General features: G+C 41.7%; 1 protein-coding gene across 4 annotated transcripts; it reads left to right on the top strand.

Annotated features, from left to right (window-relative positions):
* Positions 1-102,836: 102,836 nt before the first annotated feature.
* Positions 102,837-232,692, top strand: NRP1 (neuropilin 1). 4 transcript variants are annotated; one of them, XM_074946194.1, is made up of 17 exons: positions 102,837-103,398; positions 106,738-106,912; positions 156,766-156,947; positions 162,030-162,257; positions 171,073-171,228; positions 175,290-175,456; positions 193,073-193,228; positions 196,705-196,849; positions 199,651-199,982; positions 205,754-205,898; positions 209,679-209,783; positions 213,261-213,320; positions 220,991-221,128; positions 224,982-225,256; positions 225,749-225,842; positions 227,732-227,788; positions 229,022-232,692. In XM_074946194.1, exons 1-17 carry the CDS (start codon positions 103,332-103,334, stop codon positions 229,312-229,314), a joined length of 2,775 nt encoding a protein of 924 aa, XP_074802295.1. In that variant the 5' UTR covers positions 102,837-103,331; the 3' UTR covers positions 229,315-232,692. The 4 variants fall into 4 exon arrangements, with proteins under 4 accessions (XP_074802295.1, XP_074802297.1, XP_074802298.1 ...); XM_074946196.1 differs by having other exon boundaries at positions 102,838-103,398; positions 209,679-209,762; XM_074946197.1 differs by having other exon boundaries at positions 102,839-103,398; positions 209,679-209,762; positions 224,985-225,256.
* The last annotated feature ends 55,666 nt before the right edge of the window (positions 232,693-288,358 follow it).

The following is a 288,358-nucleotide window of genomic DNA, read 5'->3' as shown; positions in this document are numbered from 1 at the left end:
TATATAGGTCTCATTTCATAATAGTGAAACCACACTATAGGAATGTGTTGCAAGGTTTTAGGGTGACTTTGCACTTCTCTGGAAGCTATCAATACTCAGTCTTTGACCTTATGTCTTTTAGTACAACCAAAGGTATGCTATAATTGTCCACAAATGCACTGTAGATGGTGTCTTACTGTTTAAGTGGTACCCACCGCAACAGTGACGGGAGAGGAGAGAAGACAGATCTGCTAATTGCATCAGCACTTAGCATCAGGCAATACTGAATCCTGGTGTCAAGAGGTAAAATGTAAAAAATGATATACATTTTCTGCCTAATGTAGACTACTGAGAGTCATTCACCATGCTGTGGTAGAGTACAATGTAACTTCTCATTTGGACCCTCATTAAACAGTATAAATGATAACAGAAACAAAATGGCATCATCTTAAATTGCCTTCAGACTGGGTGTTGATGTTAGACTTAGCTTTGAACCTCATAGCTTCTGTGGAGCAGAGACTGCTTATTCTCCTCTTTGGGCAGGTCTACTGTAGCACTTACGTGAAGACACTGCTACACTGACAGGAGAGCTTCTCCCATCAGCTTCGTTAATCCATCTCTGAGAGGCGATAGGTATGTTGACTGGAGAACACCTACGTCGACATAGTGCTGTCTACACGGGGTTAGGTCAGTATAACTATGACACTTAGGGGGAGTGGATTTTTCATACCCCTGAGCAACATAGTTACACCTATATAGGTCTGTAGTGTAGATCTTAGAAGGTTTTACCTGGAAAGAGAAAGTGGATACTGACTGATACCATTAAGGAGAGCAGAAACCTTCTCCACCACTAGCAATCCTTCTGGATATCATCTTACCATAGTTCTGTGGAAGATACTGTAAGAACTCAGAATCAGCTGGAAAAAGTACAGTAATGGCCTACCAAGTCAGGCAGATTAATGATAATTCATTATGGAGTTTGGGGGACCCACTTATCTTAATGTACAGACAATAAGCCCCCACTTATTGCTATTGTTCCCTAATGTTTGACACGGCCTCAGCACTCACTTATGGCCTGGCAGAAACCCAGAGATAGATGCTGATATTCAAAGCTGCAATTGCTGAATCATTTAGCATCCCTTGATACATCTGATTAGAGCAAATGATCAATACTAAACTTTGAGGAAAACGTGTGTGGGTATGTTACAGATGACGTCCCATGAATAAATAACTTAGATAATGGCATTTGTCCTACTATAAGGCTCATCTATAATTTAGGAAGAATAATGCCCATTAACAGAACACCTAATATCATCACTGCCAAAATAAAGAGTTAATTGGTTTCTATCTTCTGGGAACTCTCTCATAATAAGTAAGGCACGAGGAAGCGATTGCCTACTGTATATAATGAATGTAAAAGTACCTGCTCTCCATGTTACTTTCTTTGCACCAAGTCCTTCTTCAACAGCCTTTTAATGGCATCATTTTGATCCAAGTTCTTTAACCGGATAAAGACTTTAGAGAGGTTTAATTCTCTTTTCTTAACATAAAGGTCTAGGACCTGTTCCAACAGCTGTTGAGCTGGGACCTAAGTGAGTATCGTGGAAAAAATGGACTCTTTTTATTAAATGAATGAACTGAGTACTAAATTTAGGGGGGGGGAACAACCAGTTATGTCTGTGGAATTTTGTACTTTAATAAAATGTAGCCAAATATTCAAAATGCACAGTTATGGAACATCTATAAAAAGATTACTTGATCACTACCACAAAATCAGTTTGCAGATGTCTGCATTTAATCTAGGAATTGTGTGCTTCTCCAAGGCAGAGAGACAACCCCAATCCTGAAGCGTTACTTATGTGAAAATACAAGTGGTTTGTATTTTCCCACAAGAACGGTGCAGATGCACTGGCACATCTGTTCACTGTGCAGTCCTATAACTTGGTATGGGTAACATTGACTTCAGGGATTAATGCCAGCTTCCCTAGCATAACAAACACTTTTATTCTAACCTCTTTGCGGAATTAAAAACAGAACATTATTTCTTCTGACATCGTGTCAAAATATGGAACACCTTCTAATTCTGCCCTTAACAGGTGATCTGTCACCTGATTCAATTTAGCATATTAAATTTACTTTCAGAATTATGGTGATTAAACCAAAATGTTTTGAAACCATTATGGACTAATATCCCCTTTGGAAAATTACAGAGAGTCCCATAGTATTTCACATCTACCTTTATCAAATACAATGTAAAACAATCCATATTCCAGACATTCTGTACAGATGTTGTAAGTACCCTATGCCAGCATTTATGAGATCAAAAACATGTCAAGGTTTTAAATCCGCCACCCTGAATATATATTTTGGCTTCATGGAAGACTGAGCTTTCAACCCCAAAGCAACAAATCAGTCCACTGCCCATTGAATCTGTCACAGCCCTATCCTTGAATAAGACCATGTGTCACCTCTGTCAGCTGTCTAGTGTTAGAGTACAGGGAGAAAGCCAGGACAATATAAAACACATAAATTATAAAATTCTGCTTTGGGAAGACTGGTTGGTTCGGGGATTGGTAATAGGATACAGAGCCACTCTCTAGGGGCTTGTCTACACTTACCGGGGATTGATGAGCAGCAATCAATGCATCAGTGGTCGATTTAATGGGTCTAGTGAAGACCTGCTAAATTGACCGCAGATCTCTCTCCCGTCAACTCCTGTACTCCACTGGATCGAGAAGAGTGGGGGGAGTCACAGGAGAGCATCTCCCATTGACATCATGTAGTGTGGACCCAGCAGGAAGTAGATTTAAGGCCCTAGGTTTCACATCCAGCTCTTCCGATGGCTCTATTCAGTGGCCTATGGGATTGCAGTTCAGTTCCTAGTGAACACATGTCAACATTACTAAAACATCCATTGCTAATTGGCACTTTTGTTAGCAATCAAAGCAGTGAGGCTCAGGATTCAGTGGACACAGAGACTGTATTAATCTTTCAATCCTGAGGCCATTTGCCCCATAAGACAGAATCACATTGGTGGAGGTGTGGGAAAACTCACTAACTGTACTATACAGTATCTGTCTTGGGGATATACAGAAGATTTTAGTCTCCAGGGCTGTCAGTCTAACATCTTTAATGAGTATTAAATACTCTTACATTTTTTTAAAGTAAGAAAAATGATGCTTTGCACCACCAAAGGAAATCTGCATAATTAGGGTCCATTATTCCCTACAGAGAAATCTCAGGAATCTACTCTGCTTTGAAATGGGAGTAGATTAAAGTTCACTAGGGAACTTTTAGGGTCCACATGGACACTTAGTTTGTGGCAGGCTAGATTTGCACCCAAGTTTGCCATGAACTAAATGTCTGTGTAGACAAGTCTGATCAAAAAGAACAGGAGTGCCTGTGGCACCTTAGAGACTAACAAATTTATTAGAGCTAGAGCCCACTTCATCGGATGCATAGAATGGAACATATAGTAAGAAGATATATATATGCATACAGAGAAGGTGGAAGTTGCCATACAAATTATAAGAGGCTAATTAGTTAAGATGAGCTATTATCAGCAGGAGAAAAAAACTTTTGTAGTGATAATCAAGATGGCCCATTGAGACTGTTGACAAGAAGGTGTGAGGATACATAACTTAAGGAAATAGATTCAATATGTGGAATGACCAAGCCACTCCCAGTCTCTATTCAAACCCAAGTTAATGGTATCTAGTTTGCATATTAATTCAAGCTCAGCACTTTCTCACTGGAGTCTGTTTATGAAGCTTTTCTGTTGCAAAATTGCCACTCTTAAATCTTTTTCTGAGTGGCCAGAGAGGTTGAAGTGTTCTCCAACCGGTTTTTTGAATGTTATGATTCCTGATGTCAGATTCGTGTCCATTCATTCTTTTGCGTAGAGACTGTCCTGGCCAATGCACATGGCAGAGGGACATCGCTGGCACATGATGGCACATATCACATTGGTAGATGTACAGGTGAACGAGCCCCCGACGGCGTGGCTAATGTGATTAGGTCCTATGATGGTGTCACTTGAATAAATATGTGGACAGAGTTGGTGTCGGGCTCCACTGCAAGGATAGGTTCCTGGGTTAGTGTTTTTGTTGTGTGGTGTGTGGTTGCTGGAGAGTATTTGCTTCAGGTTGGGGGGCTGTCTGCAAGTGAGGACTGGCCTGTCTCCCAAGATCTGTGAGAGCAAGGGATAATTTTTCAGGATAGGTTGTAAATCTTTGATGATGCACTGGAGAGGTTCCAGCTGGGGGCCAAAGGTGACAGCCAGTGGCGCTCCACCATTTTCCCCGTTGGGCCTATCCTGCAGTAGGTGACCTCTGGGTACTCTTCTGGCTCTGTCAATCTGTTTTTTCACTTCAGCAGGTGGGTATTGTAGTTTCAAGAATGCTTGACAGAGATCCCGTAGGTGTCCGTCTCTGTCCGAGGGACTGGAGAAAATGCGGCTGTATCCCAGAGCTTGGCTGTAGACAATGGATCGTGTGGTGTGTCCTGGATGGAAGCTGGAGGCGTCTAGGTAAGTATAGCGGTCAGTAGGTTTCCGGTATAGGGTGGTGTTTATGTGACCGTCGCTTATTAGTACAGTAGTGTCCAGGAAATGGACCACTTGTGTGGATTGGTCAGAATGCTATAGAAAGGAAGGGAATCTTTACAGGACTCCCCCACTCCATTAAGGTGAGGTCCAGAATCCTTTCTGAGAAGAGGTTATCCTATGTACCTCTGAAAAAGCATGAAATGAGAACAAATATTTATTGCAATTCTCACTACAATAGGAAAACTGATTTGGATAAAATCAGAACCAGTCACCTTCCCCTGAACCTTTGCCTAAAATTCAAACTAAAATTATTTTGAAGTTACAAAATGTTCCGTTCAATGTTCTTTTCATTTTGATATTTGATCTAATTACCAATATTATAAAGCCCTTAACAATCTATGATTGAGGTTCATGCTTAGAACTTTGGCCCTGTATCTCAGCAGCAAGGCTGCTGAGATCAGCTGAGACTTGCCTACACCAGAAAGTTGGACCGCCTTATCTAACCAGTATAGTTAAAGCACTACAACCCCTCCCTTAAGAGGTGGCAGTTATATCAATACAGGGTGCTCTTATAGGTATAAAGAACAGGAGTACTTGTGGCACCTTAGAGACTAACAAATTTATTTGAGCATAAGCTTCCGTAGGCTATATAAGTATAATTATTCACATCTGGGAAGGGGAATAACTGTACCAGTAACCATACTATAACCTTTATGCTCGTATAACTGCATCCTCATTAGGGCTTTATCAGTAGGACATTCTGGGGTGCTATCCACACCAGAGGGGGGGAGGCTGTGTCACTACTTGCCCTGCAACCTGGGGTGCCTTGCAATGCTTTGCTGCTGTAGCTCCCAATCTGGGCTCCTCACAAGCAGCAGCCCTGGTCCCACAATTCTGACCCTAGCAGCTTGTCAGCAAGCACAAGCCACATTCTGGCTTCCAGCAGCCTTGGTTACTGCTTGCAAGGTGACCCCAACACACACTCAATCCCAGATATTCCCCCCAAAAGTGTGTTCTGCACTGGCCAGCCTTCTCCTAAACAGACCAGATATATTAGGTCTGTTGATTCTCTAAGGGGATCAATATACAATAGTCTGCTACCCTAAATGTAGTTACCCAAGATAGGCTTTAAGTGAGCACAAGGCATTAGAGTCAGAAATGGTTACAAGAGAAATAAAGATAAAACACTTTCTAAACTTAAACTAGACTTGTTTCAAGGTAGAATTCTTTCTACGGGGTTCCAGTAATATTACTGACCAAATTCTCAGGCCAGGATCTGTTCCAAAGGTCCAACAGCTGTTTCTTCTGTCTTTTTAGGTGAAAAGAGATAGATGGATAGGGAGAGATAACTTGGGGTGTTTTTGCCTCTCTATTTTATAGTTCAGTTACCCTTTAAAATGTATTTTCTTGAGGATTACGCCTAGTTATATTCAAACAGTGAAGGTGGTGACATGGTGTCTGGTGAAAGAGGATGTATAATGTTTCTTCTCATTTCTGTATGCTGAAATACAGATTTTCCTTGTCTCCTGTCTTCATGCTCTCACTGTCTGAGGACCCTGTTTATAACTCATATGTAAATTGAGGTAAACGCACATTCCTTTGTTTAGAACCTGCTTGACCAGTTCTGCATAACTGGGACTATGTGAGTTTGAACATGTGCCACCAACATCATTCAGGGGAAAATCATAACTTTACATATAATGTTGCTACCCACATTTCATCATGATATTATTGATCAGTGAGTTATTAGTTATCAAATGATACCTCACAAGGCATATTTTGTACAAAGATTATTACAGTGGTGTGTAGGGTGTGAGTAGAGGGGTGCATTCCATCACAATCAGGATAATTAGTATGGTAAAATATCACACTCCTACCAAAATAGTTAACTGGTAAAACTTTCAGGTGTAGACCAGACCTGGGTCACCTTCTTCTTCATTCAGAAGTTCACAGTGGATTAGCCGAGAACAGTGGTCCCCAACCTTTCTAGCATATTGCTATTCCCAGAAGACTGTGGTGGGCGCTGGACACCCCGCTGCCAAAATGCAGGAAGAAGTGTCGCCACTGAAATGCCGCCGAGAAATGTCAATGCTTCTCGGCAGCATTTCAGCGGCGGGGTGTCCTGCGGGTGCACAAAAATGCCCCGGCGGGTGCCATGGCTCCCGCGGGCACCGCATTGGGGACCCCTGGCCTAGAGCCAGGAATTTCTCAGTGGCAGAGCCTAATCACTGGAATGCCCTCTCAGGGATTCCGATAAACATCATCAATTTGATCAGAATTCACTGTAAGTTCATGTCTGGGTCATTTTATTTATGACCATTTAGTTTATCCTATTTACATTTGTCCAGCTCAGAGAGTGATTGGAGATGACTGGAGAGCAGACTCTGTAGCTGAGTCATTTGGCCCCATCTGTGTTTAATGTTTTTTTTTAACTTATCTTTTAATGACTTTTTAAATAAATTATATGATGAGTGGAAATTTAAAAATAAACATCAGAAGGATAGACTTAGAATAGTCCACATTATACAGCATTTGATCTTATTAAATCAAACAGATTTTTAAAAAGTGTCTTTGTGGGAATAGAATATGATAGTCTTAACTTTCTACTAATACAGATGAAAAGTATACTGTCCCAGGCTGTTTTTTTTCTTTTCACTCCTGACCTTTAATTATTAAGTTATTGTCATAAATATAAAGGAAAGGGTAAACACCTTTAAAATCCCTCCTGGCCAGAGGAAAAACCCTTTCACCTGTAAAGGGTTAAGAAGCTAGGCTACCTCGCTGGCACCTGACCACAATGACCAATGAGGAAACAAGATACTTTCAAAGCTGGAGTGGGGGAGAAACAAAGGGTCTGTGTCTGTCTGGGTGATGCTTTTGCTGGGGACAGAACAGGAATGGAGTCTTAGAACTTAGTAAGTAATCTAGTTAGATATGTGTTAGATTCTGTTTTCTTTAAATGGCTGAGAAAATAAGCTGTGCTGAATGGAATGTATATTCCTGTTTTTGTGTCTTTTTGTAACTTAAGGTTTTGCCTAGAGGGATTCTCTATGTTTTGAATCTAATTACCCTGTAAGGTGTTTACCATCCTGATTTTACAGAGGTGATTCTTTTTACTTTTTCTTCTATTAAAATTCTTCTTTTAAGAAACTGATTGCTTTTTCCATTGTTCTTAAGATCCAAGGGTTTGGGTCTGTGGTCACCTATGCAAATTGGTGAGGATTTTTATCAAACCTTCCCCAGAAAAAGGGGGGTAAGATTTGGGAGGATTTTGGGGGGAAAGACGTTTCCAAATGAATTCTTTCCCAGTAACCAGTGTTAGACATTTGGTGGTGGCAGCGAAAGTCCAAGGGCAAAGGGTAAAATAGTTTGTACCTTGGGGAAGTTTTAACCTAAGCTGCTAAAAGTAAGCTTAGGAGGTTTTCATGCAGGTCTCTACATCTGTACCCTAGCGTTCAGAGTGGGGAAGGAACCTTGACAGTTATTGAATTATTTTACCTATAGTGTGCACATGCCTTTATATCGAGAGTGACTCAATATGTTATCTAAGGCCTGGTCTATACTAGAAAATTAGGTCTGTTTAACTACATCGGTTAGTGGTGTGAAACCTCCACATCCCTGAGCGGAGACATTAAACCAACCTAAGTCCCCGTGTAGCCAGTGCTAGGTTGATGGAAGACTTCTTTTGTCAACCTAGCTAATGCCTCTTGAGGAGATGGACTGCCTATGTCAGCAGGAGAATCCCGCTACCATCAGTGTCGGTGGTGTCTGCACTGAAGTGCTACAGCAGCACCACTGTAGTGTTTTAAGTATAGACAAGTGATAAGTCATCTTTTTTTGCATGCTTCTGAACTTCAGCCCAACAAAACTTAGAAGTTCCACAAATCTTGTGAGAAAGTCCTGTCCTCATGAGATTTCTAAGAGCAATATGTCAGCTCCTAAGAGATTTGGGTACATTTTGTATATGCAAGTAAGCCCCTGAACTTTTGGATGTGTTATCAGAACCAGTTCTTCAACAGTTTGAAATTTGTCCATTGTTCACTGTGATTCATGATGGTGTGAAAATTGATAAATAGCTACCCCTTTGGTGAGTGATACTAGATTTTAGGGCCTTTTAAATAAGCTTCCTGTTTGAAGCAAAAATCACAGCCAGGTATTTTCTTCATGCTTTTTTTTTTTATTTACAAAATCTACACAAGTCCTCTTTCCTTGAACAAGAGTGATAACAAATTACACATCCGCATACCCTCCATTTTGCAAAAATGGTGGGACAAGGCAGTCATGCCTGACTTAAGGATCAGCTGCCTTGAGCCTCTGTCTCTCTTTAGGGTCTCAGACCAGTCTAAAATCTTAACAGGCAGTTTTCTTTTCCTGCTCTGGCCATGAAAAACCACATGGTCTTCAGAGGTGAGACGCAACTTGTGCGGCTGCTTTGCAATACAAAGGAAGCTCAGAGTTTTAACTGCCAGACAAAGGAGGGTGCTTTAACCCATGGAATCTCCTTAAGGAGGGTCAGAGTGCTTATATCTCAGTGACCTCTAATGGCAAGCTATTAGCACCTTTTAGCATAACAATATTAATTGAAAGCCTGTGCGTAGGGAAGATTTCCGATTGTAAAGGTCTCTTTAATTTAGCAAAGGCAAAAAAGATCCAATGGCTGGAAACTGAAGTTAGCAAAGTCCAAATTGGAATTAATTTTTTAACTGTGAGAGTAATTAACCATTGCGGCAGATTACCAAAGGCTTGTATATACTTCATTGCTTTAACTTTACTGGTGGAGTGTCAAAATGTTTCATTACAACACAAACGGAGCTACTTTGATCTAGAAAAGAAAATGTCTAAATTGGTACTAAGTCATAACAGCCACTCTTAATAATTCTAAAATTAAAAAAATAAAAATAGAATATTGCATCATTATGTCATATTATGATATTTCGGTACTAGTTATATTACTGATGTTACAAAATATAAATTATTTTTAAAAACTGTAAAATAAATTTGGAAACAAAATGTTGGAATTCCTAAATGAAAATCTCCAGAAACCAAAATGTTTTTGAAACTCTGTTTTGTGAGAAGTTTTGAAAATATTTAGGTTTTGGTCTGATTCAGAATGAAGACAAATTTCATTAATGTCACAATTTAAGTGAATCAGAAATTCCAAGCTTTGGCCAGCTCTAAGAACTATTTACGTAAAAAAAAGTTACACCCGTAATCAAAGTAGTTATAATGGTATCAAAACTGTATGTGGACCGGGCAGGAGCGGATTTACCATGAAATAAACCGAGCGGTGGCACGGGGGCCCCAACAACAGGGGGGCCCACAAAATGAAGGACAAATATCTGACAACCAGCTCCCGAGTCCCGGCCGGCAGTGCAGCAGGGCTCAGGCAGACAGGCTGCCTGCATGCCATGACTGGTGGCCCCATGCCACTGCCGGAAGTGGCCAACTGCTGGCATGTCTCTGTGTGCCCCTGGCAGGGGGGGAGGTGGCACCGTGTGCTGCCCCCACCCCGGGCAGTGCATGGAGACCCGCTGCCCCCCTCCTCCCCAAGGGGAGGGAAGAGATGTGCCAGCAGCAGGGCTAAGGCAGCTCCCTGCCCACTCTGCCTCCTTCCCTCCATGCTGCTTCGCTCCTGAAAGTGTCCGGCATGTCCCTGCAGCCCCTGGGGGAGGGTGTGTGTCTCCGCATGCTGCCCCTGCCCCGAGCACCGACTCTGCAGCTCTGATTGGCTGTGAACCGCAGCCAATGGGAGCTGCGGGGGTGATGCTTGTAGGCAGGGGCGCGCGGAGACCCTTTGCCCCCTCCGCCTAGGAGCTGCTGCTGGGGGGGGTGCTGTTCGCTTTGGGAGCTGCGCCACCCAAGGTAAGCGCCTCTCCTGCACCCCAACACCCTGCCCCAGCCCAGAACCTGCACCCCCCACCGAAACTTCCTCCCAGAGCCACCACCCCACACCCCCTTCTGCACCCCAACCCCCTGACCCAATCGAGGCACCTCACTTTATTTTCATTTACTTCCCGTTACTTATAATATATGAGGTAGATGAAGAAAAAAAGAATGAAAAATGGGTGGAGATAAGAGAGAATGTTCTTTTTCTTAGCTGGGTCCTGGGGGGGGGGCAAAAATGAAGCTGTGCACAGGGCCCCACTAACTCTAACTCCACCACTGGGACTGGACCATGAGATGTGGTAAATTCGCCATTTCTTGGAATCTTTAAGTCACGATGAGATGTTTTTCTAAAAGATATGCTCTACTTCACCCACAAGAACTAAATGCAGGAAATACTGGAGGAAATCCTTTGGCCTGTGTTATGCATGAGGTCAGACTAGATGAGGTCCTACAGGCTTTAAATTCTATGAATCTGAACCTTCACCTTGCAGGGCGGGTCTACTCTGTCTTTGCACTGTCTTAACTAAATAAAAAAAATACTGATTGTGTTATATCAGTACAGCTCCCTAATGTGGATGCAGTTATATAGATCTGTTTGTAAAGGCATTTATATCTGGATAGCTTGTTTCAGTAACCGAAACTGTGCCAATATAAACACCTTTATTCTGGTATAACTGGGTCCTCCCTAGGGGCTTGTATTCACTTAAATAAATTTTATTTTCTACAAATTTAGTTACATTGGTGCAAAACTAACTGTAGACAAACCCTTATGCTAGTTCTCCTCCTAGTAGAAGATCTGATAGCCCAGGATCTTCCAGTGAGAAAGCTGTGTCTCCAGCCACTGAAGGGGGAAGTTCCTCCCCGTGGAGATGCGTGGGGCAGTCATGTGCCTTCCCCTTTACATTGTCTTCCCCTCCTCCCCCAGTATCAGGAGGCACAAGTCATCTATGGTGGTAGATCATGGAGGGCAAGGCATTTTCTGAGATAGATCAGACCTAGCCCAAGCAGGACTTTATGCAACAATTCAATGCTCACGGCAGTCAAGAGAAGTCTTTCCCATTAGATCAGTCCTTTTAAGTTTAGGACTTATGTCTTGAAGTGAAACTGCAGCTGAAAGATGTCCATAGCCATTCCCAGGGCTATTCCCATGCCATATCTTGCCTGAAGCATGACTGGAAAGAATCTAGGTTATTTGACTTAGAGGCTAAGTACTGTACTGTTTTGTTGATACTGGCTATATTAGCTTGCCAAATACAAATGTGGAGAGATATGAAAGCACCTGTTGTCTCCTGGGATCTTTGTGAAAATGAGGTGTTGTGTCTCTTGAGGCTATCTTGGCAAACATAACTTGTAAACCAAAACCCCACATAGCACACAATCTCTTTCTTTTCCTTTTCTCTCTACCTGCCCCGTCAAGAAAAAAATATCCCTAGAGAGAGTCTAATTAAAGTTGAATCACCAGGAGAAAAAAAAGCTGAGTATTTTTTAACTGCCTTTTCAAAGTCTTTCTCCTGTCTCTTTTTTGTCTCAATGACTAGGCTCAATCTCAGCTAAAACAGCTGATTCTAATAAAGAACTATTGGCAGCTTTCAGGCCTGCTTTTCCCCCCTTGAACCTAACAGGAAAATAGCAAAGTGTTAGCAAACTTTTCCAAGTGAACTTTGAGGGGCTCACTTTCTATAATTTGAATATCTGGCAAAAGATCCCATTATAATTATAATCAGTGGCAGATTTAGAGTTAGTGGGGGGACCCCCTGGGGACCCAGCCAAGAAAAAGAACATTCTGTCTTATCTCCCCACCTTTTTCATTCTTTTTTTCTTCATCCTCCTCCGATATTCTAAGTAATGGGAAGTAAATAAAATAAAGTGAGGTGCCTTGATTGGGGCAGGGTTTTGGGTGCAGGAGGGGGTATGGGAGGAAGTTTGGGTGCTGAGTGCGGGCTCTGGGCTGGGGCAGGGGGTTGGGGTGTGGGAGAGGGTGAGGGGTGTGGGCTCTGAGAGGAAGTTTGGGTGCGGGGTGCAGGTTCTCATCTTGGGCAGGGGGTTGGGGTGCAGGAGGAGGGAGAGGGCGAGGTGCTTACCTCGGGCGGTGCAGCTCCCAAAGTGACCAGCACACACACCCCTCCAGCAATAGCTCCCAAGTGGGGCGGGGGAGGGCAGAAACCCTCTTGGGGCTGCCAACTGATGTGCCAAGACTACTTCTGCCCCTGCTTTCCCTGCCAGCTTGGGTCTCCAAAACCCTGCCTGGATGTGCCAGACATGCTTGCCGGCCACAAACACAGACCCAGGTCTGAACTACATCCCACAAACTGCAAGCTTAACTGAAATCAGCTTAAGAAGTGTTCCTGTCTTTAACACTCAGATGCCCAACTCCTAATGGGGTCCGAACCCCAAACAAATCAGTTTTACCCTGTATAAAGCTTATACAGGGTAAACTCATAAATTGTTCGCCCTCTATAACACTGATAGAGAGATATGCACAGCTGTTTGCTCCCCTCCACCCCCCCCCCCCCAGGTATTAATGCATACTCTGGGTTAAATAATAAGTAAAAAGTGAGTTTATTAAATATAGAAAGTAGGATTTAAGTGGTTCCAAGTAGTAATAGACAAGGTAAATTATCAAACAAAATAAAATAAAACACGCAAGTCTATGCCTAATACAGTAAGAAAACTGAATACAGATAAAACCTCACCCTCAGAGGTGTTCCAGTAAGCTTCCTTTTACAGACTAGTCTCCTTCTAGTCTGGGTTCAGCAATTACTCACATCGCCTGTGGTTACTGTCCTTTGTTCCAGTTTCTTTCAGGTATCCTTTGGGGGTGGAGAGGCTATCTCTTGAGCCAGCTGAAGACCAAATGGAGGGGTCTCCCCAGGGTTTAAATAGACTTTCTCTTGTGGGTGGACACCCCTCCCTCCCCATGTGTAGATTCCCAGCTACAAGATGGAGTTTTGGAGTCACATGGGCCAGTCACATGTCCATGCATGACTCAGAACTTACAGGTAGCAGCCATGGTTCACATGCTACGTTGAACATCCTCAAGTAGACTTCGTATGTGGATTGGAGCCTTCCAAGATCCATTGTTCTTTAAGTGTTTCTTGATAGGGCACTTAACTTGCACATTCCTTTCTCAAGAGGCTGACCAAATGCTTTACTAAGGCTACTTAGAAATCAAGCAAGTGCACAGCTGATATTCATAACTTCAAACACAGAAATGATACATGCATACAAATAGGATGAATAGATTCAGTAGGTCATAACCTTTACAGAGATATGTTACATGGCATATGTAGCATAAAACATATTCCAGTTCTGTCATATATACATTCATAAGCATATTTCTATAAAGCCTTATGGGGTGCAACGTCACAAGGGGTTCTCCATGAACCGCTGCCCACAGGTGCCACCCCTGCAGCTCCCATTGGCTGCAATTCTTGGCCAATAGGAGCCGCAGAGTCAGCACTCAAGGCAGGGCAGCACATGGAGACACCCTCATTGCCTTCCTCCCCCCACCTCCCCGGGGCTGCAGGGACATGCCAGCTGCTTTCGGGAGCGAAGCAGCATGGAGGGAGGGAGGCAGAGCTGACAGGGAGCTGCTTTAGCCGTGCTGTGCTGCTGATGTCATGTCTCTGCATGCCCCTTGGCAGCAGGGTCTCTGTGCACTGCCTCGGGCTGGGGCAGCATGTGGAGCCGCCTGCCCACCCCGCTAGGGGAGCTCAGAGACATGCCAGCAACTGGCCATTTCTGGGAACAGCGTCTGGCCACCAGCCATGGCATGAAGGCAGCCTGCCTGCCTGAGCCCTGCTGCTCTGCTGGCTGGGACTTGGGGGCACTTTGTCAGATATTTGTTCTGCATTTTGGGGGGCCCCTGTCATTGGGGCACCCATGCCACCGCACAGTTTGTTTCACGGTAAATCTGCTCCTGATTATAATGTCCCACTGCTGTCTTTAGAAAAGTAGTGTTTCTCTTTCTCTGCTTTCGAGTCCCTTCCCTGGCCTTTCCCCAGAGCAGGAGAAAAGATGTGCCAATGAATAGTAAACTCAGGAGTCCCCAGTTCTTCCCTTTCTCCAGCTGGAGCCACACCTGCCTTGGAGAAACCTGTTACTGTTCAGCAGATGGTGAAATCATAGATCACAATATATTTCATAAGATATGTGTAATATGTGTTTCAGTCTTGTAGCTTGCAATTGGTAGGAATTTAGACTGAGGTAAGTTGAATGCATGTATCTAGCTCAGACAATTCGTCAGTCTTCAATTTATAGCAAGTTGTGTGTGTAGCAATCAAGGGTCACTCTGACTTTCATTTTCTTCTCTGAGGGCCTCTCTGCATTCCCATTTGTGGGATATGGTGGCCCAGATATCGAGCTGCAGAACTGCCTTGAAAAATTATGTTCATTTAGAGGGTGGGGGGATGCCTGAGACCTCTCATGCATGAGTGATGTCATCATCCTATTCTATATAAGTACATCTCCCCCCAAACTCCTCAGTTCCTTCACCACTGCCACAGAGAGTGAATAGAAATCTCCTTTGTGTCCTCAGGCCAGAACTTCCCTTAGTCTAGCTTAACAGTTTCCTGTAAATAGTTTATATTAATATAGGATCATTTAGTGTAGATAGCCTTCACTCACTGGGAGCCTTCAGCCCCTTATTGGGACCAGCTTGAGCCCCCAGCTCTATAGGGCTTCAAGAGGTGCACCACTTGCGCAGAGATCATCCTGGAGACCTATGCCTACATCCTGGGACTTTTATGTCTGGGTAACCCAGGGCCCAGTCAGTTGTGCCTTCACTCCTGTGCTAGAAGGGAGAAATTCTTGAGGCTCCAGGCTCATCTGGCTCCTCAGTGCTTATAGCATGAGACTCAACATGCCCTTTGAATGTACCGAGACCAGCTCTGTGCTGGGGTCCTCTGATGTAGGACCAAAGACTCATTTTGCTGCTCTGTCTTCAGCATTGCCTACTATCCCAGGCTCAAGACTAGAATCTCTTTGGGGTCCTAACCTAGGAGCAAATCCCTCACCAAACACTGTGAATACCAGTTAAAAAATAAAGTAGCACTGAAGACCCCACCTGCACCATCTATAAAGGCCTCAATAGTCTTGGTGATGATGCAGGAAATGCCCACTGTGGCACCTACTCTTCACTTAGCACCATTGCCCCTTACGCCAATGCTAGACATGTCTTCCAGTGCCAATTGTCTTGGCAGTAAAAGCCCATGTAGACAGACATCCAGGTAAAAAAAGAGGTTACTTATATCTATGGAAAATGGCCTTTTATCAAGACCTGGTAGTTGAAAACATCAAATAAAATGGTATTAGCTTTCCCTTTGAGATAGTAGCAGGAACATTATTTCATGTATATCCATTTGTCAAGCTTTTTCTTCTTTTCCATTACACACACACATACACACAAACACGAAAAAGCCTGAAAAATGGATATACATGAAATAATGTTCCTCCTACCATCTCAAAAAAAGGGGAAACTGAAAACATCAAACAAAATGGTATAAACTACCAGGTTTTGATAAAAGATCTCTAGCATTGTATATCCTCCTCACCTTTTTGCTGTTCTCAGCAACAGATGTTTATTTGTTAGCAGTTTGTGTCCTTGATTCATGATATGTTACTCAAGCAATAACTAACTCCTAATTTCCACTGTCTCTCCTGATAACCGTGAGCCTCTTTTTATCTGAAAAACTAAGCAACTGAGTCCATTTTATTTTATACCCTGATTACTATGATTGGTCTAAGCCTTAGGTTTGAAATACTCAGACTTCCTGGAGCCACAGGTTTGAATCCAAGCAGATTCTCCTTTCCAAGACACATAAAACTGAATTTCAATTTTGTTGCTCATTCCTCAAAAGTCCCATAAAATGATGGGCTGTGCATCATATCCTTAAGGACAAGAAAGTCATGCTTTCTTAGATCGAGGGGTGGGGCGGGGGAGGGAAAGTGAACTCAGAAGTCCAGGGGCCCTCACAGAAAATGGTCTGTCAGCAGCACCCTCTCTTTTATTTTAAGTGGGGAGCTCCAACTTGAGCATATCCACAGATTTAAACTGCAGCAGTATAGCACAAGGAGGTCCCAGGGCACCTAGTACTTCATAAGTCTACACCAACACGATAAATTCCACCCAGAAATCCATAGGTAATCAGATCACAAAGCCCATATTGTAGCAAGAAATTTTGCCTCAGTTTGAATCACCTTAAATGAAGGTTTGCAGGAAAACCTCAGGAGGAGGTTTAAAAATCAGAAAAATTATAATTTCTGTAATTGGGTACAAAAAGGGTGGTGGTAGTGTCAGGACCCTTTGGGATGCTTAGACTAGTAATTAGTTTTAAAAATAAGGCTTTAATTAGATAGAAATTAATAGTAGTTTAAATTAGAAAATCCAGTAGTGGCAGCTATAGGTTGATGAGCAGGATCCTGTGGGAGGCTAATATAAGAGGAAAAGGCATCCAGGACAGCTGGCTGTATTTTAAAGAAGCCTTATTGAGGGTGCAGGAACAAACCATTCCGATGTGCAGAAAGAATAGTAAATATGGCAGGCGACCAGCTTGGCTTAACAGAGAAATCTTCGGTGAACTTAAACACAAAAAGGAAGCTTACAAGAAGTGGAAACTTGGACAGATGACTAGGGGAGAGTATAAAAATATTTCTCGAGCATGCAGGGGTGTAATCACAAAGGCCAAAGCACAACTGGAGTTGCAGCTAGCAAGGGATGTGAAGGGTAACAAAAGGCTTTCTACAGGTATGTTAGCAACAGGAAGAAGGTCAGGGAAAGTGTGGGGCCCTTACTGAATCGGGAAGGCAACCTATTGACAGATGATGTGGAGAAAGCTGAAGTACTCAACGCTTTTTTTGCCTCAATCTTCACAGACAAGGTCAGCTCCCAGACTACTGCACTGGGCAACACAGCATGGGGAGGAGGTGGGCAGCCATCAGTGGTGAAAGAACAGGTTAAGGACTATTTAGAAAACCTGGACATGCACAAGTCCATGGGGCTGGATGTGCTGCATCCAAGGGTGCTGAGAGAGTTGGCTGATGTGATTGCAGAGCCATTGGCCATTGTCTTTGAAAACTTGTGATTAGGGGAGGTCCCAGATGATTGGAAAAAGGCTAATATAGTGCTCATCTTTAAAAAAGGGAAGAAGGAGAATCTGGGGAATTTCGGTTAGCCTCACCTCAGTCCCCAGCAAAATCATGGACCACATCCTCAAGGAATTCATTTTGAAGCACTTGGAGGAGAGGAAGGTAATCAGGAACAGTCAACATGGATTCACCAAGGGCAAGTCATGGCTGACCAACCTGATTGCCTTCTATGATGAGATAACTGGCTCTGTGGATATGGGGAAAGCAGTGGACGTGACATCCCTTGACTTTAGCAAAGCTTTTGATACGGTCTCCCACAGTATTCTTGCTAGCAAGTTAAAGAAGTATGGATTGGATGAATGGTTTATAAGGTGGATAGAAAACTGGGTAGATTGTCAGGCTCAACTGGTAGTGATCAATGGCTCAATGTCTAGTTGGCAGCCAGTATCAAGCGGAGTGCCCCAGGGGTTGGTCCTGGGGCCAGTTTTGTTCAACATCTTCATTAATGACCTGGATGATAGGATGGATTGCACCCTCAGCAAGTTTACAGATGACACTACACTGGGGGGAGAGATAGATACACTGGAGGGTAGGGATAGGATGCAGAGTGACCTAGACAAATTGAAGGATTGAGCCAAAAGAACTCTGATGAGGTTCAACAAGGACAAGTGCAGAGTCCTGCACTCAGGACGGAAGAACCCCATGCACTGCTACAGGTTGGGGACCAACTGGCTAAGCGGCAGTTCGGCAGAAAAGGACCTGGAGATTACAGTGGACAAGAAGCTGGATATGATTCAACAATGTGCCCTTGTTGCTAAGAAGGCTAACAGCATATTGGGCTGCATTAGCAGGAGCATTGCCAGCAGATCCCCTCTATTCGGCACTGGTGAGGCCACATCTGGAGTACTGCGTCCAGTTTTGGACCCCCCCAGTACAGAGAGGGTGTGAACAAATTGGAGAGAGTCCAGCGGAGGGCAACAAAAATTATCAGGGGGCTGGGGCACATGAGTTAAGGGGAGAGGCTGAGGTAACTGTGCTTGTTTAGTCAGCAGAAGAGAAGAGTGAGGGGGGGATTTGATAGCAGCCTTCAGCTACCTGAAGGGGGGTTCCAAAGAGGATGGAGCTTGGCTGTTCTCAGTGGTGGCAGATGACAGAACAAGGAGCAGTGATCAAGTTGCAGTGGGGGAGGTCTAGGTTGAATTATTACGAAAAACAATTTCACTAGGAGGGTGGTGAAGCACTGGAATGGGTTACCTAGGGAGGTGGTAGAATCTCCTTCCTTAGAGGCTTTTAAGGCCCGGCTTGACAAAGCCCTGGATCAGATGATTTAGTTGGGGTTGGTCCTGCTTTGAGCAAGGGGTTGAACTAGATGACCTCCTGAGGTCTCTTCCAATCCTAATCTTGTAAGATTCTATGTAATGGAACACTCCATTACCGATAATATAATGGAAAGTTCCATTTCCAGTGGAAGATTCCATTTTAAGGGACATAGGGGTCTATTACCTTTGATGTAATAATTAATCATCCTGTGATGCAATGGTAAATTCCACTTCCAATTGGGAATTTTGATTAAAAGCTCTAGGGGTCACCCACAGGTCAGCTGAAAAAAAATCATAGGACTCCATAGGAGCCCACAGGAATGTGTAGGGATGATGCAATCAGGAGACAGTATTGCATCATTTCTGGGTGATGCAATAGAGGCACAGTATTGCATCACTTCCTGTGGGGAATGACTCAGTAAAATCCCATAGAGATACATTGTAGCCCAGGGGTGGGCAAACTTTTTGGCCCGAGGGCCACATCTGGCTATGGAAATTCTATGGCGGACCATGTATGCTTATGAAATTGGGGGTTGGTGTGTGGGAGGGGGTGAAGACTCTGGCTGGGGGTGTGAGCTCTGGAGTGGGGCCAGAAATGGGGAGTTCAGGGTGTGGGAGGGGGCTCCGGGCTAGGGCAGAGGGTTGGGTAGCGAGAGGTGAGGGCTCCGGCTAGGGGTGTGGGCTCTGGGTTGGGGCTGGGGATGAGGGGTTAGGGGTGTAGGGGGGTGCTCTGGGCTGGGACCGAGGGGTTCGGAGGGTGGGAGGGGGATCAGTATTGGGGCAGGAGGCTGAGGTGCCGGAGGGGGCAGGGCTGCAGGCTCTGGGCAGCACTTACCGCAAGTAGCTCCCAGAAGCAGCGACATGTCCCTCCTCTGGCTACTAAGCAGAGGCGTGGCCAGGTGGCTGTGCATGCTGCCCTATCCACAGGTGCCACCCCTGCAGTTCCCATTGGCTGCAGTTCCCAGCCAATGGGAGCTGTGGAGGTGGTGCTTGGGGCAGGTGCAGTGTGCGGAGCCCTCTGGCTGCCTCTACACGAAGGAGCAGGAGGGAGAACATGCCACCGCTTCCAGGAGCCAGGCAGAGTGGGGCAAGCCTTAGACCCTGCTCCCCGGTGGGAGTTCAAGGGATGGATTAAAATGTCTAGAGGGCCAGATGTGGCCCTCAAGCCGTAGTTTGCCCACCCCTGTTGTAGCCCATAGGAATACGTGGGGCTTCCTGTCACATGTAGGTATGTTTGCCTGGGCAGGGCTAGGGATGGAGACTGCAGAAAGCTGGAAGCTGATTGGCTGAGCCTGGTTGACCAACCAGTAGATAAGGGCGACATCTGACAGGCTAAACCCTGTAGTGGGATTGGGGACCTGGAAGAGTGAAGAAGCTGCAAGACACCTGCAAGGGAGAAGATACTTATACAGAAGAAGCCACCTGAGAAGCAACATCAGCAGCAGAGAAGAAACTCGGCAGCTTTGGCTGGAGGCTTGTTAGGGTTTGGGAGGGGGTTGCTTTGGGGTTCTACGTAAGAAGCAGCAGCAACCACAGAATTCTAAGGTCGCTACGGCAATGACTTCCTTTGCAGCCCAGCCAACAGAACTTTTACCTCAGCAGCGGCAAGCGGACAGCGGAAGCAGACAGCGTTTATTGACAGAGCAGAAGGACCAATAGATGAATCAGAGGGCATTTGATTAGAAGAATGCAAGTTTGCCTATTTATTATTAAAGAGTGTATGGGTCTTCCCTGTCAATAAAGCTGGATGTCTGTGGTCGGAGAAGATCTTCCCCTACCCATCTAATAACTGCCTGATCAGCACTTACTGGATGTTAGTGTAAATAGTTAAGTGTTAAATGTGATATGTTTAATTGTCTAATGATTATTGTTACATTGATGCACGTTATAGAGTGTTAGTGTAAATAGTTATATTGTTATGTTATATAGCATTGAGTCTGTCTTTTAGTTGCTGCGCGCTTCATTCTTTTACTGTATTGCTATTATTTTTATTATTATTATTGTACTGTATCTTTTTGTTGCCACACTGCTTATCCTTATTGTATCTATCTCTATTGTTTTTGTTGTAACCACTCACTTCCAAATAAATATTATTTCTGTTTTTGAGGTATTATTGCTTGTGTGCCTATTCTTGATCGGAGGGCTCTCTAGGCTAACTTGGCAATTCCTTTAGGGCGAGCCACAACCTTGGTTACAGGTTTAGATAAATAAAAGGTTAAGGTTTTGAATTAAAAGCAGTGTATTTTGGTAATATCATTGGTTTAATATAATTGGATCTAAATCTTCCAGAAACACCATGGCATACTTGCATCAAGATCATTCCACCTAAAAAGAGGGCTGCTGTATTCTGCACCAATGTCATTATCTGAATACACTTAAGACATAGCCCTAAGTAAGGCATACTGCAGGTATGAATCACAATAGTGAGGTCTACATCTGTGAGTAAAGGTTGCAATGTCCTAGGTGTATGAAAATTAGTCATCCTGACTACTCCTGAAACTTGATTGTCTACCAGTAATTGGGAATCTAACCAGACTCCTAATTTGTAATACCACATTACAAAATTCACTTTAAATAAAATAAAAGGCTACAATGCTTTGGCTTTGGTTGCTACAGATTTAAGCTTAACAGAGTGAAAGTTACCTTGGCTACTTGCTTTAGATTTAGAGTTTTTAGGAACACATAAAGACCAAGGGTAGTGACCACACACACATTTACAAGTACAAGGTTTATTTGTTTTACAAGTTTTATTAACATTTCAATTAAAGTTATGATTACCCAAGCATATCGAAATTTTATACGGACCTATGCACAAGTTACAAATATAGTTATACTTACATTCTTAACAACAGTGTTAGGGTTTGATAGGTTTTTTATGGATTGATCATTAGTAGAGGGATGGTTACTGCTGGAGTTTTCCATAGGGAGCCCAATGTTTTCAACATAGGCACCCTTTTTTATAATGTAATTTTGACTATACCTTATTAGTATTTACGCACATTGTGCACCGTCTGGCTGAGGCATATGTTAGAAAAATGTGACTACCATGTATATTATCAGCAAAAACCAACCAGACAGGAAATCCCGAAGCTCAAATCCTTCTCTTGGCATAGCGCCACTGTTTTAGGGGCCTCTTTCACAAGCTTCATAGGCAAACTAGGTCCTAGCCACCTTTCTAGTCTTCTCCTGCCTCTTCCAAAGTTGGTAGATCAGTGCTCCCTTCATGCTTACGCTTCCCCAGTACATGCCACTCTCCAGCCACACAGTCGCCTCTGCTGTGAGCTATTCTATTATCTGTCCTCATTTGTAGAAATGCCTAGCATCTTAGCAGAAGGCCTCCATCCCCACTACACATGTTAGAAAAGCCCTTTAAAGTGAAAATTTAGAAAAAACCATGTGAACACCTGTTAATCTGTAGACAAGGTTAAACTACTCAAAAAACTATGCTGTTGAAAGTTCAACCACTGATGAATGCTTAAGTTATTACAAAGGCCTGTGCAAGGCGAAACTACCTGAACTGCCTATAATTATGAAAGCAAACCTCTTCCGCAGGAGAGTAGAGAAGATCAAAGAAGTTGGCAGAATATGTGTTCTGGAGCTAAAAATGAGTTTTGTATTCTCTCAAGGGTGAATAAAAAAGACAATATATTTTTTTAAAAAAAAGCTGTTACAATACTTTCAGTTTATACCTAATCCTGATGTTTTAGTAATCAAATGCTTTATCAAGCAAAAAAGGGTTTAGTTTATTACTTAAAAAAGCTCCCCAGCTGGAATTGGTTTATCCCTAAAGGAAGGAGTGCCAGATGCATACGGCAAGAACAGTAAAAGCTCTAGCCCAGCAGCCTTCCTCTTATCTTCACTGGTAAGAGGAAATGAATGAGTCAGCATATCATAGAGGGAGAAATGGAGTTTATTGCACCAATAGTTCTGAAACATAAAAGCCCAAGAAGGTGTCCGGGTTTTTAAATTATCAGGAAAACTTTTAACATTAATACAGGATTTAACTGTAAACCAATGGAGGGATTTCAAAGTTGGAGGAGTAATAAGTCAGCGTCTCTTTGTACCAGTCACTATTTTGGATTCAGATTTCTGAGCTAAGAATAATAGTACCTAGCTCTTATATAGTGTTTTTCATCAGTAGATCTCAGCACTAAGTATTAGTCCCCATTTGACAAATGGGGAAAAAGAGACAGAAGGGGGAGTGACTAACTGAAGCCAGTTGCTGGTAAGGTGGTCTGGGAGCCATAAACAGGCAACCAGACAATCTAGAGGAACAAAAGCATAGATCAAGTGTTTGCATATATGCTATCTTTGATTGATAAGATGGCAATGTTCTTCCACTGATAAAAAGCAGGCTTGCTAATTGTTCAGTGTCTTTCTTAAATGACAGCAAACAGTCAGAGGTAATTCAATACTGAGGACGTGCAAAAAAACCCAATGATGATTTTTTTAAAAATTATTTAGTGGCATGTTCACTGTTTGGGGTAGAACAAATTTCTGTGTAGACAGATAATGAGCAAGGTCTAAAGGTTTGGAGGCTCAGCTGAAGTTTGGATAAGAAGCCCAAAGTTCAGATGTTAGTTAATTTGAATTATCTCAACCTTTAGTCTGAAAATTGAGCTGGAAATCTCACAAAATCAAGTTTTGTTAGAGGTTTCCTAGTGTTACTAGGTTTCAAGCTGGAAATCCCCCAAAACAAGCCTCTCTTGAATTATTTCAGTATTTCCACTTCTGGTTGCAGCTGAAATCAGGAAGGACAAAGGTATGTGGAAATTAAAAGGTTAATCACAAAATTTATTGAATGAGATCAATTCTCAACAACAGATTAAGTTTGGTTTAGTTCCACTTTGTGGGGGAAAGCTCTGTCTTGACCATCCCTAATAAAACAGTGCCATCAGAGATACATAATATTGTCCAGATACACTATTTTGCCCTGAATAGTAAGGCTTAAATTGTGGCTTAAAGCCAAAGCTTGTAGTTAGGGGCAAGGCACAGATACATGACTCTAAGTGAGAGCTCCTCAGGGCATTTTGTCTTAGGCACAAAGAATGTGCTTGCAGAGACAACCTACTACTACTAATTATAATATAATAACACTTAGATCTTTTCCATCTCTAAGTTATTATTCTAACTATTAACTAACTTTAGCTGGGAAAAAATGAAAATCATTGCCCAGATTTAAAAAGTGGACAGTTGTTGCTGTGGGTGAGAGGGAAAATAGCATAGATTTCTTTGATGGCATAGCTGTTAGAAGCAGGCACTTTGGTTCCTGTAGTTTTCAATGTGCTCTGGATTGATTAGAGCAGTTTGGCCCTAATGCTTATAACAGGACTCATATGAATCATTTCTAAAGAGCTCTGACATGCTGTGTATTTGAAGTGAGATTCTCTAGACTCCATTATTAGAAAACTAGGCCTAGATGTTCCAGGGTGCATGTGTCTTGGTTTACAAAGCAGGACCTGCATTGTGAAAAAGGTATTAGTCACTGAAGAAAAACTGTATGAAGGTGAATTTGTTACCTATAAGAATAGCATGTTTCAGATCTCATTTTGCTTTACCCTTTTGTCCAAGATTTTAGTAGTAATCACAGTAGTTTACATTGTGATTGTGTTGACATTGTGCTGTTTGAGCACGGTCTCCTGTCAGTTTCACTGACATCACACTGAGCAGTTGCATTCCCTTACCCTAATGAAAATATATGGGCCTACAGTTTCGGCAATGCATATTACTAGAGGAGTATAGATAGTAAGGCTGCTACAGCTACAGGCTGAGAGAGAATGCTGCGTCCTCTCTGCTTTATTCATTGCTGCCTTCTCTTGACTTTCAATCTCACTGGTAAAGTTGATTGTGAAAAGCATGGACCCATTAAGAGATCATTCCCCATGTTCTATGGCAGCTAGCCTTCAATAAACATGTCTGCAGAACCATTTTATAATAGCAGGTCCTGACCATGCAAGCAGCAGCAGCTAATTCTCATTCAAATAAAACAATGGGAATGAGAGTCTTGGCTGCTTTGTTAGGAGTAGAATCACTCAAGCATGGCATTCAGCATTGGTCCAAAATGAGCTGTCTCAGATGTAGTGGCTTGTTTTAGCACAGTAAACAACGACCACCTGCTATTCTTGCAACCAGAGAAGAAGGAGCACTTTATTATCTTAACTAGCATTCAGACTGAGTTGCATATCCCAGTGGATATTTATCAGTAAATTTAGAGTTGTAAGGATATCAAGACTAACATTTTAAAGCCCTTTTCACAAAACATGAGGTCAAATTGAACCTTAATCTTTAAGGAGAAAACAATGTCATTGTCCTGGGGGAATTAAAAATTGGGAGTAAATCATAACTGACTTTTAAAGTAGGCAATAGAACTGTAAGCTTTATCCATGAACAAAATAATTGGCATTTTATGGGAGTATTTCCCATGAACTATTTGACAAACAGAAAAATTTGCAGAATTTCTGTGAAACCATTTCCTACAGTTGGTCAAAGCTCTTTTCCACTAAATAACTAATAATCTTTTAATAGGGATTGGCAAATGTGTGTGTAAGTATAAAATAGGACATGATATGTTGTAAAGGGACTGCAAAGTTAGCACATGACCATGATCATTAAAAAAAACCTAAAAAAAAATACAAGCCCATAATTAGGTTACAAGTTATTGCTACCCATACAGGTATAAGTAGAACTTTACATGCTTAGGGCCATATCTTAAGATTTTATGCAGCTTGCTTATTAACTTCATTGAGCGTTCCACCACGGAAGGTGGGTGGAATATGGCTCTCTCAGAAATGAACAGCTATTGCCCGCATATCTTCTTTCCTATTCATAACATTTTAATTCTCCAAACACCTGCCTAATTGGTTAAAGTGTTTCTCTGCCGTCTGATCTTCTTATATACCTTCTTAAAATCACATACACAAACATGACTGAATAGCATCTATATTTTCTCCAATGCCTAAAGAAAAGGGACCCAATTCATCACGGTGTTACTCCAGTTTTACAAGGCACTGGTTACTCTGGCAGAAGTTTCCTAAGTGTAGTGATGGTTTTGAATAGAATGGTTGAGCATTTGCTAGAGGGACGAGATATTTAGTTACATAATTATTTATTTAACTCGTACCTTCACAAACCTCAAGGCACTTTACAGAAATGAGGAATGTACAACTATATAGGACTCACTTTGCCTCCTTTGAAACACAGCCACCACTGGGGTGAAATGAAGTGGCTGTATAACAGCACACAACAACACTACACAGTAATTTCAGACAAGGGAACTGATTCTCATTTACACTAAGGCCCACTAAGTGTAAAGTTCCTGAAAATGGATATAAATGGGCACCCTCTTTCAGTGCCTTTTATACTGCCAGAGTGATATAAATGGACATTAGCATAAATGAGAATCAGACCCGGAAAAATTAGAACCCTGCACCCCCTTAAGTCTTAAATTAGTTGAGCAGAATATAATTACCCAGCAATAAGTTGGCCAGGACAGTAGCATTAGCTATATTTTTATCTCCTTTTTTCTATGTACAAAGTCTAAAACGTAAACACAAGAAAGATTACCTGTAACAGAGAAGGGATGATGGACGGATTTAAAGCGGTGTGTGTATGTGTATTGACAGCCATCTTCTGAACAAATATTTTTTATCAGGGGTGTCAATAGAGTGAGTTTTGGGGGTTAAAGTCCTGAACACTGCAGTGGATAGCTCTTTGCTTCCTCCTGAAAGTAATGAGACACTAAATATTCTCAGTTGTGTCCCTACAAGATGCTGAAACTCTCTGACAAGGGCCATACTCAGATACTGACAGCCTTCAAAAAGCATTCCCACCATTCCCAATTACATGAAAATTTCTCCATTTAAATTAAAAATGACATGATTTTCCACTCTCCTTGCACATTGTATAGTCTTTGACACCTGTGCAAAGTGAGCTGAAAACACTGCTTGCGTAGCTATGTCAGCATAGCTATCAGGGCACAATCCCAATATGTAGACACAGCCAACACTAACGGGAAGGGTTTCTTCATTGTTGTAGGAAAACCCACATCATGGAATGATGGTAGCTACACTGATGGAAGCATTCTTCCGTTGACATAGCTGTGTCTACACTGAGGTTAGGTCTGCATAGCTAAGCCTGTCAGGGGTGTGGATATTTCACACTGCTGACTGATGTAGCTCTGTTGACCTAACTTTTAAGCATAGACCAAGTCCAGGTCTTTTGCTAGAGTCAGAAGTGTATTGATTGGTATTCCACTGGTGTTGTCTGGTGATCGATCAGTGAGCTCAGGAGCAGACGCTCTGTGTTGTTTTAGGGGCCAGCAGGGAAGGGAGAACCTCTTAGCAGTTCCCACAATGTTCTCTAGGAAATCTTTAGCATGGGTGGGTGGAAGAGCTATCCCACAATCCTCAAATGGCTGCATTGGAACTGGGGGTCAACTCACCTCTGAATGCCACAAAGTTAGTAAGTATCAGGGGCTGAAGTCCATGCCCACTCCTAATTTGTGTGCCAACCATAGGCACCGACTCCTTGGGTGCTCCGGGGCTGGAGCACCCATGGGAAAAAATAGTGGGTGCTCAGCATCCGCCAGCAGGCCCCGGCCATCAGCTCCTTCCCCACCCCGTGCCTGCTGCACACTGTGGATCAGCTGTTCAGCAGCGTGCAGGAGGTGCTGGGGGGCAAGGAGAGAAGTGGGGGTGGGAAGAGGCAGGGGAGGGGGTTTGGGGGAAGGAGTGGAGTGGGGATGGGGCCTGGGCTGAGTGAGGGTCAAGAACCACCCCAGGAACAGAGGAAGTTGATACCTATGGTGCCAACATTCTCCACTCACCTAAACCTACTTATGTGCCCGAGTTGTTATGGTTTTAATTTACAGCCCAATAATTGTCTTCTAATAAAACTGTGGCATTAATGTACCTAACAGACACAATGGATTCTTGGATTAATAGATTCTTATATCTCTTACAATATTTAGCAGACAGCAAGAAATATACTGCTTTTTAATTAGGGCCTACAGAGAAAGAGAGAAAATGTTTTCCTTTTAAAACGGTAATGGTTATTATTAGGGCTGTCAAGCGATTAAAAAAATTAATCACAATTAATCGTGCGATTAAAAAATTAATCTTGATTTAATCACCTGATTAATTGAGCTGTTAAACAATAATAGAATACCATTTATTGAAATATTTTTGGATGTTTTCCACATTTTCAAATATATTGAATTCAGTTTCAACACAGAATACAAAGTGTAATTTATTTTTTTATAAATATTTACACTGTAAAAATAAAAGAAATAGTATTTTTCAATTCACTTAATACAAGTACTGTAGTGCAATCTCTTTATTATGAAACTTGAACTTGCAAATGTAGAGTTATGCACAAAAAAACCTTCATTCAAAAATAAAACGTCAAACATTAGCACCTACAAATCCACTCAGTCCTAGTTCTTGTTCAGCCAGTCACCCAGACAAACAAGTTTGTTTACATGTGCAGGAGACCATGCTGCCCGTCACCTGAAATGTCACCTGAAAGTGAGAACAGGCATTCGCATGGCACTGTTGTAGCTGGCGTTGCAAGATATTTATGTGCCAGATGTACTAAAGATTCATATGTCCCTTCATGCTTTAACCACCATACCAGAGGACATGCATCTATGCTGATGATGGGTTCTGCTCAGTAACAATCCAAAGCAGGGCAGACTAACGCATATTCATTTTCATCAGTCAGATGCCACCAGCAGAAGGTTGATTTTCTTTTTTGGTAGTTTGGGTTCTGTAGTTTCTGCATTGGAGTATTGCTCTTTTAAGACTTCTGAAAGCATGCTCCACACCTCGTCCCTCTCAGATTTTGGAAGGCACTTCAGATTCTTAAACCTTGGGTTGAGTACTGTAGCTATCTTTAGAAATCTCACATTAGTGCCTTCTTTGCATTTTCTCAAATCTACAGTGACAGTTTTCTTAAAACGAACAACGTGCTGGGTCATCATCCAAGACTGCTATAACATGAAATGTATGGCAGAATGAGGGTAAAACACAGAGCAGGAGACATACAATTCTCCACCAAGGAATTCAGTCACAAATTTAATTAACACATTATTTTTTAATGAGCATCATCAACACGGAAGCATGTCCTCTGGAATGGTGGCCAAAGCACAAAGGGGCATATTAATGTTTACCATATCTGACATGTAACTACCTTGCAATGCTGACTACAAAAGTGCAGGGGGTCGGGGTGCAGGGTGGGGCCGGGGGCCAATGGGAGCTTCGGGGGAAGTACCTGGAGGAGCTGCCAGGGCAACACATAGCCCCCTGTGCCCCCTTCCCCCAGGTCCCGGCCGCTTCCCGGAGTGGCGTGGGAGTAGGGCAGGCAGGCAGGGAACCTGCCCTGCCCCTGGTGCGCGCCAGGCCGGAGCCGCTCTAGGTAAATGATAGGGATGCCGCAGGGAGCTGGCGGTCCGCAGAAAATAACCAACCAAAGATTATCTTCGCTAACTGATAAAGACGAACAATCACAATCCATCCAAAGATTTAGTTCTTCAGCTGAAGAGTCCAGAAGCGAAGAACTGTTATCCAAATCTAAAACTGAAGAACAATTATTGGAAGGTGGAGAGACTGACATAGGATCGGATCCAAGTACATGGCCGACAATAATTACTGATGCAATGCTAATGATTATTGGGAAAAAAAGCTCCTTCAAAACTAGATTCTATATTTGAGTATCCATTTAATGAGTCGAATCATCGATTTATGCCATCCAGTATGAAGAAAAAAATGAAAAATGGGACCAAATTAATAGATCGTGGTTAGTGTATTCACAGACCAAAGATGTAGTTTTTTGATGTTGGATGTAGCTATAACTTCCACTGAAGAAATATTTTATCAGTTGCATGGTCATTGTGAAACTTTTGAATTTTTATACGATACTGGAAATATTAAAAATCAGTTTTCCAAAGAAGACCTCATGAAGCATTGCTAAGACCTACATTTAGCATTCAGTACTGATAACGCTGCTGACATTGATGGAGTAGAATTGTATGATGAATTAATAGCTTTATCTGAGCTAATAAGTCCTAAAACTTCTCCTCTAAAAGTAATAGAATTTATAGCAAGAAATTATTTTTTCACTCCAAACACTGCTATAGCCTTACGCATTCTTTTACCATTACCAGTATCAGCGGCTTCTGGTGAGTGCAGTTTCTCAAAACTAAAATTACTAAAAAATTATTTGAGGTCCACCATGTCTCAAAAGTGTTTGTCAGGACTCGCATTAATTTAAATTGAAAGTACCATTGCAAAAAATTTAGATTTCACTGACTTATTAAAAGACTATGCAAGTATAAAAACCAGAAAAATTCAGTTCATATAAATTCTTTTAATTTATGTGAAACTGGGTGCACCAGAAGACACTAACATTTTTCATTACAGTGTATAGTTGAACCCAAATTGTTTGTAATTGTGATTTTGTTAAAATTAAATGAGTACACAAGTAGGAAATTGTTTTATTTCACTAACTACAAATTCTCTGTTTTCATTTTTTTTAAACAGTCAAAAAACCCCAAAACAATACAAAAAACATTGCAAAGTGCAAACGTGTGTAAAAGCCACAAAAAAGGGGGGGGGCGTGCATGTTTCATGGACTCTGGCTGCTAGGCCATACTACCCTGAATGAGTGGTGCATTTGCATAGACTCTGGCCATTGGGCCACACTACCCTGAGAGTAAGGGCATGTTTCATGGACTCCAGCCTCTAGCCCGCACTACCCCGAGAGTGTGGGTGAATATTTGTATGGACTCCGACCATTGGTCCGGGCTGCCTTGACAATAGGGGCGTGTTTCATGGACGCCGGCTGCTAGGCCACATTACCCCAAGTGGGAGGGATATTTGTATGAGCTCTGGCCATTGGGTCACTCTACCCCGCAGCTAAGCCCAGATGTGCGGACTTGAGTTGGGGGAAATAGGCCCGTAAGGCTCGTGCGTCTGCCCCTATTCCCTGAGGAAGGTGGGAGCATTCACCCTGCACCGGATGGGGCCCACCTCCATCGTGTCACAGACCCTTGCATAGATTTTTTTTCCCTGTGTCCTTTCCCACACGTTTTCCAGTGTGAAGGGTCAACTGGGCCCAGCATTACTTTTAGCTCAATGATTTTAACAGACTATTTTATACCTTCACTTTATTCCCACTGCTTTTGATGCAAATGCATTACTTCCATATAGGTAAATATATCTGCAGAGTGCCAACACAATATATCTGCACAGTATTACCAAGATGCTCATAACTGTTTTTTCAGTCTCAGATAGCCTATGAATTTAGTCCTGGCCTTTATTGGCTTTATTTGATAAATGGCCTCTTCCATAAATATTGCTTTCATAACATCAAGAATCCAGGACTTAACCCAGAGCATTGACTTCTTCATCCAGAAGAGAGCTTTTTTATACTGAACCAACAACAAAGCTAGTGATTTTGTTGGTGGAAGTTAATTAAATTTTTCTTATATTTATGTTGCTGCCAGGGTAGTGTGATCTCGAGGTAATTGCTGGAGTCTGTCTATTTTTTGAAGTGTACACTAAGATATTGTCAAGTTCATCCACAGCTTGGGATAGACACACTTCTGTGTAGTAGAAATCAAAATAAATATTTCTGTTCTTACTCATGCCAGTATAAATCCAGAATAATTCCTCTGAAATCAATTAATTTCACAGTAAAGCTACTCTGGAATAACAGTAACATAATGAGCACAGATTCAGAGCTCACAGTCCCTGAATTTCTATCTCCAAGTGCATTATTTTACATATTTCAAGTCTATATTGACTTCTCACAGTATACTGTTGTTTTAACTTTTAACAAGTACATTTGCATCTGTGTACATTTCCATACTAGATGCCAGAAGGTTCCAGTGTGCGAATGGCAGCTGGGACAAAGATAAATATATCTTTTCAAATGTTTGATCATTTCAATAGAGTCACATAAGTTTGGGGGTAACAATTTAATGGATTATAGAAACGTTTTGCCTTTGTGGATATATTTCTAGTGTTTTTACAAATGTTTTGTCAGAGAAGAAGGATGGTCCAATGCACTAGACTAGGACATGGGAGAGCTGGAATCAAGTCTATTCCACTACAGACATCACCTTTGTCACCTAGGGCAAGTCCCTTAGCCTTTCTGTGCCTCATCTTCCCATCTGTAAAATGGGGATAGTAGCACTTCCCTACCTCCAAGGGATTTTGTGAAGATAAACTCATTAAAGATTGTTAGGTGCTTATACCTTATGGTAATGGGGGATAAATAAGTACTTTAGACAGATAGATTGTGTATCTTCTGTTTAGCTTCCAAGATCTTTCTGACTGGGTTTTCAGTTGTAGGATAAATTCCATATATGGTTTCACAAATATATTGTTTATTTTGGATATCGTATTGTTAGCATTATATTCCTCCTGTATTGTTTTCATTAACTTGTCTAGCTTTGTAGTAATCGTTAAATTAATCAGGACAGGGACTGTGTCTGCTTTTGTGTGTATTCAGCAGACAGCACTCTGGGACTGCAATCCTGACTGGTGTTTTTGGATGCAACGACAATACAAATAACAATATTAACTAATAATAAACAGGGATCCAATCCTACCAAAGTGTTACTGCTGTGGGCATATCTAACTCTCACATGCAGCTCCTTTGAATGTACTCCCACATATAGTCCTGTTTAGATCAGTTGGACTCCCTGCAGGAGTAAAGACAAACATGTTAGTCACTAAATGCCGCATCAGGCCATCAGTTTTTGACAACACTTCTTAGTGGTATGCATCGATATATTTGGCCTTCTTCCAAGTTATATTGGCCAATATAGCCATATTTCTATAATGTCCCTGACCCCAAGAAGGAAGAGGAAATACAGCCAGAACATGCTGTAATAGGAAAAATAAGACTTGCAGACCAGGAGTGTGGGCATGTCAGCCCTTCTTTCCCCCGCTCGCATCATGACACTAGCAGAGTGTGACACTAAGCACCCCAGTATTCACACCCTACACATTATTGTAATAATCTTTGTACAAACTATGCCTTGTGAAAACTAATGATTCACTAATCGTTGATATTCTTGCATGATGTATGTATGTGGTAGTATCAAGAGTTATGAATACAGACTGGAATTATGACTAAAGTGTGTGTAAACTGCTGAGAGAGTTGGTAAACAGGTCTGCATTAGACAAAGGAATGTGTTTTCCACACCTGGGAGTGACTTCCAAAGTCCTTTGAAAGTCAATGAGAATGTATTTACATATCACGTAAACGGATCCATCAAGCTAGCAAGGGGTGGAGGCAGACCTCATGCTAACAAGATGGGGAGAAGACAGCATGGTGTCTGTTCCCAGCAGGAGAGAAATGCTCGGTCTGGGGTTTACTCTTCAAAGAATGCACTGCAAAGGTTTACTGGTCTATAAAGACAAGGGTGCTGAATCTCCTGTGATAAGCAATTGGATCAACTGATTGTTTGCTGTTGTTATGCAAGATTACCATAGTATAAAAGTGTACAGAGTGAGGTCTTTTCTGAAAGCTAATGGCACACTCGTGATTTATATCGATTTGAAATAAAGGTATTAACAATATATGAGGAAATATGGATACTTAATGATATTAAGTTTTAAAGTCTGGGACCAAACAGGGAGAAACAAGTTCCCTCTCAGACAGGAGAAAAGGCAGCTATTTACCTGTCTCCCATGTAAATTAGGCATGTCGAGATCAGACACAATGGAAGCCCCATTTACATAGAAATTAGCAGAGGGTTGGGAAAGCCACAGGAAGGAAAGAACAGCATGAGGTCATCCTGCCTCTTGAAACAAGGTCATTGAACTTTGGAAGATATAAGAAAAGCCATTTTTGTCATCCATCACTTTACAGACACATGATAACAGAGCTCCAGAAAGCTGAGAAAGATGGGCCCTTCAAGGAGGGGAGGGGACGATTGAAGGGTCTGGAACTGAATATAGATGAGAAACCTGCTGATGCAAAGATCTTTCACCTACGAAGACAAGGGAAACCAGCCCCTTGTGCTTTTGAGAAAGGTCCTGACTGAGAGTCCTTGGCTGGGAAGAAGAATGACAGATGAGAGAAACCATCTTGAACAAAGCCTATATCTTGCTAGATTAAGTTTTAGACTTTTAGATGTTTGGTTTCACTTTTGTTTGCTTTTAACCTTTTCTAACTTTATTCCTTTTACTTAGCATCACGTAACCCATATCCTAGTATAGTTAATAAATTTGGGGTTATTTTACTATAAACAAACTCAGTATGGTGTTTAAATAAAAGGCTGTATTCACCCCAGTTAAGTTAATAAGCTGGTGGGTTTTTGTTTCTTTAGAGGAACAAATGAACCTTATGATTTCTCTGAACTGTCTAGGAGAGGGCTGGACATTACAGAGCACATGGTTTTGGGAAAATTCAGGACTAGGAATGTGTTGGGGTCATCCTGCAAGTACTAACCAAGGCTGGTGGAAGCCAGAGTGTGACTGGTCTGTTGCTAGCAGGCTGCTGGGGTCAGAGTCTGCTGGACCAAGGCTGAAGCTATACAGAGACACCCAGCGTGTGATCTACATGCTGGCAGACTGGCTGTGAGCATCCCACGCTGGGAGCTGCAGCATCAAGGCATTGCAAGGCACCCAGGGCTGCAGGGCAAGTGATGACGCAACATCACACTGGTCTGGATTGCCCCCTGAATCCCATCACAGGGGCCCATCAGCTGGAGGAGATCTAAGAGGGAATGGGACTATTTATGCCCCAATCCACATGGAGCTGGCTCCAGAAGTGCCCTGACCACAGGAAGAAGAGGGAAATACTGCATGTACAGATTTCAGTAAGACATAGCTGGGCAAGGGAGATGTTCTTCTCAGGACCTCAGTCATCTGACATCATCAGCTCCCAACTTCAATGAACATTTTAAACTATAGTAAATGACATCACTTGGACTACGACTGCTGGGGATTAGTTGCGGGTTAGTAGGAGCCTGTTGGGAGGGAAGGGTGGCCATATGTGCTCCTGGTCCACTCACCCTCTCAACAACTCCATCGGCCAACATTTCTCAATTCCCCACATACATCACAAGAAGTGATATGAGCCATTGATGTCCACCGGTGTCACCTGGAACTCTGGCTCTACCAACTGACTGATTGGTTAACTCACGCTCAGGGGTGATGACAGATCCCCGGCAGAAAGTGAGAGGCATTTGAGCGAACATTTTCTTGAGGTAGGTAGGAGATCAGGAGGAGGGAGTGGGAAGGAGAAAAGAAACATTAGAACTGACCTCTACTAGGCAGAGGGGCAGTTGGGAGAAATTTATAAAGTGTGGCAGAGCTCCAGCCTTGTCCCCGTAGGTCCCATGCTTCCAGGTGGTTTATGCTAGCCTCAGAGGCTCACTGCAACCCTCCACATAACCCTTCTCTCTCTAGGGCCAGGGTTACAGTCTACTGAGCCCTTTTCATCATAAGCCAGCAAGGAGGTTGGTGAGAGAACTCTCACAGTCTCTGTTGTCCCTATGGGCTTATTCCATAATAGTTTAGCCTCCTGTCCTGACAGGGGTCTATCTTCCCCTCCCAGGAGGTGTTTCTGTAGTGGCAGTTTTGGGGGAACCCGGGCCCACTCTACTCCGGGTTCTGGCCCAGGGACCCTAATGGCAGCAGCTGTTGGCAGCCGACCTCTCACCGCCAGAGTTGCTACATTTCCCTGGGCCACTTCCCCTCAGCTCTCCCACTTCTCTATTCTTCACCCTTACCTTAGGGCTCCCTTACCAATGGCTTGAGGGTGTCTTCATTACTCAGCCATACTTCCTCTCCTCTGGCTCCCTGGGTCTCCTCAGGCTGACTGGAGTGAGCCCTTGTATAGTATCAGAAGGGCCTTAATTAGAATCAGGTGTTCACATTAACTTAATGGCCTCACCTGATTCTTTGCAGGTTAATTGGAGTCAGGTGTTCTCATTAGCCTGGAGCAGCCCCTGCTCTGGTCAGTCAGGGAACAGAAAATTGCTAATCCAGTGGACAGTATATCTGCCTTCTACTACTCTGCTGTACGTCCTCACCCTTGCGTCCCGCCCTGACACAAAGTGGCGGGACCTCCTGCCACCTCTAGAGGGTGAGGAGCCCCGGTGGGCCAGCCTCTATTCCACCTTAGTCCCGAGGCCCGCCGGGGATATCAGTTGGCGGCTCCTACACGGGGCCGTGAGCACGGGCGTGTACTTGGCGCGGTTTACCCCAATCCCGGACACCTGCCCCTTTTGCGGCGTGAGGGAAACCCTGGCGCACGTCTACCTGGAGTGCGCCAGGTTGCAGCCCCTATTCCGGCTCCTCACCAATATTTTATTAAAGTTTTGGTTGCACTTTTCTCCTCACCTTCTTATTTACGCACTCCCTGTCCGTGGCCCCACTAAGTCGTGGGACCTCCTGGTCAACCTCCTCCTGGCCCTGGCTAAAGTGGCCATCTATAAAACCAGGGTGAGGAGGTTGGCCGATGGAGTCTCCTGCGACTGCGGGGCCTATTTCCGATCCTCAGTCCGTTCACGCCTCCGGGCAGAGTTCCTCTGGGCGGCGTCCACCGACTCCCTTGACGCCTTTGAGGAGCGGTGGGCGCTGTCCGGGATCCTCTGCTCGGTGTCCCCGTCCGGTTCCCTTTTTTTGACCCTTTGACCGCACTCCCGTTCCTGTTCTTCATTAGTTGTCCCACGTAATCATTTGGTTTCCAGGTCCTGTGGATCCCCCCCTTAGGCTGGGGGGGGATCCTTTAGCAGTGGGCGAGCTTTGCCCGCCCACTTCCTGGATCCCAATAGGACTACTCTGCTGTACGTCCTCACCCTCGCGTCCCGCCCTGACACAAAGTGGCGGGACCTCCTGCCACCTCTAGAGGGTGAGGAGCCCCGGTGGGCCAGCCTATATTCCACCTTGGTTCCGAGGCCCGCCAGGGATATCAGTTGGTGGCTCCCTCACGGGGCCGTGAGCACGGGCGTGTACTTGGCGCGGTTCACCCCAATCCCGGACACCTGCCTCTTTTGCGGTGTGAGGGAAACCCTAGCGCACGTCTACCTGGAGTGCACCAGGCTGCAGCCCCTATTCCGGCTCCTCACCAATATTTTATTAAAGTTTTGGTTGCACTTTTCTCCTCACCTTCTTATTTACGCACTCCCTGTCCGTGGCCCCACTAAGTCGCGGGACATCCTGGTCAACCTCCTCCTGGCCCTGGCTAAAGTGGCCATCTATAAAACCAGGGTGAGGAAGTTGGCCGATGGAGTCTCCTGCGACTGCGGGGCCTATTTCTGATCCTCCGTTTGTTCACGCCTCCGGGCAGAGTTCCTCTGGGCGGCGTCCACCGACTCCCTTGACGCCTTTAAGGAGTGGTGGGCGCTGTCCGGGGTCCTCTGCTCGGTGTCCACGTCCGGTTCCCTTCTTTTGACTCTTTGACCGCACTCCCGTCCCTGTTCTTCATTAGTTGTCCCCAGTAATTACTTGGCTTCCAGGTCTTGTGGATCTCCCCCTTAGGCTGCGGTGGGGATCCTTTAGCAGTGGGTGAGCTTTGCCCGCCCACTTCCTGGATCCCAATAAGGACTACTCTGCTGTACCCACCTGGTCTGGGTCTATCACAGAAGCTAAAAGAAGTAGCAAAATGTACCAGTCATCACTCTGACTACTCACCTCTCTCCCACCACCCTTCATCTGTTTTTGTCTTCTTAGACTGGAAACTCTTCAGAGCAAGGACCGTACTTTCCCATAAGTCTGTACAGTACCTATCACGTTGTAGGCACTCCTGTAATACACGCAGCAATATTTTGAACCTATAAATGCTGCAGATGCATTGTCTGAGGTATCCACTTGAAGTGCTTGGAATAGTTCAGGATTATCCCAGACTGGCATTGTTCTTGTCATTATACTGTCTGTTAGTGCTTGTGAGCACCATATGCCATATTTTTAGTACAAGTTTTAGCACATGTAGCAATCCATATGGTTAGTCCTCACTGTCAGATATGGAAATTTTGAACTGGTTCTGATCTGGCTATACTTTATCCCTTTTTACCTCCATACCATATTCTGTCTTTAGTCTTTTCTGTCTCTTGTTTTCCCTCTCTCTGATCGGTCTTTTCTTATTTGCTCTTCTCTTTTATTCTGGGCCAGGTTTTTGAATTCAATAGGTGTTAGTGATGCATAGGAGGTTAGCCTGATTAGGGGCTTTTGAAAATCCCATTAGCTATCCATCTGCATCTTTAGGCACCTAAATAGCTTTGAAAATCTGGTCCCCTGTAGGTAGCCTTTTATTTTTCTTTGAAATGCAATATATTTCCTCTTATTCTTTGTTGTCATTTTCATACTTGGTCTCCCCCTCCCTCTTCCCATATTCTGTTAGCCAGTCCCTCCTTGGTCTCCTTTCTACTCTATTTTCTGACCCATCTCTCTTCCAGTAGGAATCCCATTTTTACATTTCCCCACCCTCTCCAATTCCCCCCACCCGAAACTTGCCTATCTCTGTTCCTCTTCCTCCTTTTCTTTTTTCCCAACCTCACATCTCTCCTTTCCTTTCTCATGCCACAGGTTCCCACTTCTCTTTCCATCTTTCTTCCTTATCTCTCATTTCTCCTGCAGCCTCGGTTCTCTAAATATTTTGTCCCCTCCTGGGTTAGGATTCTAGAGAACGAATGTTTTCTGCCATCAGGTTACATGAGGAAGCAGCTGGGCTCTGGGGCCCCAATCTTTAACTGTGGCCAAGCTGAGCTCAGCATAGCTTGACGGGATAGGTGTCAAGATGACTGTGCAGCGCCTCAGAATTCTGGGGCTCCCAGGGGACCGATCCAGCTCTCCCCCATCAGCTAGAGCAGCCTGAGAGCTGAGCTAATTCATGCTCAGTTGCATAACCAGTATGGTTCTGTAGAGCGGGAAGGAGCATGCTGTAGAATGTTCATCTTGTGCCCATGGAACAAAGCACTGTGGCAGCTTTCACAGTAGCCCAATGGAGTGGGCTGTGTGGGTGCTCCACATTGTATTTTGGGGTGGGTTATTCTGTTCCCCCAGCTTCCCACCATCTTCCTGTTAAATCTGACTGTGCACAAGGACCAGGTTGTGGCCCTAACTGTTTTTATTTTTGTTATGTTAAATCTGTATCTATAGAATCATGTCAGTAAATATGCATTTAGATGATACCACACTCTAACTGTCCATTTATGTCTGAAATACTTTAAACAGGGTCATAACATTTTTTTTAAAATGATTTACACGATAAATTCCATCTGTTCCAAAGAAGCTGCTTTGTTCTAGTGAGTCAATTAGCAGTGGTTTAAAAAGTCCCTAAATAAGTAGTAGCCTGACAGATCATAATGGCTCCTTTTATTACTCTATGCCAACTCATACACTCCTGCAGAATAATTTGTCTTACTGTTCTTTTGTTTAGGCTTTAAAAAGAGCTGTGATGAAAGGAAACATATGCAAAGTCGTTTTTATAGGTAATGGCACAACAAAACAAAAGCAATTTTGAGAAAAATAAAGTTCCTACTGTAAATGTTGCCAGAATCTTGTATTAGTGCATGTTGCCATATGCAGTGTAGCCCCAATTTATCAAACTCCAGTTAACTAAAAACCTCCGTTAATTTAAGGTCACATTTTCCCCCGAGCAGTTGCAGTGACTGAAGCCCCATTTCTCCTCATCACTGCAGCATTGAACAGCACAGCACTGGCAGTTGCCTCCTTTCCTTTCCTGCTGAGCCTTGGGAAAGCGGCTTAGTTTCCTTCTCTGTAATCAGGACAACCTCAGCGATGCCAACCTCTGCCTTTACAAATGTTTCAGGTGGAGTGGGGGAAATACAGCACAAAAATTGCTAGAGTTTATTAACAAACTCACCTCAGCCATGCTGTGTGCATTCACGCTCCCTAAGCATTCAAACAACCAACCTTTGCAGGCCTGAATGTTAACCAAAAGCAAATTTCAAAAATCACACATGCACAGTGGAAATGCTTTTGCCTTCATCCAACTGAGGAACAGAAGCAATACTATGTGACCCATCACAACTATGCAGCACAGCATGTAGAGTGAGAAAAGTGTTTTTGATTGGTCACCAGTGTTAAAACGGTCACAAAAAAATTCCTTGCTTAATGTTTGTAAAACTGCATTGTCCCAGCTCTCTTAGTAGACTGTGGACAGAGATGCATTTGCTGATGTAACAGGGTCCTGACCTGTTGATGGCTTTGAAGTTCAGAATCAAGGACAATAGAAGAAGAGGTGCCGGTATAAGGTCTTAAGCACAGGGGTGATGTGTTCTTGAAGACCTAACCCATTGAGGAAGCAGTCAGCCAAACTGGAGTCTCCTCACTGCTTTCACATGCAGCCCTAGATACAGTAAATTATAGCCATCTAATCTGCAGTTGATGAATGCATGGGTTATTGTGGCCAGATCCTCTTCCAGGAGGCAGCAACAGTGTTTCCCGCTGTTAGCAAGCAGGAGATAGAAGAAGGCTTTTTTCATCACTGTTGCTACCTGATCATGTAGAATTAATGTTGGCCTGGACAGGAACTGGACCGCACAGGTGCTTTTGATGAAGTGGGGGAAGAGTGGCTATTCAAAGCATTTCCCCCTTTCATGCAGCATCATTTCAGTCTTGCTTGGGTACAGTTTGAGCCCAGTTACTCTTCATTCAGTATTTGATCTCTTTTAGGCGTTGAGACATCATTTTGGTGGGACTAGTTGCATCTGATGAAAGTGTCATCAGCCACATGTTGTTGGCAGCAGAGCCTAATACCCTCCAAATATTTTTTCTAGGGTCTCTCAAGTCCCTGTTTAAGATTTAGTCCTGAAGTAACATCATGTATCCCCCCTCTTTCACAAACTTAGGTTCCAAAGGCAGTTTAGAAAAATGGCACAAGGATCACAGATTAAACTGAAATGCACAACATGTGGGAAATCTTCTCTAAGATCCCAATCTGAATTCCATCTCTATGTCTCTTCAGTGGATAACACTTTACCAGTGAAACACAAAGGGGAACCCTCAGGAAACTGGTTAAGCTGGCTTTACCTTTGCTTAGCACTGCTCCAGCACAAAGCAGCCAGAACCACTCTAAGGACTGGGCCCAGTGTTTGTGTTTCTCATAAGATTAACCTCTTAGATGCTGCTAACATTTTACCTGCAGACTACGAGTACATTTTCAGAAGAGACCCTCCCCAACCCCCATTTTCGGAGCACAACTTACTCCTGTATTATCATTCCTTTGGTTGAACTGTAGGCACAGATCCAAGTATCTGCACCACTATCTACCTCAGATTCAATTTGTGAGCCCAAAAAAGTGAGGACAAAATTGGCAAGCACCAGGACTGTTCTCTCAGCCCTTCTGAAATTTTACACTTTTGGATGTAAGTTGTAATGGGGGAGGATGGAAGGAACAATCTTTCTTCTTCATTAGAATTCAAAAATAAACTTTCTTTGATGCTTTGCTCATTATTTTTATAATTAGGCATAAAACGGGGCATTCTTTAGCCATAATTTAACAGATCACCATGTTTATTCCCACAGAAGCCATTTTTTCCCCTGCTAACTGTAGATAAGGAGTCAGTCATATGTGGCTTAAAGCTCTTCTAAAAAAAATTAGTCACGGTAAGTAGTAGTTGGAATTTTTCAAACTTCTGACGATTCAGCTACTAGATGATTGAAATGCAGAATCAAAAATTCATAAGAAATAGCAAAACCTTTTGTCAAAATGATGAAACCAAAGGAGTGTGAAACTGTATTATCTTAGCCACAGTAAGATGAAAAATAGCAGCATTTCCAAAAATGCAAGTTATTAAAAGGGTTAGCCAACAGTAGTCAATGTGCATTACTTTTTCTTAAGGCAAAATTATCTCTAACAGTTTGGGAACTGAGCCTGAGATTATCTTCCAAGGGGAAAAAAGAGACATTGTGCATTATTACTGTTAGTGTTTTAAATACATTTGACCACATGCCATTGAAGCAGATGATAAGGTTTTTTTAGCATGTGCATGTTTTTCCATGCATAGCAGCTAATGACTAGAAAACCATAAAAACTGAGTAGTCCAATAATAAGAGAGGCTATTTGTGTATTTTCCTACTGCAATGGGAAATGAACTTTTATTACCAGTTTTCATTTGTATTATGGAAAACTATTTTTATCCGTTTGGCTGGTGCAGTACAAGCAACCTTTATGTGAGATGCTATGCTAATAACTACAATATGGAGCTGGAGGGACTGCCCTCTGGAAGGGTGAGGTGAGTTCAGTATTGCAGTTACTCTAGTTCTCCTAACCCTTTTCTGAGTAGACGTGCTAATCATTCTGAATTACATCCATTTTATGTGAACTTCAGTTCATTGGTGACTAAACACTGAGCAGCTAACCTCACTCCTTTGAATACTTTTGGCAAGATTCTCAGTATATTTTTTAAAAAGTGGACGAATGCTTCCTTGGAGCCCATGTGACCGACAAGCAGAGATGAGAGTGGGACCCGAAGAAGTTTTGAGTTTTCTGAAACCTTTGTCATTAAAACATGGATATATTTTTCATGGAAATGTACTGAGAACCTTGGAAAGAGGCGTCTCTCCAGCATAAGCTTCTAGCAGGGAAAAATAAAAAAATGCCGATATATGACCTCTTTAGCCTCACAGAAGGCTGTCCAGGACCCAATCCTTTTGTGAGCCTCTCTGAATTTTCCTCCCCAGTATCCCCTTTGTATCTAGATTAGCCTTTTTCATTCTGCATTTTGAACAGCCTTTGTAAATCCACTTCTCTCCCTTTGTCTTCTGCAGGACCCAGCCTCTCTGCTCCTTCCTCTAGTTCTTCAGTAACATTACCATTTCTTCCACCCCATGTCTATCTCTGCTTCCAGGATCTCATCTCTGTCTTCCATTACTTGAAGCCCTCTCCTCAGCTGTCTGTCTTTCTATTTCCATGTCTCTTTCCCCTCCATGACTCTCTGTCATTCTGCAGAGTTCTTTGTTCATCAGTCCCAAGGCCATCTTCCATCTCATTTCATTCTGTTCCACTGCTCTCAGATCAGGACTTCCTTTCTTCACTGGATCACTGTTCACATGTTACTCTTGCCCTTTATTTCTTGTCCCTTCTTGTTCCTACAGCCAGTACAGCTAACGGATGGCTGGGGAAGAATTTAAACTCCCATTCAATTTACCATTCTTCTGGGCAGAATTTATTAGAAGTTGAACCTGGAAAGGTTTGCTTCTCTCAGGACATTTGAAAAGTTAAGGTCAAATGGACTCTAAGGGCAAGCTCGCAAGAAGTCAATACTCATACATGCAGGGGTGGATAACCATACGAGAAGCTTCTTCCACACCTGCAGCTGCATCAGAACTGGTCATGCTGGGGAGCAGGGGACTGCTTGCTCCCGCTCACCATCTGCAGAGGTCTGCAGTGCAGGGCTGGAGTACTGGGAGAGGCAACCTTCCCCACCCTACTTAATGGAACAGTTTGTGCACCCACTTTCACCCCACTTCCATACGCAAAGATTAACACCACCGTTTCTCACTTGCTCCTCCTGGGTGGTGCAGCTCTCCACCTTTCCCTATACCGGCAGCGGAATAAATGCCACCATCTAGCCCAAGAAGTGTGTATGCTGTTTCAGGACATCATGGTTTGTGTGTGCAAATCAGATTATTATTATTAGATTTCTAATGACCAATTTGCATCAACAAATTGTACTATTTGTGTGTGCAGACCATTCTGCGTGCAGGGTAGACTGAGACCCTTTGGATTAAGATTAACATTTCTTCAAACACTTATTTCTATTATCCCTAATACAGAAGTGTATATACCATACATTGTTCATTCAAATTGCAACAGTTCTGAATTCAGTGCCAACGTTAATGAAGCAAGAAAGTCAATGTTAGACACGGCAACAGATTTTTTTACGTTAGTTTGTTAGATTTGGTGGATGGGGATGGGGTGGTTTGTTACAGAAATAACTATTATAGGGGACTTGAACCTTTAAGAGTCTTTAATAAATATAATATAAGGAGAGTGAATTCTTTTTTAACCATGTTGGTTCTGCTTGGTTTCTATTCAGACTTCAGTTCCAGAATCCTTTTCTTTGCTGACAGGAGGCGCTCATATGTTTCCATGGTATACATGTTAATTATTGTACATATACACGTTAATTATTGTATGAGAGGAGGGAATTTAGGTAAGGTTACTAAATGTCACGACTCTTATGTAAACATTTTCTTCCCTTTTCACATCACAGGAGAAAGTCTATTTGACATACCAAAAAAGTCACCAGAATAAGGTCACCAATGTGTTTTGTTTTAAAATCCAATATACGGTAAATAATTAACTACGAAGAGGTCACTCTGTTCTTTGTTTGGTCACATAAAATGTATAGCTGAATGGGGAGATTAATAATCATGGTCTTTTCAGAATGATTGTAATTTATAATGCTTACATAAATACAGAAGTAGTATTAGCTGCTCATTTACCATTGCCATGTTAGCACATCAGGGAATTCTATCATTTGTATAAGACACCAAGATGCTAAAATGGCAGAGGAATATTAAATGTTTAATTAAAGTTAGATGGCATAGCAGCATGAAAAATCTAATGGTGTTTGCTATCAGGAAGTCTGGATTATATTCTGCTGTTGCTGTCTTTTTATTTGTTGTGTTTGGTTGCGGGGGTTTTGGGGGGGGCGGGCGGCAAAGGGCTTTTCAAAAAATCTCAGAAGTTGAATAAGACAAACACATTTAAACAATGGGAAATAACTCAGAATCCCATAAAGTATGTTCACAGCGTTCATTATTCTCATCTTTGCAACATATAAAATAAATAAAAAATCACAGTGATCTACAACCAGACTGGAAAACATAAGCATTTTCAAACTCCACCCACAGCCCAAGCTCCAACCACTTATGACAACAAAATGAGTTGCTACTTTCCGGCATGCTTTGATCAGCAGTGAAATTGCTGATAATGTCCACACTTAAATTGTCATCATTACACTTCAGATATAACACTCAGTTTAGGTGAACCGGGCAGTTCCCACTTCTCAGAGCTACTGATTCAAGCTATCTGCACACTCATACTCACTGCCTCCTTTTACATTATCATTGCAACTATGGATAGATCTATTGTAGACCTTTTTTAATTGAAGTAGTTAGCATTTGTTCTAGGCTACAAACATTTGTATTTGACTGAGTAAATTCTCTCATTCACCCACTACAAATCTACAGCAGTACTATTGATGCTGATGGAGTTTTGCTGCATTAAGAGTAGACTCTGGCTCATAAAACTCAAAGCAGATCTCCAAGTAGATTTTCAGAAGCAGAAGTGAAACTGCTTCTGAAAATAATCAAATGGTTTTACTAAACTATGTAGATTATAAAGAAATATTGGGTGATGTTATTAATGTTTCCCAAATTGTGGGATTGTGTAAATTGGTCATGCTTTTCTACTGTCATTCATTTAGGCCTCAGTACACCAAAGCACTTAATCACATGCTTAAATTTATCCCTTTTCAAGACATAGAATCATAGAAGATTAGGGTTGGAAGATACCTCAGGAGGTCATCTAGTCCAATTCCCTACTCAAAGCAGGACCAACCCCAACTAAATCATCCCAGCCTAGGGCTTTGTCAAGCTGGACCTTAAAAAACGCTAAGGATGGAGATTCCACCACCTCCCTAGGGAACCCATTCCAGTGCTTCACCACCCTCCTAGTGAAATAGATTTTCCTAATATCCAACCTAGACCTCCCCCACTACAACTAGAGACCATTACTCCTCGTTCTGTCATCTGCCATCACTGAAAACAGCCTAGCTCCATCCTCTTAAATATATGTTTAAATTTAAGCACATGCTTAAATGCTACCCTGAACAGGGATGTTTTTTGTTAATCAGGCCCTTGGAAAACATTTATAGAAAGGATGTCAGAAGCTCTTGGTAAAGGGTACATAAAGGGCAGGAATATTAATATTCCATACTGTTTGGGATCAATCTTGCACCATTTAGGCTAATGGGAGTTGACTACAGTGGGAGCTAGATCAGGCTCTAAAATAGAAGATTTTGTTCCCCACTCAGCCAAGTAGATAGGGTGTGCACTTCAGGCCCTTCCCACCAAAATTCTGGCAGGTTTTTTGCAATATTACTGGAACCTACACAAATGCTTTTCATATGTTAATGTCTTTCTTTATAATTATATCCATTCCTTCAGGGCACTTGCCTGTCAACTTCATTTCTTTGGCAGGAGAGATGAGCCCAAGTCAAACCCCTAGATCTGAATAATCTCAAACTTCAGAAGAGGTTGGATACAGACCTCAACTCTGCAGCTTGAGGCCCTCTCTAATTGACAGGCCTGGATTTCATTCTGAGCATCTACACTATTATAGATTAACCCCAAATTGGAGTTTGTCTTTACACATGGTTTAATGTTGGCTCCTTGAGTCCTCAGTGTTGAGGACCAGCATTATCAGAGCGACCTGCACTTCATCAGAGGGCAGGTCCCCTCAAAATTCAGTATCACTCTTCCTGCTTTATATGGCTACCAAGGCAAATGCTTGCTGCTGATTGGCTGCTGAGAGGGAGACTGTGACATACTAGGGTACAATCCAGACTAATGAGTAGCTGTGTCACCCCTGCCATATAACCGGGGGTGCCCTTTGCAATGCCTTGCTGCTGTAGCCTCCAACCTGGATTGCTGGCAAACAGCTTCCGGCATGGAAGTCACTCCCAACTATGTCTGTGTGTGTGCTGCAGCCAGCCAGCCACACCTTGGCTCTTACCAGCCTTAAAAATTACCACAGGGTGACTCCACAAATGTATGTCCTGTACTGCCCAGCCCTCTCCTGGCCAGTGCAAATATATTAAGTCCATTATTCCTTTAAGGGAATAATATACATACCACTTCTTACCCCAGCTTGAACACACTGGATTAGATAAAACAATAAAAGAAGTTTATTAACTACAAAGAGAGAGATTTTAAGTGAGTACAAGTAATGAGGCATAAAAGTCGTAAATGGTTACAAGAAAATTAAGATAACATGCTTACTGGTGCCTAACTTAACAAACTACATTAGTTTCACAGCAAAGTTTTCTTACCACATGCTTTCAGCAGTTTTACCAACCAAACCCTTAAGGTCAGGATCTTTCCCCCAGAGTCCAACAGCTGCTTCCTTTGTCTCTTCAATGTGCCGTGAATGTGATGGGCAGGGAGAGAGAGAGGGGTGTCTTGGGGTATCTTCCCCTTCTTTTTATAGTCCTGTGCCCCCCGACCCCCTTTGAGAAGCATTTCCAGCTGGGAGAAAGGTGACAGGCAGTCTGTGCGGAAGGAAACTCCATGATGTTTCTTTGCTAAGATGAAGATTTTTTGCCCCTGCCCCATTTCCTGCCAAAGAATGGCCACGTAGCAAATGGTCCATCAGCCTAATGGTCCATCAGCCTTGTTTACATGTGGCTGAGGGGTCAGCTAACCCACTGTCTCTGAGGAACTGGTTTGGCCATGCCCAGACTTATCTGGAAAACAAACTTTTGGTCGTGATTTCAGCTTGTGTTTATAACTTCATATATAATACTGCTACATGCATTTTGTTGTGATATTACTGATCAGCAAATTATGAGTTTTTAAATGATACCCCACAAGATATACTTTGTACAAACACTACAATAGTGGGCATGGTGTGAACATGGGTCTATTCTGTTGCAGAGACTATAGTTAAGTCTAACTGCTGACATATATGGCTGTGAGTGAATTGAGAAGGGGAAGCAAGAATGGCAGGATTGGAGAGGGACTGAAAAGAAGTGTGTGTCTGGGGCAGAGCAATGGCTGCACAACATTTATTTCTGTGAGGACCTGAATCCTGGGCTGTACAAGTTTAGGTCTTGTCTACATAAAGAAGTTGCACCACTTTAACTTAAATTGATTTTTAAACTGGTTTAGTTAAAATGGTGTAAAATGCAGTGTGAACATTCTTATTTCAGATTAAGAGTGGCTTATTCTTAGCTTAGTTTGGCTTACAACATTGATTCCTAATCAGCATAGCATTGTGATGGAGTGTAGTGCCCCTTTAGGAACAGTCTGGAGCTTACAGCTAAAACATCCTAGTTGCAATCAAGGAGCATCCTGTCCTGTTTTCGGGACTGGACTGTATAAACAAGAAAAGGAAGTTATGCCAGGGAGTGGGGGCTAGAAGCCATACTTGCTGCTACAAGCTTCAGCTCATGAGCCTGACCTAGGCCTAGAGACTTTGTTTTTCTGGCTATACGTTTAGTTACTTTGACTCAAAGCTCTGAGGACAGGGCCTTATGAACTGAGTTAAGTGGCTCTTCCCTTTATGCCTAAGGGAAAGGGAGAAAATCCTGCCTTCATCCTATAACCATAAGAGACTAGGAACTCTGCTGGCTGGGTTTGGTTTGGAGGCCGTTTTAAAGGGAGTGCTTTTTCTCTTAATTTGCTTTGGGCCTCCCCACTTCTTGGCTACTATACAAGTATAAACAAAATAAGTCTGTTTTAATCCAAAATAAGAATGTCTATGCTGCCTTTTGCACACATTTCACTAAATTGGCTTAAACATGCATTTAACTTAAACCATTGCAACTTTCTTGTTGACATAAAGTCTTAATTTATAAACACAGCTCTGCATTATGAGAAAACTTAGGGTGCACATGGACCAAGCAGGACTGGTATTGGTGGCAAAATGTTTTATATCCTGTCTGGGAAATGCATGTAACTTATAGATAGCATTTCTTCATAGCCTTCATGTGATACTTTGAGGATCTCTCTCTAGTATTGTAGAATGTTAATGCTTTGAAGAGAAATTGCCCAAGGGATCAGACCTCTTTCCTTTGTTATTTTTAAAAGAAAGCGTTTCTGGTTCTGTTTGTTTGCTGCTAAGTTACTGTTATACCAGGATCATCCCAGCCTGCTTCCTGCTTCCAGCCCTGCAAAACTTAGGCAACTGTATGAATTATTAAGAACCTCTGACTGGGGCAATTTGCTCTTAATGACTGTATGTGTCCCTTTGCAATAAGGATCTGCATAGGAACACAGAGATTTTCCAAGATCCTGGTTTTACTGAAAAATTCCTGTCATTTCTAATCATCTTCTTATTTTCTCAATATTTTTATACCGAGGGAGAGCGTCTTCACTCCGCCACTTCACCCCTCTGGATTCAAATGAAGTGACAAAAATACAGTGTTGAGAGTCTGGATAACTCAGGGCATTGATACTGGAATATACAGCATTTCACAACATGGTTTCATTTCAAATTCTGTCTAGATAGAAATGGAGAGCTGTTACCATTAGATGACTGTATAATGGCCTGTATGAAATGATTTTGTGGTCTAGATCCAATTCCCAATGGAATTGGGATTCCACATCACATAAAACAACACTGAACTGGTAGTAACTGATACCTTTTATGGCAGTCTCAGCAGAGAAACAAAGAAGTGAATGAACCAGAAGAATGAACTAACCTTTCACCGCCTGCTCCATTCAGATCAAGGATGCAACACAAAATCAGGTCGGTGTTAGGAAGCTTGCACTATTGCTGTGTATGCTGCCCCTGTCCTGTATGTACACAAAAGACTTAGTTCTTCATGAACATCAGGCTAGTAATTTCCACAAACTCTAAATTTATGTGAAAAATTTGGAGACTTTGGAAGTTAGTATTTAACCACTCAGGTTAGATAAAAAAGACAAGTACAAACTACAGTCTCACATAAAGCTGTGCCATTCTGATTGCCAGCTGCATTAATAACTGTTACACTAACTGCCCTTTATATATATGCATATATTACATAGGGGCCAACTCCGTGGGTGCTCCAGCCCCGGGGACTGGAACGGGGGTGGGAAGATGCAGGGCAGGGTGGGGGGTTGGGAGAAGGGCTGGAGCTGGGCGGGGGCTGGAGCTCAGCAAGGATTGAGCCCCCCCAGGGAAAATTAGAAGACAGTGCCTGTGATATATTATATTTATCTTTGCATGTAATGGGGAGTTATAATAGTTGTTGATCTATGTGTATAGTATCAGAAGAGCGGGTAGCAATACCTATACCTACGGTTGCCTGACACTCCTTTATAAGAACCTATTTTCATTTTCTTATATAACTTGACAAACTTTGACAGTTTGGGGTGGAATTTTCCATGCTGGATGTCTGCACCTCCCTGAATTTGCCTGGCAAGTTTCAGCGAAAATGGTTTAATCACATCCAAGAACAAAGTTCGTGAAAAATGTTATTTTGCCCGTGTTAAAATGTTACTTTGCCCACGTTAAAAAATTGTCAGTCATTCAGAGCAAACTGCCCCAGTCACAGGTTCTTAATAATCCGTACAGTTGTCTAACTTTGGGAGCCTGGAAGCAAGAAGCAGGCTGGGAAGATGCTGCCATAACCGTAATTTAGCAACAAACAAACAGAGAACCAGAAACACTTCCTTCAAAAACAAAAAACAGAGGAAAGAGGTCTAACCCTTCGGGCAATTTCTCCTGATGTTTTGCAGCAAGAATGTGAAATTTGGCAGGGTGTTGCCCTTGTGTCCGGGGTGTATCTTTTGCCATCCCTCTGAAAATCTGGCCAAATTATAATTCTCTGAAAAATCACATTTCTTATACGGTAGAGGATTGTTAGAATTTGCTAGCTAAATTCTCCAACAATCATGTCTGTGCTAAATATGCTCCATTCCCATGCAACTGCTGCATGGCAATCACACTGCATATGTGCCATCCACAGAGTGACAAAGCATGCTCCATCCCAGGGCTACAGGGGATGAGCAGGACTTTCCCTGCTATTTATCCTCCTAATGGGCAGGGCCCACTGTAGTGCTGGACTCAAGAACTGAGATCAGGGAGACAATCCCCCTCTGGCATCTAGGCAGCATTGAGAAGGAGGAGGAAGCAGCCTTACTGGAATGCAGTGGGGTGGTGAAACATGGAGACAGCAGGCCCAGCTCGGGTGACAAGGTTGCCAAATATCTAATCACGCAAACCCAAACACCCTTGCCCATCCCTGCCCCACCCCTTCTTCGAGGCCCCACCCCTGCCCCACCCCTTCTCTCAGGCCCCGCTCCCTCCATCTCCCTGTCCCTCCATTGCTCACTTTTCCCCACCCTCACTCACTTTCACCAGGCTCGGGCAGAGGGCTGGGGTGCAGGAGGGGATGTGGGGTGTAGCCTCTGGGATGGAGCTTGGGTGCGGGAGGGGGCTCAGAGCTGGGACAGGGGATTCGGGGTGCATGAGGGGGTTTGGGGTGTGGGAGAAGGTACAGGGTGCTGGATCCGGGAGGGGGCTCAGGACTAGGGCAGGGGGTTGGGATGCGAGACGGGGTGAGGGGTGCAGGCTCCAGCCAGGTGGTGCTTATGTCGGTCGGCTCCCAGTCGGCGGTGCAGCGGGGCTAAGGCAGGCTCCCTGCCTGCCCTGGCTCTGTGCTGCTCCTGGAAGCAGTTGGCAGGTACAGCCCCTAGGTGGAGGCATGGCCAGGTGTCTCTGCACAGTGCGCGTTGCCAGCGCCTGCAGACGCCATCCCCACAGCTCCCTTGGATGCAGTTCCCGGCCACTGGGAGCTGCGGAGTCAGCGCTCGGGAGGGGGGCAGCATGTGGAGACCCTCTGCCGCTCTCCCCCAGGGGCCGCAGGGACATGCCAGCCATTTCTGGGAGTGGCACGGAGCCAGGGCAGGTAGGGAGCCTGCCTTACCCCTCTGCACCGCCAGACTTTTAGTGGCCTAAAATCTCCCGTTTGACTTCAGTAGCCTCCAGGAGATAGAGCCTGATTCCAGGAGACTCCCAGCGAAACTGGGAGGTTGGCAACCCTAGTGTGTGAGCAGGGCTGTCACCCTGGGCCTTTTTTTGTTTGTTTTGTTTGTTCTGATAGACCTGTGGTGTTTGTTTTGTTTTGTTTTGTTTGTTTGTTAAGCTGATTGGAGTTGAGGCACCAAAAACAATTTATGCCCTGCCCTGCAAAACATCTAGGACTACTCCTGGGAGAGAGACAAAGGCAGGAGCCAGAAAGAAGGATAGGAGGGGCAGGAATCAGAGAAGGAGGATGATAGAAGAAGAGGGAATTGGAGCATAGGAGTGAAAGACAGGAGCCCAGGGTGTGAGAAGATAGGGGCCAGGCAAGGTAGGAGTCAGTTGGGGATGTGTGGATGGGGGGTAGTTATAGAGCAGAAACCAGAAATACAGAGCAGAAGAGTTTATAACCGAAAAAGCAGATTTCCCTCTAGAACCTGGAATAGAACCCAAGATTTCCGAGTCTCAATATTCCTCTGCTGTCAGCAAATAGTTTTAACACACACTTGAAAAGCGTGTGGCTCATCCCTCGCCTTTAGTGGCTGATCCACATAAAGGATAACTTTATCTTATTACTTCTATCTGTTACTCCATTCACTCAAATGGCAGAGGTCTATACTGTGCATAGGTGCAAGCTTCTAATTTTCCCCGGGGGTGCTCAACCCCCCACTCAGCCCCAGGCCCCACCCCAACTCCACCCCTTCTCACAACCTGCACCCAGTCTCTTCCCGCCCCTGCTCCACCCTCAGCCCTGCCCCCACTCCACCCTTTCCCCCAAGGCCCCACCCCCACCCCACCTCTTCCCTGCCTCTTTCTGCCCCTTTCCCCAAGCATGCCCCATCCCTGCTCCTCCCCTTCCCTCCCTGCGCCTTCTGCACTCTGCAGATCTGCAGCATTCAGGAGTCACTGGGAGAGAGGGGGAGGAGTTGATCGGCGGGGGCTGCAGGCAGGTGGGAGTCGGGGGAAGGGAGGGGAGCTTGGGTTTTGCTGGTGGAAGCTATGCACCCACTAATTTTTTTCTGTGGGTGCTCCAGCCCTGGAGCACCCACGGAGTCAGCACCTATGGTGCTGTGTATCTAAAGATATGTCTACACTGTAATAAAAATCCCTCAGCAGCAAGTCTCAGAGCCGAGGTCAGCTGACTCAGGCTCATGGGCCTCATGCTGTGAGGCTAAAACTTGCAAAGTAGACGTTCAGGTTCAAGCTGGAATCTGGGCTCTGAGACCCTCCCCTCTTGTGGGGTCCCAGATCCTGGACGCCAGCCTGAGTCTAAACATCTATAGTGCAATTATAGCCCTGTAGCCTGAACCCCACAAACCCATTAGCTGACCCAGGCCAGCTGCAGCTGTAGCCGTGCCATGGGTCTTTTAATGTAGACGTACCCTAAAAGTCCAAACACTGCTGATGACTCAAGGCGGTCAGTGTGGTTCCATCCTATAGAATTTCTATTTTTCTGCAGTTTGCTTTTAAAAAAATATAGGGAACTGCAAACAAATCATCTATGTTAGAAGAATGTTAAGGTTGCAAAGTCAAACACTTAAAAGTTAGGAAATGCCAGAATTAAGGTTGCCTATGCTGTGATCATTCACAATTGCAAATGAAGTCAACAAGGGCTGTATTTTGAAAAAATAAAGTGCTGTAAAAAAAAACTAAGTACTTTGATGCTAATTACTCTGACAAATCAGTTACTCGGTGTATGTATACACTAATTGTAAATCCAGATCTGAGGGAAATACATCTGTGGACTCAGTGTTTGCGAGCCCATGCTTAGGTATCCACACTGTATTGTAAACCTGGGTTTGCAATTAATGAACCTGTGTCTCACAACCATGCTGGCATGTCCATATTGTACTATGCAGATCTGAATCAGACTTTCTACTTCTGGGGGGTATATCCTAGAGTTCCTAGCACTCTTGCCAGCTGTGCCCACTCTAGGCCTTTGTTCAAGGTGGATTGTGGACTGTTCTACATCTTTTTTTGGTTTAATGTCTGTAATAGTTATTTTTAAAAAATCATTTAAATAATTCTTTATTGGCCATGACTTTAATGAAAAATCCACTAAAGAAAAAAGTTCTTATCTTAAACATAGCTGCTGACTTCCAATATCTCATTTTTCTCTCACAATAATCCTGGTGTTAAAAGTAGGTATTTATCTCTTTTGTATTGAGCTAAATTTCACTTCACTTTGCTTTATGGTCTTATCACATAGTTTACAAACACTTTATCTTTGTAACTGAAAATAAATGTAATTCTAGGCTTTCGATGAAATGCCAGGATGAAATGGATGGTCCAAAAATCTATATTTAGATGACTGACTCCTGTTTGTAGAAGACATGATAAATGCATGCATATACACTAAAGAATGATGGATTTAATGATCATACCCGAACTGAGGAATGCTATTTTGGAATAATTAAATGTTCTAGCATTTGCAAGTCTAAATAGTCCATTGTTAGCTGGTGTTTCTGTCTGTCAACAACCCTTTCCACTTTCTGAGGGAAATTTATCATTAAAACAATTGAAGTAACTGGAACATACCGCCAGTATGTACAGTTAATAATGCATTTCATGGAACCCTTATTTGGATTCATCATTTAGGAAAACTTAATTTATGTACGGCTCTGGCGCACAAAAGAAATATATGACAGCCACTGTCATTAAAGTGCTAGCAGTAGCTATCTCATTTCAGGTATTAAGCTAGAACTGTGTTTGTGAATCCTACTAGAGTTATTTTCAAAATGAAAAATACCTTGATTTTAATCAGATCATTATTTGAACTGTACTAAATATTCATAATTAAAACAATAATGAATAACAAAAAATATCAAATTTATGTTTTCATTAGATTAGTAGAAGTCTCTGGGTCCAGTGATATGTTTTGAAAATTGAATACTGTCTGTCATAAATATAAAGAAAAGGGTAAACACCTTTAAATCCCTCCTGGCCAGAGGAAAAACCCTTTCACCTGTAAAGGGTTAAGAAGCTAGGATAACCTCGCTGGCACCTGACCAAAATGACCAATGAGGAGACAAGATACTTTCAAAGCTGGATGGGGGGGAACAAAGGGTTCTCTCTGTCTGTGTGATGCTCTTGTCGGGACCAGAGCAGGAATGCAGGTCAGAACTCCTGTAAAGAGTTAGTAAGCAATCTAGTTAGATATGCGTTAGATTTCTGTTTTGTTTAAATGGCTGATAAAATAAGTTGTGCTGAATGGAATGTATATTCCTGTTTTTGTGTCTTTTTGTAATTTAAGCTTTTGCCTAGAGGGATTCTCTATGTTTTGAATCTGATTACCCTGTAAGGTATTTACCATCCTGATTTTACAGAGGTGATTCTTTTACTTTTTCTTTAATTAAAATTCTTCTTTTAAGAACCTGATTGCTTTTTTCATTGTTCTTAAGATCCAAGGGTTTGGGTCTGTGTTCACTTATGCAAATTGGTGAGGATTTTTATCAAGCCTTCCCCAGGAAAGGGGGTGTAGTGCTTGGGGAGATATTTTGGGGTGGGGGGGGAAGATGTTTCCAAGTGGGCACTTCCCCTGTTCTTTGTGTAACACTTTGGTGGTGGAAGCGTTTAACCTAAGCTGGTAAGAATAAGCTTAGGGGGTCTTTCATGCAGGTCCCCACATCTGGACCCTAGAGTTCAGAGTGGGGAAGGAACCTTGACACTGTCTAAGGACTCAGTCTTACAATTAGACTCACACGAGTGGAAACATTCACTTTCACAAATCCAGTTGCTGGACTGTGGCCTGACTTTTTTGCAGTGATTAAATTAAGTCTTGGAGCACTGGGGAAGTTCCAGAAGACTGGAAAAAAGCTAATGTTGTGCCAATTTTTAAAATGGGTAAATGAGATGACCTGGGCAATTATAGGCCTGTCAGTCTGACATCGATCCCAGACAAGTAACGGAGCAGTTGATACAGGACTTGATTAATAAAGAATTAAAGGAGGGTAGTGTAATAAATGCAAATTAACATGGGTTTATGCAAAATAGATCCTGTCAAACTAACCTGATACTTTTTTTTTAATTAGATTGCAAGTTTGGTTGATAAATATAATCGTTTTAATGTAATACATTTAGACTTCTGTGAGGCATTTGACTTGGTACTGCACAATATTTTGATTAAAAAACTAGAATGATATAAAATTAACATGACACACATTAAATGGATTAAAAACTGGCTAACTAATAGGTCTCAAAATATAATTGTAAACAGGGAATTATCATCAAATGAGTGTATTTTCAGTGGGGGTCCAGCAGAGATCAGTTCTTGTCCCTATGCCATTTAACACTTTTATCAAAGACTGGGAAGAAAACATAAAATCATCTCTGATAAAGTTCACAGATGACACAAAAATTGCGGGGTGGCAAGGAAGGGACAGGCCACTGATTCAGAAGGGATGTCTGGTAAACTGGACACAAGCAAACAACAGGTGTTTTAATACAGCTCAATGTAATCTATACACCTAGGAACAAAGAATGTACACCATACTTACAGAATAGGAGACTCTATCCTGAGAAGCAGTGACTCTGAAAAAGATTTGGGGGTCATGGTGGATAATCAACTGAACACGACCTCCCAATGTGAGATTGTGGCCAAAAAATCAAATGTGATCCTGGGATGCATAAAACAGGGAATCCTGAGTCAGACTAGAGAGGTCATGTTACCTCTGTATTTGGCACTGGTGCAATCACTACTGGTATACTGTGCTCAGTTCTGGTGCCCACAATTCAAGAAGGGGGTTGATAAATTGGAGAAGGTTCAGAGAACAGCCATGAGAATGATTAAAGAATTAGAAAACATGTCTTACAGTAAACTGTGACATTACCCGGGGTACAATCTGGACTGCTGAACATCTATATTCCCTCAATTCTCTAGCCTGGAGTGCCTTTTACACTGCTTTGCTGTGAAACCAACCACTCCTGGCTAGTTCACACACAACCTCTAGCAAAATCACTCCCGGCTGAAATATAGGAGTGCTTCTAGTCAGTCACTCCTGAATTATATTGCAGGGTGACACCAGCAAATTCTCAGTCCCAGACTTGTCCCCAGAAATGTGTGTCTTGTACTGCCCATCACCCTTCTGGACAATACAAGCTCATAGAAAGTCCAACATTTCATTAACAAAAATAACATGCTCAAACCATGTTATCTCAAATGGAGGTTCCCATACACTTTGATCCAAACACAGTGGCTTAGATAAAACAATAAAAACAAGTTTATTAACTACAGAAAGATAGATTTTAAGAGATTATAAGTAATGAGGCATGAAAGTCAGAATTGGTTACAAAGAAATAAAAGGTAAAATGCAAACTAATACCTAACTTAACAAGCTAAATGAATTTAAAGCAAAACAGGTTTTTCTCACCACATGCTTACAGCAGTCTGGCTGGAACTTTCAACAATGACCCCTCCCCCAGTTCAATGATGCTTCTTTTGTCTCTCAAACGTTGTTGATGCCGTGAGGGGAGAGAGGTGATTTGGGGCCTCTGTTCCTCATTTTTATATTTTTCCTCCTCTTTGAGAGTCATCTCCAGCTGGATGTAAGGCAACAGCCAATCTGTTTACGTGGAAAGCCCCTGCTGTTCCATCACCAAGATGTGAATTTTCGCTCACACCCTTCTTCCTGCCAAAGAATGGCTGCTTAATCAGGTGACAGTCCATTTGATTTTGTTGGCACCTGGCCGAGGCATCAGTTTGCCTTTTGTCTGTTGGAAACTGATTTATGCCTGCTTTTCTAAACTTGGACTGTGTCTCAGTAAAGTTATACAATAGAATCTTATAACTTTACATACAACGTTGCCACGCACATTTTACCAGGACAGCCATGATCAGCAAATTATGAGTTTTCCAATGATATCTCACAAGGTATATTTTGTACAACGTTTATCATGGTCTTGTAAAAAGGATGAACATAGGGGTAATGACTGTCACAGTGCTCAAAGACCTCAATTTACTTATCTTAGCAAAGGGAAGGTTAAGGGGTGACTGTGGAGAACAAATATTTAATAATAGGCTCTTCAATCTAACAGAGAATGATATAACAAGATCTAATGTCTGGAAGCTGAAGCTAGACAAATTCAGACTGGAAAGAAGTTATACATTTTTGACAGTAAGAGTGATTAACCATTGGAAAAATTTACCAAGGTCATGATAGATTCTCCATCATTTACCATTTTAAAATCAAGATTGAATGTTTTTCTAAAAGATCTGCTCTAGGAATTATTTGGGGAACATTCTATGGTCTGCTTTATGCAGGAGGTCAAATTAGATGATCACAGTGGTCCCTTCTGGCCTTGGAATCTATGAATCTATGAAGAAAGTAACCTAAATAACTTCTACAAACTGGATCTGACCTCTTAATAATAATTATAGTTCCATATAAACTATGGTCAGCTGTACACCAAACTCCAGAAAGGAAGTACAAAGTCTTATTTTTCCAAATTATTTTTAATATAGTATCTGATGCACAGAAACAAAATAAACAAAAAATAAGATTGGAATGACTTCTTCTGTCCTATCCATACAACTCTGTCAAGCGTAATGTGCGTAAAATCTATAGTAAGTAGGTGTGTTAAAATTGTTCCATTCTTGTTGAAACACTACAGCTAATTAATTAACAAAGACTATAAGTGGTAAGAAGGTAATAGAAAAAATGTTTTAATCACTAATCCCAGATTTGATATAAAGTCACTTCATTTGGGTTGCATGGGACTAACAGAATAGAATTTGGCCTAGTTTTCCCCTCACTTAATATTTATAAGGCACTTGCACTGCATGGTTGTAGGGATAATATAAAACAATTAATATTTTCAATGAGAGCAATATTACTGTAACATTTGATATTTGTAAATATAAGATCACTTTATATTTCTTGTTACTTAATATCATTAATATGTGTAGCATAGATCTCAAAATTCTTTACAAAGGTGGTTGATATCATTATCCCCATTTTACAAATTGGGTAATTGAGGCGCAGAGAGGTGATATATCTTGCCCAATGTCACCTAGCAGCCACTGGCATAGCTGGAAATAGAATCTAGGTCTCCAAGTCCCAGTCCACTGCTCTTACTACTAGAAAAATAGTCTCCCAGGAAATAGCCTGATAAACACTTTGCACCAGCCAGTTAATTATCCAGAAAGTGAATCTCAACCTTCTAAAATTGCTCATATCACTTGTGAGTCCCACTAGTAAAATAAAATAGAAATCCAAGTGTGCTCAAATGTGAGAGCTTTGGAAACCCAGATGTCAGATTTTCAATTATTTGACTCGATCAGTGGACAAGATGTACTGAAAATATTCACATGAATATACAGCTGGGATTGATGGTTCAAATCCTGACAAATATGTTGTGGTATACTAGTTTAAACCCCAAGAACCCTTAAAAACTTTTTAGAGATTCTTTTAGTGCTTTTCCCCATGAGAGATTCTTCAGTGTCAGGGATTTCCAGGTCATTTTCTTAATCCTTGGGGTAGACAGTAAAGAATGTCTCAGCAGACCCTTGACAAGAGGTGGGGGGAGGTTATCACGCTTCAGGAAAATACAGAGCATAGAAAAGTATTGGCTGGGCTGTTAAAAAGACTGATGATTATTTTCCAGTCATCTTATTTGTGATTTTTGTTTTTAATTACTTTTTCCTAATCCCAAAATGTTTTGAGACACCGGAATTATTCCTAAAATCCTCATTTAATCTGAGGTCAGAATTTATCATCTCTGTGTTACTCAGTTCATGGTGAAAGAGCACTATGTCATGAAAAAGCCTCGATTTGTTCACAAATGTCCACAGTATGAACATAGATAATTTGGGTTAGAGTAATTAGACAAACACAGCATTATGTGTTACAATGCAGGTAATACATTATTTCCTGTATTACACATCTGTTTTACCATGAATTTCTATTCTCTACTAACAGAGTGCACATAAGACAATGGCTAGGGATAAATACTGATTGCCTTATGCATGTGAATAGAACTACACATGAGTCAGATGCACAGAATTTGGCCCATATCCTAATTAAACACAAAGGTGAAATCTTGACCTCATTTAAATCAATGAAACTTTTGCCACAGACTTCAATTTCACTCTAGATGAAATCCACTCCACCTACATAAGCCCAAGTAATGAGGCTTAATATAGGTGGAACCTGGGGCCACTGAGCGAGACTGCTTTGCAGCGCCCTACCAACTGCCAGTAGCCATAGCCCCTAATGCCAGTAGCGCAGGGGTTTGGACCCATGAGATCTATGTATACATGAATCCTGTGGCCTTTCCTCTCACCTGCCCACAGCCCACCTGATTCATGGTGAGGAGACCTTTTCTGTGGCACACAGACACCTCTCTTTATACAGTCTCTGCATGGAGCAGGGAATTTTATGCTGACACTCCACACCAGGGTGCATTTCCCCCTTTGAGAGAATATCCATTATAGACTCAAGAGCAGAAAGTGATGAGATCAAATCATTATTATTTGTTGTTTGCAGCCCAGTTACAGCCACCAAGTGCCCTGCGCTGTCCACCCACACGAGACAACACAGTCACTGCTCTGAAAAGCTACTGCTGTACCGGTCTAATCTTGAAAACATTTACTCATCTGAGTAATTTTTGGTTTCAGTCAGTCACATGAGTAAAGTGACTCAAATGTTCACAGGATCAGGTTTTAGCTGGCTAATTTCTTGAGGTATCATAGAAGTGGAGCTGAAGAAGGTATTTTAAAAAATAATATCTTTGCAAAAATAGCAAATGAAAAATGATCATGCACCAATAAATCTATCAAAATTATTTTCAGTGCATGAAAATGAATAAATAAAACATATCAAGACAAGCTTTCAGTTTAATTCATTCATAAGGTATCAAACATAACCATTTATTACAGAAAATTTCACTAATTTGATAGAATTAATTTAAAAAAATTCTTTGCCTAAATATTCTGTTTATGTCTTCCTTCTAAATGAAGATAAGAAGAAACTGATTTGAAGAAGATGTTTTTAATTGATTCCAAAGGGAATACATACCATGGAATATGCTGACTAGTTTTATATAATTCTAGACTCCCATCATTCAGCATTCAGCAACCATTCAGCAACTATTTCTTTATGACAAGATGCTGCAGTGCTGAAATATTGAATAAAAATTCTCTTAGTAGCACTGATAATTAATATCAATCATTTTCTAATTATCAATAACCCTCCAGGCCTGTCAATTTAGGTCAGAATTTTCTGAGAGTCTTCAGGGAATTAGACACACTAGCGTCAGGGACTGGGGGCCTTCAACACTGGTCGACAAGGTTATGTGGCGCTAGCGTGCTCCAAGCTGCCAGCTGTTGTCAGAATAGGAGCTGAACCAGACAGAAGAGCCCACTCCTGGGAGCTGATTGGCAGAATGCTGGGGGTTCTGATTGATCCACAGCCCCTATTTAAACCCAGCAGAGGAAATTGTCTGTGCAAATGGGATTCACCTTGCTCTGGACTGTGTGCTTTGTGCTTCCCAGTCCTGTGGCTTGACTTCCGACTATCCTGACCTGGCCTGACTCTGGTTATCGATTGATGGCTCTGTTCTCTAGTTTATCTCCTGTTTCTGATCTCCTGGTATTCAGACCCCGCCTGCTTCCTGGCACCGAACTCTCGGTTTGCCCTCTGAACCGTCTTGGACTCTGACCCAGCCTGGCTCCCAACTCCTGCTCTGACCACTAGGTCAGACCTCCCATGTCCCAGTTGTGATACCAAGGGTCATTGAAAGTCAATAGGAGTTGGGCTCCTAAATCCTAGGCTCCTTTGAAAATTCCAGTTGAGGATTGAGTGTTGTTACATTCTCAATTTTTCGATAAACTGTAGTTGTCAGCGCAATAAGAGTCAACTTTTTCAATTACTGCAACTGCTTATTTAGTCATTCATTCTTTCACTTTTTTCACATAGGTGGCCATTAGTGGAAAAACGCATGGATCTGATTCTGCAATTCCTCTTTGTGTGAAGAGTTCCATTAACTCAAGTAGGACTACTCATGTAAGTAAGGATTACTCTGAATTAGGCCCTATCGATAAGAGTTTGAAGGATCGGACCTTGCGTTTGTAGTTTGATTCAGGGGCTCAGTGCAGGAAATGGGAATCAAGATTCTTGGGTTATAATTCTGAGTGTGTGTCCTTGGGCAAGTCATTTAACCTCCCTGCCCCTCAGTTTGCACATCTGTAAAATGAATATAATAACATGTACCTGTGTCACATAGATCTGGTAGAGCTTAATTAAAGAATGGACCATAGTGTGTCCCCATGTTCATCTTCTGGCTAGAGAAAACTGTGGGAAACTTGGGCTGCATATACCTGGATCTTTTGTAGGTATTAACAAAAAAAATCTTTATACATTTCTGGCCTTGCCACACCAGGATGCCACATAATGCTATACAAGGTCCACTGTGGTCAAGGAGTCCCACAAATCTATGGCAACCATGTGGCCACGACTGCATTTGTAGTATAAATATTCTTCTACTTCCACCTGAAAAAGAGGTGGCAGATGGGAGATGTGTAGTTAACACTGTGCATTCAGTGCATAGAATAGACTTGGAGCACCAAGGAACCTTGCTTTTAACTAGCTGGATGCAAGACCCACAGAGGAAAGATTTACTTTCTTGTAGGCTTACCGCTTCAGCAGCATAGCTACATAGTGCAAATGTAGCAGTTGTGCTAGGGCCTATGGGGTTATGGGGACCCAGCCAGATGGAGTGTAGCATAGGTAATGGGAGTTAGTAACACTGCTGGGTGGCAAGGAGGTGGAGGAGCCATTCTAGCCTGGGACAGGAGAGGAATGCTGAGCCAGTGAGTGGCCAAGAAGGTCCTGGGGGTGGGGGAGAATTGTTGGTAGGCTATAGGGTGAATGGAGAAAGTTGAGGGGTACTGGGGGTGGGGAATGTTGGGGCACAGAAGAGTGAGTTGTGGAGGCTGTGGAAGGAATGGAGGTTGTTCGGGGGGAGGGGGAGGTTGGGGCTGGGATATTGGGGCAGTGGGGCATGTTGAGGAGGCTGTGGCTGGTGGGGTTGAGGTGTGTAGATTTTGGAATTGTACAGGGGGTCAGCAGTATATGGCTAGATAGCATTCATCACCATGTATTTTTGACAAGTTTCCACTTCCCATTTTGGGCTTATGTCTCACCCTCTGTTCCCATTTCCATTGGTGTCGAGGTTTGGCGCTGTTGGCCATTTTGAATTTTTTTTTAATTCTTATTTATGTTTGAATAGGGGGAATGTTGCATGCTTGTGCTTTGATACAATTGGTTGATTGTTTAGAGAAAAAGATTGAAAGAATAGAGTGAGAGAACTTAAAGGAAAGGAGGTTTATTTTTAAAAAATAAAGCTTTGGTTAGGTTTAGAGTTAAAAAGGAAAGAAAGGTTATTAAACAGAGGAAAGATTGTTTGGTTAGGTTTAGTAAGGAGAGATGATTTTAAAGGCCTAGTTTGGTGTGTTATTAAAGAATAGAAAGAAAGAAAGAACTTTTTAAAAAAATTAAGATTTTTGTTTTTGAAGGGTTAATTTGAAAAAATAGAGGCAAGTTATTAAAGAAAAGAAAGATTTTTGGTTAGGTTTAATAAGGAGAGGTGTTTTTAAAGGGCTACTTTGGCATGTTATTAAAGAATAAAAAAATCTGAGATAAATTAAAAGGTTTATTAAATATAAGGGTAGGTTAAGAAAAGAGCATTTAAAAAGAGTTAAATAAAAGAGAAAAATATAAAGATAGGTTAAAAGAGAGAACATGGCAGGAAAAGGGAAAAGAAAGCCCCTTTGCAAAGGACAAAGGTAGGTAGCGTGTGGTTGAGTCAGAGAGAGTTCCTGGGGAAAGAGGGAGCTGCCAAGGTTCACAATCCCTCAGGCTAGTTATCTCCGCCTTTGGATCAGACCAAGCAGATTCTACTCTACAGCTGAGTAATAGAATATATTTTCCTGAACCAATCCTATAGACCCAAGATTTTTAAACAAGAGCCATCTCCCTCCCCTCCCCTCACTATGCCCCTCCCTTTTAACTGCCTTAGTCTTATATAAAAAAACAGACCCCCACGCATCTTTCCCGCCATGTGGGACTTTTACATAGGTGCTTTAATAAAGGTTAAAACCATAAGCCCTTAGTAACAAACAGTTTTAAAAAGTTTTTCCCTGTGCTTTTGGTGAGGACAATTTGAAGCTGCTGCAAAAGCAGTTTTGTTAGCTAGTGAATTAGAGATAAAGAAGGCTGTTAGATGTCTAGAATGTAGAAATAAGAACTTTGTTTCTTTTTAACATTTTGAACAAAAGCAAGTAAAAGTTATATTAAGTTTTGTAAAGGAATAAAGCTCTATTTTATAATCACTTGAAAAGACAAGCCTGTTCAAAGAAACAGACCTTTATTTATAGGTGTTTTAATAAAAAGTGAGCATGCAGAAACACCCCAGGATTAAAACCAGAGACAACCAGTTTATCAAAGTAATTACAGTAATAAAAAAAGTTTTCCCCTATGTTTTTGCTAACATTGGTTATTTTTCAGTGAGGACAATTTGAAGCAGCCTTTTAAAGTTAGTGGATTAGAAAAGAAGAAGACCACTTTGAAAGACAAGCCTATCTGAAGAAACATCCCTCCATTTAACACTTTTATATGTATGTTTCAATTAAAAATGAGCATGCAGAAGCACCCCAGGGTTAAACCCACAAACCCTTAGTAACAAAACGTTTTTAAAAGCTTTTCCCTATGCTTTTAGTGAGGACAATTTGAAGCTACAGCAAAAACAGCATTTGTGAGCCAGTGAATCAGAGAGAAAAAGTTTATTTCTTTCCCCATTTTTTACCAAATACAAGTGAAAGTTATATTAAGTTTTCTAAAGGAATAAACACTTTAAAAGACAAGCCTATCTGAAGAAACATTCCTTCACCTAGCACTTTTGCATATCTGTTTCAATAAAAAATTAGCCTGCAGAAACATCCCAGGGTTACAATCACAGACAACCTGTTCTTAAAAGTTATTGATAGTGATAAAAAAGTTTTCCCCCTATATTTTAGACTCACATTGGACATTTTTTAGTAAGGACAATTTGAAGCAGCATGCTTTTTCAACAAAGCCACTGTCAGCAAAAACAGCCTTTGTAAGCCAGTGGATCAGAGATAAGAAGGCTGCTTCTTTGCCCACTTTTTAATAAATACAAGTGAAAGTTATATTAAGTTTAGTAAAGGAATAAACACTTTAAAAGACAAACCTATATGAAGACAGAGCCCTTTATTTAACATTTTTACAGGTGTGTTTCAATAAAATAGAGCATACAGAAACACCCCAGGTTTAAAACCACAGGACCTTAGTAACAGCCAGTTTATATTCCCCTTATTCTGTGAACCAGTGGATCAGAGAGAAGAAGTTTGTTTCTTCCCCCCACTTTTTAACAGATACAAGTGAAAGTTATATTAAGTTTTGTAAAGGAATAAACACTTTAAAAGACAAACCTATATGAAGACAGAGCCCTTTACTTAACACTTTTACATGTTTCAATTTAAAAAAATGACTATGCAGAAACACCCTAGAGTTAAAACCACAGAACCTTAGTAACAGCTAGTTTATATTCCCTTTATTCTGTAATCCAGTGGATCAGAGAGAAGTTTATTTTCCTCCCCACTTTTTAATAAATCCATGTGAAAGTTATATTAAGCTTTCATTTTCTTAGGACTTTGTATGAATTTTTCTGTTGCATTATCAGAATGTCTTTGTTTTCAAATGTTTGCAACCCATGTGCTGAGACACAGGTACAAGCTCCTGTGTTTGTTTTGATCCATAGATTTTATTAAAATAATACAGCACAGGCTGGAGCTGTGGCTTTCTCTACATTTTAAAAACAGATCAGACTAATTAGGCTAGCCAGTGATCCATGCATATAGTCTGCCTTAGCAATGCTGTAGGGGTCACCCCTTCAGTTTGCTGGGTTTTTTACACAGACTTCTTTCCTAACTTTTTAAACACTGTTAAAGTTTTAACAAATGACCAGATTACATTGAAAGACATTTTGTGAAAGTTATAACAAGTATTTTATTCCATTTACTTATTATAAAAAACAAAAAACATCGCTTTGTGACTGCATAGGCTATCTCTGAGTTTCATCTGGACGTGTTGTTCCTTGACTTTAGCAAAGATTTTGACACGGTCTCCCACAGTATTCTTGCCAGCAAGTTAAAGAAGTATGGGCTGGATGAATGGACTATAAAGTGGATAGAAAGCTGGCTAGATTGTCGGGCTCAACGGGTACTGATCAATGGCTCCGTGTCTAGTTGGCAGCCGGTATCAAGTGGAGTGCCCCAAGGGTCGGTCCTGGGGCCGGTTTTGTTCAATATCTTCATCAATGATCTGGAGGATGGTGTGGATTGCACCCTCAGCAAGTTTGCAGATGACACTAAACTGGGAGGAGAGGTAGATACGCTGGAGGGTAGGGATAGGATACAGAGGGCCCTAGACAAATTAGAGGATTGGGCCAAAAGAAATCTGATGAGGATCAACAAGGACAAGTGCAGAGTCCTGCACTTAGGACGGAAGAATCCCATGCACTGCTACAGACTCGGGACCGAATGGCTCGGCAGCAGTTCTGCAGAAAAGGACCTAGGGGTTACAGTGGACGAGAAGCTGGATGTCAACAGTGTGCCGTTGTTGCCAAGAAGGCCAATGGCATTTTGGGATGTATAGGTAGGGGCATTGCCAGCAGATCGAGGGACGTGATCGTTCCCCTCTATTCAACATTGGTGAGGCCTCATCTGGAGTACTGTGTCCGGTTTTGGGCCCCACACTACAAGAAGGATGTGGAAAAATTGGAAAGAGTCCAGCGGAGGGCAACAAAAATGATTAGGGGACTGGAACACATGACTTATGAGGAGAGGCTGAGGGAACTGGGATTGTTTAGTCTGCGGAAGAGAAGAATGAGGGGGGATTTGATAGCTGCTTTCAACTACCTGAAAGGGGGTTCCAAAGAGGATGGATCTAGACTGTTCTCAGTGGTAGCAGATGACAGAACAAGAAGTAATGGTCTCAAGTTGCAGTGGGGGAGATTTAGGTTGGATATTAGGAAAAACTTTTTCACTAGGAGAGTGGTAAAACACTGGAATGCGTTACCTAGGGAGGTGGTGGAATCTCCTTCCTTAGATATTTTTAAGGTCAGGCTTGACAAAGCCCTGGCTGGGATGATTTAGTTGGGGATTGGTCCTGCTTTGAGCAGGGGGTTGGACTAGATGACCTCCTGAGGTCCCTTCCAACCCTGATATTCCATGATTCTACGAATACCCCATCCCTCGACTTTCCCCCCATACTTTTAACACTTGCCAAACTTGCAGTGTTTCATTATATCAAAGTTTTTTTAACATTTAACATGAAAATAAAGGGTTTTTTAAGATTTAACATGAAAATAAAGGGTTTTTTAAGATTTAACATGAAAATACAGCATTGACTGAGATGTAACATAACATGACCTTTTAAAAAGGATATTCTGTATGCAGTGAGGCCTATTTGAAGCATTATGGTTCGGGTTTTTTTTAAAGTTTAACATGAAAAAGCGGTATTGGCTGAGTTGTAACGAAACAAGGCCACTCTTAGGGATATTTTGTAGAAGTTTAGTAAACTAAAAAGGCTCAAGTTACTAGCCTATCCTTTTAAAAATAGTGTTTTTAAAGTACCAAAACAGCAACTGGGTAACAATATGAAAACTGGCAATTGAGGGGAGTTTACATGTGTGTTTTAATAAAAAAAACAAAATTAACAAAAAAAAATACACAAGATTGCTTTTTAAAGTTTGGATTTATACAAAAAACACAAGAAAAAATTAGCTTATGAAAAAAAGTTAGCTGTTTTTTACCAGAGATAAGGAGTCTGCCCCTCTCCCCCCTCCCCCACCCTCTCCCTCAGCCCCACTTCTTTGTTTTCTAATGTTTTTTTTTTAAATCTAAACCAAGGACAAACACATTTTTTTTTAAAGCCACAGCCACAGCGATCAGGCCATGGGGGTAAGAAAGCTGTCCTGAGTTTTAGGGGGAATGTTGATAACTGGTTTGGTGAATCAGTTTTGTAGGCAGCCAGGCTGTATTAGTGGTTATGCTTTAGCATGGGCAAGCGTTTGTCATTCGGAAACACTTTCCCACTTTATGAGGTATTATCTCACCCATCCTACGGCCTAGCAGAAATATTTACAAAAACAAACTTAAAGATACTTTGTTGCCATGCCTGCAAAGCAGCTATTTTATTTATCATTATCTTGTCTAAGCCCCTAGAGAATATTTTTTATTTTGTTTTTATAAAACACTTTTATGCAAACTGTAATCCTAGGTGCTGTACAGCATTAAATAATTTGAACCAGTAGACGACAGACCTGAGACATTGTTGAAATCGAAGGGGTCATGATTAAGTCCTAATGCATAGGGCCTGGCGGGGAAATGAAAAGGTACAGCCAAAGCAGAAGATGGTATGATTTAAGAGGGGTTCTGGGGCTGCTTTGCTATGGTCCAGATGCCCCAACAGCCTATATCCCTCATGCACAAGTGCCAGGGCTGGGTGGGGTGGAAGGGTGGGTCTTTGTTAGAGGAACAAGCTGCTTATATACCTCTTGTTGTTGACAAACTGTAACCTAACTGCACGTATACTATGCGGGCAACCTACTACTCTTTTGACAAACCCCACACTCCTTGAACTCCATAAAAACACACTTCACACTGTTATTTTCAACTGACATTTTATTTTACAACACGCCCTGTTTTGTTCCCAAAACACGCTCTAACTTTTAGTGTTTGTTCTTAGCAAGATTTTATAATTTGCTGAACGAAGTAGACATTCAACATTTTGCATTAAACATTTATCTGTTGGCTTGATGATTTCATCTAAAACACTATCTGGATCTTCGGCCTCTGTCACTTTGTCCACCAATTCTGCCCCTAGAGCTAAATGTTCCTGGGTTAAACAGAGGCACTGCAGTGCCTATCCCAACATGATGATGATATTTAACACACTCTCCATACACAGACTACTGCTAATTTCTTTAATTTTACAGTTCACATCATCTAAAGACCAGTGCACGCAGTCTTGATGCCTCTGACCGGGGGCATCTATGGCGCACCCAGGACAATTCTCATTTTGTTTCTCTCTCAGGCAGTGCTTGATGATTCCATGCACAGCTGCTGACACAATTGCACGCATCATGATTTTACAGTTATGAACTCACACTGGCTTAATACCGAATTTCTCCCTCAACTTTAGATAGAACAGGCCTATAGAATAAGCATCCCCCGCTGTTTCCGCATTCTGTTGAGCGTCTGGTTTTGGGTCTGGGCAAAAACAGATCGGGCCCAATCCCCTGGGTCCTTCAGAGCTGTCAGTGTCCAGAACCTCCAAGTCCTCGGAAGAACCATCGCTCAGCTGGCTAAAGTAAGGAGGAGCTTTTACTTAAATGGGGCTGATGATTAAAGATGACTGCACCTAGAAGGCCCTGGCCAACACTGGCAGTCAAGCCTCTCATGAAGAGATGTTATATAGTAACTGCTATGGGACCTGAAGAAACAAACACACCAGGGTCCCTAACCTATTTTAGGGACCTCTGAGATCTTGTTACACACACTGCTGTACCCTTCACTCCAGAAAATTTCCAAGGGCTCAAATATTTAGCGGAGAGCCAGATAGAGTGTTGCCTGAACGGGTAATCAGTCGTGCACATGTATCTATTAGTCATGTGTCTCTTGGCCCAGCCCAAACATAAAAAAGGTGCAGTAAAAATCTCACACAGAGTATCTTTGCACAGCAGCAAATCAGCCTTTGCTAGAAATAGCTCAGTAATGACGATCATATGATGCTGAGAAGACCATAGCAAAATGAGTTTGATAGTTCTAGCTAATTAAAGGAACATTGTTCATCCTGGTAACCCTGAAATTAACTCTGCTAGCTATGTTAAATGACTGCCCAGCAACTGTTACTCATGTGAGTAGTCTTTTTCTTTTAACAGGGCAAGTCACATGAAAAAGGGCTACTCGCATGACATTAGGGTTGCAATAACCTACCCTTCATTTGCAGGAACACATCAGAGAGCTGTCAGGCTTGTCTCTCTGCTCCGTTCTTTGCGTAAGCTGCTGGGCACATCTCTGCTGGAGTCTTGTGAAGAAACCAGGACTGGGCATATGACTTTGGCCATGGCTCCCTGAGTCGTGCAATGAAGTTACAGTCTAAGCCTTTGTTTAAAATAAAGATTGTTTCTAGTCCTTGTATTTGGAAGCAGCAGTCATTAGAGTCAGGGAGAAAGTTTATCTTGTCCCACACTCACCACTAAAGGAAACTGGGTCCCCTGATCAGGGATGCCGCCCTGCCACTGCCTGGGAGAAGGAAGGTCCTGCAGACATGAGGGGTGGGGGCGGAGAGGGAAAGAGAGCAGGGAGAAAGACAAGAGAAAGACACCCAGTGCACCAGTATGCTTACTGCTGGGGTGGTAGCCATAGGAGTCCCCCATGTGGGGGTGTGCCTAGGCAAGACTCCTGATTGCCTTGACTTGGCCCTGAAAAAAGCAAATATTGTTAAGGATAAGGTATAGTGCAAATGAATTTGCTTTACTTTCACGCTGCATCATCACCTTAGTATTATATGTTATGAGGTTGCTGTGTATGTTGATATATTAATTCATTATATTTTTAAATCTTTGTCCGAGGTGCTCAGACAGGCATGTCTTGCATTTTATAAAGCTAGATAAATAAGTACACAGCAAATAAATAAGTACAGTGTTGAAGTGGTAGTGGTAGGACATTCAGAAATCCCATGGCCTCATCTGTACAGACAGGCAAAGAAGTGTACAATGTAAAAAGCTTGCACTCAGAGCGGAACCTTGAGTTTCTTATTAGATCAACCAGCAGGGTAATCAAAGCTTTTCTTTTGGTGCCCACCTCATTTTAGCTCACAAAGAACAAAGAGCCTGATTTTTGGAGATGCTAATTGAGCACCCAATGTTGCAGGTGAGATCAACAGGAACTATTGCAGCTGTTCAACACCTCTGAAAATTAGGACTTGTCTACACTGCCTACCAGGTCGGCAGGCAGCGATCGATCCAGTGGGGGTCAATTTATTGTGTCTGATGTGATAGATCGACTGCTGAGCGCTCTCCCGTCAACTCCGGTACTCCACCAGAACAAGGAGCGCAAGCAGAGTCAATGGGAGAGCTTCAGCCGTCGGCTTACTGCTGTGAAGACACCACGGTAAGTAGATGTAAGTACGTCGACTTCAGCTACGCTATTCACGTAGCTGAAGTTGCGTATCTTAGTTCGACCCCACGCAGTAGTGTAGACAAGCCCTTAGATCTAGAGCTGCCCCCATACAGAAGGCATCTGAAATGCAAGGTTCTGCACACACCTTGTTCACTGGGAGCAATGTCCCTGAATATTTTTACAGAATTTAGATTAAGTTTGATAAAAAGCTGTGTTGCTTTTGGGCATCTGTTTCTGTTTCAAATGATAATTATAGTTGAGTTACTTCTGTTTATAAAAATGTTAGAAGCAAGTTTTCAGCAGGCCAACAAAAATGTTTCTGCAAGATGTGAAAATATATGTTTGCCTATAAAAAGTCCCTGCATTTGCACAAACATATAGGGTAATATAACCCCATTTGTACACACCAATTTGAGGGCATACTTTCTGAGTCCCCTGTAAATTTTGCACTTAATCTATAAGACAGTGTAGGTACTTGTCACTTTATGCCCTTTTAAGGTCAGTTCTCCTCCAGGGTCACCTGGCATGTTGCTTGTGCACCTGCAGGGTTACACCCCTGACTGCAACGTACCCTATGGTGGGGTCAACCCCTTACTCTGGGCCCTTTTGACCAAGAAACTCAGGCCAGGTACTAGAATTTGGAGATTTTTTTTTCAACTCTTTGGGACAATCTGTATGAAATTCCCAAGCAACCATCTAAAATTACAAGGACTGTGAAAATACAAAATGTATTAAGAATAAAAAGAGAAAAACAGACTAAAATAAAAGAAATAGTATTTATAACATCTCTAGCCTCTCCCTCTGCAAAAACAAATCCAGATAGGTATAATCCATGCTATTACATGGAACAGGGACTCTTACATTCCTCTAGAGTGTCTATCTTCCTTCTGACTTTTTGCCTGAACAGCATGTCAGAGACCAAACCTCTGGTATTGGGTGCCTCATGTCATCCCTCCCTTTCCCTTGTGTTCCCCAGGGGCCCCTACTTGTACCTTTCAAATTACTGTCATTTGTCCCTCCTGTTAACTCCCCCCCCCCAAAAGTATTTCCACCAGATATATTATCTAAGATTATGACAGTCTCTTGTAAAATGTCCATTGTTTGTGTCCTCAATCCACTCAGGATTGTGTTCCCTGCCTTTGATGGACAAATTGAGGTCCCTCTTTTTTTCCTGTGTCACTAGCAGAGTCCTTCTGGAATTGTATAAACATAATAGTTGTCTCGAGCCCCCATGTTCACCCTTATTTCCATCTGCTTTTTGTTGTACCCGTAAACCCATCATTTTGCACCTTAATTGTCCTGGCTGAAGGTACCAATTTGAATCCCGTTCATTTAGCCTTTAAAAAGATAGGGATCATGTCTTCCTCTGAAAGTTATTCTGCTGTATATCAAATATATATGACTGACAGATTAATGCCCATCTGTCACAATTCCTCAGTGTTCAATTTTAGTGAAAATATTCTGCATTTTTTCTCTGAGAGACCACTGAGTCTGAGAAAACAAAATAAAACTCCTTACTTCTTTTTTGTCTTTTTTCTTTAAACTTCGCAGCTTCTGGTGGTTTCATATGGGCCAAGGAGTTCATAGTTCAAAGTAAAGCTCCTTAAACTCAAAATGCTGGTCACCCGAGAGCTAAGGATAGATTTGAAGGGATCAGAAGGGGAATTTGAAAAAAAATACTGTTTTCAGGTAGGTTAAATTTTGGGGCCCTCAACATTGACAGTGTTCCTTTAAGAATTATTTGTAGTCTGTGTTAGGAATATCATGTGCTTGAACATTAGGCTTGACTGTCAGGGTTGTTTTAAAACAACCTCCAAAATGAAATGAAAGTGAAGAATGCTGTGGAGCACTTCAGGAAAGAGAAATCCCTCCACAGTTGGATGGCAGCGGATGGAGTAGCTTGAACCATGGCAGCGGATGGAGTAGCTTGAACCACGACCAACTGCCCATTAATAGCTAACTTTATACTGTAATGCACTGCTTTTTTCTTCTTCCACAGTACCACATTAATAAATTGTTCTGGAAAACATCAAAGTTTTTTAAAAGGTCTATCTCTAATATTTCTCTCTGCAAAATGGCTGTTTAACAAGATTGCCTCCTTGAACTTTTCACAGGATTGTGACAGCGACTTTCATTTACTAATGGAAGTTTTATGGTATATTAGCAAGGGACACTGGGTAAAATTGTGGGAGGCACCGTGTGGTATATTAGCAGGGCTAGTCAAATGGTACTTAAGAGGATACTGTAGAAGCCCTTCTTAATGCCTTAAGTGTCAGATTGCACTTAGAAGTTTAGTCTATCTAAGGGTTAATTTAGTATCATTGTGGCCTTTGCTGAGAAAGGGCGTTTGTAGGAACCATGTTTAAATTGCTTGGAATTAGGAAGAGCAATGGATTCAAAAGGAATAATCTCTCATTATTCATGATGTGAACACCAAGGGGATAGTGTGTGTAATTAGATTTTACGGCTGCTAGTGATTATTTAAGTGAGATAAGGAAGAGAGGAATGAGAAGTAATAAATGGGTAGGAAAGCATTTTGGTTGGGTTTCATATACATAGCAATGATAATACTGTAGTTGGGTGAGCTTTGGAACTGATCAAGAATTGGCTATTTTGTCAGTTCACCATGAGTGGAAAGCATTCACTTGACACCTTAGGAACTGTCTCATGTATTCCATTGGGAGAATTCCTATGTAATTTTATGTTAAATGGATGGATACCCCGAGGGCATGAAGTAAAGCTGTTTTCAATTGCTTTACAAGGATTAAGAGAGACCAGGAGGACAAATTCTCTGGCCGAAAGAAGAAAATGGCTTAGGATGGGGTTAAGGGCAGGGTTTAAAGGGATAGAGAAAGGGTGTGAGTATCAAAAGGAGAGGTGGAGGAATGATTTATTCTTTGAGGAAATAATTGTTTTCTTTTAACAATTTATATGTCTTTATTGTGAAGTTTTATGATATGATAGGCAACACTAGTGTGAATTGGCCAAATCTACCAGTTTTCACTTTGAGTCTTCATACATTTGTTGCAGGGTGAAACATCTTCCCTTCTCCCAGCAAATGAAGAATGTTTTGGCATAAACAGAAAAACTAAATGCAAACAGAGGTAAAATTGTGAATTATCATGAACTCGTCCTTAGTGAAAACTCCCATATTTGCAGACAAATGATGCTTTTTTAGCAGTGAAAAGTGATAGTAGCAAAAATCTTCTTGTTTTGTACCAGAAAATATGGCTTTTATTCTCTCCCAAGTCCCAAAACTTCAAAACAATTGTTTTAATTTCTTTCTGCGTGTCCACAAGAATATTGTGCACAATCCTGAATGTGACCATAGGAATACTTGACAGCTTCTGAGACAGTGAAACCAGCATCACCCAGGGTCACCATGGTGTGATCACATATGACACCATATGTAAAACCTATGATGCATGCATTCCACTCCATCATCCAAAACATTAATGAAAATATTGAATAATACTACACCCAGGACAGACCCCTGCACGTTACATCCAGTGGTGTCCTGCAGGAGTCTGTCCTGAGTCTGGAATATTTTCATTAATGACTTGGAGGATGGTGTGGAAAGTATGCTTATAAAATTTGTGGATGACATCAAGCTGGGAGGGGTTGCTAGCACTTTGGAGGGCAGATTTAAAATTCAAAATGACTTGGAGAAATGGGAGAAATGGTCTGAAATCAACAATATGAAATTCAGAAAGACAAGTGCAAAATACTATGCTTTAGGCAGGAAAAATCAAATGCACAAATACAAAATGGGGACTAACTGACTAAGCAGTAGTGCCTCTGAAAAGGATTTGTGAGTTATTGTGGATCACAAATTGGATATGAACCAACAATATGATGTAGTTGCACAAGAGACTAATATCATTGTGGGATGTTGTATGTAACGCACAGGAGGTAATTGTCCTACTCTACTCATCATTGGTGAGCCTTCAGCGGGAGTTCTGTGTCCAGTTTTGGGCGCCATGCTTAAGGAAAGATGTGGACCAATTTGGAGAGAGTTCCAAGGACAGCAGCAAAAATTATGAAAGGTTTAGAAAACCTGAACTCTGAAGAAAGATTAAAATAACTGGGTACATTTAGTCTTGAAAAAGGAAGACTGAGGGGAGACCTGATAAGTGTGCAAATGTGTTAAGGGCTGTTATAAAGAGGGTGCTGAGCAATTGACAAGAAGTAATGGATTTACTCTTCAGCAGGGGAGATTTAGGTTAGATATTAAGAAAAACTTTCTAACTTTAAGGATAATTGAGCACTGGAATAGGCTTCCAAGGGAGGTTGTGGAACCCCCATCACTGTAGGTTTTTAAGAACAGGTTGGACAAACACCTGTTAGTGATGCTCTAAGTATACTTGGTCCTGCCTCAGCACAGGAGGGTGGACTAGATGACCTCTTGGGGTCCCTTCCAGCCCTACATTTCTATGATTGTGTGTATTTCTACACCTGATAAAGACTTGATCCAAATTTTGCTCCCAGATATATCTATGAATTTGCACTGAAAACAGTGGGTTAAATCCAGTTTTGAGAAAAGCTTCATTACATTACATCAAGTTGAACTTGATATGTTTGTATATTGTAAGTGGAATACAAATATGACCCAATGTGTGGTTTCATCATAGCACCATCCAGCATCATACATCGTGGTATCAGTAAAGTTAAAACTACTTCACAGAAGCAAAAGTCATTTTAATAATTTGTCATGAATTTTTGGACATCCAGTTTCCAAATGAAAATTATCTGAACATTTTTAAAGCATATAGCAAAGTACACCAGGAGTCAAAGCAGCTAAACAACTGTTCCTACCTCCAGATCGGTGAATTGTCTATCATGGAGACACATCATCAACATCAAAAGGGCATAATATCTGGCAGACTGTGCCCCACTTTATTAATGTGGCAGCTAGGGAGATGCATAATCAGATTACAATTACATGTAAGTAAGTGCAAAAAATCAGAATAGGACCTCAAGGAAGTATATTCCCTGCTTTTCAAGTAAAAGAGTATCCAAATGTTATGCAAAATAACTGGTGGTGTTTAATCTTCAAGAGACGTAAAGAAAATATCTTCTACTTTATACATTTGAAAAGAAAAGTCTTTTGTTCATCACACTGGACAGAACTTTTAACGTTAAACTGTCAAGACGATAAAGGAATCAGCATACATTTAAATTCCTAGCTTAGAAAAATGGTAAATGATGTATGCAAAAGAAAAACAGAGTGCATGAGAATTTTCTTTTTGTACCATGGAAGAAAGTGAATGTGAAAAAAGTAGATGTGGTTTCTTAAGATAATGTTAATGTCTGATGTGGAAGGCTAAGTGGCAAGTGAATCCAACCAACGTCAGGCTTTTTTTAATATAGAAATGGCATTTTTTTAAAGTGAGAGATATGAGAATTTTTTTCTTAGGCTTATATTGATGGACTGTGAAGGTCAAAGAGAGATTGATCCACAGAGGCCAGTAAAAGTTAAGAGTAATTTAATTAGTTGTCCAAATCTGAAATATCTTCTAATCCGCTTATGTACTTGTTGCTGGAAGGAGAATGTGTGTGTTTCTACATCTGCCCTAGGAACCAATATATTTTTATAATCTAGAAATGTTCAGATAATAATTTTTAACAAGCACAATGATACATTTAAAAATATAACTATTTCTACTATTCAAAATAAGAACATTTGTTTTCCAGATAATTTGGAATTAAAAATGTGTGTGTAGGTAAATTTAATTCCTTGTCATATAAAGTAGCCTTATCAAACCCAAGAAGGAGGAGACATTGTGGTGTGGTGTCACACCAGGATGCATTTTAATGTAATGTAACCCACTGGGCTGGACTGAAGCCAGCGTGATCCATCATAACAAAAGACATCACGTGGGATATTTAAAGTGGTGATTTTTTTTCTTGACAATCTGCACTGATGTTTCAGAACAAAAATGCTTTCCATGAAACTAAAAACTCTGTCACCTGTCAAAGATTTTCATCATATGCTCACTCTGCAGATCTTTTCAGGGATTATAAACAGGTCAGGAGACACACAATGTGCATTAACTATAGCTACAAATGCTGAGGCAGCTCTAAATAACTGTGAAGGGAAAGTAGGCATCACGTGAAGCTGGGTGCTCTGCAATCCTGGAGAGCTATAGAAAGCATACTGGATTTTCCACTGGACTGTCCCATGCTCTGCTTTAATTATTCTCAGAACATTACTGAAGAGCAGGATCTTCTTGACAATTTTTTGGCATCCCCTCCCAGGCTGCCATGTCATAGAGAAATGTATAAGGCCAATTCTATCCTCTGATACAAACACATTCAGCTACCAGCAAAGTACATTGGAGCCATCTGCATGGACCCTAGAGAAGAATTTGGCACATTATGTTCGGTGCCCTTTATGGCAAAAACAGCTCTGTCGCTTGGGAACCTGAACATAAAGCAGGGATGGGTGAACCAGTTTTGGATTTTGTGGGAGGAGTGGCGGGGGAGGGGGGGCGTGAAGTAAACCCTTCCTAAACTTTTGCTCATTTCTAAAAGCAAACTTGAAACTTTTTTGTAATGTTCAGTCAGCTTTTTAAATATATCCCTTTCATTTCCTTGTACTTCTGCAGTTATGATTTGTGCTCAGAGCTAGAAATAAGTGTTGAAATACCATGAGAAAGACCATTCCTGTAGTACTTCTGGCTACCATCAGAATCACAAGAAGGCTCAAAAGACTCACAATAGCAAGCTATTTGCTGACTCTTGAGGTTTGGATACTATTCAGATAAGGAACTGAAACTTTTGGTCCTCCTCTGGAGTCAATCTGCACTCTGAAGTAAATGTTGAATTCTGACTATCATGTAAGGCTCTAGTAGGGTCCTCTTGATATTATTGTTTGCAATGTTACTAGCAGCAAAGCCATGAATATAGAAGAAGCCGCAGTTTTAGCAGGAGGCAGTTGTCAGAGCAGAACCTATTAAGGGAGTTCTCTTGCTCCGTGCGAACCACTGTTTTATCTGCAAATGGCATAGAAACTTCTATTTTGCCAAGCACAGTACAAGGTAAAAAAGACTCAGGCTCTAACTCCCTAAACTCTTATTCAGATATTATTTTACCATCCTGATATAGGCCCAGTTCAGCAAAGCACCTAAGCCAGTGCTTAACTTTAAGCACATATGTAAGTGGCATTGACTTCAAAGCATTGGCTTAAGCGCTTTGCTGACTAGGAATGGGGTTACTCACATGTTTAGAGCTTTACCTCAGTAATGAGTAATTACAGGGCTTTGGCCTGATAATGTTTGTGGTTATTTCATAAAGTCAAACTTTACTGTTATTTGAAATCTTCATTTAGGCCAAATCCCATCCAGGTACAAAGGCTCTCAAGAATAAGGGTGTGCTGTATTTTTAGGATACTTGATGTCTCCTAAAATATATATAATGTATACTACCATTTCACTAGGGCTTTCTTTGGACTATTGAATTTCCTGAAGAGTATTGTCCGGACAGCACGCTCAGAATGATAAATATGCCAAGGTGATGATAACTATTGTCTAGCTTGAATGTTTCCCTGGGTAGTGGGACTTTTCTAAGCTGCTAATAATATGGCTTATTCTCCCAGAGGGATAAAAAAACCCTTTCCTGTGAGTTCTAGAAGTCCACACTGAATATGACTGTAAGAACACACTCAGTGAGAAGTCATACACAAGTTTTTTTTATGCTAGCCTAAGAGAGTTTACACAGCTGTGAGCGACAAAATATAGGAGCCATGGCAACCCACTCTCCAGTATTCTGATAATGCATCAGAAATGAGGCTATTAGAATTATTAATTCACATTAGTGGCTATTAAAATTACTACCTGCAGATTCACAGCCTGGAGTTCTTTTCTCTTGCTAAGAGCAGGTTCAATCGCAGAAAGGACCTTGCTGCTAAATAGGTGCACTGTATTGTGCGCAAGACATTATGGGAAGTCCAAGAGATAATAAAGCTCACATTGAGCTTTATGCAGCTGCTTTGTAATGCAAGGGAAGCAGATGTAATACATTATTCTTGTAATGATGGCAAAGAACCAACACAGCTCTACTGGCACTAACAATTACTGGGCTCTTACTGGTTCCCTGGAAGCTAGTACTAGAAATTGAACTTACTGCCGGCTATTTCATTAAATACCAAGTGGCACAAAATATTCTACCTTGGTGGGTAATAAACAAAGCCAGCAGAAATCAGTGGAAAATTTGAGACAGATCTGTAGAAGGGTTTTGCAGAGATTCTGTGGTGAGACTTTGGGGCTCCTGTTGAGACTTGGCTACCTCTCTTCCATCCCCCATTAACTTAACTCAAAATGCAATCACCTGCTGTTTTAAGTAAAAGAAGAAACACTATTACACAGAGGCCACAGTGGGAAATAATCAGGGGAAACAGCAACATGGCAGCAAAAGAATATTTTATTGATGGAAATGAGCAGGAAAGTAACACACAAGCTCAAACTAGCCAAATAGGTACAAGCAAAAATAACAAACAAGCTGAGAACGTGAGGCTGGACCATTGCCAGCATTCAGGAGCACACATCAGAATACACCTCCTTTACGTTTCTGTGCACCAGAAATGGAGGTGGTGTGGCAGTTTTTCTAAAGTTGTAGTACTGAGGGGCTACTTGGGATGTGAGGTGCAATTTTCAAAAGTGTCTATGTGATTTGTGAGCCTAGAGATTGTCTACATTGGAAAGTTTTGCCACTATAACTATACAAGAGCAGAGTGCATCAGAGTCAGGGATCCCCTGTTTTCCAGGGTCTGTGGATTCAGAACTTCCTTCCCTTTCATGGGAAATTTTGAAATATTTGCTTTTGGTTTCAAATTGAAATGAAACCAAATTTCAGAATATCAAAATCCTTGGCAAAATGCAATTACCTTTCTCAGCCCAGCTCTCCAGTTAATGCAGGGGGTGGTCAGTGGAATCAGGTGTGGACATTAGTGCTCTTCAAGCGTGCAGAAGAAGTAGGTTTTTAGGAATGATTTGAAGGAGCAGAGGAGAGACACTCAGTAGATACTGATTGCCCTCTCTGCTTGCAAAAGTCTCCCAGTGGAAAAGAAAGTAAAGTCAGGAGTTGGTGAAAGGGAACAATGTGTAACCATAAACAAAGACTGAGTGGACCACAGAAATTGGGATGGATTGCAAAATTATTTACATTGTCCAGTACAATGAGCTAAAGTTGTATAATTGCAATTGGTGTACTGTGACACACTTAGATACATCTGAATCATGGGGATACTAGATAATACACCAGAGAATATACTGCAGAGAACAACCCTGAATTGGGAGAGGAGGGGACAGAGCAGAAATGGACAAAGTCACCAGATAAAAAGCTCTTGATTTTATTATTCTTTGACTCTGTCCTTAAAAAGATGGTCCAATGCAGTTGTAGATTTGGGGAAGAATATTCTGAGTGGGAAATTCCTCTAGTGGTTAGAGATGCTAATGAGTCATTTCCATCAGTGACTTCAGTGATTCTGTCATATGACCTCAACTCACCCTCCACCCCCAGAGTGGTTTTGGTCTGTGATCTTCCACAGCAGACTGGACTTCTCCCTGGGAAAGGTCCTTTTAAACAATATGTTCTGAGGGAAAACATTAATATGACATTTTATTTTTTCTACTGTTTTAACAATTTCTGTTTGATTTTTCTCTAGCTCAGGTCTTAAACCAGCACTGAGGAGCTGTCCCCATACGTTGCCCAGTGATTTGAATGGTTACTGTTGCTATTTCTCATTCAGCTTTTTGCCAAATTTTATATTGAAATCAAATGAGGAATGATTTCCATTTCTTCTTAAAGGCTGGAAAGGAAGAGAATTGTGGGACTTACCAGATGCAGTTTTAAAGCTTTATTTGGAAGGCTACAAGGACACACTTTATTTCCTTATGGATCTCAAAGGCCTGAACTAATTAGTACTTATTAGAAAACAAATTAGAAATGCATTTTATTTCTCCTTATGGTAAAAACAGGATTTACAGTACAAGGGTAGGATGTCAGTAGAGCTGGGCTAATGATTTGCAATGAATAATTTATTTGATGAATTTTGCCTTTCTATCCTCTTTATAAATTGTCCATGAACAGATAATGACTTTCTTGAATTTATTCATTAGTCAAAATGACTTGCCAAATAATCCTTGATCTGTAGCTTGTTTGAGAGTAATTTGTTATGTATATTTGATAATTAAAATTCAAAATGTTGGTTGTTGGGAATGGTCACACAGGTCATATGGCACTTTTCTTTTCTCTAATTGGACAAGTATGCTACCACCTAAGCTTAGTTTTCTGGAATGAAAACTCATGGTTATGAATTTTCAAAATCACTGCCAGCAATTATTCTGCAAAAGTCACTAAAAATTAGTTATTTCTGGATGAAATTCACCCCTGCACATAAAGCTAGTGCTCTTAATCCCTTAGGGACATAGGTTTTATACTGGTCCCCTTTGGATATATCTGCCACAAAACCAGTTTATTAGAATATTCATGGAAGGTGACCCTAAAAGGTGAGCAAACAGAGTTGAAGCCAATTAATTAAAAAATATGAATAATTATCTACAGAAATGGTTTTCTGGCTATTGGCTACCTCTGGGGGCTATTATTATTGTTATGCTGGAGGATATTAATGGCTGCCATCAAGCAGGTCTTTGATCCATGGACAGTCACACACCTGGTTAAAGCTGAATGGTCTAAGCAACCTTCATTAGGCTAACAGGAAAGAGCAATTAAGCCAGTGATAGCTGGAAACAATATAAGCACTGCCCAAGGCACTGGGCTGCATAGAATCATAGAATATCAGGGTTTGAAGGGATCTCAGGAGGTCGTCTAGTCTAACCCCCTGCTCAAAGCAGGACCATAGACCTTGCATGGCAAGGCCTGAGTAAGAACTAACCCAGGGAGAATAAGAAGGATTTTTCTGTGAGTGGCTGCAAATGTGGGAGCTAAGGAATGTGTGTGTGAAAGACAGAAAGTGGGCAGACAGCTAGAGAAGCAGTCATGAGCATGTCTGTGAAAGGGAGTAGAGAGACAGGGCTCCTCAGGGCAATGAACTTGTTGAAGAGGCAGGCTTGGACATTGTGAGCAAGGAAACTGCCTACTACTGTTTCCATCTACTGTGTTCAGGGAAACAAGACCTTGTGTACATTCTTTGTAAATAAATAGAAAGAATATACCTGACTTGTATCATCATTTTCTCCTTCTAATGAAAACACTGTAGCAAGGACACAAATATTGGCTAACCACTCTGGCAAAAGGGAAACTTTCTTATTCTATTATTACTATTTATTATCTGAGTGCTGCCATTGTGCTTGGTGCTGTAAAAAAGAAACAGGAGAACTTGGTACCTGCCCCCAAAGAACTTACTTTCTACATTAAACAAACCATGCAGTTCACACATTTTTAGTATGATTATCCTCTCACACCAGTGAATTGACATTGAGCTATTGGGTGGTACATCTGATTTACACAAGGGCAGGTTTTTCACCCTTTTTTTTCATTTGCAGACCCCTAAAAATTTGGAATGGAGGTACAGATCCCACTGGATATCTTAGATATAGTCTGAAGACCCCCAGAGATCTTTGGACCACAGATTGAAAACCACTGCACTAGGATGAGAGAGGGGAGAATCAAATTCACAGTGCACAAGCCAAGTAACTAGGTTTTATCTCAAAATTCTCTCTTTTTATTAATAACACTTCTTTCTCTGGTAGATTAATGTGAACACATATCATTGAATAATGTGTTTTCAGCAGGGATTTGGGTAAAGGGAGGGTAGTCATCTGGCTCTGGTATGTCACTTAGGAGCTTTATAGCTAATGGAAAATGGGCATACTGGCCTTGATCTTTTGTCTGTAGCAGAGGAGGGCATGATGCAATTTAGCACTGGGGGGTGGGTCATATTGTAAAGGTGCACTGGGCCTGTCTCTCACTGTAAGTTACACCAACTGCTGATGGTCTGAAGGGGCCCTTACAGCTGTTGGGCATTAGTGGGGCTCAGGGAGGCCACAGCTCTTCTGCCAACCACATTTTCCACTGGTCACAGGGAAGAGGGATGCCAAAGGAGCTGGTACACTGGCTTCTATGTCACCAAAGGATCACCTAAACTATGGTGTTCCTGCTGTGGGCTGTTCTGGTGACTTTAGGAAGCTTTGCATTGAAGGATGTCATAAAGTGGCTAGAATGCAGTTGAGGATTGGGACCATTCTGTATGTCATTCATGCCTTCTCTACTGTTGAGCTTTCCGAGATATATAGAAGTGTGTATGCACTAACCAAGAGAAATGCAAAGTGCTTCCTGTTGATAAAACAGCTCTTGTGGGCTAATAATTTTAGTAGGAAGTCATAAAACTGTATAAAAATTATAAAGAAAATAAATACAAGAACACCTGGAAAATGTATAAAGGACTGGGGTCATGCTTTTGAGAGTATTAAGAAAATTAGCTAATAAACTCACCAAATGACTGGGAACCAGTGGGGAGGAGCCAAATGTTCCACTAATTTTCAAGGAAAAAAGAGTGATCCTTGCAATTAGCATCAGTAGGAGACCTCATAGTAGCTATGCCATAATCGATATACTATTCTTACAATTACAGAGACCAGATTTAGGCATTGGAAGGTTGAAAGAGAAAACTCCCTCTACACTATGTTCAGGTAAGCTAGTTCTGTGAACAAAGGCAATTTTAGCGCTGTCCCCAGTCCTCTCTGGATTGTTTGGCTGTGTTGAGGAGCACTCAAACAAAAGGCACTCAGGCCCAGATCCTCCACCATAATTAGGTACCTAACTCTCATTGATTTCAATGGGAGTTGGTACCTAAATCCTTTGATCTGGACCTCATAATTTTGCACAGCCCCTGGGAAAAAAGGAAAAAATTTCCTGAGATTGTGTCTTCTCAGCACTGGGATGTATCACATTATATATAATTTCATATGGAATAAGCTCCATGCTGCATCCTGGCAATTATATTAAACTTGAACACAGCACTCTCAAGGCCTTGTGATCCACCCTCGTACCACTTGTTAATCTCAGAAAAGGGAGATGTAAAGGAATAAGGGCACAAAGCATAACAAACCTTGGGGTTTAAGCTTTATGATTCTACTGATTCCTATAGCCCACACTATATTTGTGGTCTCCCAAAATGAAGGTAAAAGTTAAAGATTTCTCATGCACACACACATACTATTGTCCAACCTTTATCGTGGCAGTGTTGGTACGACGGAAGATAATGTATCTAAATTAAGGTCATTGTCACTTGCTCTGCTGGACAGGCCTAATTTTCACATGGTATTTTTGTATCAAGGTCTACCAAAAACTAGGAAGTGGAGAAGTCAATGGACAAGTTAAAAAGCAAGAAAAGTTAATCAAACTTTTTGAGCCCCCAAACCTCAGGTTTGGTTTGATTTGTAAGGGAATGCCCAAGTTATCTAGACTGCTTTGTCCATCCTCAGCAGGCGCCTGTAAAATAGGAATAATAATACAGATCTATAGTAACTATTCACAAGGGTTAATTAATTAAACCACTTTGAATTTCACAGATGAAATCTGCTATACTATGGGTACAAAGTGTTCTCTCTCTCTCTTTCATATACTGGGTCAATTCTCTACTTCACATATAAGCATCAGCCCCTATAATGTCATGAGCATATAAGAAGAGGAGAATAGAACCAATTATGTATGTATGCAAGCTGACCACTCAATTAGATGCACAACAGGGCATGCAGATTCTCTTATTAGCAGTATGTGCTATTTGCACATACATTTGCATGCTTAAACACACATTACTAAACGTTCAAAATGTCGTGTTTGAAAATTTAGTCCACTGTATCTGAAGTGCACGTTCTGTAGAACCTTGTTAGTGAGATCTCCAAGTCTCATGTAAACCTTCGATATAGCTTTCACTGCACTACAGGGTGCTCTCGAAAGAAGGTGTTCTGTGTATGCACTATGTGGTGTTGATAGAAAGCTATGCAGTGAGATGCTACATTAACACTACGTTTGTGAGAACAGTAATATCCTCTGTTAAAATGTTTTAGTTTCCTGCTTGTAGATTCCAGTCAGACAGAACTACTCTTACCCCAGTGTGAGAAGGAGGGTAGGGGATCTGTAATCTTCCTTAAAATGTTTCTTGGCCAGAAAATTTTTCTAATGTATTTGATGCTTTACCCCAACTATGTTCTAAAACACCATGCTGGCCTAGGTGCCTAATTTATGCAAATTACAAGCATAGAGGAATCCTGTTTTTTCATATTATGAAAGACTTCTTGACTTCTTGTTTTTCTCTGTTGGTTTCCTTTACCAATAGGAAACCCATAACCTTCCTAGCACCTCTTTTAGCAGCATTTCACTAATCTGTAGATAGTATATAAACCCTTTTCTCTCTTTGAAAATGTTTTCCCCATTATGTTCCACATTCAGAGCTGTATTTCAAAGTGTCATTTTAATCCTTTTATCTTTGTGATAACCTAGAATATTGTTCGTTACTTGGTTATTCCAGTCACATTTCACTGTACTTCACTGAAATCTCAATAGAGAAAGACTGCTTTAGGCAAAATAAACTTTGAACTTTTGTGTCATCAAAATCCTTAATGTGAGTATATTGGATGCAGCCTGTATGGCTTAACCTAAAATCATTAGAAACACATTTACATTATAAAGTTTGCACCATTTCACAAATGAAAGTTTGTTTGTTTTTTAAAAAAACAGAAAGTTCATTCATAAGTATAAATTCATACGACTCTGGTCACTCAATATATTTAATGATAAAAGGTATTTTAAAATATGTACTTAATTCCAATAAAAGGCTCTACAGTGATGATGAAAACACAAACAGAGCATAATGCTTTTTACTATCCATAAAGTATTAAGTGATCTGGCTTTAGACAGTTAGGTAGCAATGACATTGTCTTGCTTTGACACATTTGAATACCTACAGGTCATGATGACACCATAAAAGTTAATGTGCATATTCTTTTTTAAATACCATTACTATGCTGGGGAAGTAGTGCCTATTGTAAAATTGTGTTTAAATTAAAAAGAGATATTAAAATAAGTTGAAATGCTTTTTTTTCTTTGTTGTTGTTGTTGTTGTTCTTTTTAATGCTACATTAATCAGAAATCATCAGAAAACTACCAGTTTTCTGAAATAGTCACTTCAGCCATCAGTATCTTCGCTAATACTTTTCATACACATTTCTGGTTTTTACATTATTAAATCACTACCTTTTATAGAGGATTTTCTTTTCTCTGCTTCAACTTTTGCATTAGATATCAAACTGCAGCTCCCTTCTCCTACTGACTAATTTCTCACAGTGTAATACTCAAATTATCCTAAAATTCCTAAAATGCAGCTCCAACTCTACTTATTAATGTTAATCATGTTAAAGAGTTGGGTTCTCTTAATGAGTATGAGCTTAAGTTTTTAATCTTAGTCATTTTTTTCCCTTTCAAATTTTCAGAAAATCGCTAGGATTTCCTTTCCATCCATGCTAGTATGTGGCTGAGATTGCTTAGAAGAGCAGCCTTTATCCTATTCAAAGGATATATCTACAGACAGACAAATGTACAATTAGATCCACCATACATGTGTTTCCGTTCTGCCAAGAAAGAGAACACTTGCAAACTTGGGGCTGATAAAATTTTGCAGAAAATAAGAGGTCTGTGTTATAAGCCTCCACTTCTTTCCCCTCCCCTTCATCCTAAATCTACATATTCATCAATCCTTATAGACCCCTTGAGTTTGAGCATACATTAAATATAAATGGCTTTTTAGGTTTTGCAAACCCTGGAAGGTTGTGAATGCAGGCTCCACATCAGGATACATAAAGGTCATCCTACAGGAGAAACAAACAAAAGCTACTCCTTGGCAGTGAATTACCGGGGGGAGTATAGATTAGACAAATGAACTGTCCACCTCCTGCATTTCACTTCTTCTGATCATCAGGACAAGTAGTCTTCCGACCAGTCACCACAGAACTGTGACTGGAGGGGACAAGTGCAGCTTCTTCTCTTGTTCAAATTTGTCCAGTTTCTGCAGTTACTACAATTTTGGAGGTTCAGGAAGAACATCAGTTTATGACCTGCAAATCTGACCCATGCCCCTCCTCAGATATTAAATCCAGCGTGGGCTGGGATGGATAGTGCTTCCTTGCTGTGGGAACAAAACATACCATCTTCCCTCAAATAAATGGTGTTTAAGCTTCTGCTCAAGAAACCATTTCAATTTTGCCAGTTATCACCGTTTCTAACCTTCCCTTTTTAGAGACACTTGAGAAGGAAGATGGTGGTTAGACAACTTTAAAGTAATCTGGAGTCTTCGTATTTCCTTGAACCTTTGCAGATGGACTTATGAGTTGAATATGGTACAGAGACTGTTCTATGCTCATTGATTGCTGATCTCTCCCTTGGACAAAGATCAGCTGTCTGCTGACTTTCTCACATGAGTCTGCAGCCTTCGACACCTGAGGTAAGCAACATACCCCTTGCTTGAGTGGCTTTGTTCTTTCCTCTCCAAATGTCAAATCCTGTTCCCATTGAACTCAATAGCAAAACTCCTTTTGATTTCAGTGGGAACAGGATTTGGCCCCAAGAGATCAGAGATTGTGATTTTGATCAATTGCTGCCCAGAGAGACAGCTCTCATGCATGTTCTGCCAGGCTGAATTTGATTGCCCCTCTTGTATGTCATGCTGAGGAAAATAATAAAACAATTTGGTCTCTAGTTCTATCAAAATGCACATGGCACACAGTTCTATGCCTCTTTTCCATCAAACCCAGATGGTGCAGCATCTTTGCTTTCATAGTGCCTGGCGGAGAGCAATACTTAGATAATGGCAAGCTGGCAGAAGCTTACTTTGGACAAGATGGAGGCACTGTTAGTGTGTTAAGGGAAAGTGGGGTGATTGTCCTTCCCATCCTTCTTTCATTTAAGAAGTTTTCAATTTGGAGTGCTGCTGGATCCTCTTTGACACCTGGAAATACAGGTGGCAACAGGGACCCAAAGCATCATTTACTCTTGGAGCTGAATCTTACCACTATGATTCATGTCTTTGTGACTTCTAGACTTCATTACTGTGATGTGTACTGTATGGGTCCACATTCAAAGACCACTTGGAAGTTACAGTGGGGGTAGAATGCAGCTGCTCACCTGCTTGGCAGTGTTAGCCAGATAGAGCAAATTAGATCTCTACTCTGAAAACTACTCTGACTCCCTGTTTGCTTGTAGTTGTAACTCGAAGTGTTGACTTTGATCTATAAATCACTAAATAATTTGGGTCCTAGGTTCCTGAGAAATGCCTCTCAACCAGTCAGCTTGCCATGGCAGATCATGTCGACTGAAATGCTTGAGCTAACAGATCTGAGATTCAAACCACTGGGCAATAGTGCCTGTGCACAACCTGCAACTCCAGAATTGGCTCCCCCAGCTGTTCTAACAGCCCATTTCTGGAGAAAACAACTCAAGTATGAGACTATGGTCAATAGTCATGACACTCTCTGCTTGATACAAAATACAGTCAGACCTAATTGTGAGCCAGATTCCGCCATCCTTTCTCTTGTTGAATAATACTATATCCAGGAGTAGTGGAAGTATCTCGTTGGAGCCACTCATGGAGTAAGGTACTACTCAGAAAGTGTGAAAGTGGCAGAATCTGATTTTTATGGTTCTATGCCGAGAAGTGAATACATGCATCTGTTGCTCTACCTGATCAAGTGAAACCTGTTTACCTGAATGTTCTTTGTGTTCCTGAAACATTTTGGATAAGTGGGGTTTAGATGTAATAAAAATTCTTTGGAAGAGAAAAGATTTCATTCTTTTCATGTAGGCTAAAGGTACAAATAAAAGTTTAAATTCATGAAACTATGCAGGTGTCTCATGGAAAAGGATAAGTTTTGATTCCTTGGTCTCTACTTTGCTTAATTGGATTTTGCTGAGCATCCGAAATCAACTGAGACTTTTGATCAACTGAACATCCAGAGTCACTTGCAAAAGCATTCATAACACCACAGACCTGAATATTTCTCTGACAGATATATTTTTTAATCTAGTAACAGTTCTTCACTAAGATATTTTCATCAAAAATGTAAAACCTTATGAAAAATTCAAATGTTTTGGTTCAGTTGAGGCCCTCAACTGGAATAATGTCATCACATCTATACTGTGTGGTGTTATTTCTAGTTGAGGTGTTTTTTTTGTTTTCTTCCCTGCTGCAGTGATAATGATTTCAAAGAGACTAACTCTTCTCACAGAAGGAACTAAAGCACTTTTGATTCTGATGTGTCAACACCTTGCCACATTATGATATTTCAGGTTTCTTGTTTAGAGTAAATGTAATTCCTTATCATTGCAGCTTCATAAAACAGAAATTCATTTTGAACAAAAAGCATAAATAATGTATTTCTATTTTTATGTTTTCTTGGATATGATTGCAACTTATGAGAAAAGCCACTATAATTATGGATGCAAATGACTTCACAGTTACTGCAACAGATTTTGTTTATATATGTTAAACTATGTTGAGGAAGAATCTGCTTTGATGTGGAAAACTTGTTAATATCTTTGCAAAATAGCAATCAGAATACAGGCTGTGGCAACTATAATGGTGACCACAGAGTATGTCAGAATGTGACTCAAAATATACTTTTTTTTAAATGAAGACATTGGTGTATCTTGGATACAAAAGCAGTGCAATATGGTGAACCACAGGGACACTTAAGATTTTTTTAAATCAAAATTTTTACAAAAGTCTCTAATCTATTACTATTAATATTGTAGATTATTAAAACTGAAAGAAATTTACAAACAGATGGCAAGATTGAGATTATCAAGCAAAGGTCTCAATTAGTAGCAGCGCAGAGCCAAACTGTCCCAGCACCCCCTGGTCCCAGTGTTACTGGGTAGCACAGCTGCTGAGACATCCCTTCGGAAAGCTCAGCTTAGTCAGATGGGATGCTAACAAGGAGAAGACCCTGGGTTATTATTGTGGCTAACCCCTGTGTGTATGAAAAAGATTAAGGGAGGCTCTTGTGCCATGCTCATCCACTATACATTCACACAGAGACCATCCAAACTCTGGCCCTACATTTACTTTTCGCCATTTAAGATGGTGGTTGTGCTTCTTGCATTTCACTCAGCTTGGGCAATGTAATTACTGCAGGGTGCTCCATTTCAGGTCATTTACACCTTCTGGGTCTCATCTTTTTATACAAAACCCTCAAATTTTGGATGTATACTCAATTAGTAGTTGAGCTAAACTAATTTAATTTGATACAATATATATTAAGCTAACACTTGTAAACCCTGAATTTTTCTTTAGGGCATAGGAAAGGGACATAAGAAGGGGCCCGAGTTCTCTAGGAAAATAAACCCATTTTAATAAATAATTCTCAGATACACCATATGATTTCCTGCTCAGGGATTGTTTCTTCCCAATGTCTATAACACTTTATTCTTCAGTACAAGTTGATTATGGTAGACAGTACTCTCATTTTGGGGCATTGGGTCAGTGGGTTAATATCCTGGCTAAAGAACCTGAGCATGTTTCAATCAGCAACAAAGCAGCACTCTATTAGAATACAGCACCAGATGACAATAATAGTAAGCTTGACTTCTACAATAACTCTCCTCTTCGCTGAGGAGAAGAATTATTAATGAATATTCCTAGCCTCTTTTACACAGCTGCTACAGCACCTATACCAGGTGTTTTTTTACATGTACACAGTGTGCTCTCAATGAATGGACACTCTAAAATTTCAGATTGAATTCTTAATTTTGGAATCAATATCCATAGGTTTCATTTTGTTTATAAATTTTTCATATGGGAACGTAGTGCTTAGGAAAAATAATGGACTGAGGTCCCTGTGCGAGGGACCGTGGTCCCCAGGCAATGCACAGACCGTGGCCACCACCCAGCAGCCTCCCTGAACATGTGGAGACGGGGGCTAGTGAAGCTCTAGCCTGCAAAGAGCCCCACCTGATTAGGGGAGACATCCAAGCCCACCAACTGGCTTAGACTGGAAAGAGGCACAGGAATTTGTGTGAGCAACTAGATGAATCCCTGGCTGGCTGTTACTATGGACCCTGCCTACTTGCCCACCTCTGGGCCTGTTCATGGTTCTTGTCCTCCTTCGCTCAGACCCATGTCTGTTCGTGGTTCCTGCTTTCCTGCCTTATTCCAGGTCGCTGCTTCTATGTTCTACCCCAGATGCTGACTGCGGCTTCGACCCTTGGCTTGACTCCTGAGTCCAGCTCTGAACCTCGGCTTAGCACCTGACTCCATATTTGGCTCTGACCCTTGGCTTCACACCTCACTCTGACCTCAGCTCCTGTTCCAAGCCCCTGACTCTAACTATTGGGCATGACTGCCCATACCCCATTTCCTGCACCCTGGTGACTGAAGATATCTGTTTATCCACAAAAGTAGGGACAACCCTAAAGAAACAGGGCAAGCTTGCCAATATTGCCTCACCAACATGCCTCAACGTCACGCCCTCCACCCATTCTCCAGGCCACCACCTTTACAGGTCAGAGTGTAATTCAGTCTCCAATACCTACTCGCAGTCTGGCCTATCTTCTTAGCCTACCAACAAGTGTACTGATTGTGATGGAGGTTTTCTGATGTGGATTTCTGTGCACTGGAAACTGGACTGCCAGGCTGTCAACTGTCATTCATTTATTTGGTAGCCCCGTCATGCCTGCCCACATCCCAGCTGCCATCTCCTGCATTCTGCTGTGTTGCAGACACACAGTTGCAGTTGCTCCTCCTGGCCACCAGGCATTGCTGTGGCATCTGGCTAAATTCTGTTGTTTTCAACAGGCATTGAATCAGACTCAAAGCACAATGTGCATATACTTATATATTTTGCTGAATTGGGGACTAAGAGTTTTTTACACATATGAAATAACGGAAAATAGATAATGTTAGTATTGACTACCTCACATTCATATCTATACATTACATAATGAACATATTTTACAAAATACAGGTCTATATATATATTTCCAATCAATCTCACAAGTTCCTATTATTGTCAAAAATGTAGTTTAATTTTATTTAACATGTGTTATAGTCCATGTGATACAGTCCGTGCAGCTTAGCCAGATGAGATGTTAACAAGGAGAACAACCTGGGTTGTAATTGTGTCAAAAATTGTATTTCATCCATTTTGAGAATATCTTCACAATATGTTTCATGCAGACAGGTTATCACAAAGGGATGGAATTGTTAGATCCTTTACCTAATCATAGAGAACTCAGTGAAAAGGCATTTGGGTCTGCATTAATGCTTAAACTTTCTGCATTAAGGGTTCAATCCTCCAAATTACAGAGCACTCCAGCAAGGTGCTGAGTATTTCTCCAAAGAGTTGAGCACCTGCAACTCCGATTGAACTCCCAGTGGCAGTTGATAGCACTCAGCACCTTCTAAGAACGCTCAGTATCTTGTAAAATTGAGTCTTAACTGGAGTGATATTTTTTCAGCACCCTTTGGGGCGTGGGGTTTTGTTACCCCATGATTTTGCCTGTATCCCTCTGCCTCAGACTTGGCCCTTTCCTATGAACGCACAACAATATTTTCTGCTTAACTTAAAACCACCTTTCCTTCCTCTCAGTACAACCTGAGCGCCTGCCAAATTCACCACACAGAGCTGCTGTACTGAGTCTCTGCACTTAGGGCTTTTCTAAACTGGGAAGTTAGTGTGAAATAACCACTCTACACTAACTCCCCATGTGGAAATGGCTTAATTTAATCCCCACAAAGACCCTTTTAGTATGGAATAAGTGTGCCCATAAGGGGAGCTAGTCCACAATAGCTATACAGCAATAGCTATTCTGCACCGGTTGTTCAGTTCTTTTCCCCACATAGACAAGCCCCAGGTGGGCTTTGCCACTTTTTTCACCTAAATATAGTACACCTTTGTTTTGTTTTTTAAGTAGTGAGTTCTTTTTAATGGCAGAATTTACCCCAAAGTTTGAGGAGAAAATAACTGAATGTTTTAAGGAATGCACGATGAGCAAGCCAAGAAGGAAATCTCAAAAACAACATGTAAGTGGCAGGGACTCATAGTGCAAACCTGGCTCTTTTTGGAATAAACAAATGCATGACTGTTAATCATTAGAGTTTGAAATGAATCATAAAGTGTTATGGTGTGCATGACACTGTAGCTACAGACATGAAAAAGGAGGCGATATTATGTTTATGAATCCTGGGCTGATGACAAAGAAGCCCCAATGCTGTAAGGCCAAGAGAGCATTTGAGAAGGAAAGCCAGCGTCCCAGGGTACATTTTGAGGAACACAGAAAATTGATTTTTTTCACAGCAAACAAGATGTTCTCTGGCAAATGATACGCAGCCTTTGTCAAGGCTGTCCAGATGGCCTCTGTGAATAAAATACTGCACACAGCAGTGACATACTTGTTGGACAGATAACTTAGAGATTTGGAAGGAGTCTGCTTAAGATCTACTTCATTAAAGGAATAATGTATCTGGTTAAGTGGTTAACAGAAGCCAAGTGGCTGGTGACAGTTTTACAAAAGGAGAAGTTTTAGCTGCTATGGCAACTTGGACAACTTTAAGTCTCCTGATTAAATCCATTCTAAAGGACACTAAGTCATCACGAAGTCCAGTGCAAAATGGATTCAAATGGTTTGCCATATAAAAAATATCTAGGTGATCACAAGAAAATTAACATCACAATAGTTATGTCACTTTTCCCAAGAAATAAGATTCAGGAGATTGTAACAGCTTGTGACTGGGGAAGCTAGCTTGGTGGTTTGAGCGTTGGCCAGCTAAACCGAGGATTGTGAGTTCAATCCTTGAGGGCTCCATTTTGGGATGGGGCAAAAATTGGGGATTGGTCCTGCTTTGAGCAGAGGGTTGGACTAGATGACCTCTTGAGATTCTATGATCTTAAAGAATCTATAAGATGACCATTGCTAGGAAAGCTATTGATTTATTTATTTTTTGACAACACATTTTTTCCAAGACACAAATTATTATTTGACCCTGCTCCCATTGAAGTGGGAGTTTTACAATTGACTTCAATGGCAACTGCATAGGGTCCAATATTTGTAAAACATGGGTGATGAAAATTGGAGGAAGGAAATGGAGACCACAACCATTTTTCAAAATAGGGTATTCCCACATATATTTCCCCACATAAGCCTGGTCATTTATTTCGTAAAGGTTCGCTTGAGGACTGTTTATCAATCCAATTTTCCTCTCCCCCATCATGCCTTCTTGACCTGCCTCCAGAGTGCACCACAAATGCATTTTCAAACAAACCGGTTGCCCATCCATACCATAAAGCTAAAGTACTTTCAGAGGTTCTATTTTTAAACTCATTTTTTCTTGAAAAAAATGACAACATAAAATATGAAAATACATAAAAAAAATTCAAAGCATCCCACAGCACCGGTTCTACAGATACAGAAATAAGGGGATAATATTAAAAGAAACCATCACTGACGTTCCAGAAGTGAATCTGTTAGATCAAACATCTATTATTGTTGTCTACTTCAAAGCCGCATTCTGAAACAGAATTTACTAATGTAGAATCTAAATTGCTGCTCAAGACCTGATTTTACACCTTAAGGTACAAGAACAGCAGCAAAACCTATATAAACTGACTACATTTAATTTATTTCAATCCCATGGCCATCAACATATATCACCTCCTGAATAAAGATGCACAGGTTAGTTGCTACTTCGATTACTTTATCTCTTAATTAACCCTGCTCACAGTTGAAACCATCCCACTGGAGGTAATCTGTAGCCTAAGGGTTAATCATCTTGAATACCATTCTTGAATTTCTGGTCAATCCACTACAGTCTACAAGTGGGTCCTTCATTTGGTTTATAACATCAAAGTATGCACCACAAACATACTCTAGTTAATAAATAACCCAAACAAGCATTTATCTGAAAAGCCATTTAACATCAGCTGTAATAAGTGACAGACAAAATTATGACAGAGAACATCTATTGAAGAAGATGAAAGATGGCTGAGAAAGGGAAGCTGATCTGTAATGAATGCAGTACAACTGCTTGTTTACAGTGATTGCTGTGTTCAAGTTGAAGGGGGTGCATGAAAAACATGCAGCATCATGATGACAGCTTCCATTTTCCTAATAACATTGCATCCTTTCTAGCATCGTTATGTAAAATATGTATAGTAATATATAATTACATTACTATATTATTTATATAATGTATATAGACAGATAAATTAGATGGGTAGTACATTAATTTTCTAACCAAACCAGAAAAAGACAGGAAATGCAAAAGATAAGTCTAACACTGTTCTTTACTCATGTTTGTTTTTTATGATTATATATCTTCAGTTTAGTGAAGCCTTACATATTAAATGGTCTGGCTATTTTTTATGTTGCACATTTATCTTCATTGAAACATACACTGGCACATCATTTTCTAACCAAATGGGGGGAAAAAAGTCGATAAAACAAGTTAATTATCTAAGGCCTCTTCCTGCTCCACTGAAGTCAATGAGAGTTTTGCCATTGCCTTAGATGGGAGTATGATCAGATCCTTAGCCTCAGACAGGCAGATTTGGTACATGTTATTTCTCTGATCATTGGAGATAGCTACTTGAGAACTGTTTTGGTACATCAGTTATTATTAATTCTTAATCATTTACTATTAAATATCACTTATAATGCCATAAATTCATATTATGTTTCACATATCCACTGCTTAGTCTAATACAAACAAGACTAACAAAGCCAAGTCAAGAATCAGAAAAATAATTTAGTAAAGAAGGTGTGGACAGATGTCTGGAGGGAAGAAAGGAGTTGGGGAACGTAGGAAGGATTTCAGGAGATCTCTCTGATACCAGTGATGGACACAATGTAAGACCTGAACAGAACAGAACAGCCTGGAAAAGAAGAATGTGAGGTTGTGTGCTGGATAAGAAGAGGGAGCATCTTTCAGAACTATGTGGCTGTATACTGAAGGGACAAGTAAGATAAGAGGACGGAGAAAAGCATTGTGTGTGAAAGATTGAGTGGGAGCATACAACATGTAGGAGTTAAAAAGTGTGGGAGAGGAGAGATGTAGAGGAGGGCAAGATTATGTATAATCTATAAAATAAGGAGCATCAATTCAATGCAGCAAAAGACAGGAATCCAAAAGGAGGTTTCAAGGAAGTGTTTGATGGGGCTAACGGGAGAGGAAAAAAACACAATAGCTTCATTTTGGACAAACTTTATGGGAGACTAAATGAGAGACAGGAAGACCAGAGAGGAGAAGGTGACAAAGAATGGACTAGGACTAAAGTAGATATGAAGATGCTACTAGATAGTTGTTTATTGTGCACATTTGTTTCTAGCACTTAATAAAAACTAATGGAATTACTTTAAAATAAAGTAACAGTGCACAACTTCCACTGTCATGAGCAAATATCTTGGATGGTTTGTTGTTGTAGTTGTTGTTTCAGAATAACACCATATAAATATGTCTACAGTCATGACTAATCACTTGCCAAACGTCATTTTTATTACATTTATTTCTGAGTTATACAACTGCATAAAAGGGGTAGACTTCAAAGCTGTTCTGTACCCCTGTTGTTCAAATGGCAAAATCCTGTTTTCATTTGGATGTTTATGGTTTATATTCCATGATTTAGCCCAGGGCAAATATTTTTATGGCTGAATTATAAACTTCTCAAGAAGTGGGTTTATAATGGAAATGCTGGAAATCTTCAACAAATTATTATTAGACACTAAATCAAATTTCAAAGTAGTGATGGCCTGAACCAAAACCCCAGATCTGGACACCTCACGAATGTTGACATGGACTAGTTTCAGATCCAGACTTTCTTGCTCTAGTCCATTCCTACTATAAAATCACATTATTGATGTGAAGCTGTAAGGTGAGGCACATATGTCAGCATTTGCAGGATCAGGAACGATTCTAACTAAAATGTGAAAAGTGAATTACGGATTATAGGCTTCTGAATGTTTCATTTCATGCCAGTATATTTAGATGATTCAAGATTAAACATTTTCAGATAAATATACGTAAGCCATGGACACAATGGTTTCACATAACAGTCATTTGAATACAACTCTCACATGGGTGGAAGTTCATATGTGGGTGTCTACAAGAGAGAGAGGCAGAAAGACAGACCAACAACATATAGTTGGAGAAAAGACTATTGATGCACCAGTCTGTAACGCTGTATTATATGCACTCAGAATAGCAGAACTCTTATGCCCACTATCTAACTCAAGAGTTGTGGTTCAGTTCTGAAGATAGATAGGAATCCTGCTTTATAGGCCACGTAGCAACAGCAGAGGTCCCTAGCTAAATTGTCTTACAGTCCTATATTGTCTTACAGTCCTAGTGCAAACATCTCTCAAGGTGGGAGAAAAATCTAGACCTTAGAATGGTGGAATAAATCCTGGGATATGGATTAGTGGGTACAGGGCAGGTAAGGTGGTGAAAGCAACCTTAAAGACTGGGATTTGCAGTTTATCACATGAATATCACCTCCACCTATGTGGCATATCTATTTTGCTCTGTACTTAAACATTTTATTTTTAGTTCAAAGAATTATATTTATTTTAGAATACACACGTTAATACATTATAATATAATAAGTCTGGAATAACACAAAATAAAAAAGAACTTGCAAAACTGATAGGGAAACAAATACAGAAAAACAGATGGGTTTTTGTTTGGAGCATCCTTGTACAGCGCAGTTGAGAATGGATTTATTCTCTCTTCATAAAGACTACATGATAGAACAGCACAAATCCTGAAGGAAGAGAGCCAAGATTTTCAGGTAAGTATAACTTTTAAATATATTTATTCTCTGGGTGTCTGCTCAATAAGTGAAAATAAAGTTAAATCAGCTTCCAAGGCTGTTTTAAATATAAATATATAAAAAATGCAAACAACCTACTTTAAATATGTAATTTACTAACAAAAATAGATACACTTCTAAAAAAAGTCTCTCTCACAGCACCAACCCAGCAGTTGATTTAAGGATGGCACCAACTCATTGGCTGTAATATCAGCATCTGAGTTTCAATATTCAGAGCAATGTTGTTAATCTACCTCCCATGCTACTGGAATGTCACTAAGAGAAAAAAATGCAGAGAACTTAATGTGCTATCTGCTAAATATACATCACACTCTATCAAGTAAATGCATAAATACCATATATAATGGGTCCAGAGACTAACTGAAGAAGGGGAAGTGAGGCAAGGCTAAGACTAAACCCAGATCTCAGTCTGAAGTGCCTGCAGGCCCAGTCTTGAGCCAGGAACCATAGGCTGTCTGCAGACATTGGCATGGGTAAGAACTGTCTTTCTTTGGGATCTAAATCTGCAGACTGGGGATAAATTGACCTGAAATCAAGGCTTGAATAAGGCTGGAAAATCTGCTCAGAAAGGCAAAAGAGGGATCACAACTGAGAGTGAGTCCAGGGCTTAGGCCCAAGTGTGGAGACAAAGGAACAGAGAAGGCTGAGCCTGCATATGGTTTCTGAACCACAGATGTAACACATTTGTAACTACTCTGTGTGTGCCTGAAGACTCTCACAACAGTGTCTGAAATATATTTCAAATGTATCTTTAGAGTGCGTAGGGATTTATTCTCTGGTTACCCTAGAAATATGACCCTGGCTCTCAACAGGACCAAACTTGCAGTCACAGCATCCTTTAAAGAAACACCTTGTGGAATAAGATCCCTGACAAGCTTTTTGAAAACAGAATCTGGCCCTACACTACACTAGTAACAAACAGTTTTCAAATTCTATTGGGGGAAGGAACACGTGCTTGACATACATCCTCAGCCACAGGTCATTTTCCCAGTGCAGACCCAGCTTGGCAGAGCTTTTAAAGCACCTCCACTGACTAGAGAGGGACCTGAATGTGTTCTGCATGAAGGAAGCAACAAGTTTCAGACAGGTGATTATTCAATGGGAAGTGGGGCACTGTGCAAGGCAGAGCAATGGGGGCCGGGGGGGGGGGGGGTAAGGGATAGTCCCAGTAGCTGGACAGCACAAAACAGTGAAAGAAAAGGAAAGGATCTGCTGCCAGCAGTGGTGCCAGACTCCTAAACATCTCTCCCTGCAGTTTGTTAGCCTATGCATGCTCCCAAGTGTTGGTGAGAGGGGGTTTGCTTATCAGCTGGATAACTGTACTGCCCCTCAAGCCCCTTAATATGTAGTGGGGAAAGGAGATTGTGAGGTTGGGCTGCATTAGGAAAGCTAGGAAAGGGACGGGTGGGAATGGAGTGATAGTCTGGATGGCGAGCAAAGAGGAGGGGCAGTAGGACGTGGAGGGAGGGCCAGAAGGGCTAGGTATAGAGGCAAGGAGTGGTGGGTAGGGAGAGCCAGGGGAGCTCAGGTGATGAGAAGGGAGCAGGAGCTGGGGTGGAGAAGGGAGGAGGGGGAGGGAAAGTGTGAGGAGGAGCTGAAATGGAGAGGGGAGGAGTGGGAGGGGAAGGGGAGCAGGAACTGGGGGAGGGGAAGAGGAAGGGGAGCAGGAGCTGGGGGGAGAAGGGAAGAGGAAGAAGAGCAGGAGCTGGGGTGGAGAGGGAGGAGAGGGAGGGGAAGGGGTGCTGGAGCAGGAGCTGGGGGGGGAGAGGGGAGAGGAAAGGGAGCAGGTAGCTGGGATGGAGTGGGAGGAGAGGGAGGGGAACAGGAAGGGGAACAGGAGCTGGGGGAGAGGAAGGGGAGCAGGAGCTGGGGTGGAGGGGGAGCAGAGGGAAGGGGAGCAGAGGCTGGGGGGAGAGGGAAAGGGAAGGGGATCTGGGGGGAGAGGGGAAGGAGAGCAGGAGCTGGGGGGAGAGGGGAGCAGGAGCTGGGGGGAGAGGGAAGGGAAGGGCACCTGGGGGGGGGAGGGGAAGGGGAGCGGGAGCTGGAGGGAGAGGGAAGGGGAAGGGGAAGGGGAGTGGGAACAGGAGGGAGAGGGGGGCAGAGGGAAGGGGAAGGGGAACGGGAGCTGGGGGGAGAGGGGAAGGGAAGGGGAGCGGGAGCTGGGGTGGAGGGGGAGCAGTGGAGGGGGCGGCAGGGAGCGGGAAGCTGGACGAAGCGCAGTGAGTAGCAGGGGGTGAGAAGGAAGCGCCGGGAGAAGCGGGGCAGAGGAAGCAGAGGGTTTGCGCCGGGTACGGGCAGTCACCCCCCCCCCAGCTCCATGCGCTGCGGCTGACCCGGCGGAAAGGGACCCCCCCCCCCCCAGGCTGCGCCCCCAGCCCGGCCAGGCGGGGCTCTCCCAGACCCGTGCGCTCCTTCGGCGGCACTGGGTGGGTCTCGGCGCCTCCAAGGGTCTTTTCTTGCCCCCGCCCCCGCGCGAGACCCCGCCGGCGAGCTCCGCGGGCGGCGCCGGGCTGCCTGGCGTCCCCTGACCCGAGCGGAGATGCCCGCGAGCAGCTTCCCCCGGCCCCGCGCGCGGGCAGATCTCACCCTGCCACGGAGCGTCCCCGAGCGCGGCCGGGAGCTTGGGACCAGTCGCCAAGTGCTGGGGGGCAGCGTGACACCCCCCGCCCCGGGCACCCGCTCGTGGGGCCCCGGGAGCCCGATGCCCTTGTCGCGACAGACGGAGTGACACGCTTGCCCGGGAGGAGAGCGGGAGGGAGGAGGGGGGTGTGAGTGAAAAGCGAAGGCGGTGGGACTAGGGGTGGATGGACAGATCGCAGCGGACAGGCCGGCGGTGCTGGGCTGCGGATAGTGAACACAGCGGGACAGTGAGGGTCAGAGAGGGGGGCCCCACTGCGTGGGGCATGACTAGAGACCGAACGCACGGCGCTGGGCTTGGCCAATGGGGGGCAGTGAGTAATGGACAGTGGTGAGCACATTGCAGAGTGCAGCATGGGGGCAGTGCTGGTGGATACACTGGAGGGGAGATGGTGGGCAGTGAGTAGTGGACAATGGTGAGCATATTGCACAGTGAAGGATGGGGGCAGTGATGGTGGAAGCACTGGGCAGAGCATGGTGGGTGGTGGGCACATTGCACAGTGAAGGATGGGGGCAATGCTGGTGGATACACTGGACGGATCATGGTGGGTGGTGGGCACATTGCAGAGTGCAGGATGGGGGCAGTGCTGGTGGATACACTGGAGGGGAGATGGTGGGCAGTGAATAGCGGGGATGATGGGCACATTGCACAGTGCAGGATGGGGGCAGTGCTGGTGGATACACTGGAGGGGAGATGGTGGGCAGTGAATAGCGGGGATGATGGGCACATTGCAGAGTGCAGGATGGGGGCAGTGCTGGTGGATACACTGGAGGGGAGATGGTGGGCAGTGAATAGCGGGGATGATGGGCACATTGCACAGTGCAGGATGGGGGCAGTGCTGGTGGATACACTGGAGGGGAGATGGTGGGCAGTGAATAGCGGGGATGATGGGCACATTGCAGAGTGCAGGATGGGGCAGTGCTGGTGGATACACTGGAGGGGAGATGGTGGGCAGTGAATAGCGGGGATGATGGGCACATTGCAGAGTGCAGGATGGGGGCAGTGCTGGTGGATACACTGGAGGGGAGATGGTGGGCAGTGAATAGCAGGGATGGTGGGCACATTGCAGAGTGCAGGATGGGGGCAGTGCTGGTGGATACACTGGAGGGTAGATGGTGAGCAGTGAATAGCGGGGATGATGGGCACACTGCACAGTGCAGGATGGGGGCAGTGCTGGTGGATACACTGGAGGGTAAATGGTGGGCAGTGAATAGTGGGGATGATGGGCACACTGCAGAGTGGAGGATGGGGGCAGTGCTGGTGGATACACTGGAAGGGAGATGGTGGGCAGTGAATAGCGGGGATGATGGGCACATTGCAGAGTGCAGGATGGGGCAGTGCTGGTGGATACACTGGAGGGGAGATGGTGGGCAGTGAATAGCAGGGATGGTGGGCACATTGCAGAGTGCAGGATGGGGGCAGTGCTGGTGGATACACTGGAGGGGAGATGGTGGGCAGTGAATAGCGGGGATGATGGGCACATTGCAGAGTGCAGGATGGGGCAGTGCTGGTGGATACACTGGAGGGTAGATGGTGGGCAGTGAATAGTGGGGATGATGGGCACACTGCAGAGTGCAGGATGGGGGCAGTGCTGGTGGATACACTGGAGGGGAGATGGTGGGCAGTGAATAGTGGGGATGATGGGCACACTGCAGAGTGGAGGATGGGGGCAGTGCTGGAGGATACACTGGAGGGGAGATGGTGGGCAGTGAATAGCGGGGATGATGGGCACACTGCACAGTGCAGGATGGGGGCAGGGCTGGTGGAAGCACTGGACGGAGCATGGTGGATGGCGGGCAGCGCGCACTGGAGGCTGGAGAGTGGCCACAGTGGCCAATAAGCCCGGCTGGGAGAGGAGGCTGGTTGTGGAGAGGCTGGAGCCAGGGGCGCGGGAACTGGAGGGCAGGGAGAGCCGGCGCGGGGATGGCGGCTCACGGACACGCTGGGCACGGAGCCCTGCCGGGTGCGAGCCGCGGACACGCCGCGCGGTGACTGGGAGGTGGCGGGACGAGGCGATGGGTAGTGCCCGGTGGGCAGGCGGCAGCGGCTGCTGGCCGGGGGGGCTGCGCTGGAGCCCGCTGCCTAATGACCGCGCCGTTGCTGCCGGCTCTGTCCCGCTGCACATGGGCCCCGCACGCCTTGCCAGTTTCACTTGGCTTTACCTGGCCGCCCCAGCGGGAAAGGGGCGGCCCCTCTCCTCCCAGCCGCCTCCGGCAGCGGCTCCCAGCCCCCCGCTGAAGTTCAGGGCCCCAGCCTGTTTTGTTTGTGTGCTGTTCCGTCCTTTCTGCCGATGTCTTGGGGGGCTGAGGAGGAGGAGGAGGGCGGGGAGGGGGAGGGGACTGGGGCTGTGGAGACGGCGGCTCCTCTGCCTCCCTTATTGCCACTGAGTTGCGCTTCTCCTCCTCAGGCTGCAGGAAGGAGCCCGGCGCTTCACACTTCCCCACGGTCCCCACCCTCCGCCTGGATGCCGGTCGGAGCCTCTAACCCGCCAGGCAGCAGCAGTGTCCCACTTGCAGGTGCCCGGCGGTAGCCAGCCGTGGTGCCCCGCACTCTCCCCCAACAGAGCCCGGTTAGTCCTAGGCACTGGCCATCGGGGCTGCTGGAGCGCACATACAACGGGGACAGCGCTGGGGGAAACTTGTGTGTGTGGCTGAGTTACAGGCGAGCTGGTCTGGGGAAGGGAGGGACGCAGTTTGCAAAACTCCTGTCTCTCTCTGCTCATCATTTCTCTCTCCTCTCCGCAGACCCCCTCCCTCCCGGGCCGGACCCCTCGCTTGGAGTCATCTTCCGGGGGTTCCAGAAGCCGCCAGGATTTTTTTGTTTTTGTTTTTTGCTGTCAGTTGGCTTTCTAGCCTCTTTGGAAATGGCAGCGGCCGCGACGCCTGGAAAAGGAGCGAGTGTGGGAAAAGGGAGAGGAAACCGGAGCTAACTGACGGGATGCAGGCGACTTGAGACACACACAAAAAGAAGCGTCTCTGCCACCGGGATCCAGCTGCGGCTGCGGACCTAGCCTTCTGCCCCTAACTCCAGCCGCAGGATTTAAGAGCTAAGAGGAGTTGTGTGCTGTGAGGGGTGGTTTTTTTCTCTCTCTCTTCTTCTACAATCAGAAAGGAAGATGGATTGGGGACTTCTCCTGCACTGGGCAGCCCTCACCTTCACCCTAGCCAGGGCTTTAAGGAGCGGTAAGTGACAGAGAAGACAACTGATTTCAAGTTATTCAGATAATATTTTCAGATGTAGGGCCCATTCCTGAGTTCTAATAACAATCAATGAGAAATGTTTTGCAGTGGAAGGAAGACCAACCTGATTACTAGGATGAGGGGAACTTTTCAGTAAAAATCCGTGATCTGCACTACAGTGTCACAGAATCATCACACTGCCTTTTAACTTTATTTTCAGCCTCTTTCCGTTGTTATATAAACGAGGGCTGCTCGCTTTCACAAGATTAGGGCAGCCAATTATCGTAATAATGTTTCCTCACATGGGCAATTAAATAAGACTCTTAAAATCTGCAAGATAACGAGCGCCTTAAAGGGGAGGCTTTTCTGGGGTTAGATATTCAGAATATCATCTTTTATAGTTGTAGCTACCTGGCAGGTAGCCTGGTCAAGTAAGACATAACCTATTTGTGGCAAGTCTGGAGTTCCCGTGGAACTTGAATAGTGTCTGCAGAGGAATCTATAGGCTTGCAAGGGCTTGGCACTCAATTCTAATAGAGAAATCCCATAACAATGACTTCTATATATCTAATTTACTTTCAGGCAACACTTGAAAACACAGCTAATTAAAAACAACCAGCTCTTCGTTCTTTGAACAATGCCTCGGCACACTGAATATTTCCCTGAATTATACACTTTTAAAGATGGTCTAATTGTAGGATTGTTTGACATTTAACTAGCACACATGAAAGAACTCCTGTGAATTTTCCTTTCCCAGCAAATCCTGAGCAATTATTATTAACTAATTATCAAATATTTACTTTTGCCTGACTAGGCTTTCAATCAAAGTAATTAAAAGAAGAGAGCATCTTCCACTTGCAGTGGTATATTGTTTTAATAAGAGATCACAAGTGGAGTGTCCTGCACGGAGAGGAATGTAAATCACATTTTTGTGATGAAAGTTAATCTCTTTGCAATAAATTTTGAGGAGGCTGCCTAATTTAATAAGCAAGAGATTCCTCCTCCAGTGATCTGACACAGAAGCAAACACATTAAGATAGAAAGCGTGTGCCAGTCTTAGGTTGTGAATCTTTAGTGAGATCCAGCCTGGTCTAGCCCTTGTGAGCTGTAGGTAAGGAGGGTGGGGAGTGACAATAACCTCCTCCTTCTGTCTGAAGCCATTATTTGTAAATGTAAAATGAATGCTCCATATTTCTGCATCACTTTGGAGCAGCAGCAGAAGTGGTAAGATAATGGGGGCTGAACCAACGCGTATAGGACTAAATGAAATGAGGTGGGTAGGGGTGACACTGCAATATTTCTGATAATATTCTTCCTTTAAATACAGAGCAGAAATAGGGAGGGCTGTTGATGAAGAAACTGCCTGAGAAGCAGGTTGTCTGCGTAGGTACAGACATAATAGCCCTACTGGAGTCACCCAGGCCATTAACCTCTTCCGTAACTTACCAGACCTACTAATGCCAATGTCCACCTCCGTCCAATACTAGTGTCTGCTAAATTAATTCATTAACCTTATTTAGAACTAATGGTCCAAAGTCATCAGAAACTGCCCTTCTTAATTAAGTGTTGGGAGAGATTTCACAGAGCCAGGGAGTCTAGCAGTCCGCATTATCTTATTATACTGTCACTTTCCCAGAAGTCGCAGATTAAACAGCACTGGTGGTAGTGAGCCCGCCTCAACGTCTTCTGAAGTGACTCTGTCAAGTGACTAGAAACAGCACTGTTTTATTTCACTCACTGAACAGATGCCAGATTCTGCCATGTTGTTTGCACAGAGCCGTAGTGGACTCACTAAGTCAGGATCACTTCCCAAGTCTGCTACACAGGTTCCTTTGGACCCACAGACAGGCGAATCACACAGATCACTAGCTCCTTTTTGAGCTCTTGGTTGCAACACCACAATTTGTTTTCGAAAGCGAAAACAGAAACAAATAGGCTCGGGCCAACCCAAGCAATATGGTTAGAAATATCTTGCCTTTGAACAAACAATAGCATATATGTTGCCTCCTTCCTTTCTAATTTATGGCAAAATGATTTCTATAATGCTAGTAGCTTTATTCATTTTTTATATGCACTTCATCTTTCATTTCCATTTGACCTGGTTTTCCTGTAATAAAATTCTGTACATTTATAAATTCATGCTGAGAGCAAAGAATGCCATTTTCCTTCCACAGGGAATCTATGAGATACAGTATTACAAGCTGTATATACCATTATTGAGAAATAGTGATATATAGATTTATATTTATTAGTGCATATATGCTTTCCTTCTGTAGTTTATTCTCGTACTTTATTGCTGAAAATTGCATGTCAGTATGTGAGGGAAAGTTTCTTTAGCTGAAGATCTATGGTAAGAAATCCATAATAATAAAAAGCCACAGTGCCAACCTACACTGAATAATGAAACAAGTGACCTTACAGATTGGATTACTTAGCTCTCTCTGTTCTTCCAGTACACCTTAAAATGTGTAACCTTAACATTATTTGCCAAAGGAGCAAGATGCAGCCACTATATTTCATACTTGCACTTGGTGACTGTGGTAACTTTTCCAACTGTTTTGCAATTAGAAATAAACCTGGGTGGTGTTGTTTTTTAGGGGGAGGGGGAAAGGAGGGTTGTTTCTGCTCCATTTCTTTGATCTGGTCTCCAAGCATGAACAAACTTCCTTAAAGGAGTAATACTGAATCATTTCTGCTTCACTAAATGCACTTTGTTCTCTGTTAGTCTGCATCTAAGGAGCACAGATAACTTCAAATTGCTTAGATTTATGGACTGATAAAACAAAAGAAGGCTTTGCTGTAAGAGAGCAGGGGTCTATGAAGACAACTCCCCGATGGCCAATGACACAGACCAGGCTTATCATCAGAATAGCTGTGCAGGGGGTCAGACAGCATCTTTTTTAGTCACTCTCCACTTAAACCTTGTTCCTTAATAAGATTACACGTCTCTGAGATAAATCTAAATGAAACCCCTCGGAGCCAGTGTTAACATAAATTGTGAGGATGCAGTGTTTTAATGATGTGAGGGTTTTATTTGTGAAGGGAACCTTTGCAGAGAAACAGTTTTGAAACTTGGCCTCTCAAAATTAGAGCCACCATTTGCACAGATTAGCCCTGGAAGCAACAACTGGTGTACATCCGAATTTTGCATTATATTCTTTCCTACAGAAAATGTGATCTGTAAGAGATTACTTTAAATGCATAGAACTCAATAAAAGGTTGCTAAAGAGAGATGTAGGAAACACAACATTTTAACCACACTTGACTCATGCAGCTGTACTCAAAGATTTGTGATTGATTGGAGACGATAAACTAAACAGGAAATTTTTGTTTTCATTGCAGATAAATGCGGTGATAATATAAAAATTGTAAACCCTGGGTACCTTACTTCTCCTGGCTATCCTAATTCCTATCATCCAAGCCAAAAATGTGAATGGCTGATTCAGGCTCCTGAACCATACCAGAGAATTATGATCAACTTCAACCCTCACTTTGATTTGGAGGACAGAGACTGCAAGTAAGTGAGACCGTCAGTAAAGGGCGCCAGAGCACCATCTAGTGGATAGAAATGTTCATATTGTCTTGATGTCTACATGGGAAATAACAGCTGTGTCCAAGGTAGTGTGTAAAATGAATCCATCAGGGATTTGAATCCGCACCAGATAGTATGTTAGTGCCAAAGATGCTAAAGTTAGGTTTTGTGCTTCCTGAACCTCAAAAACCAGCAAGATTATCTTTGATTTAATCTTGTAATCTTTCTGTCTGCTTTTCCTGGATACAGAGGCCCAATAATTGTTTTTCCTGTTGAAACTCTTTCCTGAGTATTTGCAGTCATTTAGTGGTGGTGGTGTGTATGTTAGCCAGTGGATGGAGCTTTGGTTTGTACTTTTCTGAAATAGTCAGCTACTAAAGTTCTTCGAGAACCATACACAGTAAAAGTGGATTAGTAGGAGTATTTTTAGGGGGGAAATGTTGTAATTTTCTACTATTTAAAAATTACATTTGAATTACTTATATGTGATGAGAAAAGCCATAACTTAGTGTAGCTTTATAATACATTTTATGGGAATGTGACCAGGATGAGGGATTTTTACCACAACATGAAACACGTTAGTTCCATGTTTTTATTTAAAAAATAAGTACCATAAAATAGTTCTCTCCTTCATGTTAGTTAACTGCTCCAAACAATCTGGTCACAGGTGTACACTTTCTCAAAGCACTGACTTCCCTTAACGGTATAGTCTAGACTGAGAGTCTACCCTGACCCACTGGAAAGGGGCAGTGCATAGCAGTCTGATAGTCACAATTCCTCTCTCTGGTTTTCTCCTACTGTTCTCTATCAGGTTGCTTCCCCTACTTAATCAGTGCAGTAGGCTGAGCGGAGGTAGGGCAGAGTCAAGGCTCCACCCATTCTTCCCCCTTGCTCACCCACTACTCACTCTGCAGTCATGAAAGCCGCCCGACAGAAGGTACTCTCCACCCCCATCTCCATGACCGAAAAGCAGGTAGTTTGCACATGGTGACCCATGGTCTGATTGTGCCCCATTTCATAACAGTCAGTCCATAAATTCGGGCTACTTCTTTCATCAAGAACACATTCATTATTCATTATTTATACAGCTCCAGAAATGTGCATGGTCTTTTGCAGATAAAAAAAAGACACAGTTCTTGCTCACAGACGCTGATCCTGCAAGTTATTGAGTGCCCTCAGCTAAGAAAATAAATTTGAAAACAATGAGATTTGAAGGTGCTCAGCACCACACAGGACTTTTCAGCATCTCACAGGATCAAGTCCTAACGGTAGCATTATCTGAGGAGAGATGGTGACGTGCAATGGGGAGGAAAAGGTTATGATTACTGAAAGACAGTGCTTACACTGAAGTGCTTAACTTTTATCGTACACATCTTCTTGGTTCCAATTTTTGTAATAACAAATTGAGTTAGTTACTTCATGAATATTAATTTCACTTAGAATTAACTTGTTTAGTGACCAACTGTAGTAGTTTGGTTTACATTTAGTCGATTTTCAGTGTTTTGCATAATCCAGCATTGGGCAACGTTTCATGTGCCAAGTGTGGGTAATAACAAAAGAAGGCTCCATGTTTGTAAAACGAAACTGGCTGTTTATTAAAGCACCTATTTACAAAGGTGCTGCAACTGCAGCTAGCATTCAAGTTATGTGTACATGGACTGACTGCCTAGTGCCTTCTCCAGACTCTTCCCTCCAACAACCTGTGCACCTCCCTCCAAGTTCTATGGAGGTTGATAGAACCAATTCTAGTTTCCGGTTAAGATTATGCTTCTGAATACGGTTATTACTGCAGGCAACATAGTTCAGGACTCTTTAATCAGTTATGTGTGTGCAGTGGTCCACTTGCCTATATTTTATAAATGTCATTATGTTCCATTTCCCTTCCGTATACAGGCTTGTTCCTAATCTTTAGAGGTGTTTGAATCTGGATATAAATTTTTTCTGCAGTTTAGGTAGATATCAGAAAGGAAATAAAACATATTGTAAGGTAAAACCTTTTGTGTTCCTTGGCGGATTACAGGTATTCCAAGGTTCTAAAACGGTCTCAGTCTAACAGAACAGTAAATGATGTACAGTATATAACTATTTAGATAAGAAATAGCCATTGTTATGTAGAGATGCACTAAATATGCAAGCTGGTCTTTGGTGCATTGGGGCCTTAGACAATGAAGGAACTGAGCTCCCCAATTCCATCACTCCCTGCTCCCTTCTTCTCCCCTCTTAGGAACTCACCTTCTTCCTCCCAAAGGACCTCCCTATTATTGACAGTTGTCTGTAACAAGTTCTGTTCCCAGGTGGTCAGAAACTCTGCAGGCAGAGTGGTTTGAATTGGACTCTTGGGGAGTGACCATGATGGTTCAGGTGTTATTTGGTGACCTCTTAAATGCAGAACCTTATGATACCTACTATTTACTATCTAGCTACAATTTTGCTTATGCTTAAGGCTGTCCCATTTAACTTGAGAGTGAGTAGGTTTGTACGTTAGCTGACTAATGTAAAAATGATTTCAGCAACAGGAAGTTATCAAGAAACAGTCTGGTTTGAAATTTCACTGTCTGCTGAAGAAATTCATATTCCTGTTACCAGATCTTTGTTAAAGCAATAAACAAACATAATAAAACATATGACACGGTTATTTGCAATTAAGTAAATTTTGATTTCCTAATATAATCTTCAATTTATTTGCCAGCTGTGTGTGTACTATAGAAATGTGACATTTCAAGCTAGCCTCTAGTTTACTTAAAGTTGCAACCATGGAAATTAATAAACAGCTAATATGATGTGCAGACAGAAAATCAGAGGTTGGGGAATAAAATTTCTGGGAAGGAAAAAAGGGGCACTGTTGAAAAACTCTGTGCCCTGGATACAATTATACTGGACTAGAAGAGCAGATGGTGTCTTGGACTAAATCCTGAACTCCTTATGTCAATAGAGGTTTAGTTTGTTTGTTTCTCCCTGAGTGAGGACTGAGTAAGAACTTCTAGAGTTTGGTCCCTAAAGAATAATGATGAGGACCTGGAAATCTCACTGAGCCCATGGAGAAAAACAATAAGACCTTCAGATGTATGTCAAGTTATTCTTTATTTGCAACAAGAGAGCCAAGGCGTCTCATCTATCTTTCATGTACATTGGTGTAAATCAAGATTAAATCCATTGAAGCCAGTGAACTTACACCCATGTAAAACTAGTGTCAGTGAAAGGAGAATTAGGCTCAAGAATTGTAAATATTAGCTATACTGGTGGCACTCTTAGTGAGCATCTTTGTGTCTTAAGATTTTGGAAGTTCCACATTACAGGCCTGGTATAAATATAACTAGCAATTATGTTTTGCTCTAATTGAAGAATATTTCCCAAATGTTTTCTAATGATCATATGGTATGTCATGTGATATTTATATAATCATTGTGAATATACTTTATTTGAGGAAGTTGTATTATTTTAAATTTCAAGTAAGCAGAACTAAAATTCAAGTTTCTTCAGAGAAATCCCAAAGGGCTCAGCTTTCATCATATTGGGGAATAAAGATACAATAGTAATTAAGTAAATGTACTTTCACACAATTTAGGCAGCTCTAATGAAAAATATCCTAAGGACAGAATTACCAAACAAGCGCTCTGGAAATACACTGTCTCAACAGGATGTGTAAAATCATGTCTTGCAGCCTAAAAACATAAACTCTACATTCATAACAGTATAAGGGTATATTCTCCTCACAAATGTACATAATGATACCTTTTAACATTAATGGGAGCTACATGCCTGCTTCAAGAAAGAATGAAATCCAAATTCTGGTGGCGGTTTCAAAAGAATACAAGTTTGGGCTTATTGAATATTTTGTCCTCTCACAAACAGGCAATGAAAATAGCTGTAGTTTGTGAAGACAGGAACACAGTTAGAAGTAAAAGGAGGGGACAAAACATATGATTGAATATTACCTAAAATGCTCGAATATTTGTTGCATGTTTTAAATGCTTTTCAGCACTTAGCTAGGATGTACTAGTCTTGTGTTGCTTAAAGTATCCTACTGTGTAAATGTAGCCATCTTGAATCTTGTAAAACTTTATATCTGGAAATAAACAAGGATGTCACTGATACAGTACTTTGAATTTATAGAACTTTTCCGGTTTCCCAGCAATGCAAACTATCAGCATGATAATTTATAATGGTTTGTGACAAATGCTGCTGAGCAAAGAGGTGTGTGGTTACATTCAGATCAGATATCATCATCTAGGGAGCAATAAAAAATTCACAGACACTAGGTTAAAAACATTAAGAAAATGAATATGAAGCTTCAGGAGACAAGGGCTTGAGGAAGGTGGAGGGCTGGATAGAAAAAGCCCAGTAGTGGTTTCCTTACTGACAAATTATTAACTTTGTTGTCAGACTTAACTGTATGGTTTTACAAGACTTACATAGATACACTACTGCAGTACAGTTGTTTTATTGGCATAATTTAGCTATGCAAAGAGTACTATCATCCTCGTTTGACAATTACTGAGCCTGTGTGTACTGTTGCCAGCTCAGTTCAAATGGAAAATTTGTTCATTTTAGAAACATTCAAATTGCAGAAGGAAAGATTTGATAGTTAATTGTTCTTTAAATTGGGTTTATAAGGGATTAGTTACACTGCTGAGATTAGAAATTATATAGAAATTGCAATCAAGGATAAATAGCAAAAATATGTTTGTTTGTCTAGATCGATGCAGCCCCTCAAAGTCCTTGAGCTGGAGAAGAAACAGGATTCCATCCATCCTTTCCATTTCTAAATAATGTCGATGTAATTTGGTTGTGAACCTGCAGGTATAATAACCCACAGTTCATAAAATAAGACGATACTCAGTGTATGGCACTATGTTGGCACTGCTTTAGTGACACTATCATTCTATAGAATTTAAGTTTTCATTCACATTTGTCTAAACTCAGACCCTTATTCCCCAGTGCGTTGTCTGCTTTGTACCATTCCAGCTAGTGCACAGTTGCCTTAAACCTACTGGATCCAGCCACTTGAGGATTATCCTTGTGTAAGGGGAACCTTGGGTGGCATAGAGCTGCTGTAGTGACTCCAGCATCACACACTCACGCACCAGCTGCCAGTGCAGTTAGGGAGGCTGGGGAAAGAGGACACTGCCAGAATATCCCATCATTGTCTGACTATGAGAAAGGTTCCTGGATCCATTGGCAGTGATGCAAAGTACAGCAGCCTTCAGGCTGCTCAAAGTTATGCCGAGGAACTGGCCCAGTGCTCCCTAGCCCCAGGGCTGTATAATGCCCTCTTCAGGTGCAGCATAAGATCTGGGCCTGGGTGTGTGGGGCCTGATCCTGCACTCATCAACGTCAATGGGAGTTTTGCCTTTGATTTCTATAGGAGCAGAATTAAGTCATTGTTCTCTATGGTTGTGAAGAATGATGGAACATGTATCTTGTGTAGTTGATCTATAAGCGGTGTCTATATTAGATATTTCAGTCATGTCTGACAATGGGTATCAAACAAGGTTCCTCACACCCTCTTTTAACTGGTTTTGAGCTTGGCTGTCTTGCTGAGGTAGACAGGGTCAAGTGAATGAAACTTCTTGTAGCAAATGGTGGGTTGACTAGAAGGACACGCAAAGGAACAACCAAACTCAGCATTGGTTGATAGTGGAGATGGAGGAGTCATATCTGATCACTTTCTGACACAGCTGAAAATCCTATAGTAGACAGAGTCACTGAGCCTGCAGATAGAAAGATGGGAACAATAGTTTTAAGAGCCTTCTTCTGCTCTCATTTACAATAATGCTTTACTAATGATTTCAGTGGGAGCAAAATGCAGGCTCTAAGCAAGTGCAAACTACCCCCAATCATTTCAGTGGGTATTAACACTGAAGCCTAACAATGAAACTTAAATAATGTCCATATTTACGTATGTATCTATTTATTTATTTTTATTTAGACTAACCAAAAAGTACCCACCTGCAGGCAGTGGCGTAGCCAGGTGGAGAAAACAGGGGGAGCAGAGATAAAAAAGGCACCACCTGCTTGTACTCACCCTGTGGCGCTCCGGGTCTTCAGCGGCACTTTGGCATCGGGTCCTTCACTTGCTCCAGTCTTCAGCAGCACTGAAGGACTCCCCTCCCTCCACCACTGAAATGCCGCCCAAGACCGAAGCGAGTGAAGGACCCAACGTCGAAGTGCTGCTGAAGACCCGAAGCGCCGCCTGACCCGCCACCAAAGACCCGGAGCGCCGCCGGGTGAGTGAAAATTAAAAAGGCCCCCAAAATTGAAAAAGGCGCCACTTGTGCTCATGGGGGAGCGGCCACTACCCCATTCCCGCCCCCCACCTCCCAGCTATGCTACTGCCTGCAGGCTTAGAGAACCCTGCCAACTATTTAAAATTACATAAATAAAATGTGTCGTTAACTGTTTCATTGCCAATTATTTTATCAGAATACTATCAGACATACTGCACTTAGCTTTCTGGGGTCAGTCCCGAAGCCCCCTCCAGACAGACAGTGTGCAGGGTATGCTGTGGGCAGTCCTGAAGGAAGTACTGCTGCATTCTAGCAATAACTAGAGAGAGGATGGCCCTCTGGTGGCCAATGCTAGCTTGGCTTTGAGCTTAGAGCTGAGGTTCTCAAACTGGGGGGCACGCCGCTGGTGGGGACATGGAATGCATTCAGGGGGCATGAGAAGGCACAGTGGAGAGCGGCGGCTGCTGGCCGGGCACCCAACTTTGAAGGCAGCACCACCACCAAGGCAGCGTGGCATGGTATGGTATTGCCACCCTTACTTCTGCGCTCCTGCTGGTGGCAGTGCTGCCTTCTGAGCCGGGTGGCAGGAAAGCTACACACTATATCGGGGTGGGCAAACTTTTTGGCCCAAGGGCCACATATGGGAATAGAAATTGTATGGCGGGCCATGAATGCTCACAAAATTGGGGTTGGGTGTGGGAGGGGGTGAGGGCTCTGGGTGGGGGTGTGGGCTCTGAGGTGGGGCCAGAAATGAGGAGTTCAAGATGCGGGAGGGAGCTCTGGGCTGGGGCGGGGGGGGTGCGGGGGTGTGTGTGAGGGCTCCAGCTGGGGGTGCAGACTCTGGGGTGGGGCTGGGAATGAGGAGTTCGGGGTGTAGGAGGGTGCTCCGGGTGGGGACCAAGGGGTTTGGAGGGTGGGAGGGGGATCAGGGCTGCGGCAGAGGGTTGGGGTGTGTGGGCTCTGGGGTAGGGCTGAGGATGAGGGGTTTGGGGTACAGGAGGATGCTGCAGGGCTGGGATTGAGGGGTTCGGATGGCAGGAGGGGGATCAGGGTTGGGGCAGGGGGTTGGGGCCTGGGGAGAGGCTCAGGGGTGCAGGATCTGGGCAGCGCTCACCTCAAGTGGCTTCCAGAAGCAGCAGCTCTGGAATGCATGCTGCCCCCTCCCCAAGCACCGCCCCTGCAGCTCCCATTGGCCACAGTTCCCGGCCAATGGGAGCTGCGGGGGCGGCACTTGGGGAGGGGGCAGTGTGCAGCGTGGAGCCCCCTGGCTACCCCTATGGGTAGGAGCTGGAGCGGGGCCATGTCGCTACTTCCGGGAGCCGCGTGGAGCAGTCCCCGACCCTGCTCCCCGGCTGGAGCACCGGAGTGCCGGAGCGAGGCAAGCCCCAGACCCCGCTCCCCAGCGGGAGCTCAAGGGCCAGATTAAAATGGTTGGCAGGCCGGATCTGGCCCCCAGGCCGTAGTTTGCCCACCCTGTGCTATATACTTAAATGGCTCTGTTCGAATCAATGCCTTTCTGTTTTTAATATTTAGTGGGAGTTGCATGTTGATTTTTTTTATTGGTATATGTACTTGTGTGGCAGGAGGGGGGGATGTAAACTACTACAGACACAAAGAAGTGGGGTGTGATCAAATAAGTTTGAGAATCACTGGCTTAGAGCACCCCTCAAGCTGTTCTAAACTGTGTCGCAAGCCCCCAGCTTGCTCCAGGATCAGGGAAGCCCAAATGTCATCTTTGCAATGGATCCTGGACACAACTAAGGACTGGGCCTTTTATTCCTAAGTAATATTTTTTTATTTCATTATGCACTCTGGTTCATAAGAAGTATACAAAAGTATGTGCTCTTGTTTTATAGACTCAGCTTGTACTTGCAGCCAAGTACCATACGCAAGTTTCTAAAGATAGTTCAGGGTAATTTTAGTGGGCTTCGGAGACTAAATCAAAATTGAAAGAAGTTGGAAATTATATTGTGTTCCTGATTATTTGATGTAATAGCCAGGCTTTTTTGTTGCTCATCTAAACTGCTGTGAATAGTCTCTATTATCAGACTATTGAAGTGTTTCTTCTGCAGAGTATTGTTGTTTGGTTTTGAGCTTTTTCAAAAGTATTAGTGAAATCATGACAAAATATTGGTTGTGTGTCACTTCACTAGTGAACCCTAGCTTGACAAATATCCTCCTTTCATTTATTATTAATTGTCATTTCTTTGGAGCAGAGCCCATCTTTTCACTCAAGGTATGTACATTGCCAGCACAATGGGGCTTCAAACCTTGATTGGGGTCACTACGTGCTACTGCATTACATACAATAATAATATTGATATAGGTAGATATTAATATTAATGTATTGTATATAATTAAGTGAACTGTGGGGAAAATTGTATGTTGAAGTGCTATAACCAGATACCTTTCAACCCATAACATTGTTAGAAGGGCGTAACATGGAATCCTTAGGGCCTGATCCTCTGGCCTTTATATGTGCATAGCCCTCAGTGATGTCAAGGTCAGTTACAAAAAGACAGAGCACAGAGTCAGGGTCTTTTATAAACTGAAACACATTATATTAGAGACAGTCATATGAAGTTGTCTGCATTCTTTAATTTGACTTCTCCTCTGCCGCCTCAATGGTGATTTAATTAAAACAAAACCCCATGTGTTAATGGAAATTACTTTGCTTAATTATAACTTGTTGCAAGCTACAACATTTGATCATAACTTTTGATAATTACAATATATAGGCCTTTATATGGTTTATGTAAAACCAATTTCAATTATGTTTCTTTTGTAGTGTTCCCAAAGAATCAAATTATTTGTCTGTCTGTGAGCGGATGATACGCCTACACACACGCATATATAGACAGATTATGTACACATACATATATATTTTATGGACATATATATATATATAATTGTACACATGTGTGTGTGTATACATAGGTACATATGTTTATGTATATAATATAGATATGTTAGCTTTTGCAGGCGTTCCAAAAGTAAGTCTACTAATTAAAGCTCTAATACCCATCTTAAGGCTGATAATTAGGTATAAAGAAAACAAGAGACAGGATTAGTGTTCAGATCATGTTCCAAATGCTTCTTAATTGGGTGTTTGTAATCAGTCCTGATTGCAAGAGGCAGTGGTTTGGCAGAATAAAGAAAGAAAAAGGCTTATGCCTACTATTTTCCTGTTAGTTGACTTGGACATAGTATTTTGGTCAGGATCCAATGGCATGATGTCAAAGAAGGTAACTTTGTCAGCTACAGATATGCTTGTAAAGCATACACACAAACCTCCCTTGTGCTCTTTTGAAAAATAAAAATTAATATTCTATAGAACTAGCTCAAAACAAGTGAGTTGTTTTCATTCAGAATCTTATAAAGTGTTTTCAAGCTGACCATAGAAGAGACTTTGTTCTTCTGGCCTCCCTCCACCACTGACTGCTGAAATTAGGTCTGAGTTCACTTTAAGCTTTCATTGTGTTGACCTTGGCTCTCTTCTTGCTGACCCACAGTTCTCCATCACAAAACCACACAGTTTGGTATAATGATTATTTCTTTATCTTAAGTAACCAAATAATTTTTCAAGCAGGGTGACAGATTTCCTTCTTGTACTATGGGAAACAAGCACCTGGTTAGTTCAATACAGAATTTTGATGACCTTCCTGAATGAGATTTGAAAGTTTTATAAGTCACCTGGCAACTTTTGAGGAGCACAGGTAATTTGCTTCTCTGTAATAGGTCCCAAAATATGAGAATAAAAAACCCAACTTACAAAGATTATATCATGTATTGTGTGATATCATGCATAACAATTCATTTAAATAGAAAGAAACTCTTTTAGAGTCGATTTGCATATTAAAAAGCAGATCTTGGCATAACAATACAAAAATGAAGATTTTAGAAGGGTTTTCAGTTAAAATTAAGAGGACAGTCAACAGAATAATTTATTTTTATTCATGTCAATATACTTGTAAGAGGGAGACTCAAGTTTAGTGTTTCCCAAACTTTTGAAAGCTCAGTCCCCCTTCAGGAAAGTAAAACTAATCACCCACATCCCACCATTTGCTGTTAAAGGGCTACACATCTTAATTTATAGATTTTCTGTTCCTGACTAGTACTCCAGTTTCTTCCCCTCTTCTCCTTTTTCCCCATCCCCCACACATATTTTGGAAAATGCTTGGGTCTCCTTTCTTACATGGTCTAATGAGTTGTGAAACAGTTTAAAATGTTGACATTTAAAGTTAGCACCCACAAAAATGATGGGGCAATTGACACATCAAAACTCTTGTTCAGGCTATCTGCAAATTCAGGCAGACATTCTGCATCAGTTGCATTTGCTTCATATTTTGAAGATTTTCATAGCTAGAGATTTACTCCATTTTTAAATGAAAGCTGAAACTCCGGAGAACAATTGAGAGGTCTGTCTACATCTCCATAGCTAGTCTGTCACACTTTGGGAAGCACTATTTTTGGGAGTCAAATTTATTCATCTTACCCATGTAAGATGGATGGTATGATGGGACTGCCTATGATGGCATGTGGCCCATCAGCGTCTGCCAGTAGCAAAAATTCCCAACGGCTGGAGATGGGACACTAGATGTGGAGGGCTCTGAGTTACTACAGAGAATTCTTTCCCAGGTATCTTCCTGGTGGGTCTTGCCCACATGCTCAGGGTCTAACTAATTGCCATATTTGGGATTGGGAAGGAATTTCTCCCCAGATCAGACTGGCAGAGACCCTGAGAATTTTTCACCTTCCTCTGCAGCATGGGGCATGAGTCACTTGCAGGTTTAAACTAGTGTAAATGGTGAATTCTCTGTAACTTGGAAGTCTTTAAACCATGATTTCAGGACTTCAGTACCTCAGCCAGAGGTTAGGGGTCTATTTCAGCAGTGGGTGAGGTTCTGTGGCCTGCAAGTGCAGGAGTCAGACTCAGGGCCAATTGGGCGGGGGGGGGGGGGTAGGGGAGAGGGGCCAGGAGGGCCATTTGGCCTGGGCTTCAAGCTCAAAGGGGGCCTCAATTTTAGACACTTGTTAATTTTTTGGCATTGGATAAGTTTTGCAACTTGTTTTTATGCGCATCCCTATCGGATCAAAATGTGATACACTCTCTCAGCTTAGAGCTGCAAATTTAAGCAAATAAGAGATGTGATTTGTTAAAAGACATAATTTTTTTGTTAACTGATACAGATTTTGTCATGTCAAATGCATCACTTCGTTCTGATCAATCAGGATGGAGCATCAATAGAGGTTGGAGGAAGTTGAAAGACCAAATACCATCACATGAGAGTTCAACGTCACACAAAGAAAGCTATGTTGCATGGAAATCAGCCAGTAGGGCAACATCAGCTGAAAGTTCAGTTGAGAATTTGCTCTTGACTGAACTCTCTACAGAAACTAATAACGGGAAAAAACTTCTTGAGCGCATCTTGAATGTCATCCTTTTTCTTTCCGAGCAGGGATTGACTTTCTTTGGTTCCAGTCAATGTATTGGTGATCGTGCAAATCAAAACTTTCTAGGCATAGTTGAGCTCCTCAGCAAATATGACCCACTTTTATCAGAGCATGTTAAACATATTCGAGAATCGCAAGAGAGTCAAAAGTGCATGGAAGTCCGTTATCGCTCCACATGCATACAAAATGAGTTTAATGAGCTATGTGGGTCATTCATACAAACAACAATTCTTGATGAGATTCAAAATGCTACGTATTTTTCAGCCATTGTTGATGCCACTCCAGATTGTTCTCACAAGGAACAGACAAGTATAGTTATTCGGTATGTTAAGATTGTAGATAGTGCAAAATTTTCAATTGAAGAAAGGTTTATTTTGTTTGATAACTTCACGAGAAAAACTGGAAAAGAAATTGTTGCTTGAGTACTAGCAATTCTAGAAGGTTTTAAGTTAGATTTTCAAGTCTGCATTGGTCAAGCCTATGACAATGGATCTAATATGGCTGGGAAGTACAAAAGTGTACAAACAGTTCTGATTAAGCATAATTCACACTGTATTTTCTCCAGCTGTGGAAACCACACACTAAACCTTGTAGGTGTTGACTGTGCTGAATCATGCAAGGAGGCAATTACCTTGGAACTGTTCAGCAAATGTACAATCTCTTCGGTAGCAGTCCACAAAGGTGGGATATTCTGAAGCAATATCTTCCTGTTTCACTGCATGGGATGTCCAAAACTAGATGGTCTGTACAGATTGTTGGTGTTCTACCAGTTACGCAGCATTTGAATTCAGTGAGAAAGGCTTTAAATGAGCTTGAATCTCTCAATCTCACTGCACAGGCTCAAATGGAACTTCAGTCTATTCAGAAGCACATGTCCACATTTGAATGCATTCTGATGTCATCTTTGTGGATGAAGTTACTTATAATGATCCACCAAACTAATCTGGTAATTGAAGCATGCAATGCTACACTTGATGCTGAGAGGGATAACATTGAAAGTCTTATCAATGACATTTAACAGATTCATGAACAATGGGATGCAATCCTGACTGAGTCCAAATTAGTAGCAAAGAATATTGGCATTTCATCTGAGTTCTCCACCAACTGCAACTTACTTACTGAATCCGATGCCGAGCAGCATTATAGGGTCAATCATTGTCTCTATTCAATCTGGTCTTACACGTCAATTTGAGTCACTGAGACTCATTTGTACCCTTTTTAGGGTTCTTTGGCAGTTCAACACACTGAGTAATGAAGATGTACTTTCTGCAGCTGAACAATTTCAGCAGCAATACAAGAAAGAAATCTCAAAAGATCTCTTTGACGAGGTCATCTTCCTCAAACAAATATATTCCACGAACTTTAAATTGGATTGCAAGCCAAAGGAATTGCTTCAAGAAATACTCAAACTCAAAACTCAAGAAAGACTCTCTGGGGTGTTTCCTAATATCACAATTGCATTGAGTATTTTTGTCAGTTTGCCTGCATCAGTGGCTTCCGGGTGAACACACCTTCAACGTGTTGAAGCAGGTAAAGAACTATTACCATTTAACTATGTGACAAGAGCGTTTGAATGGGCTCGCCATGCTTAATATCAACTGTGACATTGCACGAAAGCTCAATTTTTCCTCAATAATTTGTGCATTTACACAGAAAAATGCTAGAAAAGCATTTGTTAAATAAAAAAAATTCAAATTTATGTCTCACTCTTTTTTTGGTGCCTTATTTTGTTTTCATGTGTCATTTTTTATTTTTATTATGGCTAGGGGCCACAAAAGCCAGAAGTGGCGCGGACCTCTCTGGACCTCTGAGGGGGCCTGGTCAGACTAGATTATCATGATTGTCCCTTCTTATCTTAAAGTCTATGCGTCCATGTAAGTAGTCCCAATGAAACCAATTAAAACAATGGGACTACTTGTATGAGTAAAGTTAGTAGGTCTTCTGTTTCTAAGGCACAGTATAAATGTATGGTACTATACAAATTAATTAATAATAATCATTTGTAGCAATGGAAATCAGCTGCTTTCAGAACAATTTACAATATGCTACAAATTACTTTCAGGTGCTTACATGACAACAATTCAAGTTTAATCCTTTTGGACACAGCAGTTCATAAATCACCATAAATACCATATCAGTTATTCTCAAGGATCTTAGTCTCTTACAGTATGGGTTTTAAGGCACATTGCCATATGCACTGAGGAGTGTCAAGGTTAACCTCAATGTGGAATCCTCTGCCAATCTGTCATTGAGCCAATCAGCTTCTACAGACAATTCTTTGATATGCTCATCTATAACTGGAGAACCAAATCAGCAATTTAGAAAAGCTTTATCTTGATCACCACATAGAAGCTGAGGCTTCTTATTTCCATAGTAAATACTCCCCTTTGCAAGATGCAAAATGGGAGGCTTATATTCCTCATTCTGAAAACACTGTCTAGAAGCAATGCTAGATAATCGCTCCATTTGAGTAGCTTTAGTTAAGTCCCAGAAAATATGCAAAGGAAGTTTTTAAATAAAATCTCTGTCTTTTTCCCCCCCGTTTCACAGCCATCTCCATAATCTGTTTTGAAGACAGAGACATAAAATGTATTAACATCGTAGGCATATGTTCTGATTGCTGAGTGTTTTTTGACATTCCGCAACCCCCCTGAGACTTTGTGTCACAATTCTATACACTTTATCTATTTGTATATTCATATCTGGGTTCTAATCCAAAATTTCTTTGCATACATTTACAACAAAATTTAGGCTCTTCTCCTTCTATTCCAACTGGCAACCAACCATAATAGATGCACATTTCAATTTCCCAATGTATATTCTCAAACTCTATTTCAAAAGTGAAGTTTTATATTGTGTTTAGAAGAGCAGATCTCTCTCTCTCTCTCTTTTGTGTGTCAGTGTGTGTGTGTATACTGAACAGCTATAGGATCACATTCAGCCCCTGATGTACGCAGATGCAGCTCCACTGATTTCAATGGAATTAAACCTGCTTGAATCAGGGCCAGATTTGGCCCTTGTAACATAAAATAACACAAGTGCATTACTCTTAATGGTTTCCATATTGTTTTATTCCCCACCATTACCCTGGATGATGCTCATCAAACAATTCAATGTCTTCTTTATCACACCTCTCCCATTTTATTTTTAAGTCTTTTATTATCCTTAAAGAGATTAGATAGTTTATCTATTATGTACTCAAGTTGCTTCTCAGTCTTCCCATGAAGGGCTTCATCATCCATAAAAACAGTGCTCCTCCCCCAACCTTTTCCAAGTGAATAATTCTTCCGTAGGCCAAACCTGAATGTCCTGTCAATGGATGAATAGCCACCCAGTTGCCACTCTAGCATCAGTTTTCCAAGTCTCAGACTACCTATGGTGTCTATAATATTTTTATCATTCCCATCTTTACTACCTGTATTCATAGATTCCTTGTTGCTTTGTGTCTTTTCTCTTCTAAGGCCTGGTCCACAAAAAACGTATAACGGATTGAGCTATTTCAGTTAGGTGGTGTGATTTTTATTCCAATATAATTAAAGGAATACCACCCCTAATATGGATGCAGTAATACTGGTATAAAGGTGCCTTATCCCAGTATAGCTCTTTTTTTATAAATAAGGAATAAGCTATGCTTGTATAAGCACATTTAACCTACACTAGGGGGTCATACTGCTTCAACTATAACAGTTTCTAAATTAATTTAATTAAACTGGTTACCTATGTGGATACATGTCCTCAGGTTAGCACAACCATAGCATCAGTGATATGCAAAGGCTTTTGATTAGCATATTAGTTTACTGTATTATCAAAAATCTGTTAATACTAATATGGATTATTTTTGTATTCTGTCACTTTCAGTAACAGGGCTAAAGTTCAAAACTTGACAGTATGAGTGTATAAAACTATTGGAAATCAAGTATTGTATCTCATTACAGAGAATATTGAAGCAAAGGCCAGTCAGAAGATATGAGCAGCTTATTTTGATTTATATGTGTAAAGAAATCTAATTGAATTTCATGAAGCATAACTCCATTTAAGTCAATGGAGCTACACTGATTTGCATATTTCTAATAGTGAGTTAGAAATTCACAGTGGGACGAATAGTGCTGTGGGTCAGGGAGACAGAAATCTTTGTTGTGTTCCCAGCATTGCCACTGGTATATTGTGTAATCTTAGGCAAGTCACTTGACCTATCTGTGCCTCAGTTTACACACGGATAATAATACTTCCCTGACTTACAAGAGTGTTGGGAGGATTCACTCTTAGAAAAGCTCTTTGAGAGCACTGGATGGATATAATATCATAAATAAAATTATTTGCCATTGTGTTGTACTTGTTCATCTTTTAGCTATTACATTTTGTTGATAACAATTTACTATTCTGTATAAATGCATGTGCCAATATATTGGGTTTTTTTTTAAAAGAACAGAAAAGAACAGAAATCATATCCACAAGAGACATATCACTCATGATGAGAAGAATCTATAACAGACGCAGCACTAACTCGAAACTGAACGCCAAATGCAAGCAATTTCAAATACGTGCATATTGTCAGCATGAAACCAGTCCATTCTCTCCTACACAGAATGTCCCCCAAGGAGTAGTGAACCTAACAGCAGCAACTCTAATGGCTGTGTTCTCATGTGTGGAGGGGGAAAGGAGCACTTTACAGCTATCTTGGGCAGCTTTAAATTGTTCACTCTTTACTCACTTTTTTAAAGCTGTTTCTAGATGGGAGCATAAGACACTAGGACTTTGGTCCTCACAATGCCTACTTTTGGGAGGGTCATGCCCATTCTTTTCACCAAGGGTGAAATCTGGGCCTCGCTGAAGCCAGTGGCAAAACTGCAAACTACTTCAATGGGGCTAGGATTTCATCTCGAGTGAACAAAATGTGAGCCCCCAAGATTGGCAACTTTCTAATCACAAAAAAAACGAACACTCCTGCCCTGCCCCTTCCCTAAGGCCCCACCCCTGCTGTGCCCCTTCTCTGAGGCCCTGCCCCTGCTCACTCCATCCATCCCCCTCTGTCGCTCGCCCTCCCCACCGTCACTCATTTTCACCGGGCTGCCTCAGGGGGTTGGGATGTGGGAGGGGGCTCCGGGCTGAGGCAGTGGGTTGGGATGTGAGAGGGGGTGCGGGCTCTGGCTAGGGGTGCGGGCTCTGGGGTGGGGGCTGGGGTCAAAGGGTTTGGAGTGCAGGAGGGGGTGTGGGCTCTGGGAAGGAGTTTGGGTGTGGGAGGGGGCTCAGGGCTGGGGCAGGGGGTTGGGGTGTGGGAGGGGGTGAGGGGTGCGGGCTCCAGGTGGCGCTTATCTGAGGTGGCTTCTGGGAAGCAGCCGGCATGTCCCTAGGCAGAGGCACGGCCAGGCAACTCTGTGCGCTCCCCCCACAGCTCCGATTGGCCACGGATGGTTCCCAGCCAATGGGAGCTTCAGAGCCAGCACTGGGGGAGGGTGGGGGGGCTAGGAGCTGGAGGGACATGCTGGCTACTTCACGGGAACCGGGGAGGGAGCCTGCCAGCTCCGCACCAAACGGACTTTTAACAGCCTGATCAGCAGTGCCGACCGGCACCACCAGGGTCCCTTTTCAGCTGGGTGTTCCTAGAGCTACCCATGTGCATCATTCTCTAGGTGCCCATTCCCAAAATGGTACCATGATGAAGGACACTTTCCTGATGTATCTTGCACAGTTTTCTATTAGTTTGGGTGTAACATGGTCACTTTCTTTCTAAAACGCACAGTGCATATAGTGAGTCAATAAGATCTATTTCAACTATTTAAACACTGATAAACACTGATAAATAATAAACTAAAATGCCATACATGAAGCATTGTGTTGTACAATCCACCCTTTTTATATAAGCCTGTACTCAGGCACCTGACTTTATTGCAGACTTTTATAAATTTTCTGTTTAGAAAGCAGAACTCCAGCCTCTCTCTCCCTCCCTCTCTCTTGTGATGCTCACATTCTCTCCTCCTCTCAGTTACAAAAACTGTAAAGTAAAATACTCCAAACTCTGGAAATGCAACTCAGTATTGTCAGCGCCAAGCATTTGAAAATCATGAGTCAGACCTCAAAAGTCGTGAGTGGTGTAGAAATAATGAGACTTTTTGAAATATTGGGTTCTTTTCATTTGCCTTCTGGTACTGAAGGCTTTAAGGTTCACTTTTTCAAGCTTTTCTCTGCAACCTTGAGGGCTAGAAACTCTCTTTGTTTTAATTGAAAGCTAAGATTCTCAGGTAATAACATGATTCGAGCAGCTGGTGCTTTAAGAAAAACACCAAATATCATGACACGTGATAAAATCTTGAAAGTTGGCAGCCCTGGATTCTCATTAAAGCCTTAATTTGCCCACATTGCACCTTTAGGACCCAATTTTTACCTCAGTCACAGCCATGCAGCTCCCATTGAAATGAACAGGAATTATGCATGTGTTTTTCTGTTTTGTAGGGAGAAAAAAAGAGAATAATAAAAGAGATTAAAACATTAATTGATTGATTTCACTGTTTCTGTGTGTTCTTCCCCCACTGCATAGTCAAAAACTTACACAGCTAGAGTGAAATTCACCCCAGTGTAGAAAACTCCCTCAAGGTCTAACAAACACCCCTTCTATTTTATTTAATCTAGAGGTGTAAGTGTAGCACAGGTACTTCTGCAGATCCCTTCCACTGGGGTAAATTTTACCCCTTTCAATATTACAGAAAGATAAACATCACACAGCTACTAACAAACATTGATATTCTCCACTCCACATTGTGCTGGTACAAATCCATTGAATTCAATGAGATTACACCAGTGAAAACCAGTATGACTGACTGATAGTGTATATTTACACTGGGTTCTAGATCTTTATCTCTATTACCTTCATTGGAGCTATGCTGCTTTTCACCAGCACAGGTTCTGGCCCTATATTGCTAAACTTAGTGGAAATTTTGTAATGATTGCTAAACCAATCTCAAAGTTATTCTTTAAAAACCAATTAGACCATAATTCCCGTGTTTTTCCATTTTTATTTATTTATTTTTCATCCCACCTCCCCAACTCAAAAAAAAAAAAAAAAAAAAAAGAAGAAGACTGGAAGCTAATACTCAGTGAGGACTAACCACTTTGAAAGTTTCCATTTGTCAAGTTCAGCCATTTTTGAATCCACACAGAAAGAGTCATAAGGTCACATCATGCCATCAATTGTTAAACAGATCTCCCCATTAATTACAGTAGAGAGTTCTGTTTAAAAATCAGCATCACAGCAGGACTGTAGGAATCTTTTTCACAGGAGGAAAAGAATTATTTTTACCTTTCTGCAACTCAGAAAGGGATTAATAGATTTAAAAAAAAATTATAAAATTCATCATTGAGTTTGGGGGCCAAGCGTATAAACTTTCACCAGCAAAGGACAGATTTGCAGAAACCTATGAGATGTGAAAAATGGGATTATGATGGAAGTGTCATTATTTTAACCTCAACTACATGCTTCTCTACCAATGAAATCCCTCTCTTTCTGTTACACACACACACACACACCCCATGCTCCAAAATAGTTCTTGCTAGAACAATATTAATAATTTTCCAGGTGAGTACAGACGGGGCATGAGTGAGGCTGTCATTTATATGTTCATATGTTTTCTTGTGTGTGTGTGTGTATGTGTGTGTGTTGGTACTGAAAAACATAACCTAGCGATATTACTTGTTCATAGGGCTGGTTGGAAAATTTTTCATGGAACGGTTTAGTTGAAATTGTAACATTTTGTGTTGGTTTTGATGGGGAAAGGTTGACATTTTTGTTTCGACTATCATTTTGATTTTATTAAAATATTAATTTTAATATTATATTATACTTTTATATAGCATTTAATATTATATTTAACATTTTCATACACTATAAATGGCATAATTAAATTAATTGAAATGATACTGTCAAAATTAAATGTTTCAACATGATAAAAGGCACTACTGAAACAAAATCTTTCAATACCCATCAAAACAAAATATTTCAGTGCTCCTGAATCAATTTTTGTGTGTGTGTGTGGGGGGGATTTTGTTTACCAGGAAATTTCTGAACTTTTGCTTTTCATTCTGATTTGGAACAAAAATTTTAAAGAAATTTCAGATTTTCCCACAGAACAGAAATTTCAGTTCCCGACCAGCTCCACTTGTGCCTTAAAAATGAAAATATTTACATAGCTCATGCTTTATGTTAAAAACCAACCTTGGTTTCCTTCCATTTTTCTATTTAAAAATACATGGCAATACTATTGATTTAATTTTTATTTCTAGTGGTGCCCACTATGTTAGGTGTTTTCCAAACACTCAAAGAGGATTGTCTCTGCTCCAAGGAGTTCTCAATTTATGGAGAGACAGAGAAGCAGGTTAAGGGAAGGGCGCACAATGGGCTCTGTACTAAGGCCCTGATTCTGCAAACATACAGATGAATAGCTTTACCCATATGAGTTGTTGCAATGACAGTTTTAGTGTGTTTTCTCTGGGTGAGCTGGGGTGGATTGTAGCATGTTCCTCCAGCAAAGCATTGAGGATGTGGCATCCTAAACTCCCATTATTGTCTAACTAGGGGAGAGGGAAGAATCACTTTTCTTGCATGGATAATTTGGGAGCTATGAATCAGCCTGTTGTTTTTACTTAAGTAGTGTACAGAGAAGAATTCTGTAAAATTAGGCTTCTGCCTGTTTCTCAGGCAGCTGTAGATTTTCCCCCGGCAGCCTCTCTTAATGTGAGTTCTTGGAAAATTCCAAAGATATACAGTCATAACTATGCACAGCAATACTGGGGAGTCTGATTTTGTACAACATTAGTTTTGTCAGTGATTCTAGTGATGCACTACCCTGTGTTTCAGGGCTAAGGATCCTCAGCTGGTAACCAGAGAATTGAATCAGTAACAGAACAGATAGACACATATGTTCTTGAAACTTGCACATCGGAACCGAAATGAATTTGTTGTTGTGGCATATCTACAGGGAGTACTTTTTCCAGACGTTAATAGGCATTGTTATCTGTTGGTTATGCAATCTTCAGTGGTATGTGTTCAAAACCATTACAACCTCCCTCAAGAAAGTTTTAAAGCATAAGTGTGTGTGTGTGGGGGGGGGAGGAATATGAGACATTTACTTCCTGAATAAAGCCCATGTCTCACAGATAATTAGGAATTATCTGTCAAGAAAGCTCCTTAACTGACTACAATAAGAAAACACATTCCAATTTTTGCTTTTTGTGGCTGTCTCCTTCCTTCCCCCTTCTCTTCCCATTCTCCTTGCATTTTCTAAAGGGGCTTTGTTATAGGAACTGTTATGTACAAGTCAAACACAGATGAAAGTAACTTTCAATGGCTGAGCAGAACCCTCCCTTCACCTCTCCACCCAGTCCCTAGATTGCAACAAACATCTGCCTATGTAAACACCATGTCAGAGTCCAGCAGAGACATTTTATGTGCATTGTTTCTCCAAAATAAATAAAGGAGGCACAGATGATATGAACTGGATGTAGACATCCCATTGCTAATAACTGAGCCATGTTTGTAATTGCTAATAGCTAAGCTGTGTTTCAGCATGGGAACACTGTGCTAGCTGCAGTGTAGATCTGGCCTGAATAAAGCGACACAGATGGTAACATTATTTCATGTTTCTTTGGAGCTGAAGTGGAAATTTCACTGGGGGAAAAACACCATGATTTCACGAGCACCTCTATGTTTGTTTCCAGTTATTTCTGTAATACTGGCAATATTGGCATGCTTGATCCATGATAAATGTCAATGCCACCTTAGGAATTCACTGTTAAGAGGTTTCTGTGAAGTAGGTAGGCATTTATTTAATCTAATAAAGGAAAGAAAGCACCTGGGAGGTATTTAAGAGAAGAATTGCTTTTTTCTTCCCTTAATAGGGATAATTGTCCCATTTTGATCATATGCAACAACTAAAATACAAGTAGCCAATTTTAATAAATAACAATGTAAACATTACTATAGCTGCCATCTTAGGGCTATCCTGAAGTCCTTCTACACCTGCATCGTAAGAGAACAGCTAGTGTTTTTGTTGTCATTCTCCAGAACACAAACAGTAGGCACAGCCACCACACAAGCAGACACGCTGTGCTCAGATTCTTGTCAATGTACATAGACTGTGTGCTTATGCGTGAATGCCCAGCATCCTTCACACCCTCATGCACATCTGCTTTGGCACCCTGGTGAGCCAAGCGGGGTGGAAATACATATCGCAACTTTTGGTCTGACTACGTCGACATGGCTGAACAGAGATTTTTTGCAAAATGTTTGTAAATCTGGCAGAATATCAAGGATAAAGGGGGCAGCAATCAGCTATACTTGCCACAGGGTTGCCTCATTTTCCTCTCCAGAGTAAGAAAAGTATTGAGATTGCTCTTCTAAAATATAAGCTTTGATCACATAGTGATAAATTTAAGATTCATATGGTCCATTCTTCTTGGGGGAGACTACATTGCTTTGAGCAGGGGGTTGGACTAGATGACCTCCTGAGGTCCCTTCCAACCCTGAGATTCTATGATTCTATGATACAGTCTTATTTATAACTTCTTAAGTCAAGCTAGGCATTGTGGGCCTGTCCCAAAGCCCACAGAGATGCATAGACTTCCATGGGCTGTGGATCAGAGCCTATAACCATGGTGAGAGGTCACTTTGGATCTTGATGTGACAAGCAACAAGGTGGGGTTGTTCTTTGCATGAAGTGACACAGAACAGAGTTCAAAGTGACTGCCTTCCATAGAGGAGCTGCACAGTGGTGAAGCATTAGTTTACAGTCAGACATCTTCTCTTGCAAAACAGATAATAATAGGGCATGAGAACATGAGAGTCCATGAAAAGACAGGGAATGGAAAACTAGAGAGAATGGGAAAAATCAGAGGGACATATAGCATGGACCGCCTAATTCAGAAAACACAACCTACATTCTTGAGGTCCTCCTCAGTCTTTACTCAGACCAAACTCCCGTTAGTTTCAATAGCATAGGTGAGAATAAAGTCCTGATTCAGCAAAGTGCTTAAGCAGAAATTTAAGTCCCATTTGATTAAATGGGACTTCTCATGTCCTTAGAGTTATGTATGTGCACATTGCTGAGTCGCGGTCTTAAACATCCTTTAACTAGAGACCAGGTTCCTTTAATCAAGATGGAGCTTTGCATGCAGGGACTTGTGATCTTCACAGTCCATACCTCTGGACTGAAGATGAGATGCTGTAAAAAACAATTTTCATGGGACTACTCGAGTGCTTAAATTTAGGTACTTGCTTAAAAACTTTTCTGAATCCGGGTCTAAAAAGATTACCTGTCTTAGCCCTACTTACTGGGCCCAAATCCTGAAGTTCTTACTTTGGCAGAACTCTCACTGGCCTGAACACATGCAAATTAAGTGCAGTCTTTGGGCTCCTGGGAAGTTGTCAGTGCAACCCTACTAAATTAGGTTACAGTGTTGATGCCTTTGATTTAACAGTAGTGAGTTCCCTAAAAGGAATCAGTCTTGAAAGTGCTGTAGCTTAAAAATCTGCTAAAAAACCCCATGTACACTGGATTTTCACTTAGCAAACTGATTTGTTAGTCTCTCCACACTCGTAGTATGTTGTGACTGCTACAAGTTAAGTAGCATCACAGAACATTTATTAGTCATGATGCCAGGATTACCTTTTGCTTAGATTTTAACAAAGCTAACGATGCAAGCCTAGCCCAGAGTCGTCTTGTCTTTTTACTGAAATAATATTTTTCTTGAAAAAGAAACAGATGCCAGAGTGGTCTTTTGATCAGAGAAAAACAACATCGCCTTGAAGGGAATCTTTCCTGTTTATCACGTTACTGCTTTGAAAAAATGCTAGCCTGTTGCAGAGCTAGACTTTTTAACGTACAAGAAAAGGGGCAAAACAGGATGAGGCTACGATGGAAACTGTATATCACAGGAACTCAGAAAGACCGGAAGTAACAAAAGAAATAGAAATTCTTGATTAAAAGTATAATTGTACGAGTTTGGGCAAGAGGATAATGACTTTAAAATGTCAGCCTTTGTGCCTGTTCATAATGATAAAGCTATTAAACCATACATACTGTACTTATATTTGTTTCTCATAACAAGTCATTTAGTATCCACGTCAATCCTGTCCACTAAAACCCTAAAGTATTTCTGCTGCTGTAGTTTCAAACCCCAGATTAAAAGCAGGGCTAGTTAGAGCAGCGCCAGCTAGAGCTGCTGCACAACAGTTAAAAACATAAGAGATTCTATTATAAACCCCTGTTTTCAGGGATTTTAAAATGACCCATAAAAATTCACTGCCAGGATGAAATCCAGCCAAAGAGTGAAATATTTTTAACACAATTGGTTAAAGAAAAAAAATCAGTTTGGTCTTTCAGTAGTTTCACAAGTACAAAAACACTGAGACTTTTCAATTTTAAAAAAAAATTTTTTTGCATGTCTGACTGAAAATTAATTTTGTTTTCAAAAACTAAGTGTGGTAAGAAGTTAGCTCTTAAAACAATCAAATCACTTGTGTTATTTCAGAAAACTAATCAGAACAGAAATGGCCACAACCAAGTCATTTAATTTAAAAAATTCTGCTGCTCAGTAAGAACTTGATCCAACTCACTGAAGTTCAGTGGCAAGGCTCCCATTCGCTTCAGTGGGAGTTGGATCAGGTCTAACTTCTTCATAAGAAAGTTAAGCTCAGAAAGAAAAATTAAGGGCCCAGGCTTGCAACCAGCACAGTCAATGGGACTTGTACCATTGACTTCTGTAGGAGCAGGAGTAGTCATCAAGGATATAGGGCCACATTTCTACTGGTTTAACTCAATTTACTTTGATGGAGTTACATCAACGGAGAATTTGACCCAGAGTGTCTGTCTGATTTTTGAATATTCATTGGTTAACATCCCTGGCTTGCTTTCAATGTGTGTTAATCAGTGCTGCAGTGCTTCTACTGAACCCATACTATAGGAGTTAATTGTGTTCATGTTTCCAGACTTCTAGTAACATGTTTTATAATTTTAGGCACATGCTAACAGAGGAACTAGAGAATAAACTGTCATTACCAGATGGTTCAATGTTTCAGGAAAAAAATGTTAGTAGAGAATTTTGCAGCAGCTTCCTTGACTTCTACCCAGCAGGTGATATTTATGGACTGTTTACAAGTTGTTCACATATGGCATTCTAAAGAGGTTTGTAACTTTTATACTCTGCTATCCAGTTTATTTATTTTACGAAAATCCCACTCCAAAGGTCAGCCATGTGCTGTCTATCTTAGCAACTTCAGGCTTACGGGGAAAATAGGAATTTAATCCTAGTATGGAACAGCTAAACAAATGTGCTTTTAAGCACTGTAGAAAGATTTTCATGCCTATTCTCATGTCCCTTAGATCGTGTATACCTTGGATTTAGGCATCATTTAAATGAGAATGCTGCTTAGCCCCTCTTTCTAATTCAAATTATACATTTATGTCCTTTGTGTGAAAATGTATGTTTTGGACACTGTTCAATTCCTGTGATAGGGGGCAGGAACCAACCAAGTGAGCAAGGATTATGTCAAAGTGAGTGAAAAATACTGAGGTGATCAAAGTACATCTGTTCTTCAAAATGTTAAGGAGAAACCCTATTGCCACCTCACTGCTTATGAGTGGGGGGGCTCATCTGACATCTGAGCTAGGTGTTGGGGCTTCCATGTCTGAATTCTCTCTGCCCCATCCATAGCTGGGGTAGATTTTACACAGATGTTCTTAGTTCAAGAAACCTTGCTCTAAGGGCCAAACACAGACTTACTCCTTGGCTTTCTCCTTACCCCATAGCACAGAAAGGGATACATTTTAAGAAGGATAGATGCAGTTTCTGACCATGTTTTACCCCCACATCCTGAGTAGCTGCACTTCTAACAACAAGATTGCAAGTGAAAATCAGGTAATGAGATGTGCCCCCACAGAATGAACTGTGCCTGCACGCAGGGAAGCCAGGGTTCAGCCCTGCTAAACTCCTACCCCAAAATGTCATCCTAGCTGGGACTCAGAGTATCTCAAGCCAAATAATTATTATTTGTGATAGAAGACCAATGTGAAGATCACAGCAGAGTTGAAAGATTGGTTCTCTGGAGAATTACCTTAAGCAATGTATATATTCAACAAATCATGTGTAAATCTAATTTCCCCTGAAATCTATTGAGATTATATAATATGATAGCTAATATTAGATATCCAATAAGATAAATTAAATGGGATGAACAAATGAGGGCCTTTTAAACTGTTGTCTGGCTTCCCGGTTTTGGAGTTTCTGGAGTGCGGGAAATGAGGCTTTCTACTCATGAAAGCTGATAATTTCACCTCTACCATAACAAGCAAGCATCTTTCCTGCTCAAGAGGACAAAACAGCTAGACTGTATCCAACAAGATGAACCCAACTCTAAAATACACATTCGTTCAAATCCACACATTAGCATTATTAGTAAAATAACAAAACCCATGTTTTCAAGTTAAGTTATTACACAGAAGGATTTGTTTTTCAGCTGGTAATGTTTGGAAGGCTTATCTGCTTAGGCACAGCATCCAGGAGCACACATCCTCTTTACTCTTGAGCTTCTAGTACATACTCCTTAGAAGCTGGATATATGGTTACATGTAGAGATTACACACGTCAGGATGGCAGGTTCTAGTGTCCTATGATTATATGTAGATTTTATACAAATAACTCAATTTATGTTTGCAAACTACACACTTTTCATTGGAGAAAGACTGCTGAAATTGCATTTCAACCACATCATGTAAGATGCAGATATTAAAATACAGAGTTCTACATATTTGTAAATTCTGCTAAATCACTCTTTCATTTTAAACTTTGGGGCCAAAGTGTAAATCAACAGAGCTCCACTGAAATTAATAAAGCTACACCAATTTACTCCATTTAAAGATCTGGCCCTAGGGATCAGAATGCCAGGCAGAGTTTTGCACACACTGGACATGTGTTCTGATTATAGTCCTTAGGTTACTGTTTTGCCACGGGTTCTTAAATCAACAATTGAACTATGAATAATTTTCCCCAAGTGTAATTTTCTTCACACACAGAAATAGAATCTAAGAATTAAATTATGTTCTGACTTACACCCTGTGCAAACCTATAAAAGCCAATGGAGCTTCACAGGGTATAACTCAGAGCAAAATTTGATGCCACACAATCAGAATTTTTAAATTCATTAGCAAAATTTGATAGGTTGCGTGTTGGGTAAAGTAGTGCATTGGGCCCATTGTGACAAGGCTTCACATTTCATTTCCCACACAGGCAAAGTTCCAGTGACATCAGTGGGAAGTTCTCTTGTGCAAGAACTGTAGGATCAAGGTCCATAGTATGCAAAAGTTTCACAACATTCAATTAACCTGTGGAATTCATTGCTACAATAGATAATTGAGACCAAGAGCTTAGCAGGATTCCAGAAAGGTTTAGATGGATATACAGAACATCCTCAGTTATGTTAGAAAGGATACAGAATAATATAAGGAATATAGACCACCCCCTGCTTCGTGGTACAAACCAAGCACAGCAGATGGGGACAGGAAAAAAAAGTACCCTCTGAGCAAGTTATTTCATAAGTGCCCTGCTGGAATGTCTTCTATTTATGTGTTTATTTTAGCTGATGATTTAGATTTGTATAAACATTAGGAAAAGGCATCTGCCCACAAGCTCTTGGTGTCTTTACCATTTAGTAAAAATACAGAAATTTGCAAACAGAAAAAAAATCCCACTCCACCCACATATCTCCACCCTTACTTCATGTATTCCAATCTTCTGTTCATCCCCTGTCTGCCAAAGCATCGGAAATGACTCTGTAGTAGGTTTACATCCTTATTGTGTGAATGAGTGGTTTTGGTGTGGGCTTTTCTTTTGTGGTTTTTGTGCTTTAGAAGATGGTAACTGTGACGCTCCTCAGGGCCGTGAGTCACCTTGGTGCCACCAGCGTGTAGCATGAGAGAGTCTTGCCTGTGCCAGGTGTGAACTCCCTAAGACAACCAGCCTCTCAGCCACTCAAACGCTCCTGCTGCACCAGCCCTGCCTTTGCCCTGTAGGTTGACAATAGATGCACCCCAGCCCCCGAGTCCCTTCAAGGTGTCCCGCTGTGGTACCCAACCCCTGATCACTGGACACCCACAGAAATCCCAGATCCTCCATTCCCAAAGGAACTGTGTACCCCAGTTTACCAGCTTTACCTTAGCCCACTGCTCCTGTATAGTACACAGCACTTGAGTTCAATTATAGTAAAACAAAAGGAAATTTACTTTAAGAAAGAATAGAGATTCAAAAAGAAACAAGTGTGAGTGATGGAAACAAATGGCTACCTGCAAAGCAAAATCATAAAATGTGAACTAGAGCCTACACTTACTAATAGTTACCCAGTTAGTTTCCTATCTAATAAAGTAGATTCTCACCCCAAAGTTCAGTTTTTTTGTAGTGCTTGCCAGCTCCAAGGACGCAGTCTTCGTTGAAGTACCCCCAGCTCATCAAGGTACCTCCTCAGTGAATGGATCCAGAGTGTCTTTCTTCACCCTGTGATGTACTGAATCAGCCTTTTTTCTTTATTCCCAGGCAGGGCAATCCCCTCGCTGTCATATCATTCCTCTTCACTTCCAAGTGGTTTCAATGACTGGAGTTGGTCTTTGATCATTTTCAATTGACTTTTCTATGTTGGTGCAAATGAGCAATACATTGTAAAATCAGCTAGCCAGGAAGGGATGACAACTCCTTCTAGCTTGAATGGGCCACCATCGAGACAGATTATTTTCTGGTGACTCACTTTCACTCCAAGATGATTAGGGCATAATTTTCAATATAGTTACATTATTCCTTAAATATTACCTCTACACACACCTTGCAATGTTTACCAGCATCAAGTTACAAGCTTCCAGTAGAGACCTCACATGCTCCTTTTTAGTGATAGATACAGTGAAAGCAGTGCATTAGCGTGGCGAGTTTGTCAGGTCTGAGACAAGACTTGCTTGTAAAGAACAGTGAACCCTTTGCCAGGTGCACCAATGGGCCTCTGTGTGACAATGACGACCTTAGGGTCAAATTAATCCCTGGTGTAACTTTATTGTCTTTGGTTGAGTTACACCAGGGATGGAATTGTCCCAATGAATCAAATTCTGATCTTGCTTATAATGAAGCAGCTACATGGGCAATGAGGCTCCAGCTGTGTAACAGAAAGAAAAATATGGCCAAATGAACATATTTCTCTTTTCCCATTAATTGGTTAAACGTATACCTGACGAATGACTGTTCTCACAATCTTGGACTGTGGCCTGTATTTCATGTGACCATATAAACGAAGGGCAAGTCATAAAACCTTTATGGAGTAAGTGGTCTCTGTCTCTTGAACAGGATGCCAAGAGATGTGTTCGAGGTGTCAGAGTCAAAGGTCAACATGGCAGCAAGTATTCTGATAAAAGAGTTCTAGCATGAATTCCTGTTTCATATTAGAAATATCGTTTGATAGCAGTGAAGCTATTGTACTTGCTAAAGGAAGAAGTAATGGAATTAATCTGCAGCAGACAACATTTAGGTTAAATATTATGAAAAATGTAACTATGAGATCACTTAAGCAAAGAGACATTGTCAAGGGAGATATTCAAGGCGAGAAGTGATGCTCTTTTATCAGGAATAGTTTCAAGAATATTTAAATAAATCTATCTTTTATGCACGGGGGTGGACAAGATGAGCCACTAGAGGTTCCTGGCAAACCAAATGAGTTTGTGAATCTAAGACTATGGCTGTACTGCATACTCCTTGCAGCGGTGTGTCGGCACGGCCCCCTAGCACAGGTATAAATACCAGTGGAGATGATGAGGCACTGCTTAGACAAGTAAAGATGCCTGAACTCTTAAGGTATGTACTACATGGCTCTCTACACAACCAAGCAGTGCCTCCCCTGTCCACACTGTTGTTTTTAGCAGTGTAATGTCCCATCACCTCCCTGCTGCTGGAGCCTTTCCCTGCCACAATAAAAGGCTTTGGCAGGAGAGAAAGGCTCCAGCGGAGAAAGGCTCCCCCACAGCCTACCCCATGCCAGAGCCTTTCCCAGCTGCTTGGAGCTATGCACCGCAGTGTGGACACACATCATGTAGCTATAAATATCCTACACTCTGCCACCAGTGGTGTGCAGTATAGACATACCTTTACAGACACTCCACACTGTAATATGTCTGTACTCTTAAAGTGGTGCATACCGAAAAGAGGGTTTTTTCAGCTTCATCTCAAATTGTTAAATATTTTAAATGTTACTTAAATGCAAATACATAAAACTGTTAATTACAATCTCCTACACTAAATCTGACCTAGTGAAAACATAATGGATAAAATACCTCCCTGGGATTACTCTACTGAGGTTAGTAGAGTTACATTAGTGATCCATCTGACCCAGTGTCTATGATTTTATATGTTGTTTTCACTAATTTTATGTCACACTTTAGTTTTTCAATGTTTTGGCCCTATTTTGCGCAAGCTATGGACCCAATTCTTCTCCCATTGAAGTCAATGGGAGTTTTGATGTTGATTTCAGTGAGAGAAGGATCCTCTTAGCTAGAGCCTAGTAACTGAAGTTCTTATTTTTTCATAAGATTTCATCTTCAGATTGTTCAGACTATTTTTTGCCCTTCCACTAAAGCAATTAACAACTGTGATAAGAAATATTTCTCCTTCTATCTGAGAGCTGCTTCTCCATAGCATAAAAGTCACCATTTGTAAGTATTATATCCAAGTTCACCAAATAAAAAAAGCAAATACATCAAAGCGTTACTGGAAGTTACTTTGGAGGATAATTTATGTTAAATTAATTTTAAAAACCAGATTGTATTAGTTAAATCTCAGTTCCTGATTTGTGCTGACTAAAATGGCAAATCAGCTTAATAAGGTGTTGCAGAGTTATTGCCTTGATAATAGCTGAAAATTTGAACTTGGCAGTTTTATGGATTGGTTTGTGTCTGAAAAGCTGAAGGCTTTTAAAAGTTCTGAATAAAGGTTGCTTTCTACGGACACCTATGGAGTACCTATTTATAAAAGCACCCAACCATTTTCCTAACTAAAAGTGCTATTGGCAAAATAAACTTAGTATTTAATCCATAACTTGCTATGCGCTGCACTCTACAGTGGCGCACACACAGGGAACCAGAAGAAAGAGATCAAAAAGGCCTTAAAAATGTCAGGCAACAGGGCCATGTTTGAATTATTAGGTGAGATGCTCTCTTGCTTTTAACAATAGCAAGGTGTACCTCATAGCTGCTTTCCCCTCTACTTTTTATGCTGTTTTTTTCTGAGGAGTTATTGCAATAAGTGCAGAAACTGAATTTCTGCTTGTTACAAAATCACTCTGGACAACATATGAGCTACTGCTGAAAGTATGAGCATACGTTTGTAAATCTTAATGTAATATTCCAAGGTATTTGAAGCATGCACAAGTTGCAGGATTTGTGACAGATTCTTAGCCAGTATTAACTGAAATAAAATTAATTTGACAAAAGCTGGAAACCTGTTTTAGGTGATGTTTATAAGACCAGATAGAATATAAAAGGGCTTATCTGAAATTATGTTAAGTGATTCAACTTTAAGAATTGTGCATTTCTAATTCACCTACAGCTACTAAAGAATTTATCACACACAACATCAAATATAGTTATAACCTTATAACCAGAGTTATTCATTTGTTGTTTATGCTGCCTTAATTGCTGTGCCATAGATACTGTCCATGCTTGATGTTATATTACAGATAAGTAAAACCTTTCACTAATGCTCCAGATCAGTTCTAAACTATTAGGGCTAGATTATTAATAGTCCCACTGATGTTACCAACATGAAGGCTGTACAGTCTAGTTCTTAATGTATTAGATTAGCAAATCTGTACCTAATACTGTTATTATCTCAAATTTTGAAAGTGCAAAGAGTTTTTGCTGAATATAAGAGTGGGGGAGAATTTGAACTGTGCCAGCATTTTAGATGCTGTTTCATTAATGTGTCTGGTTTGCATTTCTGGTGGATATTTTGTTTAAAATGTTGTGAAGCACCAACCATTTGAAACTAATGCTCTAAAATGGAAAGAAATGCAAAAAAACCCTAAAAACAAACAAACAAAAACCTCTGCATGTATGTGACAAGTCCTGAAACATAACAGTTTGTACAGTGCTTGCCAAGTACAAATTTATGAGTGTGTGTGTGTGCAGAGAACGCAGGATCAGGCCCTTGATGTGGACAGCTTTTGCTTTTTTAAAAAAAATCACAATTGGCTATTTTCAGGGTCCTATTCCTAGAATGCTGTTTTTATATGCTTACCTTACATTGTGCTCTTAAAGCAAAAAGGTGGTTGGGGGTGCAAAAAAAAAAAAGAAAAAGAAAAAGAAAAAAAAAGGAAACAGACTATATTGCCAGAGTGGTTTACATCTCTAAGGTTTAAGGGCACTGGGAGACACAATATGTACCAAACAAAAGCAAACTAATCTCTTTATGTTCTGTGTTTAAAGGGAGACAACCATACTTGTTGACAAGAATTCAAAATTCAAAATGATTTGCAGAAAGGCAGTGATGTTGTTGATGCCTCTGCTTCGTCTGGTGCTGCCCCGGGGTGTAAATGACAGTGACCCTGATTCCCACATGCCAAGTAAAAGGAAAGCCATTTTAATGTAACAGATGCATGAAAAGACTAGTGAGGAAAATCATTAACTGTGCAATGTGTGATATAAACTGAAGAGGGGCAGGATCAATATGGGAAACAAGTATGAGAATTAGCAGCATCATTAGTCAAATCACAATGTTTTGACAACTCCATGTTGTGTATGTAATCTATACTGTACACAAACTTGGTTAAGGCTCATGTGCAACAAGACGTATTTACAATAAACTCATTTTAAAAAACTGCACCATTCCCATACTATGTAAATACCAAATATCAAAAGGTGAAATTGATCCCCCCAAGCACAAAGCCTAGAGTCAGACTTTAAGTAGTAAATTCCTCAGGGATTATGGAAGGTCAATTCATCTCTGTGGTTCCTATTCCAGTTTAGTTACTGGACTAATGGCCATAGCCACTTGTCCCCTATGCAGAAAGTTGGAGAGACATGACCATTTTTCCTCTCACCCCTGACCTCAGGTGCAGGAAGTGTCTGACTTCAAAGAGGAAGTCTTCTGAGTGCATACACCTGGTTGGTTCATGAAGCCCACAGATAACACTAGTATGTTTATTCTGTTGGCATACCCCTAAGCTCAGCCTTCATAGCTGAACTGGGTCTAATACTGCTGAGAGTGACAGTAGAGTCCTCTATGCTAATTTGTACCTCAGGCATTTCATTGTTCATGTATATGGCAACTCAGACCCTCTTGTGTAAGACCTCATGACCCTCACACCCACCATGGGTTTACACCGGAAAGAGTCAGTCCTGAAACAAAACAAAACAACCTGAATACTCTTCATGATAACTAAATTTCCATCCTTGGGAGTTAAGGGATGCACAGTAGCCTCTTTCCAATGCCTGGGGATTTATATACAGAACTCTTATAAATACTAATGGGAGTTTAAATCCCTGCACATCTAAATAAGACTATACCTCCAAGCATTTATGTATTATGAGAGATGTGGTAATGGTGGTTATTACAAGGAGGTTTGATGTCACTGGAGGGGTAACACAATACTTGGTGTTGCAAAGAACATTTTAAGAGAGAGACTCACAAGAAGGGCGTAATGTTTCAGATTCCTTTGTTCTCCTTATTAGTTATCTACGTGCAAAGTTAGAAGGTTTAAGGGAGAACTAAAAAGTCTTCGGAGCAAGGATGCAGTAGCGTTAGTTATACCTAAAATATTTACAATTAGTGCATTCAATTCTAGCAAAGTGTTTGCTACTATTGCATTATTAATTATTATTATTATTTAGCTCTAATATAATGCTTTTCATCAGTAGTTCTCTACCTGCTTTACAAAGGAGGTATCATTATCCCCAGTTTACAGGTGAGAAGACTGAGGCACAGAAAGGTGAACCAACTTTTTCAAGGTCACCCAGCAGGCTAGTGGCAGAGTTGGGACTAGCACCCAGATTTCCTGAAACCCAGTCTAGTGCTCTATCCACTAGTCAGCACTGGCTCCCATTATTATTGTTGTTAATGTTTATTTACTACAGTATTACTTATAGACCTCAACCAAGTCTGAGCCCCACTGTGTTAAGTGCTGTTCAGACACAGTCCTTGTCCCATTACAATCTTTGTTTAAGATAAGGCACAACACAAAGCTGCATTTTAAATAGGTATCTGACTGTTCTGGGTCCCTCCCTACCCAATAGCATTGTTTTATTAGTGTGGAAGCAGCATAGAGCTCTAACACTTGCAAGACTTAAGATCCACAGAACTTGTGGCATCCGTGCAGAAAGACAGCCTCTCTATGTTTTCTCCTCAGCTTCCTTTCCACTGGGCAGCATGGATCATTAGGAGTGCTATGGCCATTGGCTCCCAATCTGTGGCTGCACACAAACTCTCTCTGGGAGAAGCAGCAGCTGTCAGGAGGAAGTCACCACTGCTCTGAGCAGCAATACTGCTAATGGGAAATGTGATGGAAATAGCATAACTTTCCCACAACATAATGTCACAAAGAATTCATGCTCCCATGTTCCTTGCATTAGAGGGTCTTCCATGGGCTCAGGGAGGAAAGGAGTGTCGTCAGATGTTTGGCTGCGTGTGTGTTCTCCCTTTCTGTTGTCCCAGCTCTGTGCAGATAGCTGGCACAGCAGATTTCGAGCGAACCACCCAATGACCACAACATCCATTAAGGTGTGAAGGCGCTTGGTCTGGTTTATTGTCAGCAAAGCATGGTCCTAGTTCCCTGGATCAATGTCTACAGTTACACTAGCACATGTATGCCCGTGACAATGGACGCAGCTCAGTCAGTGGCAGGACTTTCCACTACCTCCTCGGCTGGACAAAGACTCTCCCTCTGAGATACATCTTTATATACCAATACCAACAAGTTACGTATCACCCTGGACGTATCAGGGTGCCACCCATTGCCTTGTATCTGTAGGTTCGATCAAAACATCTGTATCTATCATGCTGTCATCCTGACCTTATCTTTAGGATGGTTCAGTTTGTTCCTGTTCTGTTTGGGGAATGTGCTGGTATCAAGGTGTTCTGGTACCACCTTTCTGGAATGTGTTTGTGTATATATTCTTATGCCTAGCACTACTTAGGAATGTGTGTTTCTGCAATATCAGCCCTGTTCTTGCTAGATTCTGTGAGCAGGACCAGCCTCTTGCTCGCTTAACTTGCTTTATATTAGCAAGTTTTGACCATTAGTTTAGCTCAGGCCACATACCAGGCCTCTGACACAAGGGCTTATGTCTCAGGCTCTCTTCCTACTACAAGGGGGACAATCCTGCATGGTTCCTCTCCTCCTCCTTTGCTATTTTTGAGTGTTTCCTAGTGAAATTTATACTTTTCATCTGTTCTGTGCTCTGCAGTGGAGGTGATGCTAGGGCATTAAATATTTCTTAAAGTTTCATTGAGATGTTGCTATGGTTCCAAAATTAAACATATGGCAACCGTGAAGAGAAGGGGAAAGATATTTCATAGCATCTGATTTAAAAGAAGATATGTGCAATAAATGTGGAAAAGCTGAAATAGAGGATGTAATATGCCAGATATGCCAAAACTGAATTACACCAAGGATGTATTTGCCCCAGTGTGTTGTTGCTGTGAATCAGACAGAATTTTGCCTCAGTTGTATTTGATATATTAGCCTGTACAATTTCTTATTCTGTTGCTACATTCATAATTGCATAAATAGGGGAAAGAAAGAAAGAAAGAAAGAAAGAAAGAAAGAAAGAAAGAAAGAAAGAAAGAAAGAAAGAAAGAAAGAAAGAAAGAGGCCCACCTGACTTTATAATACCCAGGAGACTAAATTAGGGTTGAAGCTAATGAAGATGGTGTACATTTAATTTGTTAAAGGAGTTTTCTGCATGTGCCTGGGGAGGTGGGCTATTACCATTTCAGATCTGTAATAAAAAACAGGATCTTGTATCTTGGAACTTTTTACAATGTCACAAATTGAGGTTATGTTACATTGTAAAACGTTAAAGGGAAATACAGAGTAATGCCTAGGCTACACGGCATGAAATAGATGAGTTCTTCAGATAGAAAGGAGTTACACATGAAAGGGAAAAAAAGTTTCAGTATCTGAAAAGTAAGTTTGTTGTTTTCTGAACTGAATAAAACAATGCTTAGGTCCCCCTCCTGGTTATCGAATGGTTTATGCTGAGCAAGAAATCAACACACGTCATTTGAAACTAAGATTTTGAGCTTGGTTACTGTAGCCATCAGTTTGGGATATTCTAGACACAGTGTACAATGGGCCAATACCTGCTCATTGTATACTGTGGCTATAATATTCAGAAACTTAGTCGAATATTTAATTTCCTGAGAAAACATTTTCATAATGACTGGCACTAGAAAAAGTGGTTGGAGGGTTGTTCTTCACAAGCCCTTTGATTTACACACAACTAAATAACTACCTTTAACTTCAACCACTCGCTGAGTGATGATCATTTTAGAATTGTAAATCAAAATCTGACCTGCACTGTGGTGGTACTGATCTGCACCCCACCACACCAAGAAGGACCTCAGGAAGGATTAGGCCACAGGGGGACTGTGCAGGCTACACTATGCTGAAAGATTCCCTTTTTGTAGCTGTACAAGTCCATTGGCCAGCATAAGAGACGTGAAGGGCATTGCCCCACCTCCTCCCCACCCTGCCTCACATTGTTTTGAGGTCAATTTACACTCATAGAGGTGCATGAAAGGAGGAGTAGTTCCTGCCTTCTCCAGAATGGGTAGACTACAGTCCTCTCTGTGCAAAGTATAGCGGGAGTAGGGGAGGTACCTCACTCCTTCCCCCTTGTGAACTTTCACCTGATCATGGACAATTTGGCCCATTGTATTTAATGGCATGTTTGCCATTAAATGTCATTTGTGTCTGCTTGAGTTAGTATGTTATTTACTGTGAGTGCAGAGGAAAAGGGATGCAGTGCTTAGTATGAGGGGGTCCTAATCTTTGTTTGGGACAATAGAACTAGCACAATAGAAATATTAATAATTAATAGCCAGTATATAGACAAAGGAAAAACTTCAGGTTTTTGATTATAGCTATATTTGAAACAGAATCAATCATATCTATTTGTATCCATTTAATTGCAGTGGTCCAGCCAAATGTAGGTGAGGTGATCATTTATGTAATGGTTTATTGCTTCTCAAGAGCCCTTTTATTATAGTTACCTAATGAAGATATGGCATCCATCTCCCATATGTAACAAGAGACATGCATTTGTAACATACCACTGTTTGTAATTAATTGAGATAATATAAATCCCTTTTATATTTGAGTAATGTACTAATACAGGGCCCTGTCCCACTGTCCACTTCCCTGAATAGACAGACATTGGCATGCAGCCGATCCTGGCCTATTAGATGAAGAAGGGGACAGTGCCATCTCAACAGCATCATTCCTTGCTTACTTAGACTCCACAAAAGCCTCTCCCTGAGAACTGTACAGTTCTAGATCCACATGTGTGCAGGCTGCCAGGACAAGGATGGAAGAGGATGTGGCTGCGGGGAACAGTTACTTTCCCCCAAAAAACCTGCCACTTATTTGTGAATAAATTAATGCTGACTATGGATTCTCTGCTTCAGCAATTACAAGATCGGGGGGATTCCAGGACAGTGTAGCTCCAGCTAGAGTCACATTGTCAGGGAACTAGAGAGAGCAAAGCAGGGGTGAAAGTAACTTAAAGGACTTACCGGTACTCCGGAGTCCTGAGGAGGAGGCAGGGCCTCAACTGAAAGAGGAGTGGCCTTTACTAGAAGAGGCGGGGCCTTTACAACCCCGGGCCCTTTAAATCAGGATTTAAAGGGCCCAGGGCTCCATCTGCCACTACCGCAGCAGAGCCCCAGGCCCTTTAAATAATCATTGGAGCCCTGGGGGCTCCCGGCTGCCAATCCTACCCCGGGGCCCCGGGCTCTGGCACACACACAAGGAGATGCATGGATTTAAAGGGCCCAGGGCTCCCACTGCTGCTACCCTCCAAAGCCCTTTAAATCACCACCCAAGCCCAGCTGCTGGAGCCCTGGGGTAGCTTTAAAGGGCCCGAGGTTCCGCTGCAGTAGTGGCAGCCGGGAGCCCCTGGCCCTTTAAATCACTGCCAGAGGCCCGCTGCTACCCCAGGGCTCCAGCAGGGCTTGGGTGGTGATTTAAAGGGCTTCAGAGGGTAGCAGCAGTGGGAGCCCCGGGCCCTTTAAGTCGCCACCCGAGCCCCGCTGCGGAACCCCGGGGTAGCAGTGGCAGCCTGGGGCTCCAGCGGCGATTTAAAGGGCCAGAGGCTCTCGGCTGCTGCTACTGCAGTGGAGCCCTGGACCCTTTAAATTGCCGCCGTGACCCCCGGGGCTCCAGCAGCAGGGCTCAGATGGCAATTTAAAGGGTCCAGGGCTCCGGTTGCCACTACGGCCCCAGGTCCTTTAAATGGTCCCCAAAGCCTGCCGGAGCCCTGGAGTAGCGGCGGCAGGGCTCTGGCGGCTATTTAAAGGGCCCGGGGCAGTAACAGTGGCCGGAGCCCTGGGCCCTTTAAATCATCCCTGGAGCCCTGCTGCCGGAGATGCTGGGAGCCCTAGGCCCTTTAAATTGCCGCCTGGGAAAGCCGATCCACCACGGTATGGCGCATGGGCTCTTGCCGGTACGCTGTACCGGGGTGTACCGGCTTACTTTCACCTCTGGGGCTAAGGTTATGTTGGAGGGTGTTCAGAAGCACAGGGCTCCAACAGCTTAAGGGAATAACCCACAACTAGTTCCATGCAGGAATAAGCTCTTCTTCCCCTGCAACATGCCATCTGAAGAATACATCCCTTAAATGGGCATTACCCACCAAGGGATTTGATCTGGCACATACTTACGCAGTCAGGCCCTGATCCAAATCTCATTGAAATCAGTGGGAGTTGGTTCACACATCTCCTTGTGTGTGTACATCTGTGCTTGTTTTCACAAGTGAGCACTTAGTAGCAGGAGGACCTTTTATTATATGCTTTAGTTTACACTTATGAAGTCTGGCAGGAATTTATTTTTCAATTTGTTTTAAAATCGTTTAGGCCAAATCCATTTCTTGTGTATCTCCACTGAAGTCTAGGGATTTACACAGGGGCCTGTTACGTTCATTTTCTTTTCTATTACCCATTATCACAGGCCTCTCTTTATGTTTTTTTTAAAAAAGACTTTTTTATGAGAGGTGGATCCTTGGGGATGGATTTTTTTGCTAGGTTGAATTGCCCCAGGCTCCAGCCCTAACAATGCACTGTCACTGTGCTCCGGGTCATATGGCTGACCTCAGCTAACAAGCTGTTCCTGCTTTTAGGCTACTGGGAATGTTTATTGGTCACTGTTTTCCTCAGTTCTAAACACATAGTTATTTCTCAAGGCCCATATAAATCATAAGGTCACAAAACCCATAAAACTGTGACATTCTCTGGGATACATGATACAAATAACTAACTTCAGGCTTAGCAGCTTTAAACATCTATGGGATATTTTATCATAATATACAAACATTTACTGGAGTGATATGTACTTTTCAGCTAAATGACACACACAATAAAATGGTACTAAAGTTGCTTAACAGGATAAACTTTTATATACTGGTGCTTTGACGTGGTACAACTTTACTCCGAGCACCACTACAAAAACAATGTATTGTAATTCTGCATTAAACAGGGCTTAGAGCAAATAGTGATCTCCTTGCCATAAACGTTAGGGCTTGGTTTATTTTATAAGAAAATTACTTTGAGGACATTACTGTATTTCCGCATGTATATGTCATGTAGGGACTGAAACTTACAGAGTTTGTATTCTATAGCAGCATATTTGTTTGGCTAGTTGCGCAGATGTACGGAAAAACCAAATACAGCTATAAAGAAACACTGCTTTTTACACATAGAAATTTCATTACTATAATCTCTGCTGAAATTACACAAAGCAGTACTATAGCAGAAGTGGTAACAATAGCTATAGTTAAGCTTGCATCACAGTTTCCATTCTAAGCCCCTGATTTTAGTTACTTTAAAATGTTCATTTTTCAGGCTGATTATTTTCCTGCCTTAGTCTCTGCCTAAGGGTGAATTTCTTTGAAAAGTCTTAGCAAAAATGATTAAATTGTTTTTAAGTATAAGGAGAGCGAATAAACATCTATACTTTCCCATTTTCAAAAAAATAAACTTGTGACTTTTTTTCAGTCAGCTCTGCAGCTAAGCATGCTGGGGGTAGAGTGTTGAAATTTGGCCTGGAAATAACCCTCAAGAAGTAAAGGTGCCTTAGGCTGCTCTAGTGAAATATGGTTTTGATTTGACTGAGCTGTGGCTTCATGAAAGTTGCCTGGTATGCCTATTACATAAATATATTCTGCCTGGTGTGGTTTTGTTGTTGTTAAGCTGGTAAAGTGCATGTATCAGAAAGCCTCTGTACATTGGTAACCTAATGATATAGGGGAAAATATGCTGAAGGTGCACAAGGACTGAGGCAAGCATTCCTCCAACCCCTTCATTCAGCCCTGTATGCCTGGTATGGTGCAAACCAGCTAGAGATTATGTAAGATGCTCAGAGACTCTCCCTCTACAAAATTTGTATGATGTGAAGCAGTTAAGGAGAGCTGTTGTGCAGCTCCTAAGATTCACAGGAGTTGCACAGCAGCTCTCCTTAGCTGCTTAACAGGAGAGAGGCTGCTGCAGATCTTCTCAGCTGCATGACAATGGGTGTTTCTGTGGTATCTAGCTAAATAATTCTATATAATGCAATATTCACATACTATAACATTTTTCAAGCCAGTAAATCTTCAAAGTCCTAAAGAGTGAAGCTCCTTTTTTATAATATTTTAAATGTTCTATCTTTTTATTTTTTAAATAGTTAAGGAAATTGCATGCAAAGAACTCTCATACATTTCCAGGAAGTAAAGAAATGTCAGAAGTAAAGGTTGCATGTACTACATTAACTTGGCTTCCTTGTGAGAGTGCATTACAATAAAGACTTTGGTTACATGATCACATGATGCTTTTCGAATAACACAATAAAATACTATCAAAAATCTGCACTTACGTACACATGTAGCATCCTCAAGTACTCTGCTACTCTATGAATGGCAAAGAAAGAGCATCCATGAAAGTCATTTATATCAAAAGTACACAGTGAATCAGACATGCATAGTGTAACTGATCCCACAACAGATTCCACACATGGGCAGGAATTTACCAAGAGAGAAGTCTGATGCAGAAGGGGACCAAAGTGAACAACACCGAACAAGCATGGATTTTGAGTGCTTAACTATGCATACTTAACGTTCTCTTAACATAGCTTCTCAATGAAAATAAATGTATAAATATCCATCATTTTACTACATTTAACGAACTTCAGTACTTGGTTGCCATGGAAGAAAATTGTGATAACCTATACTCTAGAGCTGATCTGTATGGCCACAATTTCCCTTCTCCTTTAGCCCCTTTTGGTTTCACTAAATGTGGATGTTGCTCAGAGAAGTTGTTGACTGCCCACAAGGGATAAAGATTTGAGAATTTCAGAAGGTTGGAACTTATTTTATGTTCTGAACTTTCACAGTTTCTGTGAAAAACTAACATCTACCCAATACTTTTATGAGCTGAGTTCCTAAGGTTATGCTTAATAACTACACAGATTCCAAAAGGAAAATTACAAATTCATCAGGAGTTCAAAATTCCTAAATGGAGTGATATGAGGTTGCCATCATATAAAAGTGCTCCTTTTTATGGAAAGAAAAAAGGACCATAAGATTCTGATCTCATTTCAGTATAAACCTGACTCCATACTCTTTAGATATTCAAGGAGACAACACTGATTGTTCCATAATTTACCAATTAAGAGGACTTTTTAGTGAATTCTGCACTACATGCTAACAGCACTAATCCAACTGCAAATGATTAATTCAGTCCAGCACATCAAAAGAAATGCTTAATGGATTTAGTGGTTTTATATATATATGCCTGCCTTAGCTTCATTCCAGAAAATTGCACTAATTAACTGATTTTTAGCAATTGTCCTAGTGCATGACCTAATATAGCCCAACTCACAGTTATTCTATAACTCAAAAAGTCTCCACGTTTCTGTCACATTTGTTGGAAGTCAGTGTCTGGTTTTTAATCCAACTCCCACTGAAGCTGGTTGGAGTCTTTCCTCTGACATCAATGGGAGTTGGATCAGGCCTCAGGAAGGAAGCTGTAGTCGTTAAAGCGCAGGGAGTCTAAGGATCTGAGTTCTGTTCTTGGCTGTGCAAGGAATTTCTATGAGGTCTGTTTCTACCTCAGTCTCTACACCTGGAAAATGAGAGTACTAATCTACCTCACAGCAGAATTGTGAACCTTGAGTCACATTAATAGTTTGAAATACTTGGATGGAGGTGCTTTAATAATGAAAAGTATTCTGATTGATAGATATCTCCTGGGAGGTCATAAAACCAAAACTTGAGTTTTTCTTTACTGTCTGAATTGTTTTGTGAGTTTTGGTAATAAATATTTTGCATACAGGAGCCGTATACGAGATCTCTCCCACCCACACCATTTACCTCCCTCCCTTTCATCACCTCTCAACTTAATCTAATCACAAAGACAATTGTAGAAAATTTCATCGGTATCATCAATTTTTGTCTTCTGAGATGTAGCAACTAGCTTTGAGACAAGCAATAAAAGTTAGACTGCATTTTATTTTGCGGACAACAGTGGAAAGTTGGCAAGAAGAAAGATTTTGCAGTGAAATAGGGAGGTGAACATGTTGTAAATAACTCTAATATCTTCCAGATGGCACATTTTACTTGGGAACTGAGTTTAGAGTAATTAAAGACATGTGAATTTCCTATAAATACTGAACTTCACCAGTTTGACACTGGAAAGCTCTATCTTCTCTGAAATCTTTAAACTGCTAAGTGTTCCACCACCCCGCCATCCGCCTTAAAGTGGAACTCTTGAGTTTGTGAATCTTTCTAACTTAATGGCTTTCTATGCCAGAAAGTTATGACCTGAAGTTCTTTACTAAATAGGCTTAGAGTGAAATGTTTCTTCCCAGCAGAGTTTTCCATTTTTATGTTTTGGGATTATTACATTATAGTTTCCAAGCTTGATCCTACAACCACAGAAATCAATGGGAGTTTTACCACTGACTTCAACATCAAGCCCTTTTGTTGGGTAAAATGCCTTTTGCAGACAGGATTTCTGACTATCTTAGTGTATTTCTACACTGCATCTGGGAGCAAGCCTCGAGGACCAGGTCCACAGACTTTTGCTGGTGGGGCTTGTGCTCTAGCATGCTAAAAATGGCTTTGTAGCGGTCGCAGCTTGGGCTGGAGGCAGGGTGCCTTGAGAACCCAAACTCTGGCCCCAGCTACAGCGTCTTCACAGCTATTTTTTGTGACCTGACAACACAAGTCTATAGACCCAGGTTGGGAGGGTCACTCCCAGATGCAGTGTAGACACACAGTGGTGCAGCCCAATGGCAACACCATTGTAAATGAGCAATGTTTTAGCCCGTGGCCTCATACTTTCTTACCTATTACAGAAGACATTGTTGGACTCACGCCTACAGTAAAAGGAATGGTTCATGAGATACTCATTTCTGTTTCAAAATTTTCCAATTGTAATTTGATCTAAAGTAGAATCATATTAAGTAAATATAAGGAATCAGATTGTGTCCTCACTTGCACTCATGCAACCCCATTAAGCCAGCTTCTCAGTATGAACTGGATTAGATACATCGACATCAATGGAGTTACACTGATTTACTCCAACTGAGGATCTGCCAGTTGTTTTCAATGGGGTTGCAGGGATGTAAATTAACACAGGATTTGGCCCACTGAATTCAACCTCTTCAATTTCTTCACTCTTTCTTGTCTTTCTTTTGCTACAGCAAATTGTTTTATAGTACAGTGGAACATGAGTATTGGAGACCCATTGTGAATTAATGACTTTTTGTGCATTAGTGAACAATGACCGAATGCTGATGTCCTTATTTCTGCCTAAATCAAATGGAGTTTTGTATGAGGAAGGTGAGCAGGATTTGGCCCTGAGTGAACAAACACTATAAAAAATCATGGCTATACGAGAATCACAGAAGTCTATGAGCAATGAGAGGCTGTCAAAGTGATGGATATAGAAGTAAATTGCAAAAATACATAATGTGATTTATTTAAATATTGATCACATTGACAATTGTAAATTAGCTGTGAGATTATGGGCTGCACCTCTCTGAGGCACAGCACAGAACTTGTAGCCCAGGCAGAAGATGGGAAAGTAGCCGAAAACTCAACCTGAGCTGTTCAGGCCCTGGAGAGCCCCTTCTCCCCACAATGTAACTTAGCCTTTGGTGGGCTGTCTCAGTTATGGTAGCCACCCCAGGCTGCCCTTTGGACCTCAGTGCTGCCTGGAATCTCCATAACACTGTGTGCTGTAGCCCCAGCATGTCTTTTCTGCCCCTGAGCTCCAACCTTGGCACACACCCTATGCCGGGATTTGAGAGGGGGTCCTTGAGAGGCAGCCTTGTGGCTGTCTCCACAGTTTCTGCACCAGGGGAATTCTCCCTCACCTGGATTCTGAGCTTTTAAGGCCCCATTATTTTGGGAAGCCAGACTCATGATTTTTGGATGCTTGGGATTGATGATGAGAGTAGCTGTAGAGTTGTCTAGCAGCACTATGACAGGTAGAGAGCAGGGTGGGCTGGGTAAACCCTCCAAGATACAAAATGAAAGTTACGAGAGACCAGTCAATCTAGACAGAAGGCTCTGATGAAGGAAAGACTGGCGGACACTGACTGCAGGAGCCAGAAAGTGATCCTAGTTTGGGTTGTGCTTGATTTTTTTTAATGGTATTTGTTTTTTCTATTGTTGCTAATAAACTGGGATTTGGGCTAGTATCCTTGAGTTCTTGTAGTTCTTAGGCTCTGAGCTCTGGGATTCCAATTATCCTGTGTCACAGGTTCCACAAGTAAATTTACAACAGTCAGTTTCATACTGTTGACTATCAGTTAGTCATGGTGCAATACTTATGATGTAATGGAATTTGCAACTCTTCTATTAGTTTTCCTCTTGCTTTGTCCTTCTGTTTATCTAAAGCAGAGCTGTGTGGGTAACAAACAAAAATCTACTGATGCTGGCAAACCTCTCACTCCTCAGGGGAAAATAATTCTCAGTTATACAGGTAGTTTGACCCACTAATTATCCATCAAATAGTGGGAAGACGTGAGGGTAAGAGTTGCAAGTGCTAACAAACCTCCCAGAATGCTCAGCACTTCTCTTTATGGGGAACACCCATAACCACCTTCCCAGCTCTTCTGTAACATGAATCAGTTAAGTGTAAATTCTGCTTGCTTTGTTATCTTTCAAACAATCAGAGAATAACTTATAAAATATATATACATTACGGTGAATACGAACAGTCGCCCTTGCTCTCTCACACATGTAAACAATTCTGATTTGGAGACTGAAATCCGACCAACATTTAATTGTGCCAATTCTTCACTTTTTTCCCATGTAACTCTACAGATGGTACTCTTGGTTTGCAGAGATATTTGAGCCCTTGCTGACCAAAACATTAGTGATCAGCCAATAGGAACAAAGCACAATGGGTCTCAGAATATATATATCTATGAGATGTGCTAATCTAAATTACCCGTGTCTGGTCACTCAACACTTGGTTCAAAGGGTCAAGTGGCAGAATTCTTGGGTTCAGAAGCCTTTGTATTTGTGTGCATGAGTCTGTGGGAAGAAGATTTTAAAGTAAAAGTAAAGAGATCCTGCTGCCTTAATAACAGGAAAATCTTCTGAAGCTGTGAGTAGCTTGGTACGGTAGCTGACTTCAGCAGCAGGCAATGCTTTATAGCAGTCTGCCTTTACCTTCAATAGCAAGACATGCTAGGGTGCATTTCAGGGGCCAATGACATATTCAGAAGAGGAAAAACAGAGATAAGCAGAGCACTGTAATCTCCTGTCTGAAGCTGAGAATGAAGAATTCTCCAGAAGCCGTGTTTTGTAGTTGATTACATTTCTCATTGCCCACTGCTCTTTTTTATAGGTGCTGTCTGGCTTTTTTCCTGAAGCCGTAACTCACACTTTCCAAAAAGAGAATGAGGAAACTCCTGTATGAATTCTTGGAGGAATTCTATATTCTCTCATCATTCTGATGGGAATTTTTCCCAGACTTTTTTTACTGAACCATAAAATTAGGACTGTCTAATAGCAGCATGTTCAGCCACTGACTTGGAGGGGAAGGCGAATGAGAGGTCTGTGCATTGCTACTGAGCAACAGAGAACCCATCCAGCCCTTCTAAGCCACAAAGAGCTTTGCTGACTGCAGTGTGAAATCTTTAACTACGGTGGAAATGGGAGAGCCCAGACAAACTTGGAGAGTCAAAAATAGGATGTTACGGGTATATTTACTGGACCTTGAGCACCTCCAAGCCAATATCCAAGTGCTACCCATGTAGGGCAGAGCTTTCCTACTTGCACTCATGCATTAACACCCTGCTTTTTCACTTAAAGCTTCAGGTAGCATTTAGCTCCATATTTATACTGACATGTCTGTGCTGTTAACGCTGCAGGACTATAACATTACAAGAAATATTTGCCACACCACTGGCAGCAATGAATTCCCGACTGGGAGATCCAAATTTGCAAACTCAGTATTCTGGGCGCTAAGCCAAGACCGTCTGGGTGCACTGCTGAGGTGACACATTCAGTCTCCTAAGAGGGATGCCAACATGCCAGCTGCATCCCTGGCACACCATTTTCTACTGACAAACTTATGGAGTGGAACTGTTACCAACTCCAGAGGGAGACGCAAGCTGCTTTCTTAGCTTCTTTGGCAGCAACAACGTTTTCAAGTTGTGACTGTGCATTCTCCTATTTACAAGGACTGTTGTTTGTGATACACTTTGCTCTCTGTTTGGTGGTATTTTGAAAAAGTGCTAAAATGACAGAATCACTTCAGTTTCCAAATATAAACCACTGTAATCCAGAGTAATTTGATCTCCATAAGCAAAATACCATACCCAAATGTACAGCAGCTCATCTGTAAAATGTAGCTTCCACTGTGGAAAAATCTAAATCCATTTGTTAGAATAAGACTTGTATTTGCCAAGCGGAAGTCAATATACTTATTGTGTAGGTCTGATCTCTAACTTTCCATCTCTAACTTCCCATCTGCCACTCACAGCTAGGTGTCTCTAATGGCCATTATTACTTTCCTAAAGTACAAGAGAGAAATCTGCCACCTAAAAACCCACTGGTCTTCAGCAGGTCTGGATCACCCAATGCAGCTTGCACATAAATTGCAAAATCCACTAGAATCCAGCCAATTAGTATCAAAATTGTGTCACATACAGATGAAGATCAGCCAGACCACAGAGAATGAACATTGTAAATTACCATTCACTTTCTCTCATTCTGAGCTAAAGTAGAAGACTGCAGATAAGCTATTGCATAGAGGAAGACACAAAGAGAAAGAGAGAAGATTTCATCTGAGTATCTTTTGCAGTGCATGTCAGGGGGGGAACTGGTACATAGTGTGTAGTGTTATCTCTGGCTGCATACAAGAGCCTTAGTAAAACTCTGAAAAATAATTTATATATACCTGCAATGGAAAAATATACTGTTTGTGCCCTTTGTTTGCTTCTTCATGATTTACAAAAAAGGCAAGAAATGCTTTATATAATTTAAATAAATATCCATGGGTGGGGTTCTTGATTTTACTTAGGAAATTCAGATATACTGAAGTCTAAGCTGTAGTCTAACTGAAGTCTAATACTGTAGTCTAAGCTGGAAGGTTCTATGACAAACTAATGAAATGATGACAGAGAAAAGCCTTGTGATCAGCCTGTTTAAAATGCTCTCTCTCTTTTTCTTTCTCGTTAACCCTGTAACTTTGATGTTCATTGAACATTTTGGAGAAAGGATGTCTTTGTTAAAGATTCAACACCCTGAACTGTTCCATTAGATGTAAAAACTGATCATATGAATCCTCTGACACATCCCATAAGTTTTCTAGGAAGATTAAATTTGAAATTAATGAAATATTTCTAAAGGCATAAAACAAAAAGAAAAAACCCTTCTTTTAAAACCCCCACAACCCTCAGACCTTTTACTAACTCATAAAGAGATTTTTTAAAAAGTGCACAGGCTCAATTGAAAAAAAAAACAAAATCTTTACGAGTCACCTTTTACACATGAAACATCTGTAAAAGTATCTCAAAAGGAAACATTTCCTCTTTGTATTTCCATTACTTTGAAATGGGACAGTGAAACTTACTGGCTGAGCAACTGCTACTAGAAACTTCAGGTGCACCTAAAGAAATGCAAAAAGAAAAGGAGTACTTGTGGCACCTTAGAGACTAAAAGAAATGCAGTTATCACAATATTTCACATAGGTTAATGCTTACAGTTCCATCAGTGTCAGCTTTATTTTTTACTGGATATATACCAAAGCTGGCATACAATTTTAACTGATGTGGGAATATCATTTTTAATTTAAAGAGCCTTAAGCTGGCCACTTTAACTAGTGATATCATCTTTGCAGTTATCTCATGGGACTTCATGTAAACATAAGTCATGTGCCCAAGGCAGTTTGGATCAGGGTTATTAAAAGTGACTTTGGTCATCATGAAGACATTTTTTTCTTTGACTCTAAAATTATCAGATAAAGTTTATATTACTGCTATTTTTTAGCCATTTCTGGTATATTAATATGTCTCAGGACATTTCAATGCACATAATAGAAGAATAAAAGGCTAAAGCAAATTAACTGCATCATTTTAATGTCAATTGTTGTAAGATATGAAATTGTCTGGCTAGCAGCAACTCGATAAATAAAAAGGCAATATGGATGAGACAAAAAAATACACCACCTTACGCACACAAAAGCTTTCCAATGTCTCAGCCTCTTTATTATTAGAAATGGGCCCAAAACAAAATGTGCATACAGAACACCACCACATTTTAGGAAAGGTTGAATCTGGTTCTGTAAGTGGCAGCTGTTCTCTGTCTCTACCAGGGGCTGACACAAATCTCCAGAATCATCCACCAATGAGCCTTTGAAATCCTTGGATCTGGGCCAAGTCCTGCAGCTCAAGGCTGTTCTTGATTATTCTTCTCTTTATAAGGCTCAGGCTTGCCTGTTGCTGAGCCCCTTTAACTTCACTGAAGTCAGCCTTGCAGAATCAGGTCCTTGAAGATGACAAGTCTAGTTTAGAGGACTGAGAAACTTTGTAGCACCACTATTGTCCCCAGACAAACATTTGCTATTAATCATTATTGTACACTGATAATGTATGCAGGAATCAAGCAGATATACAGAGGATGAGGACCTAGTCCAAAGAGTTCAGTGATCATATACTATATGAATATGAATGTTATAACAATACATTCATTTAAACCAACTCAATTCAAATATCTAAACAAGGATATGTTAAAAAAAACACTTTTGTCTGAAGGAAATCAAGTGTTATAATTAAAGTGTGGATTGTAAGATTTGCTCAGTTTCTGTCCAACTGAGATGGAAAATGACAGATTTTCTGCCAGTGGTCTGGAACATAGTGGAGTTTTCAGCTAAATCAAATGTTTAGGGATTCATTTATTATTCTGTGGCCATATATTTAGAGGGTAGTGTACAGAAATCAAAGTATTGTTCATAGAGAGCACCAGCCAAAGAGACATTTTGAATTCATAACAGAACTTCACAGTTTGAAAAGAATGCTATGCATTATGTATTGATAACACCACCATAGACAAAGGAACACAATTTAATAATACAGAATTGTGCTCATGAGATTTCCTTTTTTTTTTTTTTTTTTGTTAATTGGTTACTTAAGCTGACATTGTCTGCAAGCATAATGGACGCCATTCTTCCTAATAGTTCCATGTTGCCAGATGATGTCTACAGACATGATGTAGTCCATTTTAATTATTTCATTTTGCTTACATCTCTCAGCATAATGCAGTTTCCAAGCAGGCTAGCATTTTTCTTGATTATCTATGTTGTATAGCGATGGTTTCTAAATTAATTAAATCTCTTTCTTTCCTGGAAGTTAAAAGTTTCTTTCTTCCATTTATCTATCAGGTATGATTACGTTGAAGTGATTGATGGAGATAATGCAAATGGCCGCGTATGGGGAAAGTACTGTGGAAAAATTGCTCCCGCTCCTCTGGTGTCTTCAGGACCATTTCTCTTCATTAAATTTGTCTCTGATTATGAAACTCATGGAGCAGGATTTTCCATCCGCTATGAAGTTTTCAAAAGAGGTGAGTAAACTATTCATTATTATGTAGCTCATAGACCATGGTGTTTGTTTTGTTTTCATGGAAACATTGATCATAGTTCTTGAGGACAAAAGGAAGGCTATGTCTTTTGAAAAAACAAGAATTTGGTTGTAGATTAAAGTTTTATTGCTAGTGTCATCCACACACTTAGAGCAGGTTGTCAGCTGGTGTAAATTGTCATTTCTCCAGTGCATGAGCTCCAGTTGTGGATCTACACCTCTGAATCCAATCTGATAGCCTTCAGCGGCATGTTTTCTACAAAGTTGTTTATTTAGATTTTTTTTTAGTTGTTGATTTTCTTTCTTTGTGTTGACTGTCATCCTATGATGTATAACGTTTCCACCTTATCACACTGTAACCTTTGCAGTCCCTTGCTTATTTGGTTAGTGCTTTGCTCTGCATTCCCAAAAGATATCCATGGGCTCAGAATGGACCTAGCTACACATGGCCAGCAGATGATGGAAGGATCAGAATAGTGTCACTTTCAGCATTTGTTTTTTGGAGGCAGGGGAAAGAGGCAGTTCACACTGCTTTCAAGCACATCCTGGTGGCTGACTATATAAGAGCTTCAGTAAAGGCTGCCAAGCATGGGCAGCTGTATGTACAGAAGAAAACATCTGGGAGAGAAACTACCCAGAATTAATAGGCTCAGCAAAAGGCCCCCACTCTGATCAGCTCATTTGCTGAGTCACGGGCTGTAGGATGGTGAGATCATTTTTGGCATACACCTTAGCTGTAGTTGGATGGAGATAGATAAATCACACATTAAGAAGCCAGGAAGCCCCAGACCAAAACTGGATAATAAAGGCATAAATACACAAACAGTGTTACTTTGTAGGAAACAAGGTTGTCTTTGACAACATAAGTATTTGGGGCTAGATTTTCAAAGTTCCCAAAGCTCAGAATTTCAAGTGCTCAATGCCCTTAAGTGAGACCCACATTTTCAAAAAGAGCTCTCATTTATGCACCTAAGTCAGGGCCACATTTTTAAATGTGCTTAGCACCCAGGAGCTCCTATTGTGGCTCCAATGGCCAGATTTTCAAAAGAATTCAGCACCGAATGTGTTGAGCTCTTCTGAAAACCTGGCCACTTATTCTGATGCCAAAATGGGAGCTGACCTAGTCTGAAAATCTGTCCCTTAGATTTTTAGTGCTTGCCCCCTTCCTCTCTTTAAAAAGAGTTAAAATGCAAGTGCAAGAAAAAGCAACTGCAAAAATGACCTGTGAAACAAGCTGTTTTTGAAAGTGAACATTTTCGGATAGACACCTTTTTCATAATAGTCTAGTGACAACACAGTACGCTAACAAGAATATTGCATTTATTTCCCCATGTGATCATTTAAATCTCACACTGATATGCATTAGCTGTGTTAAGGTAACATTACAAATAACGTTTTATATACACAGAAGTCAGGACACTCAAAATTATGGCTCCCAAAGCAACTTTAACTCTGGTTGATGCTACATATACCTAATATTAAAGCACAAAAGTTATCACCATCTACAGAGGTGGAAAATATTACATATGTGCTAAAGGTATGAGTTACTGTTGCTGTGGGAATATGGATGTTGAATTTCCTGACTTTTGCACATTTAGTATCTCCCAGATAATGTTAAATTACTGTATATGTTAAATGCATAATCTACATATTGAGTAAGTAAATAAATAAATACAATGCCAAATAAAACCGATCAGTATATTCTATTATATAGATACCTACTAACATGGCCACCTTGACCTTATTACTCAGGCACCTGCCATAAGACATTCTTCTCAGCTCCACAGACATGAAAGGAAATTCCAGATAAAAGATCCAGACCCCAACAAATATAGCATAAATGTCATATGTGGTGCCAAGCTTCACTGCAATACACGTAGGGATAGCCATGAACAATACTTTGCTGTGCGCCTCTGAGGGCATCCCCCAACTCATTAAAGTTATGTTACCCCACCTCTATAACACAGTTACGGCTAATTTTGAAGGTGGTATTGCGTGGGCTCTGTGATCAGGGACCTGCTACTCAAATCCTAAACAGAGAGACTCACCCTCAGCAACAGCAGCCACAGAGAAGATCCAGACACACCCCGTGCTTGGAGTCTGAGATTTTATATATGACAGGAGGATGAGCAAGGGAGTGATGTTGGGGAAGGAGGTGTTGCCTGATAGCCAGGATCTCAAACTAAGGCTTGGCCTGCACTAGAAAATTAGGTTGGTTTAACTACATCATTCAGGGGTGTGAAAATCCAGACCCCTGAAGAACATAATTAAGCCAGCCTAATTTCCCATGTACACAGTGCTAGGTTGATGGAAGAATTGTTCCATCAACCTAACTACTGTCTCTCAGGGAGGTGGATTACTTATGCCAATGGGACTCCCCGCGCCTCCCTGTCGGCCTAGGTAGTGTGTCTCCACTGAAGCGCTACGGCTACAGCTGTGCTACTGTAGCATGTTAACTGTAGACAAGCCCTAAGAAGCCAGCTGAGAGCTCTGAAATGAAGCTCTCAGGCAGGAAGGACAGGGGATCATCATGCTAAAGGACATTTCCTTCCCAGGGCTGGGCAAATGACGTGCAAGTGGGTAGCAGAGACGTCTGGTATCCTCTCTCTTTCTCTCCCTCTCTCACACACACACAATCACATGCACAGCCTCCCCAACTCAGAACTGGCTATTCATTGGATGCCTCTGACAAAGCCCCTTATCCCTTCTCCCTCCCGCCCCCTCTCCCGTATTCCCTCAGTGTGTCACTTCATGGAGTCCACTACAGCCTCAAAACTGGTTTAACTCCTGTAGTCCCTGCGCAGGGAAAATAGAGGATCAGGATCTATGGAGGGCATATTGATGAGGGGTCTCATTTGAATGAACTTTGTGCCCTTGTAGCATGTTGGTTTGAACATGCTCAAAATGAGTCGGGGTACTGCTGAGACACAGGTGTGAGGGTAAGGGCCTACCTAACGCTCCTTCATCTCGCAGGTCAGGATCTGGCTCCTTATTTTTAATACCATAATAATGACAATGACTTACATTTGATATAGCACCTTTCATTTAGATTCTCGGGGGGTCATAAAGCACTTTACAGAACAAAGGCATACACAAAAAATACGGCAGTGTAATGCATCACCTGTCAGCTGAAGAGTAGCAACTATTTAACAGCAACCACAGCACTACACAACAGTGTATGACAGGGAGTGAAGATGAATACTCTATACCATTGAAACTGGAGGGGGAATTTTAATTTTTGGTAAAATGTAATTTCCCAGACTGGAATTGGCCATGCCACTGGGGCTTCAATATCAGCATTCTTCCAAAATGTGTCATGACCCTTTTTAAAGACCACAGGTGTTCAGGACCTGAAATTAATATCTAATGTTTGTGTCTAATTAAGGACTGAAATAGCTGAGCTAACCCTCCAGATCTACCTATCTCCTAAATGTTGAGTTTACTCGCAGGGTTGCCAAATCAATGTGAAATTGTATGTTTTGCATCATTTTCAAAAGCACCACTTCTTATGATGTGATGGGTGTTCATATACATATGTATGCAACAAGCCAGATTGTTTACAGTAAACAACTTAGGTTAAGGACTGGAAATTCTCAAGGGTTCCCCTTACTGAGTTTGCTGACAACATTCTCCCAGGGAGTAGAGCATCCTCATGTGGATGAAACTGGGGGTTCAGCACCCAAAATCTGCACACTCCTCAGTTGTCATACAGCATTGATATTAGGTGACTTCTATGATGTGACCAGGGCCATCCGCATGCATTTGTGTTGGCTGTTTGTTGCCTGTGGTCCTTACCTGGCTTCATGGCAGAACAGCTCCATCTGGCTTCTGCTACCAGACTCTCGAGAAAGCTGCTGTCCCCACCTTCCCCTATCCCAATCTCCATTAAAAGCAGGGGCAGGGAAGCTGCTATGTTCGTGTAAACCATGCTCTCTCAATGTTGTGCTCTGTCCCCCTCTAGTGATGGCTAGGTCACTTAGAGATTGATAAGCCTAAAAGAGAACTGGCTGTTTTAATACCAACAGTTGAGGCTCATGCACTAAGATCCAGATGTCTCATGTTTGGTCTCGATTGCCCACAACTCATCCAGGGGTACCAGCAGTACATTAATGTGGTGAGAAAGTTGTGTAGGCAGTGCCTGAATCCCACTCTCAACACACCTGCGGAGCTGGAATCCTGTGGAAGGGTTTCTATGGGATATGAGGAATGGAGAAATATGGCCTGCCAGCAAGAGACCAGATAAGGATTTTGTCTCCTACATTCATGAAGGCAGATGCAGTGATCTGGCCTTTTATATTCACCCCATTGTCATGCTTTGCTCAACCAACAACAGTTTTTGGAACACCAAATTAAGCCAAGACTAGTACTTTGGGGAAGGTTAATGTGTCAACATTGATATTAGGTGACTTCTAGCAACACTGCCTGTAATCACACAGTTTATCATGCCTTCACTAACAGCAACACTTTACTGGTGCACCTGTGTCAACACCACTCAGAATGAGTCACTCACCCTTGGTACATATACGAATTACCTTTCACATTTAGTTTGTCAAAGAGGCATAGGTCACATCTGGCAGAGTTACTGAGTCACTGCTCTAGGAATCTGAAACCACTACTCCCTCTACTGAATTCACTCACCCGCTTTTGTAAAACATTCTATTTCACCAATAAAAGGCTGTCAACCTTAAGATTTAAAGATTTAAGCTTGAAGGGGCTATAATTATTTCTCTGGGGCTCTGTTGAGATTTCTGCAGCTTACTCTTTCATTGTTCCCATATGACTTCGTATTTGTCATAATTTTTTTTCTAGAGCTGGCACAAGTTTTCATATTGCTCTGCACAGATTGAAAATTGGAGATCACACAATAAATGTGAATTACATTTTAATACCTGACTATCAATAATAGGAACAAGCTGGCTGGATGATTAATACAGTGATTAAAATGAGGTGTTTCATTGAAAAGCCACTTTGCTGTTAGAAAGACAAAATGACCTAATTTGTTTTCTAGTTAACCAGCTTGCTTTGTAAGATAGTGCTAAGTTAAGTATTTTTCTTCGTCACACAGGACCTGAATGTTCCAGAAACTTTACTTCACCAAGTGGAGTGATAAAATCTCCAGGATTCCCTGAAAAATATCCCAATAGCCTTGAATGCACATACATTGTCTTTGCACCAAAGATGTCAGAGATTATACTGGAATTTGAAAGCTTCGAACTAGAACCTGATTCAAATCCTCCTGGAGGAGTGTTCTGTCGGTATGACCGACTGGAAATCTGGGATGGATTCCCCGAGGGTAAGAGAAAAATGAGCTGCAGTGTATAGAATCATTACTCCACAGTGAGCTCCAGAAGGCGCATTGTCATATTTTCAAATATTGTATTACAGAGGGTCTTCATTTGAGTTAAACAAAATGAGTTGAATTTAAGGGGTGGGGAAATACACTTTAATTGCACACAATACAGCACATAACTAGCACAAAACAGTGTGCATGGTGTTTTACAAACTGTCCTTAATGTCAAATAATTGGTTTAGGGTCATATTCTGCCCTCAAATACAACATGAGGAGTAATGGTCTCAAGTTGCAGTGGGGGAGGTTTAGGTTGGATATTAGGAAAAACTTTTTCACGAAGGAGGGTGGTGAAGCACTGGAATGCATTACCTAGGGAGGTGGTGGAATCTCCTTCCTTAGAAGTTTTTAAGGTCAGGCTTGACAAAGCCCTGGCTGGGATGATTTAGTTGGGCATTGGTCCTATTTGAGCTGGGGTTGGACTAGATGACCTCCTGAGGTCCCTTCCAACCCTGATATTCTATGATTCTATGCAACTCCCATTAATTTCACCAAAGGCAGAACTGGGCCTTCTATGCTAAAATAATTTAGACACTTATTGTGCACCCAAACTTTGAGCACTAATTCAGAGGGTACATGAGTATTATATGATGATACCCTGCAGTTTGCTGCTGCTGTTGCATTGAGTTTACTGGAGTTTAACATCAAGTTTCCCTTAGGTTGAGCACTTCCCCTTAGGGTGCACACATCAGAACTTGACAGTCCTGAGGAATCATACAAGCAGTAATGTGCAACCAACTGTTCTTGATGCCTTTTACAAGCTTTTTGTGTGTGCCATAAGCATCTAAAGAGAAGCATCTTTCAGTTGTCCTTTTGCCTCTGTATTTTCTAACTTAAAGCCAAATACTCCAGCATGGAACTTGTCTCACTGTATAATGCAGTAACAAGAGCTATTGCCCTTTTCTATTGGTGTGATACCCTGCTTTGAAGGATGTTTTCTCTGAGTTTATGAACAGTAGCAAGTACATGTTTGACAAACCATTAATACTGTACAGTAATAACATTTTGTGTTAATGGAAACATTTAACATTTGAAACCCACTTTAGTAACAAGTTTAAGGATGTGTGGTTCTCCAGACAGATCTATTTTTCACCACAACTGGGTTTACACATTTGGGAAACAGTGCTATTTTCATAAAAGCTTTTGTTCCCGCTACAGCAAATGTATCTGTTTTTTAATGTGTGTTTGTATATTTCCTCTTGGTTTTGGGTGTAATAGGTTTATCACGGTTCTCTTAAACACTTTCCAGTAAGTATCAAGGGAAGAGTCAAAAGAGTAGCTGACAGACTATTCAATATTTAATTCCTTAGTTGGGAAAACAGAATTGTAACAATATTATAACAATGTCTGGAACAGTTAATAATGGGCTTATTTGCATATAGCCCAAATCTTTCCAGTCTAAATTCCTGTAGAATTTTAATTTAAACTGACATGCAAAAAGAAGATCCAATCAACCAACTTATGTGGAATATTTTCAGAAAGAAACATATTATTATTAGTGTCAAGGGGTTTTCAAAGTGATAATTTTCTGGTTGAAGAAAATGATTGAGCCAAATTGAAGAACAATTAACAACAAGTGTTATCAGCCTTCCAGTTTACCCATGGTTCAAAATGTCTCCTCACATACATTCGGTTGAGGGCTGTGATAGTTTTAGGAACTTATTTGAAATATCATTCATAGACGGATGATTCTTCAGCCAGCAGAGTTTATCCTCCTTTCTTTCACAAAATATGTATAAAGGCTGAAGCTATTTTTGCTATTAAAATTATTATTTATGATTTATTTGTACTGCAGTACATTTTAGAAACCCTGGTAAGATCCCATTGTTCCAGGCTGTGTACAATTGCATGGTAACAAAACAATCTCTGCCTCCAAATGTCTAGGTAAATGACAAGACTCTGCAGACAGATGAGAACAAACGCACAAGAGTCAATTTATGTGGTATTTTAACATAGGTATTATCTGAAAAAGATGTTTGGGAAAACACAGTAATTACAGTTGTATGCACCTAACCCCAGCCCTTCAGCAACATATGTATGGTTTGTTTTGCATATGATAGCAAAGGTTTTAAAGTTGGTTAAGATACATTTTAATGGAATTTTATGGGGCAGTTTTGTGGGAAATATTATGGGAAATATGTGTAGCTGCAGCCATAGTTACAGGTTTAAGTAGGCAGCTGCCTAGGACATGATGCATAAGAGGACATCAGACTAGAACTGGGACAGTTTATGGCACTAAAGCCGGGTGGGAACTGGATTTTCCATTTTGCAGGAAATTCCAGGATTATATTTTTCCCCCCACTTTGAAAGGGAACAATTTGAAATTTCCCATCAAATGAAATTTCAAAAGAAAATTTGTTTTGGGTCAATCAAAATATTTGGATAAAATCCCAGTGCTTCACTATAATATCAGTATAGTACAGTATAGTATAAAAAAGTATGCCATCATAAAGAATTGAAATGAAAAATTGTTTCAAAATAGAAAATTGAAATGATCTATTCTAAAAAGATCAAACAGAACATTTTGACCATATCAGAATGCTCTATTCCGATTTTTTTTTCAAAATAAAGTGTCATCAAATTGACATGCCTGTGAAACATTTCACTTTTGATGAACTGGTATTTTCCAGTGGAAAAACCTTCCGTTGGAAAATTTCTGACCAGCTTTAATGCTCACTCTTAAACAATCTAGTCTCAAAGTGGAGTTTCAGACCAGCTGCACTTCTATACCCCTGCAGCAGCTTGATCCTGGCAGATGATGAGCATTCTGCAGGTGCTGATCTGACCTCAATCCTGCAAAGCAATTAAGCATGTGCTTATCTTTAAGCATGGGAGTGACTTCACTGACTTCAAAGGGATTTCACTGGGGAAGCTTATGTGTTTACATTTAAGCATGAGTTGTAAGTGCCTTGCTGGGAACAAGGCCAGAATGCTCAGCACCCTGCAGGATAGCACTGTTTCTGCAGAACTGTGTGTGGTGGGCATCTTTTGGTCTCAGGTGCTCCTCTCTTTAACACAGCAGCAGTGGGTGCAAACTATTCTGGAGAATATCTGGAAACTAAAGTCAACCGTTGCAAATGACTGAGCAGACTCAGGGCCATCTTTTTGAAGGAGGAAGTGACCCAGGGCACTGAGTGGGTTAGTGTGAGCAGGGGAGCTAAAGAGCAGTGAGTCAGTATGTGATTTTGTGTTGGTGTCTTTGCCTAGGGCACAAATGTACCTAAGCCAAGCCCTGGCTAAGAGCAATCAATTGATGACTTCTAACAAAAACAGTTCCCTCAAAACCATGAAGAGCTGAGGGCATGAACTGCACATATGCATCATTCAGATTTTTTTTTAACCTTTATGGATTGTCTTCTAGAAGCTCAAAAGCAATTTAAAGAAGTTTACATATGTTTAGAGAACCACAGGCTAAGCATTACAGCTCTGGTCAATACCACACGTGTGTACCCTAAATTATAGAACTAAAAACACTTTGCTATCATTCACATCAGTGCAAATGAAGGATGCCATTAATCTAGCTGCCTTTTTGTTGTTGTTATTGTGGTTACACTCTATACTGGTGATAACCTTTTAAGGAATAGTATGTAACGCCTTATATTTGACTATTGCATGTGCTAGGACAGGTGTTCCTTTTTCAAATACCATTAAGCACCCTAAACACTAAATTATATGAAAATGTTTAGACAATAAAAAACCCGACTATCCTGTGAAATACTTTATATTAGGCTGTCAAGTGATTTTAAAAAATTAATTACGATTAATTGTGCGATTAATCATGCTGCTAAACAATAATAGAATACCATTTATTTAAATATTTTTGGATGTTTTCTACATTTTCAAATATATTTATTTCAATTACAACACAGAATACAAAGTATACAGTGCTCACTTTATATTTATTTTTATTACAAATATTAGCAATGTAAAAAATAAAAGGAATAGTATTTTTCAATTCACCTCATACAAGTACTGTAGTGCAATCTCTATCATGATAGTTGTAGAATTATGTATAAAAATAACTTCATTGAAAAATAAAACAATGTAAAACTTTAGAGCCTACAAGTGCACTCAGTCCTACTTCTTGTTCAGCCAATCGCTCAGACAAATAAGTTTGTTTACATCTGCAGGAGATAATGCTGCCCGCTTCTTGTTTACAGTGTCACCTGAAAGTGACAACAGACATTCACTTGGTACTGTTGTAGCCAGTGTTGCAAGATATTTATGTGCCAGATGTGCTAAAGATTCATATGTCTCTTCATGCTTTAACCACCATTCCAGAGGACATGCGTCCATGCTGATGACAGATTCTGCTCAATAACAACCCAAAGCAGTGCAGACTGTTCCATGTGCATTTTCATCATCTGAGTCAGATGCCACCATCAGAAAGTTGATTTTCTGTTTTGGTGGTTCAGGTTCTGTAGTATCCGCATCAGAGTGTTGCTATTTTAAGACATCTGAAAGCATGCTCCACACCTCCTCCTGCTCAGATTTTGGAAGGCACTTCACATTCTTAAACCTTGGGTTGAGTGCTGTAGCTATCTTTAGAAATCTCACATTGATACCTTCTTAAAACAAACAGCATGTGTTGGGTCATCATCCGAGGCTGCTATAACATGAAATATATGGCAGAATGCAGTTAAAACAGAGCAGGAGTCATACAATTCACCCCCATGGAGTTCAGTCACAAATTTAATTAACACATTTTTTTACCAAGTGTACTCAACATAGAAGCATGTCCTCTGGAATGGTGGCCAAAGCATGAAGGGGCATATGAACGTTTAGCATATCTGGCATGTAAATACCTTGCAATGTTGGCTATAAAAGTGCTATGGGAATGCCTGTTCTCACTTTCAGGTGACATTGTAAATAAGACGTGGTCAGCATTATCTCCTGTAAATGTAAACAAACTTGTTCGTCCTAGCGAACAGCTGAACAAGAAGTAGAACTGAGTTGACTTGTAGGTTTTAAAGTTTTACATTGTTTTGTTTTTGAGTGCAGTTATGTCACAAAAAAAAATCTGTATTTGTAAGCTGCACTTTCATAATAAAGAGATTGCACTACAATATTTGTATGAGGAGAATTTAAAAATACAACTTTTATCATTTTTACAGTGCAAATATTTGTAATAAAAAATAAATATAAAGTGAGCACTGTATACTTTGTATTCTATGTGGTAATTAAAATCAATATATTTGAAAATGTAGAAAAACATCCAAAAATATGTAATAAATTTCAATTTATTGTTTAACTGCGATTAAAACTGCCATTAACTGCAATTAATTTTTTTAATCACGATTAATTTTTTGAGTTAATCACATGAATTAACTGCGATTAATTGACAGCCCTACTTTATATGCCATACAGTATATTTTAAAAAGCAGATTTTAATGTTCTTTAAGGTGGCTAATTAATTTACACTTTAAAATAGTATTTTAAGATGGCTATCACTGACACATTTTTCCAGTGGATTTAAGCAAGATATGAATTTGGCCTCTTGGGCCAATGTGAAAGGCAACCATAAAGTATGCAACATTGAGATGAGCCTGATGGCCTCAGGGGAAAATAGTTCAGCTCAACATCTCTTCTGTGGCTTCATCTGAACAGAGGGAAAAAGGAAGCACAACTAGGAATAGACATTCTAGTGAGTATGTTAAACTAGGCATGCACTGTGAATGCTGAACCCCTGACATGTACATACTCAGAACATCTAGCTTTAAATTGGACTGGGCAGAACCAGTGTCTGCATTTTAGGATGGTTCTGCAAAATAATGTTTTGCTGACCCTCCAACCCTTTAGCTAAATGTAATGAATTCCTTTCCACTATGATCATACCAGTCCCATGCAGACTAGCTGAGAAAGAAGGCAGGAATCTCAAGGACAGATAGAGCACTGGAAACCAAGTGGGTAAATCCAGGGAGGGCTTGCACAGATGCCTCTGCTCTGTTGGCAATGTCAAAACTGGCCTCTGTTGAGTTTAGTTCAATTCCAAGGGTGTATCTACACTTCAAACTGGGGATGTGATTCCCAGTTTGAGAAGACATATTCACACCAACTGTGATTGAGCTACGGATCTAAAAATTAGATTGTAGCTATGGCAGTGTGAGTGACAGGAGGGGCTAGCCACCCTGAGTACATGCCTCTGGTCTCAGATGGGTACATACTTGGGGCAGCTAGCCCTTTCCAAGGCTCATGCAGGCACAGCTACTCTATTTTTAGTGCCCTATCTTGATCAGAGTATGTGTCTTTGAGCTGGGAATAACACCACCAGCTCAAAGTGTAGACATACCCCAAGTGACACACATTTGGACCAGATCCTCATGTGGGGTGCTAACAAAATTACATGAATCCTTATTGCTGTAGGCTACAAACAGATTTCTAGGCCTAATCTCCAGCAGGCTATCGTTCTAGCATCAGCAGTCCAGAATTCAGATGCATTCTTATGTCTGGATTTTGGGAGAGCATTCTCTGTGTTGAAATGTATGTATTCCTTTGCCACATACATCATAAGTGAGAATTTGCCTGCTCTCTCCTGAATGGGAAGTATTAGTAGGACACTACAAGAAATAGAGACACATTCCATCTAAATAAGCAATGATATTGTCTCTTTGGATTTTGTTCAAGCTGTTTTCTCCACAGTACATTATTTGTTGTGGTGACTCTTTATACATTATTAAGTAATTTATTCTCATTCTGAAGTCTGCAAGACTTAAATGGGAAAAAAAGCCCTCAAAGTATGGTAGGTATTTATATAGGAAGAATAAGAACCTCTATTTAATCTAGTTCTGCTAGGATCAATATTGCATTAGTTCAGTGTGTTAAGGCTTACATGTTGTGTAAGAAAATTCAGTACCTCTTTGTATCATGTTTTGCAATGCTTTTGGCTCCTGAATCTACAGAGCTAGCAAAGAGAATAGCACTGTGATATCTAGAGGCAATATTCAGAAGAATGAAATGCAGAATTAACAAGTATGTTTTAAAAATTATAAGCCAGTGAGTCACGGTGAATCTTAAAGTATGAGTCTACTTTAAACAAAGTTCTCTTCTGTTTGCCATTTCAAAGGGTCCTTCCCTGCAGGAAATGGGGGAGGGGAACTCTGAGTGCCATAACATGGAGGCCACATCTCTCCTGTTCTCTTGTAGTCTTCAGCAAAGTCAGTGGCTACAATGATCAAAGGCCATAGTGGGAAGGAGCAGGGTCACAGCTGTTTGCCCATCCTAGTAAAAAAAGACAATAAAGGGTCAAGCTGTATTCAGACTGAAGAGATTTTGTTTTTTAAAGAGTAGCACTGCTAGTGCTCTAGAAGAACAGCTTTTTCGTTTCAAATAATAAGATCATAAGTGGTTTCATGGTTTCCAGGGCAGGAAAGAACTCAATTTATGTCCTCTGCAGCATGTTCCATTACATCCATACATCCAGAGCAGCCATGGTGAAAAAAGGGTCTGAGTTGGCTGGTGACTATTATTTTAAATGTGATGGCATTGCCAAGGCAACTGGAAGCTGATTCTATAAGAGACTGTGGCCAGAAGACAGAGATTAAAAAAAAAACCCTACATTGGCAGAAGGGGCTACATCATCTAAGCTGCTTCCTTCTGGCAGCAATGGCCTAGTAGAGAAGCGTGGCTGGCAGTGAAGGTTATTCCAAGTGGAAACTGTTTTATTTGCTGGCAAAGCCCAGTAAGTTTCTAGAGAAATTATGTTAGCTGATGCTTTTCCTTGCATATTTAATAATTAAGCTTCGTAAACGTTTTAAGTTTTAAACTGAAAACTAACCAGATTTCCAACAATGATGATGCTGGGCAGTGTGTTAATTTAGTTCTGGAAGGCTGAAGGTGTGGGTTTTGTGGCCTGCCAGTATTATAGGTAAGTTTTTGCAGAGTATCTAGTACTCTATTCAATGTTTGCTAGCAGAGATTTATCACTATTCAGCAGTTTATGGCTCTATCCAAGAGGGATGCACAAGTACAGGAAGGCCTTATATACTGGCTGTGCGGTAGCCAGATTAGTCAAGGGGGAAATCGTCACACTTGCACAAGCCAAGCAGGAAAATATCAGGATTTGTTTTTTAACTTTCAAACTGTAATGAATATCTCTAAGGAATTCAAAAGCAAGAGGTGGGGGGAAAGTTCATACTTCATTTTTTTTTTCGTTGCCAATGTCTGAGTGAAGGGAAGAAAATGCTAGAATCTGTTAAAAGCTCAAATAGGAAGAGACTCATTGATCACTATGTAATGGCAAGAGAAAAAACATTTTTCTAAATTTGCTGAAAAACTAATGACAGGTTGCCTGCAAAACTTGGGCAGTAAGTGCCTGATTCTGCAAGGTGGTGAGTGGACTCAGTGCCCTTTACTTTAGGAAAATTCACATTGTTCAGCACCTTGTAGGCTGGGTTTGCAGACTAGGCCACTCAGAGCCCCTTATTATCAGTAGGTGCTTTAATCACATGTCAATACTTCTGCTTCTTTGTGCATGTAATTTTGTACATCATTGCCCATGACGGACCACTTTAAAAACTGTACCTTTTGAAAAATCTAGCCCTATATTTAGCTTTATCTGTTATCTGAAACATTGTTCCAGTGAGATTATTATGGCAGGATGAGCAATTTACTATTCATTACTAAGCTATTGAGGAGACAGTAATTTTAAACTGTTGCAGGGACTCCCCATTTCCTGCTGAGGGATCTCTTCGGTGGGCTATTGTATTGACCCTTATTGTTGTAGGAGAAAGGTAGTGAACTGTTATGCTTTGTTTCTTTTCAGTTGGCCCCCACATAGGGCGTTATTGTGGACAGAACACACCAGGCCGAGTGCGCTCTTCAACTGGAATCCTTTCAATGGTTTTTTATACCGACAGTGCGATAGCAAAAGAGGGATTCTCAGCAAACTACAGCATCTTACAGAACAGTGTTTCAGAAGGTCAGTGTTTATCTATCCTGTAGGGCTTTGTGGTAAATATTCTGTTATGTCTTCTTGCACAACGTATGCCCTATGAAACATTAAAGAAGCCTTACATAATAAGGATGTTGGGATTTTTTGTTTTGTTTTTAAGCAGGTAACCTTTGAATATCAATGTGAGGAGAAGACACTTCCTCATGGTTTTATTTTTTAATAAAGTCAGGAAGGCAGAAGAATTGTTATAAATAACTAAGATGGAAGAGTAAACCTGGGACTGATGAGCAGTGGAAGCATTGCACTGAAACAATGAAATATGAACAAGGCTTGCACCCTTCAAAAACTCATATTCTTCTTTTGTTACAAGAAGGAGTGGGCTTTGATGATCAAGTTCCTAGGTGAAAAGGACTGATTTACCATACATTGCCTTCCTCAAACCATATCAAAAGAAATCTTTTGCATTATTCTGAAACCTGTGACAGATTTCTCTCCCAAATGTCAATCTCAAATCTCTTCAGTGCTTACCCTCACAACACAGCCTGAAATGTTTAATGGAGGCCTCACATTACACCACAGCATTGTAGACTTCCTTGTTTGGTTTGAACTTAAAACAAAGGGACCTCTTAGGTTTCAGGCCTTTTCAAATCAAACCTCTCCTCTTTGTCCCAGCTAATGAGTCCAAACATTCACCCAGAATGAATGTAACACTTCCTCAAAGATGAATGAAGAGTTACCTTGCATAGGGTGAAATTCTCTCCCTTCTGAATGTGAAATCTAAGTAAATGGACCAGAAGCCAACCCAACCTGCAGGGAGGATATAAAGCACCCTACTCCACCCCTTAGACTGGAGCTGTGGCTTCTATCCCTGTACACGCTGAATGTGGGATATTCTGGCCACTTGGTGTATGTTGTTTTAGATTCATTGGCCTCTTATTAAGGTGCAGGAGATGTATCATATCCCTGTGCCCCTGCTCCACAGCCACCTTCGTTCTGTTTATGGAACCACTGTTTTGGAACCTTCTACTATCGTGGGTTAATTTTACCCTTAAAATACAGTGCAGTCAAAATGTTAGGGCTTGTCTATACTTAAAACGCTGTAGCAGCATAGCTACACTACCTTAGTGCTTCAGTGGAGACATTAGCTACACCGACAGGTGGTCTTCTCCTGTCAACGTAAGTACTCCACTCTATGAGAGGTGGTAGTTAGGTCGATGGGAGAATTCTCCCATCACCGTAGCATTGTTGACTCTGGGGGTTAGTTTAACTGTGTTGCTCAGGGATGTGGACTTTTCATATCCCTGAGCAATGTAGTTAAACCAACCTAACTGTCTAGCATGGACCAGGCCTAAGTATATGTATATATATGCACATTTGTTCACAGTGAAATAGTGAAACCTATTTTTACTGACCACAGAAGCAGATTTCTTGTTTAATCCATGCTAATAGGGTGTGTCTTTGTTCCCTCTAGTGGCTAAACCACATATAGAGTCTGCTACTGGCTACTCGCTCCTTTACCTCAAACAGTCATTACTGCTGTCAGCTGAGATTCCAGGGGCTCCCATAAAGTACTGTGGTCAGGGTCGGGTTAATTTTTTGTGGGCCTGGTGACAAACATATTTGTGGGCCCCCATGGGACATGGTGCTGGGTGGCGGGGTGGTGTCCCTGGAGCGAGGAGCTGGCCAGTGGTAATGGGGCACAGTGTGGCGGGGATGGCCCCGCTCCATCCCTTCCAGTGCATGGGCACTGTTTACAAACCAGCAGCAGCTGCCAGATGCACACTGGCCTGCCCCGTCCCCTTGGGGTGGGCCCACGCCGTACACCACACCACCCCCGTACCCAGCACCCCTCAACCGAGAGACACCCACCCCACAGACTCCTATGCCCTGTGTTCCCCAGCTGAAATCCCCTACAGACCCATATGCCCAGCGCCCCCCAGAGCTGCTATGCCAAGTGCCCCCCCCGCCCAGAGACCCTACACACACACTCCTCACCACAAATGCATAGCGTCCCACACAGACCCCTCACTGCCCAGACCCTCCAACGCATACACGCCCCTTTGCCCAGAGTCCCCCCGATGCCCCACTGCCCAGTGGTCTCCCCACAGCCCCACAATCACAACTGCACAGCATCCCACACAAACCCCCCACTGCCCAGTGCCCCAATACACACAGACTTCCCCCACCCCTCTATGACCAGCACTCCCACACAATTGCCCCCACTGCCCAGGGCCCCAAAACACACATCTCTTCCCCACCCCCTAGAAACCCATGCCCTGCCCCCCCCCAGATGCACTCACCAGCCCCACTGGGAGGTGACCATATCTGCTGTGCTGAGCCAGCAGCATGGCTCGGGTCGGTCCAGCCCCTTGGGAGCAACGTGGTCAGCCAGGCCGGAGCGGGAGCAGAGCCTGCCCAGGCCAGGCTCTCTCCGGACCCACTTGCCTGGTAGAGCCCAGCCATGCCCCCTCACTCCCGTGCTGCTCCCCCTGACATTGGCTGAGACTTGCCCAGTCTCTGCACCAGTCCCAGGCATCTCAGCCCCGGGGAGGCGCAGAGGGTCCGACAGCTGGTGGACAGCAGAGACCAGTCAGAGCCAGAGCTGCACTGGGGAGTGGAGCAGACCCCCCCCCCGGATGCAACCCCCAAGAGCCTGCCAGGCCCGGCCACACCCACCAGCCCCGCGGCCAGGAGTCCTGCCCATCCCGCATAGTGGAGCCCGGCAGCTGGGTGGTGAGCCCCCTACAGGCAAGCGGGACTTGCTGGCTGGGAGTTACTCACACAGCCAGGCCTGGGTGCTGGACTACCCTGAGTGAGGGGCCAGATCCAGATGTATGGATGGGTTAGATAGGTCTATAATGGGCCCCTTCAAAGTGTGGGCCTGGCGCCACTGGCACCATTGTAAACCTGGTACTGACTTTGGTGGCTCAGGATTTGGGGAGAATGTGGTATATCATGGGTAGGGTGACCAGGTGTCCGGTTTTCGACCGGAATACCCAGTCAAAAAGGGACCCTGGTGGCTCCAGTCAGCACCGCCGAATGGACTGTTAAAAGTCCAGTCAGCGGCGCTGCGGCACTAAGGCAGGCTAGTCCCTACCTGTCCTGGCTGGCACCTCGCTGTGCCCCGGAAGCAGCCAGCAGGTCTGGCTCCTAGGCGCGGGGGGAGGCCATGGGGCTCCACGCGCTGCCCCTGCCCCGAGCACCAGCTCTGTACTCCCATTGGCCAGTTCCCAGCCAATGGGAGCTGGTGGGGGCAGTGTCTGCGGGCAAGAGTGGCGTGTGGAATGAGTGAGTGTAGTGAGTGGGGGCATGTACCCCACCATGTAAATATGCCTCAATCCTGACTGGAGTAATCTTCTCCATGGGTCAGAGTATAATTTAGTCCCCATGGCCCATTCAGCCTTTGGGCAGTCTGTAAAGACTACTAACTAGACAGCCAATTAATGCTAAATTGTCATGGTAATGTTTGTGTCTATGGAGATTGGATGGGGACCATCAATTCATGGAATATACAACTAGTTATCAAAGAAATAGTAACTCCTTTTAGTCATTAAACACCTGGGCTGGATTCAAACCTGGTTTGTTTTCCTCAATATCCAGGGTGTGGGAAGAATAGATGGACTTTGTAATAATACATTTTAAAGTATTTTTATACTTGATTCTAATACATTACCAATTGTCATATATTACACATTTTGATGTGACTTCTGACTTGTTTGCTCCAGTTCTGTGTGTAATTATAGGTTAAGCATACATTGTTTTATGTTATAAATCCATCCACAGAAGTATTTTTCTATCCTAGGAAAGAGAATTTGATTGTCCTGTATTGAAATGGCTACAATGCTGGGCTAAAAATATTTGTACAGCATTATTATTGCAGGAATTGCCATGACAACTCAAGTGACAGCGTTAAGAATGACACTACAAGCCCAGTACTGCCTCAGTGAAAGTTGCTAAAGAATTCAAAGTCACATATAAAAAAAAATCTTTAGGTTTTCATATTCAGAACAGGAAAACATGTTCTCATTATCCTGAGACTAAACTGAAATAGCTGACTATAGTAATTATGGTAATTTATTTTTCTTCAGATTTCCAGTGCATGGAACCACTAGGTATGGAATCAGGAGAAATTCACTCTGACCAAATCACTGTCTCCTCCCAGTATAGCACCAACTGGTCTTCAGAAAGGTCCCGGCTAAATTACGCTGAAAATGGATGGACCCCTGGAGAAGATTCCAGTAGAGAATGGATACAGGTAAGAAGACAATACGGAGACAATATTAATAAAACTCTGTGGAGTGCATTCAAGTTGGCAATGGAAAATGTAAAGAATATACAAAATAATACAGTAAAATATTTCTGCATAATGTAAGAACTGTAGCAAGTGAATATCTTACATTCCCTGTTATACACACACAAAAAAAAGACTGACTCCCGAAGGTATAACAAAGAAAAGGTCAAGAAGATTAATTCTTTTGCTTCCTGCGTCTATTGTTTTTTCAGTCTTCTGGGCACAAATAACAGAGATTTTGGTTTAGTGGAAAAGTCAATATTAGTTTAACATACACTTAAAGTGAAATGGTCCAGTAAACTGAGCATGTGCTATCCCTCTAACTGATAATACTTAGAGTTATGTGATACCATGCTTTAATGGACTAGAATTTCACCTCTAAAGGCCTGAATCCAATTCTAGATTATGTCAGAAATGAAATGAGTTCACTGTTCCCAATCTTGCCCTTAGTAACTATTCTTCCATATCACAAAACAGAACATTCTTTAGTATGACTGGTAATCTTGTCGCCAAAGAACTATTGATATAAGCCCTGGTCCTGCAAACACTTATGTACCTGAGTACTCTCATTGGGTTCAGTGGGACTACTCATGTTTTAAAGTATTTGCAAGATCAGGTCCATAGTTCGCTGGTCACATCATTCCTGAACAAGTTAGATGTATTCATATTATTGTGGAATAAATTCATTTTAGAAGACTAATACTAATATCACACACACACAAAAATACAAACTTATCTGCATTATTTATTAGAATCTTTTTCACTTCTTGCCTTAATTGTGATCCAAACTCTCTTGCTGACAGCAACAGCCAGACGTTTCACTTATGTCAGATTAATAATGCTGTATTTAAGGCTTACAGCAGTTTAAATATGTGGAGCTCTCTTTCTGCTTCTGTTGTTTTCCATAGGAAATTACTAACTGACATACAAAAACAATGCATCATTAGCCATCAACAAGAATGTTCACGTTGGTGCTTCCTGTGAGGTTTGCTGTGTGCAAGGAAGCTTAAAAGCATGTTGAGCAGTAGTCAGTAAGGGGAAGCAAGAAAGGAAAATTCTTACATTTCTGATTCTTTGCACACAATGGGACTCTCAAGAGTCCTGCTTAAGAGGCCCAGACATATCCTGAATTGCTGGAAACTTGCTAATTGTATGTGATAGACTCAGTAATATTGGAATGTGGCAAAAAAGCAGTTGATTCTTATTCCTTTAATTAGCCATAAATAAGAGTTAAAACCCTCCCAATCTTTACCTAAGAAGTAATACGCTTGGTATTAATCAATGCTGCTTGAAATCCATGGAATGTGTGTGGGAAAAGAGTGGAATGCATCAGAATCAAATTTCATGTGTTTCATCTGTTTTTATGGCTGCCTTTCTTTCTTTCTGTCACTTACGCATTTGTTGCTGCATAATCAAAACAAGCAGTTAATCAAATCTAATTCATGTGGCCTATGTACTTTATTCACTTATAGTAACTATAGAGAGAGAGTTTAATCCCTTAACTGAAGAACTAGATCTTTCCAGGAAAAAGCTTTTTTTTTGTTTGTTTTATTTTTTGATAATAAAAATCTAACGAAATGGACTCAGTCCTAAACTGCTCTAACCTTTATGCTTGAGACAGCTGATGGGGGGGGGGAACGATAGGAGGGTGATGGCTTTAAGACACCTTTCCATTACCCCGAACCTGGCATAGCCAGGGACAGAAAAAGCTCCAGCATAATTTAGCGTGGCCTCAGGCTGCAGCCCACGGCTATGCCAGCCAACAAACTGGTGGAGTGCCGTGTGCTCCATACTGGCACACTGTCAGCTGACCTCTCCCAGGCCCTACCTATACCTGAAGTGGTATAGCCTCAGACAATTTTCCCCATGTGCTAGGGTCTCCAGGGGGACTTATCTCTCTGAAGCAGAATTAATCCTAGAGCCATCTGAGCCAAAACAGCTCCCAATGCAGGGCTGTGTTTTGTTGACACGATTGAGCCCATAACATAAAATCCTGTTTAAAGATTTGTTACAGTACATACGAAAACTCCACTCAACCTGTATGTTGTAGCGGAGCTCTACATTGCAGGTCTCTGCAATTCACCAGAGAGGGGGAATGTGGCTGGGGAAGGAGCATGCAGACAGCACAGATGTACTCACCCAAACTCTGTGGGTCTGTTTCTGATTTACACTAAGGACCCTTTACACCATTCCAGCAGTGTAAAGAGGCCTCAAAATGGGTGTAAATTTGAGGCCCCTTTACATTGCCAGAGTTTTAGTGTAAAGGAGAATCAGGCCCTTGGCGTGAGGTGGGGAGAAGGAGTGGGACGCATCCATTGCTCCCACCTATATTCTGCAGTGGCAGCAGCCACACAAATTGGCAGCCCAGACAGATTAGCGAGTTGGAGCGGAGGATTCCATGTCTTGGTCCCGCATCCATTTCAGTAGCTGGATTCCTTTTTCATCCCAATTGGCCCAGGAAGTTTGAAATGCAGGAAGAGATAAACGATTGATTTTAAATGATCATATTTATTTATTTAATTACATACTGAGGAACAATGGGCTAGGTGCTTTCCACTAAAATCAGTTGAAGTTGCTGGGTCAGCTGCTCAGCACTTTCAAATATCAGACACCTCAACATGGACTTAGGGACCCATTTGTGAAAATCTTGACTGTTGTGCATTATGATTCAATGTCTTTTGGTAACGCTTGTAATAAACCTGTGCTGTGGGATTTTACCTGAATAAAGCATGGAAATGCTATTTTTCCTTTATATAATGGCCCCAAGAAAGGACATGCATCTGCATGAGAGCTCACAGCTAAACCACCAGCTACATGCTTCTTGCAAAATACTCATAAGTGTTTGGAGAAAGAAAATTCACTTTCTAGAAAGGTGCTTATGTGAAAGATCAAAACTCCTTTGATCTGGTGGAATTATGAGCTGCCTATTTGTGTGAATTCTATGCAAATATTTACTCACACAATACAAAACGAAAACGTTCCTGTAAGATACTTCAGAAAAGAACTAGGTAAGTTCATGGAGGATAGGTCCATCAATGGGTAATAGCCAGGATGGGCAGGGATGGTGTTTCTAGCCTCTGTTTGCCAGAAGCTGGGAATAGGCGACAGGGGATGGATGACTTGATGATTACCTGTTCTGTTCATTCCCTCTGGGGCACCTGGCATTGGCCACTGTCAGAAGACAGGATAGCGGGCTAGATGGACTTTTGGTCTGACCCAGTATGGCCGTTCTTATACTGACGACACACAGTAGGAACTCTGGGAATCAGAGAACAGCAAAACAGGCTGAATGATATATCAGTGTTGAACCTGAAACTAAGTGGAAACCACTTCTCTTATAATACTAGCTGGACAAAAATCCACGGCTTTACGGGACAGATTTTCAAAAATGCATGTATTTATTGATCCATTCACACTTGTAAGGCCCCAATTTATGCATGAACAGTTAGGTGGCTAAGTGGCCATGTCTGCCTTTGAAGGTGGGGGGTGAGGCAGTATCTTTTATTGGACCAATTTCTGTTGATGAGAAAGCTCGAAAATTTGTCTCTCTCACCAACAGAAGCTGGACCAATAAAAGATATCACCTCACCCACCTAGTCTCTCTAATATTCTGGGACTGACACAGCGACAACATCATTTTAAATTCCTGATACACATACGCAAATCAGGTGTATAAATGAGAGGTGTGCATCTGTACATATACAAAGGTGTTTGAAAATGTAGCCCTAACTATTAATTTCCTTGCTTTGCCATTCTTTGTATGTGGCAAATACCACTAATCTCCTTTCCCTTCTTTCCCCCTCCCTTCAAGGTTAATATTTTTGCTAAAAGAAAAAATTCAGTTCCATATCTGGAGAGGGACATCTAGAGGGCATATGATATGATTGTTTTCCTTGGGGTGTTGATGTCTCTGGGACCATTTCACTGAAGAAAGTTAGCAAAATGGTGGCTGCTTGTAACATTTCATTGAACAAAGATCTGCATGAATTCAAGCTGTGGACATATGATCTATTCTTCAGTGGGAAAACTAGATTCTCCCTTTGTGCCCATAAAATATTTCTAACTAACTCTTAAGCTCAGCTGAACATCAGTTGCATACCCTCCTGTGCTAAATGAATGCTTTCTTTTATTTTTCATTTTGAAATTATATGTCAAAAGCTCAAACAAAAGATCAAAAGCAAAACTACATTACACATAGCTCTTTCTCCACTTCTTGTTATTCTTTTACAAATGTTTAAAATTTGCTGAACTAACATGAACCTAGGGGTGACCATATTGTCTCCAGTGGAATCACCCTGGGCTGAATTTCTTCCAGTGCATTTTAAGTGATGATGTAAATATTTTCTATGAATATACAAATAAAAATGGAAATAAGACATGAAAGGAACACATGACAATGCTTACCAAAAATAAGCCTTAAGTTAGTAACATTCCATTGGACAATTAACTATCTCCTGACCTTAAGCTAAACCTACTTGTTTATTTCACTTACTTGTTTATTTCACTTACTGTTTCACACAATTTCCATTTTGTAATGAAATAGAATAAAAAATAAAATAAAATAAAATAAAAACAACCCTTTAATTTAATCAAGGGCAAGATACTGCTGTTGAAATGTATGCCAGTGTCCCTTATTAACATATCTTTTCAGGGGGAAAATAGTATAGTGTTTCCATTTCTGTAATCTAAACAACAAACACGTTAATAGGTATCAATTACCAAACAGTTCCAGCTCTTAGAACCAGTGAGAAGGCCAGGGTGAGGGTTCCACATCTGGCTTTAGTGAAATCTGTTCCTGTCTGTGGTATTTAAAATTTAAAGAACTCCTGTTATTGTACAATTGGGAATCCTAGGGGAGTATAATGTTAATGAAATCCATAACATTCAAGGATTTTATGACTGCACTTTCAAAACTTTCCTTTAAAAGGGATGGCTGATTTCTGCCCTAGCACCAGTAATTGGATTTTTACAGAGTACATTTAATGTTCACATTTAGGACCTATAGTTACACTGTATGTAATGTATCACATGAAATTCTTATATTTAAATGATGTTCCTATCTTGTTTTTGAAGCCCTTGAGCAAAAACCAGGCACTCCTAAACATGACAGGCCTTTACATCTCTGAACCTCTGTAATAGAGCTTAGCCACTTCCCTTCAAGGGGGAACGTAAAAGACTACAGTGCTACAAAAAGAGCATAATACCAGAGAGGGTATGTTAAGCAGAAATCACTGGAGACCAATGGGTGTGTGTGATTTTGAGATTTGTTGCCCATTACTAGTCTCATTGGTGACCTACACTGTGAATAATTCTCATGCCAATACAGTTTTTCAAGCCCTGTATGGACATTTTTTGGATATGTTTACTGCGGAATATGCAAGTTACTCTCAAAATATTCCTTCCAGTCTCTGTGGAACTATTATTCCTTCCATACAGCTCAGCAGTGATGTGTGAGGTGTGCATTTTTTCCTCTTTCTGCACGGTCAGGCAATGACATCTGTGGGTGCGTTTCTTATTCCATCCACCCAGCTGGGCAGGAATATCGGTGCAATTTCTTCTTCCCTCCACCTAGCTGGACAGTAGCTCCTTTGCAGTGCAATTCTTCTCTCCTATAACATTTAGCAAGGCCTCTACAAGCAGGTTGCTTGCAGAAAAGGGCACAGCATGTCTATTAACTACACAAGTACTTAGACTGAGCAGCAGGTTTCTGGCCATGGAGCAGGTCCCCTATTATCCCCCTTTTATCCTCTGGTCTGTCTGTCTAGATTCTTATACCAAACCCATCTCTGTGGCATCTGAGCACCTACTTAGGGTATTCAATAGGCCCGACTGTCCTCAGGAGGATCAGAAGACATGATAAAGTCAGTTTCCCAAGTTTTCTGGGGTTTACATGCCTCTTGTGGGCATGTAAACCTAGGTCTGAAGTAGGGGGGCAAGAACAGACCCCCTTAAATAATACTGAGCCCTCACTAGCCTCCTTTGATTAAGGTATCTGTTGTGTATTTACTGCTAATTTTCTTGTGCAGAGAAAATATATAGATTGATTTTAAACATTCTTGTGTACAGAGTAGTTCAGCAGAATGATAGGGACTTTTGAAATGGAGCTTTCATTCCACATTTGTCTTTATTTCTTTAAATTTGCAGTTATCTATATTCCTATAATATTTATCCCTTTGTAAGTGTGACATAAAAGCATGCAGAACTGATATAAATTGGTGCACAGCAGATTTATTCCTGCAAAAGTTTGAAAATAATTGCATTTCATCATTTGGTGCCTTGGGCATTCATCTGTGTAACTGGCCTATTTCCTTATCAGGTATTCACTTAAAAATACAATCAGTATTTATATAGGCTGGTGCACAGCACATTAATTTCTTTAACAGGGTTATTCTTACATCAGGCAGTTGTTTAAGTTGGCTTTCCTGAGCAAGCTTATCTAAATGTTTCACATGAATGCTTGGGGAAGTATAAACCAGTGGTGCCTGTGTTTTTTTGTTTTTGGTTCTTTTGGAGTTTGCATTGCAGTGAAGTGCATCATACTACTGCATGAGATAAGATGAAAGCTGGAAAAACTCAGCTTTCAAGTCCTCCCAATCTTTGAAAGGCTGCCTGAGAGCTGAACGTCACAGGCTTTATTGCTGAGCTTTACCCATCGTTAGGGAGTGCATTGACATGAAAGCACGGTAACTGTCAATTCTTCCACCTCCCCCCTTTAAGAATACAAGTTATATTTCAGTTCATGTCATTTTACAGTTCATAATGCCACTCCAACAAATTATAACAAGCAATGCTGGCTGTTCAGTTGTGTCAGGAAAATCATTATGGGTGTCTTATGCTCTTAAGATATGTTTGCATGAAGGTAAAGAATGCTACAGGAATCTTCCTTTCTGGATATTATTACAAAGTATAGATGGCACAGGCCAGGAGCTGGGTTAATTGACCAGGAGGAAGCTGTGACATGGGAATAAATGATGCAATTTGATAAAGGCACATACTGAAATCAGATAGTATAAGAGCCATTGAAAGTATGACATTTGGAATGTTTCAAACATTTAATGAGCCAGTTCAAGCCAAGAGAACTCCCAGGTCTTGCCTTTGCCCCTGGGAAGTCAGAGTGGCGAGGAGACACGGTACTGCACAAGATTCTTTGCTGTAACAAACCATGATAGGTACAGTCTGCAGTATGATAGAAAACCCTTCCTATGCCCCTGTTGACCTTGACAGCTAGCCTTGATATAGCAGGATCCTATGGGCCTTAGGGGGCAATCTTATCTCCAGCATAGGGGAGCACACCAAGGCTGCACTTGCAGCCTTATTGCAATAGGCTACGCTGGTCATGTCACCCATTATAGAGGAGCCAGTGGATCAACATAAGCATGGACCTACTAGCTATGCACATGCTTCCCAGCCCAGCTCCAGATCCCCATATGCCAGTTCTTCTCACTGCTAGATAGCACCTCCTCCTGGTCATTCCAGCGATCAGAGTCCCAAGGTCAATGTGCCTTCACACAGTTGCGCACCATCTCTCTGCTTCTCTTGCTCCAAGCTGCTGCTGCTGCCGCCGCCTCTTTGTGACTTGACCCTCCAGCCAGATCACTATATGCATTTTCCCCCTTGAGGGCTATCAAAGTCTTTCTTCAGCAATCTTAGGCAGTCTTCCCATTCACCACTTCCTCAGTCTTCCCACTCACTAACCCATGGTGCCACAGCCTCAATAGCTAGCAGGGGAACCCAGGCTGCCCTCTACTCCAGGTTCCAGCTCAGAGACCTTCTAGTCAGCAGTCAAGATCTGTTCCATTCTCAACCTTGCTACCTTTCCATAAGCCCTTTCCTTACTACCACCTGGCACTCCCCTACTCTGAGATTGCCACCCTCCCAGGGAGTAACTGAAGACTAGCTCTGCAGACTCCAACCACTTCTCCCAGGAAGTGACTACAGACTTTCCCAGCAGTCTTTACTGCTGCTAGCTTCTTGGGTTTTTACTAGCTCAGCCCACCTCTGCTCAGGTGAGCCTCCTTCTAATTAGGGCTTTCCTCCCACCTTTAATTTTCCCAGCTTGCAGCCTAATTGGCTGATTGGGCCCACCTGTCCTATCTCAGCCCTCTCAGAGCCAGTGTGGGAAGTCCACCCCATCACATTCCTTCACAGCTCTAAGAAAAAAGCCCCTTTGGAGCCAAGCAGAGCCCCTGTGTGTGCTCCTCTAGTTCTGCCTCCCACCATCATGCAGTGGAATCCCACCAGTTCCACTGCAGCCAAGGCTATCTGAAGACATGAAGGAAGGAGCAGGATTTGACTTTAAGTGCAACAAAAATAAAATTAATCTACGAGACAGGGCAGGTGACAGACTGCAGCAGTGACAGAAGGGGGAAGAGAATGATGGAGGGTAACAGTTACAAATATGGGGCTGTGGGTCAGAACACACAGCTGAGATGTGTTATAATAAGGATAGTTGTTACTGAGCCAGAGAGCTTTGTGCCTGTGGGGCCTGTCCATTATTCTGAAGATGATAGATGTATTTATTCTACTGCAGAGCATCTCACTGAGACTATCAGGCATTTTTTGCCTATTCTTTCCACACTTGTACAATAGTATGAAGCTGAGGATTTTATGGGTCTTGTGGGTCCTTCCCTATTCCCCCAACCATGCTCTAGGGTTTCTGTTGCTGTGTTATTTGCCTCATATGTCCCTGTGTTTCCCTGCCTTTTTGTCTTAAGGGCTTGTCTACACTGGCAATTTACAGCACTGCAACTTTCTGGTTCAGGGGTGTGAAAAAACACCCCCCTGAGCACAGCAAGTTTCAGCGCTGTAGAGCACCAGTATAGACAGTGCCCCAGCGCTGGGAGCTACGCCCCTCGTGGAGGTGTTTTTTTAGAGCTCTCTCCCCGCGCTGCACCGTGACCACACAAGGCACGTTAAAATGCTGCCACAGCAGCACTTTAGCATTGCCAGTGTAGACTAGCCCTTAGTTTTTGCCACTAGGTGACACTTTTACTTACCCAATAGGTAAGGTGGAAGGACAAAGGACATTCTCTCCATGTAGTAAATACCTGCCCTTCACAAGGCAATTCAACTTCTCTCCCATGTTTTGTTACTTACTCCTCTGCCCCCAGAAGATAGGGAGTGGAGAAGGGTATATTGCTACAGGGGAAAAGTTCCATTTTTGGCTCACGTATAAATGTTTAATATATTTTTTTTCTATTTTTTAAAATGATCTTCAAAGGGGCATCAGTATAACCTTCATAGCTGTCTGATAAACAAAGCTTCCAGCACATAGCTGACCAAACATTAAACTGAGGCTCACCTCACCTGCTCTCAGGAACAACTGGCTTTTCTTCAGAGACTGTTTACACATAACTTCAAACAACCAGCTGTACCTATCTCACCTGTTCCTTCTCTCCTTTGCAGCCTCCTACGTTGAATGCATTGGTCCAAATTCATTCATGGTGTAGCTTAACTGAAGCTACTCCAAAAATAAGCTTGTCCCATTATGGTATGAATTGAGAGAGCTGCATATTTTAGGCTGCAGATTATTTTAATACTGAATTAAGTGGCTAAAGTAAAACATGCTTTAGATTAGGCATTGCCCTTGATTTACCAATACAACTCCGATTAAGGTCAGGTTGTGCTCTGGACTGACATGATCCTTGTAGTATGGAAATAATTTTAAAGTGGTGTTATCAAAGTTGGTTGGTCAGAAGAATTGATGTCCCATGCAAGTGGTCCTCTGTGTAATGACATCTTTACCTCAGGAAATCTACTCTGGTGTTTGCTTTTAGAAACCCAGATGCAAAAGATAGAACAGGTGTCCTTTTCACATTGCTTGAGGGGAGCAGCTTCTGCAGGAACAGGGTGGAGAGCACAGAAAAGTGGAGCAGCAGCTCCATAGCATCATCCCCTGCCCTGAGAAACCCATCAACATGAAATCTGCGTGATTTGAGCTAGACAGGTTGTGCTGGGAGAAGAGCAGAACTGGGGAACGGCCACTCAACACACCAGGTTCCCTTCAGCTACTGAAAGATTTCTAAGTGAAATCCTCATGGCAATTAATATAGTTTGAATTACCATTAACTTCCCTCTGCAATTCCCCCAGCCCCACACTCCCCTCCTTTAGCACAAGGAGAGAGCCAATAGCAGGGCAGGTTCTTCAAAAATTCTGTCAGAAGGGAGGAGGGGGCTCAGAGATCACCACTTAGGGCAGTGGTTCTCAACCTATGGCCCGTGGGCCAGATGCTGCCCAATCAGCACAGAGCTACAGCCCATGTGACATCCTCAGGGTAGTATTGGACGTGGCCCACAATGGTAAATAGGTTAAGAACCACTGACTTAAGGGTTGGTTACCTATATGACAGGATCTATGCCAATGTTGCTTGGCTTCCGCTGCACTTCCAGATCTCATACCCTGAGGGAATCCTAAAACCTCTCTCAATTGAGAGGGAACATACTAAGGACATTGCAAGGTGACCCTTCTGTGTATGTACTTTATCCCTCTCTCTCTTTCTCTCTCTGTTCATAGCATGCCAGTCATCACAGCATCTCACCATAGTTATTGGATTCCCCAGCCCCAGGAGGAAAGCATGAAGCCTATATATTTTAAAAAGACTTGACTTATTGGTAGGCTAACAGTAAACAAAAGAAACATACACCATGTGCTGTGCTAGAAATGGGGAGTCATTTTTTTGGCCTCACAAACTTGACAGCCCCCTTTAAAAGAGAAAAAATAAATGCAGAAAAAAGTGAGCAATTGCCTTATTTGCAGAGATTGTACCAAATGTTAAGAAAGTGAGAGCTGCTCACAGATAACTAGAAACTGTGGCTATGCCCATGTAACTCAAGAGTATTTACCCACTCCCATGCTCATGAATATCAGGTCTGTCTTTGGGCCTCTTCCTGGATGTCAGTGGCTACACAGGCAGATCTATTTGGAGGATCAAGATCTAAGTCAGTAGAAGTTTTATCCATTATAATATATCTTCTTCATGCTTACCAACGTCCTCCTACTGCATTAGTGTGGGTGGTACAGCAGAAAATAGGGGGAAGCTAAGGTTATTTGTGTGTGTTTACATGTGTATAGTAATGTACTTGGATTCAGAATGCCAAAATTTATTAGGCAACAAGGTCCTGGTACCTACACCCTATGATACCTCTGGGACGTGATTACCTGTAATTACTGTAACTGGCAAAAGAATGTCACAATAGTGCTGTATTGGTGAAATTCACTGCTTCCCATACAAAGCCCAGCTTCTCACATGGGAAGCAATTTGGCTGGGATACTTTGGGGTGCTTGCTTTTCATTTGTGAGTGATAGTTACTCATTCATTTTGAAAAAAGTCCTGTAATTATGTTCTTCTATTAGAAGAAACAGGTTCTGTAAGTATTGCTATAGAGTTTCCCATTTCTATAGTCTCTAACAAACTTGGGAAGGTTACATTCAGACTGTACTAAATACTTGTCTTCATTCCAGATCACAGGATTAAACTCAGGTTTAAAATTAAATGTAAATTACAAATAAGCATTCAAAAACGTTAATTAAAAGTATTAAGTTCTTGAATCATGTATTGCTCAGCAAGGGTTCCTAAGTATCTTAGCTGGAGAAAAGATCCATTCACATTTTTTCCTTTTTCTGACCTAGTCATTGTACGTCTTAGGGTATCTGCAAGTTAATGCAGAGTTGAAGCAAAGGTTTTCATTTTAAAGAAGTAATATTTCGCAATTAGATATGCTTCTTGAAGACTAAAACAATCTTTTTCTAAAGCACTAGAAGTACATCAGCCTTTCTGTTCATTGCTACAAGGAGGTTTCAAATTGCATAAGATGCTGATTACTTAGATTCTGGAGTCCATAGAAATCCAAATACTATTACATTTTCTTCTCTTTGTTATCAGAGTTTATTGTATCTTAGTGTCCAGGTTGTAAGGAGTTATCAGATATGAGATAAATTAGGAAGAAGATATTTTTCTGATTCTTCTGAATATAATTATGTTACTTCAGAAATTTTAAAATATATATATTTTAGTAGAACATAGAAATGAGTATTTGAAGACTTGTTTCTCAGCATTTTATATGCAATGAATGCATTTCATAAAATACATTTAGCCCAGTTCATCATAACATTGTATTCCCTGTGCTTTAAAATCAAACTCTTTTCAAAGACTCACACTATAAATATCACACAGAGCTAATGTAGACCAGTGGCAGTGCTTCTCCCACCTCACTAACAGCATTTTTCTTTCACATTTGATCTTTATACTTTCCATACTGGAGCGATTTGGTATGCTGAATTCTGGAAATGTCTCAAGTTGAAATGCTAGTGTATTAACCTGCTGTACTGAGTCTCTTTTGTTTCTCTTTACCAGAGTGCTGCTTGCCAATTTTTACAACTACAGCAGATTTCACTATTCAAATAGAACCAGATGGAACACCAGTTCAAAGAACATGTCAGAATTAAATATTTCTTTTTTAATTAGTTGCTTCTGATTTATGCAAAAAAAATTAACATAAGAGTGGGAGAATGTGCCATGAATCCAGATGTAACACAGCCCACACAAGCATTATCTTTTCTCTGTCAAAAAACAGAGGTCTTTTCTTTTTTCTTTTTGGACTTCATTTTTCTTACACTTTATGCATTTTTCTTTCTTCAGCAAGCACAGTGCTGACAGTTGCTGAAGCTCCTTTATACCTTGCAGCCAAACCTTTTCATCCTTTTCCAAAGTTTTCTCCTATAGAAGCTGGTTAATCTGCCTCTAAGAAAAATCTCTCTAAACTCAGTACTGCAACACCAGTGTCAGTGCCTGCATGCAATAGCCCCCTTTACATTTACGTTTTACTGTTACAAAGCAGCAATGGGGATTTAGGCTTGAAGCTAAGACTGTAAAGAATATTTCAGCTATTAAAGCAAGGGCAGCTCTTGTTTTGCTGCTGTGATATTTTTGTCCTTTGACACAAATGTTTGCCCCATCATCTGTTTCATACTTACGTTGAGTATACATTTCTGCTAATGCACGTAGGCCCTGTTCCTGCTGAGGTCAATGAGAAAGCTCCCATTCAGTCCATTGGTGCATGATGGATCCCTCTTTAAGGGCCATTCTCTCTCCTTATTCTGCTTATGGAGCTATCATTAATATCAATGGGAGTTTTGCACAAAGAGAAAGGATACATTTTACTCACTTAAAGCCAAAGTGGAAGTCAATGAGTCAAGGAGTTGTACTTTTGTAATGACCACAGATTTCAGGGATGAAGACTACTGAAATTAATTTGATTTGCCAAGTAAATTAAAAGTTCCTTTAGAGTTTCAATTAAAGGCTGTAACCCATGTGACTTAAATATCAATAAATAAAGGAATTGAATAATAGTTCTACACATAGCATGGGCCAAAGTGATCAATCAAATCAACAGCAGCTAAAAAAAAGGTATGCTAATAAAAGACAATGCTGATGAACCCTTGCATAATTAGAGTAGTAGATAGTAGGGCAGTGAAGTACCACCATAGTTCATCTGACTCTGAGAGCCATGTGTGTTATCTAAGGAAATGACACTATTCTCTAACAATATTTACTTTGGTATGTAATGTTAAGTGATTACTTATACAGCTTTTCAAGCCACAAGAGATGCTCACAACAAATAGCTTCCTGTTGTTTATCAAACTCTAGCCCTTTGTCCTTTATTTTCTCACGTTGTTGCCCAGGCCTACAGTAAGGGTGTTAAAAGCTTGTAACAACCATTCCCTTGCCATGACAGCCTCAGTGAACTGTATTTTATTGAGCAAAGCAGATTTTCATTTTGAAAATAAGGCCTTCCTCATTATGACATGATTATGTATGATTATAGGAAGAAGTAATATTCATTTCATGGCTTGTAAGCTACATGCTGCTCTTTAACCAGCAGTTTGCAGAGATTTCCTGTATGATTTACTCCACAGTGCTACATATGCTACTTTGTCCTCCTCCTTAAGTGGTTTTGAATAAAATATGTGTGCAGCATTTTGCATATCTATATCTCAGGAATGTGACTCCTATAGTTTGTCAGACAATAGTGCAGCTATAAAAAGTATTTTTACTGGATGCTAAGAGGCATTGCAGAATAAATAGTCAAGCAATAGTTCATACACGGAAACAGTCAGCATCTTTCAATATGCTTTCACAGGGCAGGAATTGCTTTAAGAAGTCTTATGTAGTAAGCAAGAACAACTATTTTCCTTTGATAGGGCCATTTCTCTCCCAGAAAAATGATATATTTGAGATTATCCTCATTTCACACAAGCTAAGGGCCCAATCCTTTATACATTTGCTACCAAGTGTAGTACTTGCCAACATAAGTAATCTCATTGTAACAAGTAACACCCTAAGCACATGGGATCAGGCCCTAATGCGTTATTTTTGAGAAGGGATATAATTTTCATCTGAATGAAGGCAGGGAAAAACTCAAGAAGAGAACAATCGAGATACTATAATCAAAAATAAAATCCTGGTATTGAAAGTGACGTGTCATGATGTCACTATTGTGGATTGTTCTAGGCTAGCTCAGATAATGGCCACTCAGCCACACAAAGCACAATAAACTTCTACAAAATAGTTTGCGTCCCAGAAAATAAATACCAGATGTTTGTTTATCACACACTGAGTGAAATGTCAAATAATTTTAGTGAATGCATTTGATGTTAGGCTTCAGATGTACAGTCTTTCATCACCACATCCCTCCACAGTTCAAATTAACGCGAAACAGAAGTTCTTCAAACCAACGTACCAAAATACAACTAGTATAAAACAAAAAGCCAGCTGTCAAATAATCTATCACAAATGGAGATGGGCTGACTGAGTTAGGGAAAAATGGGCAATCTCTGTACATTAATGTTTGGAAGCCTTTGTGGAATGTATACTGTTATACATAGACATAGACTGGAAAGTGTAGGGTACAGCTGTTCCTGTAAGCACAACCCCAAAAGCATAAGAGCATCTAATGAAATTATGACACAGTTGTCCTCGAAGTATTGCCCTCTGAAGATGGTTCTTCTGGAAATTCTAACACTGAGCATCTGTGTCTGACCAGAGTTATTTTTTTGGTACCTTCAGTTGCCAGTGGGTAGTAGGAATTTGGATATTGGTTGAAATTCACCTCTGTGCAGAGGCCTATGCAATACTTAAACCTTTGCAGAGAGGTAAATTTCACCTATAAAGCCCTTCTCTAAACAGGTTGTAAAGCTTTATGTTCATCCTTAATGAACGTTAGAAAGAAAAACACAGTTCAAAGTGAGTTCTCAAAGTGATTAATATGAGAATTCAGTGATGGGGAGTTTAAAGCACGGGAGGACATCTTATGCAGTTTCCAGGGTAGTTTCCACCTTTTTTATATTATTGTTATCACCTCAGTTAGTAAGAAGGATTCATAAACATGGTTTTGAAGATCTGGTTTGATGGCAATAATTGTTTGCTTTAGAGTCAAACGTTTCCCTTAGCCTCTGATGTTAAGTTTTAGCTTGGCTTCAAATATCTAGAACTCTCATAACAGACTGTCGTTTGACTTCATTCAAAATGTATTACTGACTGTATGTGAAAAAATAAAAAAAAACCCACTAGAGTCATTTCAAATCAGCTGGAACTGTACATGCTTAGGACCCTAATCATTTCAAACCTGAAGAGCTGTTGGAAATTTTAAGAGAAGCAGTTCATTTAAATAACTCAGCACTACACTCCCTCAGACTTCCAGATTTTCAAGTGCACTTCAGCCTGGAAGTGAATGTGATATTGGACATGACTCTGTGCAGCACACTTTACAATCAGCAGAGTACAATTTTGAGAGCATTTCAAGTTAAGTTGAGATTGCTCTGTGCAATGATACCCAGACTCCCCCATGAACTTTCAGATTGTAGCAATCTAACATTTGAGGCTCTCCAGTAACTTTAACTCACTTGATTGTTTTTGTAAGACAGTATTGAGTTTGGTTTTTTTAAGAGAGAGAGAGAGAATTTTTTTTCTATTACAAACAAATCTTTGCAGCATTTCATCCCCAGAAATTCAGATGCGGGGATTTTTTTTTGATTCATCAAGCTAAAATGCAAGTATTGGCATTACCAGCCTTAAAAACCATGGCAGAGACAAGGGTTTTGCACTGAAAGCCAGCACTATCCTTCCCACACAGGGCTACTGTTCTTCTGTTGCAGGACTTCAAAACAACTTATATATGACATGGAAATCAAAATAGCAGCTACCCTGTCCTGAATAACACTTCCTGCAGCTATCTGAGAAAGAATGCAGAGCATATTGATTTAGCCACTCCGGTGCCTTTGGGTGTATGACATATATCCAGGAAAAAGGATGCTTGTGGAACACTGGAGACATACATTCTGCATCCTGCATGCTTTGAAAATAATGAAAAAGCCAGAGACATGCATGGCACATTAGCACAAGAGGAGTTAATTCAATCTATTAATGGCTGGGCACTAGGATATTATGCTGTAGCTTGGGAGAGGGGTTCAATAGGGATTTGTGCAGGAACCAAATATTCGAGCAATTTATTCCTTAATGATAGCTGTATTGCCACAATATACAAGACAACTTTTTTTGTTTGCATTTACAATGACATTTTTAAGTTTTAGTGACATATGTTGACTAGTAACATGATTTTATCAATCTCACTCTGACAGAATTAATTATAAAGACTCATGTGACTGTTATAAATCTATCTACCTTAGGGTTTTATAGTGTTGCCCATCACTGTAGTATCTGGGCACTTTCCACATACAATCAGTAGCAATAGCTAAGTTCCTAGTGGAGTCTCTGTCTTTTGTTCCTTTTAGGGGAGTAACTTAGTAGGGCTAATATTTTGTGACTAATTATATTTCTTATATTGAAATGAAATAAATTGTTATAAGAGGCAAAAGCTAGAGTCCAGCTTTTTGGAAGGCAGGTTAATGAACTTAATTTTAATTAGCACTTCTTACTGTTTGGCACAAAGACAGAAAATAAGGAAGGAATAAAAGTTATAGAGCTCTGATTATCGACCTACTTAGTAGAAACCATCTTGGTTGCCCTCAACCCTTTGGATGCTGTCTGTCTGAATGAGGGAGGGAGCGAGAATGCATCTAACACACTATATATATATCTTTACATATACTGCACAGAAATGCATATGGAGTGGCATTCATTTCCCCAGCAGTCTGGAAAATGTCAGTATGGCTACATCTACACTTAAAATGCTAATGGCCCAGCTGCAGCACTTCAGTATAGACACTTATTACAGCAATGGGGGGGTGCTGCCCTCTCTGCAGTAAAACCACCTCCCCGAGAGGGGGTAGCTAGGTCGATGGAAGAATTATCTCTCCTATATATGAACGAGAACCTTTTAGTACATACCTATTCCTCTTGACTGAAAAGGCAGATGTTTTCACATACTATGGTAATATAGTTTAGGAATAAATTGATACACAGTCACAGATAAGGAGCTATAGGCCACATTGCCATCAATAATAGGATACTTTTCTTTTTTTATTAACCCCTTTTGCTCCTTTGGAAACAAGGCTGTTTTCTGCTATTATAACATTATTATGCTCTAAACAGATTGTCCATATCTCCATATTTGTTATCACAGGTAGACCTAGGCCTTCTCCGATTTGTCTCTGGCATCGGGACCCAGGGAGCCATCTCAAAGGAAACTAAGAAAATATATTTTGTGAAATCATACCGAGTAGATGTCAGCTCTAACGGAGAAGATTGGATTACACTTAAAGAGGGAAATAAACCTTTGGTAAGTCTTTTCCATTTCACCTCACTCTTGTCAAGTGATAAACCATCATAGTAGCTACAGTAATAAGAAAGGAAGGATGATCAAGCGGGTAGGGCCCAAGACTGGGATGTGGGAGACCCAAATGCAATTCCCTACTCCACAACAGACTTCCTGGGTGACCCTGGGTAAATCACTTTAGTCCTTCTGTGCCCCAGCTCCCCATTGTAAAATAGGGATAATAGAACTTTCTTCTCTCACAGAAGTGCTCTGTAAATAAATCCGTTAAAAGATTGTGAGGCTCTTCGGGTATGTCTACACTGCAGTTAGACATGGCTGGCCCATGCCAACCGACTCAGGCTTGTGGGGCTCGGGCTCAGGGGCTGTTTCATTGCAGTGTAGCTATTCGGGCTCAGACTGCAGCCCGAGCTCTGGGACCCTCCCACCACTCAGGGTCTGAAAGCCCAGGCTCCAGCCTGAGCCCAGATGTCTACACAGTGAGTAAACAGCCCCTTAGCCCGAGTCCCATGAGCCTGAGTCGGCTGGCATGGCCAGTCGTGGGTGTCTAATTGCAGTGTAGACATACTCTTGGACACTACAGTGTTGGGGGTCATATAAGTACCTCAGATAGATGACTCAGCATATCTTTGCAGCCTTATAAAGATTAGTAAATCACCTTCCCTATTCCATTTGTCTATGGATTTGCCCTCTCCACCCTCCAACTGAAACAGCTTTTACCTCTTGTAAGAAAAATCCTCATTATCCACCATCGTGGGCATGAAGGTAATTTGTTTAAGGGCCAAATTCTGCTCACCCTACTCACATGAGTAATCTGTTCACTGCTACTCACATGCTCACCCAGAAGTCAGTATTCCCAATAGTTTCTAATGTAACCTAATGGAAACTGAATAACTCCATGCTGCCTTCTTTCAAGATAGTTGTTTTGAGCAGACATGGCTGTTGAAGTCCTGCCATAGTTATGTAATATAAAATATATAAACATATCTATGTGATCTGGACATGTCTGTATCTTCCAGTCCGATCTCATACCTTCAACAAAAGTGTCCACTCAAAATGATGATAATCTCTATCACTTAGCTGATTCAATCTTCTAAGCACTTTCATGAACAATAACAAATTAATCCTCACAGCAACCACTTCACGTAGTACTTTTATCCCTGTTTTACAAATGAGGGGAAGCTCACGAGGTCAAATGCCACAATGATGGGCACTGTATAAGAACCTAAATAGATATAGAGATATTAAGTGACACCCAACATCATGGAGGAAATCAGTGTTGGAGGTGGTATTAGAACTCAGGGGTTTCTGGTTGTTCGTTGTGTGCTCAGAACAAATGCCTCTTTCACAACTAGTCTCAAAATTCAGTTTCCTTGGAAAACTTACAATTTACATGGCTGTTGTACATGCTTTGTTAATGAAAAGATTTGACCACTCTGACTTATTGGTTAGAAGAGTTTAAAAACTTTCTTCTCTAGTCAAAGCAAATCTGACGTAAAACAGCAATGTTTTATTGTAGGTCAGAGTATTAAAAAAAAAGAAAAGAAAATCACATGAGCTAAATCTACACCAGGCTGACACTCAATTTTTATATCCCTGATCAAAAACCCAAAGGTAGGGGGACTGGGGCTATTGATGCAGCAACAAGCTCATGAAACTACACAGCTCTTTGAGGAGCCTTTCATTTTGAAAGGATTACAGCTGTAGCATAACCTGGAGTTCCATGCCTTTTAGTCAGAATCATTGGGCCCATCCAGACTCGCCCACTAAGAAAAACCAGACCAATTCTTCTTGGAAAGATTTTGCTGCAAGAAATGGATCAGAAGCTGGACATCAATGTAGAGCAGGGGTTCCGAAACTTGGTTCGCGGCTTGTTCAGGGTAAGCCCCTAGTGGGCCACGAGATGCTTCGTTTACCTGAGCGTCTGCAGGTATGGCTGCTCGCAGCTCCCAGTGGCCGCGGTTCGCTGTTCCCGGCCACTGGGAGCTGCGAGCAGCCATACCTGCAGACGCTCAGGTAAACAAAGCATCTCATGGTCCGCTAGGGGCTTACCCTGAACAAGCTGCAAACCAAGTTTGAGAACCCCTGATCTAGAGGCTCTCCCTAGATAACAAATCCAATACATTAAATTCTTTAATGAATAACTTAAAGGGATGAGCTGATGGCTGCACACAGCTAACCCACCAAGTCAATGCAGCAACTGAACATGACAAACAGGAAAATTGGAATTATGTGTAAGAAACTGTCAAATCTCCCATAAAAGGAGAAGTTCTTAAGCCTACATATGTTTAAAAAAAACAGGAAATTTTGTCTTCACACTATTTGAGGAAGAAGCAGGAAACTGAGTCATTGTCTTTGGACTATGACTTTTAGAAGTTTTGGCCCTATTACAGAGGAGCATGCTTACCAACAAGAAAGCAGAGACCAATACAATATTTATTTGTGGGACTTATTGTTTGACCATTGACCTAAAGGGACAAAGACAGGATCCTAGAAGATTGAAAACAATCGAAGGTTGAAAACAATCAGCTATAAGGATTAAACCTCACTATACAAGACAAAAAAACTTTGGTATTTGTTAAAAAGGATTTTACATAACAGAAGGTCAAAATAAGCGGTATTATTCCCTGCAAAACTCAGAGTCCAAGTACAAGCAAAGGAATGCACATTTTATCCTGATTCAGTAAAGGAACTTTTACACAACCTAAAATGCAGATCATTCCTCACTGAATTCAGTCCAGATCTTTGATTCTGAGTCACATGTAAACAAAGACCTTGGCTCATACGACACCTCTTTGCACCAGCTCAGTGAAGCTTAGAAGCCATAAAGCTGCCCTAACCAGGCAGCTGAGGTTTTTTCCAGCATAGCACAATCCTTGGATAGCACAGACCCAGTGTAGCTGGCCCTTCATCATGCCCTCCACACAGACTCCTGGCATGAGGGACGTGCCAGGAGAAAAGAGGCATTGCCAGACCATTGCTACACTCTAGTGATCCTCAGCTCACCTAATGGTCCCTGAAGCTGTCCTGTCTTGCTTGATGGAGGTGGGGGGAAAGGGGTTAAACAGGTCCTCACAGGAGTATCTAGGCAGCATATAGCTACCTTTACCCACACCTTATGTTCTGCACTGAGCACAGTTCATCTGAGCATGAGGTTCAGGACCTATCCAATTTATCCCAGTCTAACTATAATGGATTAACAATTGCATTCAATATTGTCATGTATATTGTGTCTTCTTTAATTTTCTTCCCAAAGCCACAGTACAGCAGAGAAACTGTTAAGCGCTGGTATGTTATATAGAGGCATCTTCCAGGCTTAGTTGCTTGCAGAAATGATGCTTTGTGTATAATGACATATTCCTCCATGCAAAAAACTGTTTCAACTTTGGATTGTTGGTATGTGTAAAACACAGAATTATAAACTACATTTAAAAGAAAATATATTATTTTTTAAAAATGGTGCCTTTCCTTTCTTCCTAAAGGTATTTCAAGGGAATGTCAACCCCACTGATGTTATTTATAGGATTTTTCCCAAGCCAGTGTTAGCACGATTTGTTCGGATCAGACCTGCAAGCTGGGAAAATGGGATATCGCTGAGATTTGAAGTTTATGGCTGTAAGATAACAGGTAGGTGTCCGGAAGATTTTGAAAACCTGACATTTGTTGTATTTACATTTGGCACTTTTTTCTTTTTCTTTTTAATGATTCTGTTCTCTAAAAAAAGACTATTCTCATAAAGTTGCCAGGTGTCTGGTTTTTTACCAGAATGTCTGGTCGAAAAGGGACCCTGGCAGTGGCAGCAAGGCTAAGGTAGGTTCTCCGCCTGGCTGGCTCCACATGGCTCCTGGAAGCAGTGGCATGCCCCCCCTCCACCTTCTAGGTGTTGGGGAAGCCAAGGAGCTCCACATGCTGCCTCCGCTCTGAGCACCAGCTCCACGGCCAATGGGAGCTGTGGGGGCAGCACCTGAGGACACGGCAGCGTCCAGAGCTGCCTGACCATGCCTCTGCGTAGGAGCGAGGGGGGGACATGCCACTGCTTGAGGTAAGCGCTGCACCCCTGACCTCCTCCTGCTTCCCAACCTCCTGCCCCAGCCCTGATCCCCCTCCCACCCTCTGAACCCTTCAACCCAAGCCTGGAGCCCCCTCCCACACCCTGAACCCCTCATTTCTGGCCCCATCACAGAATCCACACCCCCAGCCCAGAGCCCGTACCCCTCGCACACCCCAACTCCCTGCCTCAGCCCAGAGCCCCCCCCATACTCCGAACCCCTCGGCTCCACCCCCACCAGCCCATAGCCCCCTCCTGCATCCCAAACTCCTCATCCCTGGCCTCACCCCAGAACCCGCACCCTCAGCTAGAGCCCTCACCCCCTCTTGCATCCCAACCCACTGCCTCAGCCCAGAGCCCCTCCCGCACCCTGAAGTCCTCATTTCTGGCCCCAGCTGGAGCCCTCACCCCCTCCCACACCCCAACCCCCTGAGGCAGCCCGGTGAAAATGAGTGAGTGAGGATGGGGAGAGCAAGCGATAGAAGGGGAGGGATGGAGTGAGCAGGGGCAGGGCCTCAGAGAAGGGACATGGCAGGAGCGGGACCTTGGAGGAGGGGCGAGGCAGGGGACAGGGCAAGGGTGTTCAGGTTTGTGCAAGTAGAAAGTTGGCAACCCTAGGTCCACATGTCTTCCACATTTGCATGGGCAGAGCCCTAAACAGGGGTATAGTTTGGCATAAAGTAGGTGGAATTAGCAAATATAAAAAACATAGAAACAAAACCCCTGGAAAAATACAAACGTTACTTTGGCATCATCTTTAGAGACTACAGATTTAAGGGGTGAGAAAACTGGGGTACAGTTTTCTTTTAATTATTTTACTATGTCATGCGTTACTCTTTTGACAGTCCCTCACCTGGCCCTCCTTTCCGCACCTCATAGTCTCCAAGATATTCCCAGTTAGGCCAAGGGTTTTATTATAGATTTATTAATGAGTTCATTTTGTATTTCAAAGCCAGGACAATGTAACATGGGATGAACAAAAAACCTTTGTCTGGTCACTGAATATAAAGCTAGCTATTTACTGAATACCACCCAATGTTAATATGAGTATCTAAACAGGGTGTCTAGATTTGCACTTGAAACTCAAATCAGCATTTATGTGAGGTGCATAAATGCCTAAGTGCTTATTTGGGCCCTAGGATTTGCATGTTCTCTTTATAGTATATAGTGGATACCCAAGTTGAAAATTAGACAAGATGTGAACGCACAGATCTACAAACCATTCCAACAACTAGATGTGTAAGGCCAGATTCCCATTTGTGAAAGAACATTAGTCTGGTTGGAGTGCTGTTGCCCTTTTGTGGCACAGAGATCTCCCCAGATAATCTGTGTAAGCACTTTTGTAATGGCACCATCTGGCTCTCATTACCAGCAAAATGCTGTCTTTGAAAAACAAAACCAAAATAACAATTTTTGAATAAAAAAGTTTAATTTTTGAATTTAAAAAGTTACTTCCATTTTTTTTTATATTAATAAAATTCCCATTTACCCATAAAGTTCCCAATCAGATGTCAAGAATTATAACATTCATAAACCAGTCGGAGAACACTTCGATCTCTCTGGTCACTCGAATACAGATCTAAAAGTCGCAATATTACAACAAAAAGACTTCAAAAACAGACTCCAATGAGGGACTGCTGAATTGGAATTAATTTGCAAACTGGATGCAATTAACTTAGGCTTGAATAGAGACTGGGAGTGAATGGGTCATTACACAAAGTAAAACTATTTCCCCATGTTTATTCCCCCCCTCCACCCACCACTGTTCCTCAGATGTTCTTGTCAGCTGCTGGAACTGGCCCACCTTGATTATCACTACAAAAGGTTCCCCCCCCCCCGCTCTCCTGCTGATAATAGCTCAACTTAAGTGATCACTCTCGTTACAGTGTGTATGGTAACACCCATTGTTTCATGTTCTCTATGTATATAAATCTCCCCACTGTATTTTCCACTGAATGCATCTGATGAAGTGAGCTGTAGCTCACGAAAGCTTATGCTCAGATAAATTTGTTAGTCTCTAAGGTGCCACAAGTCCTCCTTTTCTTTTTGCGAATGCAGACTAACACGGCTGCTACTCTGAAACCAAGAATAGAGTTGACAATGAGTTTTCTGATACTTCCTGGTTCCCATCAGACCAGAAATACTTGTGGTATTTTGGTACTTCCACTACCTTCTGAAACCAGGAAGTACAAAATTAAGCAAACAAAAAATAAATTAAATTAAAGACTCAACCAAAATGAGATTTCAGTTTGGAGGAAAGGGTCAAGTTATTTTTTTATATTCTTTGAACTGGCTGTGGCATGTCCTTTTCTACTTTGGTTTTATGGCTGTATCAGATTTGCATAGATTAACTGTTAAACGTGGCCTGTTTTTTCTATAGATTATCCTTGCTCTGGGATGTTGGGTATGGTGTCTGGACTCATTACCGACTCTCAGATTACAGCATCTAGTCAAGTTGATCGAAACTGGATCCCAGAAAATGCTCGTCTTATAACAAGTCGTTCAGGCTGGGCACTGCCACCAACTACTCACTTGTATACGAAGGAATGGCTTCAAGTCGACCTCGGTGAAGAGAAAATAGTGCGGGGCATAATTGTTCAGGGAGGCAAGCTCCGAGAAAACAAAGTGTTCATGAAAAAATTCAAGATTGGCTACAGCAATAATGGATCCGATTGGAAAATGATCATGGATGCCAGTAAGAAGAAGATAAAGGTGAGGGAGAAATCACTACATTGTGAATTCTCTTTTACAAAACACTTGCTTAGCTCTGATCTTTGGAAAAGGGTTGTGTTGAGGTGACCCTAGGTCTAGGCTAAATAGGGAGACTTCTTCAGCAGCAAATCTAAAGGAATATTACTAAAACAGTACTGTGACTGTGGTCAGGCTCCAACAAGCCAATCCCAAATTGCTCCTCACTGCTATGGAGCTTTTGCTTATTTATCATCCCCCGCAAATGAGCGTGATCCCTGTTTCTGTTCAGTCATGTGCAGCAGGCACGCTGTGAGTCTGAGGTATGCCTCGGAATCCTTTGCAACGCTGTGGTGACAAATGCTGAAAAGAAATGCTGGAGGGTTCTATTCTTAGCCGGGCTACTGGCTTTATGTGAATTTAGGCATATCACTAAATCGGTCTGTGCTTCATTTTCCCTAGCTGTAAAATGGGGACAATGCTATTTACCTCAAAGGGCTGATCTGAGGATTTCTGAATTGTATGTAAAGTGCACTGGGATAGAGGTGCTCTGTAAGGCCTGATGCAATGCCCATTGAAATCAATGAAAACTCCCGAATGATTTTGATAAGATATGGACCCCGTCTTCAATGCACAGTACTATTATATTATTACTAGTGCAGGATTTGGGACCCTGTCTGGGAAAGGCAATTGTCACACATGGCTGAGCAGAAATAGCAAAAACTTTACAGAGGAGGAAATGACATAGACAGAGGACCAAGTGGATTGTTGTGTGACTGAGCTGGTAGGAGGAAAAAAAGAGATCAACAACCAAGAGCAGGCCCCAAATAGTGTATTTGCCTAGGTCCAGTCCTGGATGCACACTCTGGAATGTTTTAAAAATATCTAGCCAAAATCCTGTCCATTTAGTCTCATGTGCCTTTTTGGTATCTTTGCCCAGAATGTACATTTAGATATTTTTGCCTAAAAGCACAACTGTCACCTCCATAATCTGCCTGTGTCTCCTACTCTATTACTTCAGAGATATCACCATTCACTGCGCAGGGCATAATGAACAGGAGTACTTGTGGCACCTTAGAGACCAACAAATTTATTTGAGTATAAGCTTTCGTGGGCTACAGCCCACTTCATCGGATGCATAGAATGGAACATATAGTAAGAAGATATAGAGAACATGAAAAGGTAGAGTAAGAGTCTCTAAGGTGCCACAAGTACTCCTGTTCTTTTTGCGGATACAGACTAACACAGCTGCTACTCTGAAACAGGGCATAATGCTTTGCTACTGACATGGTAATGACAAGGAACCATGAATTGTACCTACAATAAGGGAATAAAGAGAGGAAGAGCAATGACAAATGCAGCAAAAAACTCCACACACCTGCTTAGCTGCTCTTTATCCCAGTTCTGTTATTCTGGAGTTCAGGTATAAAGGCCATGCCTGCCCTGCCCCCGGTGTGCGCTGGGCCGGACCCGCCCCCCGAACCTCTCCTGCAGCCGAACCCCCTGCCCTGAGCCCCCTGCCGCACCTCACAACCCTCCTACACCCCGACCCCTTGCCCTGAGCCCCCTGTTGCACCCACACCCCTCCTGCATCCTGATGCCCTGCCCTAAGCCCTCTGTCACACCCCTCCTGCACCCCAACCCCCTGCCCTGAGCCCCCTGCCGCACCCTGAACCCGTCCTGCACCCCCTGGAGGCAGGGAGGGGGCGGAGTTGGGGTAGGGATTTCAGGGAAGGGGTTGGAATGGGGGCAGGGAAGGGGTGGGAAGAGGCAGGGCAGGGGCGGGGCCTCACGGAAGGGGTAGAGTGGGGGCGGGGCTGGAGCAGCTGGGGAGGGGGTGGTCAGTGGTGCAGCCCTCAGACCAATGTACTAGTCCTCATGTGGCCCTCATGGTCATTTGAGTTTGAGACCCCTGGGCTAAGTGGACACATGACTAGCTTTTCTTAGCACATTTTGTAAATAGTGGGCTTCATTCTTTCCTGTTGCAACTCCACAGAAAAGTCCTTCTCAGTCCTGAGTCCTTCTTAGTTGATTATCTTTCTTCCTAATTTGTTTTGGGGATAAACACAAAATGGGATCATCCTTTGAAGTTGACTACTCTTTCTCGTTACTATGAGTTGTGATTTCACCATAAAGTGTGAAGAGGGTTTAAATCAATACTGAGATCTAACCATTTCTCTGTTAAAATGGATGTTGTTTTGACATGTACTTCCACACTCTGGCTCAATGAGAAGAAAAATGTTGCCATATGCTTTTAAGTGGTACACCGTATGTTACATGGCCTTCTGTTTTCTAATCCAACTACTTGCCATCGTTGTCAAAAGCTAACAATGTTGACAAAAGAAGAATGCTAGCTAACCCATTTAAGTCTATCCAGAGCTTTCATTGCTATCAGAAATTAACTTCCAAGATTAACGGCTTTTTTAAAAATGTTGTGTTTTATAACAGTATAATCCACCCCAAAAATTCAAAACATTTTCTTCCTTAGAAAAAGTTTTATTAAAAGGGAATCTGATAAATCCTAGGATTTGGGAAACTGATGGATTTAAAATGTTAATACAGGAATGTATTATTTTTAAATGTTAATAAAGCTGGAGTATATAGAATGCTAGCTATATTGAGTCCCAACATGAAAGTGGATTGGAAACATCCCTGTTTGTTTTACGAAATGAAATACATCATTTTCACTTGGGTAAAATCTTGACTTTGAAAAACAAACAATTGCATGTTATACAAGTAAAGAAAGAACTCTGAAAAGCTAAGCGGATCAGCAATATATATCACGGGAATAAAACACGGTCCTGTGTCTACCACCTCTTTTACTCTATCTCCCCATCTATGCCTTCATCTCATTTCACTTGGACTATTATAATTCTCTTCTCCATAGTCTCCTCAATTTCCAGCTCTTCCAGATTCCAGCATGTCTCCACTCACCTCAAATGTACAAAGAAATATATATCGCTTCAATCCATAGGCAACTTCATTGGCTCCCTACTCATTTTAGGATTCAATTTATGTTTGCCCTCCTTCTATGTAACCCCCGTGGACTTGCTCCTACCTACATCATGAAGCTTGTCTCTCTTTTTCCATTCTCCCTCCTGACTCCTTCTAGTCATCTACTACTGACATTCTCACTCTCCTTCCATGCTCTCTGGCCACTGATGCTGCAAGAATCTTCTCCTTTGCATCTCCTGCCATCTGGAACAATCTTCCTTAATCCATCTGCCAGGCTGACTTTGTTTTAAAATGTCATTAAGAATTATATATTTTCTCTCTTTCCAACACTTATTAGCTTCCCTTTTACTGAGTTATTATTTATCTTTGTAACCAAATAAAGCATTTTATGGTACAGCCTGTATGAAAGACACAACTCACAATCACGTTTTGCTGTATGCACCTTCCTCTGCCCCTGCAAAGAAGATTGGTGTGTGTTGGAAATGAACAATCAAAACTGAATCACAGGCAGGTCTATACTACAAAAGACAATGATTCAATATAATTATGATTCAATATAATTCTAGATGCCTCTTAAATTCTAATGCCGAGGTATCAGTGCTGAGTACTGATGTCTTTTATAACACAGTTGTCATTATAATATGTTGCTATTAAGACTATTATTAAAAGAGAAGTCAGGATTCCTTAGATAACATATGTCTGCCTACTTTTACACATAAAATGGCTTGTCATATTCTTTCTCATACAGTAGGTAGCTACTCTGACCTTTTGAGCTGTATTAATATACAAATATAAAAAGAAAGCCTTAACAATTGTAAATTAATTAGATACAAATCGCAGTGCCTTCTGAATACCCATTCCTGACCAAAATCTTCTGAGTTCTCTCAGAACACTAGCCGACCTAGTGCTCTTTGAAAGAAATCCCAGAAACCCAGTCTTCTATAGGGAGTGAGGATAGTCATGTCATTATTATAAGCAGTTCTTAATATCAGTAATTCCAGGTACTGGTATATTTACCATTATTGGTACTATTGGTTTTGGGGTTTTTTTGTGATTAATACTCAAGACTCAACTCCACACTTTAGGGCCAGATTTTGCTCTGATTGATTTCAAAGGGAGCAGAGGCATGTCCTCTAGAATAATAATTTATTGCAAGGCCTTGCATATGCATATGTACACCACCCATTTAACTGTGCCTAGTTCACTCCACAATAAGGCTTGGTATGCTCCAAAAGCCAGGCTCTGAGACACTCCAAACAGCCCCAAGATTAATTGTGGGTTAGACCATGCACAATTGAATAGGAAGCAGCAGGGCACTAGCTGGTACAGCCAAAGTCTCAGTCAAGTAAACTTGTACAGTTGCCAAAAAGGGTTGGGAGCCGCTGGTTTACTATATAGAAACTTAAACCAAAAATAAGTGGAATTTTTAGAATTACAGTGAAAAAAAATCAATAATCAGTTTTTCCTGTGGCCTATCCCTGCTTTGAAATACAAAATCAGCTTTTCCTGCTGCCTCTGCTTTGTCTGCCTTTGGATCATTAGCAGGAAAGTGCTGTGTGTTGAGTTGTGGTCTCATCCAAATAAGATGGGTATCTGGCAGCTGCTTTTCTTATCAGTGCAAAAATGAAGCTTCATCCTGAAGGACTAAGAGCTGGAAGTTCCCTTAAATGTCACTGTAATCTCAAATTTGGATTCCAGTTCAAAGGAGATTTTGATTAGCATTGCGATTCAGCCAGTTCTTATACAATAAACTCTCAGCTGCTTTACATACAATTTATTGCTCTGTTCTTTTGTCTAGCCTGTACTTCAGTGAAATTATTTTATGAGTAATGCTGGAATTCAGGAGATCTGAGTTCCATTTCTGGCAACGCCACAGGTCTTATGTATGATTCTGGGCACTTAATACTATGTTCCCCACCTGTAAAATGGAAATAATGATATTTCCTTTTTCCTACCCTTTATTCTCTATATTTGGAATGTAAGTTCTTCATGTCAGGAACTGTCGTTTACTGTGTATGTGCTGTGTGTGTATAGCACCTAGCACAATGGGGCCTTGATCTCAATTGGTGCCTCTAGGTATTGATGAAATACAAATAATAAATAGTAATAACTTGATCTACATATAGAACTTCCATTTCACTGACATCAGCAGGAGTCACAAGCTGTTGAAAGCTGCTGTATAACTAAGGGATCCACAATGCTGCTGAGAGATGAGATTTTTGTCCCAAATACATGTCCAACAAGCTGCTTTGCCCTCTGAGATTCTGTTGGGTACTCTTTGCAGATCTGTTAGTAGGTAGTTTTCTTTGTTCTTATTCAAGACCAGTTTCATTGGAAGAACTCTTGCAGCTACTGCTCCTGGAGTTTAATTTACACCTTTTTAAAATAACTATAACTTATGAAACTCTGACTCTGTCACTGGGGGAAATCAGATTGAAGTTTTCTCTTGAATAGTTGGGTTATTATTATAACTACTTAAAAAGTGACAGGATCTTTTCCTCAGTCATTTTCTCCCCATGAAGTGCTGAAAATGTCACCCAGTAAAACCCCAGATATCACAGTGTCATTTAAAAACATGTCTCATTAGACACTCAGCTCCTGTTATGACCCTGATAGATTGGTTGCTACTGAGTTTATGAAAAATGAAATGTGTCACTTTTCAGAGAAGCTTTAACTACATGTTCCTTCCTCATTTAAGAAAGGAATGTCAGGCACTTATTAAATTGGTAGGATTTGGCCTACTTCTCATCCAATTCAAATACTAGAGACCTAAAGAAAAAAAGACAATTGTTGAAAGCGATTTTTTTTTTTTAACAAGCAGCATTTGTCATGCCTTGCAGACTTTTGAAGGCAACACCAACTATGATACGCCTGAGCTACGGACTTTTGAACCCATAACAACCAGATTAATCCGTGTCTACCCTGAGAGAGCCACACATGGAGGACTGGGGCTGAGAATGGAACTACTGGGCTGTGAATCTGAAGGTAATTGCTCTGACAGAGATGAATGCATTGTATTAATTATTTTCATACAGATACACTCTGACTTGGAGTACTGCTGAGCACAGCTGCTCCCATAGGAGTAGCACGTGGGACTCTTGCATCAGTGACTGCCATCAGTGCTTTTTCTTGGCCCGGTCAATGCCCTCACTGAGGACATTTGAGTATGTCTGCAGCACTAAGTTATATATTATTCTTTCCACAATTCCTTTTGTGAATCCTTGTGATGGTCTCACCGCACAGGGTCTTCTGCTCCTTTAAGCAATCTCAGGATTACTTGAATATTACACAAGAGGGGTATGCAGCACTTTTCAGAGAGACCAAAGATGCGTCCCTACCCCCAAGTGGTTTGCAATTGAGGTTAGTTATATGACATGACACAGGAAGAGAAGGCTTCTAAGAATGGGGAGGCACATTTACACAAAATAAGATGCTGAGGACACTTTCTGCAAGGTAGACATCGTGTTACCCACTGTGGTGGGTTTGATAGGTTGGTTGAGTGGTTGTTGTTGTTTTTTGTTTGTTTGGGTTTTTTTGCTAATCAAGGCCCCAGTTCTGTATCAGGCACCTAGAAGATAGATGGCCAGGCCAAGAAAAGTCAAGGAATCAATCCTGCAACAGTGCCCTGAAGTATCACAATGGCTTTATTTCTGTATACCAAAAAAGTGATGTGCATTTGGTCATTTTATCTGATGGATGATAGTGCAGAAGGGTGGCCGTTACAAACTATAAAGCTGCTGATCTTCTGCATTATTCTTATTTATATTTATGAAGCATCACTATTCAAGTCTATTGAGGTTCTTACACTAGTCCTATTACAGTGGTATCCAAAGATAAATTAAAGCAACTAGTATATGACATGTGGTTCCTTCTCTATTCCATTCCCCAGGAGAAAGTGTGGGAGGTGTTGTTGTTAAAGCTGATGAGCTATATGCTGCTATGTGTGAAAGCCGGGTTGAAGAAGTGTGATTCACACTTGGCCTGCAAAGTGATGAGGTTGGAGGGACTTCTCTGTTTCTGGGGCCATTCTCAATTCCTATGGGAGTTCTCAGTTCCTGCAGGTCATTGCCCTTGCTTTTGATCAAGGAGAGAAGATGCAGTACCTGCCCAAAAGGCCCTTGCTGTCTCTGGTGCAGTCATTCTCCCATCGAACTCAATGGCTGTTTTGCTAACGATGTTCGTAGGAACAGACTCAAACCCTAAAGCAGACACACAGGACTACATAGTACTCTACTCAGAAGGAAAGTGGGAGGGCATAAAGACTCTCCCTTCTATGTATTCATTCAAGGGCTGAGCACAATCACAGTCTTTATGCTCACCTGAACACAAGGGTGAGTGAGGATAGTGCCATTAGAATTACTAGCCACTCCAAAAGTGGTGAAGAGGTGGGTCCATGGCTCCACCACACTATCCCATCCTGACCAGGAGAATTGGCTAGCCAGAGAAGGGATAGAAATTGTGATAGGAACAGAGACACAGAAGAAGTTGCAAAAATATGAGTGGGAGAAGGATCCAATGGGAATGATTAGCAGGAAGGTTTGCATGCAACCAGGGCATTCAGAGAGGTTAGGATGAAATAAGAGCTGAAATGCAGGCAAAGGTGGGATTATACCAGGTCCTCAAGGTCAAGATAAGAAGCTTGAACTTGATACCGAAGGCTAGAGGAAAGGATTCATAGAGAGAGATACCTGACTTAGGGAATAGATGTACTGTGTAGAGGGTTGCCAATCCTCCAGGATTGGCCTGCAGTCTCCCAGCATCGGCACTGATCTCCTGGTGACTATTGAAAACAATTTTTAAATTTTAAGAAAATTACATTATGTCATGTTGGGGAAAAAAATCTCCCGGAATAGCTTCAGTCAGAGTTGGCAACCCTAACTGTCTACTTCAGTTATGTAGAGCCCTGTTCTTTTATGTAACTAGAGCTACAGTGCACGCGGGCCCTGTGGATCCACCATGTTTCATCCAGAATGGAGCTGCTAGAGGAACCTCAATCCATCGTGGAATTTCTGGCATACAAGGGGACTGCATAACCTGCACCTGGAATGGCTGGCCAGCTCTGTGGGCTAATGCAGAGGAGGGAGGAGTCCAAGAGAGACACACATTATTGCATGGGCTTTCAGTACAGTGACCAGTTGTTACTGAAAATAGCAATATTCCAGAGTAGATAAAAGCTTGGATCAAGCTCCCTCTGCTGATTACACTGAGCCAGCTAACTGCACCTGGCATAGCTACACACTCCTGATATAAAATCTAAATCTTATGCTTAAACAGTGTGTGTGGTGTCTGGGTTTTGTGATTTCCGAGTTCTTATTGCTGTTTGTTTGGTGGACATTGGGTCTTAGATACGTTTTCTGGCACCTTTCACAAATCACAGCTCTTAATCATAATAACAAAAGATCAGACCTTTATTGGATAGGCAGCGGCTACCAGAATATCATCACCAGCCATAAACAAATCATGGCCAGCAGCGGCTACTGACATCATTAATGTCTCATATTTATGAATATCTTTAAAAAAATAACTTTCACACCTTCAAATTAAGCAATAGCAATAGCATCGATAATGATACTTTTCTGTCACTGTTGCCCTGCCTATAATCAGACAGTTCCTCTCCCACACAGGGCTCCGAAGGGAGTGGTTATATGTTGCCCACCATTTTTAATGTTTAGTTACACAAACACCAGGATGATGCTTAAAACAGTAATCAGAAGAGTGGGTGGATTAATATTGGTTTAAACATTTCAAGGATTAATATTTGCTAAGTAAACTCTATTGCATAGAGTTTAGGAAAGGAGGACTAAATCCAGATCAGCATAATCCTAAAAGTCAAATTGTGTCCTGGCTGGTGCTGGAGCTAAATGGGAACAAGGGATACGGGAGGTAAATCCTGTGATCAAACCAGGGCAGGATCCTGCTGGAGAGGATGGGAACTCATGGTGCAGCACATTTAGCTGCTGCTCAGAAAAAGAGATAGTGGATGTCCCCCAGCTTAGTGCAAGGACGTCCCCCAGGCTAGTGCATGCTGCTGACTGATGTGTAGGGGCTGGCTAGCAGAGTCGTGGGCCTGCCTCCCTAATGCGAGATCATGCATGCCTGTGGCTGTGGTGCATGGGCACACTGGACAGTGGAGTCCCTCTCCTGACTGTGAAGTAAATACCTGCTCTGTGGAAAAAAGGGCTCCCTCTGCCTCTTTCTTCCCCTTCACACAGACTTCTGCATAGGCCCGCATTCCACGGCCCCAAGGGACTTGATATGCCCAGAGCTAGGCCACTAGTGAAGTATGTGGTATGTAGCAAGTGAGCATGCACCAGTCATGCTGCTCCTTTTCAGAACATTCCCTCTCACAGGTCCGCCCACAGGCACCCTGCTCTGCAGCAGAAGGATGGCTCTTGTACCAAATACAGCAGCTCCTCTCTTCCCCTCCCACGTGCCCTGCCCTCTACTGTGCCGGATGTCACCCTTCATGAGTAGGAGCATATCACTCATCAGATTGTAAATAATAGAAGGATGTTACTATGATTAAATCCCCCATTCCCTCCCTGCACTTCAGATCAAACACCCTTAATGGGCGGTTAAAGGGCGGCGTTGGGGGGCGGGGGGGATGACAGTGAACAGATCGTAGCAAGGAAATCCAAGGGGATTCTTTTCACCTACTGTAGCACATGAAGTACAATATACTTTGTTCATCAAAATCGCACAGCTGAGACAATTACAAGTCCCCAGGACACATTTTAACTGAGTAACCCCGGGATTTTGTTTCAGCACCGACATCAGTCCCTACCACTACAGAGGGCAATCCTGTAGATGAGTGTGATGATGACCAGGCAAACTGTCACAGCGGAACAGGTGATGACTACCAACTGACAGGTGCAGAAACCATCCTCATTCCATTGCAGCCTCATTTTAGTTCATGTTGATCACCAATTACCAGCTAAATGTCTGTCTTGATTGAATCACTCATGATGAATGGACATTGGTATGCAGTTTGTATTGTCTGCACTGTCACAACATAGGCATCTGCATTTTATATGTGACAATACTTTTGATTGTTTTCTCCACTGTGTAATTTTTGAGGCAAAGAATAGTGACTAGCAGGCAGATAGGGCATTTTTGGACCAAGAATTGCATCTAATCAAATGCCTTATTTAACTTTCCCTCAGGAAAAAAACCCTGGACAGACCTTTAGGAAAAGTTTTATTCTGATACCAAGGGTAGCTCAAAATGAGGGTATTGCTGAGACTCAAGAGGCCCGTTTTCACACTTATTTTGTGCCCTTGCCATCTGGGGCAGGATTCCCTGCTTAGCCATTGCCCTTTCCCAAGAGGCCATTGAGTAAACAAATACACATTCACACAGAGAGATCTGTGATCTATCTCTTCTCCACTGTCTCTCCAACACAACTGTATAAGGGGTGGCTGCTAACGTCTTCAGGATGCCCCCACCGGCATAGAGATAGGAAGACAAAGAGTCCAAAGCAGTGCCCTGCGGTGGGCTCATACAGCCACAGACCAGGGCGTTTATGTTTCTTTTTTCTTCTTGTGCATAGAGCCCCCTTCTCTCTGCATAAGTTGGCGCTGCACAGTCAGCTTTGGTATTTTTCTGTGGCTTACATATCTCAGAGGATTATGTGTCTGGTCTATTGGAAAGGGCCCTCGGTTAGCAGAAATATACACCTACACCAACAGGGCTTATTTTCAGACAAACTGATACAAGTTATTGCACTATCACTCCCTTCCATGGTTAGCCTACTAAATGTGTATTGCTTCCTATATCCATGATATCAGATATGGTTTAAATTTGGCACTCTGTGTCTGAGAGCACTTTGGATAACCTTAGATAGTTGGGGGTGGGGAGGGCGTGCACTGGAAGCAGTCAAGAGTGGATGCAAAAAACCTGCCCTTTCAGCATCCAGCTCCTTCTGAGCCTTCACTGTATTTCCTGTAAACACAAGTTGCAAACAGAGGGTTTTATTCATAGTTAAAAAATACAGATCTTCTGATCAGAAGTGACACTGCACAGTCCCAGTCCCTGCTTTTCAAATCACAGTATCCTAGCTGATTTTTATTCTTTTGAAAATAGCCAAAGCAGTGAATCTGAAATAAGGAAATACCGTCTGACTGCTAAATAGTTCAGAAAGCTTTCAGCATCAGTAAACCTTTGGATTTCTTGCATGCATATATCTCCAGAGCTGATTCAAAGAAATCTGGGGCCTTCTGTGATGACATTCAACTGGGGCCCCTACTTGCAAGGCTCACAGTTTAGGAGCAGATGGTGCATGGCACAGGTGCCCCATCTGAGGGGTAGGGGGAAGAAGAAAGGAGCACACAAAGAGCTTCCCAGTTCAATGACATTCACAGTCCCTGCTCTCCAGCGAGAAAGGAACTGCACCCATATGCCTCTGGGGGCAGGAGGATATGAGACCATGGCCCCCAACCATCCACCCTGGTCAGCCTGTGATGTAATGCAAGGTTCAATTGTCTACCATTGCCCTAGCCCAGAACAGTTAATGGAAAATCATGAAAGACAACTGCAAACAATCAAACCCACTTGCAGGTGAAAAGGACCATTGAACTGTCTGTGGCTAAGGACAAATGACTGAAGGTGTATCTACATTACCACTTACGTCAGTATAACTTACGTCACTCAGGTGTGTGAAAAAGCCACCTTACAACTCTACAATACACTACAGGGAGCAGTCTGAACCATCCAACACAGTGATGCAGCCTTCAGTCTTCCCTAAGTGCCAGGCCACTCGGGGAGGGAACAGAACCAGGTCGCCTGGCTCTTAGTCCAGTGCTCTGTTTCCACTGCACAACACTGCCTTTTTATATAAAGCTTTTCAATAAAGCCTTCAGGCTTTAATATTATTCATTGCTTGTATTACAATCGAACTTAAAAACCCCAGCCTGCATCAGGCCCCCATTGTGCTAGGCACTGTTCAGACACGTGGTATTTTATGGAGATAATATACATAACACAAACATGTAATGATGCTAATTTAATTATTTACGTGCTTTTTCAAAATGTATAAAAGGACTGTTTTATGCTGTGTAAATTGTGTGCCACACTACGGATACTGGACAGGTGAAGAGCTGATTTTTCAGCTTCTTCCCTTTTTTTGCTAGTTTTCAATTAGCATGTGAAATGCTTATATTCTCAAATGTATAACTCTGTCAGATTCAGCTGCTTGATAGTATTTACACAAATGTAAGTATCAAAATGACCTTGTCTGACAATATAACTGTCATTACACTCTAGACCAGATTCTTCCCTGGTACACTTTGGCCCCAAATATAGCTAAATTATTTGTGTGTCTTCCTGCATCGTCATCAGACTCTCCATTATATCACTCACTCAGACAGAAAACCAATATAGCTTGGGCATTCAATTTCATTAAAACTCATCCTAGGCCTTTCTCTAACGTGTAAAACTTACTGGTGAGGGAAGGGAGATTTGGCTGATAATCAGCAACCTATTGCTTCATAAACAAGCGTTCCTCTTCCTTTACTTTTTGTTTCCTTTATCAATATGATGACATCAGCAGTAAATTACTGAGTGCAGAGTGGAACCAAGGCTCCACCCATTCCTTGCCTACCTGCTCCAAGAAGAAAACACGTGGAATAGTTTCTCCACTCTATCCTGTGTGCCTGAACACAAGATCCAGGCTGTCCATGTCGGGATAGAAGAGAAGCTTTTCATCCATCTCATCCCTTCCACAGGCACTAAGTCTGTGTCAGATTCTAGCCCAGATCCAGCTGAGCCTTGTGGAGTTTTGATGTGAACTCTTCTCACAACTTAGCTACAAGACAATGCTGGGGAAGGATCCTGCAGTCGCTGGGGATGGACTAGGTTCCCTAATGTAGATCTTTTCTATCCCTGATTTGGGAGGCAGCATAGTATGGATGCTTGAGTGCAGAGGTGGGTTTTAGGAAGTCCTGAATTCTAGTCCCCAGCTCTGCCAGTAAGTTACTTCAAGGAAGACTTGCTGTAAGTTACTTCACTTCTCTGCCTGATTTTCACCATTCATAAAATGAGGACAATCACAGTGAACGTTGTGAGCATTAATTAGTTAGTGTTTCTAAATGGTTTCTTCGATATACAGCTCTACATAGGTGCTGTTTGTTATTATTATTTTCTATTATTCTCGTGTTGAAAAAGGAAACCAGATCTCTCTCTCTCTCTCTCATTCTGTATGAGATTTATGCATGCACATTCACATATGTATGTGCTTAGCCAGACAAACGTCTCGGTAATATTTTTCATGTATATTTAGAAACTTCCTAATGATTGCTGTGTCTTACTGTCCTGTTTCATATGTCATATCATGTATAATTTATTTTTCAGGTGGTACTACAGTGCTGACTACAGAAAAGCCGACAGTAATAGACAGTACAGTACAGCCAGGTATAAAAACGAAATTTTCTCATTAAAAACATAGTAAATTCCTTACCCAAATCTCATGCCAAAGACAAAAATAATGAATTGCAGCACTTCCTGGCTTTCTGTTCCCTAAAAGTCTCTGAAGTAAAGAAGCATCTGGTCTTTGAGCTTTGTACAGTAAATATTTAACTCCTTTCATCCACATGTATATGCAGTCAACAGCAATATTTCCTTCTGCAAATGCCTAATGGTGACAATACTCGTTATAAACTAAACTAACTTAATCACGCCCCAAACTCCGTTTAAATGCAGCATATGTGTGACACTGTTTGCAAGCTCCAGATGAAAAAAACAGACAAAAAGACAGATTCACTATTGACATCCCTCACAATTCTGCAAAACCAAGATAAAGAAAGTTTGCCAGTTTTCTCCACCACAGAGCTGGCAAGTTTACAATATTATTTTCTAGCAAGTACTTTCAAAATGGGGTTATATAAACTGCTACCATAAACTTGCACTAAGAGGAAAGGAGCTGTCATGGGCAGCAAGTCATCTTTCCTTAATCAATACAATAGCTAACAGCTTTTACAATCCTTCATTTGCTACTTCCCCCTGCTTCACAGCCCAGGCTTCACAGCATTTGAGTTCTGGACATTTTTAATATCCTGTACAATTTAAAAAAAAACCAAAACCCAAACTCTTAAAAGTATGAGCAGCAATTTTAAATGCTCTGCATTAATAATTGTGGACTGGTGAGGAGGTCAATGTTCAGTTATTCCCATTTCCTTTAGTAAAGCACAGCCAGGCACAGTCTCCCAAGTAATTTATTAACAGGGTGTGTAACTGTATATCAGTGTTTCCTCCACAATAGGACACCATCAGGCTTTGCTTCAAGCAAAAAGAATTGTGTTAATAATTAGAATGCTTCCTTAAGGACACTGGTGACCTGATTAAGAAGCAAAATTGACTTAGTTTAGAAGTTGTTTTTGTTCTTAACTTCTGATTCCCGGTGTATAGGTGAAAACTTTCCCCCACCTCAGAATTTGTTTCCCTTGTCCTAGGCATGTGTTTAGTCAGCATGTATTATTCTGACCAATGTCTTGCTTTCGAGTCAAGATGGGATCTCAACAGACAGCTCTGCCTGCCTGCTCCTGCACCACCTCGGTTAGAGGGAACAACCAGCTTGCAGGTAGAGCTGGTCAGAAAAAGTCAGACAAAGCAGTTATTGATCGGAAAACATTGTTCTGTCGAAATCGAAATACTTTGTGACATCATGTCCATGCTGTCAACATTTTGTTTTGCAGTAAAAAGGGGGGTAGGAGGGGGGTAAGGGTTCCAAAACAACCCAGTAGGACATTTTCAGAATGAAACATTTTGATTTTTCCTTTCAGAATGATTTTTTTCTTTCTAACATTCTTATTATGTATTATATATTGTAACAAAACAGTCTGACAAAGCCAAAGTGATTGTTTTTTAATTTGCTTTCACTGAGAATTTTGAAATTTTGGTAATTGCTTCCATATAGGAATGAAAACAAATCTGGAAATCTCAAAATCCTCCATGAAATGGAATTTCCACTCTGCACACAGCTCCAATTGCAAGTTATGCTGAGTCTTGTTGGCTTGAGTGGACTGTTCCGTAATATGACTGACTACTTTTGGCAAGGGCAGGGGAGAGTCTTTCAGGATCTCCTCATTGTCTTTCTTTACTGCCCCCCCACCCCCCCGCCGCACTGCCGTTACTTGCCCTGTGATGAGCCAGCATTTTTCCAGCTAAAGACATTGCTTTGAGGCACCCTTCAGAGCTTGCCAATGTTATTTCCCTTTATTGTTCAGTCAGTCACTTGTGTTCACTAGGGACTACTTCCTCCCATGGCATAAGGGATAAGCGCCGATCCCAAACTCCAATTCTCCATGTGGCAGCACATAACAAAGGCTCACAGACAGATGGGCAGCCAGATAAAATAGTGATGGTCCCTGAAAAAATGTTTATAAATTAAAACAAAAGTTCCAGAATCTTTGCACTGCCTCACTGCAAGACATCCTTAAACGCTGCATAAAGGGGAAGCTGAGGATATTCCCTAACATTGGGGAAATCTCTAGTGATGTGAAGGCAGTGTAAGTGGCTCTCCATCACCCGTTCCTGTTGTCATAAGGGTCAGCCTTGGACATGGAGTGGCAGAAAAGGGGCAAGTAAGTTTGGGAGGGATGGGGTCGGGCAGAGTGCAAGATCCCTACCCAGATCCCCAGCCTCTGCAGCTATTGGTTGCAAGCAGTGTAATTTAAACTAGCCTTGAAGCTAGTCTAAGTTATTCCCGGGACCTCTTTGGCCCCCACTGACCCAGGATTGGGGGAGTGACTTAGAGCCATCTTTCTCCACCCCCTCTCCTCAGCTGCTCCAAGTGTAAATTCAGTACAGCAGTCAACAGCCCTCGGATTCGGTCCTGATTCTATTTAAATCAATGAGATTTTTGCCATTGATGTCAGTGGGGCTGAGTCCTAAGGAAGTTAGAAACAAGAATGGAATAAAAAATGCTTAAAGGTTTGGATTTTCTTAGGAGAGTAGCTAAACTTGAAAAGTGTCGCGTCACCCAGACACCTAATGTAGCATTAACAGTCCTGCCCACCAAGATGACTACTTGACAAGTGTCATTCCTGTGCCTTGTCAGCCCAGTTCTTTTTAAACCTCTCTTGCAGTGGCAAGGAATTGATTTAAAGAACCATGTGGCATGCTCAGCTCTTGCCTATTTACACATAAACCAAGCTGTGTATTTGCATTATATGTGCTCAACAGGTGTGCACAGCCCTGTGTAAATCAGGAAAGTTAATAAAGCAAATGTTTTGTTTCATGCAATTGTAATAACTGGTTTACAAAGATACATCAGGTAAAATGAGGGGACAAGAAACATCTTTAAGGTAGAGTGTGTCTGATTCTCTTTACACTAGGGCAACTTTACACCACTATACAGAGCCGCCCGGGGGGGGGGGGGGCAAGTGGGGCAATTTGCCCCAGGCCCCCATGAGAATGTGTGAAGTCTGAGGTCTGAGACAGGGAAGGGGCCAGTAGCGTAGCTAGGGTGGGAGCGGGGCAGTGGCTGCTCTCCCACTGAGCACAAGTGGTACCTTTTTAATTTTTTGGTGCCTTTTAAATTTTTACACACCCGGCAGCGCTCCGGTTCTTTGGCGGCATTTCGGTGGCGGATCCTTCAGTGCCGCCAAAGACCCGGAGCGAGTGAAGGACCCGCCTCCGAAGTGCCACCGAAGACCCAGAGCACCACCGGGTGAGTACAAGCGGCTGGCACCTTTTTTTATGTCCGCTCCCCTTGTTCGCTTCACCTGGCTATGCCTCTGGAAGGGGCCCCTGAAATTGCTTTGCCCCAGGCCCCCTGAATCCTCTGCGCGGCCCTGCCACTATAGTAGTGTAAAAGGACCTTAAAGTGTGTGAAAATATAATTTACTCCCAGTTTAAGACTGCTTTACACTGCCAGAGTGGTATATGAGAATACTGTAAATGAGAATCAGATCCAGTATGTGAGCACTGACGTGGTCCAATTATTTTGATAAATTCCCATTTTAATGTTCAGATAACCCTGATTCACAGCATCTATGAAGAGTTTTCTTCATGTCCTGAATGCCATTCTGCTCCTTCTTGCCTCCAGTTGGTGCAACTGTAGAAATATGTCAGACTGTGTCCCAAGAAAGATAAATGAACGTGAAAGGAACTCACCCAGCTGGATTTTCAAATGACTAGCTTGTTCATATGCAGCATTGATGATTACAGCTGTGAGCAAGATGTAGCCTGGAAGTACAGCCATTGGATACTTTCTGATAAGATAAATTGGTTTAATTCCATACCACATAAACCTACATTTTTAAAGAGTGGGGATTTTGCCACACATAACCAATTGCTTCTAGTACAAACAACCTGATATGCATTTGAGCTATGGCCAGTTTACTCCATGCTGTTGTTACAAAGTAAATCTAGCGATTGCTTAACAAGTCATGAGAGGATCACTGTGGTTCAAAAAGATCTTCTAGTGGCATGGACGCAGTGTCACAGCATCTACATTTCCTTTCTCACAGCTGCCAACATAGAGTCCATGGGGGAATGGCTGCAGCTGACCTCTAGCTATTGTATCACCCCCGGGGACCTTGAACAGTGTGATTTAGAGCAGCTCTACACTTGGTGCTCCTCAGCCAAATATCTATAGCTAAAATGTCCATTTCTCATTTTATGGGCCCTTTTAATTCCTAATCTCTTCACTGCCCATTCTTGCACTTCCCCATTAAGTTGTTTTCTAAACACACTGAAATGTCATGCCTTTCCCTCACACTGCTGTTCTGTTTTTCTGAAATATGCGTTAGCACCAGGCCAATTTTTGAGAAAACAATAGAGACAGAGCAACGAATACTTCAAATAACTGCAAGCATATACTGGCCCAAACCCGATTGCCTAACTCACAAAAAAAGTCCCATTAACTTCAGCGGAACTACTCCCATGGGTTAGGTGAGCCAGAGTTAGCCCATTGAAATCAATGGGACTGTTTGGGTAAAAGAAGCCCATTTTCACTCCCAACCTTGGTATCTACCACACCAAAGCTCAGATACATAGAAACTGCCATACTAGTTCGGACCAGGGTCCATCTAGTCTAGTATTCTGTCTCTGGCATTGGCCAACACCAGATATTTCAGAGGAAGTTGCAAGAAACTCCACAATAGGCATATGTTGGATAATGTACCCCCCCCATGAAGGTCTCATCTGAATCCCTACTAGTTAGAGATTGACTTAAACCCTGAAGCATGAGGTTTTGTAGCTCTTCCAGCACTCTTTTTTAGAATTAATTAATTTTCTCTAGACCATTCACGGTGTTATATACTTTTATCATGTTCCCTGTTACTTGTCTCCTTTCTAAAGTGAACAGTCCCAGTCTTTTCAGCCTCTTTGTGCTATGTGATAGCTTCAAACCAATGTGCTGCACAGATCACAATTTTCCTATGTTGTGGTTTGTATGTTGTGAGGGATGTCACAAGCTTTGCACGATGCTGCCTTTGGGGTTTAACATTTTTCTTCTACTTTTTTAAAGTCCTATTTCATGGATGCGATGTCACCGCCATGTGACACAGCTGTCTTTCTCATCATCTTTAGCCATGAAAGGATATTTTTTGCTAACTTAAAAACTTTCACATCACTGCAACATAGCTCTCTTCCTTCAAAAACTTCCTTTGACTTTGAAGTGTCCCCTTTTAGGGCCTAATCCCTTTAATCTTTACTCAGGGCCCCACTGTCTGTGAGAATAACCTATGTGGGAAGGCATTTCTTACATGTTCTTTCCTCCAGGCCAGATGCTCCCCCTGCTCTGTGGAGAAGCTGGGAATTCTGCTCCTTCAAGCTTTGGATCCCCTCTGTCCAAAAAGAGCCTGGGGGATCCCCTGGAATAGGGAATCCACCCAGTTGCCCCTTGCCTCTCTTCTACAACCCAGCTCCATTATTACTTCTTGGATCCTTCAGGAGCTATGGTTCCAAGGGTTCCCCCAACAGAAATTGCCTTCTGTACCTCCCCTACAGGGTGGTTCACAATAAGCAGGCGAAACTCTGTAATACTGCAGGTACTACATTGCATTTGCATTGGCTTTCCTTGTGAGTTAGAGATAAGAATGAAAAGGAGCGCAGCTCATGTCCCTGAGCTGATATTGACGGGTGCATGAGGCCCTCTGTTCTTAGTTCTTACCCACACAAAACTCTCATTGAAATTAATGGAAGTTTTTCCTGAATAAGGACTGATGGACAACTGAATAACGACTTCAGGATTTGGCCCTTTGAGCAGTCACTTTGTTGTGAGTGGGGGGTTGCTCCACTGTGAATTTTCATTGCTTCAGATGAGCCCCTCTTCCAAAGGGGACAAAGTGTAACAGATTTTGAAACAGTTTTTGGAAACCAGAAATGCAAAGAATTCTATCCTATCTTTTGTAAAATCTATCCGTTCAAATTCCAAGTTCCATTGAAAACTGCTCTGTATTAAACCTTTAGGCAGAGTTGAAGAGAAGCTGAAAACAAGATATGATCTCATCCTGACCATAATAAACCCCATAATACCAGACTTCTCTTGTTTTACACGGAACTTGTGGGCAATGGGCCACATTTGTCTCTTTTCATTTTTGATTTGTCCATTTCAGTGCTGCCATCTTGTGGGCCAACTTGTCTGAAAGATGCTGAAACTGTTTGTTACTAACCCTATGTACTGTAATTGCCAGCAGGCCTTTCCTACAGATTTGTTTGCATTATTATTGGAGCCATGTTTGTCCCAAATCCTTTCATTAGTGTGTCTGACTTTTTGTTGTTGTTTTTCATAACCAAATTTTATTGTGAGCTATTACACAGATCAAAATCTTATGGTATGAACAATTAGAAAAAAATTATGACAATTGGAACAGCATCTTCTTTGAGCCACAAGTATTACAACAAAAGTTATCTGATAATGTTTCAAAGAGCAGATGAGTTAATCAGGTCACATAAAATCAGAGTGGACTCAAACATTTATATATTCAAAAATATTTGACTAGCTTTATTTTATTCTTCCTTTCCCAAGCCTCTCTGCACTTCCTGGTTCTGCCTGGGACCAGAAATCCTAAAAACCTTTTCTTATGAGGTTTTCAGACCAGTTTTGTAGCCCTCCTCAGAGACATAGATAATCCTCTGAATTTTTGATGAATTATCCAAACCAAATCTCCATGTGGTTCACCCATCACTAATTAAGGGACTCTCATTTTGTGGCTTTGGCACAATTTTTTCCTTGTGACCCTCAAGTACATTTATATTACATATATTGTTGTGAGTGGAAATGTGGGTGAGCAGAGAATTGTCAGTTATCATGTATATGCTATGGAAAGAAATTGTTCTTGCATTTTAATGTAAAGCCATTGGCATTACTATACATAGGGCTTACCAGTATCTAAGGCTATTACTACACTATGAGCTAGGGATGTGATTCCCCTGCTGGTGTATACATTGAGCTAGCATGAGTACAAATTGCAGTGTAGCCGCCACAGTAGTGGCAGTGAAGGCACAGCTGATCCATGCTGAGCACAGCAGGTTTGTACTCACGATGGCTCAGCCATGCCTCTGCTGCCACTACCACTGCCACTACCACTGCTATTTATACTCATGCCAGTTCAATGAGGAGAGCAGAGGAATCACACCCCTAACTTCTAATGTAGACGTAGCCTAAAAAGCTCTGTCTTGGAATGTATGGAAGAGCCATGCTGCAGCTGAATTCCCAGGTGGAATTCTGAAGCAGGAGGTCCACCACCTGATCCTCCACGCTTCACAGAGCCAAATCTGCTTGCTGTTCACTCATCCCAGTCCTTTTGCTGAGGTGAGTACCACTACCGCATGGAGCAGTGGCTTTGCTCCCTAGCCACATTGTGGCTGGCTCTTGTAAATGAGCGAGGTTCCTTGCCACAGTCTGGCCCATAAAACCAGGAGAAAATAGCTACATAAGTTATTGGAAATAATTGGCTATTTTAGCTATTGCCTAGCAATCCTGATCTGTAAGGGCTTCTCAGAATTTCAAGTAGAAATGGTTATTTCCATAGACTAATCAAGGTAGTTTGTTGTTGTTGTTTAAATAAAAAATCTTAAGTTATATTGATAAATTGTATCCTTTTTTTTTGCCCCACCTTCCTCTGTTCCTGCAGAGTTGCCAGCATATGGTTTCAACTGTGGATTTGGTTGGGGATCTCACAAGACTTTGTGCCACTGGGAACACGACAGCCAAGTGGATTTAAAGTGGTCAGTGCTGACTAGCAAAACTGGGCCTATTCAAGATCATACAGGTAAGCATGAGTTCATGATGGAGTCACCTTTTAGGGGAAAGTGGCATTTGTGTAGTGCCAGAGCATCTTCCAGAGCGTGAGACTTTGCTGTATCTACATTCTAAAATATGTCTTTTCAGGAAGATGATGCCCTAGTTAACCCCGCCCATGACTTACAGTCGTGGTCTCATGGTCTCCTGAGTCTGCTACTGCCGCCCAAGACCAGTATGTCTTTTTGTCAGGAAATGAAGATAATCATCAGTCCCAATTCCCCTGGTTGATAACTCCCCTACGGGGCACTAAGACTTCAAATGTCTACAGCAGTACCCTTCCATCCAGTCACTCACCCTGTTACTGCTATTTAACAACCAATATAATAATAAATGGATCCTTATGCATTCTTGTTAATAATGATGGGTATACATCCACCAAAGGAGCAATATGTAAGATAGAATTGTAACTTCCAAGGCTTCTTCAAACACCAACCCACCTCAGATGGTATCCCCTCTTCATACATGGTTCTTCCAGAAATAATATCTCAAGGAACTGATTGGCTGATCCTGAGGAACCCCTTTCCCAGAAGTGCCTCCCAACTCGGGCTTCGGCACAGCAGGATCATAGATACACAGATCAGTACCAGAGACAGGAGGGCATTTCATGACCTGCACATCTTTAGTTTTAGTGTTCTCTTTTTCATATGTGTAGTCTAATTAAATGTGCTAGAGATGAATTTCCCCTTTCCGCTTCTGCAGCCCCTTTGCCTAATGAGAATGACAAGGAAATTAGATAAAATTGGACTCCTTAAATTCTGAGACACTTTCAATTGAATCTTGAGACAAGTACAGTAGTTTTAGAAAAAAAACTTAAAATACTTTGACTATAAATGGCACTGTACAAATAAATGGCATCAAATTAACTAAACGCAGTTAGCTGAAATGAAGGCTGTAATGGTGGAAAAATTGATGCAAAGTAAAGTTAAATGGTTCAATAAGATCTGACATTGAAAGGAGGTTAAAAGCTACGTTAGCCAGAGACTGACAAAATCTAAAAGGCATGCATAAGTAAAGCTCTAATTAAGACAACGAAGACAGAGTTCCTGACCCAGCACTGCAATAATATTCTGGAAATGAGAAATATCTGCACTTTGCTACCAAAGATTATAGAGGCTGAACTTGTCTTCAGTCAAGAGCTGAAGAAATGGTATTTCTTAAATGAGATTTTGTTGTCATTCCAAGCTCTGCTATTACAGGGACCTTTTTATTTCCAGTATCTAGCTTTGAGAAGTTTCCAAAGCAGTATCTTAAAGCCCCTTTTCCTCCCTCCTACTGCAACACACAAAAATTTCCTAAATTTCCTCTCTGACTCAAAGGTGGTCTCCCCCTGCCTTACTTGCCACCCACTCAGCAGCAGCTACAAAATGGGTATGTAGGCAGATTACTAGCAAGCAGTTTGGCTGCACAGAACTGCAGTGATCGACAAGCTGACCAGTATCTGAAGTCACTAAAGTTAGGCAATTGTTCTCCCAGAGTTCTTTATATATTATGGAAGAGAAATTATTAACCATTTTGAGTCACATTCTGCTCTCATTTGCACATGTATAAATCTGGAGTAATTCCCCTGAAGTCATGTTTACTTCAACAGCGCCCTCCCTGAAGCAATTGCTTTAAGACCGCAAGGCCTGCCTCACATGACTTCAGCATACACATGTGGTATGAGGCCTCCACATGGTTATATTTGGACTGACTTCTTCCCAACCTAGTCAGTCAGCCTAACTCTTCAGTCATTTCCCTTCTCCCCCCGCCCCTCGGATTTCCCTATCACCACCCTGTAGGCACACTTGCACATGTATATGTTGCAGTCTGAACAGAATGGAGGGCTGGGAGGAACATTCAGGCACAGAAACCTTTGCCTGAGAAGCTGAACAGAACTTTATTGCAGTAAAACGGAAAGAATCCCATAATTTTAATCCTGGCTCCTGTGCAGAGCTCTTCCAAACCTTGATCTATCCTGCATCCCCTTTGGACTGGGTATCTGACTGAACAATGATTAGTCTAATAAAGCAGAAACACCCCCATTTCACATTAGAGAGGCCAGTTCTCTCGCCTCTACTGCCTTTAGCTCCTGGCTCCCACTCCTCTCTTCTTTCTTCCTTCAGCTTTTACTGTCTCCTCCCTCGCATACTTCCCAGAGTGGCATGGCTGGTCAGCCCCCATTGGCCCAGTTTGGAACACATTACAACACCTCAACAAAACACTCAAATGAACGTTGTTCTAAAGGTACTTTAGGGCAGTGCTACTCAAGCTATCTGATGTGGGGGACCGGCAATTTTTTTTTCCAATGTGCGCACAGACCGGCAGCTGATGGCTCGCGGACCAGCACTGGTCCGCGGACCATCACTTTGAGTATCACTGCTTTAGGGTATTAATATCACTATACTGTACAGAAATAAACACCAATCCTGAAAATATAGCCTTGTTCTTCCATAGCCTTATGTTACATACAACCCTTGCTTTTTTTCTTTTCTTTTGTTTAAACACTGGATGTGTGCGTGGACAGATATTACCTAATTTAGAATTCAGGTGTTATATACCTTTATTTTTCCTTTTCTCCCGCCTACATTCAAAATTACTTAGTTCTAATGAGAGTAAAATGCCATTTGCATCGCTTCATATGCAGAAATACATCTGCAATCACAATGCATTGTTACCTGATCTCGGGATGAGTCTTATGTCCTGCCATCTGAGATGTTTGTAGAAATCTATTGTAGAGTTTTAAGGATTATGGACCAGATCCTTGGTTGGTGTAAATGGACATAGCTGCACTGACTTCCATAGAGATTTTCTGATTTACACTAGCATAAGGTCTTGTCTTATAACTGGTTTCAGAGTAGCAGCCGTGTTAGTCTTCGCAAAAAGAAAAGGAGAACTTGTGGCACCTTAGAGGCTAACCAATTTATTTGAGCATAAGCTTTCGTGAGCTACAGCTCACTTCATCGGATGCATTCAGTGGAAAAAACAGTGGGGAGATTTATATACACAGAGAACATGAAAAATGGGTGTTATCATACACACTGTAAGGAGAGTGATCACTTAAGATGAGCTAATACCAGCAGGAGAGCGGGGGGGGGGGGAAGCTTTTGCAGTGATAATCAAGGTGGGCCATTTCCAGTAGTTGACAAGAACGTCTGAGGAACAGTGGGGGTGGGGGGGGGGGAATAAACATGGGGAAATAGTTTTACTTTGTGTAATGACCCATCCATTCCCAGTCTCTATTCAAGCCTAAGTTAATTGTATCCAGTTTGCAAATTAATTCCAATTCAGCAGTTTCTCGTTGGAGTCTGTTTTTGAAGTCTTTTTGTTGTAATATTGCGACTTTTAGGTCTGTAATCGAGTGACCAGAGAGATTGAAGTGTTCTCCGACTGGTTTATGAATGTTATAATTCTTGACATCTGATTTGTGTCCATTTATTCTTTTACGTAGAGACTGTTCAGTTTGACCAATGTACATGGCAGAGGGGCATTGCTGGCTCATGTAATGAGCATGTTTTAGTCTCCTTTCCTGGGCAATTGTGAATGACCTCTGCATGCCTTAGCAGTGAACATCAACCATGATGCTACAGTTCAGTTCACTATCAGACTTATACATGATCATGGTGAATTACAGAAAGTCATTAGCTGTGATTTACAACCAAAAGAAGTTATTGCTAATGTATCATTTTTAAAAATTCCCCAGGTAAATACTCCACCTACCTTAACAGTGTGACTCTTGACAGATAAATCTGGAAGAGGATAGAGTGATTTGGAATATTTTGGTCTGTTAGACTAACAAAAAATGAAACTTGGTCACTGTTTCTAACACACTATTATTGTGACAGCAGGAGATGGCAATTTCATTTACTCACAAGCTGATGAAAACCAGAAAGGCAAGGTTGCACGGCTGCTAAGCCCTGTGATTTACTCTCAGAACTCTGCACACTGCATGACTTTCTGGTATCATATGTCTGGGCCCCATGTTGGCACCTTGAAGATCAAACTGAGATACCAGAAGCCAGATGAATATGATCAGGTTCTGTGGACACTGAGTGGACATCAGGGGAACTGCTGGAAAGAAGGACGTGTCCTTCTTCACAAGTCTGTGAAACATTATCAGGTAAGATTGGTTGGATTTGTTCTGGGGCAACAGAGTCAAGGTCTGAGAGATTGTGCCGGCTATATTTCATATGAGATGGTAGAAAATGTCAAGGAACAATTTTTGTAGACACTATTGTAGCTGCATGTGGGATGTTATTGCCATGACAATAACAGCAGTGGCATATTTCATGGGATTCTAGATGACAGGAATACAAGCAGTTTGTTGCAGAAGGCTACCTGAACTGCTTTACCAACCATTTGTCACCTTGATAAAGTTTCAACCTTACTACATCTATTGTTTTCAATTTAAAAGTCTTTAGAAAAGGTGTGAAATTACATAATGCAATATTGGTATGCAACAAATATTGACCAAAACCAAGCAAAGTACATGTACATGTGACATCATGTGAACTTAAGCTGGATGCTTTTTTAAAGAACTGTTTGAGAATTCCTGAACAAAGTTATTGGGCATTAACACTAAAGCCAATGTGAAATTATCTAATTTTGCCAGGTGGTTGTCGAGGGAGAAATTGGAAAAGGACATGGAGGAATTGCTGTAGATGACATTAATATTGACAACCACATAGCACAAGAGGATTGCCAAAGTAAGTATGACTGGAAGAAACCACAAAAGTCTCATCCAGAACACTATTCATCCTGCTCTGATAGTTGTTGTTTTGCTAAGGGCTATATCATGCAATGGATTGATTTATTGATTATAGTGAGAGTTTTGCACTCTGAACAAGGTCATGATGTGGCCTACTGCTTCAGTCTTTACTCAGGCAAAACTCCCAATAAAGTCAAGGACTGCAGGATCAGGGCCAAAATGGTGCATGCCACCATCTTGGATGAAATAATTCTGAAATACCAACCCCTAACTGCGGATAGCATTCCAAGATGAGGCAAACATCTAATTACAGAAGACAGAAATTAAAACACCTTTTAGATCATCATGTTGCTAATCTTTTTAAGTCCCTTCATATCTTTTTTTGTTCTAATTGATTTTCAGAATTCCAACCAATTTAGTTAATCAGTGAATTTCGTGAACATGCTACTTACTCCCTCTACTAGATCATTAGTGGCTATATTGTATCAGACTGATCCTCACAGTGATCCCAGCCCAGCCCCACTAATCACCTTCCCCAAAGCTTAATGCATTTATCATTACCATTTATTTACAGTATTTTAGTCAGTTTTCAAAACACACACTAAATGTTCTTATCTCTGCCAATATGAATTAATATTTATGATAGGATTTTACAAAGCACTGTATCACATGCTTTATGAAAAGCCAGATAGATCACATCTGCCATGTTCCTTTCATCCGCTAAATCTGTAATTCAGCATTGGTTGTGACCTGATTCCCCTAACTACCACCTTCTAGATGTGTGGAACATTGAGTGTTGTAAGAACATGGTACATTCAGCCTCTCAGTGGGAAAGATGGATATTTATATCTGAGACCATCTGGGCAGTTCAGACCTTTAATTCCTGATCAGTCTCTAGTTACTCCATAATAACTCTATGGGTAGAGCATACTGCAGTTACTCTGGCAGCAATCCCAGCTGTACACCAAGAGTAAAGTCCTGCTGCCACCCTGTTGTCTTTAAGTGTCTTATGTAATGATTCTACCGTAGGGGATGGGGAATAGAATCCAAGACCTTCAGCCCCAGTTTCTGTCATTTGGCTAACACCATCACCTACAGTAAACTCTTATCCTCTTTGTCCACTAGCAGGGGACAAAACTCAGCCAGCATGTTGCACATACATGCAGTAAATCCACTGTGGCTTCTCTGCAGGAGGATGGGGCAGGATTTGAAGAAACTACCCACTCCCTACATAGTGTGGAATCCAGCTGTGTGGGGCACCCTGCATGCTGTCATACACTGGTTGTTTAGGATAATCCAGTTCCTCCAGCAACCTCCCCCATGTTAAGCGGGACATTAAGACCATAAGCCAACCTATAGAGCATCTCCTGTCCCACACAGTTGGCTGTGTTGGGGAGGATAATTCCCTAGTTACGCCCCCTCCCCCCAGTTGAGTTACTCAGGCTGGATGCTGGTCAAGGGATTTGGACCTCTGAGTTCAAATCAAGAGCCTGATCCTGCAACCCTTACTTACACAAGTAGTCCCATTGCAGTCAGTGGTACTACTCTTGTTATTACTACTTCTCTGATTAAGGGTTACAGGATTGGACACCAAAATTGTAAACAGAATGAATGAGATGCTAATTTCTCATACTGATTTCTCTTTTCCAGACATGGAAAACCCCTGCTGATAACTCTAAAACTGTGCCAAGATTGGGCGGAGGGGAGTTTTTAAACCTTTCTTTTTTCTCTGTTAATTTTCAAAGCTCCAACGTAATGAACAGCTCTGTCAAGCTGGCATAATGATGCTCTGACACAGAAAAATCTGCAATACCATTATTGCCAGCATGATAGTCAATCAGTGTTTGTAACCCTAATAATCAATGTCATTTCTCTTTGCTTCATTAGAATCAACTGATGTGGAGAATGAAATAGACGAAGACGACCCAGAAATTAATCAAACAGGTAAAAATGGTCTTGTTGTTAAAATAGAATAAATTAAAAGGCGCATTTTCATGTGAATTTGAGTATTTATTATCATCCCATTTACTAAATAAAATTATATAATGATATACAGTATTGAATATTTATGATTTATCTGTAGATGCCATTTATATTTTGCAAAATATAAAATATATCTAATATATTTAAAGAGGTTTTAAGTAGGTATAAATAATAAAAGTCCATCAGATTGTAAAGAACAGTAGCATAAAGCTACTCATTCTAAAGCTCACCATATAAAGCAAACCTGGTTAGAATTTTTTTGTCTGCAAGTGATCTCCAGTGCTGAAGGAAATAGTATAATGTATATTCATGCCATACCCAGGTAATTACGCTCAAAACTCTCCTGGCTAATAATTTCTCTCAGTGCACTGAAAATGTAACTTTATGACCAATCGACCAAAGCAGTGCAGTTTTCTCCAGCAGTAATAATGATAGTTTTAAATATATCGATCACTCAGCATATTCATTAAAGATATCATAATTGTCACATTAACCTGATAAAAAAATAGCCCCAATATGTTCATAGTTTGCAGTCAAAGAGGCTAATCCTGCTTCCACTGAATTCAAGAGAAATGTTACTATTGACTGAATGGAAGCAAGATTAACCCAGAGAACGCTTTCAGTTTTTACTGTAAAGTTAGCAGGTTTTGTAGCCTCATCATATCTCTGTAATAAATCCAGATAGAGATGGGAGAAGTCATTGTGCCATCAACTGAATATTTTACATAAGGAGGTAGAACAAGTTCATCTGTAAAGTGCTTTTTTCCCTGTACGTGTCTCAGGGCCTGATTCTGATCTCTGGAAGCCAAAGTAGTCACATTTAATAAAATGACAGAATACTGGCAAAGGGCCTCAGGTGAACACTACCTTCTTGACACCTGATACCAGTGACTCCCACTGCCTCGCTCAAATTCTGAGGCAGAAGAATAATACCCTAAATGAGCCACAGCAAACTCAGAGATAAGAGTCGAACTTGAACTAGTATCTGGGCCATACTGTAGTTTTTACCTATAAATTATTGCCCTAAAGAAATTGGGTTTTCAAACCATGCATCGATTTTTGTCAAAATCTAGACATTCTTCCTCCAAACCTCACCTCCATTCCCAAAGAAACCAGTGCATTCTTAGCCTGAGTTGCATATACTCATTCTTATACTCAGTCCTGTGAATGCTGCAATTATTTATTCCATTTCAGGGTTTACTCCTCAGAATCGTGAGAATGAAGATCACTACAATGATAATGTCGCCAGGAAGCAAGGCAATGTGCTGAAGACCCTAGACCCCATTCTTATTACTATTATAGCCATGAGTGCACTTGGGGTGCTTTTAGGAGCCATCTGTGGAGTTGTCCTGTACTGTGCCTGTTGGCACAATGGAATGTCAGACAGGAACTTATCTGCACTGGAGAATTACAATTTTGAACTTGTGGATGGTGTAAAATTGAAAAAAGATAAACTAAACACACAGAATTCTTATTCGGAAGCATGAAAGTAAAAAGCAACTAAAGAAGTTTCAAGAGAATTGGAATGGAAGGACATATCGTGATTGTGCTGGGGAACTGTCGATCTTCTTTTACTGTATAGGCTGAAAAGTGCGTTGATAACGCTGAGCCAAGCTTTTCTCAGGAGCTTCAATGAGTGTAACTGATAAACATGGACAACAATCTGTGTTAACAATCTGAATCATGTACAGTCTGCTTTTCCTGTTGGTTTTATTTGGAATAATCTAATGCTGGTGTTGAGACCAAGTATGATTGACTTATAGTTCATTTTGTCTTTCTTTTTCTCCTTCTCTCTTGTTTTTCTTTTATGGATAGTTTTATTTTTATTGTGCAAAATCCGAGATGCTGTCACAAAGTGTATTCAGTGGGGTCCTTTTGATGGACATGCTGTCTGTAGCTCAGTGCCCAGAAAATATTGGAGTAATGGCAATTTAGTGGACTCCTGCACCTGTATTTTGTGTATAATTGCTCGTGTTGTGCGTAGGCAAAAAAGGATTAGGGTGTTTTTGAAAAGTACTGTAGCATCAGTACTGATATAGTGTGTCAGCTCTGTTTACGAAGCAATACGGTCAAATTTTATTGATGTTTTTCAGTGTTGTACTAAACTTCGTGCTTGTGAATTCCATACAAGAATATGTGCCATCATCAGACACAACTGGCAACCGAGTGTACTGCCCAGAATCTAAACAAAAAGTCCTTGGCACTGACTAGTGTATGTCCTCTCAAGTGCCTTTTTGTTTGTACTGCTTCTCATTGTGTTAACATTAACTACAGCTCTGTTTCCCTCCCGTTAAAGCCCTTGTCTTTAATCATATTCTGGTGGCTCATTGACTAAAAAGAAAGTATATTTTAGTGTAAGAAAGTAGCCTCGGAAAGGCAAGGGCTAATCATATTTGACAAATTAGCTTGATTGTTCTGCTTTCTGTATTTCAATTTCATGTCTCTTGACCCTTTTGTATAAAGCTGCAATATTCCCTTTTATTGTTCTTTCATATAGAATGTATTTTCAAATGTAAACTCTCTCTTTCTCTCTCTCTCTTTCTCTCTGAGTAGATTGCATAAGCATATGCCATTGTAAAGAAATGAAAACTGCAGCTTTAACTTGCTGGTAATGGCAAAGGATTTTACTAGACTTTGTGTTAAAAAAAATAAGGGAAAATTCGTAACCCTCCAAAGTCGAACTTTGGGTTTCTTGTTAACAGCATAAAGTGACAGTATCTTTTTTCCTTAGTCATGAAACATGTATTTTACCCAATCCAAGATGCCTATTAATAGATAGTTACAGATGTGAAAATGATTAAGAATTTCCTTATTGAAAGATTGCCTCCAAAACAAGAAACATTCCCCTCCCCTGGTTCTATTCTCCCCTTGAAGTGTGTATGTATTCATGCTAATCAGGGTTTCTCATGGGTACTGCGGACAGAATAAGATCCCACACTGTACATAGAACATGAACATTTAGGCCAGGTTATATCAAATGGTGTCCAGGCCTTTTGGCTATTGGCTACAAGTGAGTAAGCAGCACTCTTTATAGGGTGTATTGCTTCTTTGTACCCTCAGCTTTTTGGATAGATACAGCTGGTTGAATAATGTAAACAAATATTCACAAATAATGTGTTTGATGATTGATGTGACAAATTTGTCAAATAAATTGTTCAGCAAATAATACTCAGCCACTTATGCAGCTGGTCCAACAAGGTAAGAAGAAATGAGTTACTGAGGGCAAGATTGTCACTGCCCTTTGGTATCCAGGTAGGGGAGTAAGGGTCTGTGAGAACTATCCCCACAGCCCATTCATGGCCTGGCTGATCACCATTGCAGATGAAAGTGTGAAATCAGCCTCTTGCACAAGCAAGTGTGTGGGGAGTGGGGCAAGACGGATGGAAGTGGGCAGAACTTTGATACCACATGCCCCTAATATACCAACCAGTGGATTTATTTCAACACAAAGGTTTTTGGGGGAAGTGAGTCTCAGTAAAGCACTGCAGTGATTTGCTTCCTCCTTGGAGCAAAGTGGAACCAGGGAAATAATTGTGATTTTTAGGATGCATAGTTCTTTCCCTGAGCTGCTTCCATAGGACAGCTATGCAGTATCTCTATGCAGGGCTAGGACTAAGTACGCTCTCAATCTAGCCCTGAATAATTTAAGTGATAAATGTAATCAATATTCATCAGATAAATGGTTCCAGGTATATTATTCAACCAGTCCTAATGATAGACCAGAAAGTCTTACAGAAAATCCACGTGTATCCTTGTAACAGGGCAGTGGGGATGAGAAAGTTTAACTATTTTACAATATGACAAAATAGAAAAAAAACTATTAGTTGCTAATATTATGAACTCCTTCAGGAACATAAGAAAAAGACAGAAAACCTTCAAAAGGTAGAGACTTAGGATGAAATCCTGCCCTTATTCAAATCACTGCAAAACTCCCATTGATTCCAATGCGGCCAGGATTTTTATCCATCATGTCCAACTCATACAGTAATCTAACCATATTGGTATCAAGGCAGCTAGTTAATTATCCCAAAGAAGATTGTTTTTCAAAATTGTTTTCACTGCACTTGTATCACAGTAGTGCAATTTAATTGCATTAGGGTCTGTTCTTCCTTAGATAAGAAAATGTACATTCCATTAACCTACATGCATGTATTGCCTTATAAAAGAAATCCAAATTTGGGGGGCCTGATCCAAAGTCTTTCCAGTAATTTCAATGGATTTTGGATCAACTCGTGGTCTTGGTCTAATCTGAATGGAAAAACTTGTTAAGAAACAAAAAAGAATACATCTCCCTTGGGTATCCAGCCCTTATTATCAAAATAAGAATATAGCACTGATGATTTGATTTCTCTGAAGGTGTTGGAATGAAAGTTGCCCTTCAATAAAGGAAAAATGATACTGCAACTTTACATTGAAAAAGTATCTTGCACTGATAAATATATTTAAAAAATTATATGTTTATAAAGTTATTAATTTGTAAAGGCAGTGTTACAAAATGTTCAGTTTATATTGTTTTAGATTGTTTCATAATTTTAAAGTGTAAAATAACATATTTTTTTCTTTATTGAAAAACTATAAAAATCTTCTGTAGTAAAATGATTTCATTTTACTGGTATATTATTCCTTCATGTTTTGTACCATCATAAAATTTTGTGCAAATTTTTTTTACAGAAATTTTTATTTTCTATGACAATATGACACTTGTAAATTGTTGTTTCAAATGAACAGTGAAGCCTTAACTTTAAATGACATTTGTATTCTCAGTCACTGAGTAGCATAAAAACCACATAGAACTGAACTGTAACTTAAAATTTCCAAACTATGACTACTACATTCCAAAGAAACAGTTGAATTAAACATTTTCATAAAATATCCCATATCTGATGCCTTTTATTATGCCTAGATGGATTGTTTTTAAAATAGCTTGTCTTTTTAATATCTTGTAACAATATAGTAATAGAGTCTCATTTGCTAGAAGAGAAAATCACTGCTTAGAATAAAATGATGAGACACAATATTTTGCTAGACTCAATCTACATTAACTGAAATTGAACTCATAAGAACCCCAAGGCTGCCACCATTAGTCACAAGAGCGAAATTCACCCCTTTGCAGAAATCCAGCACAGGGAATATGCACCACTTAAGGTCTATGGCCTTGGTCCTGCAGCCTGATTTGCGCAGGTGGATCCAAACACCCAAGGCAGAATTCCTTTTAAATCAACGGGCCTACCCAGGTACAGTGTTCTGCTTACGCAGCTCAGATTGCAGAATCAGGGCCTAGGGGATTATTCATCTAAATGCAGATTACTTATATGAGTAAATGTTGCAAGAGCAGGCTCTCAGGGCCCAATCCTGCAATCATTGTGGTGCTGAACTTCCACTGATTTCAGTGCAAATTTTGAGTACAAATCGCCTACAGGAATAGCAATATTGTCAAGTAGTTTGGGCCCGGACCTTGCATAAATTGCAAGTTGCATATTCTATTAGCTATGCCCTTTACATTATATTTACCCATGTTTCTTTTTAATATTGTTCAATTTTAAACTTTCTAAAAGCCCTATTCTTATTTTAAGTTGCATACATAAACAAGTTCATGGTCTTCAATTGTTTATATACATTTTTCTTTATTTACTTTACCACCATAGGTGGAAAACATCACAGAAATTATTACTCACAATGCTGATGATTATAATGATTGATCAGGAAGCACTGATCAGGATGGATGTTGTGACTTGCTGTATAAAATGTGAGATGCTGCTGTGGAGATATGCCCATGCATGGTATTGCTTTCTGCCCAGGCCTGGAGTTGCTCACAAGAACTATTTGAAAAAGCAGGTTTCAGAATAATCAGCAAACCCAGATTCCTCATAATTCATTTTATTTCACTGTTGCAGATAGAGATGAGGTGGTGTGAAGAATATAGCTACAGAATTAGTCCATCTAGGGTCACTTTTAGGGAAGTGGAGAAACAGTTCTGAGTTCAGGCTGACAGAAATTTGTCTTTCCTTCATTTACTGGAAATGAATTAGCCTAGAATCTAATGGATCCTTAACACTAGCCCTTCAGTCTTGCATACAGCATACATATGGGTTGGACTGACCTAATACATTGTCAGGGAACACGTTTTGATAGCCCAATCAGTCTTTGCAGAATTTAGGCTTTCATTTAAAAAAATAATTTCTAATCCTTTTGGGTGCAAAGAAAACCTTCCAAATGATAGACAGGTAGAAACAATAGAGGTGTTAGCTGCAGCCATTCATTGATAGGAGAAGCCCAATGGTGACAATCTAAATGTCAGCACTGGTAACTTTGTCCGTGTTCGTTACTGTAGCAGCAAGATTCAGTGATTCTGGGAGCTTGAGCAGACTTTGGGATTCTGGGGTGGAGATGGGAATAGAGTACCCGTACATTTTTCCTCCAACACAGCCAGTGTCCAGGAATTTCACCATGCAGTTCCCATTGCTATGAAAAGCAATACACAGCTAAACTCCTGCACATCTTGAAAAACACAAAGATCAAAATCAAAGGAATTTATGCACTTTCACTTAAACACAAAAATCCCACCATGTCCCTTCTTTTTATTTTCTCAAAACCCCTAATCATTGTTATCAAGGCTGATTCCCCACTCTGGCACTTTGAGTGCAGAACATGGGGGCCTGCAAGGATTCTAAAAATTAATACTGGCCACTCCAGGCTTGTATTAAACTCCCAAGGTTACAGCTTTTCTCTGACCTTGGATGGGTAGATGCTGCCACCAGATAAATGCAAAAACCCCTTTGAGAACCCAGGAAGGCGCACTTGGGAATTCCTTCCTGTGGGGCACCCTCAAGCCCTTTCACCTCCCCGCCAGGGGAGAGCTGAGAAAGAAAACAAAGGAAATCAGCTGTTGCCACCGGCTAATTAAACAACATGTGCACCCTCTTAGGACATAAAATCCAATCCGGTTCTTAAAAAAGGTAAATTTTATTTAAAACAAAAAGAAAGAAAATATATTTGAAAACTCAGGCGATTGCTAGATTTAAAAAACACACTTACAAAAATTCAGCATCAAGAATAACCTTCTTGAGGTCCAGCTTAAAGGTTACAAGCACCAAAAAAGCATTTGGGGTTAGCACAGAGGAGTCCACAAGCCATAAAGAAATAAACAGAGATAAACCTAACTGCGTCTTCCTAGACATTTCCTGATCTAATTACATATCTGCGGGTTTCAAGTGGGTAGTTTCTAGGTATGATTCAGATGATTGTTCATACCTGGCCCCAAGCTTCTTACAGCATAGTTCCAGCCCTGCCTCTGCTTCACCCTGAGAACAACAGACAGACAGACAAAGGGGAAGTTTTTTCCCAATTTTAAGAAGTTCTAACCTTCCCATTGGCTCTTTTGGTCAGGTGCCCACTCCCTTCCTTTTACCTCTGCTTTTTAACCCTTTACAGGTAAAGGAAGTAGAGAACAACTAAGAAGAGGGATTTTATAGCTAACTGGCTGGCTGGGTCCAGGCCTCCGTGGGGGCGGGGGGGCAAGAGCAGGCTTGGGGGGAAGGGAGGAAACCGCACCCCGGCACGAGCCAGCAGTGCGGAGTGGGTTGGAGCCAGGTTGCTCCACTTCCTGCTGCCTGGTGAGTGCAGGGCGGGCCCGACCCCGCACTCATGGGGCAGCGGGAAGTGGAGTGACCCAGCCCCAGCCCACTCCGCTCTGCTCCCCTGGCTCCCAGCCTTGCGGCTTGGGGGGCTGGGGGGAACCGCCCCCCAGCACTCACCAGCGGCACGGAACAGGCTGGGACCGGGTCGCTGCACTTACTGCCCAACCCCTGCTACAGTCCTCAGGGGAAGGGGTGGGGTGGGGCTGGGGCGGAGCAGGGGTGGGAAGAGGCGAGGCTGGGGCGGAAGTCAGGGGGCCATGGGGAAGAGATGGAGCAGGGGCTGGTGCCCTTCGCAGCTGCATACTTTGCATATGGTAAGGACGGCCCTGGCCCCATTCCTACAAAACCTGCTCAAGCTTTGTGTGCAGAGAGGTGCATTGCACCCTGAAGTACACCAATAAGCCCCATTAAGTTATATGACTTACCACAAACAACAAGAGGGAGGCCACTGTAAAGCATGCAACTCATCCAGTACCCAATGTACATAGCTGATGTCCAATGGCATGATTTTAATTTTAGAGCTTTGTAATCATACTAAAGTATGGTACACATTTAAAACTTCAGCTCTTTCATGTCATTTCCTTTATCCACTATCTTTTAAAATACCGCAAACTCACTGTTTACATCAACTCTTGTTCCAAGTACTGTACATTCAATTGTCTTTGTGCAACTCTAACTGCTTTTGTCTAGTACAGTACTTTCCTATTTTTCCTCAATGTTCTTATCTTCATACTCCATTGTAAGGTTTACATAACTGGAATTTCTGTTCAGTTTCATTCCTAACTAGTCAGGGTTAAAAGGAACATCTATATTTAGGCTCTTAGAGAGTACATTTTCACTAGTACTCTTTTAAAGCTGATCCTTCTCTGTGTTTTCTTATGTATAACTAGTCTATTTTTCTCTTCCATTCTTCACTTCCAAGTTGCCCGAAGTCAGAATGTTGAAACTGGTTTCAACTATCAGATAAATGTTAATTTTAGTAGTACCGCTAATATTTGATCCCAGAAGTCCAACTAGTTTCAGTTCCAGTTTCCTAATTAACCTGTTCTTTAAAATATATTATGCCTAGCAGCAAATTGGTTCAAGGAGCAATAATTTATCAGCTCTTTAATTTCTTCTTCTTCTTCTGTACTACCTCAAGACATCCATGACAATTTTGTTATCTACAATTGTTAGCTAAACTATAACAATATATTTTCTGTATTGGGAATATTTTATATAGCGCTTTTATTTGCCCATTAGTCCTCCTACATTATCTAATAGCTCTACTACAGTAGATCAGTTCACAATATACACTTCTGTTCTTACAGTCATACCCCATCAAACTGTAATCTTATCTAAATACTGATAGACTATATCAATATCTTAATTGAAAATCTGACTAAAAATCCTCTGGCATTTTTCACAAGTCAATTGGGTCTTATCATGCATCCAAACCTAATTCTATCTTCAGTAATTATATTCTGCCCACCTATAATTACCCCCTACAGTTTTTAATCACCTCTGAGGTCTTTAATTCCTATCCTAAATCATTGTGCAACATTACTGTGATTACTGTTACTCTTAGAGTTATTGTGTTTCACACCAGAGTGACTGCACCTTAGAAATGGGGGAAGTGGCTTCTATAGAAAAATCACTGTTCTTGATAATCAATGGAGAACCTTCAGCACCCAGCATGGAAGGGTCAGGAAGATTTAGACAGGACATGCAGTTTGGGTAGGGATTGTCATCAGCTGTCTGAGATGCTAGGTACATATTCAAGGTGACTAGCCCTTCCTGCCACTTACATCGCAGGGACTACATTCTTATTTTTAGTGCACTAGCTCACAGGTATGTCTCCTTGAGCTGGGAATCACCCCTTCAGCTCAAGGGTAGATGTACACAACAGTGAGCTGGAGGGTTTTAGCAATTAAGATGGCATTCAGCCAAGGGGCTTGTCTTAACAGGCATGGCATGTGACAGCTGAGAGGAGGTTTGTCAGAGAACTCGCATGTTCCGCTTCTCCACTCCTTCTTCCATAACAATATCAAGATGCCCCAATTTTCCATTTTGAGAATCTGAGCCACTGTATGCATCACAAAAATCATGATGGCAATTGCCACGGTCTGAATGGGCATGGAGACTGGAATATCCCCCTGACTCCAAGACGTGGCCCTTCCAGCACGAGGTTATGGGGAGGGAGGAGTATGAAAAAAAGCTTGTATTGCTGCTATCTACACCTGTTTTGTGGATATTATTAATAAAGGAATCTAGTCTCCAGGACTGTCAATCATGAGCATTATATTCCCATGGCTGGAAAACTGTTCCCAGAAAGTAGTTATCAGCGGTTCACAGTCATGCTGGAAGGGCATAATGAGTGGGGTCCCGCACTCAATTCTGTTCAGTTCTGTTCAATATCTTCATCAATGATTTAGGTAATGGCATAGAGAGTATAATTATAGGAGTATAGGAGTATAAATATAGAGTATAATTGTAGGATTAGAATTCAAAATGATCTGGACAAACTGGAGAAATGGTCTGAAGTAAATAGGATGAAATTCAATAAGGACAAATGCAAAATACTCCACTTAGGAAGGAACAATCAGTTGCACACATACAAAATGGGAAATGACTGCCTAGGAAGGAGTACTGCGGAAAGGGAACTGGGGGTCATTGTGAACAACAAGCTAAACATGAGTCAACGGTGTAACACTGTTGCAAAAAAAGCAAACATCATTCTGGGATTTATAAGCAGGAGTGTTGTAAGCAAGACATGAGAAGTAATTCTTCTGCTCTACTCCATGCTGATTAGGCCTCAGGCGGAGTATTGTGTCCAGTTCTGGACGCCACATTTAAGGAAAGATGTGGATAAATTGGACAAAGTCCAGAGAACAGCAACAAAAATGATTAAAGGTCTAGAAAACATGACCTATGAGGGAAGATTGAAAAAACTGGGTTTGTTTCATCTGGAAAGGAGAAGACCGAGAGGGGACATGATAACAGTTTTCAAGTACATAAAAGGTTGGTACAAGGAGGAGGGAGAAAAATTGTTCTTCTTAACCATTGAGGTTAGGACAAGAAGTAATGGGCTTAAATTGCAGCAAGGGAGGTTTATGTTGGACATTAGGAAGGTCAGGGTGGTTAAGCACTGGAATAAATTGCTATGGGAGGTGGTGGAATCTCCATCGTTGGAGATTTTTAAGAGCAGGTTAGACAAACACTTGTCAGGGATGATCTAGATAATACTTAGTCCTGCCATGTGTGCAGGGGACTGGTCTAGAGGACCTCTCGAAGTCCCTTCCAGTCCTATGATTCTATGATTCACTTTCAGAACTTTTTCCCCCACCGTTGTAGCCTGATCTTCCAAATCAGGCATTTTGATTCTGATTCACCTTGATTAAACAATTATTCTTACTTTTTCATTTTCTTAATGTATTTTCTGACACATGTTTTCTGCTTCCCTTCTGGTTTAAATACTGCTTTAGAACCTCTTCCCCCATGCCACTTTCACATCATAGGATCAGACAACATCCCCTAAATAAATCATGTCTGTTTCAGAAAACCATTATTGTTCTGACTCCACATCAAGGCACGGCATCTTTGTATTGATCCATTAATTAAATATTGATACCAACCATCCTACTTAATATTTACTTTCCAGTTTCATAATTGTTAACATGCCGGAGTGGGTCATTTTTCTTCTGCCTTTTGAGACTACTTACTAAATCTCCATGTCTTATCTTCCCCTCCCTTTGACTTTCTACTTTGAATCAGTCTTCTATAGCTGTATTAGTTAAAATATTTTTTTAAAAGAGCTAAAACTGAGTTGTGCTAGGGATGCCTGTCTATACATGAGGATGAGCAACTCATTGAATTAGAGTGAAGACCTACCTCTTTTAGAAGATACCTGGGGAAGGAAGAATAACTTGTGTTCAGGTCAGGAGACCCATCAGTTTTGCTGGAGATGGAGTCTGTGGTATTCATGATGGGTGTGAAGTCTTTAGGGTAAGGCTGGGCATTGGGAGAGCACATGCTCTGTATATGGATGTTGCGACCTGCTCTGGAAGCTGCCATTTGGATATTCCTCTGTCATTGTAGCTGTAGTAGAAAGAAAGCCTGAGACATGAGGCCTTGTATCAGAGACCCAGTATGAGGCCTGGACTAAAGTGGTAGGCAGGCACTGCTAATATAAAGCAAAGTTAGCAAAAGTCAGGCGCTGCCTACTTAATCACAGAACCTGGCAAGAACAGAGCTGGTCTTGCAAAAACACACACATTCCTAGGAAGTTCTAGGCACAGGACACATTCCAGAAGGGTGGTACCAGCATACCCCATTACAGGGTCACAGTGTACACACATTCCCCAAAGATTATACAAGGACAAACTGAACCCCTCTTAAAGATAAGGTTAGGATGACAGGGTGATTAACAGGGATGTTTTGTTCGAACTAACATGTACAAGATAAAGGGTGGCAACTAACCACATCAGAGGGGCAATACATAACTTGCTTGTATTGGGGTAGAAAAAGGATCCCCAAAGGGAGTGTCTTTGTAGAGGCCAGGGGGGGAATGGAAAGTCCCGCCATTCACTGGGCTGGTCCACTGTCACAGGCATACATGTGTTAGTGAACTGTAACTACTGAGCCAGGTCATTAGCACCATGCTTCATTGGCAATAAATCTGGCTGGGTGCTTGTAGTCTTTGTGGGCAATTTGATTGAGGTCTGCAGTTTCGGCTATCTGCACAGAGCTGGGACAGCATACTGAGAGAACACACACACACACACACACACACACACACACAGAGTCAACATCTGACAATAGTAACCACTTTGATGGCCACTTTATGGTGACTGAGAGGGTTGAACAATGTTTCTGAATGCTAGAGCATGAGGGTACCAGAGTGGGTTGGTTGTGAGGATTTGGGTCCCTTGACTCCTGTGGTGATGGATAGAGAGGGAGAAGGCAGGAAAATGTTTGATGCAAGGTGTAAATCAGAAAGGTGATATTTATGCTCGATTCTACTGATTTCACTGTTAATTGGTCCTCAGAAGGTTGGAGGTATCAACAGACAAGAATCCTGGTCTTGAGTTCAGGATGTTAATATAATGTCTATGGCTATGAAGTGCCAGCCACCCATGATTTGATCAGGGGTGAGGCCCTTGCTAAGGAGGTAGTGTGGCTGTATTGTGTTCATCTAACCTGTAAACTCTCCCACGCCAAAAATGGGTCGTCAAGTACAGTGTGTCTATATTGCATGTTGACAGCTTTCAGAGTAGCAGCCGTGTTAGTCTGTATTCGCAAAAAGAAAAGGAGTACTTGTGGCACCTTAGAGACTAACAAATGTATGCAACTGAATGCATCTGATGAAGTGAGCTTATGCTCTAATAAATTTGTTAGTCTCTAAAGTGCCACAAGTACTCCTTTTCTATATTGCATGTGAGTCTCAAGATGGAGTTAAAATGGAACTAATGGTAGTGTACAGATAATCCCTACAGAGATTTTCAGTCAGATTGTTTGCGCCACTATTCTCATTTTCTTCTCCTCTCCTTGGGCTCAACTGCTGTACTTCAAAGAAGTGATGCCAATTTCCTTATATTGCTTAGCTGCATACTCCATCACAACACAGTTCACTGCTGGCCAAATTTCTTCAGTGAGCTTGGCTTTAGATCCTTCCTTTCCTTTTCTCACTGCCATCCATCACCAAATAGTTCAGGTGAGGTCCAACAGGGTGCTCAGGACTGCATAGCACAGAACATCTGAATCTTCTACCGGTCATGAGGGCTCAGACCAACCTTCAGGTGCCTAAGTCCACAATTTAGACTCCACAGATATTTTATAAACCACTGTTTGGTTGCCACCTAACCCCATAGGTGCCAAAATTTCCACCAGTCAGCAGTCACCAAGGTGCCTAATCCCTGATGTCGCCCCACAGCTAATGAGCAGCTTGAAGCCCTAGCTCAAGCTGAAGCTCAGGAAGCCCTGAAGTGGATTCTCAAAGTAAATGGGGGGAAAGCCTATCTTGTTAGCAGGGCCCAATTCTGTAGGCATACTTTAAGCATGCCTAAGACCTAATATGTGTCAGACCCCATGGCAGGAGGCCCAGATAGGTGATGGGGCAATGGAGCACCTATATCCAAAGACAGCCAGGAGCACAGGGGAAATGTAGGGCGAGCATAAGGGGAGGTATCAAGCATGAGCAAAAGAGAGACAGAGATGGAAAATTTCAGTTGCTAAGGTGTGGGTTACCTAAGCAGCTGACTTATCTTAGGTACCTAACTCCAGGAGAGGGTTTGCAGTTGAAGATCCCAAGCAACGGGAGGTGCCTGTTTCTGGCCCATCAGCCAGGGGCACCAGTTCAGCAGCTTAGCCACCTACACCTTTTCCTCTCCCTGCTCCTCTTTTCAGCATCTTACTCCTGGGTAGCCCAGGAAGCTCCCCACTCAGCTGGCTGGCTTCTAAGGATCCTTTTATTAGGTGTCTAACTCTCCCCCTTGTGTTATATGGGCAGCCTGAGAGCCTAGCTTGGGGATGAGGAGTCTACTATTTGGCAGAACACTAGGGGTTAGGAGTTGCAATGCTGAGTGAAGCAATACCTAGGAACCTTTGAAGATCTGGGCCTATGGGAATTGGGAGTGCTAAGCACATTGCAGGAGCAGACTTTTCATTTTAGTTGCAGCATTTATACTGCCTCTTCTGCAACTTTTCACAACCTTCTTGATACCACTTGTGATATGTGGTTCATTAGAAGTTCAACTGAATGCTGTCTAAAGGCATCACTGTGTAGGCTTGAAAGGATCATCTTTGCTGCTGTAAGGAGTCTACTTCTATCCATTTTCCTTTCTAAGTACGTAATGAGGTCTTGAAGTAGACATCTTAAATTCATATTTCTTAGGAAAGTGGTTGAACTCACTGCTGCTGAATGGTAGGCCATTATCTACAATTAGTTTATGGCTCTTAGTAGCTATTACTGCAAAGATGGATTTCTACAGAGGATAAGTGTCTTGCTGAAGGTCCTGTTTAGTAAGGCTCTCTCAGAGAAAGTTAAGTAGTAGTTGGTTATTAAAGCAATGAGTTTACCCTTTAAGCTGAAATAAATTGGCACCAGCCTACTTTCTTGGTGGTTCTTCTTATTTGTTATTTATAGAGTGTCATAAATCTGCATAAAACTTGATAGCAAAACAAGGCCCTCGCTCTGAAGAGTTTACAGTCTAGATTAAGAGAAAAAAACAAAACAAGCATCAGTGACAAACAGAGGCTGGGGAGATAAAGGGAAGGAAGGATGAGAGTGACAAACATAAGATCACGTTGTAGCCTATGACAATTCCAGCTTTTCTTTTCTCTTTTTGTTTATATAACTGTGTGTGAGAGAGAGAGAGTGCCAATTTAGAGGGAAAAACTAGGGGCTTCTGGGTCTCCTTGAAGAAATGCATTTTGAAGAAGGACATGAAAGAGTGGAGAGGGGATGGGGTCACATGCTTCATTTTACTTTCCATCATGAGTAATACGGGTAAATTGATAGAGTCAGTCAGTTCTTTCATTTCCTTTAATGTAACGCTATTCTTCTTGCTCCCTCTATTACTGACCCTACATTACAGTTGCATCCAGTGCTTTATTACAAGGCCAATCCCTACTTTAAACTCATATGAAAAGATGTCAGCAATAGTGCTCTATGCATCGAATGACTTTGCGTTGTGATTTTTGTCCCCTTCACATAGAGAACTACTGCAGAGATAACAACTGGTATTATTTCAATCAAGCCCGGTTTCCCATCGGTTTTGAACTTTAATACAGGTTGTCACTTCTCCTGAATCTGAACTATAATGTACAGAACAGCACTAGTCTGACCTTTGTAGTTTTAGCTCAGAACATACTTGCTCCAGGCACTTTGTTATAGACTTGCAGAGGTAATAGCCTTCTGGCATTTTCCTGGTTTTCTTTGGGACTGCTGATCATTGGTAATATGTATTAATATTCATATTAACCTATGGTACAGTGTTTAGATAGATAGATACAATAGAGCTTATATACATATTATATTGAGCTTTTGGTGTGCAAACATGATGCTGCTCCAATCACCAGAGGTACATATTTCAACCATATAAAGTGAACCTTGTTTCAGAAGTGTTGTTAATACAAGATTAGTTTAAATGCCTCAGATTTTTTTAAAGGCTACTTTTTAGCTTGCATGTCAAGCTTTAATTTGCTTTGTACTGGAACTTTATTATTGCTAATAATTATTTGTATTAGAAAGCTCAGCCAAGACTGGGACCTCATTATGCTAGGTATTGTACATACCCATAGTAAGAGACAGTCTTTTCAGTGAAACTGTTTTCAACTCACTATCATGTCGGTATTCTAGGAAATTCCCCATTTCAGGTTATGTAGTGCTGAAGAATCTTCAGCCATTTCTGCATGTAATGCACAAGGAGATACTCAAAGCAAATTTTGAATACAGTGGTATGACTTTGTCTGACAGTGTATGTATTATTTGCATAATCTGTTCAGTAATTTTTCATTTTCACACAATTTCATTTTACCAATGCAGAGTTTACATGAGGTTATGGACATGTTCATTTTTTAAAAGGAGCACTGTCAATGCATGTTACCAAATGAAGAACATTAAACAGACTCATTTAATATAAAATTGCTGTAGCATTTAGAACCTGCTTTGTATTTAGATGCCCTTCTTTCTTTCCCTCTTTTTTTTCTTTTTGTCCATCCAGATTTTCAACACGGTCATTATGGCATTTCTTTGTGCATAACTGTGCAGTTTCAGTTACTTGACAGATCTAAATGGCTTTTAGAAAAACAATTTTTTTTAATGAAGACATGTAACATTTCTTTCCAGACACACATCATTTATGGGTTTTACAATAATAACTTTACAACCTATGTGTGATAAGCTATACAAACCTCACACTAGACAACTAGGGGTTAAGGAGCTGCTCTGGGTTCAGCCGCTCCTCCCCGCCACACCTGCAAAGCATGCAGAGGTTGGAGGAGGAGCTTAAAAGGGGAACAGAATGGCTCACTTGTGGGGAGACCAGGGAAGAGAACAGATTGTTAACCCTCAGCTCCTGAGGAAAGGGCTAACTGAAGGCAGGAGCTTCCCAGACAACCACTGCTTGAAGGCCCTGCCCTGAGGGGAAGGGAGAGCCAAATCTTGATACACCCTGAAAGAGAATCATTCTGCTCTCTCTCTTACCAGCTCAGTTTATTTGTGTTAATTCCCTTTGCCTTTTGTCAGTGGACTACCCTGGAAGGGGAGAATTTTGAAATGACCTGGCTGTAAGGCCGATCACAGGAAGAGGCAGGCCACTGCACAGGTGGGGCAGCCACTGGCAGCAGACCTGTGGAGAAAAAGCTGCCATCCCATGCCTGGCCATGAGGAGGAGCCAGTGATGGGTTGATCCCTTCATACTATTCATGAGCAGTTTCCTAAGTTCCTCAGCTACTTCATAGAACGGATACCACCTGCCTTTCCTATGAGCTATAATAATAATGATTATTATTATTAAACATTTATATTGTAGTAGTACCTAGAGACCAACCAGGTCATGGCCCCATTGGCCTAAATCCTGTACAAAAATATAGAAAATGAGTCCGTGCCCCAAAGAGCTTATAATGTTACCACAGTGTGTTTTAAAACCTAACCTCCCTGTCTAAAGTCTCTGCTGCCAGCTCTATCCACTCTGGTATTCCTAGGATTTTGCTTGCTTTTCATTACCTGATCCAAAACTATTTCACATTGGTAACAGTGAGGTCAACTAGTCCTCTGTTGTTTACAGCTTCTCTTATTTCTCTGGATTTCTGATCCTTGAGTGTCAAGAACAAAGATCTGAATGGCTTTCATTGTGTTTAATCTCGTAATCATCTCTGTTGGGACTGCCATCCAATGGGAAGATGTTAGTGCAGATTTAACCACTTGGGCTACACTTAGAAAACTAGCACCCACAGTTTGCCACCAGTGCAGTTCCATTAGCAGTAGCAATGGGGAAAGTTGTAATGTGGACAGAACGTAAGTCTGACTGCTAGGTGCAAAGTAAATCTTAGCTGCATAAGAACATAAGAATTGCCAAACCGGATCAGACCAATGGTCTATTTGGCCCAGTATCCTGCCTTCTGACTACAGCTGGTGCCAGATGCTTCAGAAGGAATTAATAGAACAGGGCAATTTATCAAGTGATCTACACCCTGTTGTCCTGTCCCAGCTTCTAGCAGTCGAGGTTTAGGGACACTCATAGCATGGGATTGCATCCCTGATCATCTTGACTAATAGCCATTGATGGAACTATCTACCATTAACTTACCTAATTCTTTTTTTAACCCAGTTATACTGTTGGCCTTCCTAACAACCCCGGCAATGAGTTCCACAGGTTGAAAGTGTGCTGTGTGAAGAACTTTGTTTTGTTTGTTTTAAACCTGCTACTTATTAATTTCATTGGATAATACCTGGTTAGTGTGTTATGCAAAGGGGTAAATAACACTTCCTTATTCTTTTTCCACAACACTCATGACTTGATAGATCTCTGTCACAGCTTCCCTCAGTTATCACTTTTCCAAGCTGAAAAGCCCCAGTCTTTTTAATCTCTCCTCATACCGAAGCTGTTCCATGCCCCTAGTGATTTTTGTTGCCCTTCTTTGCACTTTTAAGATTGGATGACCAGAACTGCATGCAGTATTCAAGATGTTAGTGTATTATCTGTTTATATAGCGGCGTTATGATCTTTTCTGTCTTATCTATCCATTTTCTAATGGTTCTTAACATTCTGTTCGCTTTTTTGACTGCTGGTGCATGTTGAGCAAATGTTTTCAGAGAACTAACCACAATGACTCTCAGATATTTCTTGAGTGATAACAGCTAATTTAGACTCCAGAAGTTTGTATAGTGCCCAGGGCCAGCTCCAGGCACCAGTTTCCAGCAGGTGCTTGGGGTGGCATTCAGAATGGGGCGGCAGTCCCTGTCCCGCAGTGGCAATTCGGCGGCAGCTCCGCCGCTCTTCCGGGGGCGGTGGCAATTCGGCAGCAGCTCCACCGTCAGCGGCAACTGCATGGGGCGGCAAAATTGGTAGAGCCACCCCTGATAGTGCCAGCTGTAAATTGTTCTTTGCCTACTTTACAGTCACATATTTCAGTTTCATTCTGATCTACATGCATAGTTTTGTATGAGGTTGTCTTTTAAAAGAGATTTTAGTTAGCTCTTGTTTTATAATCTCTTGCTTCTTCCAACTCCTTGAATAAGACATAGCTTTCACAAGTCCAATTCTGTGCTATCTGGGGAAGGTCTCAAACTCCTCCATGCCATAAGAATAGTAGTTCTTCTGTTTTGTGTCCTCCCAAGGCATTTTAGATTACCATTTTAGAAGATTTCTTGGGTATTGCTCTCAGGCAAAAACATACTTTTGCCAGTGACACAGCATCATATGATGTCTCTAAGAGGGTCGAAGTGAACATATTGAACAAAGTTAGAGCCAAAGAGAAACTTGAAGTGACCTAGAGGAAAGGGCCAGAGGTGTTTCTATGCATTACTTCTACGATTAAGGCTGCAAGTCTGTCACGGAAGTCACAGATTCCATGCCCTCTCTGACTTCTGCAGCAGCTAGTGCTGGCTCAGGGGCTGCCCGAGCCAGGCAGCCCCTGGGTCAGCAGCAGCAGTTTGGGTTTGTGGGAGGGGACTAGAGGCAGGTGGTTGGAGAGTGCAGGGGTGCTTACCTCGGGGTGGGGGGCTCCCTGGCTCACGCTGGCATGGCCACCCTGCAGCTCCTAGATGGCGGAGGGGTGGAGGGGTGGTCTCTGCACCACGCGCTGCCCGCGCCCAAGGGCCCCGCTCCCACAGCTACCACTGGCTGTGGTCCCCAGCCAATGGGAGCTGCAGCAGCCTTTTGGCGGGAGCAGCAGAGCCCCTGTCCTCGCCCCTGCCTCCACCGCCTAGGAGCTGCAGGGACGTGGAGCTGGGTAGGAAGCCCCTGCCAGCCCCACCAACCCGCCCCCCCCCAGCACCAGCAGGGGTCCCGGGCCATGCGCCGCAGCCCGCCCCCTTCCCCAGCACCTGCGGCCGCCCCCCGACCGCCCCCCCCCGAGCACCCGCGGGCTTCCCCCCAAGTTTTAGTCACAGCGGGTATTTTTAGTAAAAGTCATGGACAGGTCACCGGCCGTGAATTTTTGTTTATGGCCCGTGACATGTCCATAACTTTTACTAAAAATACCCATGACTAAAACGTAGCCTTAGCTATGATGATAATTTCTACCACTTTTGACTCCAATTAGCCTCCACTTCTTTTCAGATTGTCTCCTATTAGTGATGCCTGTATTTCCTCTCTGGCATGGTATTTTAACAGCAGTGTCACAACCCACCTTCCCTCACTTCCTCCCTTAGCATTTATGTGGCAAACAAGACAGACTACAGCACATGACATGTATGAACAAAATTACCAGCTGGTGATGCATGTCCTAGTTTTTTGTGCTTGCTGCCCACAAAGTGTGTTTAGGGAGACTGAAGCCACTCTCCTATCTTCTGATACTTATTGAGAGTCTTTGACAATTGGGGTAACTTTGAGGGTGAATCTCCTGCTTCCTCTTGTCCCCCTCTGCAGGAATAACATCAATATAGGTTATGCCTTCTCTTCAGTCACTGTAATAAATATGTCATCCTTTTAGGATTATTGCCTCGGATCCAGTACAAGTCTTTAACCAAATCTGAGTGAAAGCAACAGACAGCTGCTATCCCTTAGGTGTAGATGATATCGAATAGCTGAAAGACATTGTACAAACAAAATTTCCAAGTCTCTCCTTTACTATGAACTGATGAGATGTCCTGGCTTCCCTGGCAATGCTGTCACTGGGGACAGTGTCAAGCATAAATACCCTATGCTTTTGCAGTTACCAATCCTAATTTTGGGCCCAGTTCTGCACTCTGTATTCCAGTGAAACTTCCACTAAAATCAACATGAGCAAAGGGTACAATTTCAGGCCCAATGTCCACTGCGGTGCACTCTAAAGTGCTTTAGAAGGGTATTAGTGAGACCCCTCACCTCTAGAACCAGACATCAATAAGAAGAGCAGAGACGAACTAAGACATTTTTAATCAATTGCTGAAATAAAGGATAAACTGTGCATTAACAATTCACACCAGTTTTAATATCACATTTTGCCCTATAAGCAATGCCAATGGCATTTTAGTCTCTGATCCCCAGCATTCAAGTGATTTTTTGACACTCAAACTTAAACTTTAGTTGTGTCTTTGCTCTATAGACAATGTAAAGAATATGAGGAAACCACAGAGACAGTTGGGTTCCAAATAACCACGTTTACTAACTATATTCAGACAATGCCTCTTTATATATGCATTGTGGCTTGATTAAGATCTGGTTGCTTTTGCAACAGAAAACAGGGAGGCCACTAAGTGGACTCACGAGCTATTTAAAAGGATACTACCCAATTCCTATACATTATAACTGTGAATTGCAAAATGTGGTAAAACAAATGTGAATTTCACACTGGGACATATCATAAACCTTAAGAATTTTTTACTTAAATCAACGTTCATATGGAAAACAATTTAAAAAATGTAGGGCTAGATTTTGATACCTTTACACAAACTTAGTCGCACATTATTCTACAAGTACTCCCACTGAAGTCAGTTCTGATACCATACAACACGTATCAGGGAACCTTATGCCATGAGCAGTTCCCACTGGCTACTTATAGTGTATCAGACAGGCAGCTGGCAAACAAGTCACAAACATTTGGCAGTTTTGCACAGCTTCACTGAAACTCTTCTACTTTCAATTTTACTGGAAGACAGCAACCACATATTAACACGCACATGGAATCTGTCCAGAATTTTTGACCCGAGAACCTGGTGACCACCATATGTTGCTGCATAAACAATCAAGTAGTTTAAAACCATATCTATATGACTTGGTATAATCTCAGTATTGCACAAAACAAACCTATTCTCTTTTACTGTAAAATGTGTTTGATAGCTATTGTTTTCCTTTTAAATTCCATCTCAACTATACACCATTTGAACTCTTGTGCAGCTGCTAGAAACTAGAGTTAAACTTTTCAAAACATCATTATGGTTTGATTACAAAGCCACCATTCTTTTCCAGACATGTCTGTGAAATTTGCCCACACTATAAGGGGATATTCAGTATGAACTCCATCCTGAACCCTCCAAAGACCATGGAGTGTTTAAAACCTTTAAAACAAACCATATCTATGAGACTAAATAACAGCATATCTTGTCAGCCGACAAAGATGTAATGATCCCCTGAAGCAGAGGTCGTGCACTGTGGGAACATTTTGAAAGCTCAGTTTGAAACCTATTTAAACATTAATGGGAAGATGATGAAATAGTTGTTGAAAGAGCATTTAAAATACTACCTTTTTCATCAGAACTTAGATTTCTGTGTGTACAGAGGGCATAATTAAACATATCCCTTTACTTCTATTTAAACAAAGAGTGTAATTACAGAGGTGCCTTACATTCTGTCTTTATCTCCACATGGACAATAGCTTTCATTGTTTGCACTGACTAGCTGAAACAGAACCAGCAATCATCAAAGTCTTCCCTTTGCAGTGAAGCAGGATTCATGCTATGGCAAGTTGTCCCAACTTTCCCCCATGAGAACATGCACCTTTCAATTCTCCCTTTATGATAGCTCTTCTCTGAAGACATTGCCTATGGAGACACAACTTAGTTATGTTATTGCCTTCATGACTTAGTTAAAGCAGAGATTACTAAAAAAACTCGATTTAATCTGGGTGTCCTGAACAAATTCTAACAGCCAATTCTGACTACCTAAATTCCCTAGCATTTCAGTTGGAAACAGTATCCTTCTTCACTTCCTGCTCTTAATGTACTGTTGCCTTGTATCACTGAATAGTTGCAAAGTTTTACCTGCTGCATTTCAGTGGTGGGCAAAGTGATCACTATATGTAGTTTGTAAGGTGCTTGGCAATCCTCTGGAATGAAAGGGTCTGGAACACTTGAGCTAGTATTTAGGGCTAGATGATCATCACAGTCCTTTATGTAGCTGTGCAGGAAAGTATCAAATTATTGCCTGGCTCAGCCCGCCTCCAGTGGGAGAAGAGAGAGCAGGGATTCCCCATCATGAGCAAAAGAGCAGTGAGGGTCAAAGCCATGGCTGTACCCACTCTCCCTCACTCTCTAGACAGAGTAGCTGGCCAGGTGCATTGCGGGGACAGGGAGGCAAGGTAACTTTCTCCCATGTAAAGTGGTGAAGTCACATACTCCATCATACAGCAAGTGGGAAAGAGTTAAGCCTCTGAGTCGCAATGTGTTGTCCAGTCTGCTCCTGCAACAGTGTAGCTATGTGCCCAGGGCTGACTTCAAGATTATCATCTAGACCTAGTGACTTTGTAATCAATTGTAACTAAAATGTCATGATCACATGGTGTGTCCCTAAGAGCAACCCGGGGCAAGGGGCTCACTGGTCTCAGGCAATGAGTTTTAGCTGGCTTGACCAATTCAGTGTATTCCAATTCACGAGTTATAATCTATATCTAAAAGGTGGAATGTAACATGCCATTGGAAAACTAATAGCTCACTTTCCAATAATATTCTTGCATGATGTATGTACATGATGTGTATTAAGAATTATGACTATATGCTTGAATGATGACTAAAATGTGTTAGACCCACACATGTCATGGTGAGTTGGTAAACAGATCTGCCCTAGACAAAGCAATGTGTATTTGATTCTCTGACCACCCCAGGCATAAGGAAGAGACAATGTAGGTACATTTATATATTAGGTAAACAAAACTAACAAGTGGGGGAGGAGACTGCTTCCATCAGGGAAGAGAAACTTTGACTGGGCTATAAAGACAGGTCTGAACCTCAAGTGATAAGTAATTAAATCAACTGGTTGTATACAATATGACTAATCAAGTTAATAAAGTGAGGTGTTTTATGGAAGCCTATGACACTGGTGGTTAATATCATTGTAAATTATATGTATTAATACTAAATAAGGAATTATGGATTCTTAGTAATATTATGCTTTACAGTCTGTGACCAAACAAAGGGAAAAACAGGTCTCTCCCAGACAGGAGGGAACATCATAGCTATCTACCTGTCTCCAATGAAAGTAAGCAAGGTGAGACCAAAAACAATGGAAGCCGCATTTACATTCAGATCAGCAGGGGGACAAGAAGCTCACAGAAAGGGAAGAACAGAATGAGGTCCTCCTGCCTCCCAAAACAAGGTCATTGAACTTTGGAAGATATAAGCAAAGACAGAAGCCATCTTTGGCATCCATTACTATGCTGACACAAGGGAACAGAGCTCTTGCAAGTTGAGAAAGATGGGTCCTTCAAACATGGCAGGCTTGAAGTCTCTGGAAACTGAATATAGGTGAGAAACCTGCTCAGGCAAAAATTGTTCACCTAGGAAGACAAGGGAAACCAGCTTTTTGTATTTCTGTTGAACTGACTGAGGGAAATTCAGCCATGGCTGGGAAGAAGGATGACTGGTGAGAGAAACCATCTTGAACAAAAAGTGTACCTTTCCTATTAAGTTTTAGACTTATAGATGCATGCTTTCACTTGTATTTGCTTCTAACCCTTTCTAACTTTATTCCTTTTCCTTGGCATCACTTAACCTATATCCTGTTAATATATTTGTTTTATTTTACTATTAGCCAACTTAGTACTGTGTTTGATGGGAAGGTGTATTTACTTCAGCTAAGTTAATAAGCTGTAATGTGTTTTTTGTCTCTTTAAAGGAGCAACAAACCTTATTTCTCTGAACTGCCCAGGAGAGGGCTGGACATTGCAGAGCATACAGTTTGGGGGAAATTTGGGACTGGGGGTATGTTGGTCACCTTGCTGGTTGTAGCCATGGCTGGTGGAAGTTGTAGACAGGCTGCTGGGGTCAGAGCTGATGAACCAACTAGCACACAGACACTCAAGCTGTGATCTGCATGCTTGTAGGCTAGTTGTGAGTGCCACAGGCTGGGAGATAAAGCAACAAAGCATAGTAAGGCACCCAGGATTTCAGGTAGGGCTCCCAACTTGGTAATATTTAAAACCCAGACACTCCAACAGGAGTGCTGGAACCTCCCCTGCCCTGCCTCTTCCCCCAAAGCCCTGCCCCACCTCTTCCCCCCCCCCCCCCCGAGTTCCCTGCCCTTGACCCACCTCTTCCCCTGAGACCCTGCCCCCGTCGACTCCTCTTCCTCCCTTCTCCCTGTTGCTCTCTACTTTTCCCCTCCTACCCCCAGGTCAGGAGGGACTTACCTGGGGAGCCAGGGCTGGGAGCTGCAGCCACCCAACGAAGGTAGGAGACAGGCTCTGGCTGAGTAGGGGCTGGAGCGTATGATGACCCAGTGCCTCCCCGCCTCCCCTGCTCATAGTAGCCAGACTTTGAGTGTCCAGTCAGTAGATCTGACCGGACATTGTCAGGTCCCCTTTTCGACCTGACTTTCCGGTTGAAAACCAGGCCACCCTAGTTGCAGGAAAAGTTGTGACACAACCCCTTATTGGTCTGGCTTGCACCCTCAGAACACCGTGACACATGGACATAATCTAATGCTGCCTCCAGCCTTCTCTGATTTATCTGCCATCCCCTTCCTCATGTCTCTCTTTAACATCTAACTCCTTTTTCTGGCTGCTTTTTCACAGTCTATTTTCTTCTCATCTTTCCACCTTCCTCAGACCCCAGAGGCAACCAGTTGATAGTAGTGTTGGTGAGCTATTTGGGCTCCTGGCTAGTACAGGATATCAGGCATTCCTGAGCGCCAGTCAGGAGACCACAGCAATCCATAGGATTTATTATTCTCTGAGGCACCTGGGGGAAATAGGCTGTCTTTGGCAGTGATAAAGGTGTGGATTGGCTCGACACTGAAACACATGACATGATGGCTGCACTTCTTCACAGGGGAAGTGTCTGAAACATTAAGACAAGACCCACAGCCAAGGTAAAGCAAATACGGTTGTTCAAACACATTACAGTTCCTTCAAATAATTTTGTTACAATCTCTCAAACACTATCAGTTTCACTGCATTAGAATTATACTCTGCCACGCTGGCAGTCCATCCATCTGTTTACATTTAAAAACAAGACTTTCTGCCAATTATTAAGAATACCAGTGCCCAAGAAGGAGATTTTAAAGAAACAAATTATAGTTATTTTCAAAAAAATATATCTTTTCATAGGAAGGAGTGCAACACACCATGAGGTGTTCTTCTAAGCCAAACTTACATGACTCTGATGCATTGTGCAGCTAAAGGCTTTCAATTGCCTGGCAGGAGGAAAACATTTAGTGCAAGGATGTATGTTCCCACTGTGTATTTTTATCATTATAAAATGGCCAGGGGTGTGTGTTTGTTTGTTTGTTTAATTTAGTGTTTGTGAAAGGTGCCAGAGCATGGGAGCTAAAAAAGCACACAATACACCCTAGGGCTGTAGCTGTAGCAACCAAATTCAAGTGATTAGAAGGCATCTCAGTTTCAATTCAGTCTCAAATGCCCAATAACCCTGAGTTGCTAGGAAACTCCGGCCTAAACTCAATCACTGAGCCAGATGGTAGAGGAAACAGTTTGCCCCTCCGTGCTGTACTAGGGAAGCACAGCAGCATCCTGCCCTCCAGAATCCAGATCCATTTACTATGTAGGGAACAGTTCTTGGTCTACAGACCCAACTAAGAGACTCATGGGAAGGAGAGGTTTCAGAGTAACAGCCGTGTTAGTCTGTATTCGCAAAAAGAAAAGGAGTACTTGTGGCACCTTAGAGACTAACCAATTTATTTGAGCATAAGCTTTCGTGAGCTACAGCTTATGCGCAAATAAATTGGTTAGTCTCTAAGGTGCCACAAGTACTCCTTTTCTTTATGGGAAGGAGAGGCCACCTTAGCTCCAAGACCAGAGTAGGAAGTGGCTTATGTCAGAGTTTCCCAAAAAGCAAGATCGGTTCCTTACCTATGTAAATCAAGGCACTAATTTGAGATGAAGCAACTGCTACACTGTATAGAAAATCAGAGGACCAGATCTGGAGTGAGAAGTGAAAGGCTGAGTGTATACCTTGTATTACATTGTACTCATTCTTCTGTTTTTATCTCTTTCGAGATTTGTAATTTTAAGAGTAATGTAATGGATACGCCGCTTAAGCTGGCAAGAAAGGAAGGCCACTGTTTAACTTCCTTTTCCTTAGAGAAGTTGTGTTCTTCCCTATACGAAACTGTGAATATCCGTGGGACTTTACTGTTGTGATAATCCTAAACCTTTTTCGGAAGCTCAGAGTAGATGCTAGATAAACTACTCCAGATCATTTATCCCCCATCTCCCTTCTCTGGATATATTTCTTGAGTTGAGGGTAGGTTTCTTTAGTGCTGGCTGGACTATTGCATGTTTTAGAGAGAGAAACAGGAGTCTTACTCCAAAAGAGGAGCTGACAATTTCAGTTAGTAGAGGCCCTAAGGTTCCCTGTTCTTTCACCAGCCAGGAAAACCAAGGATCAGAGTTGCAGGTTTTAAACCTGCATGCTGTCAATCCTTCCATCCATCATTCCCTCTTGTGCAAATGGATCAAATTCTTGGAATAAGGGTGTTGTGTTTCCTGTTCTGACTGTGGTCTGTTGGCCCCAGTGCCTCTAAAGGTCACCCTGGATGTAGGTGATTGTTCCTGAGAAATGCAATGATAGTTATTCACCATGACAGATGCTTGTTTCTGGGGTCAAGTGAAGACAGATCAGATTTACATTATGATTCACCATCTGGGAGATTTCTGAGGAGAAAGATTGTGTTGTCTCTGTGGCAAATAAGAAGCAGTTTCTATTTGCCCCTATCACCACTGCATCTTGGACTAGGACCCTTGTGCTTGGGTCAGTCTGAACAACATCCCTGCTATTCTACTCTCTGGCCTCTCCTGAGCAATGATGCGATATCAGGCTGTCACTCTGGAATGTCTAGTTTCACATTTTAGTGCTGGATTGTATGAACACAAAGTGGAGAGAGAGTGGAAATGTTAAACAACTACTGGCTTTTTTGTTTTGGCCCCCTAACCAAAAACATCCAAAAGTATTCTGGTTCAATTTGAATCAAAAATCTTTTTGCCCAAAAAGTTTTCATCAAAACTAAAACTGAAAAATATAGTTCTGAGTCAACTCAAAATGTTTTGACTTCCTCACAACTAAATGTCTTAAAATGAAATGATCAAAACAAAACAAAACATTCTGGCTCTTTTGAAAGAAAACTGTTCAACCAAAACCTTTTGCTGAATTTGACTAATAGCTTTCAGGACCCCAGAAATGCTTCTTCCCTCCCCCCGCCCCCCAATTCACTTGACCCCACAATTAAATTAAACTATTTAATTCACACACACACACCCCAGCTCCAACAAGGAACCTTCTCTTTCCACCCACCAATACTCCTTTGTAGGAGCCAGGTTCAGTCCCAGTCTTTGTACAATCCAAAAGCAGTAATAACAAATGGGGCAAGGAGAGATGGGTTCAGGAGTAGGACCTAGACTCTGTTCCTCTACCAAACACATAGAACTAACTATGCCTGGGGCAAATACACTCCACAATCAGGAAAAGGGTGACCCACGCTCCTCCAGTGCCCTGCAGCTGGGGTGACACTCCCCAGCATTCCTCATACCATTGAACTATGTCTTAGCAGCACTGGGTTCTGTCTGCCCCTGAATGAATACATGTAGCTCCCCTTAATGTTAATGAGAGCTACAGGAACACATCAATGAGAGAACAGACTCTTTACAATGGGAATGTGACAGCTAAAGTGCATCAGTCAGCAGGGAAACAAAAGAGGTCATAATTTATGTAAAAGGTTCATTTTTAATGTAAATGCTGCCCCCAAAAGCTCTGCTTACAGGTCTGCTTCTGTGGTTTTTGGCTGCAGAAAATGAAAGGGGTGAAAAACTCACTGCTGGCAGGTGAGTGCATAGTGCGAGAGATTGATATAAAATCCCTGTCATCTTCATTTTGTACCTGCATACAGAATGATCCCCAGATAGTCATTAAGGGCTCCTTGTACCTTACAGCACTTAAAAAAATATTGGCTTTGAAATGATACTTCATTGTTACAGAGTTTTTGTCAGCTAGTTCCATTTATCAATGTATCAAAGTCATTTTACAACAGATAGTCTCCATTTTGGCACTGATACTGAATACATTACAGGCATGCCTTTTGAGGACTTGAATCTCATTCCACTACTGAGTGGAAGTGCCAATGTGTTATATAATGAAACATGTCATCGGACATTTGAGGGACCAGGGAGATGCTGAATGAATACAAAACCCAATATATTGTTAAGATGAAAGGTGCTAATGGCATTAGGGGTCATTGCTGTATAAGCACCCAGGATGATCTCTCCATAGAAAGAGTTAAAGATAATTTGCAGTAACTACACCCAGAGATGTTAAGAGTATTGTCTGAATTAAAGAATATTTTGTTCTTCTGTGCTTCAGTTGAGACCTATCCCTTGTGTTGAAGAGCAGCTGCACAAAAGAAAGGGTAATGCTCAAACCACACCTCCTTTCCAGACTAGGCAGCCCAGAGAGACTTGGACTAGGGGAGTCCCAGGTAAAAAAGGGCAGGGATTGAGGGAGGAAAAGGAGCACAAAATGTGGATCAGTTTGAGTTTTGTGTAAGTCCTGCAGAGGCTGCTGTTTCTGCGGGCAGGGCATGACCTGGGGTTTCTGCAAAATTTATTATTTAGAAAATCACCATATTCAATCTAGTCTGCACACTTTGCATAGAGAATTAAATTAATCCCTTTGCAGAGGACGATTCAAGGCTATGCACCACTGAAGTTTCATTTTAAGCCCTAAAAATAGAACACGGGTGGGAGCCAGGCTCTACCAGGAGGCAACATGACGGGAGCAGGGTTGTAGCAGAGGGATATGGGAGCTAGCAGCAGTGTACAAAGAGACATGATTGGAGGCAACAGACCTCTGATGAAGGCCAAAGAATAAAGAAGGTTGTACTGGGTGGGGCATAGCATAAATCTGGCTCCACTGTGGAGCAGACCTTGACATATAATTAGGTTTGGCAGAATTTGGTATTTTCTTATCGTTTCAACAGAGATAACACCAATGTTTACTTTCAGCATTTTTATTTTTATTAAGCTTTTACAAAGGCAAGAAATTATGAGGGAAATCAATTATTTAATTACCGGAGATGCTGACATTCTAAAACTTAAAGTTTGATAACCATTAAAACACAAATGTTCAACATCACACCTCAAAATACACAAAGTAAACATCCTTAAATCAAACTAAGTTCTTAAGCAGCATTTTTCTTTCTTTGCCTAACTGTAAATTTTGATTATTATAGATTGAATTGTTTTTGTTGGTTTGGATGTGTACTGTGAAATCAATGTTTACTGACATTTACTGATAAAAATCTAATTCTTCCAAGCCTAAACATAATGTATGTCTCTCTTTAAAGGGCAAGTACATTTTAAATCAACATAATGCTCAAGTCATTATACCCTAATTTTTCAAAAACAGCCTCAACTATTGCAGGCCCAAACTTGCATCACTATAAATACAAACGAAAACGATGTCTAATTTTGCACCTGAATTTAATTGTGCTCATAATAGTGACAGTGTGGCTGAGGCCTGGCTAAAAGACAGGGCCTATAAATGATGTGCTATTCATTCATATTCCATGACATTATTTTATCAAACATATTATAACAGGAACACAGGAACTGCCATACTGGATCAGGCCCTAAGTCCAGCCAGTCCAGTGTCCAGTCACCAACAGTGGTCAGCACAAGATGCTTCAGAGGAAAGTACAAGAATTGCCATTTAAGGAAGACATGGGATAATCTGTCCCCATGAAAATTTCTACCAGGCCAAGATTAATTTGTTGCCAGTATGGTTTAGTTGTGTGTGTCATAAGCCACAAATACACTAACAAAGTTTCTTGTTTAAGAATCATAGAGTTTAAGGCCAGAAGAGACGACCAGATCACATAGTCCTGTATAGTTCCAGCTGCCCAAATCACTGAGTGCCTACACACTAAAGCCAACAACTGAAATTAGACCAAAGTATTCTAGCCTTCAGGAGACTAAGCTATGGAGTGCCACAGGCAGAGAATAGGAGAGACCGAGGTCCACCGATGCCCAAAGCCCTTGCAATGGCAGGGAACTGATTAAGTGAGTTATATCCAGGTAATCCTGGCAAGCAAGCCATGTCCCACACTGCCAAGGAAGGCAAAAACACCCAAAGGTCACTTCTAATCTGACCTCCCCTCCCCCCCCACACACACACATTCAACCCCGCATGTGGCGATGAGTTAGACCCTAAGCATGTAATCAAGAACCAGCCAGCCAAGTACCTGAGAGAGAGAAATCTCTGTACCACCTCAGAACACTGACCCATCCAGTGTTCCCTCTCCAGCTATCTCTGATGCTGCAGAAAAAGGAGGGGAAAAAACAAACAAAACCCCAACACTTTCAGCTAAAATGCTTAGTTCCATTTTCATTGCTGCCATGAGCTCTTAGTGGCCATAAAGTGCAGAACAGTGAAATCCTAAAGGAATACATTCTTTACAAATGTCTTTCTAGCCTTTTTACATTGAGTGGAGGAATAGTTAAATTAATATGGTTTCTTTCTCCTAAGGATGGTGGGCTCCTTTGCTTTTAAGTTATGAGAGGTGGGAGGTATCAGGGATTTGGCAGTAAGCTATAAGCAGCTCAAAATGAAATATGAGATTGGCACTTGCACTGCATTTAAGATCCACTTGTGGAGATCCAGTAAAATGCATAAGTCAGCAATTAATGTGGCTTTCTGTTGTGAGTAAAATGTAGTCTCTCAAGTCAGACCATTTGGTATTAATAGTCTGCCTAATATTTTGCACGAATTTAGTTTGGAGTTAACAACACAGGAAATTACCATTCAATTTTGATAGCATTTGAAGTCTTTTGGTACTGTAGTTCCAACTCTCTTATTTCCAGCCTCTGAAATCTAAGCAAAAACATTTGTATATGCAACAGCCTCTTAAATTCTTACACTTCTAAGCAGGAAATCATATTGCAGATGTTTCTTCTAAGCTCCCAGATAAGGTTCATATATATCTATATAATTGTTGTTAACACCTGCGGTTTTCACACCTAATTGGGTGTGACAAGATATCTTCACACTTGACAAGCCCTTTTAGCAGAGAAGAGAGGAACACAACCCTCTTTGCAGACTTTCTGTTCCTTAAAGAGTAAGCTTAGCATCAATGTATTTTGTTTTCACTGCTACCCTACCCTGGAGACAGTGCTAATTCAATAAATAAGGTTTCAGAGTAGCAGCCGTGTTAGTCTGTATTCGCAAAAAGAAAAGGAGGACTTGTGGCACCTTAGAGACTAACAAATTTATTTGAGCATAAGCTTTCGTGAGCTACAACTCACTTCATCAGATGCATTCAGTTTTCCACTGAATGCATCCGATGAAATGAGCTGTAGCTCACGAAAGCTTATGCTCAAATAAATTTGTTAGTCTCTAAGGTGTCACAAGTACTCCTTTTCTTTTTTCAGTAAATAAGAACTTTCTGTGGCAGGCAGAATGGGGCCATTCCAGTTGGATCATATAGTCCTTTACTTTTTGAAAAGCAGTGATATATTAATGTACAGATAATAGTATTTAGAGTTGTGAGGTTTGGGGGAGAGGAGTTGTAAGCCTCCAAGAGCTACAATATACTGTTTGTTGCAGTGTAGCCGTGTTGGTCCCAGGATATTAAAGAGACAAGGTGGGTGAGATAATAGATTTTATTGGACCAACTTCGGTTGGTGAGAGAGAGAAGCTTTTGAGCTACATAGGTAGAATATGTGCTAATTATTTACACTAAATGATCTCTTCCACCTATTTAGCTGTGACACTTTGAGTACTGTCAAAGTTCCTTCCCCACTCTGAACTCTAGGGTATAGATGTGGGGACCTGCATGAAAACCTCCTAAGCTTACTTTTACCAGCTTAGGTTAAAACTTCCCCAAGGTACAAACTATTTTACCTTTTGCCCTTGGACTTTCACTGCCACCACCAAACGTCTAAGTGGGTTTATTTTATTAGGAAAGAGCCCGTTTGGAAACGTCTTTCCCCCCAAAATCCTCACCAAAACCTTGCACCCCCCTTCCTGGGGAAGGTTTCATAAAAATCCTCACCAATTTGCATAGGTGACCACAGACCCAAACCCTTGGATCTTAAGAACAATGAAAAAAGCATTCAGTTTCTTAAAAGAAGAATTTTCATAAAAGAAAAAGTAAAAAAGAATCACCTCTGTAAAATCAGGATGGTAAATACCTTACAGGGTAATTAGATTCAAAACATAGAGAATCCCTCTAGGCAAAACTTTAAGTTACAAAAAGACACAAAAACAAGAATATCCATTCCATTCAGCACAGCTTATTTTCTCAACCATTTAAAGAAAACAGAATCTAACGCATATCTAGCTAGATTACTTACTAAGTTCTAAGACTCCATTCCTGTTCTGACCCCAGCAAAAGCATCACACAGACAGACACACACCCTTTGTTTCTCCCCCCCTCCAGCTTTGAAAGTATCTTGTCTCCTCATTGGTCATTGTGGTCAGGTGCCAGCGAGGTTATCCTAGCTTCTTAACCCTTTACAGGTGAGAGGATTTTTCCTCTGGCCAGGAGGGATTTTAAAGGTGTTTACCCTTCCCTTTATATTTATGACAAGTACCTTTTCCAGACCTGAGGAAGAGTTCAGTGTGGCTCAGAAGCTTCTCTCTCACCAACAGAAGTTGGTCCAATAAAAGATATTACCTCACCCACCTTGTCTCTCTAACAACTGCTTTGGCAGAAAGAACATATTCTGCTGCCATATGAATATTTGCACAAACAGAATACTGAATTTCACATGAGGCTTCCCCCCACTTTCTGATTCTTATTGGGTAGAGATAAAGGACCAACATAGAAGACCATATCCTTGTTACAAATGGATTACTTATGGGTTGGCGTGAGGGATAGAGTGGACTCAGATGCCTGCTTATGTTTCATGGCTAGCTGCTGCCATGGGGCAGAAGAGTTCAAGAAACAAGAATCCTCAGGAGAGGTCATATATTAATTTACATTAGTCTCTGCAGCTGAGCCAATTGCCATGGGTGTGGAGAAAAAGCAGCAGACCATTTCTAGAGAAGCTGCTGGGTTGAAATTAAGTGGAACAAGACTTTATAAAAGCTGCCACTCACCAGCTTTACTCTTCCAGATAGCAGACAGCTTTTAGTAGCCTATGTCCCTGGAAGCAGGGCCAATCAGAGAGGGAGCCAGGAGGATCATTTGGCTTGGGCCTCAAGGGGGGCCTCAAATTTAGACACTTGTTAATTTTTTGGCATTTGATAAGTTTTGCAAATTGTTTTTATGTGCATCCTTATCAGACCAAAATGTGACACACTCTCTCAGCTTAGAGCTGCAGATTTAAGCAAATAAGAGATGTGATTTGGTAAAAGACATAATTTTTTTGTTAACTGATATAGATTTTGTCATATTAAAGAGTTTAAAATGTTCATAAATATTAATAAAAATATATTGATTCTGATGACTCAAGATTAGACTGTGTTGAATGTGTCCTCTCAAATCAGCTGATTATATAAACAAACCACGACTAGTGGCTGGTGCTGGATCAAGTGCGTGTTGAAAGGTAGAGAATTGTTACATTTTAGTGTCTTTATAGTTTTACCTCTAGTTGACTAAGGCATTATTTACAATTTCTCATTATTATCTTCATATGGTAGCTAAAAGAGGTGACTGGCTGGTTGGTTGAGCCCTAGCTTGGCCATCATCACAGGCTTTCACAGACTATAGGCCCAGATTCAAGGTGAAAATTTGTGAGGACCATCTTGTACAGTGAGTTTTGCGAGGCCACACATTTGAAATTTTTGGACATTATCCCTCTGTATCAGTGTCTGTGTTTAATATATATATGTCATCCATTTATCTTCAGCTCAGTCTGTTATATTATACCTTGCGTGCTTGAGTTTTCATTCATTGACAAGGATAATAACCTGTCTGACTGTTTCATTTTGTGTTCTTAATTAGTATTGTTTCATTTTAAGTCTTTTCAGCATTAGTGTACCATTCAGCATTTGTGTACATGTTTACAGTAGAAGATTTCAAGTGTAAATAAGCTACTTATTTATATCAGAATATTTTAAGTGTGGATAGGCTACATATTGACCAGATAGATCACTATGAAGATGAAATTTGAAAGTGATGCAAGCAAGAGACAGCGAAAACAACTGAGTGAAGCAGGAGCTAAGAGCTCAAAGCCAATAACTTTATTTCTCAAATCACTGGATAACACACCTTACTCAACAAACAATGCTACAGATAATGAAAACTCTGCAACTGCAACAGGTGATATTTCAGTGCCTGAACATGAGGACAGTAGTCAAGAAGGAGATGTGCCAACAGTAACAGAAGCAGCAGAAGATCCTGTGTACGATCAAGAAACTCAACAGCAACAGGAAGATGTAGATCTTATGCAGCAAGAGCAATTCATGAGTACTACAGGTTTGACTGTGACTGACATTGGAATTATTGATAAGAGCAATGATTCCCAAATGCAATCTTTTCTTCAAATTAGTTGTTTTGAAATTCCAAGTAACATTCCACGAGATGCTGATAATCATGCTTTCCCTACTTGTGTGCTGACAAAAACCCTTCCAAATGGTGAGACCTGCACAAGAGACTGGTTATGCTGGAGTACAGAAAAACAATCTGTGTACTGTGCACCCTGCATCATTTTGAACAAAAGTGCTGCAAATGCATCAGTTCTCCCTGATCAATCAGGATGGAGCATCAACAGAGGTTGGAGGAAGTTGAAAGACCAAACACCATCACATGAGAGTTCAACATCACGCAAAGAAAACTATGTTGAATGGAAATCAGCCAGTAGGGCAGCATGAGCTGAAAGTTCCGTTGAGAATTTACTCTCTACAGAAACTAATAACTGGAAAAAACTTCTAGAGCGCATCCTGAATGTGATCCTTTTTCTTTCTGAGTAGGGATTGGCTTTCTTTGGTTCCCGTCAACATATTGGTGACCGTGCAAATGGAAACTTTCTAGGCATTGTTGAGCTCCTCAGCAAATATGACCCACTTTTATCCGGGCATGTTAAATGTGTTCAAGAATTGCAAGAGAGTCAAAAGTGCATGCAAGTCCATTATCTCTCCACATGCATACAAAATAAGTTTATTGAGCTATCTGGGTCATTCGTACAAACAACAATTCTTGATGAGATTTGACATACCAAGTATTTTTCAATCATTGTTGATGCCACTCCTGTTCCTTGTGATGTTCTCACAAGGAACAGACTATTATGGTTATTCAATATGTTAAGATTGTAGACAGCACAAAATTTTCAATTGAAGAAAGGCTTATTTTGTTTGATAATTTCATGAGAAAAACTGAAAAAAAAATTGCTGCTTGAGTACTAGCAATTCTAGAAGGTCTGAAGTTAGATTTTGAAGTCTGCATTGGTCAAGCCTATGAAAATGGATCTAATATGGCTGGGAAGTACAAAGGTGCTTGAGCATAATTCAAACTATTTTCTCCATCTCTGGAAACCACATATTAAACCTTGTAGGTGTTGACTGTGCTGAATCATTCAAGAAGGCAATTACTTACTTTGGAACTGTTTGGTGCATGTACAATCTCTTCAGTAGCAGTCCACAAAGGTAGGAAATTCTGAAGCAATATCTTCCCGTTTCACTGCATGGGATGTCAAAAACTAGATGGTCTGTGTCATAAATAGAAAGGGAAGGGTAAACCCCTTTAAAATCCCTCCTGGCCAGAGGAAATCTCCTCTCACCTGTAAAGGGTTAAGAAGCTAAAGGTAACCTCGCTGGCACCTGACCAAAATGACCAATGAGGAGACAAGATACTTTCAAAAGCTGGTAGGAGGGAGAGAAACAAAGGTTTTGTGTGTCTGTCTACATTTTGTCTTTGCCGGGGATAGACCAGGAATGAAGCCTTAGAACTTTTAGTAAGTAATCTAGCTAGGTATGTGTTAGATTATGATTTCTTTAAATGGCTGAGAAAAGAATTGTGCTGAATAGAATAACTATTTCTGTCTGTGTATCTTTTTTGTAACTTAAGGTTTTTGCCTAGAGGGGTTCTCTATGTTTTGAATCTAATTACCCTGTAAGGTATTTACCATCCTGATTTTACAGGGGGGATTTCTTATTTCTAATTCTATTTTTATTAAAAGTCTTCTTGTAAGAAAACTGAATGTTTTTTCATTGTTCTCAGATCCAGGGGTTTGGGTCTGTGGTCACCTATGCAAATTGGTGAGGCTTTTTATCCAACATTTCCCAGGAAAGGGAGGGTGCAAGTGTTGGGAGGATTGTTCATTGTTCTTAAGATCCAAGGGTCTGGGTCTGTAGTCACCTAGGCAAATTGGTGAGGCTTTTTACCAAACCTTGTCCAGGAAGTAGGGTGCAAGGTTTTTGGGAAGTATTTTGGGGGGAAAGACGTGTCCAAACAGCTCTTCCCCAGTAACCAGTATTTGTTTGGTGGTGGTAGCGGCCAATCCAAGGACAAAAGGGTGGAATATTTTGTACCTTGGGGAAGTTTTGACCTAAGCTGGTAAAGATAAGCTTAGGAGGTTTTTCATGCAGGTCCCCACATCTGTACCCTAGAGTTCAGAGTGGGGGAGGAACCTTGACAGTCTGCATGGATTGATGGTGTTCAACCAGTTGCACAGCATTTTAATTCAGTAAGAAAGGATTTAAATGAGCTTGAATCTCTGAATCTCACTGCACAGGCTCGAACTGAACTTCAATCTATTCAGAAGAATGTCCAAATTTGAATGTATTCTGATGTCATCTTTGTGGATGAAGCTACTTACAATAATCCACCGAACTAATCTGGTAATTGAAGCATGCAATGCTACACTTGATGCTGAGAGGGATAACATTGAAAGTCTTATCAATGACATTCAACGGATTCATGAACAATGGGATGCAATTCTGACTGAGTCCAAATTAGTAGCACAGAATATTGGCATTTCATCTGACTTCTCCACCAATCACAACTTACCTATTGAATCCACTGCCGAGCAGCATTATAGGGTCAATGTATTCCTTGTCATCATTGACTCTATTCAATCAGGTCTTACACGTCGATTTGAGTCACTGCGACTCATTTGTACCCTTTTTGGTTTTCTTTGGCAGTTCAACAGACTGAGTAATGAAGATCTACTTTCTGTAGCTGAACAATTTCAGCAAGAGTACAACAAAGAAATCTCAAAAGATCTCAGTGACAAGGTCATCTTCCTCAAATGAATATATTCCACGAACTTTAAATTGGATTGCAATCCAAAGGAATTGCTTCAAGAAATATTCGAACTTGGACTCTCTGTGGTGTCTCTTAATATCACAATTGCATTGTGTATTTTTGTCAGTTTGCCTGCATCAGTGGCTTCAGGTGAATGCACCTTCAACGTGTTGAAGCACTGTTCAACTATGGGACAAGAGAGTTTGAATGGGATCGCCATGCTTAATAGCAACTGTAACATTGTACGAAAGCTAGATTTTTCCTCAATAATTAGTGCATTTGCATAGAAAAAAGGCAAGAAAAGCATCTGTTAAATAAAAAAAATATTCAAATTATGTCTCACTCTTTTTGGGTGCTTTATTTTGTTTTCATGTGTCATCATTTTTTATTTTTATTATGGCTAGGGGCCTCAAAAGCTGGAAGTGGCCCGGGCCTCTCTGGACCTCTGAGAGGGCCTGCCTGGAAGCATACACTAGAAAGCCTTATGGCACTGATAAAGTAAGGATTCCAAGTCAGCCAGTGACAAAACTGAGGCCTTGTCTACACTACTGGGGTAAGTCGATGTAGGTTATGCTACTCCAGCTATGTGAATTGTAGCTGGAGTCGATGTATCTTAGGTTGACTAACTGCAGTGTCTATACTGCGCTGCATCGACAGGAGACGCTCTCCTGGCAACTTACCTTACTTTGCTTGTTCCGGTGGAGTACTTCAGCAGCGTCAATCCCCGGTAAGCATAGACATGGCCTGAGATCATGCCTCTCTGTTCTAACAGGTTTTTACTGATCAATAAAATGAAGGAGGGAGTGAGATGTGGGTCTCCACCCAAAAGAGGTAATGGCTGGGAGCCAGAAGTCTTAAAGGGTGTGTCCTTAGTGGACCACAGAGGGAGAACACACAGGTACAGACCCTGAAACTGCAATATTCATTCTTCTCTGGTGGATATCACACTGTTTTCAAGTGGTACTGACAGATGAGACTGTAGGATCTGCTGAGCTACTGTAATTCTAGGAATGAGATAGGGAGAAGCATCTGAACCCAAACAAGGTAACTTTGTCTTTCTGCAAAGAATAACTTTTTTATCCAGCTGGCATGTCTTGGGAATGCTGTAACAAAAGGCTCTAGGATGCTGTGTTCCTCCCTGAATTTCCATAACCTAGTTCCTTATCTCTGTAACTTAACTCTCAATACAGTAACTCCTTGTTTAACGTTGTAGTTATGTTCCTGAAAAATGCGACTTTAAGCGAAACGATGTTAAGCTAATCCAGTTTCCCCATAAGAATTAATGTAAATGGGGGGGTTAGGTTCCAGAGAAATTTTTTTCACCAGACCAAAAAATATATATTTTATATATATACACACACAGTATAAGTTTTAAACAAACAATTTAATACTGTACACAGCAATGATGATTGTGAAGCTTGTTGAGGTGGTGAAGTTAGAGGTTGGAAGAGGGTAGGATATTTCCCAGGGAATGCCTTATTGCTAAATGATGAACTAGCATTCAGCTGAGCCCTCAAGGGTTAACATACTGTTGTTAATGTAGCCTCACGCTCTACAAGGCAGCACGAATGGAGGGAGGGGAGACAGCATTGCAGACAGAGTCAGAGACACACATCCTGTGTGTGGGAGAGAGAGAGAGATGTGCATTGCCCCTTTAAGTATGCTGACACCACTCTAAGTACATTGCCTTTTTAAATAGATCAGGAAGCTGAGACAGCAGCTGTGGCCAGCAAGCTCTCTCCATCCTGAGCCCTGTCGTGTCCCCACCCTGCTCTATATGGAGAAGGGGTAAGCAGGTGACAGGAGTAGGGGGAGGGGAACACCATGACATTAGCTGCCCTCTTCCCCCCACCCCTGCACAGCAAGCAGGAGGCTCCCAGGAGCAGCTCCAAGGCAGAGGGCAGGAGCAGCGCATGGCAGTGGGGGGAGGAACAGCTGAACTGCCGGCAATGATAGTCTGCTGGGCGGCTGCCACACAGGGAACTTAGGGAAGTGGGGAGCTGATAGGGGCACTGATAGGGGCCTGGTTCCAAGCCCCCACCAGCTAGCCGCAACGGGCTGCTCTTCCTACAAGCAGTGGACAAAGCAGGTGGCTGCCAAACAACGTTATAAGGGAGCATTGCGCAACTTTAAACGAGCATGTTCCTTAATTGATCAGCAATGTAACAACGAAACAATGTTAACCGGGACGACTTTAAGTGAGGAGTTACTGTATTGTTTTTGTACTGATAATAAAAATTTATAGTACTACAGCTATTTGAACCCTCAACTTGTCCTCTGGGAATTTTGCCTAGAGAGACAATGTTGTCCAGTAGACAGAACAGTGGACTGGGAGTCAGGCGATCTCAGTTCTTTTCCCAACTCCACTACTGACTCATTATGTACCTTTGGCAATTGTTTTAACTTCTCTATGCCTCAGTCTGTCTGTTTACAATGGGGATACTATGGCTTGTCACCCTTTCTAAAAAACTTTGATACAGAAATTCTATATAAGTACTAGGTATTTTAATAGTAAAGGATTGTGTACATATCATATAGTATCTGTGAGTATGGGGGAGGGGAATTAATTGCAGCAGATGCAAATGTTGGGATTTTAACCATACTACATGTTACGCAGCTGTGCCCTTCTCCATGTGCAGGAATGAGCCAAGACATGTTGGCCAAAACATTGTATTATGCAGCCAAGGAGAGAGATGGGAACATTCACCTCAAATAGAGATGAGCCTCTTAAAATGTTGTATTTTGAATGTTAGTTTTTTAAATTTTAATTTCTTAAAGCTGAGTTAATTATGGTAAAGGATTTCTCTAATATTATCTATCATCCTTAGAAAAGTAGCCAACACTAACTAAATATAAAAAAACAGCCAAATCTCTAATACTTTAAGATTAACAAATTATAGAATACACAGAAGTGAAACTAATTTTTTCATCCAGGAATATGTCATTCCCTTAATGTCACAATTATGTTTTTTCAAATTTTAATATCACCAGGAGACAAATAAAAACAAATTAGAATTTTCATTTTTTCTCCATTTGCTCTTTCCTCTTTTAGCTTCTTTCCCCAGCTTCATTCAATTTCCTTTCCATTTCCTCAAAGAATAAACAATGCTAAACTTATCACTTTTCTATTTCCCTCATTAAATATAATTTTAATTATTTTTGTACCTCACCCCCATCCATTCAGTTCATTAAAGTTCTCTTTCAACTGCATATTATTAATACTTCACTTCTCTAATCATTCTCCCAGCTGCAAATATTATCACCACCTAATTTTAGCACTGGATTTACCTTTTAATTCCTATGCAATTCCAATTCCATTCTTTCCAAACTCCCAAAGTCACACAATCACTTTCTAGAACTCTCTCCTTGCCTATACACTAGACTGTACACTGACAGAGAAAAGGTGAATTTAAATCCTCGCCAACTATCCATACTCTCTTTTTATACAATCCTAAGGAGACTTATCGCAGCCAGAATTTACATCAGGAGTGCATTTTCCTTTTCTTATCCTTATTTGTTTAACTAACCTATTGGACTTATCCAGGCCTTTAGTTCACACACAAATAAAACACACTGCCCTGTCAGTCCCAAAATCCTTACTCAGCCACTGACCTCAATGGGTGTTTTGCTTGAACAAAAGACTGCAGAATAGTACTGAAAACAAATAAGAGCATTTCCTGGCATTGTTTAATCATCTTCTGATCTTCTATATTTCCCTTATGAGGAAATGAGAACAGAGGGATTCATGCACTGCTATATTTTGGTTTGTTGACAAAATCCAGACCTCAAGAAACTAGATTTAATCAGCAACAGGACTCAGAAATGGCAGAAACCCTTGATTGTGGCTGACCTACACTCTTATTGTCCCAGTTTGTATGGAGAAAAATAAGAAAGTGTTGTCATCAGCACTACCTTGAATTCCTAACTCTGTAATGAATCATTTCAAAGGCTTTTGCGATTTAGGGGCTGTTTTAGCTATGGCAATTAGACCAGTATCACAAATGAGACCAATACAATGCATTTATTGGGAACATTTTAAACTGCTACATGCCAAACAGTGGAATAAAAACTCTAATTGTTTCTTTCAGCATCTAAAGAAACTCTTCCATATCTGCAGTAGCTCTTCCATATCTGCAGTAGTCAAATGCAGTACTTTTCTAGCAACTTATCTATCTGTTTCATGGGAAAGATATAAAATACAGTGACAATATTGATCTTTTAGAAATCTACACAAAACTATTTAGGCTTTTTTCTTGCGTACTATACCATAATTATAGAGCAGGATTATTGCTTTGGGACTTCTTGATCAATGTCAAAAGCCATAAGTTTTGGTACTTGTTTTCTTTCTTAGACAGTAGTATCTAAATCAGGGATTGGCAATGTTTGGCACACGGACCTCCAGGGTAAGCCCCCTGGCGGGCCGGGCTGGTTTGTTTAACTGCTCCATCCGCAGGTAAACAAACCAGCCCAGCCCACCGTGGGGCTTACCCCAGCAGGCCGCATGCCAAACATTGCCGATCCCTGATCTAAATGTAAAGTGCTATGGAGAAATTCAGAAAAATCTAGAAGAATTCCTATTAGTTCATAACAATCAAAAAACTTGTCTTTTGTTGGTCATTTTTTTCGGTTATGTAAAAAACAATACACATTATGGCCACAAATGAATTCATTGGGAGGTAAGGGCCACCTTTGAAAATTTAGGACTTGAAAACCAGGTCCAGGGTGTGGCCAGCTTTGTGTGGGGGTGTGTAGTTTATATGGAAAAATGCTATGATAGAATGAGTAATCAAGAGATATGGGAGCAATGGGGTCACTCATCAATGTGAGTACTGACATACTTCAGGATTCTGAGTCTTGAGGAAGCCACTGTGCTACACAGCCTCTGTGCCAACTATTCCAGAGAAGCTATGCTTTTTGATAGTCTGTAGATTAGTAGGAAACTCTCTTTTGATGCATTGTCTGAAATGAGACTACAATTAAAAAAAACAAAAATAATTTGAGTCACCAAAATGTGTATTTTCTTGTTGTAACTGATTCATTGTTACTGTAATAGTACTTGACCTACTTCTTTTCTCTCTGGCTGCCCCATTCATGATTTTTTTAAAACACTTGAAGTTGCCAATACTTTTAGTGACTGACTATAAATGGCATCTAAGGTATGACAAATATGGTTAACGCCTCCTCCGCATGCCCAAACAATATAGATTCATATATTAAAAACACAAGCCCAGCTTTCATCTTTGCCCAAGTGGGTTTCAAGTCAATATTAAAAAAATTTAAGGATCTCAACCCAATCTGTGCAACCCAAAGGGGAATCATTAAAAAGCTTATGAAAATATATTTTTAAAATTAAAAAAGACCATAATTTATAAGATTATTTCAAAGGAACCCAGAGGAATTGTTTATTACTGTGTCATATTTTCTTAAGATGTCTCTTGCATTAGGAACAGGAACCTTTAATGAAAAAGTTAATTGCCACCCCCGCTGAGTTTTTAAAAATTGTACAACTAGCTAACATAAAACACAGCAAAAAGTCAGTCATCTATAGATGCAACTTGCAGAAACTCAATTCCCATAGGTGTTAAGTTACTAGAAAGTCAGGTACTACTGTGATGAAGTGTTATACAAAGGCCTATAAATAAATAATACAAGGGTTCTATCCTTCCAATACTAGCATGTTCTCTCTAATGTCACGCTATCATGCACGTATAGGCACAGTAATGTGAAAAAACAGTTTTGAATTGCTGGTGAGATGGAAAATTAAATTCAAATAAACTGTGATAGACCTACATCTTTCTACTACATGATATTCAAGCCTGGCTCTACCTGTGCAACATGACCTTTATTCACAAAGTTGGACTTGTACACTAAGGAGGTGCAAACCTATAATATTTTATCCCCCTGTGATGGGGTGTACTACCCTGCCCTGGCCCCGCAAGGGTTAATTATGCATTGCAGGCTGAGGAAGCCATGCCCCTTCACCTCTCCTGGGCATGCTCAGCCTGGAGGCAAGATATAAAAGGAAGTAGGAAGTAGCCCAGCTCAGTCTTGGCAGACTGCAGGCTCTCTTCAAGGAGCTGCTACAAGCCCTGACCCCAGAGCCAAGGCACACCGAGCCCCAGACAGATTCCAGGCTGCCTGACAAACCCAGAGAGGAGGCAGTGCCTTCAGGAGCTACACCACTTGAGGACCCCAGAGACCCATGAGAACCATGGACCATCACTGGCAAAGACAGGGTAGGAAGCAGTCCAGGGGACTTAGTCTTTGCTCCAGTGGGTAAACCAGAGAACTAGTCAGTGTGTTTCAGGAGGATCCCTGCTGACTCAGTGGTGAGTAACCCTGACACTGCCAGGGCCCTGGGCTGGGGCCCGAATTGGAGGAGAAGGGAGGGCCTGAGTTCCCCTACCCTGGGTGCCACACATTCCTGAGTGGCTCTTCACTTCCCCAATGGGCCAATAGGCCACACAATCCCACAGAGGGCTGTGACTTTACTGACTCAGGCAATTAGGTCACGCTACCCTGTCTGTAAGGGGTGTCTTTATTGACTCTGGTCATTAGGCCACACTGCCCTGACTGTAAGGGTTGCTTTATTGACTCTGGTCATTAGGCCATGCTGCCCTGAGTGGAAGGGTTGCTTTATTGACTCTGGTCATTAGGCCATGCTGCCCTGAGTGGAAGGGCTGCTTTATTGACTCTGGCCATTAGGCCATGCTGCCTTGAGCAGAAAGGGCGTCTTTATTGACTCTGGCCATTGGGCCACACTGCCCTTTGTGGAAGGGCGACTTTATTGACTCTGGCCACGAGGCTGTACTTTCATAGTAAGGGTCATCAGCATAGAACCTAACCGGCTGCCGTACAGCCTCTTCCCTTTCTTTTGGCCTGACATCCTGTGATGGGGTGTACCTACCCTGCGACAGCTCCAATGTGCTACATAGATTTTCAAACTTTATTCTCTTCCAGCATGTTTACCTGTTCATGTAGATTAATAATGTTCCACAGTTGTTCTGAAATAGTTTATAAAGTATTTAGGCACACTCCTGAGATCATCATCATAGAGCCTAATGGTAGAAGACAGCACCCAGATTTCCCTGTGAAATTGAGCTGTCCTGTTAAATTATGTCAGTGAATACATGGGAAGCTGTGGAAATGCCCTGCTATTTTCAGTACTATTTTGGGTTTTGTTTGACTGCTATCTTTCTTTCTCCCCTCCACAATAGTTCATAATTCTCCAGCTAATGCATTTTGATCACAGTGTCAGCCTTCTCCTATTGTGTCAGCAGGAAATACATGGCAGACCAAGAAAAGGTAACAAAATGAGTACCTTTAGTAAGACCTCACTCACAGTGACCTGCTTCCTGCATATCAGCTGGCTGACAGATGCACAGTAACTAAAGACACTGACATGGAGCAAGTGGGAAGGACACACGAAACTCACAGAGGGCAGGATAGCAAACAGACAGAGACCAAATAATATGCCCAGATAGAACAAATACTAGTATTATCCTTAACTGGCCTATGAAGGCATTCCTTCCTTCTAACAATAACGGCAGCATGATCTAATGGATAGGGCCTATATGACACAACACAACAATGGCTCCAGTTGTTCCTCTCTGGCAGCACAAATCAGAGTGGCCATGGCTAACAGCTCTTCTTAGTCAAAGGTTCTTACCTGCAGGATCCTACAGAGATCCATATTATTATTTCATTTTCTCTTCACTATCGACATAAGACCACTGGAAGAGATAGTGAGACCCATAGACTTAGCGCCAACAGTACAGTGATGATACTAACTCTGTCTCTCATTCTCAGCTGATGAAATCACCACCAGTTCTAAAATGTCATAATGTTCATAGGAGGTTAGCTCTTGGTTGAAGAGCAGTTAGCTCAAGCTGAACCCCAGCAATACCAAAATGATGCTGGTTGGAAAAGAGAAATGCTTTGAAGAGCTGGCCAAGATGTTGACTCCACCTTCCATCAAAGCCATACAGCCATTCTTCAAAGTGGTGTGATGCCTTGGAGCCCTGACTGTTTCCTCACTAAGCTTGGATGACTAGGTTGCATCAGTTTCCCAAAATGCCTCCTTTCATCTCCAGTTGCTAGGAAATTTCATCCCTTCCTTCCAGACAAGGACCTGGCCACAGTAATCATGCTTCCCTCACCTCAAGGCTGAATTACTGTAATTTATTATATCTGAATCTGTATGAGAAGAGTATGCAGAGGCTCCAGCTGGTACAATATATGGCTGCTTGCCTTCTCTCTAGCTCACACTGTTGTGAGCACATCAGGCCTGTGCTCAAGCCCCTCCACTGACTCCTAAATTGCTTCTGATGCCACTTTAAGGCTTCGGTCCTAATTTTCAAAGCAATTAATGGATCAAGATCCATCTACACCAAAGACAATTTTTGATCTATGAACCACACTCCTCTGGGACAGTGCAGAGCCCAGGATGAACCATGTGAGTGTTGGAGACAAAGCATTCTCTGTCAAGAGGATCGAGCTATTGAACAATCTTTCAGAGCACATCAGGCAAATTCAGAGTCTGATTGTCTTTAGGACACATTGCAAAGCCTTCCTCTTTGAGAAAGCCTTTCAGCTATAGATGTCACTCAGAATTCAAGCAATGCTTGTGTAGTCCCAAACCTCCAGAAACAACCTCCCAAAAAGCCCACTCCAAGCAGAGTTCTCACCTCGCAAAAGGAGCCTCCATAAAGCCAACTAGGGACTTTGCTATTGATTTTTACATGACATACAAATGGCCATACTGGGTCAGACTAATGGTCCATCTAACACAATATGAGGTCTTCCTGATAGTGGCCAATGCCAGGTGCTTCAGAGGGAATGAACAGAACAGGTAATCAACAGTGCTCTATCCCATGTTGCCCATTCCCAGCTTCTGGCAACAGAAGCTAGGGACACTTCAGAGCATGGTTTTGCATCCGTGCCCATCCTGGCTTATAGCCATTGATGGACCTATCCTCCATGAACTTATCTAGTTCTTTTTTGAACCCTGTTATAGTATTGTCCTTAACAACATCCTCTGGCAAAGAGTTCCACAGGTTGACAGTGCTTTGTATGAAAAAATACTTCCTTTTGTTTATTTTAAACCTGCTGCTTCTTCATTTCATTTGATAATTCCCTAGTTCTTGTGTTATGAGAAGAAGTAAATAACACTTTCTCCACATCAGTCATGATTTTATAGACCTCTATCATATACCCCCTTAGTCGTCTCTAACAAGACTGAGACTGTTCAGCTTGGAAAAATCTCTCTTCATATGGAATCTGTTCCATACCCCTAATCATTTTTTGTTGTCCTTTTCTGTACCTTTTTCAATTCCAATATCTTTTTTTTGGAGAAGGAGCAACACATCTGCATGCAGTATTCACGATGTTGGCATACTATGGATTTATATAGAGGCAACATATGTTCTGTCTTCTTATCTATCCCTTTCCTAATGATTCCCAACATTCTGCTAACTTTTTTGACTGCCCCTGCACATTGAGTGGATGTTTTCAGAGAACTATCCACAACAACTCCAAGATGTCTGTCTTGAGTGGCAACTGCTAATTTAGACCCCATCACCACTAATTACCTCTCTCCATTCTAAAAACTGAAACTTATTCCTACTTTTTTTTCCCCCGTCTTTTAACCAGATCCTGAGAGGACCTTCCCTCTTATCCCATGACAGCGTACTTTGCTGAAGAGCCTTTGGTGAGGGCCCTTGTAAAAGGCTTTCTGAAAATCTAAGTAAACTATATCCATTGGATCACCCTTGTCAACCCCCTCAAAGTTCTAGTAGATTGGTGAGGCATGATTTCCCTTTACAAAAACCGTGATGACTCTTCCCCAACAAATCATGTTCATCTATGTGTCTGATAATTCTGTTCTTTACTATAGTTTCAACCAATTTGCCTGGTACTGAAGCTAGGCTTACTACCTGTGATTGCCTGGATTGCTTCTGGAGTCTATTTAGAAAATGGGCATCACATTAGCTATCCTCCAGTCATCTGGTACAGAAGCTGATTTAAATGATAGCTTACATACCGCGGATAGTAATTCTGCAATTTCACATTTGAGTTCCTTCAGGACCCTTGGCTGAATACCACCTGGTCCTGGTGACTTATTACTGTTTAATTTATCAATTTGTTCCATGACACCTCAATCTGGACAGTTCCTCAGATTTGTCACTTAAAAAGAATGGCTCAGGTTTGGGAATCATCTTAAACATCCTCAGCTATGAAGACCGATGCAAAGAATTAATTTAGTTTCTTCATAGAAGGCACTCTAATAACAGGATAAGATGAATGGATGGATCGAGTGAGTACTGAATGGGCAATCAGGAGAACTAAGTACTATGCCCAGCTCTGCCACTGAGCTGCTGTGTTACCATGGGAAAATCACTTCACTTCTGTGTCTCTATTTTCCCTCCCATCCGTAGTCTTTCTTGTCTATTAGGGTATGTCAGCTACACCAACATAGGCTCTGTCATGTAATGTCAGTGTAGGGAGCCAGGGTGGCCTCCCTCCGAACCAGAGGGTAAAGAGCCACCCTCTCAGCCTGAGTGGGAGGGGCCAGACCAAGCTTACTCCAATCCCCATGTTGGGGACACTGGGGCATGGCCACTAGGTAACTCGAGGGGATGGAAGACCACGAGTGTCGATGGAGCCCCCTCGCACTAGGCCCAGGTGTCCTTGGCCTCGCCCCGCCCCCCCACGGAGGCACTCGCAGCAGCTATGCGTACTAGGCCCAAGTGTCCTTGGTCCCCCCGCCTGGAGGCACTCGCAGCAGTTATGCTGATACGTTGCAGAGTCAGATTGCCTGAAACTAAACAAGGCCAAACAGGGCAAATATGAAAAAAAATGCTGAATAAAGCAGCTTTATGTATAGTTTAACAAATAATACAAAAAACAAGGGAACTAGCTGGTAACTGGATTGGCTGGCTATATGGATACTTAGGGCAGCTTGCTATTAAATAAATATGCTAAAAAAAGGATGTATAAAAGCCTGTGTAACTTCCTGCTCTGTGTGCAGGATTTGAGATTCTATTCTCCCTGTACCTTTTTGCAGCTGCAAATAAACTTTTCTGCTTCTCCACCCCGTTGTGATTATTGGGTGACGCACACCGGGTAGCAAACCCCCCCCGCTGTTGTTTTGCCTCTCGGCACTGGGTGCCGGCAACACCCGGAAGGGGAGGGGTGGAACAGGAAGTACAAAGGGCGGGGCCCTTTGCCCAGTGAGGGCAGCACCAGGGAGGGAGACAGACACAGGTGGCTGGTTGTTCCCTCCAGACCCTGCTGCTGACCCAGGGGAGGCCCTGGGCCAGGAGGAACCTGACCTGGAGGAAGGACTGAGGCGACCAGGACTGCCAGCCACTGAGTACCCAGGGGACCTGGAGGGGCCAGGCTGTAACCCGGGCTAGCATAAGCCCGACACAGAGAGGGAGCTGGAGCTGCCAGCAGCTGAATACCCGGACGAGCTGGAGGGACCGGAGAGGCCTGCTTGAGAGACCGGGTAGGAAGAAGCCCAGGGGCAGAACTGCACAGTGTGGTGGGTGTATTTGGTCAGCGGGGCGCAGATGGCTCTCCGCTGACCCACCCGCGGGACCCTCTCCTCCTGCCACTGTCAGGGCCCTGGGCTGGAATGCAGTGGAGTTGGGTGGGCCTGCGCTCCCCTACCCCGGCCAACCCGCCTTGGGTAGCAGAATCCCGAATGCTGCAGACTCGGGCCGGCCTGAGGGGCGCGCCGCAGGCTCGGGCCGGCCCTCCCCCCCCCCCCCCCCCGCCTGAGGGGCACGCCGCAGGCTCGGGCCGGCCCTCCCCCCCCCCCCCCCCGCCTGAGGGGCGCGCCGCAGGCTCGGGCCGGCCCTCCCCCCCCCCCCCCCCCGCCTGAGGGGCGCGCCGCAGGCTCGGGCCGGCCCTCCCCCCCCCCCCCCCCCGCCTGAGGGGCGCGCCGCAGGCTCGGGCGGCCCTCCCCCCCCACCCCCCCCGGCCTGAGGGGCGCGCCGCAGGCTCGGGCCGGCACACCTTCCCCGCTAATTCTCCAGTGCCCGAAAGGTGTGACTAAGGCCGGCCAGTGGGACAGTAGCTCTCCATCGCCCCCTAGAGGCTCGGTGGACCAATTGAAACCTGTCACAGTCAGCATAGCTATACCAGCATAGGCCCCTAGCGTAGACATAGCCTACAATGACAGAAGGAGTTTTTCTTCTGGGGTACGAATATCCTGTCCCTGAGTGGTGTTATCTACATTGACAGAATTCCTCTTTCATTGACAAAGCTGCATCTACACTTGGAGTTTTGTCAGCATGCCTGTGTCACTAGGCAGGAGTGGTTTTTTTCACGCCCCGCCAGACAAAACTGTGCCAATATAAGTTTTATGTGTGGACCAAGCATACGACTGTAAGGCCTTCAAAGAAGGAACTAGCTCTTACTACGTTTGTATAGTGCCTAGCTCAATAGGGTCCCAGTTTCAGTTACAGCTACCATTATACAAATAATCATTGTAACGAAGCAGCTTTTGGTGGGACACTACTGAAAGTATCAATTCAGGACAAATTGCTTAGAGCAGGGCAGTCACAGCCCAAGGCTGGGGGTCCTTCACTACTAAGGCACACCAAACCAGCCAAACAGAGAGGACTTCGGTTTTACCCCACTGGCTAACTAGAAGTCATACAAGGAATTCCTCACACTCCAGTTTCCCAATATCACCACCAGCACCACTCCTTATGGGGATGAATGGTTAGGAAAACCAATACCCCAGTAAAAGAAAAAAGGATCTCCCGATCTCAAAGGACCAAGCCCCAGACCCAGGTCAATATACCAGTCAGATCTTACCCACAAATCACACTGTTGCCAATCCTTTAGAATCTAAAATCTAAAGGTTTATTCATAAAAAGAAAAAAACACAGATCAGAGTTAAAATGGGTTAAATGGAATCAAATACATACTACAATTGCAAAGTTCTTAGTTCAGGCTTGTTTCAGGCTTGATGGGATTACTACTGATTTAAACCAATCAAGTCTCTGGAGTACAAACATCCCATCTTGGATGGGTCATTCAGTCCTTTGTTCAGAGCTTCAGTTTCAAGAACAGTTCCTCCAGAGGTCAGAAGCAGGATTGAAGACAAAATGGAGGGGTTTCTAGGGCCTTTTATATCCTCTGCCACGTGGAAGCACTCCTTTGTTCTTACTGTGGAAAATCACAGCAGCAAGATGGAGTTTGGAGTCACACGGGCAAGTCACATGTCCATGAATTACTCAGTTTGCAGGCGGCAGCCATTGCTCACATGCTACCTTGAACATTCCCAGGAAGGCTACTCAGATGTGGATTGGAGTCTCCCGAGGTCCATTGTCAGTTAAGTGTTTCTTGATAGGTCTATTCTGAGTAAGTGCCCATTCTCAAGAAGCTGACAAAATGCTTCACTGATGCTACTTAGAATCAAACACATTGAGATACAAGTACATAGCAAATATTCATAACTTCAAATACAAAAATGATACACACATAGAGACAGCATAATCATAACCAGCAAATTACAACCTTTTCGTTGACACCTTACTTAACCTCCTTTGTACAAGATTTGGTGCAACTATAGGACCTTGGTTGGAACAATGATCTATATTGTCACAGTTCATGTCAATAACATCACAATCATTAAAATAAGGGCCAAAGTAAAGCTTATGCTGGCAAGGAATGCTGTGTAAAAACAACATCCAAAATCCACCAGAAATCACAGTCTAAAGCCATTTCACAAGTATATGCTATCAGTATAAGTATCATGTCCAGCACCAAAGTCATGCAACTCTACTGACCCATCAGGTCAGATACCCTCTGGTCCCTACTGGAAGGAGAGACATGTACTCAGCAATCCCAGAACATACCACTACTTCTTCCTGCCCGCCCCCCAAAAGGCAATTGTAGTAATGTGGGCCTTATTGAGCTGCTCAGAGTACGGGGCAGGACCCAATACAGCTGGAGGATACCCAGAATCCCTGTCATTGAGTCCTGCTCTGGGACAGCTGTATCAACATAACCCCCTACTTGAATAACCCCAGTTCCTAATACAGCACTTAGATCGGTATAACAGACCAAGTTAAAAGTTGGCAACCACAGCCAGAACTAGTGGTGCATCTGAGTAGAAATAAGTGCCACGGGAGCATGATGTGTATTGGAATGAGAGAAACACCAGCATGGTGCCAAAAACTGCTCAACCTCATGGAAACACCTCTTCCAAATTTGCTGTGTACCCTTGGGTATCTTTTTCTATAATCAGACTACTGCCTAGATAAAACACAGTCATAGGTAATCCTTCCAGGAACTGGCACATAACATTTTGAAAGATTGCAAGCACATCAACCATCCTATAAGCCAGAACACTGCATTGATGCAGCCCATGCGTTGCCTATTGAAGCTTTTGGGATCCTCTTTGTAAGTTTGTGGGAAGTCCAATAGGGGGAAGACCGATCCTGTCACATTACCTGTGGCACCGGTAATGAGACTCTGCAGATTCAGTTATTTTGTAGTCTTCAATAAACAGACCGAGCCATCTACCTTGAGGACTTAAACCACCGGGGCCACCAAGTTACTACAGAGGATGGAGGAATATCACTAAACCTGCTTCCATCTCTGCTAATATTTTGTCCACTGCTTCAGTTAGCACGAGGCATGCCTTAAAAGACATAGGGAAGGTTCCCATCCCACAGCTACAACTTACTCTTAACACCTCTTTTATTGTTGTTTTAACTGATTCATTCCTGGCGGGGAGATGGGGATAAACTCCTTAATGTGCACATATACAGTCCACCTTTGGCATGAATGGTGTCAGACAGGAAATTCACATTGATTCTAACCAGGGTCTAACAGAACTGTCCCCTTGTCTTCAGAGACTGGGAGAATCATGGCTGCAGTTTTAACTGAAAAGTGACCAGCACTTTCCCTTTTCATCAGAGCTTTTCTCCAGAGGATTTTCTCTATACCAGGGGTAGGCAACCTATGGCACGCATGCCAAAGGCGGCACACGAGCTGATTTTCAGTGGTACTCACAGTGCCCGAGTCCTGGCCACCAGTCCAGGGGGCTCTGCATTTTAATTTAATTGTAAATGAAGCTTCTTAAACATTTTAAAAACCTTATTTACTTTACATACAAACAATAGTTTAGTTATATATTAAAGACTTATAGAAAGAGACCTTCTAAAAACGTTAAAATGTATTACTGGCCCGCGAAACCTTAAATCAGAGTGAATAAATGAAGACTCACCACACCACTTCTGAAAGGTTGCCGACCCCTGGTATATCCCTTTGCCATGGCATTCAAACATCAGAGGAAAATGAGGTGGCAAGGTTATATGAATAATGCTACTGTTGCATTTACCTTCATCTGCCTCCTATAAATATACTTGCTAGAACGCTGGTTGCATGAATGCTGGGTCATGGTACGCTTGTATAGCTGTTGGCTCACAACAGTTCATTACTATTTGAAATGGGTTCTGGCTCCCCACTGCCTGTTGCTGTATCAGCCATTCTAGTAAGCATGACTTCAAAATCACAAATAGATGCTAATTTCGTCAATGAAGCCAAAAATTCTAACAAGCTCCTGGACACAAGAGTGAACCATTCTAATATACTGTTTCATTCATCTGGTAATGGTCCCTAAGAATCCTGAATGAAAGCCAGAGAAGTATCATGAATGCTGCAGTGGTTTACCCTTCCACTAAAACAGATGCAGCCATTTCCTCAGTTACCCCTTGCTGGCAGGGTAGCTTAGTCTCCTAGCTAAACCAAACACCCTTCCAGGATAATGAAAGTTTAAAAGGAAACAGAATTTTAATGATAATTCAGCCCTCCTCTTGGCTGCAGCTCCCTCCCAAAGCTCTGTACACTTGATTGTTCCTCAGTCCAGGGAAATGCAGGGACACCTCTACCAGAAGTGTTGACCATGGCCCTTAAGGGAAATGAGTGGTCCAATTCTTCAGCCTCCACTTCAGCTCTTTGTTCAGGGTTTCTTCCTCCACTTTCCCCTGGGGACCTGCCCACCCCAGTACCCTCTCACTAGCCATTTCAAAATACAAACCTTTCCCTTCTTGGCTTTCCCTCTCCATCCATTCAGCTCCTTATGTTGCTACTGCTATGGCCAACCAACCAGCCAGCAGTCTAGGAGCAGGAGAGATCCACAACCTGATCCCTCTCAAGCTCACTCACTCTGTGCTGGGCAAAGGGCAACTTTCAGCTGCCCCCCCCCTTACCTTGCTGAGAGAAAGAGGGAGCACTGATAAAGCTCTTCTATAATGTCATTGACCAGCAGGTACTGTATGACAGGCACCTCGGTTGTTTACACAGCTGAGTGTCTTCCATATGCACCAGTTCAAAGACCAGTCCCTCTCTAGCCACCTTACTCAACATATACTGCAAAAATGTTCTATTCCTCATTTGTTTATGACTTACTGAGAAACTGGTATAATGACCAAGAGCAAACTGAGGGGGAAAAATATTATCACTGTCTCCAATATTGTGTCTGCAGGGAACACACACAGGAACACAGATACCCTCCCACTAACAGCACAAGAAGAAGAACTTCCGCCGACGTGCACAGGCAGAAATTGTGGAAAAACAACATCACTTGCCTCATAACCTAAGTTCTGCAGAACGCAATGCCATCCACAGCCTCAGAAACAACCCTGACATTATAATCAAAGAGGCTGTTGTCATCATGAACAGGTCTGACTACCAAAAGGAGGCTGCCAGAAAACTCTCCAATACCAGATTTTACAGGCCACTTTCCTCAGATTCTACTGAGGAATACACTAAGAAACTGCACCAACTACTCAGGACACTTCCTACACTAACACAGGAACAAATCAACATACCCTTAGAGCCCCAACCGGGGTTATTCTATCTACTACCCAAGATCCACAAATCCGGAAATCCTGGACGCCCCATCATCTCGGGCATTGGCATTCTCACTGAAGGACCATCCGGATATGTGGACTCTCTACTCAGACTCTACACCACCAGCACTCCCAGATATCTCCGTGACACCACTGATTTCCTGAGAAAACTACAATGCATTGGTGATCTTCCAGAAAACACCATCCTAGCCACCATGGATGTAGAGGCTCTCTACACAAACATCCCACACACAGATGGAATACAAGCTGTCAGGAACAGTATCCCTGATGATGCCACAGCACAACTGGTAGCTGAGCTCTGTGACTTTATCCTCATGCACAATTATTTCTAATTTGGTGACAATATATACCTCCAGTCCAGTGGCACCACTATGGGCACCCACATGGCCCCTGGAACAACGCTTCCTCAGCTCTCATCCACTCATGCCCCTTCTCTACCTACGCTACATTGATGACATCTTCATCATCTGGACCCATGGGAAGGAAACCCTGGAAGAATTCCACCACGATTTCAATAGCTTCCACTCCACCATCAACCTCAGCCTGAACCAATCTACGTGGGAGGTCCACTTCCTAGACACCATGCTGCAAATAAGTGACGGTCACGTTAACACCACCCTATACCGAAAACCCACGGACCGCTATGCCTACCTTCATGCCTCCAGCTTCCATCCTGGACACACCACACGATCCATTGTCTACAGCAAAGCGCTGAGGTACAACCACATTTGCTCCAACCCCTCAGACAGAGACCAACATCTACAAGATCTTCACCAAGCATTCTCAAAACTACGATACCCACACGAGGAAATAAGGAAACAGATCAACAGAGCCAGACGTGTACCCAGAAGCCTCCTGCTGCAAGACAAGCCCAGGAAAGAAACCAACAGAACTCCACTGGCCATCACATACAGTCCTCAGTTAAAACCTCTCCAATGCATCATCAGTGATCTGCAACCCATCCTGGACAACGATCCCACACTTTCACAGGCCTTGGGAGGCAGGCCACTCTTCGCCCACAGACAACCCACCAACCTGAAGCATATTCTCACCAGCAACTACACACCGCACCATAGTAACTCTAACTCAGGAACCAATCCATGCAACAAACCTCGATGCCAACTCTGCCCACATATCTACACCAGCGAGACTATCACAGGACTTAACCAGATCAGCCACACCATCACCGGTTCATTCACCTGCACATCCACCAATGTAATTTACGCCATCATGTGCCAGCAATGCCCCTCTGCTATGTACATCGGCCAAACTGGACAGTCCCTACGTAAAAGGATAAATGGACATAAATCAGATATTAGGAATGGCAATATACAAAAACCTGTAGGAGAACACTTCAACCTCCCTGGACACACAATAGCAGATTTAAAGGTAGCCATCCTGCAGCAAAAAAACTTCAGGACCAGACTTCAAAGAGAAACTGCTGAGCTTCAGTTCATTTGCAAATTTGACACCATCAGCTCAGCATTAAACAAAGACTGTGAATGGCTAGCCAACTACAAAAGCAGTTTCTCCTCCCTTGGTGTTCACACCTCAACTGCTAGAAGAGGGCCTCATCCTCCCTGATAGAACTAACCTCGTTATCCCTAGCCTGATTCTTGCTTGCATATTTATACCTGCCTCTGGAAATTTCCACTACATGCATCCGAGGAAATGGGTATTCCCCCCTCGAAAGCTTATGCTACAATACGTCTGTTAGTCTATAAGGTGCCACAGGACTCTTTGCCGCTTTTACAGATCCAGACTAACACAGCTACCCTTCTGATACTTGACACAGGAACATGTTTGTTTAAAGTGTGGTTCTAATCTGAAAAGAGATACTGTAAAATGGTTCCATGTTTATTGTCGTTCAGTGATTTCTGCATCAAATGTGTTCAATTTACAAGGCTCTTTTTTTTTTCTAATTGCCAGTCTTACAAACTCAGTCAAGATGTCGGGTAGGTTTTTTGTTTTGTTTTTTACATAACCACCAGTAAAAGGTTCTGCAGGTCAAGTAACACCTATTTACTACAGCCCCATTTCCTTCCATTTATACCCTCAGTGATACATGTACAAGCCCATTGTTTTCAGTGGGGCTGAACAGGTATAACTGACTATAACTATTAAACCATTGTGTATAATGCATAAGATTTGAACCAAGGATTTCTTTCTCTCTTAGCTGTTGGCTAAATTGGCTTTGCGCGGCTAGTAAAATTTTATTTTTGTCATTAAAATCTACAGCTATAACTTGGAATACACAAAGGGAGCAGATCCATGAAGAAAGAAATTGCACAGTCATTTTTAAAGAGCAAAGAGCACTTAAAATCAGGGTAGACGTACAGCTAAACATAATTTTTTTTTTTTTGCAAATTGCATAATTGGGACTATTTGTTGAACTTGTGATTTATAAAGAAAATTAATAGCTTCATAGATTATAAAGCCAAAAGGGATCATCCAGTCAGACCTCCTGCATAACACAAATCAGAGGGCTTCCCCAAATTAATTTGTGCTTCAAGCCCAATAGATGCCGTAGAACTAGAGCATATCTTTTAGAAAAACTTCCAGTCTTGATTTTAAAATTTCCAGTGATGGAGAATCTACTTTAACCCTTGGTAAAAATGACATAAAATGACACAGCTCCATGTGAAATTGATACACTCTAAGCCATTATAAGCTCTTACTCTTAATGAGATGGGGATTTCTTTGTCTGTTTTGGTTTGTCTGTTTTTGATATTGTTTCACTTTTTCAGTTCATAAAATATGGGGCTTTGTGACAGGATGTACTTACCCCACACTGGACAAGGAGGGGTTAACCCCGTACTCTGGGCAGAGGAAGCTATGCCCCTCACCCCTGCTGGGCATGCTCCCAGTGGAGCATCAGTATAAAAGGGAGTAGCCCAGTTAAATGAAGGCAGACTGCTGAGGAGAGAGGATGTATGTTGCAGGTTCCCACCCTGGAGCTGCCGGAGCCCCAGACTATGGAGGCCAAGCCTGCCGAGACACAGGTGAAAACCTGTGGACATGCAGGAGGGATCCAAACCGTCGAAAACTTCACCGACCGGAGACCCCAGTGACCCAGGAGATCAGCAAACTATACCAGTGATCCAGTCATAGGACCAGGAACTAAGTCAGCCTGTTTCAGCCAGATCCCCGCTGACCCAGTGGTGAGTACACTTGCTGCTGACAGGACCCTGGGCTGGGACCCAGTGGAATAGGGTCCCCTACCCTGGCCACCACCCTTCCCCTTGGGTGGTGGCCCATCCCCCTCTGGCCTTTAGGCCACACGGCCCTGCGAGAGAAGGCAGCCATATTGACTCTGGCTGTTAGGCCACAATGCCCTGAGGCTAAGGGAGGTCAGGTGGACTTAGCTGCAGGGCTATAACTCCCCTTTCCCCACCCCAAAGTGAGGAGGAGGTGTACTTACCCTGCAACAGGCTTACTGAATAATATGAATTAAATAGGATATGGAGATTTTTTCCTAATGATGAATAAATAATATAAAAGTCAAATATACGTAGTGATGGAGGTTTGTATGATAGGCAATTTCCTTTGGGAGCCATCTTAAAATGAAAGTCAATTTTATTTCTCAATAAAATTTGTTATAAATAAGAATTGATTTGGCAAATTTAATTGTATAATCAAGAAAATCATTTTAAGGTTATTTTAACCTGATTTGCCATTTCTTATCTTACTGTTTATTTTGGTCTATTTTTCATTTGGATTACTTAAATATTTCCCTGGAGATGTTCCTATCTATAGAATATCTTACAAATTACTAGGTTCACAAAAATTCAGTGAGTGATACTGACTTTTACAAGAAAGAATCACTCAAACTCTAATTCTGTCTCACTGCATTGCAATGGTGGCTACATTTCTCAATTGTATTTAAATTTTAGTTACTAACTTTATTATTCCAAGTCAGTCTGAAATCATGGGCTATTTTGAAATCATTATTCCAAATCAGTCTAAAATCATGAAATTATGTTCTTTTGTGGTTTTCTTTTTTAAGGGTAACTTACTTAGATAGACAGAGAAGCGCTTTAAGAAGAAAATGTATTTAGTGACACCCCATTGTAAGACATATTTCACAAAGACATAGAAGTATTCAAGCTAAAGAATACATAGCCCAAGTCCAGGATTCATAATGAAACTGAAAATAAGTGATCAATTGTGTGAGACAAGGTGGGTGAAGTAATATCTTTTATTAGGCCAAATTTTGTTGGTGAAAGAGACAAACTTTCAAGCTACACAGAGTTCTTCTTCAGGTCTTGTCTCTCTAACAGCCTGTGACCAATGCAGCTACAACAACAATGATCAGTTGTGTGCCATCTTAATTTAGAGATATGGGTTAGAAAGGGATATTCTGATAGGAGTAAAAAGGAATAAAAGTTTTAAATCTTGTATAGAAGTACTGGAAATAATATTGAAAAAATGTTGCAAGACTTAATTAACAGAGTAGAGTATGAAGATGTCATACAAAATGTCAGTCCACGGAGGAAAGTACATCATAAGGAAACGACATCGCATAAATATAGATGATATTATCAGAAGTCCAAAGAAGACAAGGAGGTGGTGGCATGTTAATCAAAGACACTTCACAAAGCTATATCAAATCACAAAAGAATTAGAAATCCAGGGTTGGTAGCATAAGCGCTGACTCCACGGGTGGAGCACCCACTGAAAAAAAAAATAGTGGGTGCTCAGCACCCACCGGCGGCCCCACTGATCAGCTCCTCCCCCTCCAGTGCCTCCCACCCAGCAGTGATCAGCTGTTCAGCAGTGTGCGGAGGCACTGAGGGGGAGAGGGAGGAGCGGGGGCAGGAAAAGGCGGAATGAGGGTGGGGTGGGCTTCAGGGAGGGGGTGGAATGGGACAGAAAGAGGTGGTGCTCAGAGGGGGCAGGAAGAGCGGGGTGGGGGTAGGGCCTTGGGGGAAGTGGTTGAGTGTGGGCGGGGCCTAGGGCAGAGCCTGGGTCTAGCACACCCCCCTCCCCGCCCCTGGGGAAATTAGAAAGTCAGTGCCTCTGTTTGGTAGTAGAAACTGCTACCTTTTAAGTCTCAAAATAGAAAGGAGATAGAAGGTGATATTGCCATTGTTGGAGCCTGCTGTTGCTTTGCATTTTGGGAGTACAAACAATAGGCAACATGTGGAATAAGACAGAATCTGAAGGATTTGACATTGGAAACCTATTTAAGGTTTTTCTAAAATATTTAGGGAATCTACCAAGAGCTAGAATCCCAATCTCAGATACAACCAAAACATCCAATAAACCCAAGATAAATTCAAAAACGAAACCTGTAATACCACTACAGAGCACATCAGAGGCAAGGGAATCCCTTCCACCATGAGAAAAAGAGAATGCTTAAACTAAGATGGAGCTGTAACTTGAAATTTAGGTCACTTACGGAGCTATGATCCAGAGAAAATACTGATATGTTTCAGAACAACCACTGACGCTAACCTATCCAGGCTTTTCAAGACAATAAAGACTTCAGGCAGTGAGGTACCAGAAAATAGAACCTTGAGGAAGTCACAACACCAAAATAGCTCCTGAGAAAGCCATCATAATAAAAAGCAAAGAGAAAAGCTTTCAGGAATGAAATAAAATGGAGCTGAAGAATTAAAGAAGTCTAAAAAAAATGACACACAGTCTTTTAAAGTACCAGTGCAAAAATAAATTTGATATATCATAGTATTCAGGAGAGCATCTGTCAAAATATTTATTTGATAGAGTTGTGTGGAATGT

This window comes from Natator depressus, chromosome 2 (assembly GCF_965152275.1).
Source record: "Natator depressus isolate rNatDep1 chromosome 2, rNatDep2.hap1, whole genome shotgun sequence".
NCBI lineage: Eukaryota > Metazoa > Chordata > Testudines > Cheloniidae > Natator > Natator depressus.
This window is presented reverse-complemented; position numbering and strand designations above follow the sequence as displayed.

Coding starts and splice junctions, on each gene's coding strand:
- NRP1 (XM_074946194.1), top strand. CDS start 103,332: ATGGATTGGGGACTTCTCCTGCACTGGGCAGCCCTCACCTTCACCCTA. Junction 171,229..175,289: donor ACAGAACAGTGTTTCAGAAG/GTCAGTGTTTAT, acceptor ATTTTTCTTCAG/ATTTCCAGTGCATGGAACCA. Junction 209,784..213,260: donor TGATGACTACCAACTGACAG/GTGCAGAAACCA, acceptor TTTATTTTTCAG/GTGGTACTACAGTGCTGACT.